The 288,358-nt window shown below is 38.2% G+C and overlaps 1 long non-coding RNA gene across 2 annotated transcripts; it reads left to right on the forward strand.

The window, feature by feature from the left end:
* Nucleotides 1-838: 838 nt before the first annotated feature.
* Nucleotides 839-103,587, forward strand: LOC307151334. Of its 2 annotated transcripts, none has more exons than XR_013819863.1 (6): nt 839-983; nt 51,080-51,323; nt 66,810-66,980; nt 102,229-102,321; nt 102,544-102,680; nt 102,761-103,587. It is a non-coding gene; the product is annotated as an uncharacterized lncRNA (long non-coding RNA). The 2 variants fall into 2 exon arrangements; XR_013819864.1 differs by adding an exon at nt 78,442-78,641 and having other exon boundaries at nt 897-983; nt 102,544-103,585.
* The last annotated feature ends 184,771 nt before the right edge of the window (nt 103,588-288,358 follow it).

Genomic DNA, 288,358 nt, shown 5'->3' on the forward strand with positions numbered 1-288,358 from the left:
GGGAAGGGGGGAAAAAAGGGGGGGAATGAAAGTACTCTATCCCTGCTCTGGAGACCAGAGTCTGTTTGGAGGTCTGTGGTTAAACCCTTTGCCTCTCTCGCTTATCAGCTTAAACTATTGACAGCCATTTTCACTGCACACACCAAATAGGATTAACAGTCTAGAGAGGAAAGAGGCGGCCGACTACACAGACGCACCAACAGTCCCTTTCTCTCTCTCTGCCATAATACATCTATTCAGAAAAATGAATAACGTGCTGCTATCAGAGTCCCTTTCATATCGGTCGCGGGCATATGCACACTTGGAAACTCTGGAGTCAAGAACCGCTGGAGGTTTGTATTGGAGGACCAGAATAGAAGCCAGTAACACCATCTCATAAGCAGTCAAATGTTTGAGACCACACTTAATAGCTAACTAATCTGACGACAAAACCTGAGCAAATATCATTTATTTGAGTCAACCGTTGGAATGAATAGACTTTTCTATGTAATGATTGGCTGAGAGGGACTTTAAATGGGAAGTGATGGATTCTGACAAGGCCGTGTTAGGGCAGCTTCCCTTAATAAACTCCGGGTAAACATCATGGAAATTAGTCGATAAATAATTTAAGAAAAATTCATAAGTCATTTGAATCCGGTTAACAAGGGAGACAGATGAGCCGCAGGCAAAGTTTCCGGACAGCAGGAGGAGCTCTTGATACGCGAAACTGTGCCAATGACTGAGCGAGCGAGAGGGAGTGAGAGACAAGGAAAGCAAGAGAGGCACTTCCAAGAAATGAGTGCTAAAAGCTGTTTTGAAAGAAGACACCCTCCCTTATCGGAGAGGTTTCGTATGCAGCGGCTTTAGAGAACGGTCTGGGTGTTGTTCGCAGCCTTTTGCTCTTGGTGTGTATGCGAGCGAGAGAGAGAGAGAGAGACAGGCCGAGAGAGAGAAAGAGGGCAAAAACGGATACATGTCTGTGGCCATTTCTCTTCAATATAAGAGTAAGAACAATTGAGCTTGTTGTGATTTGAGAGTTTGTTTGTGTCGGAGAGAAAGAGAGTCTCCTGTGTTGTGTATGTGCTTGTGGTTAGTGGTCAGTCGGCTATAACAAGGCAATTCTTTCTCAGTGTGTGGGCAAATCATTACAGAACCCTCATGTACAGCAACTGCACTAATACACACCAGCCAAACACCCAAACACGTCAACACTCACATTTGAGACTCATAAGGCCACCTATGAGAAGCATCAAGTTCTTTACCAACTTTTCTCTAGTCCACTTTAAGTCCTGATACTTAATACCTAAAACTCTATGTACATTGTAAATATCTGTCTGTCTGTCTTTCTGTCACTCTATATATCATTCTGTCTCTGTCATTCTATTGTTCTGTCTGTCGTTCTAACTCTATTTTCTGTCATACTATCTATCTTGCTGTCTGCCGTTCTATCTATCGTTCTGTCTAGCGTCTGTCTGTCTTTTTATGTCATTCTCTGCCGTTCTGTCTGTCTAACATTCTGTCTGTTGTTCCATTGTTCGATCTATTGTTCTATCTGTCTGTTTGTTATTCTAAAGTTCTGCCTGTCTGTCATTTTATCTATCATTCAGTCTGTCTGTTAATCTGTCATTGTTCCATCTATTGTTCTGTCTGTCTGTCTGTCTGTTTTATCTGTATGTCTTTGATTCTTTTCTATTGTCTGTCTGTCATTCTGTATGTCTGTCATTCTATTGATCTCTCTGTTTGTTGTTATATCACTTATTTTAAATGTATGTTTGTCATTCTATCTATCTGTCTGTCTACCTATCATTCTGTCTGTCTGTCATTCTGTCTAACCTTCTATTGGTCTGCCATTCTGTCTTTTATTCTTTCTACCATTCTTTCCGTCTCTTTCTGCCATTCTGTCTATATCCTTCTGTCATTCTATCTATCTGTCTGTCTGTCTCTCTCTATTTCTATTGTTTTGTCCGTCATTCTCTGTCGTTCTGTCTGTTTCTATTTCTATTATTTTGTCCGTCATTCTCTTTCATTCTGTCTGTTTTTCTATCACTTTATTTTTCCTTTCTGTTTGTCATTCTATGTCTGCCTGTTTTGTAGTAAAGCTGCACGATTCTAGATAAATTGAGAATCACATTTATTTATTTTTTTGTTTAAAATAGAGATCCTGATTCTGAATCTGAATTTGTAGTTAGGTTTGAATGAGTGATTCAATGACTCACTCATAAATGCTTCACTTGTTTCATTACTGGATGAATCAGAAAATTTTTTTTTTTTCAAATCTGTAATGAATAATTCAATGAAAAATATTTTTTTTTAGCTGTCACTTGTCGCCACCATCTGGCGTAAAAATGTAATGATGCAATCTTTATTTGAATCATCATTACTTTCAAAAAGTGATTTATTTTTTGATCAATACCATAGACATCAGTGTTTATATCCAAACTACAAACTTTTATCCCAGTACTTCTGTGATAATTAGAATTATTGTAACATAAATAATGATACTGTGTGGATGAAAGTACTTTTTTTCATGTTGTTGTTATACATGACTGTCTCTGGGTCAGCGCCAGTGGCAATGCAGATCTGAATGTTCGCCGTGATCGTACTTATACGCTAAAAGTTTATTGGACATGCTGAATTGTCATTTAGGAATATGATCGTGTGGGTGTTTGAATCGAGATTGGGATCTTTTAACAATTAACTGTGCAGCTCTAGTTTGTAGTATGGATGGAGTGATAGATTGAGTTGATCTGTTTCATTTGCCTGTCTATAATCTTATGTTTAGTGGAGTTATTTCAACATCTCATACACACACACACACACACACACACACACTTTCTTTCTACTTCAATGCCAGTGTTTTTGTGTGTGAGTGTGTTCGTGTCCATCCCCTCTACTGCTCCTGTCTCATTTTATAGGGAATTCAAACAAAGGCAGTGATAAATGGACTACATATGGCAGCCATCAATCCTGTGGCTGACTACAACTCCCAGAGTGCACCGCATCACTGGTGCGAAGCAGGAGATTACATGCTCTGTAGATCCAGGCACTTAATTACAGTATTGCACTGCAGCTGACAGACAGGCGTGGACAAAATGGGCTAATACCTACAAGAGCCTGCTAATAATTTACCTACCAAACTGACTACAGTTACCTGTTGGCTTCTTTCCTACAAGCTGTGACTGTATTAGCACAGCTCGTATTAATTCCAACCATCAAGCGCTCCACAGTGACTTCCTGCAAACAAATTAAGACTCACAGTATATTCAGAATCGCATGCCAGTTACTATTATTGACAGAAAGTAGTATGCAGTATGTATGCTGTGCACAGTATGCAAGTGTTATATGCATAGCATACCGACATTTGGTATAGATATAATCTACATTTGGCAAAATGTGCATATATCAAAAGCACAGTGATTAATACTATATATTAAAATGCAATAGTTTTTCAATTAGAATTTCTAATTTTCAGTGTAATGAATGAACAGGAACTAGACGGCGCTCACTGAATTAAACATGAAACGTATTTCTTTTTTTGCATACTTTTTTTTTCCACTTACTATTTGGAAAAAAAAATGTATACATTATATTCATCATTTCACATACTTTTCAAAATAGGATGCAGTATTGAATTGTAGTACTAGTAAATTGTTCCCAGTATATGGCCATTTTCATTTTGTGCATTCTGCATACTTGTTTGACATGCTATAAAAAAATCAATCCAGTATACACTCCTGGGCAAAAAAAAGTCAAAATGTTTTTTGGTCTTTTATTGGTCTTAACCATTTTAATCACTTCACAAATCACGAAATTAGCAAGAATTGCACAGTGTAGATAAAGTAACTTGCAGACTTTTTTAAAGAAGAAAAGTCTGTGTTGTTCCACTCAGTGTTAATGGCTTCAAACAGTTCATGAGTAGTTGAAAAATGTCTCCCGGTTGGTTTGACTTAATGTAAGACCAGAGGACTTTATCTGGACTCAGACCAGGCCAAAACATGAGCCTGATGGACTTGTTCTTAAGCCACTCTTTTGCAGTTTGGGCAGGAGCATTGTCTTGTTGAAAAATAACATCAGACATTTCTTTTCATTTGTGGGAAGCAAGCTATTCTGCAATATCCTCCTGTACTCCAAAGCATTAAATGACTTTTCACAGTGAAGTATATCACCAATACCAGCCGCTAAAAAGGCTCTCCACACAATGACACATCTTCCTTCATGCTTCACTGTGGTAGAGATGCATTTATTATTATATTTCTCTGCAGATTTTCGAAGACAGCACTATGGAGCATCACCATGCAACTTGTTTCATTGTGATTCATCACTCCACACACAACTTCCCATATTCTGCCAAAAACTTTGATGATTTTCTGAGACAGCAATGGCTTTTTAAGTAGTGTATTTGCCTAAATTTTGCTAATTTCCTGACCAACCATTTGTCTTTAAGACAATTAAAAACTTAGTATTTAGCCATTTTGAGCCTGGCCCATTTTTTATTTTTTATTTTTTGCCCAGGAGTGTACACTTTTTACTGCACAGTATGCTAGTATTCCATAAACAGTCTCGCTCAGAAGATACAGAACAGAAGATAATCAAAATGGATATTGGAAACTGTCATGACAGGAGCATGACAGTTTGTAACCCTGCCTAATGTTACAGTCTGTTCTTGGCAGATGTTTTAACAAAAGCTTCTGACCCTATTAAGCAAAGAAGAGTGTATTAAGGTAAACTAGAGAAGACATGTTTCAATCTGTCTTCTTCTGAGAGATCTGAACATCCGGCTGCCTCACTGACAGTGATTCTCCAATCCGATTTGCTTGGATGAAATGACAGATGAAAGCGAACAAACTAACACTTTTTCTCTGGAGAAGAACCAGATGTTTATGTAAGTTCAGTGATGCAGACTCAAATACTACAAACGGTAAACAAATAAATGTCTAAGCATATACAATCAAGTGAGTGATCAAATTAGCAATGTTTTTAATAGTACAATAAGTAGTTTAATAAGTTGTTTTCTGTGATTGCTATACAGTTAATGTTAAGTGATTATTATGCACTAGATGTTTACAACGGTTTGTCAGTAGTTATATATAAGGGATTTAGTCTTTTAATTACTTTGTTTCAGTCTAGCTTGGTGTGAAGTGCACTCTCTCATTCTTTCCCTTGTATGAGAGTTTGTTACATCAGCAAAATTGAGCTGGATGGAATTTCTGTTCAGTAAGAAAGAAGGTCACTCTTCTCATATAATCTCCTAGATACACACAGTTGTGTGTGTTTGTGGGGTGGGCACATATATTAAATGCACTATCTCTCATAATACCCAGTGTTGTGTCTTGTAATTGTCATGTTGTGACATGACAATCCCATTTTAGCACAATCAAATATACTCAAGTATCTTTAGTAGGACCTCAGCACTATTTCCAGATAACTAAAGTGCATTAAGAACACAACTTTTCTAACTAAGAAAAAAGTTTTCTAATTTAGTATACCAAAAGTACAATTGCAGGGTACTTGTTAATACGTACAAAAATATGTAAATGTATATACTTGGCATGAAATAAATGTAGCCTATTTCAAATAGATTTTGGTATATTTATTTTCCACTAAGGGCTACTGTTTGAAAGTTTTGGGTTTGTATGTTTTCCAAATGTTTTTTGAAAGCAGTCTCTTTTGCTCACCAAGGTTGCATTTATTTTATTTAAAAAAAATACGTTGAAACAGTAATATTGTGAAGTATTGTTACATTTTAAGATAATGTTTTCTATTTTAATATTTAAAAAATAAATGTATTGCTGTGATGGTAAAGCTGAATTTTTACTCCAGTCTTCAGTAATCATGATCATGATCATACATTATAAAGGTATTTACCAACACTTTAATATGTCCTTTTTGAATAAAAGTATTACTTTCTTTAAAAAAACTAAATCATACTGACCCAAAACTTTTGAACAGTAGTATATCTTAAAACATTGACATTAGCTTGTTGCTAAGCTAACGTTGTATTGTCATGCTGCCTTGAAATTTATAGTTACTCTAAGTACAGGCTAAAAAGAAACATGCGTAGTAGCATTAACACTGAATGATTTTGCAAGAGAATGAGAAACAATGCAAGACTCAATACAAGTCATCATTAGTCAAGTTATTTTTTGGTTGTCATGAAGCAGTGATATACACTGTAAGGGCTGTATGGATAACTGTACTTAGCGGTAGGTTCGCCTACAGTGGTAGGTTAGCACCGAAGTGGATGAATGTCTCTGTGAAAAGTGGTCCCAATCAAAGCAACCTGAATTTTATCTGGCCTTCTGATGTGGGGATTATGGGGAAAAAGGCCAAAGGAAAGGCGCGAGAAGACACTAATGTCCCAGCGCTCAGTGAAAAATAATGAATGCTGTTATAACTTTATTGCCCCAATTCTGGACTTGCTCAGAGAAGAAAAAAGGAGCAAAAATTCAATCAGTTCTGCCTGGTGAGTTCCTCTCCCACTTTGCAAGATTAAAAGATCCAATTCTCCTAGCCCAGTCCAGCTCATCATACGCATCAGTCGTGTTTCGGGCGAGACGCGTTGCGCTAAGATGCACAGGTCTGCTGGGGTTTCCAATGAGGAGAAAGCGAACCGTGTTTTCTTCCTCCACGGGCCGCATGCAAACGCGATTCCTGTCCTCGTGGCCAAGGACGAGGATAATTAGGCCTGGATGGTTTCTTTTCAAGGAAATGTTAAAGTTGCAGACTAACGTTAATTTACAGCAAGAACACTATATCACACTTTTTTCCCTTCCTTTTGCCTTTTATACTTCTTGACTGGTCTCAGTGCATGGTTTTCTACCCACTAGATGAAGTGTTTTTAGGTGCTAAAAATAAAGCACTCCAAAATCTACTGTCAGTCAGAGCACCCTGCAGCTTGCCAATCATGTACCCAAGTCAGTTTCTTTTCCATGGCCGTATCTATTTCTGTAGGCTAAGCTAATGTTATATGTTTTTCCTTTCTTTCCACAGCAGCAGTGAATGGCTTGGCCTTATATTAGTTCAGAAACCCATAGGGAGTAGTTGCTCAATGATTCCAGACTGTGCTTCTAACTTAAAGGTAGATGCGGATTTCGCAATCCACTGTGCTGTACTTCTGCACCAGATCATTGTGTTTCAGCTCTAATAATGAGAGGGAAAAAAGTGACTGCATTTCTCATGACCTTGTCGCATTTCATTTAGCAGCATTAGGGACACTGTGTAAGTTATTTGATGTACTTGCAAAGTTGAGGCTCAATAAGAACCTATTTTCGACTGAATATTTTAGCTTTTATAGTGTCGCTGTGTGTATTCTTTTAAGATGGATGGAGAATACTTTTTGTTTGACGTTTTTAGGAGATCTTGGGAGAGCTCTTTGGATGTGAATAATGTTTTTAAGCGTTGGAGTCATTGGCCACAAACTGTATGATCTTCTTAGACAGCACAAGTGTCATTTGAGTCTATGTGTTTTACATCATCAGCAAAAGCAGTCACTTAGTTTAACTTTATGTACATTACTTTTAAAACACCACTTTTGAATGTGTCCATCAGCGTGCAAGCTGTAGGTTTAGCTGACCTTTTTGCAAGTGGCACTGGGCATCAGAAAATGCTGCTGGGACCAAATCCAACTTGGTATTTGAGACTGTAGCAAAGCTCAAATGTCAAATCATTCCCTAGTAATCATTTTCATGCCTTTTCATTGCCTATAAAAACTTACGTTGTTTCAACATCTCTGGCTGCGAGAGAGCGAAAATGAGTGAGAATGAAATTTAGGTTGGAAAATGGCCGTGCTATAGCATTTGAGCTTTAAAATTGAAGTCAGATTAAGACATGGTGCCTGCAGTTTTGCAGAGTTAACCTGTTGATGGCTGTTATCTACGCTAAGATAAGTCATCTCCAAATTGTTATCTTTTCCAGACAGCCAAGGCCTGGTAATCAGGGGCAATTTTGTGTATCTTCCCATGGTTCCTTTTAAGTTCTTGAGATTGGAGCAGGAGTGCTCATATGTTTTAAACCCGGGACACACCAAGACGACAATCAGCCGTTGGGCAACGTCGGACCGTTTTTGAGCGTCGGCCGATGTAGTTTTCCCGGTGTGTTCCGCACCGTTGGCTCTAGTCTGATGCCGTCGGGTTTTTTTGGGCCAATTCTGCATTGTGCCGTCGGTGAAAGAGGGAACTCTGATTGGCTGTTCAGCTTAGTGAACGAGTCAGTGCACGAGAATAATAGCAAAACAGCGAGCAAAGAAGTCAAAACGGTACAGATAGAAGGCTGTTCTAATGTTACGTCATCTTACCTGAGTGTTCCTTGGCGAATATTTCAATATTAACATGAGTGGAGTGGAATAAAGTGTTTAGCAGGATTGATATTCAAAACGGTAAGCACACACTGCTTTGTTTATGGTTTGTGTATCTGCAGCCTGCAGTGTCAGTTTCCCTTTCTGAATGACGAATATAGATGAATATATCTGCAGACAGTTGTCTCATTTACACGCAGGCGCAGAACGCACATTCTAGCTGACAGTCGCCTGTAGGCGACAACACAGTCGGCATTCATCAGCGCTAGTTCTTTGGCGTCGGTTTGGTGTGTCCCGGGCTTTAGAGGTAAATGCAGAGCACTAGGCCTCAATTTGCCAAATCACTGTTGATTATAATAGGCCGAAAGGTGCAAAAGGGTAGGAAATACCCTTTCTGAGATTTTGATAACGCTATACACACATTCACACATACTCTTCGCTGGGTCAAGATCTTGCCTGTGAGGCATAGATTGAAAGATCAAATAGAGTAGTGCAGTAGAGCACAAAGTGGCTGTGTGCTTTCTTTTCCTCTCTGGGACTGGATTGATTGTTTTTGTTGTCTCACAACTAAAGGAGGAAGATAGCTGTTCTCTGCTAGGCCTTCCTCAAGTGCTGACCAAAACAAGCCTAATACAGCTCTTCCATAGTCTACAAGCTACCTTTAGCTTTTGTAGACTGGTGGAGAAATCAATAGAGTGAATAGAGGAACCATTTAAGAGTATCGGCTTCTTTCTGAGAGAAACTGGACTGACATAGACATCAGGAAGCGTCAAGTGGATGTTGGCAGCAGATGTCAACATTGCAATGTCAATTAGTCCTAGATGGAGAGATCGATAATGTGAGTTTTCAGTTTAAACGGGAACTATGCAGTTTTTTTTAGCTTAATTTACCTTAACTGAACAGCTTCGGAGTCATTGGAATATGACATTTTTCGGGTTGAATGGTGGCCGTCTCGCTTCCACCTAGCGCCTGTGAGCGGAAAAAACACCCTTGCAACTTTGGACCGGCGGGCTATATGCATGCATATATGCTATATGCTTATATGCTAGCCTTCTGTGTATCATACAAACCTCAGTGGACATGGCTCCGTGCGTTCGCCAGCTTCTTTGAAAACAAATGCACATGACCAGAGGGAGAAGATGGGAGGGGGGAGAGTCGCCAACGAGTTTTTACGACAGTGTTGTCAAATATCTATACTGTAGGGGGAGCTCTATAGTGAAACCTGCGAGCAAAAAGCGAGAAAACAGCGAAGAAATTGACACAACTGCATAGCGCCGCTTTAAATGAGAAAACACAGTAGCCATTGGGCCACACAGAAATTATACATTTCAAACCAGGAAGGATGTCTCTGTGTTTGTTTGCTTTACTGTGTTTGCCTCTGCTGTCACTTTCCCCATCTTTATTCCCCATCAATTCTCAACTCTTCTTTCTGTAGTTCTGTCCCTAATCCTAGACAGTGTTGTAAGGCATCATAGCTGTACTATTACTGATTTAAAGGCTGTTCCAAAAGGTAGGCAGGCATGGATCAGAGTCCTGCACGGGTCCGATTTTGTAAATCCGCACCCGCCTGTACCTGCAGTGCTTAAAACCGCATCTGACCCGTTTTCCGACAGCAGCACTAATTAAAATCCGCAACCGACCCGACCCGCTTAAAATAGAACCGACCACCTGACCCGCAACCGAAATAAAATCAGTTTAGACTATCACATTATAGACACACTTACAAAAATGTTTATTGCCAGGTCATACAGAAGTTATTACACGACAATTAACACAAGGACAACTTCAGCCGAAGCCGTCAAAAGGCCGGTACATGAAGAACATGGCTAACGTTACCACAAAACTGAGTAGCTTAATAACATTTTACCAATCGAACAGACACGGCTACAACACTATGGGCCCTATCTTGCACCCAGCGCAATTGACTTTGTACACCGACGCATGTATCATTCCTATTTTGCACCCGCACACAGCGGACTTTTCCCTCCACAGACTCACGTTGGTAAATTAGGAAATAAATTTTCGGTTCAGCGCAAAGAGGAGGCGTGTTCCGGCGCAAACGTTCCCTGGTGCTATTTTGCAGGTTTAGAAAACAATTCCGCCACTGACCCAGAAAAACCTAGTCTAAAGTCAGTGGCGCATGCATGTTATTCATATGCTATTTTAAGGGCGCATGCTTGGCCATAATCAATGTCGCGTGTGCACAACGCGCATACACTTTGCTTATCTCATCTACTCACAGACGCAGCAGTTCTCATTTTTAGAAAATCATACATTATTACAAGGAAAAATATTAACACACGAGGGAAATCATTGTTGTGTCCATGAAGATGTGAAAAAATAGGCATAAATCTAGCTTACACATTTACCCAAATTATTATACGCCTGTTTAACCAAAGCTAATTTGGGTGGGTTTCTCCCATCCCCAATGTAACTTCTCTGTCTTTTACGGCCCTGACGAGAACGTCTCCTCAGCTGTGAACCACTCCTGGCGTGCGCCTGGCAAATCTGCCGTTATAATAGCAATCCGCCATGGAACAAGCGCACCTGCTCTTAAAGGGAATGTGAGATGTCACTCTGATTGGTTTATTTCACGTTATGCCCAAACCACACCTATGAATAATGAAGCTACTTCAGACCAACCCCTTTTAGATTTGCGTCGGGTGCAAGAGTCATTTATCCCGCCGGTATAATAGCAACAGCGCCCAAGACCCGTCCACAAAGTTACTTGCGTTTCGCGCTTGATACTTGCGTTTCAGATCGTTAAAATAGGGCCGTATATCTGCCACGCAATTTCGTCTAGCCTACATCTGACAATTTTGGGTTCAAACACGCCCTGCACACCACACATACTTAGTGTTAAATTTGAAAAATACTGTTCGATTGAACTGCTTGGTTTGTTACCACAGTTATCTGTGTGCTTCCTCAGCGTAAATGCATGCAGCAAAGCCTTTCACAATATTGTTTTCTTCAGATAACTCCAAATTTCTCCCACACACTGGACTTGGTTTTTGATGACGTATTGTCGACAACTTTACAATCTCCACTAGCTATTCTTTTCTTCAACTCCTCAGCATCCATCTCGACAACTGCAAGCAGATCGCACGCATGTTTATGATGAATTTTTAAAAGTGAAAGTAGGTATAGAGATCCTGGTAGGGCGTGGGCACAAATAAACTGATGTGGATTTTAAATTATTGTATCAACTTGAAATACAGGCATATTTTTGTAGATGTGTTCCTAAAAATATGCATATATTTTTACGTTTGCACGTGATTGTTTTAAACCCGTGTTTAGACCCGTGTTTCCCCCGTATCCGACCCGACCCGCACCCGTATCCGACACAGTTAGATATTTTTCACCCGTTTGAGCAAAATTTGCGGGTCACCCGTCGGGTACCTTGCTGCCTAGTAGAGTGTCTCAAATGACATTTGTGAGTTTCCATTTCAGTTAGGTAAGACCCAGTCAGCAGTAGAAGAGATACCTTTGTAAGCAGTTGACAACAAGGCAGCTCTCTAGGTTTTGTAACAGAGCTTCGGTCTTCCTTTCCAAAATTCACCCTCTCTGATTTTGTCTTGAGGGCCTTTCCCTCTCTCTCTCTCTTCTGCTGCTGACTGGGTCTTACCTCCACTGGGACAACCCATCGTCATCTTTCATCTCCCTTGCATACATTAGCTCTGTTGTCATGGTGCTGACCGGTATGCGCTTGCCGTAGGGACAGACTACTGTCTCCCAGACCCTGGAGCAGGTGATCAGTGAGTGACAAGAGCCCCCCAGGATGGGACCCCCCATCCCTCACACCGGGACGGAGCGATAGAGATGGGGAGAATTGATAAACAACAGCTGTTTCGACAAGGGAGAGAGAGAATGTAGGATTGGGGGGAGACACGAAAGAGAGGGAGATAGAGCGTGAAGGGAAAGGAAGAGGACTGGAGAGGTTTAAAATAATTAAAGAGGGTGGAAATCCCTGGAGAAACTGAAGCAGAGGTGTTCCAGCTGCTGAAGGCAAAGTGCTGTCACGGCACCATGAAACTTCACAAATGTGTAAAACAGTTGGACACTCATGGACAGAGGAAGTTTAATGCGTCATACAGCTACTAAATCCAAAAGTTGAAGTCTAAGTGAGAGTTGGAGGAGGACTCAGTTCACATTAATATCCCCAGAGGAAGAGAGGTCACATAGGCTTTGTTCAGACAGGCAGCAGAAATCAGTTTTTTGGCTTATCCCACTCAAATCTATTTGGTTCTTTGTAGTTTGAACTGAGGGGTCAGGTTTCGACTGGTTAGCATTACCCTGTTAGCCCCTGCTGCTACAAGTCATAACTACACCATCTGGCAGAGCATCTTTGCTCCATTGATGGCTACTATTCGGATGAAATCATAATGGGGGGGTGGGTGGGGGGGGGGTCCATAAATATCGCTAATATTTAATTACGTACAGTAACTGATTATTTCTGGAGGGCTCTTAAAAAGTGTCAATCCTGTCTGCTTCTTGTCACAGGATGGTTGTTGTATGGAAAAGATATATGTGCAGATTCTTCGAAATTATCCTTTTGTTTCATGTATCAGACATGAGAGTGAGTATAATAATGACAGAAATTTCATTTTTAATGAACAATTCCTTTAATTCACATACAATGGAAGTCTATAGTACGGTGTTCCAGTATTGCACAACAACGCAATTTAAACAACACAACGGAAACAAGACACAACATGATGAAATCACCACAACAAAATGAAATCGGCACAGCGCAACAGAAACAAGCCATAACACTACGGAAAAGCCACAACACAACAAAATCAGCACAACAAAACAAAATCACAACAACTCAATGAAATAGGCACAACACAAAGAAATTTGCACAACACAATGAAATCAGCACAACACAACAATATATATTTATAGGTACGTCAAACATGCAAGCTTTATACTAGTGGTAATGGACTAACGAGATCCAAATTTTGAACAGTTTTTACTGTACCAATTAGGGCTGCACAATATATCGAAATTATCGAAATATCGCAAATGTATACAGTATATGGCGATATGCATATTGCAACGTCTTGAAATAACTTGGGTCATGAGCAAAAGACGAAGAGAAAATCACTCACTGCTCTTGGCTGAATAACTTTTGTAGCTTTAATAAGAATCAGTATATATTTCATTCATACAGTGAAAACTAAGCAGTGTTTTATTTTTACATTTGATTATTCAGTTTCTGTTGTTAAATAAACCTAATCTAGGCCTACCTGAAACCCTGCTGTTCACTTTCAGAAGTTATAGGGATGTTTTCTCATCACAAAAAGAATGTGAAACACGCATGTAGGTTATATAATTTTAAATATATTTTTTAAAGATAATTTAAGTGTATTTTACACACTTTAAGCATTATTGTATAGCATATCGAATATCGCATTATTTAATGAGTTATCGCATATCGTAATTTTCTTCAATATCGTGCAGCCCTATGACCAATATAGTTTTTATGAACCCTTGAATTTCCCATATGGGCCAATAGAGCCGTTTGTCGCGCAATCAGACCATTTCACTGTGTTGTGTCTTAACCACATGTGTGTTAAAGTTAACATGCAGGATTTATACTAGTGGCAATGGACAAACGTAATCCAAATATTTAACACTTTTTACCATAACAATATTTTTTATGGACCCTTGAACTTTGCACATATTATTACTGTTGAATTCATTTCACATCGCTGTTTCTCACGGCCACCTAGGCTAAATGACTCTTTAAAGCTAAAATCTGGGCTTCATACAGAGGTAATGGTCTAACAATATTACTTATTTTAGACAGCTTTTACTGTACCAGGCTTTTTGACACTTTAAATTCGCATAGCTATATAAATGAATTGGCTACTCTAGTGAAAAATAGGTATACTAAATGTATTTGAAATACATTTATTTCATGCTAAGTATACTACAAATACATTTACATATCTATGCACTTAATATAAATACTCTGACATTTTACTTTTGGTATACTAAATTCATATACTTAAAGTCTGCTAAATTGGAACAACTAATTTTGTACTTAATTTAATTTAGTTATCCAGAAATAGTGCTGAAGTTCAACTAAATACACTTAAGTATGTTTATTTGAACTTCTGCACTATGTGAATGTGCTAACGTGGATCTATTGCAAGTATACTTTAGGTACACTTAAAATATCTTGCATTTAAAGACTGATATTATACAGAGATCATATTATCCTTACTAATAGTAATATTAAACACAGTTTAGGCTTAATATTAAGAAATGTGGATTGTGCAATAAAAAGTACTCGAAATAAAATCGAGATAATATTTATATCAGTAAGTCTTAAGCGATATGTCAGTATGGTGATGGATTTGTAGTACACTTAGTATGACATAAATGTATTTTAAATAAATTTTGCTATAGGTTTTTTCACTAGGGTAATGGTTTAAAAAAAAATGGGTACTACAGTAAAATATCCAAAATATGGATTTCGTTAGATCATTACCTCTGGTATAAATTCCTTAGCTTTAACACACCCTCTATAGTGGCCGAGAAAGGGAGCATTTCCATTGTGTTGTGGCTTTTCTAAGAAAAGTGTATTTTCATATTTTTGCACTTTCTCTTATGCTTAGCAAGGCTGCATTTATTTAATAAAAATAACATGGTAATATTGTGAAATGTTAGTACAATTTTAAATAACTGTTTTCTATTTTAATGTATTTTCAAATGTAATTTATCAATTTGATGACAAACATGAATTATCAGCAGACATTAATCCAGTCTTCAGTGTCACCATGATCCTTATTTGAGTTGTAAAAATATCTAAATTGTCCTTTTAAGAGTGGAACTACTGTCATTCTAGGCAGATGAACTTCTGATTACCAGTGTTACCAGTATCTTTTGGGTATCCTTATGCATATTGTGTGTGTGAGATAAATTTATATAGTTTGCAGGAGTTAACAGATTGAAAAACGTTGCATAGACTCGTCATCTGATCATATTTGTCTCATGTTAACAGTATATCAATTTGTGGTTTTACCATTTGAAAGAATGTTATTCCAGTGCAACACCTTCCCCTATACTTGCATTACTGTACACGCATTTTCCCTTTTTTTGTTTTACTGAGGCACAAATCAAGAGCTTAATTAAACACCAATGTCAATCTTTAATGATGATAATCTCAATAAATAATTCCTCTGCCAATACAGACCATGCACCTACTGTAACTGTAGGCTCTGTACAGTTGCCAAGCGCTGTAACAATCAAAGTTCATTCTATGAACAAACATTTGGCACGATAAAATATATTTAGTTAATGTGCAGTCACAGGTGTGTGTTCACAACAAAAGTGTCTCCAAACTTGGCTCATCCAATCAGATTTCAGAGCCAGAAATGTGTTTTTCAAATGTATGATTTGTTGTTGTATTTTTCTGCACTAAATAAAATGAAATACTTGACCATTCCTACTTGAGTAAACGTTTCTAATGCCACAAATACAATAGCACTGTGATTTTATAGCACTTTGCTGGAACTAAACTCAGTTTTATTCTTTGTATTCGTGATTCTGTGCCAGGAACATTAAAGAAAATGTAAATACACAGCCTACAGTGTGCGTTTGTGTGCGTAGGAGCACATGACCAATTTATAAAGTTATTTTGGATTAATCAGATGAACAGCAGAACATATTCTCACACTTAGCGGAGGCTCCAGAGGCTCCACACTTGACTTATCTTAGATGTGTGAGTGGGTTTGTGTATGTATGTGTGAGTGTGTGTTTATGAGTTGTAAAGTAAGACATGCCTGAAGACACATATACATAATTCATACATATTCAGAGCTCTGGGGCTTTATTAACAAGGGTGGTGGGATTTCACTACCAGTCCCCCCCCCCCCCCCCCCTCCTCCTCCTTGCTGTTTATCTCTTGGTCTTAGAGAGCTTAAAGAGTCTGTGCATGTGGATAGTTTGGGTATGTCAGGATGCTTCAATCTCATAAAGTTGACCTCTTTGCTTTGCCTCTAAGCCACACAGATTCAACAGCTTTCTGATTTGTGATTGGGCATTTCATTTGGGCTTTTGTGTTTTCGTTTGGGCTTTAGTGGCCGTTTAGATTGAGTTTAGCGTGCAGGCGGCATGTCAACACAGCCGTACACGCTGCACTCGCCATTCTCCACAGGCACATTCATCCATTTCTGTCTTATTTCCATCCATAACATATTCTTACTGCTTATGTAAAATGTCAGACTTCCACCTAACACAGCTGAGCAATCCACTTTTCACAATCTCTCTCCCACCAGAGGGTTTAGAAATTATCCCAATATGTTTGAGAAGAGAGAGCTGGGCACAGGGCTTGGGTATGAAATAGATCGGGGTGTTTTATGAGTGCGTGAGAGAGGAAATGCTTTAGGTGTTAAGTTTGAAGTGTTAAGCTTTGGCACAAAGGCGTTGGTCTCCTGTGTCTAATTAGAGAACGGAATTGGCTTTTGATGATTCCATTGACACATCTGAATCTGTGACAGATAAGGACAGACGATACAAGAGGAAGAGTGAGAATTAGCCAGGGTACTGTGCATTACAAAGGATGGATTGGTCCGCTCTCCTGAATGACTTTTCAGTGCCGCAGGTTGTTGGCTTACAAGTTGCTCACCTTATGGAATAGTAGTACATAGTGATACATTTTTCATTGTTTCCCTTTTGTATAATTCTGTTTTGAACAGACATATTGTTGCAATATCTCGAGCTTGCAAAGGGAGAACAAGCTTGAAAACATCCTGATGAGCCAAGAGAGGCAAGTTTTAAAAAATGTTTTTGAGTGTTTAAGATGAAGACTCCAGTCATATTAGTATAGCATAATAAAAGATGGTTTATTTTCCATGTATCTTCCATCTAGATGCACTATATTCACTCTCAGAAAAAGCTCACTGGGACAGTACCCTTCAAAAGGGTTCTAATATGTACCATTTAGGTACCAATATGTACATGTTTGAGGGACTTAAATGCACTCTTTAGGTACAAAGGTGTACCTTTAGAAAAGGTACCGCGCCACAGTGACAGCTTTTGTACCTTTTTTTCTGAGAGTGTTCAAAAGTGTTTGGGGTCGTGAAGGTTTTTTCATGTTCACGAAAAGTCTCTCAGAAATACTGTAAAAATAGTCAAATCAAGAAAAAATTACAATTTAAAGTAACTGTTTTCTATTTGAATATGTTTTAAAATGTAATTTATTCCTGTGATGTAAAGATGAATTTTCAGCAGCCAATACGTTTTCAGTGTCACATGCTCCTTTAGAAAAATGCTGATTTGCTGCTCAATTTTTTTTTCTTATCAATGTTGTAAACAGCTGAAACTGTGATACATTTCCCTCGATTCTTTGATGAATAGAAAGTTCAAAAGATTTATTTTTATAGTTTAGACTGCCTCTGATGCTTTGAAATCACCAAAGTGTTTCTTATTTGTGCAAAGTGACATTATAGTTGTGCTGCTTCAGTATGGAGAATTGTCTTGCTCCATTTTGCATCGTTTTATCCTTTAACAACAACGTTCACTCACTCTTTTGCACTGTAATTCTTTTTCTTGCATTTTTTTTCTCCACCTGGTTCAATTGCTCCTGTTCTTCGGAGCTCTCTCTTTCTTCACCCCACTTCAATGGGTCAGCTCGCCTCTATGCCCTTGACTGGGATGTATTGGAACATATTGCTGTGCTAAGTGTTAGCGACAGCTCTGGCTGATTTACTGTTCCGTTGGACCTCCTCTCCACCCTTTGATGCCCCCTGCGAGTAGCCCTGGTCTCGGGGAGGAGATGAGTTTGCGTGCTCTGTCTGGTTTACTGAGATCCAGGACGACTGGGGCGAGCTAGGCATAGAACCAGGGCTCCATTCTCTCACACACAGACAGGTCCATTGATTCTGCTGTCTGAGCTGTCTCTCTTCATAACGCAGATTACCCAGAAGCCTGACGCCTGCTCTCACTGTTTTCCTGGACCCCTTTCTCACTCGTTCTCTCTCTCACTATGTCACCAGCTTCCTTCTACTTGGGCCCCGTTCATTTTTGCATTCTCATCCCGACCCATCCTTTTTCATCTTTTCTTGTCTATTCGGTGTCTAGTTCTTTTTCAATGTCCCACAAAGACTTTTCAGTTCCAACCAGCTGTCTCTGTGTCACCGTCTTTCTATCTGCCTCTTCCTATTGTCATCTATCATTCCAGATTCTCAATCCCAGTCCTGTGCCTTCCTGAATCTCATTCTGAAATCAGTAAGAGAGTTTTGATCTGCTCATTCAACAGCTCATTGTTTTTTTTGGTTTTTTTTGTGGACGGTGTGTTATTTTTGTATTATGCATATACTATTATAGTTATTATCAATATTTAGAATTATCTTTTATTTTTATATTTTCAATTTTCATTTTTGTAAAAATTTTAGGAATTTTGTTATGTGCTTTTGTCATTTTGGTTTTATTTGTATTCATTCATATATTTTTTTTGGTAACACTTTACAATAAGGTCTCTTTCGTTAACATTAGTTAAGGTTAACTAATGTTACAAAATATTGATTATGAAATTATGATTTTAATAATGTATTAGTAAATGCTGAAATTAATATTAACTAAGATTCTTAAATGCTGTAACTAATTTGAACTAATAAAACCTTATTGTAAAGTGTTACCAATTTAAAACATATAAAAAAGTTTAAATCTCAAGAAAACTTTTTAGAAATGTTCAGGAATTATTTCACCAAATCTTATGGATCCTGGAGTTTATTAGCAAAAAATATCATTTTCTCAGGGACATGATATTTATTTATTTATTGATTTTAGTAGGAATTTGGGGTAATTTTTTTATTTAACTATTTTTTTATGCAAAATATATGTCACAATTCCTCCAAAAAATATATTTCTTCTTAGGTAGCTGCGGTGCAGCAGTAGCGCTGGTGATGGTGACACATATGAGTCACAGTGTTCCCAGATATGTGTGTTCAAGTTTGGCCTGCGTCACATTCTGATCCCATTTTCCCATCCCTCTGCCATGCTGTCACATAAAGGCAAAATCCCATAAATAACAAAGTGACATTTCCCTTTGAGGGAAGAATAAACACTTCAAAGTGTAAGGAAGAAGCACTTTTCTAGATGAGCATTGACTTATTAGTATGCAATTGTAGTTAGATAGTTAGTGGTGTAATGGTCTGCACAGTGTTTGTGTAAATATATTTAGTCTATACGTGCGAGTGCGTTTGTGATTAAACCTACTGTAATCATTACCCCATGTCATTGTTACACAGGGTAATCACATGCTGTATCATTTACATAATTACAGGTGTTGTTTTAAAATATGTGCCAGTACGACAAGCAGATGTTCATTGTATCCCATAATGCTCCTCTGATGGCCTTGCACAGCATAACGAGTCACATGGAGTGTAATTATAAGACAGAGAGAGTAACAATTATTTCACAGCGACAAAAGAAACAGCTAAGCACTTCTGGGTGGCTTTTGGCAGCTCACTTTTGTTTCAGCTTCTGAGATTCCTATAAGTGAGATGGTTCGTTTACATTAGTATTAATGATGCAGGGTTCCCACGGGTCCTTAAAATCCTTGAAAGTTTGTGAATCTGAAAAAAAAATTTCAAGGCCCTGGAAAGTTTTTGAAAATAAACATGTATAGATACAGGTCCTTGGAAGTGCTTGAATTTATTTTGTGCAAGAAGTTTTCTGGAAAAAATTCCATATTCACTCGCTCATATGTTCACACGCGCACGAAACTACGAAACTACGAACTACCTCAACGTTTGTTGTTGGACACAACAAATGAGTCCCCATATTAAGTCCTTGAATTTGAGGGTATTGGACCCAAGTCCAATACAACTTTCAAGTCCTTGAAAGGTCCTTGAATTTGAAGTTAACCAAGGTGTGGGAACCCTGATGAGGTCTTAAAGGGATAGTTCACCCAAAACTTGATTTATTTTTCTTCCCTGGGACATAAAGGGAGATATTGTGAAGTAAAGTAGTAACGGATGCAGTCAAATTAAAAATAAAGCACAAAAAAGTATAGTTATTACTATAGTATTCTGAAGCCATATGACAACTTTCTATGAGGAACAGACCTAATTCAAGTAGTTATTCCACGAATTTTACGAGGTGGCTAATTTCGTACGAATTCATACGACCTCACTCATACAAATTCATGCGATTTTTGCTAAATTGTGCATATTTTACAAGTTGCCAAATTTGTATGAATTCGTACGGATGACCTACCCCTGACCCCGCCCCTAAACCTATCCATTAAGTGGGTTTAGACCATAGACTGTAAAAAAACATGGATGTAGTGTCCGTGACGTCACCCGTAGGTTTCTGAAGAGCATTTTTGAAGCCTAAAGTGGGCGGAGCCGTCCGTCGCCATCTTGGCCTTGCGTCACTCCAGGATAACAGAAAATAGGCAAACAGGCGGGGCGTGAGTGGAGCTGAGGAGCCTGGCTATCTGAAATCACCTAGCTCGACGTGATCGAGTTAGCTGATGATGTAAAGCCAATTAAAAGTTCCTGTTTTTGCCCTTTGAAATATTTTAATAGTTAAAATACATGGCTACAAGTGAGACTGTGTATTACTTTGAGTGTTTGTGTGTGACAGTGATTTATGTGCATACATGTCAGTCACTCTTTCATGGTCCGTCAGCGCGGCATCGCTCAAGTTCGTAGAGAGTTTATTCAGTCCATTTTAAATTCTGATTTTGGCCGCCTCTCAAATGGGTTAAACCGTTAAACCATAGATATATTGCCTCTGAAGTGCAAGTAAATGCGCTAGAAAATCCGCGCTCATTCATGGATGTGCATTTATTGCACGGACGGAGAAAGCGCCGACGCCTGCATGATTTCATCTGACGGTACATAAGCATATAATCTATCTGTTCCGTGAGAGCAGAACGAGCGAGCCTTTATTGACGTTTTAAATTTGAAAACCCCAAAAAGCAACGAAATTGTCAGACATCCATTAGTGCATGTTCACAGAGGAAAACAACTGAAATACAGCGCTGGTTGTTCTCTCAAACGATACTCGACGACAACGACTGAATCCAAAGACGTGGGCTTTGTACCCAAGTATTAAATTGTATGAAATAATCCCGAAAAAAAGCACAAACACTGCAGAGAAGGCAAGTTCAGCAGTAACATTTGCTGAGGTGAAGTGACGACGGCTAGTAACAGCAGACAAACGGCTAGCATTGACATCAGCGGGAATCCACCTGTCACTCAAGTGGCCACACCCTTAAATTTAAATATTAATCAACTAAACGGATGAGTTATAAAAAAATTCACCCCCCTCACAGTTGTTATGAAGGGCAAAATTAGCTGTATAGACCAAAGCCACAGAGAGAACCAGGCTGTAAACATGTTTTTTTCTGCTGTGAAGTTGGTAATTTTAACATGAGGGAGATACAGATTTGACTCACTTCTGCAGCCAGGCCAAGCGGTCAGTTAATGAATTGCAGTTTAACTCACTTCCGTGTTGGTTTCAAGAGAGAGACGGGGAGGTTGCCGCTTGGTTTAGACAAATCGTACGAGTGAGGTCGTACGAATTCGTACAAATTTAGCCACCTTTTAATCACTCGTTCGAAATCGTACGAATTGGTCGTGAGATAGCGTTGGTTTTTCTCAGAAAATCTCACTCTCAATTCTCATTGCTTTTCCACGTTCAAACTTTGCTCACCATGATCGGTTTTGAGACGTGAACAATGACATGAACAATTGCGCGCATATCTCAGGACTGAAATATCTTTGAAAACAAGGTCGAAAGTAGCAAATAAAGATTGATTGTCCGATTTAACAAAAAAAAAAAAAAAAAGACATAAAGGAAGTGAGTACGGCCTCTAAGAATGTAAAGCTTCATGTAGTCTTTTGTGATGGACTATAGAATAGTAAGAAGCTATGGAATTGGGAGTAAAAGAGTGCATTAAGAAACCATGGAAACACGGCGTGCAAGGTTTAGAAAGAGAAATTACTCTTATTCCCATCTCTCCAATTCATTCTTCATGAAAGAAATGGCACATAAGGTACTGGAAATGAGAAAAAGAGAATGAAAGCAATAATGAGGTGGAGGAGGACAGAAAGAGAGGAGAGCGAAAAAGACTTGGAGAGTCAGTATAACAGTCACAGCTCTTGCTGAAGCCATTAATGTTTTTCAGCAGGTTGTTAAAGGTGTTATTGTGCTGCACTTGAGATCATTGAAGAAGGCCACCAGCAGTGTTAACCCTGCACTCCACATCTGAACCGAACATGTCTTAGCTTTAGTTCAACTGCTCTCCCTTCCAATTAAACCTCAAATCCAATGACAATCTCTGGACAGTGAGTATTTTTGAAATGGCATAATATGATTCGACTTGCACAATTTTTTCTGTATGGACCACCTGAGTGGCCTACTGCCAAAATGTGCTGGTCATTATCACCAGACTGCCAAAAGTACATACAAAATATGTGTACTGTACTGTATATGGTTTTCAGTGAATAATGAGTTTGTTTTGTTTCCCGATACGCACTCAGGTAATTTTTGACCCGGGAGAGATTTCAAATTTCTTTAATTCTTTTAAATGCATAGTTTTTAATTTTTGAAAATGTGTTAAGACTATTAAAATGTACATAAATTACATTTTAAAAGATTTTTGAAGAGATATAACCATTTTAAAATGTATAACTCTGTTCATGTTCTGGGTCAGTTTTGACCCTGATGTCAACTGTGGCTTTACACTGGGTTTGGTTTTTTGGTTTTAAATAATTATATATATAAAATGCAATATGTATATATATATATATATATATATATATATATATATATATATATAACAGATAAAGTATGAAGACTTAGAATATAGCACATCATGAGTTTTTTGTTGTTGTTGTTTGCCTTTTGTTTTATTGTCATTTTTGGAACTCTGCAGCAACCATCCTCATTAATTTTTATTGTACGGGAAGAGCAGCTTGAATTTTGCATGTCGTCTTTTGTGCTCACAAGAAGAAACTTCACAGGATTTGAAACCACATTAAGTAATTGAAAATTAACACAAAATTGGATTAAAAAATATATATAAAAAAACACTGAGATGACACCAAATTACACATTGAGGTCATGTGACAGAAGAACAACGTAGCACTTCATAGTGTTTCACATATTGTTAGACAGTATTATGCAGTATACAGTATATATTGTGCACAGCCAGTGTTCACCATCAAATGATGTGCTGACATTTTGTGCAGTGCAGTCATTATGATATTAAAGATATAAAAATGTATGGTGACACATGGCTACAGTGCGTTATTTTCGTAGTTAGACATTTCAGGTTTTTTTTGGTCCTTGCAGAGGAATGGACAGAATCACATGACTTTAATGTGGTGATGAACAAGACCTTCATACCTATGACAAAATAAAGCAGCAGTTGTTAAAGTGAGGAGAATGTGAAATGTACATATAGTTCCTGAAAAGAGCTTAGAAAATGAGGATAAGATATGACATTGAGAGTAACACGTGAGCGACTGTGGCATGTGGTCTTCTGAAATGAGACCGCTTTTGCTGTGGTTTTTAAAGGCTGATGGAATACCATTAACCTTACACTATCAAAAGAAAAAAAAAAAAACTGTACAATATGTTTAAATTAATATACATGTATTAAAAGTCACAGCAAATTCTTAGATGAATTTTTAGATCAAAATAATCAAACTAACTAATCAAGTGAGTTAACTAATCAAAACACTAACAAGAAATGCTACAAATTCAAATTATTCGCCAAAAAATGTCTCGCTCAGACATCATTTCGCCTTTTGATCATGTGAAAATCAGTGACTTGAGAGTGGTGATGTTTGAGTGGGTGAGTTGTTTACTTTGTAATTATTCTGTCCATCTTCACCAATTTGACACATTCAGCTCGATTTGCATGTTATGCTGTTGACAGCATGATCAGCCAATCACAGCGAGGATGAAAACTCCTTCTGAAACATAATCTTCTGGTAAAATAGTGTTTTAGAGACATTTATTTGATCATATATTTTTTTTTATTATTTTTTTATTTTTGTCCTGCCTCTCTCATAGAAAGCCCTGATGGGAGTATGAGTGATTCTAATGACATAGCACAGTGTATACTGGTTAAATGCCAGTGTATCCCCACCATCAGTCAACTGATGAGGCCTTCAGTGGTGAAGTGTTTTAAAATAAATGGAGAGTTTATGATTCAGCTCTTGTACAAGCTATTAATGTTTTTCATCGGCTGGTTAAAGCTGTTATTTTTGTGCATTTAAAGAGTCAATGAAATGGTGTGATGAACACAATTTTCTTTCCGTTGTTGTTCTTATTATAAAAGGGGTTGGGAATATTGAAGAGATTTTTTGAAAAGCCAATAGCCTTTATTTTATGCCACAGCCTGGCAAAACCAGGGACCAAGATGTGTCTACTTAACATGGTCCAACTATTTTTCTTTTTAAAGTATAGATATTGGTCAAAGACTTTAAATATACAAAGACAATGCAATCAAACTACTTATGAATGGGAGAAAGCACAATGCTCAATATGGCGGCGGAATTGCTTATGACTGCACAGTATGTGCAGTGCATTGGCTGGTCTAGCATGAAAAATAAGCTTTATTAACGCTATTTGAACATAAGAAACAACATTTATTTTGTTGATTTTGTTTGCTGATTTGAAATCTTATTTACTGTAAATCGGAGTTTGGCAAGAAGTCAAAGGATTCCCCCATTCAAGTACTATATATCAGTATATTATAATGATTTCTGAAGGATCATGTGACACTGAAGACTAGAGTAATGATGCTGAAAAATCAGCTTTGCATCACAGGAATAAATTACTTTTTAAAATATAATAAAATAGAAAACAGTTATTTAAATTGTAATACTATTTCACAATATTACTGTTTTTACCATATTATTAATCAAATAAATGCAGCTTTGGTGAGCATAAGAGACTTTTTTTCTTTTTTATCCGTAAAGTACCCGTATTATTCTATTTTAAAGTTTCCTAATGTTGTTTTGGAGTCTCCTACAACAGGTTTACATGCATCAAAGGCCAAAAAACTGTTTCATTTTCTCATAATATAAATTTGCACATCACCACATTTTCAATGATTCTCAAGCGACTCGTCAGATGAATCAATCTCTCTAAATCCCTCCTTTCCGCGAGCTACTCTGCTCTGATTGGCCAGACAGCTCAGTCTGTTGTGATTGGCTTACTGCCATAACAACGTCAGCTCTGCGTGCCCTTAGGCTTCCTACACCGAAAACTAAAGACAGTAACGAATGATTTTACCATATCAATGCGAGCTTGAGTCCGATGATGAAACACTGGAAGAATTCATTCAACCCGAACCTCCATCGCAAGGACGACGCGAGCACGACGTTTCTCAGTGATAAAGTTGCAACTGTAATTCCTCACCATAAACATTAACAAGTGCATGCCCATCAACAAACCGATTACTTTACTTTACCGAGTATTTTTGTAATATATTGCGGTGAACACGTGGAAACTGTATCAATAACTGTGCATGTATGCAATGTATACATTAGCCGAGCTCCAGTGTGAATGATCTGATGTAACATAAACGTTGGTAAAACAAATCTTGCTCCAAGCTTAATCTTTCCTCAAAGTAGCAAGAACGACAGACAGTCTGCATTAATAGACACAGTTATAGGTAATAGTGGCCCACAAACTGATTAGCAGAAGTATTTAAGTTAGACAGTGATAACGTGAGTTAGCCAGTTAGCAGGAGACCTACACAATATAAAACTCAAAACTAAGTATTTTGAACACCATCTTTCAAGAGCAAGCGGTTTGCGAATCCTGCATTGAACTCGGAGATTTGAGAAGCAGTCGTCAGTAAAATAAAGGGAACACAGCAAAAGTTTAGGATTATACTGCTGTGATATCATGGTAAAGATGAATTTTAACCACTGATTCTTCACATGCTCGTCCTTGGGCAGTGAAAAAAAAGCTGGCTTTACCTTCACATTATAGAGCACAGCGTCTTCTCGACATGATGCTATCCAGTGTCCACAGGAATCAGCTGCAGGTTTGAGGTTCAAGTTTTCCCTGGTGTCTGCGCGCGCAATATGTGGGCGGGCAATATGCTAATGTTTCGTCTCGACGTCACAACGAAACGGCTTATGACTCGTTTGAAAAACAATTCATTTCATTGACTCAGAGTCGACTCTTACTTTTGAAAGATAATAACTTTATATACGGTGCACTTTCAGATTTAAAACTTTGCAGGATGTTTTCATTCACTTGGAGCTATGTTACACACTACATGAAAGGTCATTTTCATTTTCAATAATTATTGGCTTTTCTGTATTTGCCTGAATTTTAATATTGGTTTACCCCTGTAGTTTGAGTATTGGTTGCATATCCTGTAACATATGGTTGTAAATGATAAGTACTGTGCCTCTGATAGGAAATCTAAACATTTATCAGAGCTTTGAACCACAGGAGACACACACACACTCACACTCGTGTGAGTGTGTCGAACAGCCATTAGTCCTCATTGATAGAGTGAACCTTTACTCTTTGCAGTGTTGTGCTATGATTGCCCTTATATGGGTGTTGACCTTGGCTGTCTCTTTCCTTTAATGGATGGATTTGTTCTTTCAGGCCATGAGGGAGCGATAATTCTCTCTCTCTCTCTCTCTCTCTCTCTCTCTCTCTCTAGTCTTTTACTTGCAGCTCACACTTACATTTCTGCTTTTATAATGTGACATGTTGTATAGGTCAGATCCCTAGCTTCTCCTCTTTAGTGCAATCAGCAAAAACTCATTTAAATCTTTCATTAGGCTATATTTGTGATTTTTTTCCATCTTTGTGTTGCATCTTTGTATATATTTTTTATTTCGTTTATTTTTTTCTTGCTTGCTTTTGGGCCTAGGGGTGGCGATTGCGAAGTGGTAGGGGAAGCTGCTATCACTTTTAGATGTTTGCAATTTTGGTAACACTACGTTTACACTACGTACACTACACTCCGGGCGAATGCATTTTTGACTACGTGGTCAAGTGGTCGAAAGCTCAAAACTTTTTATACCCCTATATCTGTAGCATCGTCCTCTTGTGATTGGATTTGATACATTTTTTATAATATTAACAGATGAATCATTCACAATAAAACCAAAACGCATTTTAATACCAGGTGTACACACTTGGGACTAAACTGACTGCAAACTGGCAACTTCCTATGATCCAATAAATTGCCAAATAAAGTCCTGCCCTACAGTTTTTTTTTCTCATTCAAGAAGCCGATTCACTAGGATATGTACGCCGTAATACTATCACAACTTCCAATTCATGCTGACTTTAATGTTAGTTAATAAAAATGTTAATGTTAGTTCAAAGTGTATTGTTCATTGTTCATATAATTTTTTTCTTTCTTCATAATGTTTTTTTATTTATTTTTTTTGCATTCTTGCAGCCATTGAAATGCACAAGGGATGTTGATTTGTTATCCAATAGAAGTTACACAGGACATATGTAACCATTGAACAGCAGCTATGTGTTATGAAATACCAGACTGTTTGATTAGCTTGTAATGTTGGTGTTCAGCTAATTATCAGCTCATTATTTGGCTGAGACATAATTTAAGTTGTTAATAATTAACAGGGTAACAGGTGTATTAGAGATCGTTTTAACAGCCCTACACTTCACGTATGCAAATATTTCCCAATAATTTTGCCACATTGTTGTAGGAGTATGCAAGTGCATAAGTCTTTCTCACAAGCATTCATAGACATGTATTCATAAAAGCTATATTTTTTTGGCTCCGTCTGCTTAGATTTGTGTGTGTGTGTGTGTGTGTTTGTGTGTCAGCGTGAAAGTGATTGTAAAAGAAATAGAGATGTAGAACAGGTGGCTGGACATGTTGATTAGTAACACTGACAGTTTGGAAGTTAAAATGCAAATTTAGCAAGCATAAACGAGAAAACCTTATAACAGCACATCTGTGTGTAAGTGCAAGTGTTTATATCAATAATGTAATTACAGGAGTTGAAGTAAATTGATTGTGACTTTATTAAGATTTGAAGTGACCATGGTCAATTGTTTTGGCAGTGTTCACAAGTGGTTGGACAGTGAAGATGTGGTCAAATCTCTACACTTTAATTATGCTGGGACTTAAGATTTAATTATTTTTATGCATCTTTCATCATGCATTCTAACAGTAGTTATCTCTATTGTTTCTGAGATTGTCGTATATTTTTCCAACCAATTTGAGCAGTTGTGCTTGTGTAATTCATTGCCTTCTGAGATTTGAAATGGGTTATTCCTTTTATGGAGAAACAAAATGAATGCCTGTTTTGTAAATTATGAAATAACTTGTGGATATATTAGAGTTCAGGCACTTTATTATTTAAAGCTTGATTATTTACACAATAGTCATTGTTCTGTGAAAGTTTTTACTCAGAAATTGCTTGTACGTTTCACAAATAAGAAACTGCAAGTAACAGTAGAAATTTTAAGTAGAAAGACTGAAATAATATTTTCTAGTAAAATGTACATAAATTTTGTTTTATTTACAACTTCGAATTTTTTTTACTGTCAACATAATTAAAACTTTTTGAAATGGATTTTGAAATGGATGATTACAGATGTATATAATTTTATCTAATATTAAAGATTATGAGAAAAAACGACCATTATCATAAAATATCACAGCATAAAATCCGTTGCTAATACTTGATCATGTTTATGCTCTTATTTTCCCACCAAAAGTTATGTCACTTCCTGGGATCTGGCTTTTCTTTTTAAAGGTTAGTTCACCCAAAAATGAAAATTCTGTCAGTAATTACTCACCCTCATGTTGTTCCAACCATGCAAGTCTTTCGTTCATCTTCGGAACACAAATTAAGATATTTTTGATGAAATCTGACAGAATTCTGACTCTTCCATAGGCTTCCAGAGTGACCGAAACTCGCCGACCCAGAATAGTTATTAAAAACATCGTTAAAATAGTCCAAGTGACTCCAGTGGCTCAATCTTAAGTATATCAAGCGATGAGAATACTTTTTGTGCGCAAAAACAAACAAAAATACCGACTTTATTCCACTATTCAATTCCTTCTCTCTGGGCCTCGTAGTGTTTTTGCGTAGCGCGTCTGTGTTGCACGTCATCACGCATCACACACATGACCTGCTTCGGCCAATTGTGAGCCTACGTGGTGACGTGCAACACAGACGCGCTACGCAAAAACACTACGAGGCCCAGAGAGAAGGAATTGAATAGTGGAATAAAGTCGGTATTTTTGTTTGTTTTTGCGCACAAAAAGTATTCTCATCGCTTGATATACTTAAGATTGAGCCACTGGAGTCACTTGGACTATTTTAACGATGTTTTTAATAACTATTCTGGGTCGGCGAGTTTCGGTCACTCTGGAAGCCTATGGAAGAGTCAGAATTCTGTCAGATTTCATCAAAAATATCTTAATTTGTGTTCCGAAGATGAACGAAAGACTTGCATGGTTGGAACAACATGAGGGTGAGTAATTACTGACAGAATTTTCATTTTTGGGTGAACTAACCCTTTAAGTTAAAGGAAATTTAAAAAAACTAACAGGATAGAAAGTAATTGCACACAGAAACAATGTAACTTGAGTACCAATTAAAAGAGAAAAGAAAAAAATGAAGAAACACCTTATTAACTTTTATAACTTTTACCATTTTTTTTTTTTTTTATATATATAAGAAGTGCAAAACACCCCATGGCCAAATTTGGGAGCAAACTAAAGTAGTACAATTATTTAAAATTAGCCTTTAATTGTTATTTGTAATAAAATAAAATTTAAAACTAATATGACTAAAAAATATGTTGCAACTATATGCGGAACTGATTAACGTGTACATAAAGCATTTCATTCAAGGCAATTTTGCTTAAGTGCTACCAGGTGGGTCCAGAAATGTCTTTATACTTTATAATTACTGCGTTTTATTGCTGGAAAGGTTCTTTATAACAGGGATTATCGCTGAAGACAAAATCAAAGCTTTGTTTTAGAACACACATGAGTGCATTCTTCATACGGCTATCTGCTATTGCTGGAAGGTGTATGTTAATGTACAACACTAATGGCCTATCTGTTTCAGATGGCATCTTCATCTCTTGAGGAATAGCCTGATTTCAGACCAAATATCACGCATGTAGGAGTTTGTTATATACACTGTTATATTCATACACACACATGCACTATTATACGACTATTTTGTGTGGGCGTTTGGTTTAACAGTTGCAAAAGATGCTTTTGAACATTTTGCCAATTAGTGTTTAGCACTGTTTAGTGGTTGCATCCACAAAGGAGAAATACAATACTTGGAATGAAAAACACACACACATACACACATGCACTCAACTTTTAAAACTTCATATTAATTCTGAGAGGAATTTTAATAGAGTTGAATAACTCGCTCGCAGTATTCAGCAAAACATCACATTAATTTGACCGATCAACAGCGAAGATAAATGCACAGACAAGAATATGGAGGCAGATGTGACGAAGTGGTGTCACAACAATAACATGGCCCTGAATGTCAATAAGAAAAACTCATTTTCGACTCCAGTGCACCCAGACAGATTCTCCACCCTAATCATCACTAATGGGGCCACAGCGGAGACTGTGAACTGCCTGGGGTTACTTGGGCTGCAGATTTGAAATTGTCCTTCCCCAGACCCTAAACACCAAAGACATTTCCATGGAAATACAGCACCTCCATGCAGTTTCTGGAGTGTTTTAAAAAATATCATTTAAAATTCTGGTGGCAGCTCTGTCTGTCTGGTATCCCTGTGACAAGAAAGGCAGTGTTGGGGAATGTTACGCTTACTGCATTATTGCATTACTCCTACTAAAACTAGCTTGGCTTGCAGGTGTTTTGTAAATTCAAAGTGGTAAATTTGAAGTGTTTGCCTAAATCTGTGTGACTACTTTATAAGGAAATGGAGAGGTATGCAAATGCATCTGTCAGTGAATACATAAAATTAATAGAACAGTGACACATATGACTTAGCACTTTAATAAGTACCTTACTCCGGTATTATCTTGTAAATTCAACAACGCACACATTCATGTCTGGCATGCAACATCTCTTGATCCTGCTTTCTTGTTCTCCCCATTGTATCCTGTTTTTTTTTTTTTTTTTTTATGAAGTGGCAAAAAAGTCATACAATATCCAAGAACCAATTAACACACACTCACTCACTCACTCATTTTTCTATTGTCAAATTGTGCAACATGACTACATTGAGATCTTGGGTAAAAGCAAAGATAGACTGTTTGGCATTAATGCAACATATATCTTATATCCATCTATACAGTAAAAAAAAAATATATCCTAGCTAAGACTTTAGCCATGGTTGACAGCACTGACCAGGCATTTTAAAGTCACCAGTCCATGCCAAACTCAAGTAAGCTCATCTGCTAATGTTGGTAATGTTACATTAGAGAGTTTCTGGAGTTGGCTGGGGAAATCTTTGAACTGACTTGAGGTAATTCTAAAAATTATTTCTGTTTCAATTTGTTCTTCTTCAGGCGGCCATTGTAGAAGCAGTCATGCTACAGGACTAATTTACACCGACAAAAAGTTCTTCCGAAACTAAGATTCACACTAAGCTAAGACTGACATTTTTGCCTTGCAATGAAATTTTTTATGATCCCTGTAATTTATCTCCAGCAGTAAATCCAGCTTTACTCAGGCACCATGGTGTACAGTAGGTTATGTGAATACCAGATACAAACACACCAGCTGCTTGTTTGTGACATTGCGATTCTTTTAAGTGTAGAGTGCCTAATTCACTGATCATATTAGTGGTAACAGCACTGCTGTCGAATGTTAGGGGCCTTTCACACGGTACGCGTTTTTCCATTCCACTGCGCTACTTTTTCATTATTATTCAGTGCAAACATGCTCTAGACAGACGTCTTTAACGTATAAATTCCACTCAGATTGTAAGGGGTGGTTTAAACCTTTTCTAATCCATTCGATAAGACAAGATGTAAACACTTGATCGGATTGATGATAAACAAAACTAGCCGTTGTTGTTGAAGGTAAGATGCCATTCTTAAATTCTCCTTCCATTCATCACCCCACCAGTCTTGGCTTCAGACTCTCATTCACAGACGCCTAGTTTTTGATGTGGGAAAGGGTGTTTTTACTGCTTGATAAAAACGGTATGCTAATGTGCCTGTCGTCTCCTAATTAGGACTCGAAACAGATAAATATTAAGTCTGCTTTTTAAAACAAAGAAAATAAACAATGGAAGAAGGGTGGCTGGAACGATCATCTTGCAACATTAATATTAGAATATTAGAATTAAATGTATTCTGACGGATCTGGTAAAAGCCTGGGCTCTTTACCAGATCTCATCAGAAGACATCCGTTTTGTCTGGTATCCAAAACTGTCAGCAGAGTTTTGTCTGATACCCAAAATCAGTTAACCAAACTGTATTTTGTCTGATACTCAAAACTGTATTAACTAAGAGTATTCTGGAAGCCAGGGAAGAGCAGAAATCAGGAGATGAAGTGATGATTATAAAAAAAAAATGAGGAGGGTTAATTGAATAATCCTAGTTGTTTATGTGTTAATGCTCAGACTTTGTCTGACCAGCACAAATCGGCACAATTCATTATACCAAAGCAATGGCGATGGGAAATAACTGCTTCACAACATTGCACCATGATGTTAAAAGCCTTTTCTCATTCGTGAAGACAAATATACCTTGAAACCACACAATCAAGATTAAACAACAATAGCAAGCATTGCAAGAGCAAGGGAAATAAATCATATAACAAGTAATATAAAACAAATTAAATTGATTAAATGATAAATTATTATGATTAAATAATTAAACAAAGAAAATAAAAGAGATGGTAGCTTTCTTGAAGCCACACACACACACACGCACGCACACGCACGCACACGCACACACACACACACACACACACACACACACACACACACACACACACACACACACACACACACACACACACATGTCTGGTTCACTATCTTTGTGGGGACTCTCCATAGACTTAACAGTTTTTATACTGTACAAACTGTATATTCTATCTCGTTACACTAACCCTACCCCTAAACCTACCCATCACAGAAAACTTTCTGCATTTTTACATTTTCCAAAAAATATAATTTAGTATGTTTATTAACCCATTTCCCTCATGGGGACCGCACAATGGAGGTGATCTCAGGTTTTACTATCCTTGTGGGGACATTTGGTTCCCACAATGTAATATAAATCAAATGCACACACACACACACACACACACACACACACACACACACACACACACACACACACACACACACACACACACACACACACACACACACACACACACACACACACACACACACACACACACACACACACACACACATACACACACACACACACTCACACACACACACTCACACTGGGTGGGGTATTGAGAATCCTTAGATCCGTCAACATCCTACCAGAGAATCAAAAATAGGGACTTTTCAGTTACATTTAAAATCCTTCATGTTTTTTTTTTCTAGGAGAAGCACAATGGGGCTTATAATGGTCTTGCAGTCTTCTAGTTAGAGAGGCCTCATTCGCCCTATGCAAGCTTGAAACCATATAGGTTTAAGAATAAAGCCAATTATCTACTTAAGTGCACTTGAGTAGCACAATATCCTTCATCGACTTGAGCTTGTCTTTCCTTTGAGAAACAGACATTATGGTGTTGCGGCTTTATTCTCAGCTAGTCTTCATCTTTATTTCCAAAGAAACACTTTATTTCTCTCAAGTTCTAATACATTATCTCAAATCAAACTCAATGGCTTTTTATGCACTCCACACAGCATTTGTTTACTGCTCACTTGGGCTAGAGGACAGCTATTTTGTTGAAGAACAATATTTCATAGTCCATATTTGAAGTATACTTTATCTATTGTATACTAATATCAATGTACTAGAAGTAAACAATTGTACTATTTCAATATTGGTTGGGACTAAATTGGCCTACTTTTTACAAGACAAAGATTTTTCCACAAAACTATATGCAGACTTGTTTGTTTAATTTCTTACTGCCTTAAACTATGGTTGTATGTACTGTAGCATACATTTTATTCATGAAGCAGCATGAACAAGTTAAATAGTATCAATACTATTGGTATTGTTAAAATTATTGTGTTAAACAATATCAATTTAAATGATATCTTAAGGTAAAAATAAAATACAGCCATGAGAAATGGTTCCATGATGGGTTCTTAAATTCATTAATGTTCATTAATTATTCCATATTCAGGTATTTAGCGACCTATATCCAACACGGATGGCTCTCTAACTACTACAAAAGTCTCTTGAAATTTTAACAATTACAAAAGAATAAAATATATTTTTTTTTTACCTTTTTATACTAAGAACGGTTCAGTTTGAGCAAAGGCTTTTTACCATCATCACGGTCATCGTCAGAGCTCATTTCCCCTGTACATTCAGCATCTGGCTCATATTCGCAATCTCAACGATAATCTCAAAACTATCGGTTTCAAAATCAATATTTTGATTACTGGCAGCTTGTTCACCAGATCAGTTGACAGTTAAACTATTATTTGATTGCATACTGCAGTGGTTCCCAAAACTTTTAGTGTTGTACAGTTTTTCTAACCCTATTTTATGTCAAATTAATATAATAAATAAAGCAATTAATTAAACTAAATCAATGATGTAAATTAAATGAAATCAGTTTGAACAGAAGCCATCTTTGCATCTTTGGCACAAGCTGTATTTAGATGTAGTTACACACTGTATAAAATCGCAATAAAACTAAACACTTCAATATTGCAATAAATCAAGGTCGACACAACAGTTTCTTAAATGTCTATACAAACACTCAAGTCTCATTTAAGCTCAAGTGCTCAAAAAGGTCATAAGTAAACCAATATCCTTCAAAAGTTATCTTCAATTCAATGGATAAATAAAATAATGTAAAGGAAACAGTCAAGCACTTGTGCTAGTTTCGGCCTCATCATCGGCGGTAGCATGACCTCATCTCACATATGAAACACCTGCCATTCAACAACTACCATGCTAATGCACTCGTATTTGTGTAAAGTAACCTTGTTGACAATTTTGCATGAGTAAAGGTAAAACACACTTGATATTGTACCTTTAATGCCCTATAGATGGCGATATCCCTTCTTTTGTAGCAGAAAAATGTAGGTGCCATGCAAAATGTAACAATTGTACTACTTTACAAATGTATTGGAGTAAAGAGTACATATGAAGAGTTCAGATGCAGGTGCCATCTGAAATTTTCTTCTAGAATGATCATTTTTATCAAGCTTGTATATTTAAGTTCAGTAATTTCACTTAAATGACAATTAATAGGTTATTTTCATTGCCATTTAAGTGAAATTGCTGAACTTAAATATACGAGCTTGATAAAAATGATCATTCTAGAAGAAAATTTCAGATTGCACTTAGAGGCTTTTGCATCTGAACTCTTCATATACTTATTTAAAAATGTAGTCATGAGAGTAAAAGTTGTGTATATCTTAGATACTCAGTAAAAGTACCAAGTGGCCAAAAAGATACTTAAAGGGGGGGGTACAATGGTGTTTCATGTATTCAGAGTTGTTTACAGTGTTAAAGAGATGGATTCTCATGCTAAACATGGGCAAAGTTAAAAAAAAATATTTTGGACGAATAACGGAGAATTTCTGTGCCGAAAATCTTACTTCCGGGTTGGTACAAGTTTCGGCTGGTTTTTTTCGATCGTGGATCTAATGACGTAGATGAGAGTGGAACTCCTTATATGAGCATTTCTCTCGGAAAAGCTCGCCCGCGCACACGTCGACCAGAGGAGAGCGAGACCGCGCACATCAACGCGCTTCAACAGGAAATCATCGGCAGCCAGTGCTGCATAGGATTTGTTCAAGAATGTCTCCAAAAAAGTGTGTTTTTGGATGTGAGGGAAAGCTTACCGTGTTCAGTTTTCTAAAGAACCCAGTGTTACAGGAACAGTGGATGCAGTTTGTTTTTCCGGGGCAGCAACGGAGTGTACCAAGTGCGGTTGTGTGTTCTGGTCATTTCAGTGACGAATGTTTTATTAACAAGGCCCAGGTCGACGCTGGATTTGCAAATCGTTTGCTATTAAAACGTGGAGCGGTCCCAGTGATAAAAGACCCCATTCATGTAAGTACAACTGGATCAGATTTCTGTCTTTTGCTGGAAATCAAGCACTACCGCTTGACTATAGCTCCGCCTCCAGGACTTTGGCTTTTTCCGGAGAGAATCGGAAAGCTGTATTTTTCTTTTATAAATATAATAAAACTAAACACTTTTTGGAGATATTAAGGATGCACTACTACTCTATAGGTACTCAAGATTAACATGAGATTAGGTGAAACTGTGCATGTTATGTACCCTTTAAGTGCTTATTACTTAGTAAACTAATTACATTTACTCATACTTTACACCACTGTTGTTCGCATACCCCCTCTGTTACCTTATGTACCCCAGTTTGGGAAACATTAGTGTACAGTATACTTACTCGACAGTAAATCGGTGAGCCACTTCATGTTTTGCCGATGTATATTCTTTTGTTTTATGCCTGCGGTAATTGCGAGTGAAACATCACATCATCATTGTGTATCAGACATTGCCACCTTGAGGAAGAAAGGCGAATTGCGCTTATTGAGTCATCAGAGATTCAGTTATTGAAAAAAAACCATACACTATTATATACCTTTGGTCGCTAGCGACCCTATGCACTTACAATAAATTAATTAAAAAATACATTCTTTTATATTCTTTTCTTGTTATATTGTTTATAATGAATGAACTGAGGAATACTTAAAGGTTGACGTCTTACTTTAAAAAAAAAAATGAATGAACAAAAAAATGACATCCCGGTTTGCTAAAGACAGAGGTTTGCGTTTAAGAGTTAAAAGATTAATTCTGTCATAATTTGCTTGATGTTGTTCCAGAGCCATATGAATGCACTGCAAAAGCTGTTTCTTGCTGCCTTTAAGGTTACAAGCTATTAGAGAATCAGTTGAGTTCCCATGGCATGTATTTGTTAAAGTGAACCTTTAAATTTACTCAAGAATCTCTGGATGAAAGAATCTGTCAAATGCATACATGCAAATGTTCTATCTTGTATCCACAGACAAGGGATTTGAGTGGCCCAGTCATTTGCACACTTGTTGCCTGGAGGAGGTGATGGACTCGTGTAGAGTTTGGGCGAAAGCCAGGAGCCAATGTGAAGCTATTCACAAGCAACCATTGATGATAAGAGTGTGCATTTGATTTCAAGTGTTACCTAAAAGCAGCATCCCAACACCAAGAGAATGCAGCACCACTGATAAGAAACAGAAGACATGATTGCTGCAAACACTCCAACAAAAGGGCTTAAAGAGACACACACATACACGTTTACTTCTATCTAAATGAAGACACTACAGACTGTTGTTTTGTAGCTCAATTCACAGCCAATCAGAGCATATTTGAGTTATGAGGAGGGGGATTTTAGACCAATGAGATTCGCAGTGGATGGGCTAACCTTTGCTTGTATACATATAACATTTTTTTTACAAAAATGTTTTTAATGTGTGTGTGTGTGTGTGTGTGTGTGTGTGTGTGTGTGTGTGTGTGTGTCAATAGTAAACACAGTATATTTTGCATTTTATTATTCTACAAATTTGAAATGTTTTGCTTCTATAAAATTAGTTTTTTATTTAATTATTTTTACAGTCATGTCCACAGATGTCCCCAAAGGTACACTCAAAAAATGGTACAAAAGCTGTCACTGGGACGGTACCATTATGTACCATTAGGTAATATGTACACTTTGTACACCCTTGGGACAAATACCTTTTGAGTACAAAGGTGTACCACCCCCAGTGACAGCTTTTGTACCTTTTTTATGTGAGTGTAGGTTTTGTCAGAATTTGCTATTGTTTGGGGAGATTGTCCCCAGTACTAAGTAACCCCCCCCCCACCCCCACCCCCCTCTCTCTCTCTATTCTTCTGTGAACCTCCTCCGTGGACAAACAACTTATTTGATTTGTACCAAGGGGTGAAACCACGTCTGGTGTTTTTGAGGTGTCTGTATATTTTGGTTTATTCTTTTAGAGGTTTGCACAGCAGTAGGGAAACCGCAGCCCAGTTGTTGTTGTCCTTTATACTGTCTGTCATTTGTTGTTTCATTCTGCTGTTTTTTTGCTGTAAACGACAGCACAGCTTGTGGCTTACACATGAGTGTCTGTGATTGTGTGGCACCAAACCCCTTTGATTGCTTTCTTTTCTCTGACCAAGGGGAGGAAAGACTCTCTCCTGGTCTTTCTCTTCTGTTTTCCTTTGCTTTTCTCATGCTGTGAGGGAACAAGAGATGACCAGGTGAGATTTTTGCTTTGTGTTAGTGTATATATGTGTGTGTGAGAGAGCTAATACACTCCTTTAAATGCCACAGAGTTAGAATTATTGGTCTACATCTACATCATGTGACATTCTCTCTCATCAGGGTTGTTCTGGAGTGTGTGTGTGTGTGTGTGTGTGTGTGTGTGTGTGTGTGTGTGTGTGTGTGTGTGTGTGCGTGTGCGTGTGTGCGTGCGTGTGTGTGTTTGAGTGTGTGTGTGTATACTTGCACAACTGTCTTTGCGAGGACCGGTTTGAGTTTTAGACCATCGGAGTGAGGACAAAGAGAGTAAAGTGAGGAGATTTTTGGCCAGTCCTCACTTTCTGAGAGCCCTTTAAAGGCCTGTTTGAAGGTCGAGTCTTTGCTTTAGGGAAAAGGTTATAATTAAGGGTAGGTTTAGGTTAAGGGTTCGGGTTAGGCACTTAGTTGTGATGGATAGGGTTAGCGTAAGGAGCTACAGATTACATTGTGTCAATGAATGTCCTCAACAAAGATCGATATACAAGAATGAATGTGTGTGTGTGTGTGTGTGTGTGTGTGTGTGTGTGTGTGTGTGTGTGTGTGTGTGTGTGTGTGTGTGTGTAAGACTGTATAAGGTTCTATTTATGCTACTAGTGACCAGGTTAGTCCAAGTGCACACTACAATCCTTAAAGGCATAGTCCACCTTAAAATTAAAATTCTGTCATTATTTACTCACCCTTATGTCATTCCAAGCCCGTTTGCATTTCTTTCTTTTGCGGAACACAAACATTTTGAGATCTGAGAATGTTAGTAACCAAACAGTTTCAGTTGCCATTGACTTTGACTGATTCTTTAAATGTATGCCAGGAAATTAGCTTCAAGCTTTCACTATTTCCAACAAATGACAAACTGGAAGTCATTAATTTCCAATGAAGAGTTGTATGGGAGCTGTGTGGATTTCATTGTTCAGTTATTTTATCATGGCGAATAAGTGGAGCTGCTTTATCACCAATTTAAAAGTTCCATACAATTGCTCCTCTAGTTGGCGAAATGTGACAACCATAGGCCTACGTGAATGTCAGAGATAGTAGAAAAATGGCTTCAGTCTTGATGGCTACATCCTTCGAAGGACTCGGACTTCAAAGGCCATGCTGGGGAATTCTGGGATAGGCAAGGCCGTGAGGGATCCATGGTGGCGCAATCGGCCTTTGAATGCACCTTTTGAAGGATGCAGCCTCTGAATTGGGATGCAGCCGTATGTGTATTAGCTTAGCAACTTTCTAACGTCAAACATCAAAATCGGAATGCTTTGCTTGCTTTAAAGTTCCTGTGAACGGAACCTGCAACCGACTTTACTTCAAGAATGTGACACAGCGGGTTTGGAAGGGAATGGTTAAAAAATGATCTGCCAAATCCATCAAACTGACGTCATCAGAGAAGGAACGCCAGATGTGAAGAACATTTTCAGATTTTGACTAAAGATTATGAAGACTTCTTTTTTTCTGAGGTTTAATCGTTCAACATAGGACCAATGTGTCGTAAAAAAAGTACTGTAAATAGGGTCAATTTTCATTTCATTTAACTTGTTTTAAGGATGTTTAGGTATTTTACATTAAACACTGACACAGATTTTTTTCTTTTTTTTTTCTTTTTACAGTGTAACGGTTCTCCTCTTCACATCACATTGCCATGGCAGCTCTGAACCTCAGAAAAAAATCTCTTGTCAGGTATAATTGAAAAGAGAGTTAAGGCTTAGCGATTGAAAAACATGCGGCCAACCCTTCCCTGCCTTACAATAACCATACCACAAATCTCCTCATGGGTTATGACAGTCATCCGGCCACTGTGCTGTAGTTGCCTGATGATAGGTTTTCTCGCTCTTGCTCTGTTTCGCCGCTCTCTGTGCTGTCTAGAGTTGGAATGTGAAAAGAAATTGCTGCTTTAGCCTTGGGTTAGGCCCTGTGACAGGTTAACACACACACACACACACACACACACACACACTGAGGTTCTGTTAACTGTACGCTGTCAGAACAAACACAGTCATTTTTCAAAATGACCGCTACCCCCCCCCCCCCTCCTCCCTCTCTCTGTCGTTCTTTCCCACCTCATCATCTTCTGTTCTCCTCTGCCCCTCTCTCTCTCTCTTTCTCTCTGTCCCTTTCCTCTCTCTTTCGGTTCCTTTCCAATTTGTGAGATTTAATTGGTGAGTTTAGTGGCTGGAGCAAGGTGAAGGGAGAATTTAAGGCGGCTGGTTTCTGTCAGATGGACTGAGCTTGGTGAACTCAGTCACTTAGCTCTCTCTCTCTCTATCTATCTTCTCCTTTTCTCACAATCTATCCATCTACCTCTCTTGTTCTGTCTACCTGACTTGTTTATGGGGAAGTTCAAACCATTCTGGGAGAGATAACTAATCTGAGAAGAACATGTCTCTGAGGTAAAATGTGAAACTGCAGTAATGTATTCTGCCATATTGACCCTCCCTTTAAAACGCCTATCCTGTTCTGTCCTCAAATGAGCCATAAAGTCATTTACAACTTAGTTACAGTAATGGCTTTAAGCATCAGAGTTTTATGTGAGATATTTAAAGCAGCAGTTTGAAATTTCTGGGCTACTAGTGGCACCAAAAGGAATTGCAATCTGTTTGTTCGAGCGACCTGAGTATAACATGGGCTCAATTAAAGAGATGAGTTAGGGGTGGGACTACCTTGCTGAATTTAATATTTTTTTAGAAAATTGTGTTCAGTGCCATTAGTTGTGAAGAAATTACACGGGCACCTAATTGAATTGCAAAAATAATGTCTGTTTCTAAACAGGTTTCGTCAAAATGCCCTGATTTGCCCTTGTTTGGACAAAAACAGATAGTACACCATAATCATGCCATTAGTTGAACATAAATAAAATGCTGAGCTACTCAAACCAATTGGTCAATATTTGCCTAGTTTACATGATCCATTTCCCCAAAACAAGTCAAAAGTAGCTATATAATTCTGACAAAAGAGTTTGTGTGTGTGTGTGTGTGTGTGTGTGTATTTCATATTTTTCATATGTTTTACCCATTTGTTTATTGAGGGCTTTTAAGAGTGTGAAATTAACTGCAGTTACTGGACAGCTCGAGATAGTCGCTAGTGAAGGGCTTGGGACTGTGTGTTTTCTTTGGAATCTGCGCCAGCTGAACAACCACCATAATGATGAGGAAAACTAACAGTTAGCTTCCTCTTGGTATTAAAGCAACCCAGGCTCATTGGCCTCTGGCGACATTTCTGCAATTTATATTTTTGTATGTTTCACGACACTGTACACTTTCAAACTCTTGCATGACAGATGAACAGCTGAAAGTGAATCTGGCAACATTTTATTATGTTTTTGTATGTATCGTGGCAGTTCAGAAATTAAATGTGGTGAAATGCAAAAAAAAAACAACGATTAATGCTCTATCGTGTTTGAAAATAACGTACCACATACATTAAAAAAAACCCTACCCTAAACCTAACTTGATAGTGTTACCTATAATTTGAAATAAAAATACATTTGCTGAAGCAGCCATGCCATTGTAGCTTGCTTCTATGGGTATTTGAGCTTTTTTATTGTGACTTGTATTTTATGGGATTCATACCCAAGCGTTCTGCGCAATGCTGTACCAGGTGAGCTATCGAGCAAGTTTACTACGTAAATGCCATACATATGGAGCTAGTTATGTGGTGCAAACTTCAAAGTGTATGCACTATAGTAAAAATGTTTATGAGGTCATAACAGTACTGTGCAAGGAACCACACAAAACTAAGACTTCATTAATCGATAATCTGCCCCTGTAATCATGATTTGTGTGAAAATGAATAAACGTTGTTGGTGCTTTACTGCCACTGGTGTTCATTTTAGCTGGAAACAATTGTATGTACAGTATCTGTATGTTTTATGGAGTTTCGCAAAAATGCAGGCAGTGGCACGTATTTTTCTAATGAGCCCAGGTTGACTCAACAACAAAGACTTCCTTTGCTCAAACAAACATAGAAATCTTGAAAGCTCCACAGAGTCACAGTGTTTAATTTTAATGTTCAGTTAAATCGACCTGTTGGCTTACTTAGCTGTTCCAGCTGGGATAGGAAAACATATTTTAATAATGAAAAATTATACTCTGGTATGAATGCGGCCCATACATCACAAACACCGAGTTCCCCCCCACACAAATCCTATAGTAGTAGTAATGTAGGAACTGTAGGTAGCTTCTGTGCTACATGTTTAATTGAATATACATGTTCATGGTCATTCATCTGAAGCATAGACACAAAGCCTATTTCATACAGTCGCTCTCTTTCTTTCCTCTGATGATTTATTTGTTCTCTTCCTGTGCAGCTGCCCCAGAGATAAGTGGCTGTTTATCAAATTGCCTGTCAGAAACACTCGCCAGATTAATCCACAGCTCTTATCGCCGTGCTGAGAGAAAACTTCCCAGTGCTTTTAATTCACTGAATTGGATTACAGTATTACACAAGCACCTCTCCCGACTGGAGTGCACAACTCGTTTTTTAATACAAAAAAAAACAAAAACTATTTTACAGCTCGTTCACACTGGAAGCGAGCGATGTGATCCAACAATACTAGAACGTTCCTGTTATAGTCAATTAAACAGTTTAAAGTGAGTGAGTTTTGTGGTGACAGCTAGAAGTGCAGATAGTGTTGATTCACCTCCTGAAACCACTGTATAGGCTACTGCAGGGGAGTAGTAAAGTCTAATGGGGTATAACAATGACTGACCTTTTTTAAAACTGTTTTAGTTCCAGAAGTATTTTTCCCATTCGCATTTTCTATAGTGAAAAGTCTTAATCAAAATCGGCATGAATTGAAAACTCGCTCTCATTTGTAAATGTATGAAATTGATCTTATTGTGAACAGTCCATATGTTTCTTTTTTTTCCCTGACCTTTGTTGACATTTATGAAGTTTTAATAAATGTCAACTTGATCTTCCAAAATATCAACACAATTTATTTTTCTATAATCTGTTACTGGATGTATGTCACAATACTGTCAGGAAACACTGACTCGCAGTGCTATCTTAGTATTGCCTTAATGTTGTACTTATCGTCTCCGAAAGAATGTTGTTTTAGAATGTTACAAGTTGTCGAGGAATTCCGGTGAGGTAATGAAAGTAATTTCTATTCCCAGAACGAACATAAAACAAACACAACAGAACTATATAAGTAAAGGCTATTCACATGAGCATGTTTAAACTTTCATTAATTTGATACAAAGAGCAGATGTACCAACTAGTTACTGACCTGATGCGGACTAATATATACACATAGCGTGGATTGATATCGTCTTGGTCTCTGGAGCGAGGTTTACGTAAGGTAACGTGAAAATAAGCCGGACAGTCTGAAATCGTCCCCCAATGGCTCACAATTAGAGCGTGCATGCAGTTCCATTTTTCACCACAGATTTAAATTGGATTACATTTGTGATGCAAAGGCCCTACAGTCATTTGGGACAGGGCCTCAGACACCCTCTGCCCCGCTTTGTATCATAATTCATGCCTGCCAAAGCCATGGGCTAAATTTTAATATATCCTGCTCACTTTACAACATAAAATAGTCTAGAAAATCCAGAAATATTTATTACAGAATGCTGAACTCATTTATAATTTATTACTGATTCATTTTATAGAAGTTTGTGTTTTGGATGAATATTTTGGTGTGGCTCTCTGCCCCATCTGCCCTTACAGATGTACAAGATGTGCAGATGTACAGATAGACAATAATCTACTATCATTTTAATTCTTTAATCTCTTAATTATTTTGTCACTATGTGTATTGAGCCAGAGCCTAGCAGGAGAATTCCAGTGTTGTTGTATCACTTCATTATCTCGCAGTGTAGTTACATTGTTGAATGCTTTTTGGTTTTGCACTCATAGCTTGGGTCCTGATGGAAATACGTCGGAAGAATGGAAATAGGTGGTTTTAAAGGAAAAAGTGTAGAATGTTAAATATTAGGAAGGCTTGTCTGGGTTCAGCTTGTCTGATGGGGTGCCGTAACAGTTGCTGTTTCAATCTGTAGCTCTATATGTAAAGTAGCCCCATGGGACAGCAGGAAAGGGGGCTCTGCTCAGCTGGATGAGTGATTGAGGAGATTTAAAGGCTGCGTGGTGAAGGGATAGCGAGCGAGATGGATGGAGGAATGGAGAGAGAGATGATAGATGTGGTAGGCGTGTGCGAAATGTCTATAGGACGCTCAGGTGTCAGAGTCCTGACAGCTCCCCGCGGACTGTAAACTTGTGAACTTTGCCGTCTATTTACTCACTCGCAGTCTCATTCGCTCGCTCATTGAGCTTTAAAGAGTGGGCGGGGCAACTCATTGTCATGGCGATGACTGACAGCCAAGTGCTCCTTTAGTCCATAAACACTGATAGAGTTTTAAATGAGCCCTCTAAGCCCATGGCTAGGTCTTACCCAAGGCATTATAAAAAGTGAAGCCACTGTATCAGTGTTTTAAACAGATTATTTGATGAACAGAAAGTTCAAAAGAACAGAATTGATCTGAAATAGAAAGCTTTTGTAACATTATAAATGTCTTTACTGTCACCTGATCAATTGTATGCATCCTTGCTGAATAAAAGTATTAATTTCTTTCATTTCTTTCCCAAAAAAAAAAAAAAAAAAATCAGAAATATTTCTTAAGCAGCAAATCAGTAGCCTGTCAAGCCAGACCTACATCAAGATGTTAGGTCTGGCAAACATTGTCAGGGCTCAATCCAAGGGGCAGTATAAATGGCTGTCTTTCAAATTCGCTCTGCATGCAATAGGACAGCGCTACAACCAACCAGAGCGTTTTCCCAACAGCGGAGCTAGTTGATAGATTAAACTTTTGCCGTATCTGGCCGGCAAAACTACGAACACATCTTCCTGTTTTAAGAATGACTTAAGTGCCGTTCTTTGTTCTTTTCTCAAAGAAAAGCTTAACTCCAAGTCCTCCAGAGTCACGGACAGAGCCGATTCGAAAGACCGCTGTTCGCCAGCAGCAGCTCTTCTTTGTTTTCAAGTAGCAGGGAATTCACGCAGAACCATCACAACTCTGTCGTCATTATGTAAAGCCCGCCCACCGACTCTATACACGATGTGATTGGCCTGACTAGAGTTTGGTTTTTCCAGCTCGAAAGTCAACGGAGAGTTGCTAGACCACCCTGGCTACAAAATTTTGCTGCCGCTAGGGTGTGCGTCTAGATTTCTAGGCTAGCAAATCAGCATATTAGAGTGATTTCTGAAGTATCATCTAAAGGATCAGCTGTGTCCCCCCGCATTTTGACAGTCAAAAATAGTCGATCTCCGAATGCAATGTTACAGGGAGGAGAGTAAAGATGGAAAGCTCCTAAAGCTTAGCTCCATTTAAATTCACGGATAATTTGTTGTTTTGTCGTTAGTGAAAATCAGTATTGACCTTGTATTTGAAAAAGGATGCTCATACAGTATAAGAAGCAATACTAAAATTCACAGTCAGTTCATTCACATTCGGAGATCAACTATTTTTGACTGTCAAAATGCCGGCGGACACAGCTACAGTGAGTTGTTCAAAATCTTTCTTTTTAGTAAACTCTGTGTACACAAACAATGTTCTCAATGCTCGAGTTCATGTGTAGAGCCCCTGGTGATACTTAGAGCAAAGTTTCATGTTGTGTCGAGCCTTCTTAGTTTAAAAATAGTGATTTTTGATGCTATCACTGTAGTGCCCCTAGCACTCCCATTCAAAAGGCGACCGAAACCGAAAATATGGTCAAACTTAAAAGTGGCGTTTCCATTCTAATTATGCTTTTAAATGAAAGTTCGCCTCGAGTAGATTAACCCTCTGAGGTCTGAGCTGTTTTCTGGGCCCTGGAGGTGTTCTGACATGCTCTGACATTTCTGGTTATTTCTGTTACTTGTGACATTTTCATGGCTAAAGTCTAATTACACTGTATTCAGCACAAACTCTGCTACAATAATATATCAACAGCATGTATGTAAAAGTTTGTAGTTTTGAGATAATGACATTTATGCGTGGTTTGTGAAAATACAAAAAAAAATTCTCACTGAAATAAGGCCATGAAACCCCTACTGATTATTTCTTCACAAGACTTTTGAAAATTGTATGACGTAGCCTAGAATATTTGCTGCAAAACTATGTGAAAATCACCCTGACTGCTCATTCAGAGAAGACAATATATTGATTTAAAATTTTTACGACGTGTTTTGTGTGAATAAGCCTTATGCGAAGGGGCGGATTACCTCATTAATATGTAAGGCTTTTCTCACCTGAGAAAGACAAAGAACCTCCCTAATGGCCCTATTAGGAGCTTATCAGGGCCCATCATTCTGAGCAACCTTGCACAATACTGTAAATGAGGAGATTTAAAAAAGAATGGCTTTTAAATTGTTTGGATTTATTTACACAACATAATCCAAATAGACACAACAAATGGCAAAAAAGCACTTATTGAAAGACAGAGACCTTTGTGCCATTCCTAAAAACATTGTACATACCTTCAATTTCCAAGGTGTTTGATTTTCACTTTACCATGTTCATGTTCCAGAGACTCATGTGAATGTTGAAGTCGGTAGGACTCATCTGGGCCCTGAAAAAAAAGTGAACATACTGATATCAAGAGAAAGGTCTGCACGATTTTGGAAATAAATATTAGATTTTTCTGGTTAAAATTGCTTTTTAAAGTTCACAAAATACACACACACACACACACAATGTTTCCAACAATATATAGTAAATGAACACCAGGTTTGTTGTGCCTTGTAGGCATAGGCTATGCGCAGTGCTGGGTAAAATAATAATAAAAATATTTCAGTAACAACCAAGCTAGAGAAAAATATATTGATTATCATGTTACTTCAAATGTTTCCATTCGTTATGATGATATGAAATGAGATAATAGTAAAAACATGAAGCCGTTTGGTGTGTTTTGCTTTTCAAATTTTCAAATGATACATTCAAACGCGATCGCGCTGCAAAATCTGATACATTCAAACGCGATCGCGCTCAAATATAAAACATTATGGTTACCATATACATATCTACGTTTGACCAGATAGCCACAAACACAGTAGGCCTAACAGTAAACACGGGTCTAAATATTATAATATTCCCCATATATCTAGCAACAGTTCAACTGCAACGTGACATTTATGCAACAATAACAAACATGTAAGAATTTCTTACCTTAAATCTTTCTTGTCTTCAAATTGCGTTCTTCTTCTTCTGAGGTAGCCTAAATCCAATGTAAGCTCAGGCGCATCTTTCAAACTCGACGAAAAGTGAAGTGAAGTGTTTTGGTGTTTTGTTGTTGAGGTAACGAGCGCGTTCGCGTTCCATGTGGAGATTTGCATGTGAATATCTTTTGCGCGAGTGGGCGTGGCCAAATTAACTGTAATGAGCAAGCGTTTGAGAAGCTGGACATCTTGTTGGTTTTATACAAATTACTTAAACAGAAAATATTTGTTTTCGTTTTGAACCCGATCATTTAAAAGTACACACTTAAATGTTTATAAAGGTGTATGGCTCATAAATGTGTGACAAGTATTCGCTGAGTTTTGTTTCAGTTTATAGACGTGCTCAAGAAAAAAAAGTTCACCGCGACGGAGAGGCAGAACGCACACCCTGTTTATATCCTTTATTTTACAAAAGCACAATGTTTTGATTTGATTGTAAGTGGACACATACAAAAGTAGAAATATCACAGATTCTTTTTTTATATTTCTTTTTTCTGTATGACCATAAATGACGGAGTAATTTAAGTTTATAGTGCTACAATGTGGAGAAAATCCAGCAAAACGCGCCGGCGCGTTTGCCGACCTCAGAGGGTTAACAAAAAGACCCTAGGTTGTATTTTGGCGAAAGTTACCCTATAAAGATTAGGTGGGCCGACATGTGGTCATGGCGATGACTGACAACCAAGTTCTCCTTTAGTCCATAAAGACTAATAGACTTTTAAATTAGCCCTCTAAGCCCATGGCTAGGTCCTACCAATCTAAAATTCATCACTTCTTCTCATTTCATGCCTTTTTCATTCATTTTTAACTAGCTAGACCAGTCGACCGATAAATGTGCGCAACAATTACACTCGAGTATGCGCCGGTGTGCTGTTGTATGTTTAGCATGCAGAAATCTTCTTTCCAGGTTTAAGTTGGCTCTAAAATCCCAGTTTCGTCCACCTTGAGATTTTAAACTATGCAGTCTTGCTAGATGAGATCCACTGTGTCCCCCAGCAGTGCACATGACCAGAGTTCTTTACACCCGCAGGCTTATGGGCATTAAAGTGCCTCAGTGACGCCAGGAATCCATTACTCTGCTATTTTGAGAATTCTACAGATTGCTCCCTGTGTGGAATAACAAGCAGCTGGGAATGGTCAGGAAGCTAACGGAAGGTCTGGATGACTGACAGGAGATCAGTGGGAACAGCCTGAGAGCTCGGCCCGGGCCCGGTTAACTGACAGCAGATCAGCACTGATAGGACAGGGGGAAAATGAGAGTGCTCTGAAAGCGCTTTGCTGGGGGCCAAAAGCCTGCCACAGCCCGGGTGTATGAATGGGGCCAGGGACCGGAGGAGACAGCAGCGGAGGGAGAAACGCAGACCGGGTGGACAGAGATAAGCGTATCTGAGGCGGGAAAAGAGAGGACGTGATGAACGTGCGAGGAGACAATAGTTAAGGGCAGTTAGAGGTGATGGAAGGGGGTTGATGAGGATGTGTGTGAATGAAGGGAGAATTATGAACTGATGAGGGATGGAAAGGAACAGAGGAGAGGTAAGTGATGTGAGAAAAAGGTATTTTCACTCCTTTCAAATCCACATCAGTGTACGCACAGCTGTCCTGCTGTGAGCTCCCTACCGTGTAAATGAAGAGGATGATGACGTCGTTGGTCCAGACAGAGAATGATTGCTGATTACGTGTGTGGGTGTGAAGAAGAGAGGCACTTTATTTTTGAGTAAATTTTATTTGGGTTCAGTCACATACTACTTGCTTTGTCTTAGTAACTCTTTTTATTGTGTTTGCTGTATATGATTTTTTTTTTTTTTTTTTTTTTTTTTGCTCATGGAATAATCATGGCTACTGAGAATTTATACAGTGGCATTCTAAAAACAAGTATCAATAACAATCAGTAAGTCCAAGATGACTGACATTCCATCAGGGTGCACCTTTAAGCAGAAGTCCCAATTTAGTCTAATTTTAATCTCAGTGGCATTTAGAAGAAGCTGTTTTAATTTGTCTAATTTTATTTATTTGTATTTCTTTTCTTTTCTGCATTGTAATATCACGATTATCTCTTGTCATTTATGCAATGTCATTTCTGTCTCTCCCTCTATTTAAATCACCACCTCTTTCTCGTTTTTCTGACTCTCTTCCTCTCTCATATCTCTTTCTGTTCTATGCTTCCTTCTCTTCCTTTATTCTCCCTCCACTTCATGGTTCTTTCTTAACCAGTCTCCTCTCATCCTTGGCTTTTCAATTATTCTTGTTTTTCTTTAGTGTTTATTTCCTTTCCGTCTTCTAATTTCTCAGCTGCTCCCCCTCACTCTTTTCAACTCGATCCTTTTGCATTTGTCCCTCTTCTCTCTCTGTCTCTCCCTCTCTTAATCCTGACTGTGATGTCTTGTTGTTATTTCTCACAGAGATAGGCCTGTCATAAGCTATGCCGCTGAGTAATCATTGCTGGGTTGTTGTTCTGCTATAAACGGTGCCCAAAAAAGTACGGCCATCCCAGAAAGGTGACATCATCCTCTCTGCCAAAGAAAGATGATGGCCATCACACCTGAAGTACCAACCTGAGCTGAATACACAGGCCAAATAGAAGATGGAAATTGTGGAGGTGTGGCGGAGAGGGGCTGAAAATGAACTTTCGACAGCATCCATCCTAATACCAAGACTGTTTACTGTCAAACTTCATCCAATAACTATGATTTGGTAGTGAGTGAGACAGATAGACAGTGGGGAAAAATGGTTTGTTCTGTCTTGTGTGCCGTAATGATGTTCTAGAGTAGGACAAATGGCCAGCTTTGGGCCGTTTGCTCACTTTTTATCGTATCCATTCTCATATTTAGCCATGATTCATGGTTAATTATGGGAGAATTGATTATTTGAAACTAATTAACCTCCATTAGAGCAGTTCTGGCTTAAATATGAAAACAAACTATCCAAGTGGACTTTGCTAGTGGGCACGTTCAAAAACAAAAACGCTATTTTATATCGCTCAAACCTGTCCGTTCCTCTCCACCAATCACATGCCTTTAATCTGTATAGGCCACCCACTACATCTGTCTGCATGAAGGGAGGGTGTGTTTGGGAGTCATTAGGTCTGATCAGTTCATTAAAGAGATTGAGCGAGTTGCACTAATGGCCACTTGAGTGGTACCATGCCGTGGAAGATCGTCATTCGTTATTTCTCTCATTCTCATTCTCTTCCTCTCTCCTTCTTCTCTTCGGTAGTCTCAGTGGGATTAATTGAAGGAGGAAAGCAAGAGGGAGCGAGAAGTGGAAAGACGTGAAAAACAGGAGAAACATGGAAAAACAATCTCTTGCGTCCCCGAGGGATGGAGTTCGGTAAAGAACTTGTCTGAGGGTGTGTTGAAGAGAGCTGCATCCACTTGAGTGAAGAGTCAATGTCATACACAGGCCACGGTTCATCAACATCAGCCCAGATCACAACTGTGCTTGTGAAACACAGAAACAGGTAAGCATAGTGAAACTACACAATTTAAAGGGATAGTTCACCCAAAATTAGTTAGGGATATTTTAAATTCTGCCATCATTTACTCAACCCCATATTATCCAAACCTGTTTTTCCAAAAGTAGATGTGACCAGGTGGCTTTCAACCACCAAAATAGACAAAACAGCACCATAAAAGTGGTCCATTTGACTTGTGCACTATATTCCAAGTCTACTTGTGTGAGGAACCAACCAAAATTTAAGTCGTTATTCACTCCTCATGGTACCCTCCACTTGGGGTTGGGCGATAAACGATATCATACTAAGATCGCGATAAAATTTAAGTTGATAACGATGAAAAGGTCTGAACATTTTTACTTCAAATAGACTAATCTAATAGCCTATCACACAGCAGAAATAAACACAAAAACAGCCAGTTAGTGTGTGTCACTAATAAGTGACTTCTGCGTGTCTCTGTGTGATTGAACTGCACGGTTTGGTCTGATACACAGACTCACGCACATGTGACACTCTCTGTGTTTTCAGCATCTGCCATCTCAATATACATGAACATATGAACTTCATCTTCACAGCTGCTTTGTGAGTCTCTTCACAAGTGACTTTTTTTTTCCTCACAACTGCGAAACTGATGTAACAGTTGTTATTGTTAACTAAAAATAAAAAACGTTATTTGAAATGAAGCTGAAATAAAATAAAATGTAAATATTAAATGAAAAAAAAAAATAAAAAAAAAAAAAGTACTAGATCTACTTAGAAATATTCAGTATTTATTCATCTATGTTAATGTTAATAAAAATACAAATAAAATAGTTCATAATTTGTTTATTTCTGTCAGGACCACTACCGTCAAATATGATTGACAATTAGCATACAGTTTGGATTGGCGGTATGGTTCCGTTCTGGGCGAGTACTCCCTGCGCATCCATGCAGCCTAGCATGGATAAGAGCAATAATCCCCCTTGGGGTAAACAGTACAGAACCAACATGAAAATTTGCAAATATATTTAATTCAAGATTTTAAAGTACAACATAATTCGATAATTATTCTGATTCAAGGGGAATCAGAATGCCAAATCCTGACTGGGCGAGAGGAGGAGCTGGGGATGGAGGAGGGTAATTAGCTCCTGAGAAACGTGATAGCTGCTGATAATACTGAAGGAGCTTATATATGTATATGGTGATAGGCGTCGTATTCCTATAGGTAGATGTGGATCAGCTGAGGGTCAGCTGATGCGAGCTTGACTAACGTGACCTGCCAGAACTAACGCTACGCTTGATTTTTAGCTCATCACCATTAAAGGGTACATAACATGCACAGTTTCACCTAATCTCATGTTAATCTTGAGTACCTATAGAGTAGTAGTGCATCCTTAATATCTCCAAAAAGTGTTTAGTTTTATTATAATTTTAAAAGAAAAAACAGCTTTCCGATTCTCTCCGGGAAAAGCCGAAGTCCTGGAGGCGGAGCTATAGAGTCAAGCGGTAGCGCTGATTTCCAGCAAAAGACAGAAATCTGATCCAGTTGTACTTACATGACTGGGGTCTTTTATCACTGGGACCACTCCACGTTTTAATAGCAAACGATTTGCAAATCCAGCGTCGAGGCCTTGTTAATAAAACATTCGTCACTGAAATGACCAGAACACATAACCGCACTTCCTACACTCCGTTGCTGCCCCGGAAAAACAAACTGCATCCACTGTTCCTGTAACACTGGGTTCTTTGGAAAGCTGAACACGGTAAGCTTTCCCTCACATCCAAATACACACTTTTTTGGAGACATTCTTTAACAAATCCTATGCAGCACTGGCTGCCGATGATTTCCTGTTGAAGCGCGTTGATGTGCGCGGTCTCGCTCTCCTCTGGTCGACGTGTGCGCGGGCGAGCTTTTCTGAGAGAAATGCTCATATAAGGAGTTCCACTCTGATCTACGTCATTAGATCCACGATCTAAAAAAACCAGCCGAAACTTGCACCAACCCGGAAGTAAGATTTTCGGCACAGAAATTCTCCGTTATTCGTCCAAAATATTTTTTTTAAACTTTGCCCATGTTTAGCATGAGAATCCATCTCTTTAACAGTGTAAACAACTCTGAATACATGAAACACCATTGTACCCCCCCTTTAAATAATATTAACAGATACAACTTTTGATTTTGTAAATGTTGAAATTAACATCATGTAAGAAGAATAAATGCTTTATTTTTGTTAGTTCATGTTAAATAATGTAGTTAACAAATGGAATCTAATTGTAAAGTGTTACCAAAGCACATAAGAAAATTGCTAAAACTTAAACTAAAATTAAAATGAAAACTGAACATATAAGAACTAGCTAATTAAAACTATGAATAAATATTATAATAGTATGTAAATAATACTAAAATAAGTCATGACAGATTTTTTTTTTAAATGTGTGGATCTGCTGTTTAGTAAACTAATATTTGCCATTTATTAATTGAGTGCTGAATGAATTGCATTTTATGAAATGTATTATATATATATATATATATATATATATATATATATATATATATATATATATATATAATGTATTTAAAAACATGGTATTCATAGCATCATATACTGTGTTACACTACACCATCTGAGAGAATAACTGATGCTATTAAAATTATTGTTGTCCTTTACTCACAATGTTTGTGGGAAATTGGCTGTTTGGAGATAGAGCCGCTAAGAAAATAAAAACAGCACAATAAAGAGATATTGAAGATCTGTGAAGCTCTGGGCTAGAGACTCAGAAAGCCTCTGAAAGTGTGTGTGTGTGTGTGTGTGTGTTCTTATCTGCATGTCTGTGTGCTCTCACAGACACCTGTAGTTCAATAATATATTTAAAGGCCCATTACCATTTTCCATTATTTACATAACCCTTCCTCTCCCTTTCTTCCCCCCACGGCAGAGAGATATAGAAGGATGGGGGGAATAAGCATGATTTCGACTGCAAGCAACAGGCAAGATCGAATCATTTTTTTTCCGAGGAAATTCTCCCTCTGTCTTTCTGACACACTAGCAAACAACAAATAAGCAAAAGAGAGTCCAGATAGAAGAAAAATAAATGTGGCGGTACCTTTAAAAAACGATATTAGATATGACACAAATCTATTCTGGGACTTGTGTTTTGAAAAACCTTGTTCAAACTGCTGGATAACATCCTGTAACTCTTCATTTTTGCTTTCTGTTAGTAAATGATTGAGGACATTTTGGATCACCACCTATTGTTGCAAGCAATCCCTGGATCCCACAGCAGATGTTGCCGCTGATGGTAATTATAGGAATATTACTTTGTAAAGGTCATTTGTTTCCATAGAAATCCTGCAGATGCTATCTGAGCTGAACTCTAAAAAGCTCTGGAATCCCATATGACCCCTGGCTTGCACTGAAGTCCTCCCAGCTTAATGTAATACTCTGTTCAGAGATATCCGCACTGATATTAGCCCTTGTTGCCGTGTTGGATTAATAGGGTTCTTCTAATGCTCATGTATCCTCAAATAAGACAAATGAGTCTTCCAGCATCCATAAGGATGCTGAGCTAAGAGTGGCTCCTCTAATGGAGAGTTTTTCAGTAAGACGCACTTGGGTTCAGAGTGACAAGGTTTTTCAGAGCGCACATATTCGGGTAAACTAAAGCGCTGTTGTTCCTTCAAGGACTCTTGAGTTGATGTCTGTTCCTCTTACCTCTCGCTTCCTGCTTTCTTCACATTATGAAAAGAGTTATTTGGTCTCCAGTTTTTTGTTGTTTTATCACTTAAAGGGATGGTTCGGAGTAATTTCAACCTATGGTCCTTTACACCATGACCTCGAGCCAAACACCCCCCACCTTTTAGATATCAGCCGAATGGCTTAGTGCAGGCGCTAATGGATCCAAGGTTGTATCTCGTAAATTACTAGAGTTGGGGTACTCGGACTCGAGTCCAATTTGAATGAACTCAGACTTGTCACGCACTCGGATGAATTTGTGCTCGGACTTGACACGGACTCTGACATTTTAGACTCGGAAAAATTTCCGAGTACAGTCGAGTCCAGGCACTGAAGGACACAATATTATTAAAAAAACGAAATAAAACTACTTGTGTTGTTTCACCGTAGAGCATTGTAGCCAATCACAGACATGTATATTTAGCGCATGAACACAGTGGCAAATCAGAGGCGTTTAGAATCCGCTCAAAATGTATGTTCAGAATCAGCACGAGCTTTATCCTTTTGCAAATCCCCTCATAAACAACAAATTCTAGACGCGATATAAATAAGAGATTCACTGTGCAATGCGGACAACTTCAGTGTTATGAAGAGAGTTTTATGGAGAGTGCAGAATGCGTTAAGTAAGTGATGTTTTAAAGGGAGCGCTATTGACTATCTAAATAATAGTTTTGTTTTTCATGCTTCTAGAGGACCAGTGGATACGTTCACACTGTAAATTATAAAGAGTGATCACTGCATTTAAATGTGGGGGTGAATCTGCTAAATTTTTGTCCTGTGAGTCATGAAATTGCGATGATTGACATAACAACATGAGAACATGATAACCATAGCAACATTTTGGCGTCTAATAATGTTATGATTTCTGTTACATTTACACTTTAGTCATAAGTTTACATACACCTTTCAGAATCTCCCAAATTTTATTTTTATTTATTTTTTAATAAGAAGGATCATAAAAACATTGTTTCTATTTAGTACTCCCTGAAAAAGCTTTTTCACATAATAGATGTTTAATAGCCTAGTCCACAAGACAAAATACCAACACAAAATACAAGACAAATGACATAGGCTCGATTTTAATATTGTGTGTGTTTTGATATTATTATTTATAATATTGTGTTTTTTTTTTTTTAATGGTTGTTCAGGAGGAAAAATCCTCCAGCTCCTGCACATTCTTTGCTTTTCCAGCATCTTCTGCATATTTGACTCCTTATTAGCAGTGATTGTATGATTGTGAGATCCATCTTTTCACACTGGTGACAACTGAGGGACTCATACACAACTATTACAAACCCTGCAAACATTTAGTGATGCTCAAGAAGGAAGCATCCGTTAAGAGCCAGGGGGTGTAAACTTTTGAAGTGGATCATTGGTGTAAATTGTTCTTATTTTGTATAAAAATTAATTAATTAATTTAGTCCTGCCCTTCAGAGGCTACATAAGATATTTGCATGTAAAACAAAATAAGAAAAATGTAAACATCACCATCATCTTGCTCAAAGGTTTACCCCTGACTCTTAATGCATCGTGTTGCATTCTTGAGCATTACCTTGCAGATTCTGAAAGATGTACGATAGGTAAACGTATGACTGTAACTATACATTGCAATCATTTTGTAAGGTTTAAAATATTAACTTAAGAGCTCAGTATTGAGACCTTTCGCCGGAATTTGATTGACAGGCAATCTGACCAATCATAATGCAGATACCCACCATTTTTGTCTGACAAACAAACCAAACCAAATAATAGATTAAAGTCAGTGGATCTGAACTCGAAAAATGGTGTGTATTGATTTCTTTTTGCAGTCAAACATGAATGAACATCATAATTCGTGCTATAACTAGAAGAGATCGTGCTACCTCAGGCCTACACATTAAAGCACCACAAAAAATTACATAGCCTAAAACTGTAATTTTTTATTTTTAAAAAATATTTTTTTTATTTCATAAAAATTGCAAAATTTGAAAGCTGAGACTTTATTTCATACAAAAAGTAGCCTGCTCTGTCTTGTCTGTTGACGCATTGTCAGTGTCCTCTTTGCTCCTCAATATATTTTTCACTGTGTGAGAACATGTGGAGTGAGAGCGGAATGGCTTGCCGGACGTAGCAACAGTAACTAAGAGGGGTGGGTGTTTGTTAAAGGTCAATTTCATTTAAATCATTTAAATGTTTGTGTACTCGGCCGGACTCGACTCGGACTCAGATGTTAAGGACTCGGACTCAAGTCCGACTCGGCCCTCTTTTGGACTCGGACTTGGACTCGGACTCGATTGTTAAGGACTTGGACTCGACAAAGGTGGACTCGGACCCAACACTATAAATTACCCCACTAATAATGCCCATGATGGTACCAAACCTCTACAGTAGTACAAATACGTCCTGTACTCATAAAACGAGGCATTGGAAAGTTTGTAAGTACATCAGGAGTTTATTTAAATAACACTTGCCTGATGGCTTATGCTAACCTGGACGTCGAGGTCACTTCCGTGATTTGGGAAAAGCCCGTAAAAGTCCTGTCAGAAAGCGATGCATAAGGATGTAGTGTAATGACGCTCAGTTCCAGGAATGAACTAATATTTTGTTGGTAGTAAAAGTTTGTAACAATTATTAGTGAACACTAAGTTGTCAACACTTTTTCAGCAACACCGGGTGATCGCGCGAGAAGTGACCTCGACGTCCGGGTTAGCGGTTAGCACTTCAGGTATGGGCAGGATGTTCTTTTTAGAGAAGTTTCTGAATTCAGGTATCTTGATTAATTTAAGCACTCTCATCTATTATCAAGGTTAATATCAAGGCCAATTTTCCCGAGTAAAGGCAGTCAGTGTAAAGTAGCAAAATTTGCATGTGCACAAACTTTTTAAACATAATTAAAAGTGTTTGGCCTGAATATGTTGAACTAGCTGTCAAGGCCTGTTCAGAGCAAACTTTAAATAACTTTATTGCTTGACTTTATTAAATAAAACAAAAGGGCGATAATCCAACATTAAAGGGTTAGTTCACCCAAAAATGTAAATTCTGTCAGTAATTACTCACCCTCATGTTGTTCCAACCCCGTAAGACTTTCGTTCATCTTCGGAACACAATTTAAGATATTTTTTATGAAATCTGAGAGCTGGCTCACCCCTCCATAAGCTTCTATGTAATTTCATTCTGCCAAAACACACCAGAGCTTTACTAATTATATATTTATTGCTCCTGGAGAGCAAGAATATCTTGCAGTTTATAAATAAAATAACATATGTGTAACTGGACAAAATGTTATCCTTGGTGTGAAAGGATTATTTTTTATGCAATATTTTTCAAAGCAAGTTTATCTGTAATTGGGAATTGGCTTTTACACAGCTTGAATCATTTGCCTGAATGTTTTCTATAAATATTATAAATATTTAATACCTTTATATTATATTATATTATATTATATTATATTAGACCAGACTGAATAGATTTTACCCAACTTTCAGTCATCTTCAGAGATGTTTCAAAGACTAAACTGCTGACTTAGTCGAATACATGGCCTTCTGTTAATTCGTTCCCCGTGATTGTGTGAAGGGTTTGATAACAGAATAAAGCGTTGATTTGTCTATTGAGCGAATTCTTTCATCTTAATGGGTGTTTTCATTTGACTTTGAAGCACTTATGTTGCTTTAGTTTTCCAATTTTATTCTTGGACGGAGGCATTATTTTTTGCACAGAGTTGGCCCAGACGTTCACACGCTGCCGAGCTGTGAAATCTCAGTTTATTGTCTTTGAATCAAATACAGTGTCTTTGTACCTTTGCGTAGCACTTTTTAGTGTGTGAGAGTGAGTGAGTGAGCGAATGTGAGAGAAAGTAATTTAGTTTTCTTTTTCCTATTGTGCCGTAGTTCCATCTTGTTACATTTCCATCTTCTCACTTTGCCAGTGAGAGGGAACAAACGCCTCAGACCTCCCTAATGAATCTGTGAGCAATTTCTTGCCTATTTCTGCATGTTTGCCTGGAGTCGACTTCAAGGCTTCAATGCAAGCATTCTGTCTAGATATCGTGTTTGAAGCCACTGCACGTCACATAACACACAGCACTGGCACACCAGGGCAAGACATGTTGACCCACTTAGCGGATCTTCCTTATAGTTAACACACCCTCTGCGCTTATACACATGCATAAAACATCTGTTTGTCCCTTGTGAATATGTGTGTGTGTGTGTGTGTGTCTGTCTGCACACAAACACGCTTAGGGATCTTCTTTTTCTTCATCCTTATCAAACTCTGATCAACAGAGCGTCGTATGAAATTATAATTACAGTGACATTCTGCTCCCCACTGTTCCCTTCACTAGCGTAGACATACGCACACATACACACTGCTCCAAGCCCACATAATGTTTCCCACTGTGCCACAAAAAACAGACATCACTAGTCGCTCAGGGGAGCTTCATCAATCCCACATAGAGAAAAGGGAAGACGCAAACACTGCAGCCCACACGCAGAGAGAGCAGCCGTCCCCTAAACATGCCTTAATTAACATGCCTTTGTGTGAGTTTGCGCTTTGAGTCTGTGTGACTGTGATCTCCTGGTGCCCTTTCTCAAAATCATCACAGCAGTCTTCGTAATGCTTTCTCCCTCTTATTTTCTCTTTTTCTCACATTGTCATTCTGACCCACCTGCACAAAGCTGCATAATGTTAAGTGTCTCTTTTGAGAAGACCAGCAGATGGTCTGTTTCAGATGCTCGTGCTGCTTAGGCTTCTTGACTTGACTAGCTTGCTAGAATTCCTTGTTCTACCAGCTTCATTTAGCCTTAGTGGAGCATATAAAACATAAGCTAGGCCTACATAAAAATGTAATATTACACATTATATTGGAATATAATGCATATACATATTAAAATGTAATTTATTCCTGTAATGGCAAAGCCATTACTCCAGTCTTCAGTGTCACATGATCCTTAGAAAATTTCAGTAATCTGTGATGAATGGAAAGTTTAAAATAGCAGCATTTATTTGAAATAGATTTTTTTTTTAACTGTGTAAAAATCTTTACAATCACTTTTGATCAATGTAATGCCTCCTTCCTGAATAACAGTATTGACCCCCCCCCCCCTCCCCCCTCCACCTGTCAGGAAAACACATTCTTAGCGCAAGATTTTCTGTGCTTAGAAGCATAAATTTGGTTGTGTTAATCAAAACGCTTCTGTTTGTCATCTGAAAGTTTGGAATATAGCGAAAGAATAAAATACTTTTTTGTGATTTTTTTTTTTAAATTGTCATTTTGACGGCTGGAAATCTATTCGTTAAGTAAAATTAACAAAGAAAATATCTTTAACTTGGCCAGTTAAAGTTTGTTGAGTAATTTCTACTTAGTTGAAGTTTACTTTGCAATAGTCTGTTTCAAATACATTCTACTTAAACAGTATAACACTGATTTAAGCCAAGCTTTTAAAGTGTATGCTTTACTTAGATCATCTAAGTAAATTATACAGTAGAAATGGTGTAGACAGCATAAAGGAAGAAATGTATCCACCCGAACACAGAGATCTTAGTACTTGGTACACAATACACAATAACGGTAACATTCAATGGATAATTTTTTGAGTATGAATGTGTCATTTGGAGTAGAAAATTAACTGCAGATGTCACAAAACACTAAGTCACTAAACCTAACAACAAAAGCAATGATAAAACAGTGTAAATACAGCTGAAAAACAGTGAAAAATGCAACCTTATATGGAGTAGGTGATGATACTTATTTTTTTATTTATACAAGCTTAAAATTAATACTAATATAGACTTTATTTAATCTAAAAACTTGTTTTTCTGTAGTATTTACTTCACCACAGAATCATTTCCATTGTATAGCCTAGAAAAGATCAACATGAACATCCTGCTAAACATTGACTTTTTTTTGTTCTGCTGAAATTGATACAGGTTTGGCACAATACGAGGTTGAGTGAATGATGACAGAATTTTAATCTCCTAAAAGTAGATATTTGACAGGCTGAAGTCAGTGTCTTTGCTTCCTTTCCATTTTCTCTCTAACCTTCTCTCGTGCCTTTCTCTGTATCTGTGGATGATGCCATGATAACGCCCAGGCATATTAGAGAAAGCAAAAACATGTCACTGAAAACCAAACACTGGCGAGGGAGATAGCAAGACACTGGCAAAATAACAGCAGGAGAGATGCAAAGAGAGGAGGGATGGGAAAGTATAGAGATTGGAAGGGGGTCGAAGGAAATTAAACATTAAATTGTGGCTGTGTTTAAACTATGTAACTCCAGTGCATTCTGGGGAATATGCATCCCGCTCTTTGCTGTGGCAAGCAATCTCCCGTCGGTTTGGTGTGCGAGTATGTTCGTATGCTTGCATGTGTAATGGATGCCACAGGAGGATGACAAGATAGAGGGATGCTGTCTTGGGGAAGAACCAGACGAGAGCTTGCTGGGGAGAAAGTGATTTCGAGGAAGCAGCTCGCAGATATCAAATGAATGTGCAATTGTGCCTCTGCCCGAGGCAGATATTGTGGACAAGACATAGACAGAGAGAGCAGCATTACAACCTGACCCGGCTAACGAAATATGTTTTTCTCTCTTTGTCACTCTCTATTCCCTTTTTTTCTATCTGTCTTCTAGTTTTCTTCACTTTTGTGGATTTCTCTCGTCTTTCTTAGTACTGCTCCACTGTTCTTAAAAGTGCCTCTGTCTAATCTTCTATGATTTTCTACTTTAAAGGTTTAAAGTTAAAATAGAAGTTTCTTCTATTCCATTATAAGATAAATAAGATTGATTTGTAGATTGATCTGTGGTGCTAGCTCAAAACAAATTGTTTGAACATCTTGACTATAGCCTGACAAAGGCATTTTTCTCCCATTATTTTGAGGTATCTGGTCTATTTTGTTTCCCTACTTTAGAAACATTCCCACAGAAAAGGATGCTCATAGGAATGAGAATTGAAGGAACGAGAAAAAAAAAAGTTTTAAAGCACCCTTGTGAAAACAAATTGGGAGAGAGATGTAAGTGAGGATTAGGGGAGTGTAGTCCGGTGGAATAATTCATGAGATATTGTTCATTAAAACGAGTGACCAGATCACAAGGCCAATGTTGTCTTTTTCACTTTACGAGAGCTGAATAAAAAGAAAAATCCCAAAACTCGCAACATAGTACTTGGACTAAAAAGAGCTCTAGCCACAGAAATTCTTGTGATATTCCCATAGTTGCAAGAATTGGGTATATATGTAAGCATCATGTACACTTGATTTCCATAACCATATCTTGCCAATATACAATTTTATGGAAATCTGATAAAAAGCTGGAACACCCCTCTATTAATCACTCTATTAATTAATGCATGATGTCCAAGCAAAAGCAATTCTGGGTGATATTACTGTAGATACAGTCAGTTTTAAAAGTCAAACGATTGAAGAGCATTGTATAGCATTGTGTCGCTTATAGTAGAGTAGTATAGTGTAGCATTACATGGTATATATAATTTAGTATTGTGTAGCTTAGTATAGTGTATCACTGAACAGCAGCTATACTGTACGTGCACTTCATTATAATGTACAGTTGGACTTTACTGATTCTACTTCTTTGTACTAAGATTTGCTGTTGTACTTTGACAGTTATACTGTAGTATTTTTTGTAAGGGATAGCATTATATAGTAAAGTATTGTATATATTTTAGTATAGTGTAGCTTAGCACAGTATAGCATAATGTAACTTAGCAAAGTATAGTTAAACAGAACACTATAACTTAGCATAGTTAGAATGTAGTTTAACATAGAAAAGCAGAATAGGAAAATATTCGATTTAGTAATCAGAATTGGGTTATATTCCAATTATGCAGGCATTGTGCAAACCAGATCAGCCACTTTTCTTTCTTTTTTTTAAATCTAAAAAAATAATAACAATAACTTTGAAACAACTACCAGGCTGTTGTTGAAAATAAGAACTTATTCTTAAGTGACTTGCCTGGTTAAATAAAGGTTAATTTACAACAAAAAATAAAAAAGCTGCAATATTCCTGTATTATTCAGAATTATGTGTTGGAAGGTTTTATAAATATGCATGCCCAAACATAGGTATTTCTGGGTGATTTTAGATACAGACAAAATAAACACAATTTGTAAAGTATTTTACAAAACATATATAATACAAAATAATGTTTTTAAAGTATAGTACAGTAAAGCTTAGTGTAGCTTATAGCATAGTATAGCACAATGCAACTTAGTATAACTTATACTTTTGTATATCAGGGTTGCCTGACTGGAGTAAGATTTTGATGACATGGGCCCCTATTTTAGGTTTTATGGATCCAATAATTATGCCATCTTAATCGTGCCATTTACCAAATACTTTGTCCTATATTATACTAGATGCAATTTTTTGAAACTGTCCTTATTAACTTTACCTGTACCATATGGTGAACTGGTAAGTCCGATATCTTACTGACTAATTAATTATAAACAAAATAACATTTAATTTTGTATGCTATACATTGTGGCGAAAATGTGTAGAGTAGGCTATATATGTATTAAAGTATACAAAAAGTGGAGTTTACAATATAAGCTGTTTTATTATAGATAATAAGCAAAAACAGTTGCACAATCACAGTGTTAATAGGTCAGAGGCAAAATGTGCATTTATGATGCATCTATTATACTAAAATAGTACAATGTAGCTTAGAATAGTATGTTATTGTATATAAAATATAGTAGAGTGTAGCTTAGCGTGTAGCAAAATGTATCTTAGCATGGTATACAGTGCACTTTCAGTGTTTCCTAATTGTCCATTGTTTGATTTCGCATTGAGCAGCCACTGAGTTCTGTAAAGTCTTCTGGAAGAGTAATAATAGACTTCTGTCACACAGTTGTGTGTTAAATGCAGAAAACCTGATAGAGGGATAGTGCCTCCAGCATCTCACAACTACCGCAGCAGATTAATGGATCCTCTCATCAGCCTCGTCTCCAGCATCAGATTATCCCCTCAACAGCATCAAGAGTGCTTTAACTGCCAAAGTATGCGTGTGGATCTTATCTGCGATTCTGTAGAACCACAGTGAGGGAATTGTTTACAACAGAAAGCTTGTGTGTAAACACAATAACGTTTTTCTGCATGTGATTCCAGGGCATGTAAATTTCTCTCCCGGTATGAATATGTATGGAGCCCAGACTCTGATTAGGGAGCACTGAGATCTCATGTAACATTTATCGAGCACAGGAAGGACAAATACAGCATGTTCCTCATGAAATATGGACTTGATATCTTAATATGCATGTGTCTGCGACTATGCGTGGACGTGCATCTGTGTGCATATCTTAGTGAGTCACGCCAGACACTGACCAATATGGTGACAGTTTGCTGATTTGATCCATAGTTGTGGGTGATAGTCATGTGGGCAGAGTCATCATGCATTAGTATCATGTCTCTTGAGGAAACCTCTAATGCAAACAGTCTCATGATTATGGGATTATTATAATGTCTTAATTTTCATGCAGATAGCAACTACACTCTATTACTAACTGCAAACTTTATTGATCATTCATGCTTCTTCAAACAGGAAGGAGATTGTGTCTTTAAGCTGTCTTTTCACTGTCAGCGACATCGGGTGCGAATAAGTCTTAATTAACAATCAGTTTGTTTTTTGCATTTTCACCCATACAGACATGTGATGTTCTTTTTTGCGTCCCCAGTAAAGAAGCTCAACAGCAGGAGCTTTTACTACCCTGTGAATAATGAACAAAATAGCATATTTCATATTGGAGAAATGACCGGAAAGTATTATGGGTTGCACGAGGCCACAGTGTTAAACAATGTATATTATTATTTCTGGCTTCTTTCATAATATTTTTCAAATTGGAATTGGTGGCATACTGTTTAGTCGCACAAGATGTTTCAATGCTTAAACTGAATTTGAAAATCTAACTGACTGTTGACAATGAAATTCTTCAATGCCATGGACCCGCGAACATGATGATCCCCTTGCAAGAGACCTCCTTCTTAAAATACAAAACTTGCTATATATTTTCATATACAGTATAACGACCCATTTATATAGTGCAGGAATGAACAATTATAAATATTTGTAAAATGATATCTGGAAAATATTTACTTATTAAATATTTAAATTAGGGCTGTCAAACGATTAATCGCGATTAATCGCATCCAAAATAAAAGTTTGTTTTTACATAATACATGTGTGTGTAAGGTGTATAATTATTTTCTATATATAAATACACACACATGCATGTATATATTTAAGAAATATTTGCATGTATATACTGTGTATATATATTTATATTATATATAATTTTCTTAAATATATATATGCATGTGTGTGTATTTATATATAGAAAATAATTATACTCCGTACACAGACATAAATTATGTAAACACAAACTTTTATTTTGGATGCGATTAATCGTGATTAATCGTTTGACAGCCCTAATTTAAATTGAATAAAATAATTTAAATAAAAAAGTATTACAAATAAATAAAAAAAGAAATCAATTATATATTTAATTTATACAATTAGTAGTAGTAGTAGTAGTAGTAGTAGTAATAGAAGTAGTAAATAAACAGACTTAAATTAAATGAAATTAAATATTTGAATTAAAGTCCTTTTCTAACCACCATTAAGAGTATTGTTAAATGTGTAAACCTGAAAAAAAAAAATACTATTGCAATCATTGGACTAAAATAATTATGATTTAATGTCAAGACCAAATGTAAAATGTATTTATTATTATTTATGTTCTCATTATTTTTGCACCGGCCTGGCAATTGATGTAATCAATACAAATCTTCCTCACACGCCACCTGAGATAGATTTACAGTAACTGCACTTCTTGTACAATCTGCGTGTACTGTATAATAGTAGTGAAAATACATTTCGTGCAATGCTTTTATTATCATTGACACTCTCGTGACTGCTTCAACCCTTTGAATAATTCAGCCGCAGTATTTCTCAAGGTGAAAGATTATTTCTTGCTGAAGGTTTCCTTTTTTCCTGTTTCCTTTTCCAAATAGGCTTTGTGCTTTCTTGTTCATTGATAAATGGTATATCTTGAGTGTGTGTACCCCTTGCATTAACACAGAAATTGCGGACTAAAGTTCACCCCAGTTTGTCCCACAGGTCGCTTTTGAAGGTTATTGCAAAGTTTCCATTCAAAGTTACAGTAAAGTTAAAACCTCTCACAAACCACAGCAATTCTAGTTGTAATTTACTGTTTAATTGCAATTTCAGCCTTGGCTGACCGGCTGTGGCCCTACATATGGATTTGAGGCTGCGGAGCTGAAGTCTATCATCAGTTAGCCACACTGTCCGCTTCGCGCTGTGTGTGTGTGTGTGTGTAGAGGTAGAGGAGTGCTCTCAGATACTGGATAATATGCTCTTCTGCTGCCTGAAAGCACTGCTGCTTTTAGGCTCAAAATTAGAGTGCTCAACTGCCAAACATGCATCCGTGGTCTCAGACCACCACAGAAACAGACTGGTTACGTTTATGCGCTCTCAAGGGCTACTCTGGTGCTGGCCAACAAAACACTAGATGCCACAAAGGGGAGTGAAACTCATTTGAAACATCTTATTTTGTGTTTAGATGTGTCTCACTCTGTTCCTTTAGGAGCCCTGAGGGAAACGGTAGTTTGGACACACTGAATATATTCTCTTCGAATGCGAAACCTCTTTTAGATACGCAGAATTTGGCTCTGGCCACGGATTTTGAATTCCCATGGACAGTGGTAATTATGTTAAGTGGTATTTGTTATCTGTGCTCTTTTTTCTTTGCCTCTTACTGTCTCTCTCTCAGATGCGCACACTTTTGCTGTGGAAAGGCTGTTCTGCAGGTGTTTGGGGGCCGACAGAGAGCTTGCAGAATGAATCAGAGGTTTATCAAACAGCAGCCAAAACCAGAGGAGAGGAGATGAGATGAGAAACGAACAGATAATGGGAAGACGAGATGAAAGAATCTGGAATGCAGGTTTGCAAAGCTTTTAGCGGGGAGGGGGCGGGGCGGGGGGGGGGGGTGTATATCTGAGAAAAATCTGTAAAAATAGAGATTAATAAAATGAATACATTAATTCCCGCAGCTGAGGATTTCTATATTTACATTACAAAAGAGTTTTCTATCAATTCTCATGTTTTCTGACATATCATCCATCACTTGACACAAATGAAAATTTCAACTTCACCTCAGCCAAAGTCTTAAACGGTTTGCGAATGAAATATTACTGCTGCGTCAGAGTATAACTACAGCCAAACAAAAAGTTTTAGTAAACTAAAACTCCAAATTGAGGGCAATGTTGGCAAAATCACAAAGCGTGTAGTATGGGGCATCCACTTGAGTCTCGAAAGGTAAGACAAGTTTACGTTTTTACATTTTGTGAAGAAAATGTCAAGTCACCTTTATAGCACTTTATTGATACTTTGCAGTCACGTGATATCTGGCGGGCAACAAACATCCAATCGCACAACAACAATCTGGCATGTCGTGTACACCTCAAAACACCAACTTTTGTATATTAAAACTGGCAACGTCCTGGCAAGATCCTTGATTAGTTTACTGGCTAGAGAATGACGTTCTTGCCCGCCAGCCAGTACAACTGACGTCACATGCAAAGTATCAATACAATACAGATTGTTTCAAAGCAGCTTTGCACTGATAACAGGAAAATTATGCATTTCGGCTGTTGTTCAGATGAAGTCAGTTCAGTGTTGATTCAGTTCCTTTGCAAAGATCATCAATTATTAAATTAGTTCATTTCATCTATAAAGCAGTTCTGCAAAAAAAAAAAAAAGTATGTCATCGTCCAGCTCAGGTCAGTTCTCATTCAACAGCGTCAGTGCAGTATAATTAATATTATCGTTGAATATTAAGTGTCCCCTACTAAGCAAGCCAGAGGCGATAGTGGCAAGGAACCCAAACTCCTTCGGGTGACAGAATGGAGAAAAAAACCTTGGGAGAAACCAGGTTCATTCGGAGGGTGGCCAATAAACGAACACGGTGTCATTATAATTCAAGCTGCATCACAAGTTAGAATTCATATCGGGATTGGTAGCATTCGAATATTCATGAGCTAGGATGTTCTTCTTTGGTTACCATCAAATTATCAATGATATTCTGATCTTGAAGGCTTGGTCCCTCCATTTGAGGTACGCAACAAATTGTAATATTTCTTCAAACCCAAAAGTGTAAACAGTTATAATAGCAATGTTCATATAAGCAAGCACCATTAATCATCCTGCATAATATATTCTGAACCTTGAGATGCCCTTTTGGAGGGCAAAACTTGTGACAAAAAGCTCATGAAGAAGATGGATTCTTTTTAATGTCTCAGTTCCTCTTAAACTTCTTAACAAGAATAGAATTGACATATTCATGATGTAGCTTTTTTAATGATAGCTGAAAACACCTCTCAGCTCTAGTGCCACTGCCTGGGGGCTATAGAGATCACTGTCAGGCCACTTGTCTAAAAGAAGCTATACCGTTTGTGCTGATAAGTGAGTGCATTGTGGATTTAGTCATTTAGCACACACTGTTATCCAAAGTGAGTTGCGGTGGGGCAGTTAAAGGGCATTTCCTCTGCTTCGCTCATAGAAACAACTGTGATGTAGCAGAATTTTAGTAGATATAACATTCCATTATCTTACTGTCTTTAGCCATTTTTAAATTGGCTGAAAAGTAATGTTTTGGCTGAAAAGTATATGTTGCAGTATACATATATATACATTTTGGGACATCCATCAATCCATCCGTCAGTCCATCAATCAATCCATCATCCAAGCTAAATGGCATGCTTAGACTATCATGAAATTCCAGGCTGGTTTTTATTGGTTAGGTGACTATTTTGTTCAGTAGCAAATGTTTGCTTGTGAACAACATACTAATTTAGCTACTAATTTACTTTTTCTGCAGGTTGCATTGATACGCCAGGTGGGACAAGTAACTGACTGTATGTCTGACTAAGTCATTGAATCATGTAGTCACCCAATTCATTAAAAAACAACGGTTGTTTCAGAAATGTGTGTGTATAATTGACTGAGATTTTTAATGAATCAAATCAATTACATGTTTGTTGATGAATTAACTGCACTATGATACATAGTACATAATTACTAGTTATAAAAATTAACCGCAAATAATCACAAGGTCAGGAGTTAGTTTAAATGTTTTACTTTTTAATAACATTTTTTTAATGTAATTGCCCTAGATTAGCATGTTAAATTGACAGTCTTAAAAATACAGAAGTGTACCATTTCTAAAACAATTAATACAATGCATATTCTTGTTCTTGATGTGATTGCAAAATCTTAACACTGCAGATAAACGACATATTATGCCAGTGTTAATGTGTAAAAAAAAGTAGTTTATAGTGGAAATATACTATAAATTTACCCGCTGTTCAGTGCATTGACCTCAGAACATGCAGTTTACTGCCTTATGGGTATGCACACGAATATTAACCGTCTGTCTCTCCCTCTATTTCCCTTGCTAGTCACTCTCTCTCCTCCTCATTCTCTCTGAGTCAGAGTTTTTTGGCATTTGATTAAACAGAATTACAAGCTCCCACCCTGGAGACTGTGAGCTTCAGCACATGTGAGTGTGTGTGTGTGTGTGCGTGTGTGTGTGTGCGCGTGTACTCCACCCACACGGGTGATAACAGGTGGGAGGAGATTTCTGACTTTGATTTAGACTCTCTGTCTCTCTTTCTTTCTCTATCTTCTTTGCATCTCTGGATGCTGAGTTGAGAAGTGATGGGTAAAGCCAAGATGTCAGATTTGAAAGTATAACAGACTTTGAACATCTCTTAAAAAAAAAACAATCTCACCCCATGATTTTAAAGCGTGATCTGTAGGACCATCTTAACAGCATCGCCTTTTTTCATCACTTTTTTCAGAAAGGTGTTATGTTGAAATATAGGTGTTAGTCTTTGAGATTGTATTACAAGATTGGAATATGCAAGGTGAATTCTACATTTTGACAACTATACTTATACTTTATATACACACACACACATTACATTTTTTTTAATATATATATTTGATTATCTTAGACTGTAGTAGGCTGGTACATTAGAGTTAGGTGTTAGGTTAGGGTTCAGGTTAGTAGAATAAGTTGATATGTAGTTCCAAATTTACTAGTCAGTAGAATGTCTAAAGTGGACCATTGAAATAAAGTGTATATATTTATTTAACCAATATGTGCATATGTGTGAAAAAAATATTCATTCATGACACCTAATTTAGAATGTAATACATGTTAGTGTGCAAATGGTAATGTATACGATTATGTTGTAAAGCATTATACAACTTTGGTGTATTATATAATATATAGGCCTTTAGCTATAGCCTGGCCAATCAGATGAGGTATTCTTCACATCATGATTGGCTGTCCAGTAGCTATGTGTGCAATTACTTCTATATAATACCAACACAATTATAGACGTAATTAACATATTTATTAGGCATATTATGGATAGCATATAGCATGAGTGTACAATGTACAATGAATATTCACATATGTCCAGCACACACATAATTACCCTGAAACTAGATGGAGAACTCTCTCTCTTTCTCCCTTCGATTGCCCCATTTTCTCCTGTGATTATTTGACGTGATCATATTTGCTTTGCTCTAATTAATTAATCTTCGCTTGATCCGTTTACTGTGACATGATATTTCATGTTTATAAGCAGGCACAGGAGTTTATTGGGAACAGGTGAAAGCAGGTTGTAATGAACTCATAAATAACTGTAAAATTATCGAGTGTTTCTAGTTAATCGTTTTTTACCGTGCGTACACTTCGATGCAACCCCAAATAAAAGCTGGACATGCTTAATGATGACGCTCTTAAAAATATGTGAACAGACAAATGATCTTTATAAATAACTATACAGGGGGTAATGCAAGCGAGTACACATTTCTAATTTGTCCAGGAGTCACTGTGCTGTGTATGTGTGTGTGTTATCATAATTAACAAGACAAGTAAATCACTTTGAAGTTTAAAACTTGAACATCAGATGGTGTAGGACTTGGCTAAATGACTCTCCACCTGTGTCATTCATCATGTCTGAGGAATGACTGGGCTTTAAGTAATAGTTTAACAGTGTGTTCTTTGGATGGCATTTAATCACAAGTGCTGTTTTTTGACTTTACTGTTTTTGACTGTTTATGTAGGCGTTTCTTCAACTATGGTGCACTTTTGCCCCTGAGGAGTTCTGGAAAATGAAATCTTTTAAAACACTTTTCGCACACACTGGTTTATTTAATTTGTCCTCTATCAAAGTCCAACATACGGAGTATATACATATTTCACAGGATAATTATGTCTAAGTTGGGGACATTAAATTTAACATTTAATTTAATATTCAACAATAATATTGATCTGCCTGCATCAACACTATTATACAAGAACTGCACTGAGCTGGACGATGACATCACGGTTTACTCCAGAGCGGCTATATATATATATATATATTAGTGGTGGGCCGTTATCGGCGTTAACGCGCTGCGTTAACGCGAGACTCTTATCGCGCGATAAAAAAAATATCGCCGTTAATCTATTCTCTAAGTTGGGTTGGGAGCGTTGGGAGCTGGCTCAAGCTACACAAGCTATGATGACGCAATCTACCCGCGGCCGCGAGGAACACCCGGCTGCAACGCATCATATTCGTCGTCATCTTAAGTAAACACGGCTGAAAGTGAAAGCTGGTGAAAAAGATCGGTGCAACCATTATATGGACTTGGTTCGGATTTAAGCCGTCCGACGTAGACTGTGTGGGGTAACAGTTCGGTAAGTTAACACACGACTAATCCGTTCTACCACCTCAAATTCAAAACGAAACATATCACTGAATACCAGCGCGCGCGTATTATTCCCAATATATCTTAGTGAGTGGTGTAGCACATAATCTCTTTTTATTAAAAGCGCCCGATTTTAAGAATCGTTGTTGTGTTTCTTTTTAACTGAAAAGACATCAGTTAGACAATATTCTAATTTTAAATTTGGGGTTTCATAAGCTCCAAGCCATAATAAACATTAGACCTAGGCCTACTTAAGTCTCTGCAGCTAGTGTACTTAAATTTTATTTATCTGCAAAATTATGTTGTATACTTACAGTTTTGCACAATATATGTTCTCAAAACTACATACACCCTTTCAAAAAAAAAAAAAAAAAAAAAAAAAAACACATTTAGCAGTTGTTTAGCAGGGTCTGTGTAACCTGTTCTGAAATGGTTTTATTTTAATATCGTTATCGCAAGAGGCTGCAATGTATATCACAATATGGATTTTAGGCCATATCGCCCATCCCTAATTGATTGCCTATAGTAGTTGATAATAACATAGGCCTACCTAATGTTGCCTACGGACGGTAACAGTACAGTAGTAACCTTTTACAGTCTATGAGTAGAACAGCTTTCTCAAGCAGTTTGTGATGCATTTTGGAAACAGGAGATGAGCCCCTGGTCTAATGCGCCACCTGGCTTGAGAAACCCGTTCTCAAAGACTTACCGGTACTTTTATAGTCATTATTTTGGTAGCACACATATTCTGAATGCCTTCGGCAGAATTCAAATGAGCCATTTTAATCTAGATTAATCTAGATTAATTTCAAAATTAATCTAGATTAATCTAGATTAAAAAAATTAATCTATGCCCACCTCTAATATATATATATATATATATATATATATATATATATATATATATATATATAAATGAACTAAATTAATAACTTTTTAAAAACAAAAATGAAACATCACTGAACTTACTTAAGCTGGACTGTGATGCTATTTTCTTCTGGAAACAAACTCTTTTTTGCATTATTTTCCTGTTATCTCTGTAAAGCTGCTTTGAAACAATCTGTATTGTAAAAAGCTCTATATAAATAAATGTGACTTGACTTGACTAACCTGCTGTCGGTGAGTCTCATGCTTCCAAGTCAAGTCTTTACTTTGCATTTGTTTCATTCTGGGTTTATTACACTCGCCTAGCCTGGTTAAAACCAGACCATTCTCAGTAGTAACTGAGTTATGGTCTGGCAAAGCTCCATAGACAAATCATTTCCAAAGAGGCGTCACCAACGGACGTCGCTCAAATGCCTCTGGGCGCAGTTGGATAGACCTAAAACCAATCAGAGCCATCGGCATCGTGTAAATATGTTGCGTCCCAATTCGCCTAAGTTACACAACGCCATAAAAGTATGTACTCTTTTCGTGAAGAAAAGGTATTTACTTTTGAATGTGTAGCAAAAAAGTAGGCAAGCTTTGGGACATACTACTTCGTCATCTTTATCGGACGGATCTGTCGCGTGCATCCTGTCACGTAAACTGCCCTGTCAATCATCTTGTCACAGTTAAAATCCTCTATTAAATCTAATTTAATTTCCTACCGTTTCGGCGAGAAATGTAGTAGCACGTTCATCTGCCAGTGGGTCTTTCATGGAGACTGTCCTCATGTGTTTGCAATTTGAATATAATAATGCATTTAAAAGTTGAACGGACGTCGCCCAAATGCCTCTGGGCGCAATTGGATAGACCTAAAACCAATCAGAGCGATCGTCATTGTGTAAAGCCCGCCTCAACGTTTCTGATTGGTGCCGCGATTTCTAGGCCATGGAAATGGGCTTGAATGAGCTCTTTGCCAGACTACTTCTCGAGCAAATCTGAATTTGCCGGAAGTTGTCTGGGTTTTCCCAGGCTAACACTCGCCTACAGTTGACTCTGATACACTCATTGATAATAATCTGAAATGTTTCTTAAGCACCAAATCAGCATATTGGACTGATTTCTAAAGGCTCATGTGAAACTGAAGACTGGAGTAATGACTGCTGAAAATCATCAGCAGATAAATTACATTTGGAATAAATTACATTTTAATTTTTAATTACTTATTTTTGCATAAGCATAAAAGTATTTGCATAGACAAAATTACAGCTTGATTGGAAAAGACACTTTCTAAAAATATTATGTTTAATATACCTTTATCTCAAGCATGATTTTCACTGTTGTCTCCTTGTTGTTTGCCAACAATATTGTGAAAATAACGCCCCAAATGTGGGACAGTCCTAATTTAAAATAAAAAAAACTGATATAAATAATTTTACACAGTAAATATTGAAGTGGTTTATTTTTGTTTAGATCCGGGTATAGGGGAATAGTTCCCTTCTGTGATAAAGCTGATGGCAGTTATGGAATTGCCTGTTGAGTGCTGTCTTCTCCCCATACGGCAATTAATGATCCAGTTTCATGGTTGCTCCATTCATGCGTTTAATCCATGATTGCTCACTCACCTGTGGGGCTTCCAAACCTGTGTATGCTGGCATTAGTTTATGTATAAAAAAACTGATGTATTTTGAAGGTTTTTCGCAAAAACTGATGCATACTTTCTCGAAATGAATCTTGTGTGCATTTCAAACCACCTCTGAGGTCCTGAATTCATTCTGGAGGACATTTACAATTTGACCTTTCATGATCAGATAATTATCCAGTAAAAGCAATAACCCACAGTAAGTGTTGGGAAACAACAGGCCAGCTGAAAAGAACACTTTAAACCAGGCTATGGTGGTTTGCTGGACTGGTTTAATTAGTCTCCAAATATGATCTACTGAAAAGTTTTACTAAACTTGGTTCTAAAACCAACCCTCCCCCCTCAGGATTATGAGAGGTATACTGTGCTTCTTATCACAAGAGGTATCATAGTGCAATGAAAGAGCTTCTGCCAGTGAATTCTGAGACAATATATTCTGACACCTTTTGACACGTAGTAAATATACATGCGAACAGATTCGATCCAATACATCAAATGAACTGCCTACCCTTTCTCAAGATAAGGAGACATGTAGTAAAATTTTATGTCAGACAAGTTGAAAGGCAGACATTAAAACAGAAATCTCAATGCAGGGAATCCGAAGATTAAATTAAAGGTTAGTTTCTTGTTTTAATTAAAGACTGGCTTAAAAGGAGGAGATATTTCTCACTGAAATGGTGTATATCCCAGATCCCACTTTAATATACTGTAAATGTTGGACTTTGTCTAAATTGTTTCTCTTAAAGAAATGAAAATGGACACAAATGAGACTTGCACTTTGACATGCATGAGTTCATATTAAGATTTATGACATACTGAAATTTGTTGAGATTTTTTTCTGAAACATGGCATGTGTGAGAAACTTAGGTATTTTACTCAGGAGAAAACTCAAAGTAACAGGAGACAAAATGCTTTTTTAAGTGCAGTTACACATTTCTTATGAGAAAATAAGGTTATGTCAAGATCACAAAAAAGTTGTTAACGTAAAAACACAAAGGAATGAAAATAATACTGTGTGGTTTTTGAGAGCTTCCTTATATAGCAATTTAAATATATATATATATATATATATATATATATATATATATATATATATATATATATATATATATTTTTTTTTTTTTTACGGCATGACACCCCAGATGAATATAGTTAACTACATATTATATCACCATACCTCCTCGGTTGATTTATTATATTCAGAATCAGGAATCACAAACAATTTTAGTTTTACAAGTTTTCTGAAATTAAAGTGAGGCATTATCTAATTAAATATGTACTAATTTGCATACATTTCCAGAACAGAAATCTGAACATTGGGTAAAGCCAGGCTCAAAATTTACATTTAGTTGAAATAGTGGAATTTAATATTTTTACAGAGTGGATTTGGGATATATCTCCATAAATATCACCCCATAAATCAGAAAATACTGTCAACTGCCAAATAAATAAATAAATAAAGTAAAATAAAGTTTTTAGGAATAAAATGTATAAAATCAGATGCATGATATATGAACAAACCCTTTAGAAAAACCTTAAGTGCTACTGAAGTTGAGTTTTGGACACCATGAGCGTAAGTAATTGATGACAGAATTTTCATTTTTGGATGAACTAACAATTTAAGACAAGACACTACAGACAAAAACACTTTTTTCATGCTCTGGTCAATTTTGAAATGTTGGGCTATTGACTTATTATATTATTATATTATGTTGGCTTACATAATATTTGACATATGTTTCAGAAAGCATCTAAAATACTTATTACACTTATATTTAATTTAACACAAATATTTATTGCACTTTATCCATTGTATCTGTAGATTTCAATTACAATACTTCAATTACAATAACACAATCTTTAAAAGGCTTTTTAAAGATTTTTCTCATGCACTGAACCAGAAATCCACTAGACATTTGTTCATCTTTGGAGCACAAATGAAGATTTTTTTTTTTTGTGTGAAATCTTAGAGCTTTTTGTTCCTCGATTGTCATTCTACGCAACTACCACTTATAGGCGACATTATTAAAATCCATGTGACTTCAGTGGTTTAACCTCAATTTAATGAAGCGACGCAAGTGCTCATAAAATTCATAAAATTCCACTTGGGTCACATGAATTCATTTTAGTTTATGATGTAAACCAAATATAAGGACTTATGTGTTAGTAAAACTACAACTAAAAACAAGCAAGGCAAAATAAAGTAAAATAAAACAACAACAAACAGCCTTGGCTTCTTAAACCTCTGGTGTCTGAGACTGTCTTGATCTCACAGTGAGGTGTGATTGAGTGCAACACAACAGTCACACTGCAGGTGAGATCTGTAACAGGTACAGTATAGTTAATGCCCTCCGGTGCGCACACCCGTCCTCCCAGCTCAAACACAGAACTCTTCTATTGCAAATTGAAACACTAAATCTAGACAAGAATGGATTTCTATAGTTTTCTCTCTCCGTGTCTCTTAAGGCAGCTTGGGCCATCAAGTGTATCACCTCTTTCACTGAAATCCCAGTAACCTGTTCGCTCTCTCACTCTATAGGACGTGTACACCTTAGAAAATGAAAAAAAAAGTAGCAAGGGTAATTTTAACTCCCATCTGTGGAGACAAAACATATGTCACTGGCACAGGACTGATTAACACTTCTAAGTGAAGACTCAGAAGTTATGCGAGACATGCCATCTTTAAATATCTTTTAGCGAATCGCATGTAACATTAAAGCAGGTGTGAAATTCCTGCTCTCATTTTCAGTTATTTAAAATTCTGATTTGGAATAGTAGTTTGAAATCCAGGGATAGACATGTTCACGTGCCAAGTATTTGGGATGCCATTGGATATTATTCATCTGTCTGTTCTTGATGCTAATGCCAAATGGACACTCTTTCTAATTAGCAATGTCGGCTACCCCACTGCCAAGACAATAACCCATACAGAAGAGCTAAATGACTTTCAGCATGGCACTGCCATAGTATGCCACTTTTCCAACGAGTAAATTTGTAAAAATTTCTGCCTTGCCAGAGCTGCCAGGGTCAACCGTAAGTGCTGTTATTGAGAATTGGACACATCTACAAGCAGCAACAGCTGTGAAGTATTAGGCCGCATTAGCTTACAGAACGGACAAATCACGGCTCGGGCTCTGGAAATGGGATTTCAGTGGAATATCACCATGAACCATTGAATATTTTGGCTGGAGTGTTTTGTAAAACTGCACCGCCATTCTCTTAAGTATGGTTTTCTGGCTCACAAATGATGGTTTGGCAATTTCCAGGAGAAGCTCATCGCCCAAATGTGGTGTGCCAACTGTCAAACTTTGCTGATGATGAATAATGGATTTTTTCTGCATTGTCGGGGAGGTCTTTTTAGCTTCATTTTAAGTTTCCAGTAGTGGAAGCTTTTTTTATGATTCATTCTTGTTTCAGCATGGTAATGATCAAGTTCACAGGTTTTTACAGAACATGGATAGTTAAAATTAGCAAGGGAAAGCTTGAATGGTCTGATGGGAGTCACGACCTCAACCCAATCAACTACTAACTGTTGGATGAATTGGAGCTCAAAATAGCGGGCTAGCTATAATTGGCCAACATCGGTGCTCTGGTATCTTCTGGTTGAATGAAGGTCATGGTTTTATATAGCATGATAAAAATATTCTCTGAGCTTCCATCTATTCATAAATCAGTGGTTCTCAACCAGGGGGAAGGGGACCACTAGTGGGCTTCAACAAACTTTCAAGGGGGCCACAAGATGACAAAACAAATTTTTAATATATTTTTTAAATCTTATCCTTAATCCTCATCCAGAAAATCATGAACAACTGGAAAAATCAGGTGGCCTTCGAATATTGTTGAGGGCAATGGGGGGCTTTGAAGTAAAAAAAGATTGAGATCTGCGGTAATAAATGATTTCTTTTCCATGTGTTTGTAAGAATATGACAAGTAAATGTCATATTCAGCTTCCTAACTTTGAAAATGTTGCCTGAGTGTATTATTTGACTAGATTTTGGTTCATTTCTTCCTTTTTTTTTTATCCAACTGTTCCGTTTTCATCCATTTATGTCCTAAATATATTATCGTCCTATTCATGTATCCTTTTATCAATCCAGTCCTCTCCCTCTTTTTCTCTGTTTTTGTGTGTTAGTTCTGTGTGCTGTGGCCAAATGGATGCACATCTCCACTCCTCATTGTCTTGACCTGGCAATGAGTGCTTCTGCCTGGCTCCAGTATCTGTCCATTTATACGGCTTCTCTTTGTCTGATAATAAAGAGTTACGCCAACAGAAGCACTCTGAAAGGCACATAATAGTGATTACCAAAAGAGGTTGTAAAGGGAAGAAAAAAGGTAAGTAAACACGAAATGCAGTTTTGAAGGGCACCGCTGATCCTCTCCATGTTCTTTGAAATAACTAATGTTATATATTCTCTTTGGCGTCATTGTTATCCGCCATACTTTTGTTGCAATATCTAGCAAATGTTCAAGTTTAACTATTTCTAAATAATAAACATTTCTCTTTATGAATAATTGCCATATCTCCAACTTAACCGGTGGCTTTTTCAATCAACATGAAATCAAAACTGACCATATGACCCTATTTACTTTTGCACTGATGGTTATTGGCCAGTTTTTTTTAGTAATTATTATCAGCAGATGCTGAATATTTAATAAATACTTATTTCACTATTTTTACATTTATAGATTGTCTTTCGTCTTATCTTTTTTTAGAGAACTAATTAGAAACTACCCACTAAGCACAATGATGTCCAAAAGACATCTTTTCAACATCTTTGTCAGAAAAGTCATACATTGAAAAGACGTCCACTGAGGAGCCAGAATGAAAGTTTTTATTATGTATTTTTTTGACATGTTCTGCACGTCTGATATAGACGATCATGGCATGGAACCTCCGTAGAAGGTTAAAAACTAGTTTTTAGTCAACATCATTTAAGGTCTCATTTAGATAGAATTTATACTGTTTCTGGACCAAATAAAAACTCATGTTTATTTCAATGTAATTTCCTTTTGTAATTGCAAAGCAACTCACAGACAGTTTATGTTATGACAGTTTAGGCCCAAAAATCATGAACATAAAGGAAACATCTGTAAATCACACATCTTTGGATCATGAGAGAAACCAGATCTGAAGGAAAGACTTTCTGGCTCAGAAACTTGTGCTGCCCTTAATCACAGACATAAAATACAGATACTTTGACTATTTCTGTCAGACATCTATAGAAGATCTTAGTGAGAATTAACAGAGGTTTAGATGTTGATATTTGTTTCATTTGAAGTGTCACCACTGTGGTGATCAGTGTTTTCCTTAGTTGGGCTCTTGGTCCCCGTTCTTCTTGTGTTAGCTTATCTTTGGCTGCTCTAACTTTGTTTGTAAATCACAATTATGGCAGAAAAAGCCAAGAAAAAGTAAGATCAGGTGTTATCAGCTCCTTGTTGATGATGACATAATTATCACAAAACGAGCATCTAATGATGTGTTTAAAGTTTTGTGTTTATATTTGGCATTTATAACCGCCAACCTTGGGGAACTGCAATATTGGTATCATAAATGATCACTCATTTAGAGGTGGATAAAAAGGATGTGCGCACGATTTTTTGAGCAAATGTATCATTTAGTCACACACAGACATCAAGATTTTGGATATGAATCACAACAACGGTGACAATCAAAACAAAAAAGCTTGGGAATCAAGGATGGGTTTTGTACTATGAAGTCTAAATGGTGACATTGAAAATTATGACTTGAAACAAAACTAAGCAGAACAGAACACGACAATGACCATTTATTGATTATCTGTCATAACATAAAAATAATTATTGGCTTTTGGCAAGAATTAGATTAATATGCTTCTCTACTTAATACACATTCCTGCTCTTATTGTAATCTATTCATCAGTGCATGTTATTCAAAATGTAAACATAAACAAAATTTTTTTATCCACCTTCATAATTGTTAGTGTGTGGCTTTCACATTCCAATTAATTCCTGATGGATGAAATCAAGCCCTTAAGGTGGAATTTAGAAATAGCTATACATGCATTTCTTTTTCAAAAATGCCGGAAATAGAGATTTAGAATTTTTTAGCATATTGTTTCTGACTGTGGCCTGGTTTCAGGCTATTTCTGATTAGATCCAGGGTCAATTCTTTCATAAAACCTGGCAACTCTGTTGAACTGCTACCGCATGTGTCTGTCTGCCTTCCACAATAAAAGGATGTGTGAGAATCTTCCCTCCGGTGCTCTGTATCGATTGTACACGTAAGGATCGTGTACTGTTCTTCAGCATTCTGTTTGAGCCAAAACGGCTGTTTGTTTGTCAAAAAAAAAAGAGAGGCAAAGTTATACAGAGGGGGTCAGCTGACACAGTTGTGTTTTTGAGGCTTTACTTCTGCAGCTGTAGATGGATTGTGCTTCGGGGACCTGGCAGCGCTCATAGGATGAATGAGCGTCTTTGTGAAGTTTCAAGGAAATGTCTTCTATAAATTCTTTGCAAAATGATGATGCTTGTGGATTTGTTCCTCTTGCCTTCCTTGTTCCCCTCATTTTAAAATCTATCAAGAGAATGTCTCAACGCTTTATTGACAGAAACACTCTGACTCTGGGGATTACGCTCCATTCATGCGGTGGTCAATAGTCCAAAAGAGTTTTCTTGTTTACAGGTTAATATACAACACTCTGTTTTGTTCCTTTTGTGTTCACTGTAATCTTTGAATGGCTGGATATTGAAGGTTGTTTTGTGCATGGAGAAGTATGTCGCTGTCTTTATCGAATCGCAACAGAAAACCTTCAAAGTCTCTCTGTCTCTCTCAAAGCTCATTTGTAGACATTTTTACATTATGTGCCAACTGAATTTGCATGAAAATACCAGTTAAAGCCTGCAGTGCCAGCTAATGCCACCGATTTCTCTCCCACTCTGTCCTGACTGGTTTTAGCTTCTCAACTCTGGCTGACTGTTCCTACGTAGAACAGAAACATGTTTTTATACAACTCAGTGTGCTGTAAGCCCTTAAAATCATCCTACACCAATATTTGCTAGCGCGCTCAAGGTCCAATTGTTGAAATGCTGAACCTTAGTGTGCATGGGGGCGATTTATAACCTTCTTTTCTCTTTCAACTAGTTCATTTGTGCCAATGTTTTAGTGTAGGAGTTTGTTTGGGCATGTTAAGCTAATGCAGGGGGCTTTAAAATTTGCTTTTTCAACATTGCGTCCCATGAGAGAGAGACAATAGCAGGCATATAGCTGGCATAACTCAGAAACGAGGGAGCATATTGGAATTCTTATTGCAGAACAAAAGTTCGATCACACTCCATCTGAGAAGAATCCAATGTTTGCTCTCCCTGTCTCGCTGAAGTCCTTCCCAATTACTTCCATCATATTTAGCTATAAATTAGCAACACTTTTTGCTTTCTCTCTTTTTCATCTTGGGTGGTATTGACTTGCAACTCTGCGATCTGTTCATTGTGGCATGATATTAGGTGATTAAGAATCAGCGTCTCAGAGATTCTGCCGAATGAAACGAATTTTATCGCCCCTCACCTGAGGTGAATATTGAAGAGTCTGTTTGGCATTTATATTCAAAACAATTTTACAATATGGAGGATCCATAATAAACAAGGAAACAAATACACAACTAAACAAAGGAGACAGAAATAACAGAGGCACCTCAGGAAAGCGGGGACCCCTGGTGACACAAACTAATCTACTAACCAGAAGTGCTCCGAGCTCCAGTGATTATACCACACACATACACACACTCAAGCTGTGTTGTGGCGCTGTTTCAATGGAAGCTCACAAATCCTTCTGCGATTGATATAACAAATTCGTTTTATGAGTCCGGTCAGTGCTCAGTCTGACCTTGTGGGTCATAACAAATGTGATACATCATCAATTAAAAGCCTGCTAAATTATATTTAGATTTTTTAGGTGCATTTCCTGTGGCACGAAACCAACTCCAGCAAGCTCTCCACACTAACTCAAAATGACAAACGTACTAGCCTGACTGCAAATACTCTATAAAACAAAATGTCAGTGCCCTGCTCCGGACCGTAAAAGTTGGATATGGTTCAGTATAATGAAAACATCCAGGTCACCCCAATATTATACAAATATGTATGTATGTACAGTATGTTATGCATACATGCTGCATTCATTCATTCATTCATTCATTCATTCATTCATTCATTCACTCACAACAATTAAGCACATTTTCCCCAAGTCCATTTTATTGGTTGAATTTGTCTTAAAACTTTACTTAAAGCCTTTATGTATAATGCATTATAAAGGTATTCATAATGCATGTTATAATGCATTATATCTTTTCATAAATATTTATAACCAAAGTTGAAATCCAGTATAAATTTGCAGATTATTGTTACATCTGAAATTGGTTGTTTGTCATGTTTTTTAATGCATAATATATTCTAAAGGGCGTGTTTAATGAATAGATAAGTTTTATAATGTATTATAACTGTGGTTACAATTATTCAGGAGAACATACAATGCATTGTAAGGTGCATTACAAGGCATAATTAATGCATTACAAATATTTTTATAATGTATTATATATAAAGGCTTCATGTAAAGTTACCAATTTTTTTTATTCCCATAATTCACAGCAGTTATTCTCATTCGATATTTTATTGTTTAATGTATTACAGTAAACTATATGTAAACTATTATTTGATGGGGATCCATATGTGTTCAAGTTTTGTGATATTCCAACCCGAATTCGTATGTATTTTACGAGGTGGCTAATTCGTACGAATTCATACGACCACACTCTGACCTCACTGTCACTATGAATTTGTAAATATTTTGCTAAATCATACATTTTTTACCTAATTCTAATTTGCCTAATTCGTATGAATTTGTATTGAATATGAATTTGAACCCCTGACTCCGCCCCTAAACCTACCCGCCACTGGGGTTGAGACAAATCGTACGAATTCGCCACCTCGTAAAATACATACAAATTCCCTTATATAAAAATAAACTTGATTATAGTTTGTTTTGGTCAAATTCATTTGATCTTCTTATATCTGACTTCAGGTCAGATCAGATGGGCGCAGAGAAAATGGAAAAGTAAATAAAAAAAACAACAAGAAAAATCACAACTCGACAGAAACATTGTGCTACTCTGACCTAACTGGGCGAGCGAGAATGAGGAGAGTGAAGCTATCACAGAAGCCCACTTTTTTAGGAGCTACAGGAAGTAAGAAGAGAAAAATAAATGTGAATGTGAAGGAGAGAGAGAGGAGGTGGAATCATTCGACTTTGTTCTTATATTAATTAAATCCACCCAAAGTATCTTTGACGATGGGAGAGTGTCAAGACACAAGCCCCCTAGAGAATTCTCCCCCTCTTTGACAGGAGGCGCATATTCCACCCCTGAACATTCAAAAGTCTTTCTGCACCTTGGCCCTCATTATGGTCTTTCTTTTTTAGCACTCTTTTAACTTTCCTCCCTCCCTTCCTCTTATCTGCTAAGGTTGAATAGCTTCAGAACTTTGAAAAGAGAGCAGGACTTCCACTCGTGGGCAATCCCTCTTGTTTTGCACCCTTTGTAATGTATGTCTCTTGTCGTCCCCGTCTGTGTTTCTCCTTCCTGCTCATCACAATTGAAATGGATTACATCTTCAAACAGAGCTCAATCACGCATCAAATCAAGCCAGTCTGTTCCCATATGATCAACTCTCTTCCTGCGTCTTACTTCAATGTCCACGATGCTCCCTGAATGTGAAATCGACATCCAGGCTCTCGTCTCCTCTCCTGTAGATGTGCAGTATCCTCTTTAAGAGGTTAAAACCATTTATCAGACATACTTTATTTTTCAAACTCTAAGGCCAGTAAAATAATTGGCCCGTATTTATCCATATTTAAACAGTTGGACAGACTGTGATGAAATTTGTGGTAATTAATCCAGAGTTCATTCATTGCATTTGCTAGAGCCATGACTCAATATGGTATTATACTCAAACTGGAGTGCTTTTAGAAAGAGAGTGAAAGAAATGGCCCTGGTAGAAGTTATACTAATAACTTGGTGCCTCCACATACTAAAAATCTCTAATCGTGTGTTCTCCCTCTCCTCTAAAACAAGAGTAAGCTAAATAATGCATCATGAACAACATTAGACTGCATTTTAAGTACAACAGCACATGTATCATTCGAGAGAGTGCAATCCCAGAATATGAGGTAGGGAAATTATTACTGATAAAAATCTATCAACTAAAAGGACTATTTTACCCAAAACTTGCCCATACCTAGCCTGGCAAGCCAGACCTACATCAAGATGTTAGGTTTGGCAACTCACCATAGACACGGCTCAATCCGAGGGGCGGGATAAACGGCTGTCTTTCAAATTCACTCTGCACGCAATAGGACAGCGCTTCAACCAACCAGAGCGTTTTCCCAACAGCGGAGCTAACGTTAGTTGATAGATTCAACTTTTGAATCTGGCCGGCAAAACTACGAACACATCTTCCTTTTTTAAGAATGACTTAAGTGCCGTTCTTTGCTCTTTTCTCAAAGAAAAACTTAACTCCAAGTCCTCCAGAGTCGCGGCCAAAGCCGATTCGAAAGACTGTTCTCCAGCAGAAGCTGCTGTCTTCTTTGTTTTCAAGTAGCAGTAACCGTCGCAACTCTGTCGTCATTATGTTAAGCCCGCCCTGCCTACTCTATACACGATGTGATTGGCCTGACCCAATTTAGGTTTTTACAGCTCGAAAGTCAACGGAGAGTTGCTAGACTACCCTGGCTGCAAAATTAATTTTGCTGCCGCTATAGGGTGCGTCTAGATTTCTAGGCTAGCCCATACCTACATTTTTGCAAATCTCCAAAAACGTAGAATTCACTGCATTTTCCAGTTGAAATGAACACTAGTGGCAATAAAATTCAAACAACTTTTATTCATTTTCACACAATTACAGGGGCAGATCATCAATTAATAAAGGCTTATTTATGCACAGTTCCTTGTACAATACTACATTACGACCTCAAAATGCTTTTACAGTATAGTGCATGATTTGTAAACTAATACATTTTGATGTTTGCCTCACATAACATCTTCATATTGCTTTTCTGACCGTAAATTTGCTCAAAGCCCACCTGGTACATTATTGCACTTTTGATCCGGAGAACTTCGTTACGAGTCCCATAAAGTGTCACGATAAAACAGCTCAAAGACTTGAAAGGGGTATTCTTCAGCAAATACATTCTTATCTCATGTTTGCTTTTGTTAACACTATCAGTTTGCTTTAGGGTAGGTGGCACTTTATTTTCAAACGCGACAGAGTGACCTTTTAGCGCCACGCAGGCATTTCATTTCCAAACTTCCACGATACGTTCAACAACCAACTTTAAGTGCCACTCGCTGGACATTTTACATTAGAAGTTCTGCGAAGCATGCTATGCATTTTTATGCTTAAGAGTAATTTATTGTTAGCTAGCAACATGCTAATGTCAACCTCTATAGGAATCAATTGTTTGTTTAGTACTGTCTGTGTGCTTCATGCGAAAAGCAGTATTTGTAGAAATCATTGTTGATGATTCAAAATCATTGATTCATGGGGTTACATTGCGTTCCAGAAGCTACTTAGAAAAAGTACACAGCAAGGCAGCTCTCTATAGGCTTTGGAAAAGGGATAAATAATTTAACATGTACAGAATAGAACTGATTCCACCTTATCCACCTTATTACCTATAACAGCTAATAAAAATGAAGTATTGCACATTTACAGGGAATAGAATAGAATAGCATAGTGTTAGGGGGTAACAGTTTGGGACCCAAGGACCAGATGTTTGAAAGGAGACCCGGAGTCAGAATTGACTTCAAAATTGAAGAAAAGTTTTACTGAAGATAGTTTGCAGTTTCATCAGCAGAAGTCATCAGCTTCAAGACTCACATGGAGTTTGTAGGCCGCCCCGCTTACAGTTACAAAGATCACAGCAGTTATACACTACACCAAGGTCTAAGCTACGTCCTTGCCTCAGGTTGCAGTTTCTGATTGGCTAAGAAATAGATAAACATTGTAATTTTCCACACATATATAGATAGACGGAAGCATATCTCCATCGATTATGCAGCTGACACTTGGACCCTGAAGTTAGACACGTCGTGATCTTCCAGGTCGCAGATTTGGGCTGCTGGGCCACTCCACTCCCTTCAATAGAACAGAATAGAATAGAATAGAATAGAATAGAATAGAATAGAATAGAATAGAATAGAATAGAATAGAATAGAATAGAATAGAATAGAATAAACAGGGGTAGAGTTAGTCTCCATCTGGTCTTGTCTGTCACCTAGAAAAAAGGGATGGCTCCTCAGAGATTTCTGAAGGACCAGAGGGAGAGAGTAACAAATACAGCTGACAGACCCCAAATCTTCTTTATGTTACACATTTAAACCCTCCCCCTTCAGTTAATGGAAAAAGAGAGTAAACAAGTTAGAGAAATGGTAAGACAGAAAAAGAGAGAGAGACCTATCTGAATAGGCATGCAGTCGGACTGATGGCTGATGACACTTTAATGAGAGAAATCTGCTTTTAGAAAAGCTTGAACTCTTCCTGTTTATTTAGCTGAACCCAGAAAACCTTCCTTATCCCTCTGAGTGTTCCTGCAAAATGAGGTGGGGAAAGTAACAGATGGTTCCTCCATATCTTTTCGCAAATTCGACTACAGACCAAGAGACATTTCTGAAAACCCATTTGAGTGTAGCATACAACACCAGAACGATGAAACCCCCGAATCAGCCTGCATCACTGTGCTCGAAACGGAGCTCGCAGTACTGCAGATGTCATGTTGTTTTCGGATCAGCTACGGAAGAATGAAATGATCCCAGAAAGAGAGGATAGGCTGTTCCTCAAGCTCCGAACCCTGACACATCTCTCCCAGCCTCACACCCCATCTACAATGTGAGCGAGCAACACAACAAGACTAAAATGCTTCTATTTACAGAAGACCCAACTCACAGTTGATCAGATAGAGGTTAATGTTAGCATGTTGCTGAGCTAACAATACAACCTTATAAATACAGTAATAAGAGATAATATATAATATTTAATTACGAGATCAAAACGTAAAAATTGCAACATGCATGGATGAATTGTTCACTGAGTGAAATGACTTCTCAAATACGAAAAAAATTTAGGACGGGACTTGATTTTGTCCATCAGTAATTGATTGGACTGTTGAGTCGTCATGGTGATCTCATGTGAGTGACAGGTTGTCCCGCCCTCATGCCAGTAAACACGTCATCAGAGAAGAGATTTTATAAGGAGGGGAAGTTATTTTCATTAAAGATTATGAGGGCACATGAAGAATAATGATGTGCACAGATAAATACTGCAATATTCCATACAAAAAGAATGGTCAATTTTGATGTCATGGTGACTTTAATTAAATATATTTATAGTAAACATTTTTGACCAGTCCATCTTCTTGGATGATTGTTTTTCATTGAGATTGTTGCAGTACATTTTGTAATTTCCTTTACCAGCTACCTCATTTTATTTGAATATCTTTCCCCATTCACTTCACTTTTGTTCAGCATGGCACCTCAAAGAATTGCTGAACTACACTGAGGATTAACAGTTTCTAGAATTTGGCCAAGAGAAGGTGGCAGTATCATTCTTTAAAAAAATTAATTAATAGTAGCATGCCTGAGATGTCTTAATATGCTGTCTAGGTAGGCAGCTCACTGCTGGATCAGTCATTGACATTTATGCATTTGGCAGACGCTTTTATCCAAAGGGACTTACATTGCATTTCAAGGTACACATTTACATTCGTATCAGTTCTTGCTTTCCCTGGGAATTGAACCCATGACCTTGGCGTTGCAAGCGCCAACACTCTACTGTTTGAGCTACAGGAAAGCCTTGAGCATTTGCAGTGTAAACAGCTCTGGTGAATTTAACGTGAGCATTGTCTTTTATAGTTCTACACTGGCTGAATGATGTGTTTTATGTTTCCATGTGCTCCAATTCAACTGTGTTAGAAACCAGCAGAAGTTTGGCAATGCAAGCGGCAGTGTGAGATTGAACTGTAGGGGGCAGTGTTGCTTCACAAAAGATGTCCAGATAGGTGTTGTCAGAGAGAGAGAGGGAAGGAAGAGATGTTGGGGGAGGGGTGGAGATGATGGGGTGATTTTACAGGAGAGAGGGGCTTCATCTTGTCATGACTGTCATGTCTGAGTGGCCCGACTGCACCATTTGACATCACATTCCCTCTTTAACTAGCCACCTCTCTCTTTCTCTCTCTCTCTCTATTACCTACGCTTACTTACTTTCTTTTTTCGTTCTCATACTTAATTTACACCTCTCTATTTCTCTTTGCTACCTCTTTGACTTTTTGCTTTTGTTTCACTTCTTAATGTCTGGAGAGAGAGAGAGAGAGAGAGAGAGAGAGAGAGAGAGAGAGAGAGAGAGAGAGAGAGAGAGAGAGAGAGGAGAGAGAGAGGGGAAAAATTCACTAAACAATTGCATTACAGCGCATAAACCTGCAGCTTATCCAATAACCTTATCCAGTTTTACCATGAGCTAAATGTGCTGAAATAGCATTGCACCATGAGTATTCTAATTAGTTCATTGTCATCCTTTTCTGCACAAATGTGCCCCATTCACATGCAAATGATGCTCATTATTGATTATATGATTTGCATAATTATACATAAAATAATAATTCAATCATAACATTTTAAAACGTATAAAACTTGCTCGCATCACCAAGCCTCCTTATTTTCCGGCCCCTCCCCCAGTTACCCGTCACATACATGCTTTTCACAGTCCAATTAAATCCTGCACTACTTTTTCCCCCATTTCCTGTTACAGTTTGAAAAACTCCATCTCATGTTGACTTTGACTTCAGAGAGAGACACTGGAGGATACATTTCAGTTTCAAATTCAGAGATTATACTGTATGTGTGTGGGAGGAATAGTTTAGGGAGACTAATCCAGGTGTGGAGGCCACCCATGAAATTTCAGTGAGTGTTTCTGTGCGGACTCGCACTCCACACACACAGCTGTTGACATTCAGACATTTCAAATGTAACCATATAACAATACCACTTATTTAGCATGTGTTTACATGTCTGTGTGACAGAGTGGACCTTTACACAACAGATACAGGTGCCGAAACTGAGTTTCGCTTGCTTTCACGGTGGACTACGTGTGTGCCAGAGTGTCTGTGTTTATTTAAGTGCAAGTGAACAGCTCTTAAACAAAATACAGGTGTGCACAAAGATGCATTTCGCAGGTGTTTTCATCCAGACAATGAGAGTTGTTATTCGCTGATATCTGAACAATAATGCCATCTAAAAACATTCAGCCTCCAATCCACTTCAGAGTTTTACAGTTCAGCTTGTTTCAACACAGAATTTAACCCCAAACAATCTACGTCAGTTGGTTTGGCAGACATTCCATGTGACCATTAAAAGTAGAGCACAACTGCTTTAGAATGTCAAGTAAGCTTTCAGCACTTTTTCTTATAAAATCCTCCGGTGGTAGTGTCCATATCCTGAATTACGACATTAGAGGCGGATGACATTTTCAGTGACATTTAGCATTAATCGTTATCGCTACTAAAAGAATATCGTTTTAGCGATTTCTTTCTTGCGGGACGTGGGGCTGAGTTCAGTCAGATCATGTTTAAACAGGTAGAAGTTTGGCGGTTTGACGCTTACGTCCCACACAGGAACGAATAGCCTTGGGCTACTGCCTTGAGCTCTGACAGAGGCCTCTTCTCATGTGTAGATCACACCGCTGACTGTCATGGACAGCTATGAGACAGTCTCAGTCATGGAGCCTGTGTCGGAGCGGCTTGATTGATTGACAGGTGCTGTATAGGTGGGAAGGCACACAGAGAGTTTGCGTGTATAATGATTCCATCTGCTCAAATCGACAAGATAAATGAGCCAATATCTCTCAGCTGGACTCACACCAGTGCATTTGGATTTATTCTGTATGTGTGTGCTGAAAGCGAGCTGCACATTGACAAAAGCAGAACGCTTCCATTAAGGGGCGTTCACTCTGACGATTTGCCACCGGAAGTCATTAATTTTCAAGGACATTTGGCGGGATTTGTTGGCGACAGCATCTGTTGGCGATGCAACAAAGTTGAGCTGAGAACTTAATGGGTTAGTTCACCCAAAATATGAAAATTCTGTCATTTACTCTCCCTCATGTTGCTCCAAACCCGTAAAACTTCTGTTTATCTTCGAAACACAAATTAAGATATTTGAATGAAATCGGAGAGATTTCTCTTCCTCCATTTACAGTCCACGCAACTACCACTCTGACGGTTCAAAAAGTTCTGTAGCATTTTATTTTACAGTCCTGTTCCCCTTGTACATACAATGTGCTTATTATAGTAATTGCAATACAGTAACTGGATGGTACTTACCCTGGACCTACCCCTAAACCTAACCTTAACCTATGTAGTTACCTTATATATCACCCAGTATGGTAACATTTTATTTTACCGTGTCCTTGTTACATATGTTACATGTACTTACCATAGTAATAACAGTAAATTATGCATAATAACATGCAGCTAACCCTCAACCAAACCCTAATCCTACCCGGTAACACTTTATTTTACAGTGTCATTGTTACACGTGTTACATGTAGTTACTATAGTAATAACTATTAATTATGCATAATTACATGCAACTAACCCCTTAACCAAACCAAACCCTATTCCTAACTCTTTAGTAAGTACATGTTGTTGCTTAATTTTACTTAAATGTATAATTACAGTGTAACAAAGACACCTTAAAATAAAGTGTAACCTCCTACCCTAACCCTATAGTAAGTACATGTAGTTGCTTAATATTACTCAGTATTTAAAAATATAATTACACTGTAACAATGACATCTTAAAATAAAGTGTAACCCCCAGGACTTTCTTAGGTAAGTACACGTAAGTGCACATACTGTAAAATAAAGTGCAAACAAAAATTCATAAGGGGATCATAAAACTAATCCATATGAATTGAGTGGTTTAGTCCACATTTTATGAAGAGACATGTTGCTTTATATGATGAATGGGTTTAATTTAGGCTTTTGTTCACATATTGATGACAATTTTATTTTTATTTTTGGGTGAACTAACCCTTTAATGCAAATGAGCAGTGACACAATAACTAGCCATGGAAGTGCAGACAAGCTCGCTTGCAATGTCAGATTTTATGAAATTTACAGTATCATTTTTATTTTTATTTATATTTAACTCGTGCACATGTAATATACAAGAGACTGAACGTGACTCAAGGCCTGATATACTCTCAGCGAAGTTCTTTTTTGTTCTTAGCTTAGAAGTAAATAAAAGTTGGAAATATCTTTGAAACGATATACTTAAAGTCCCCCTGTAGTCAATCATTTTATCCCTTAAAACTCATCTTTGATTATCAAAATAACATATTTAAGCGTTTTGTTCTTGAAGAAAGTGTCTCTACACCATTGCCTCATTTAGTATACATGCACACGGTTCCATGAATAAGCAAATTATCCCCGTATCCACTCACTCACACCAACTCAGAGATCCACTCGTTGACGATCACACGTTGACCTGATTGGTTACAAGGTAGTTTGTGATGTCAGAAACACCAGCAATTTCAAACTGCGTTTTTGAGACTATCTTTGGTTCACTGCAGTTTTAAGGTGAAAATACTCAGCAATGGTGTTGACTTATGAATTTACATATGGTTTGTCTTAAAGCATATTAAAAACACCACATGGAAATACAAACAATATTTAAACCTTGATTTTAACCACAGGGGGACTTTAATGAATCGTACATTATGCAGAATTTTGAATTCTATTACCAGCCATTTATCGCTTATTTGTCGTAACATGAAAATAATGATCGGCTTATCAGTATTGATGACAATTTCAATATCTGTGTAGGTCTATAATAAAAACAAGAAGTCATGAGAGAGATTTTGCTATAGAGAAGATTGTAAGAAACAGGCCTTAGTGTGGTAAAAATCATTGTAACACATGGCCTCCCGTGGCTTATTGCTTTATAATGCTGTAGTTTCCTGCTGTAGATTTTGTGTGTTAACTTCTATTATACCGCCTCGACTAGTAAACGTCAATTAGTGTATTTGTTCGCAGGCATGCATGTATGTGAATGTTTTGTTTAGAAAGGGCTTTGATATTGCATTATGTGAGCCATTATGAAGCAATTATCAGATTTTCAAAGAGAGACAGACAGTAATGAGTTGATGACTTTGTCTTCCACTTCACTCTTTCTCCCTCGCTCAAATTTAAATTCCCATCATTTGTTTTCTTCCCTCTCAGATAAATTGCTTGTCACCACACATCTGAGTTTGTCAGATATTATAAAACCATCTTTTCATATATTCCTCCATTTTAATACATCAGTATGAATACAGAGAGCAGCCATTCTATGATCATTAATTTTTTGTCCTTTCAAAAAAGTTTCATGCTATTTAAAAATTTTTTTTTTTTTTTTTTTGACATGTACCATGTTAACCCCAAGTGTACTACCATAGCATTTTTCAAGCACCATGTAATCACATAAATACTATGGTAGATGAATATGGTAATCATACAGTACCATGATATTAACAAGATCAGAGGTAGTTGTCACAACAAACACAATAAATCCACACCAGCACACATTCAGAGAAGATTCAACTACCATTCAAAAGTCTGGATTTCCTTTTAAGAAATAAATACTTTTATTATGAAACGATGCATTATATTGATCAAAAGTGTCAGTAAGACATGATATTCTATTATTCAAAAGATTTCTATCTCGAATAAATGCTACTGTTTCGACCTTTGGTGGTATGGTTTTCACTAAAATATTAAACCGCAAAAACAGTTTTGATCATTGATAATAATAATAAATGTTTCTTGAACAGCAAACCAGCATATTATAATGATTTCTGTTGGATCATGTGACACTGAAGACTGGAGATAAATGCTGAAAATTCAGCTTTGACACCTCAGGAATGAGTTACTATTTAAAATATATTAAAATAGAAAACAGTTATTTTAAATTGTAATAATGTTGTTTGATATGATTTATTTTTACTGTATGCAGCCTTGATGAGCCTAAGAGACTTTCAAAAATCGTATTGACTCACTGATCATCTTTTTAATGGTAGTGTATACAGGTATAATGATGGCAGATTTATTATATGAAAGTAGAATATTGTATAGGTGTTTTATGTGCAATTTATCAACATTATCAGTATTTGTTGAGCAAAACAACAGTTTGATATTTTTGTATCGTTAGCCTCATAGCATAATTGCCTAAGAAATAATTAATTAAAAAATGACTTAGGCAATTATGCTATGAGGCAAACGGTATGCTACTCCTTTTAACATTTTTTTTTTCATGAATAGTTTTGTTTTATAATCATGTTATAGTTTTTTCCCCTGAAAAGTCGATACTAGCCTATTTAATGGCATGTTGTGAGACAATTCTTGGTGCATGTTGTCACAAAATAAATGTTCAATATCTCTATTTATTGCCAAGACTGACCCTGTCTCTACTATATCAAAGTACTATATCTACTATACCATTACTGTACCTTAGTTCTTTTTCAGTTGTTTTTCTTTAGTATTTCAATCATATGTACTAAAGTTAAGACCTAAGAGTGCATTATCATATTTTATTGGTTGATAGATTCATTGGGGATCAGAAAATGAATTATGAGGGTGAATTAAAAAAATACTTTTGTCAGTGTGTGTGCGTGTGTGTGTGTGTGTGTGTGTGTGTGTGTGTGTGTGTGTGTTTCATAGAAGGTGTTCTACTATGTACAATATTATATCTATGTACAGTGCAATCTAGATATGGATTTTTGGGCCAGTTTGAAACTATTACTCCCAGCAGCAGTAGAGGGTGGTTTGATTTACAGAAAGAATTTGGGAATTTTCCAGAAAACCCATTATCTCTTTCACACGCACGCACGCGCACACACACACGCAGCAGAGCAACAGATTTAATCTCACATTTATACATTCTCTCTCTCTCTCTCTCTCTCTCTCTCTCTCTCTCTTTCTTTCTTGCGCATACGTGTACTGTGTTGGATTCTCTCTCTTGCAACCTCCTGAGGTGTGTACAATAGCAGTAGCTTTTAAATGGAATTCATAAGTCCAGCTGATTCATGAAGTGAATAGAGAGCTGTTAAAAGGAGAGATGGATTAAAAGGAGAGATGGATTAAAAAGACAAGCATGTGGAGAGTGGTTTGAAAGGCTGTTCTCATCAGTGTTAACTTTCTCTAATGCACTGCCATAAAAAGCCGTTTTCACATGTGAAATCACTCTTTGTTCATTGACTTCACAAATCTGTGTAAAATGAATCTGAGAGTAATGTAATGCTGTTACATCTAAAAGTATTCCAAGAAAAATCAAAGAGCAAGGACAACAGAAAGAATCTGAAGTGATTAGTGATAAGTTAAAAAAAGTTGTCTCCGAGTTTTAGGAATCAAAAGCGTTCTAATTAGTTTTCTGATGTTTATTTTAGGCTTTGCTTTCTTCTGTGCAGTGTGGTGAATTTTTTTTGATGGCGACTTATTATTATTATATATAAGAAGCGGAAGAGGTAGCTTTAAAACAAATGGAAGTGTTTTAAGAGATATGTAAATTATTACAATTCATTTGTTTTTAAATCATTATTTTTATTCATACTTTGTGCTTTCAAAATATGTCTGTGCAAGGGTTGGCAAGATTTTTAAAATATTTTTGAAAGAAGTCTCTTATGCCAACCAAAGCTAAAAAAAATTAAAAATAGTAGCTTTAAAAATGTCAATTTACAGTTTTTCCTCAATTGCTAAAACACTAAAACCCATTGGCTGAACAAAGTTCTCAGTTGCCTGAACTCATTTAGCTAATTGTGCAGTCTGTTGTCAGTACCTTAAACCATTTCACATGGTAAAACACAATTTGCAGATCTCACTTACACTTTTCAGCAAAACTCTAAACACATTCTCATTCTCAAAACACATTCTTCAGTTTAATGCACATGTCATCCATACTGGTAAACACAAGTGGCAACAATCAAATACAAATAGAGAACACATGTCATTGATTGAACACAACCACTCAAAATTGATTTAACTTGTTTCAAATGATGTGACACAACCAATATAAGCCAGTTCAGAGAGCAAACAGGTTGTTGAGGGAAGGAGAAAATCTGAGAATGGAGTGCGTATGCGAGGAGGAGGAGGAGGAGGAGGAGGAGGAGGAGGAGGAGGAGGAGGAGGAGGAGGAGGAGGGCAAGGAGGAGGAGGAGGAGGGCAAGGAGGAGGAGGAGGAGGAGGAGGAGGAGGAGGAGGAGGAGGAGGAGGAGGAGGAGGAGGAGGAGGAGGAGGAGGAGGAGGAGGAGGAGGAGGGCAAGAAAGGAGGAGGGCAAGAAAGGAGGAGGGCAAGAAAGGAGGAGGGCAAGAAAGGAGGAGGGACAATATTGTTTGTGATGTCGACGAAGTGCTCTGGCCTGGCCCAGCCCAAAGACAAGAAGAAGCACATTTATCACATGTTTACAACTTTGATTTTTGTCCCTTTTAGTATTGTATACTGTAGTACAGTCTATACTGTATACTGAACAATGGGCTGTATACTGTACAATGAACAAATTGTATGGCCTTGAACATTGTGTTTTCCATTTGTTAACAGTACTGACTGCTCAATGGTTGCAGGTTCATATCAACAAAGAACAAGAATTACTGTATCACAGAGACAAAGGACAAGTTTGTGAGATGCAGGGTACAGTACTGTAAAAATAGGGGTAAAAGGAGGAGGAAGAACAACAAAAAAATTTGCAAAAAGTAAAGCATAGTAGTAATTTCTGATCAATTTTGAGCTACTATAATAGAACATGTTTTCGTTCATCAAATAGACAATGACGGAAAAATATGAAATTTGTTTTGAGATTAAAAATGTACTTCTCCCTGAGAACTATGTTTTGAACAATGTGTTGTCTATTTTTTGGTGTATTGTTTACTGACTGCTTGATAGTGTATATCATTTTGATCACTTTGTTTATGATTTGAGAGCAGTGTTTGATTTTGAACACAACTGTTTTGAGGCGAACGTTTCATTTTGTGAGAGGAGTCAGAGGTTTTGTAAATAGTGCTTGAAGATGAGGTTTTTGTGTTTAATGTTTTCAGAAAATGGAGCAAGGTTTAAGAAATTGTGTTTTAGCAATTGAAAAAGGTAAAAATAAAAAAAATAATAATACTTAGGTATTTTTGCTATAAAACAAACAAAAACACTTAAAGATTTTTTTTTTTTTTTGCAGTGAATATGACACCAGTAAGATTTAGTTTTCAGATGTTTTGATTTCAATGTTTTGAAGTTTTCATTTAGATGCATAGTATGCTCTCCTTTCACTTGCTTTGGTCTCTCTTCTTACAAAGCTTGCCAATGAGTGTGTGCAGTTTGCATGTGCATGCGTACACACTTACTTTGACAGGCCAGTTAAACACACGCATACTCAAACACGGGTGTCTTATGATTCCATACACACTTTGTGAGGTGGAATAAGAGCCTCTCAGTAAAGGCGGAAAGCAGGATGATGTACACACTCTTAATCTGCAGGTGGTTGGATCCGGCAGACCTGTTGCTTGCTGATGAAAACAGCCACGCGGTTCAGAGTTACACAGTGATGAGATTTGTTTAAAGAGAGACACAACCGTTCTCCTCAGAGAGAGAGAGAGAGAGAGAGAGAGAGAGAGAGAGAGAGAGAGAGAGAGAGAGAGAGAGAGAGAGAGAGAGAGAGAGAGAGAGAGAGAGAGAGAGAGAGAGAGAGAGAGAGAGAGAGAGAGAGAGAGAGAGAGAGACACTTATACTCACAAACACACACTCGGGGGGGGACCTGGCAGGAGGCCACTCAGTGAACAAAACGTACTAGGTGACATTCGACAAGCCTGAGGTAAGATTTTATACACTAGAACATGGCAGGCAAATGGAGCAGATCACCAAAACAAGACCACTGGGAGTGAGTGGCAAAAGAGACGCCTATTTGTCTCACTTGAGCTCATTGTGTACTCAGTGAAATGATAAAGTGTGACGTGAATGAATGGCGAAATACAGGCAAAAAGTCATGTGATTCACCGTGTCCCCGTTGTTGCTGGGATAGGCTAATTACCTTGTCTATGAGATCAGTCATGTTCACAACCAAACAGATCAAAAAGACAGATTAATTATGGAGTAAACAACTCAAGAGATTCTGACATTATCATGTTTACACACATCTGAATCATGACACCTGCAGTGTTTACTGAGGGTTTGTTGACTAATGGCCTTAAAAGGTGATAAGAAATGAAAGCTTTAGGATAAGTTCTGCCAGGAAGACTCAATTGTTACGTCACTTATTGCCTTCTCATCTATCCAATCATGTTCTAATACTTGTAGTATAAAAATCGGTACTTACACATGTCTGAGTTCGCAGATGCTGACGCCTACATTCACCTTCATCCTCCCCACCACCACCAAGATGGTCCCTTCCCATACCTCCCAGGGGGCATTATTTTGCCTCCGAGTCTTTCTGGTAGAACTGCATTTAAACTCCATATTGGACATTTGTGTCTTTAGGTCTAATATTAAAATATGTATTCTGTCATTGTTAAAGGGGTAGTTAAAACATGGCTGTCTATGCAGTTGAAAGGCATTTTTAAATCAGTGTTTCATGAAAACACAGAGAAAGGGGCTGTGGCATTTTCCTTTTTCATTTACATATACTACCATCATTGTAATTTGTAAGAATACAATACAAGCTATTTGAAAGTCAGTGAACTTGTCCTTTCAGTTAAAAGGAAGAGTTCAAGAGAGATGAAATTTAGATAACCAAGACTTATCACAAATTGCATTCCTCTGTTTGTGCGTTCCAGACAGGATATCAGTGTATGTATCAGTATGGATATTTGTTTCTGCAAGCTATAAGTGATTGTCTTTATGAGTGAGTCATTAGATACATTTACATGCATCCGAATAATCCATTTACAATTTAACTGAAAAAAATATGGAAGGCCATTAGTGCCACATAAGAAAAAAAAATTGCTTTGGTTAATCAGATTTAAAAGATAAAGAGTCATAATTTTAACTGTCAATTTATGTCATAATCTTGTTTTTTTTAATCTCAATTTAGACTTTTAGTCATCATTTCAAATTTTATGTCATAAATATGACTGTTTGTCATAATTTCAACTTTTGAGAGAATGATTGATCAAGGTAGAGTAAAGGACAGAACAATAGATAGAAAAAAAGGGTTGAGCATTTCTATCCATGCTCATATAGAAATAGTTTGACAATATTTTTATTATTTACTTTTAAGGTAGGGACACACCAAACCGACGTCAAAGAACTAGCACTGATGAAAGCTGCCTGTGTTGTCTCCTCGCGTTGCCTGTGTCGGGGAAAAAAAGGTTCAATGGGGTTTACTCAATTTTAAAGAACCCTTTATGCTGAAAAGGTTATAAATGTCTCAAATAATTGCATAATACTTTCATGTTTAACATGTTATTTTTTTCCAGTAATAAAGTATGTTTATAGGCTGTTTAAATCATAAATAATATACTCATGAATAAACTGGGAATCCTGTCAGAAACTGCATTTCACACACTTCCTTTTACTGTTCTAGTCATTAGAATGTTTACTTTATAGATTACTGAACTGCACAGAAATGGCAAAGTGACTTTGACTTCATCATAAGCCATCACCCACAGAGCATCTTCCTCCCTGAACATCTAAAATAACTCTGGTCTTGTGTCTTTATTTGTGGTTACAGCTGAGTCCCATGGCTTGGCAAATGCACCACTTGCTGTGCAATTTTTGCCTTGATGTATAGCCAAGCATGAAGTTTAATGAGTCCATCACTCTGATCTGGATCAGATCGCAGCTTTTCTCTTACGCTGAAACTTTGGGACTCGCAACACCAACACTCTCCGAGTATCAAACACTTGTATTCAAAAACATACATTCACTAACAGCTCCTAATGATCTCCAGCAAAGCTCAGCTTACTTAGTCTGTTTAAAAGACACATAAAGACAGTAAACAAGGAGAGCAACGTCTCTATTCACTTTATGGATAAACAGATTTGCTGTGAGCTCGTCTTTTTCTTTTTTAAATGCTCTTTTCAAGGCCTAAAGTATCTTTAACAACCTGGAAATGTAAACGAAAAGCTGACTGATTGTGCAGCAAAGTGGATTGACTTTGTTCATCATTAACAGTTCACAGTAACATAGAGTAATGAGTGACAGTGGACCCAAATCAATTGTGGGATTACAGTCTACAGAGTATAAAACACAGTGTACTTTACCTATGATTTATCTTTGGCCTTTGAATTAAGGGGTAGGGCTGTGATTGGTTTAGAGGATTGTTGCCACATGAAATGAAAGCTTTAGCATAAGTTCTGCCAGGAAGACTCAATTGTTACGTCACTTTACCTTCTCATCTATCCAATCACATTATAATACTCGTGGTAAAAAAAGTTGGTACTTACACACGTTTGAGTTCGCAGATGCTGACGCTTCCGTTCACCTCCATCCTCCCCACCACCTCCAAGATGGATCCTTGCCTCCATCCTCCCCACCACCACCACCACCAGGATGGTCCCTTCCTATACCTCACAGGGGGTCAGCTGCGCCCCTGCCTTTGTCTTCAGGCAGGATATGCAGAGTCCGGACCCTCAGATTGCGAGCTACGGACGGGGCCTACGCCAAAGAACTTTATTGCTTGCTGGGCTGTTAATAAATGTATAATTGTCACAGTATTTATTCTCCCGAGTCTTTCTGGTAGAACTAGGTTTTTGCACAAAAAAAAAAAATCCAATCAATCAATCAATCAATCAATCAAACTTTATTTATAAAGCACTTTAAAACCACCCAAGTGGACCAAAGTACTATACAGAAAAATAAATAAATTACATAAAATACATACTTTATACTGAGCATATAAAACAAATCAAGAGACATAAACCACAAGAAGTGTGAATTTGAATTGAATTGACCACACCTAAAAGGAAGCTGCATCTTATTTATGTCAATAGTTGAGAGAATGAAAGGGCCATTGGTTGACTATTGCTTATTTTGTATAATCAAACACTTCAAGAGTTTGTATTACTCTAAAGTTCAGTAGGAAAAAAGAAAGAAAAAAAGGGCAATTTGGCCATGCCTTGAACAAAGTGACAATCCCTAGTGATTTTCTGGAAGAAAATTAAACTGCTTAACCTTTAACCAGAACGACAGCTGAGCAAGACAAATAAAGTGACACTTTCCGCTGTGTCTTTGAAGCACTTTCTTTTCCCTCATTCCCTCCTGCTAAGTGAAATAAATAAAAAGAGAGATAAAACAGATAAAAGTGTGACAGGTGTGAAAACGGACTTGGAGTAAGGGAGATTGTATACTAAGGGAGAAAGTATACTTCCTTTGACTCGTACGCGTACACAGACGTTCGACGTAAGCGCAGTTTTGAGCAATCTCTCGCCACGAGTTACCCTGGAAATCCAAAGTTCTCGCAAGAGCACAAGTTGAATTGTGTCGAACGCCTCTGTACAGGTCAAAAGAAGTATACTTTGCAAGGCTGTGTGTTCAACTGTTACCATACGTGAGTGTACGCGTAAAAAACAAAGTATACTTTCTATATACATTCATGGTCTGATCACAGTCAAGATGTCATTTTTGAGGTCTGTTCCTTAGTATGTAACAGCAGAGGCCATAAAGGAGAACAAAATCGTAACTTGTTCTGTTCAAAAGCTCTGTGGACCCGCTTTACATATTTTACGATGCAATATACTGGCACCATTGAAAGATGACACATCTGCGCTTAAGGCAGCTTTTCTGACTGATGTGACATGTCAATTCAATTCACTTAATTCAATTTCAGGGGAAACAAAAGATAATGCTGGTGATGCTGAATGATGAGGTTGGATTTAAAGAGAAACTTTACAGCAACTTTATGAAAAAAATAAATTACATTCATTTTCTACAATTCACAATCAACCACAGGGTAACAAACATCAGGTGCTTTTTCACCCATCCCATACTATTCATTAACCTGACGTGCTTTAAATCCATGCTGACATTCTTAGACTATATTTTAAAACCAAAATACATTATAACAAAAGCAAAAATAAACCAAAAAGGGTTCATGTCACATGCCCACGTCATTTGCAAGCTCTTAACACAAACCACAACCACAATTCCTTAATACAAAAACCACCTCTGTTTTGTCTTTTACCTTTCTGAATTTAAAAATGCATAATAACTCTGGTCAAACAGTTTTCTCTTGGTAAGATTTTCTTTTTAAATAATTTAATACTTTTATTCAGCAAACAAACACTATGTTTATCAAAATGACATCAATGACATCTATTATATTGTTACAAAAGATTTTTTTTTTTTTTAAATAAATGTTACAGCACCAAATCACCATATTAGAATTATTCTGAAGTATAATGTGACACACAAAAAGCTTTGCCATCACAGGAATAAAGTCACAGAGTATATTTTAAAACCACAATACATGATAACATCAGCAAAAATAAACCAAAAAGAATCCCCATGTCTTCTGTAAGCACTTAACCCAAACCACAACCACAATTCCTTCACACAGAAACCACCTCTTTCCACTTTTACTTTTCTACAGTTGTACTTCTGCTCTAGCTTCCTCTAGAGCCTCAGCATTGCCGTATTGCGAGTATTGTTTGCGACTGTATGATAAATTGCTTATGATGCTCCTCATTTTCAAGCTGTTTTGGATAAAAGCATCTACTAAATGACTAAATGCAAATGTAATGTAAATTTATTCAACTATTCCAACATGGCCTATAAAAATATATATGCTTTGTAGGACCAAACAGAAAAATACATTGTTAACCTAATATGAGCTAAGAAAGCAATGCTGATGATGTAAGATGAACTGAAATTTGTCTATCCCCTTTTGAATAGATGGAAGCTGTACTTGTGTGACTAGAAACCATCTGTCCAGGGATTTTACCAAGATGGCCACCGAGTAAAGAGACTTGCTTCAAAAGGACATTGGTAATAGTCTCTCTTTTTCTGTCAATACTCTATCAGCATGAATCATATTACCAGTATGATGGCACTTTTCCAAGCTTGTACTGGCTTCGTTCACTTTTAAAATAGATCAAGAACACTTGTAGTGATGTACAACAAGGTGCTTTTTATGCGCTGCTGGAGAACATGGATAAAAAAGGAGCAACGCTCTCTCTCTCTCTCTCTCTCTCTTTTTTGTCTCTGCAGTCATTTGTCATTGCCATCGTTTTGATTGACAGCTGGTACGGATGAGTGAGAGCTCTTCCTGTCCACCCACCAATCAGCCACCTCCTCCAAGCCCTCAACATGATGGCCGAGGGTCGGAGGTCACTCTCATGCTCTCAGTGAGTGACTCTTGATGAAGACGCTGATGGAGAGATGCAGTTCCTCTCCTCCATCATCTGTCTTTCTCGCTGTTTTTCAGCCTGAGGTCCTTCCACCCGTCTCACAGCAGACCATCCATCTGCCTGTCCGCGGCCACCACTAATCAAAGCTGCCAGAGGGGCGGCTCCATAAAGCTCTTCACGAGGAGAATGCATTTTGTTTGTGTGTGAGAGATAAATGAGAATTAATGTACTTCACATCAAAATTAAGCGTAACAAACGGACAAAATTTGTTTTACCCATGTGCGTGCATCAGAAAATGATGTTGTATCTTAACATAACTGGAGATACATGGAGATTTTGGGGGATCTTCAGTTATTTGATTAGCGCACTTACAGGCGATTATAACTGAAAAACAATTAATCATCGCATTTTCATTAAAAGCATCGGCTTGGTTTCACAGACAGGGCTTAGATTAAGACAGGATTAGGCATTTGTTCAATTAGCACATTTAAGTACCCTTTATTTACATGCCTTAGAAAAAACATTACTGGTGTACATCTTGAGACAAAACACGGGCATTAAGCCTGGTCTGTGAAACCAAGGGATTACCTTTTAAAAAATATTAAAACAGATTTAAAAACATATATTTCACAATATTACTGTTTTTACGGTCAAATAAATACAACCTTGATGAGCATAAGAGACTTACTTTCAAAAAAGTTATCTATCTATCTATCTATCTATCTATCTATCTATCTATCTATCTATCTATCTATCTATCTATCTATCTATCTATCTATCTATCTATCTATCCATCCATTATTATGTATGTCAATATAGTTGTGAGAATGATGGGGCCATCATTTGACTTCTGCTTATTTTGTGTAATCAACCACTTTTTCAAGAGATTTTATCTTATGTTCAGAAAAGAAAAACTAAAAAAGAAAAGAAAAATGGATTTAGATTGCATTGAACAAAGTGACACAATCCCTAGTAATATTCTGTAAGATCCATCTATATGATTTATTATTTATTTAAATATAGTTGTGAAAGCGGCAGAGCCATCGTTTGACTGTTGTATCTATGTCATATCTTAGCGCAACACAAACTGGAGATACATGGAGATTTTGTGGGGATCATCAGTTATTTCATTAGCGAACTCACGGCGATAATGTCACGTGAATGACATTTTCATTAACAGCATCGCTCTTAAGCCGGTCTCAGTGAGGCATTCAGCACACGAACACGTTAGTAAGTAAACACTCGGATTCCTCCCATCACAGTCCTGATAAACATACGGTGCTTAGCAGTCTCCCATAAGAGTCAAGAATTCTAATTAATACAGCTTACTCTTTAAAGAATACACATACTCTCTTAATGGCTGTACCCAAACACACACTCACAGTTCTGGTGATGTGCTAGCCCCCAAGTGTGAACAGCCCTTAATAAAAATGTTAATTGAATCTTAGGAAGTCTCTAGGCCCAGGTTTAGCCTGATTCTCCACAGCCTTCTCTCTCGTGCACACACACACTCGCACACTTCACAGCATTTACACAGGCACTCAGCTGTTTCTGTGAAGGCACAGTCATTAATTTTTATCTGTTCAGACGGACCAACTGTAACATCACAAATCTCAGAGAGAGCAGGGATGGGTGGGTGGGTGAAGACCTGTCATCGTATGGTAGAAAGACTTTTTTTCACAACCGACCATGTTTTTTAATATATTTTTTTGGAGGGATGTTCCAAATTAGCTAATATAATGCCATTCAATTAATACATTAGGACTGTTTCATTATTTGTCATCTCTCTCTGTCTCCTATTTAGGGACATTCAAATGTTTTTCAATGAAACGGCATTCATATCGCATTTAAATTTTTTAGTTAAATAGGATAATCAACAAGAAAATGTGATGCTTATGTGTTGCGGGTGGTTGCCATGTTTTTTTTTGTTTTTTTTTAACAACAGTTGTAACTGGCCTAGGTTAAAAAAGCCCAAAGTTTCTATGATATGATATTTCCTACTCTTATTATGTGTATTGTTTTAAGGAAGATAGTCATGTTAGTTGTGTGGTGAAAAAATGCTTACCTTATCCATCTTATTATTATATATCCATATATCTGGTTCCTGGTTCCCTTTCGATATGGTTCGTTCGCATTGCATTAGTTCACTAACGCTTTTGGGGAAAACTCTGTTTTCTCCGAATCCTGAAGCCTAATTGGTTGACGTCTGTGCAAGTGCACAGACAAATGGCATTTCAGCCCGGTGAAAGCACTGAAGTGGTTCTGCTGGGCTTGGAGGGGTAACTAGCCTTAGTCTTCCAGCTGATAGCCGTAGGCGGGCAGAGGTGCGCAGCGACAGCTTCTTCCACGGGGGGGAGCTTCGTGTAACCTTTTTCTTTGCCGTCGTCAACCATGGAGAGAGTGGCCGAAGAGGAAGAGTGGACGCGCACCGAATAGGGGACGCGCATTGTCTTGGTGATTTCCTGGGGGGCTTCTGGGAAGAACAGGGCTGGATGCTGGCGAGGGGCCTGCTGGTGGCGTCTTGGCTGCAGGAACCATTCATCAAGTCGGCTGAGGGCGGGCTCCTCTGGGGCTGACCAGTGCAAGCCGAGCTCTTCTACATCTTTTGTGAGGACTCACAAAAGCTCTGTGTCCATACAAAGCTACGCGCCGTCAGACTGTTTAGACGGCAGAGGGGCAAGTCATCGCCGGAGTGTGCCCACTCTTCACACTCAGAGGCGGCCAGGGACATCGAGTCTAACTCTTCTTCAGACCCGCTGAACAAGACCATGCCACTCGCGCCAGATGAGGGGTGTTGATCCTCGCAGGTGAAGGGCCGACTTAAGCTCCTCTCATAAGCGGCTCTGCTTCTTTTTTCGCCTCGGCTCAAGAGGGGAAAGAGATGAGGGAGTGGCCTGTTCGGTGAGGAGCTCAATCCGGGCATGCAGCGTCGCAAGGTAGAACAAAAGAGCCTTCTTGGTGTGGGTGTGGCCCAGGCAGGAGTGGCACTCGGGATGCTCGTCTAGAGCGGGCAGGTGAGCCCTGCACAAGCTCCGTTTGTGGTGTAACATTTGCATCAACATTGCTGTAAAATTTGCTCTTTTGTTAACTGCCGGAAAGCCCCAGGGGAGATCGCTGAATCAGCTTGCGTGTAGAGCGTGCTGAGTCAGCTTGCTTGCAGAGTGCCTTTTATTCGGCTTGCTTGCAGAACGCGTTGAATCGGATTGCTTGCAAAATGCTGTTGTTCCACTGCGAGGCTCGTTCAATGGCGAAAAGAGGCAAGGAGAGCGAGGCTTCAGTCTTCTTCGGAGCAGCGAGATGATCTTCACGCTGAAGGAGAAAGATTCTGACGATTGGGCATTTCTGCATTCCATGCAGGCTTATATAGGCAGCCAACCCGCCCCTTTCGGCGGGCTGAAATACCATTTCTCTGTGCACTTGCACCGACGTAAACCAATCAGGCTTCAGGATTCTGAGAAAACTGAGTTTTCCCCATAAGCGTTAGTGGACTAACGCAATGCGATTGAACCGTATCGAAAGGGAGCACATATAATGGGAGTCAGCTCCAGTGGAAGATAATGGTGGTAGAGAAGGCAGATGTGTTTTGCTTGGAGTCGAAGTAAATTGTTCTTTCTCATAACTAAAAAAAGAGGGAGATTATCCTACAGCTCATAAAACATTCACCACTAGACTTAAGAGATATAACCAGTTTAGATGGAAAGGATCTCAAGCTGACTAGCTGAAGATGTAACTGTAGCTATACCATAATAGAAACGGTATTTCTTTGAAAATAAATTCCAGCACAGTGCTACAAAAACCATAATGAAATGAGCCTTCACAAAATATAATGCTTTACGAACTTTGTTAGAGCTACACATGGCAATATATCTGTTCAATAATATACCTTACTCACATGTTGAGTAATAAAAATGCGATCTCCGCATTGCTTTTACAGCATTTCAAATCCCTCAGTTCTCGCCATCTCCGAAAAGTCAAGCCAATGGTGATTCTCGTTTATTACGAGCTCTGTCGCTTTCTCTTCTTTCTAGCAGACTCTCCTCTATTCACGTTTTTTTTTTTTTTTTTTTACAGGTGATTCCCTGGAGGTTTGAGATTTAGCATGCTCCATTTCAACCTTTCTCGCTCGTTGTGATGTGTCAACCACACCATACATGCATCAAAGTAGCCCGAGTAACTTTTCTCTATTTACGGATATAACAAGACATGTATGGGCGAGTGCCGCATGTATGAAAACCATCCCGACAGGTCTAAAATTTAAACACTGACTGTATATTAAGCTTACCATAGTGACAAAGACACAAAACACAATTTTGAACAAAACAAAAAGTTAGAGAGTATACCTTTAAAATAATATGATAACAAAAATCAGATTGCAGTATGTAGCACATAGACTGTTTTTGTAGAGCTAAAATAACTGGAAGCTGACACTGGAAGCCTTGCATATTCAAGTTAAAAATGGTTGTGCCTCTTTTATGTTAAAAATAAGGTGGATTGGTCAACAATAATTTTTTTCCGCCTTTGATTGGATGCACTGGGAAACAGGTGTTGTCATTTATGTTGCAGATCGCCTCCTTATGTCCCCAGGCTATTGACACTGACATGCCTAGATGGTTTATAATCACATGTGCAGACTTGGTGTCACTTGCAGAACACAATATATTTCAGATATTTGGATTTAAGGGCCGTTCAAACCAAGGATGATAACTATAACAATAAAGATTTTGTTTTATAACACCAGAGTCCACACCACAACTATAACTTTAATGACACATGAATTTGCCAAGTAATGCTCTTGGATCATATTTGTTGACAGTGCAACCCATGCTTATAATAAACAGAACATTATTGTGCTTTGGACGCTAATATAGCTATCATAGTTACCTTTAGTACCTATAGTAGTTTTTAATAATCATTCCATTCAAAAGTGAATAAAGGCCACATTTAATTTGATACGATTGGAGTGTTCACCAGCCTGTATCAAACCCTGTCTCTTCAGCTAAATCAGCCTTAACAAATCCATTTCTTATGCAAATAGTTGTGCTCTATAATTACCTCCCCAGCAAACACAGAACGTTGGCACAACGTACCCAACCTTCTAACAACGTTTTAACAATATGGCCAAAAGGTTGCTATAACTACGTGTGTGGTGAAGGTTGTTACAGCGTTGTCACAATGTTGACATTAAACCACCGTTCAGGGCCATTGCTTAAGGTTGTGCCTGTGGTGTCTTGACAACCACTGGACTATTATGTACTCGTCACTGCCCTGAAGCGCGAAAATCAGCCTTTGAAATTTCAACCGCCCGTTGGGCTCAATGTGTTGACTCATTCTTCATCGAGCAAGGATAAGTGAGTATTGCGTTTAATTTACCTCAGCTAAATAAGATACATAATTATTCAAACACAACCTACAACTTCATTTTCTTATGTGATTAATGTAGCCTCGCTCGCACTGTTTAGTTTTTCATTTGATTTGTCTGCCATTTAGTCTCATTCGTTTCTTTGCTCCTCTGGATTTGTTGATGTTTCCTGGACTGATTCCGGTAAGTTAACAGATCTTTATCGCCCGGCTTTCGACTACACTCCCCAGTCTGCCATGTACAGAACCCGGTTTTATTCATTAAATATTCTGATCTTTGCTTTTAATGTTTTATTTATTATACTTAAAATAAATTTGTATATTCGTTTATTTAGTTGTTTTTTTTTATTAACAAATGTATGACTTTTGGAAGTGCAATTTGATTACCATATAATAAAGTTGAATTAACAAAAATCACTGTGCAAGCAAAAAAGCAAGATCATACAAAAAGCAAAAGATTAAACTTTTTTTTTTTTTTTTTTTTTTTTGTTTACTGTAGGCACAATAATTAATGATAGCACTGTGTTCTTTCTTGGGGCAGATATTTGTGGTAATGGTGACAGGAATGTGGTATATTCTGAAAAAAAAAAAAAAAAAAAAAAACCCACAAAATACAACAGAGACTTAAAGGGGTAGTTAAAGCACATTTAAAATGAAAACAAGTTGAAACCAAAGTGCTGTACAAGTAATATAGTGTAAAACAGATTTATGAACAAAACATTTCAGTATAATGAAAGTGAATGAGGACTGAAACTGAACATCTTTTTAATAAATAAATTGAGTTCACAAAGCTGGTCTGAATGATTTGTTCACAAATCAGAATAGATCTGGTTATCGAGTTCAGTTCACTCATTCCATCCAGTTGCAGTGGTTATCGTATTTCTTTTCTTCACACACAAACCTATTGTATGGCTTTGGAAGACTTATAATATATAAACCATTTTATGATACTGTCAGCATTATGTTTTGTTTAGTTGCATTTTCATTCCTGTGTGTCTCTTGTGCGTCAGTTAAACTTAGCCTTGATTGTTTCCTAGTTAGTCTCCTTGGTTACAGATTACATTCAGCTATTAATCATTATGTTTCCCTGTGTATTTATACTCCCTTTTCCATTCAGATCATTGTCGGTTCTCGTCTGTGAGTTAAGTGTTAATGTGTGGATTTCTCCTTGTATATATTCTCTGTAGTAATAAAGAAGCTTTATATGGAAGTTTTGCATCATGCTTTTATTATCGACTGCAATATACTTGACAAAAGAACTGACCAAAACAAATTATGAGGACTGCTTCTTCCAGAACAGCCGGACACTGGAGGAATATGTGGAGGGCTATCTACAGCTTTACAAGGAGGCATGGTGGGACAATGTAACCCTGAAAGAACTTTTTTGGAGTGGCCAAATGCTACTACTGGGTGAGGATCACACCTCCCTCACCGTGGAAGTCATTGAGGATAATGTCAACATTACCTCTGACTCCCTGGTACATATTCCATCACCTGCAGCTCTCTCTCTCCCCACTCCATACAGAGTCCCGGAAAGTTAGAGAGATTCTACCGAGGACCTGAGTTCTATGCCTGAGCCCGCCAGATACAGAGCCTGAACCAACGTTAACCACGGACCACGTGCGAGTGCTGCCAGAGCCAGCCATTGGATTCGCCTCAGAAGTGGAGCCAGATGCCACTTCTGTCCCGAGGCCAAAGCCCATCTCGGAGCCCGCACCTGGGAATCAGTCCTCTCCAAAACCTGCTGTAGACCAGACTGATCTAGAGAAGATCTGTGTGGAGGAGTGGGCCAAAATCCCTCCTGCAGTGTGTGCAAACCTGGTGAAAAACTACAGGAAACGTTTGACCTCTGTAATTGCAAACAAAGGCAGCGGCTACTGTACCAAATATTAACATTGATTTTCTCAGGTGTTCAAATACTTATTTGCAGCTGTATCATACAAATAAATAGTTAAAAAATCATACATTGTGATTTCTGGATTTTTTTTTTTAGATTATGTCTCTCACAGTGGACATGCACCTACGATGACAATTTCAGACCCCTCCATGATTTCTAAGTGGGAGAACTTGCAAAATAGCAGGGTGTTCAAATACTTATTTTCCTCACTGTATGTACTTTTGACTTTGACACTAACTTTCACCTCTTGTTAAAAATAATATTATACTGTCACACAGAGCTTGTTAATACGTTGATTATGTTGGTATACGCTTTTCCATATTCGTGCCCTGACTTGACAATGACACTGCTTTGAAACTGAGTTTTATTTATCAACATTCATCTGAATTTGTATGCATGCTCTACTCGTATGTGTTTGTATGCGAGATGCTTGATATCACTTGTCTGGTAATTAATTTCTTCAATAGAAGCACAGCAGCTCAGTTGGAAATGAGACCGTGTATCCTCCTGTATCCCTGTGTATCCTCCTGTACACATCCAAGAAACCTCACTTTGGTGTGACACCTGCAGTCTTTCATTTAGCAGAACTCACCTTGGTAATGGAGGGAAGATATCCACACACACACACACACACACCATTCAGGTTGACATGAGATAAATATGAAAGAATCCGGGCCTGGCGGCTTGCTGCATCTTCCATGCAGTGAGATACTGCTTTGGCAGTCTTTCACCACAGAGATTTTTCCTCCTGGGGAGTGTGTGGAACCCCTGACATTGATAAGTCCTTACGGACAAACTTTACAGTGGTGTAAAATAAAATGAGGCATCCAGTTTGGGTCTCCAAAAAATAATCCTAGATATCTGTGTGCGTGCGAGCGGACCCCAAATGGTACAGTAATTGAGCGATTGACTAGATGCTTAGAGGGCAGATGAATCTCGGTAGGAGCCGGATAAACCAGGGATGAACCTAATCACCCTGTTTATAGTTCTTTTTTCTTCTCCCATCCTTCACTTTCCTTTCAGATCGATTGCATTAATCTGTCATTTTTCCATTGCGAATGAGAAAAAGCACCAAAACAAACATTGGTGCTTGTTTGAAAAAAAAAAAAAACCTGACTGCGTGTCATATTTTGACCATTATATTTAATTTGGGCATCAATAGAATATAAACAGGTGGAGGGAAATCTTGCAGAGAGTCAGCGTTTAAACATCATTCCGGAGAGAAGAGACAAAGGAAACCAGACACAAAGTGACATTCCTCTTTGTGACTGAGAGAAAGAACGAGAGAAACAGAGAGTGGGAGAGGGAGAGAGAGAGAGATATGGAGAAGCGACACAGTGTGTGGTTGAAATGCAGATATGCGGAGGAGTTTGCTCATCTCTTCTTTGAAAGTTATGAAGTCAGAGTTTCTGTGAAGTTTTGAGGTTTCATCACTCTTCTCACACACGGAGAAGAGGAGATATCAGATGATCTGGCTTTTCTGGAAGTCCCTTTTCATCAGCCTCAGATAGTGCTTATATCAAACAACCATCAGACAGTATGGAAAAGAGGGATTTCACATTCAAAAAATGTTAAATTTCATCTCACTAGGTTATGATTGAGAAGGTTAAACTTCTTACGGCTTTCTGAATGTAACTTAGATCTTCAAGATATCTTCCTTGACTTTAAATGTTAATATTTACAATATTAAAATAACGTCTATCCCACATGTAAGTAAGCCATTTGTTGGTCTCCTCCTGAAAAGTGTAAATGCTGTGGCACTAAAAACATTGTTTTTTGATTACCTTAACATGCAAAGATCGCTGATGGACCCAGATTACTGTTATGTACATTCACTGCATGCTATACCATGACATTTAATGCTGACAAACTGTGTACCATTAAATGGATTTAAGGATTAGTTAATCCTGATAAGCTCCACGCAGCAACATTTACTTGAATGGGAATGGGAATTATTATTTTTTTAACCAGTGCAGATGGGAGAAGTGCTTGGGTTATTAGTGGTGCCTGGTTAGTCTTGCATAGCCAGACTTTCAGACTGACAGCAGAAGGTCTGGACTCCATCGCAGCTTTCATTGGCCAAGGACCACCCAGTGGCTGTCTGACTTGTAAAGCAACCAATCACAGTTCATTTTATTATGTTAGGTTTGTTATGTTGAGGGGCGTGAAAATGTAAAAATAAATAAATGTAAAAGTCGTCCCTACAATAACACACTGGTGTTGTTACAGCGCTGGGAAGCCTGAATGGGTGATGTGAATTAACCACTTCTGCAGAATGATAAAAGAAACGCTGTGAGGCATGAGTAGGGGAGAGTGGGGTAAAGTGAGACATTTTTTACATTTGTTCCCCTCTAAGCGAGCTAAAATGATATATCAGTCAAATTTACACATTTCCCATTAATTCAGGATGTTTCCTAGCAATGGAAATTATTAGAATGTATTCAGGACGAAGGGCAGTGAAAATATGATTGTTTTTAAAAAAGTGGTCTTGTGTCTCACTTTACCCCAGCTTAGGGGTAAACTGAGACAGACCAGAGAAATCAAGGGGGTAAAGTGAACCAGCTGGGGGTAAACTGATCCGCTTACTTTTTCCACTCTGAAACTTCCATAACAACACACGTTGTAAAAGTAAGAATCTTGACAGCTAGCTTGGCAACCACACATTCCAGAACTAATGTCGGACTAGTAACAGAATCATGGAGATTGGTCAATTAAGCACATTTTTTTGATGACCCACCGGTGCGCATGTAAGTGAAGGTGCAACGCCCTTGGCGTGATAAGGGTGAATGGCACGCTGGAGGAAATTCCTCCTAAAAAAAAAAGAACTATGTCCAAAATATTGTGACACATTTGGAAGGTCAATGCATTCAGACCTGCCCTGCCCAGCCCAAGGAGGGTGGCCTGTCCTGGGCCAGATTCGGATTTGTCCGCCACCGCTGGAGCTCTGTCTGGAGCAAAGTCGGTCCTAAAACAGACCTTTAGGTCTTTGTGGAGGAGGGACAATGCTCCACTTGGACAAGGAACACGGACCAGAGAACCGTGGTGGTCAGATCAGGTGGGGAAACCGCCTGGCCCAGCCCAGAGAAAGTGCACTTTGTGCGGGCGAGACTTCCAGTAAATAGGGTCTGGTTTGGACACCCATTCCCTCGGTGCCAGGGCGTGCATACCGGTGAACGTGCACCGTCCTGGGTGAGCTAGGGGTGAAAGACACACTGGAGGATATTCCTCCTCGTAAAAATGTCCAAAAATATCTTATATGCTCACAGACCTCCCGGGCCAGCCCCAGGGAGGGTGGGTCATCTCCGGTCAAAGTCAGATCTGTACACCTGCTGGCGCTCCTGCTAAAGCAACGACGGTCCAAACACGGACGCTCGGGGTGTTGTAGAGGAGGGAGATGACACTCTTATCGGACAAGGTAATGGAAAACAGGCGCCTCAGGGTTGCCTGGGGCCCAGAGGAGCGCACCCTCTCCTTCGGGCCGTTAAGTCGGGGTGCCCGGTCGATTGGAGCTTCGGACGTGCCTGGGGACGGCCCCTGCCCGCTCGAGTGGGAGCTTGCTCCTCCCTGATTTGCGCATCGATACGAGACCTCGGGAGACTCAGATAGCCTGTCTGAAACGGATGTCTGCAAAGGCGTGGGGGGGGGGTTAGTTGGGGCCCCCCTGGCACGCCTTAAGAGCCGAACTTCGCCCTGCGCCTCCTCCCACTTTGAAAGTACCCTTCCCAGCCTAGATCCAGATGCCTCCCGCAGATGGTTCCTCACGCACCCTATGAGTGGCCGTGTCGTCTCGAGCCCAGGCCCGAGTGGAGCGAGACCCTTGTGTAGGGAGCCTGCGCATCGCGGTTCACCATCCGGGGCTTCTCGGTTGATCCCGAACCGTCCGGGGCTTCTCGGTTGATCCATAGGTAAAACGTATGCTTGTCGAATGGTCGGTCTTGGTAAACGGCGAAGCGACTCCAGGGGCTTGAGACACCCCTGGAGAAAAAGGAAGGTCCTCCTCCGAAAACAAAAACGGACAGTGTCTGTGAGGTTGCAGATGGACGAGATTCCCATGCTGACTTTACTCCCTAGCAGGCTACCAGGGAGAGTGCGGAGCTCTTGTCGGAGCGACCTCGGTCCTAAAACGAACCTTGGGGGTTTTGTCGAGAAGGGGACAAATGCTCCATTAGGACAAGGTTAGAGGGAGAAGGTGCTCCACCTCTTTGCCTCAGCTACTGCACCCCAGGCTACTGATTTTGCTTCACCCTTCTCTTTTTGATGGCTTTTCTACAATGTTTATGACATTAAAAATAAAACATGTCATGTAATATTACGTTAAAATATGTTTAAGACTAAACTTAACTTGTGCCTCATGTCTCACTTTACCCCAAAGCATTTGTCTCACTTTACCCCACCGCCACATTTTAGAAAAAAACGATCTCTCTTAGCAATTCAGGCTTATCTTCAGCTAGCATCATCACATGGTTTTATATGTTGGTAGTTCATCAACATGTATGATATAAGTTTTTCTACCTGAATCAATTTGCTTTGGCACAACAGTTGATTAAGTTGACAGCAAGAAAATTTACTTTTACATGCAAAAAAAATATTTTTGTGAAAAAAACATGCTTACTACAGCACCATGAGGTCCTCTCCTTCATGGCCAAGGGGAAATGAGAGGGGCTTGAAAACATAATGTTCAAATGACCAAAATTGTGTTCCATTGCCTAGATACAGGGGGTGTCTCACATTACCCGATGTCTCACATTACCCCGTTCTCCCCTACTGGCTGCAAGCTCTGGCAAAGTTTAATTAACTCTCTCATTTTTCTTAGTTCTCAGTGTATTCACAACATTCACATATTTAACTTTTCAGAACAACTTGTTTCTTTGTAACACATTCCATTAAAGAAAATAACTTTTCAATAAAGACTTTTTCCTAAATTACTTTTGTATATATTGACTTGCTCTGCAACACATTAGAATCAGTCACAATACATTGACCTGCTACTGTTTTCACATGTTTTCGCATCCTCATGAACACTAATTCCATTTTCACACTGTCACATAAATGAATCTTGCATTTAGCTTCACAGTAACCTCATGTTTTACATGCAAGACGCCATTTTGGCTCTAGTTCACACGTACATGCACTGCCATTTTGGCTCAAGATAACTCCAGTAGCAAATATACATTTAACTCTCTTAAACTTTATCATCCAATTACAATCAACATGTAAAACACTTCAGAAACATTCCTAAACTCTTTTCACATGAGTATTTTCTCTCATTTCACTTCAAATTCACATATTTGTCACTCGTGTGTAATCTGATATTTGACTCATCACTACTGCATGCCCAGCAAACACATTTACGTTGTGGCAACGTCTGTGGCACGTTGCATTTCTGCTATGGCAACGTCGCTGTCTACGTGCTCGCAACATTGTAACAACGTAGAATTGTAAGACGTGACAGGGCTGTAGCAACGTTGTTGCGCGACATTCAGCAACTGAGAGACGACGTTCTGACAATATTTTTATATGGTGTATTTTGTTAGATAATTACATACTTTTTATCGTTTATTGTTTATCTATATTATTATTTAATGGGGCTATCAACACCTGCAAGTGTAGCCTACACTTTGAAGAGTAAAAATGACAGAAGGTTTCGTTAATTCAACTTTATTAAAGCATATAATCAAATTGCACTTCCAAAAGTCATACATTTGTGAAAAAAAGAAATAAACGAATATACAAATTTATTTTAAGTATAATAAATAAAACATAAAAAGCAAAGGCAGATCAGAACATTTAATGAACAAAACCGGGTCTGTATGGCAGACAGTAGCCGAAAGCAGGTGTCACCGGGGAAACATCCACAAATCCAGAGGAGCAAAGAAACGAATGAGACTAAATAGCGGAAAAATCAAACGAAAAACTAAACAGTGCGGGCGATGCTACATTATTAGAAATTAAAGTTGTAGGTTGTGTTTGATAGCTGAGGTAGGCTAAACGCAATACTCACGTATCCTTGCTCGATGATGAATGAGAACACAATGAGCCCAACAACAGGTGGTTGGAATTTAAAAGGCTGATTTTCCCGCTTCAGGGCAGTGACGAGTACATTATGTAGTACAGTGGTTGTCAAGACACCGTTGGCACAACCTTAAGCAATGGCCCTGAACGGTGGTTTAATGCCAACATTGTGACAACGCTGTAACAACCTTCATACACAACGTAGTTATAGCAACCTTTTGGCCATGTTGTTAAAACGTTGTTAGAAGGTTGGCTACGTTGTGCCAACGTTCTGTGTTTGCTGGGTGTGTATTAACCAAACTAACAGTCTTTCTCAGTAAATGATAAAAAAAAAAAAAAAAAAACATACACATGTTTGAAACACAGTTCTTAACATTAGTTTCGACCAGTTTTAGAATCGTTTTTGCTCACCTGTAGAATGATAAAAGAAACGCTGTGAGGCATGAGAACTGGCTGCAAGCTCTGGCAAAGTTTAATTAACTCTAAAGCCCCCGATGCAGTATCTTAATTCAACAGCGCTAAACGCCCTCTACAGGAGACAATAATAACATCAAGATTTTATTTACCCACAACAAAGAATGTACTGATGAATTTACACGTCAATAGGTGAATGTTTATGAACAAAACAACATTTTAAAAGGGGTATCCTTTTTTCCTCTTTTTATTTTATATACCTACATATACCTACATTTTTCAACCTACTACAGTGTGTAAAACGCACATATTTTAAAGAGTCCACGTCGTGAACTTCACATACTTTTTAAAATCCAGTGTTTAGCTAAGTGCTCATTATCACAGTTGTAAACAAATTGTGCTAAAAGATTCCCATGGAGCACTGTGAATGACATGAGTTTCCCTAAAATATATTGTGTATCAATAGTTAAAGGTACGGTAGGCAACGTTTTTTATAAACACTTTTTGTTATTCTGGTTGAAACTCTCTTCACATCCTGATATAGCAATCAATAAAAGAAGTGGTCCACATTTAAAACAAATTACATATATCTTCTGTGGAAGTGCCAGGATCAAATCAATCATTGGATTTGGTCCAAATGTATTTGGAGGAGATTTCACTGCAGAATCATGGGTAATGTAGTTTTTCACTAGGAATTCTGCTGTTAAACACAATTATTTTATAAAAATAAGTTGACATAATGCCCGCGCAGACATCACTTCATCAGCGTGTCCCATGAGGCTACAGAGTTGTAGAAAGAACCCGAACCAAAACAACGAGCTTATGCTGCATTCACGCCATGTCGTAATTAACGTAATTAAGAGATGGAAACCCATTACCTTTACTCTGAGCTGTTCTTGGACTATGCATTTCTATGGCAACAATATCAATGCCGAAATGAATGCAGCAGTCAGGTGGTACAAGTCAGAGCTCTTTAAGTTGTTTACATTCATTATTATTGTAATGTTATGTGCTTTGAGACATGAGATCTCTCGTGACGATATGCAGAATCTGCTCTGGCTGCCAATAGAGCTGGTAAGTCCCGCCCCTTCCGCTAACCCCACTGGACCTCTAGGTTGAAAAATCGTCAATGCAAGTGAATGGGAGAAAATAATTATTTTCTGGTCCCGTTTGAATTGTGCCATGAATGTGAACATATGTTGTCTGTGAATTTTTTATATAATCTTTCATGTAAAGAATGCTACAATTTAGCGGGTAGAAGTTTGATACGGTTAGACTTTGTGTGAGAGCACTTTGTGGACTACAACTCTTCGCTGCTTTCGACGCGTTTGAAACGTCACCACCATTCGCACACGGACACTAGCTCACGGATCCCGCTAAACATGGCTGTGTCTTTGGTGCACTTCACCGCCTTCTTTCAGGGAGAGGACAAAATCGTTGAGGTTGGCGAAAACCACGGGTAAGTCAACTTTATGGGGTGACGTCACATAGGCGACATGTAGTCTTTCTCGTTATGTCTTTTCCACAACTGCTAGCCGAAGAATCATACCATATACTGTCAAACTCGTAACATGAAAGATTATATAAAAAATTCACAGACAACATATGTTCACATTCATGGCACAATTCAAACGGGACCAGAAAATAATTATTTTCTCCCATTCACTTGCATTGACGATTTTTCAACCTAGAGGTCCAGTGGGGTTAGCGGAAGGGGCGGGACTTACCAGCTCTATAATGTGTTTTGGAGGAGGAGGGGCACTGCGCAAGGAGGGTGGAATCTAACGCTTCTTACAATCCAAAATTGCCTACCATATAATATACCATATAACCAAATAATAGTTATATATTATATATATATATTATGGGATTGTAGTTTTTTAGACCTTTTGTGTACATAGAAAAAGTCTTAGATCTTTGAGTTCAGCTCATGAAAAATGGGGGCAAAAACAAAAGTGTTGCATTTATAATTTTGTTCTGTGTATATTGTATCATTACAATTTGGGGTGATCTATCCTTTTAATCTAGTTATTTTAGTAATTTGTTTGGTATATTTTTTAATATTCGTTTGGTGTTGCTATTGCTACAGAAATTACACCCTTCACCTTTAAGAAACAGCAACAGAATGATATAGGCTACAGTTTGATGTGAACAAACTCTTATGAGGATAATAATTTGCTTTCTACATGCTCATGGGTAATTGCAAGGAACACTGTTTTGTTTACCATTCACTGTTCTGTTTGTTTTCCTGCAGCAATACATTTGGACAAATGAGGGTATTCACTGAGCAGATAATGCTCCAAAGGTCTCGCTTAAACACGATGACAGTCATTATGGCTTGAAGTGCTGGACATAAATGATTGTTTAAAGTACGTGTTGAGAAATGTGTAATTATAAGCACATTTACAATGTTGATCTTCTTCATTCGGTGTGTTAAGACACAAATCAACGGCACATAGTGTTTAAAAAGTAATTCAAAGCTGCTAATGGAGTGTTGAGTTTACAATTGACCGCTCTTTAAGCATGAGTGCATTTTAATGGTTATTTAAGGGCAAAAACAGACCTTGACAAGCAATTTGTGATGAGCTGACAATGAAGTTTAATGACACAGGTGATCATTGGCTTTTTCAGTTAAAATTGGATAATCAACAAACTATGCTCTTAAGTAGTTAATGCATTATTTGCTATGTCAGTGGTCATGTTCAATAACATGTTGAATGTAGATGTCATCAAATTATTGAATTGTTAGCACCACATTTTAATATTTAAGACAACTAATGTCAGTCCATTGACACAAATCTGAAGCATGGGCACATAGATTACTTTAGTTTTTTTTTTTATTGTTTAATTTAACCCTTATGTTGTGTTGAGGTTAATTTTCCTTGCTGTTTGCACCCAGATTAATTTCAAAATAAAGCTTTTTTTTCTGAAAATGTATTAAATTGTTTCATCTGAACTAATTAAAACTCAGCAGGTAGATGTTCAAATTCTTATAAACTTTCACTCGAAGAAACTTTAAACCGAATTTTAAAATAATGTGGCTATTTATTTTCAAAGATTATTTGGTGGGTACTCATCATAGACTGTAAAAAATAGGTAGCCTACTCATGCAAATTTTGCTGCATAGTTTATTCTTTGCAAGAACCGTCCATACAAATCCGAATGGCTGTTTGATTGACTGGCGGTTTAAACTACCAATCACACTTCGCTTGCTGTTACGTCATTTTTAGGGGCGGGTACTACTCTGGGGTGACTCTTGTTTACCCTTGCTTACGTTACCTGAAACAACATTTTGAGATTCCGATTCCACGAAACTTATAAACACTGGTAAGTTCTTTATCATACTTATAGTATTTTTATGAGTTAACACGATTTATCTAAGATTGTTAAATATATATTCTAGGCTTAGCCTACTTATTTCTTATGTCTTAATTCGGTGATTCTCTTGAGAAAACAGCCAACATTTGCACAAAGTTATATAACTTTGTTTTTTTAAAAATCAATATTAGTCTCATACATTTCCCATTGCAGACAGAATATACAGTAGACTAACAATTACATTTATTGTCTCAAAATAAACGGAAAAATGCGGCATGTTGACACATCTTAACAAGCTTTCTAAAGAACTCCACAAAACAAACTGAGTTATATATATATATAAAATATATATAAAAAAGCCTATAATTAATTATCTCAATACTCAATACATGTACCAACAACAACTGTGAAAAATTATTTACTTGGGTGTTGTTAAAGGGATACTTCTCCAATTAGCATTAAGCTTTGTATCAGTAGAAACCCGGTAGTATTTTTGAATGACTGTGCTTCCCTCCCTCATGTTCCCCTGAGAGAGAGATTTATGATTTATTTTAGATTTATTTAACCCGCCCATAGGGGGTGGGATCTCATGATAAAACGCCATCTTTTCAGTTTCGAGTCAACTTGCCTAGAGCTGCGTCCGAAATCGAATACTTCCCTACTACTAGTTGGGGAAAAGCAGTAGGCGAGTGAATGAGTATGTACGAATCCTTAGTACTCATAAAAGAGTAGGTGAGAATTACCTGGGTGACGTACTAATTCTCGCGAGATTCGGACGTACTTATAATAGTGCGTTCGAATATGCCTACTTTCCTACTATATAGTAGGAGAAAACAGTACGTGAAAGGAGTACGTTCGAAACATCAGTATTCATAAAAGAGTAGGTGAGAAGTTCCCGGATGACACTGTTTATGTCAACACTGTTTACATTAGACAAATGTGCTGTAAGTAAAGTAAATAAACAAATCTATAAAGTAACTAAACATAAGTTATCTATTGTATTTGTCCCTAGTACTGTTGATAAATTGAGGAACATTTAAGTTGGATAAAAAGTGAGTTAACACATCAGCAACAACCTCAACATGTAAATGTTGAGCACATAAATCACAGAGGTAACGTGAATCTTGTCTGGATGTTACAGGGACAGATGAACAGATCTATGTGTGTTAATCCAGTGGAGAGTGGCTCATGAAGCTGAATGCTGCCATCAAAGGCTTTGAGTGAGTATACTACAGAAATGTAGTCTGGGTACCACCAGACCAAGCTCAATCTTTTAAGATTGAGCATTGGTCTGGGGAGTCAGCTATGTATTTTCTACTGCACAAGAGGCATGATCAACAGGCATAGTTCAAATGACTCAATTGTAAATGATGTACGCAATTGGATAGTCCTTCAACCAATCAGACCAACGGTACGGGTGACGTACTTTGCAGAGCTATGCGAAAACTCCAGGCAGGAAATGTGTAACCAAACGTGTTGATCAGCGTTTTGCAGAAGCAGCAATGAAATCGAGCGATTTTTGCAGGTTATGCAAAAAAAAAACATGAAGGTTTGTGGTATTTACACCCACTCGAGCGATTCATTTGCTAAAAAGAAGCCATTGAGCATCGTCGAGAGGTAAAAGGAATTGGACAGAGCCGTAACATCTCTGGAATTGGATTGGATTAAACCCGCCAATAGCGCGCCAGGTGGATAAGCCAGTTTGTGATTGGTTCCCGCAAATTTGTAAAGGAAGCAGAGATAAATGTACAGGTTTCCAGCCTGAGCTGCAAGGTGAAATCAAATCGCCGGCAGATCAGGCTGGGTTTACCCAGTCTATCAGAAATGGATATAATTATAAATATAATTATTTAATTAATTTATGCATCAATTCATTGCTTGACTGAAAATTGAGATGTTTCACTGCATTTATCTAGTGTGTATTCATGCATAGCCCGTCATATGAGTAAACAAATTACATTTTGCTTGTTTTATTAAATCATATCATTTTCAGTATATAAAAAATAATATAATTAAGTTTTGGTTAGCATTTATTATTATTATTTTGTTTAAGTTTTGGGGTGGGCTAGCAATGCAATTCATTCTGAGGTAATATAAATTTTTAAAGTCCAACTGAAATCAAAATTGACCCTATTTACTTTGTAAGCGCATATTACTAGTCTTGTGGTGAAAAATGAATCAGTGCAAGTTAATACACAGAAAAAAAGTGTTTGCCGTCGTAATCTTTAATCAAAGTCTGAAAAGTTACTTCCGGTCTGGAATGGCGTTCCTTCTCTGATGATGTAGGTTTGACGGCTTGGGTTGGGAAACGCTTAACCACTCCCCTCAAACCGTTAGTCTGTTATGAGCAGAGATGGAGAGGAGGAGCGCTAGAGTAAAACCCTGCCCTCTGTTCAATATTCCTTTTCACTGGGAAATACGTCACAACACTGGAGAAAAGTCGTTTGTAACTTCCGGTTTACGCAGACTTTAAGGAGTGATACTTACATTTTTCGAGTATAAAATCAACAGTTTTCTCCAAAGGTGAGATCTTCGAGCAGCTGTCCGTCTCCTTTGTGCAGACATTACAAACGCTGTGGAAAACCATTCTAGGTAGGGCTGTTGAGTTACTGATGTTATGAGGTGTTAGTGCACCTGCCGCTCATATAATTTTTTGTTCCAGAACTTATAGTTACATAAAGATACAACTATGGTATCTTTCCCTGATCTTGTAACAATGAACAATCATAATGACAAAAACAGAAAACATAAAGATCATGGGTCTGTGTACATCATAATATTATGATATTTTATACACAGGAAAAAAGAACAATGACAAGGCTATATCTTTAAATAGTTCTTCATAATACATAAAAAAAAAAAAAAAAGATGTTTTTTGTTATTTATAAGCCTGGGATGAAACGAGTGGTAAATTCAACAAGAAAAAGAGGAAAACTTAAAGGAGATGTTTTTTTGGATATAAAATAAAGAAATTAACAACATCTTCAAGAGATGACGATTCTTAATAAAAAATTTAATTGTTATAAGGATAAAACTGTGGGTCACATTAGTAGGGTTTAAAATATAACAACTTAAATCAACCCTAAATATATTCACAAAATAAATGGGCAGCTGTTTTTCAACAATACCTCAAAATGAGCAAGTTTCATCAATATCAAGATATTTACAGATAAATGAATTAAACGTGTCGTTCGTATCTTTTAAGTTGTTGCACTTGTGATAACGCGTCGTAGGTCACATGATAACGTCAACATGGCAGATGTCGGATCGCATTCATACTTAACGAAATCTGGCTATATAGTACCATACTCTTTTAGCGCTCGTTAAGTAAGTACTTATTGAAATGAAGTACCTACTTATTGAAATGAAGTACCTACTTATTGAAATGAAGTACCTACTTATTGAAATGAAGTACCTACTCATTGTGTATGCCGTTTCGAACGCAGCCTAGTTGTATCATTTCTTCCGATACTGCCCTCTGTAACCGGTAGGCGTGGCTTGGGAGTGGCCTCGTAGGGCAGCGAAGCAAGTGCATTCTGGGAGTTGTTGTCTTTCATCCACATGAGCCAAAAATACATTTGCTGGCTTTTCTCAGTCTAGAAGGCACCAACTTCTAAAATAATTTCACATTTCTACTACATAAATGACCCAATTTAAATACACATTCATCTTTCCAGTGGTGAAATATCCCTTTAAATAAGTAGGCCTACATGCAGTTGAACCATGAGGAACTTTCTTGGTTCCCAGCACTTGTCTGTCAAAAAACCTGCCTCCACTCCCACATTTCAGAGTCTTAGCAGATGCAGTAGGCCTGTTTCATGAATAGGCCTACTGCATATCTGGACATCCTACTCATTGGCTGTATCGGTTTATGCAAATAGTAGGGGGGTGCACATATTTTTGGGAGAGAGTGTAAACATCCGAATATGTGTTCGACTCCGTTATGTTCCAAGGTCACTGTCACAGCATGGGCTAATATATGTGCTTTTTAAATTTTACAGTCTTTGCCGCTCATTTTAAACAGATACATTTATTTATGATGAGAGGGATTTTTTTTAAAGCTCTGAGGTGCTTCATTTGCACCTTTTTTAACCATATTTTGTCTCATGACAGTACACATATTCACACTATGTAATTTCACACTGCCTCAATTACAAATGTCCATCAACTTGACTTTTTACAAGTCTTTTGTGCTGTCTAAATACTAAAATAATGGGTCCTCTGATACGGTCATAACAGACATTATTAAAAACCGGGGTTTCGATAAAGATACTGTAACTCATAAACCGCTCCTCAAGCTCTTTAATTTCATTGTCTGCTTACGGATTCTTTTACAGGTGCGCACGCTTCCCGTTTAATGGCCAATTAACCGCCACAACCACGCGGGAGGAGAGGGTGTCACAATTTGATTGTTTGATAATTTGTCAACGATCTTAACTGCCTCAACATGCACTTGAGTGTTTTTGTAAGGGATTTAATATATAAATTAGCTTTATTTAGTTACATGTTAACATTTTCATCAGTATTCAGCGACCTAATTATGAACAAGGAGTTATTCATGAGTTCAGTCCACTTCCAAAGATGACTTGACAAAAAATTTGCTCATGCATTTAATGAGGACATTACCGCTGATTTTTGGGATTGACATATTGTTCATGCAGCTTTGGTCTGCCGGTCCGTTCCAGATTGGCGTGATCTTTAAAGCCAAGGCCGATTGAACTCTCAATTTCCTTTTGCTGCTACTGTCCTTGGGATGAGGAAATTAAATTGAACACATATTATTTCAAGTAAAATTCAGTTGCCACATTTACTCAGCTTTCTCTCTCTCTCTCGCTCATCCACCTGCCCTTTTCCTCCATACCTTGTGTTAATTAATCTAGTTGTGGTATCCTGAGCAATAACTCCCTTGTTTAATGAGATGAGATGAGCTGCGTGTGTGGTTTTATTGTTCAATGGGGAGCACTGAGCCATATTTCCAATTTGTCCTCTCATTACGATGGCAAATGTACATGGCTTCAGTCATGGGGTGACAGTAGCAGGCACTGAGCTTGAATAACTCTTCTGCATTAGAAGTTAATATCTCTTTCCTTGTGACAAGGGCTGGTTATAGTCCTATGAGGCTGCGTGAGCGCTGGTGGAGATGCCGTCTACATTTGTCAGACTCACTCTTTGTCACAGGATGTTGAAAAGACACAGTACGTTCCTATTCAATTCCAGTGACTGATACATGACAGTTCTCCCTCTATCCACTGTAACTTGCAGGGTTGTGCGCCATTCACTACTGAAATGCAAATAGTACTTTTTACATTCCAATTCAGTTCTTGAAATAATCTAGCAGAAAGGATGGAAGTATATACATGTAGCTGCTTCAGTGTAGTTGTCAATACATTCAATTGCTTTCATTCACATATACACACAAAATGGATATCCAGTCTCATTCAGTTTGTAAGATTTTGAAAGAAGTCTCTTATGCTCACCAAAGCTGCATTTACTTAAAGCAAAAAACAGTAATATTGTGAAATATTTGTAATATTTAAACTAACTGTTTTCTTTATTAGTATATTTTAAAATGTAATTTATCCACGTGATGCAAAGCTGAATTTTCATCAGCCATTACTCCAGTCTGTTTCATGATCATTCAGAAATCATTGTAATTCTAATTTTGCTGCTCAAGAAACAAATTCTTATTATCGTCAATGTTGAAAACAGTTGTGATACTTAATATTTTTGTGGAAACTGATATAAACTTAATGCATCCTCACTAAATAAAATGATTAATTTCTTTAAAAAATGCCATATAATGTCTACATATCAGACAGTAAATATGCATAAATAGTTGAATAGTATCCAAAAATTATCCCTTAATTTACTCACCCTCAAGCCATCCTAGGTGTAAATTACTTTCTTCTTAAGCCAAACACAGAGTTATATTAAATAATATCCTGGCTCTTCCCAGCTTTGTAATGGCATTGAATTGCGCCCGAGTTTTTAAAGCTCCAAAAAGCGCGTCCATCCATCATAAATGGTTTTTGTAGGAAAAATATCCATATTTAAAACTTTATAAACTATAATTACTGGCTTCCGGCAATGGCCGGATGCGCTTTCATGAGAGAGTCGAGTTCCGGCAGAAGGGTGACCGCTGACCCGATGTATGATTATGCTTATAGTTTATAAAGTGTTAAAGTCCAGTTCAGTTTTCTGTAGTCAGTTCAACTCATGAATGGAAAGCCTATTGAGAATTTTGCCCGACTTGGGCAATCTAGTTTACTAGGCACACACACCCACACACCATGACAAATGGGCGTGCAATAGTTCACAGCATGTGTCCTTGTAGGGTGTCTTCATTGAACACTGTCTGTCTTTGGTTTTCCTAAGTCCTCTTCGCCCTCTGAGCCCCATTATTTTCTGATGTATAAGAGAGACTCTGTCGCAGTGAGGGTGTGAATAAGTTTTCTCTTTCTCCACATGTTTCAGGGTGACACAACACCGCTGTACCTGCTCTGTGGATGTATGTGTGTGTGTTTGTTTCCTGACTTGGAAGCAAAGAGTTTATTGCACATCGCCCTAGGAGATGCCTGGGGAAAGGTATGCGTGAATGTGTGTTTTTGCATGCGTGTTTGTGTCTGTGTGTGAGACGCGTCAGCAGGGTTCTTTAGCAATCTGACTTTGTACTGGTCCCCTGTCAGTCGCTGTGCTTCATGTGAAGAATGCCCATGCATACTGATTTACCCATTCCCTCCATCTCTCTCAGTCACTGTCTCTCTCCACCCCCCCACTTAATTTTATCTGTCTATCACGCTCTCATTTAACCTCTCCACCTCTCCTCTCCTTTCAATTATTCTTCTCTCATTTTGTCTTTCTCACTCTATTTATATTTAGTCTTTTTCTCTAACATTTACCTCTATCGCTGAGTTCTCGTTCCGTCTTTATATTCTCGCCTCGCCACTGTAAACCCTTTTTCTTTCCATTCTCTTTCTCTAGTTTCATCATTTTTATTCTCTCTCTTTCTGCATCTCCATAAAGACTCTTCATTGCCCAAATTGCTTGAATCGCCTTGCAGCTCTTGTTTCAAAGTTTCGAGTGGTCGCTGTATTTCATTCATGCTCTGAAAAGCAGATGAGGGTTTCTGAAACATGTGCAACAAAATGACATATAAATGAAAGCATATGAAATGGAATTGAGTCCTGTCAGAGCGGAGGGAGAAAGCGAGGGGCTATCTTGTTAAATTCATTCCTGATAGATTCGTATAATGTGCACAGTTGATTAGCTGTTACTTGTACTGCATACTTATGGCTGGTAAGTATGCTGCCAGATATGGGCAATCTTTTTATGTAGATTAGTGTTTATGCTGCCCAAGGTGAGATCCCCTAAGTGCTTCTATGCCTTAGATATTAATTATATGGACTAAATGTGATAGCTTTGACACAGACATCCTTTTTCAAACAAGGGATGCATTTAACTCCCCTTTAATCATACACCCGCAAACTTCCCTATAAGCACTTCTTTTGCGGGGGATTCCTCGCCACCATTTTGAAGTGCGTTCAACTTTGTCAAGTAGGTGAGGGAAGTTTATTTGAACAGACCCTCGAACCATCGATTTTGATAGAGGGGGCGAGTCTACTCAATATGTACACTTCGGGCAGATCCATAGACCACAATGCAACATGATTGTGAGTTGTCAAAAAGTTGTCGACTTCTGTACCAAGTCGGTACTGAAATTTAAAAATGTGACGATACCAGCATTTCCCTCTAGCATTTTGAGCACTGTTGAATGGATTCTTTAAACACCTCTGATTGGCCATTGTTTTGACGTGCTCAATATGTCTCTGATTGGCCATTGTGTTGTTGCACACAATGATCAATAATGACATCTTTGAAGCTCTTCACGAGCGTTTAAACAGATACACACGAGAGCCTTTAAAAGCAGGCAACTATCAGCGGATCTAGGGCTGGACCCAAATATTCGAATAGTCGTTCGGTGGGTTGGTATTCGATTTGAAAATTTGACATTCGAATATTCGGTTTTTTTTTTTGCACACCTGGGATCCCCCGCAAAACGGTTCTCATTCGCACTTGAATAAGGCCTCGACACACTGGCTGCGTGGCTTGAGCGTCTCAGCTGCGTGGCATGTCTGTTTTTATTTCGGCTCCCATGTTAACAGGTTGGAGTTTGCACACTGCCTGCGTGAGACACACATCTCAGGCGCGGCTCGAGCCACGCGGAAAACGCGTGCATGCTAGAAATAGAACCGAAGTGTTCCAGCAACGGGAGTGTTCTCTGGCTAGAGCGCAGAACAGCGGAGTTTGTATGGACCGAAGTGCATGCCTGAGCTTGTGTTTTGCGTTAAGCTGCGTTGCTTTGACATTGTGGAAAATAGAATAATAGAAACAAAATGTATTAGCCTTTTTACCCGTTATTATCAATCTAAATTAATCTCGTTTTTAATTTAACTTAATTTCGTTTTTCTTTATTTAAATTTCGTTTTTCTTTATTTAAATTTCGTTTTTTTCTTTATTTAAATTTCGTTTTTCTTCATTTAAATTTCGTTTTTCTTTATTTAAATCTACCCTTTACTGTGTCAGTAATTTGTTAGTCAGAAAAAATATTAGACTACCTTAAAAGTATTGCTTAAGTAGACTCTGTTTGTGCGTTTTATATCACTAGTGCAGAGCATATAAGCCCTGCGTGAGGTGCGCCGCTTCCCGCTTGCGCTGTTCTGTAGTTTACTAAAAGTTTATTAATTCTGAATGTGTCACGTCTCGCGTGTCCATCTATATTGCACCAAATGCGACACTGCACTCCCTTGTGAAGTCGATTGGATGAACGGTTCTCGAAATAATCAAAATGCAAACGGACATACAGACACATCGATTCCTGCCTTTATTAGAGAGAAGAATATGTTCAGCACCCTCTCTCCGAAGCTTCGAATATTCGATGTCCATTACTACCGAAGCTTCGAAGCTCAAAAAATGGTATTCGGACCAGCCCTAAGCGGATCGCTAATATATCTGATAGACGCCGCTTTCAAGCGCTCCTGTGTGTATCTGCGTAAGCGCCTCCGATGAAGAGCGTAAAAAGTTTTGTCATTGTTGATCATTGTAGCCAATCACAGATATGTTGAGCGCGTCAACACAATTGCCAATCAGAGACATATATTGTTGAGCACGTCAACACAATGGTATAATATATTAATATTTAATAATTGTTTATTTTTATTTTAACAGCCCACGCATACATACAGGCCTGTAGAATGGTTTGTCAACAAACTTATAAGGAAAAAAAACTATAAATATTAAATCAGCTTCATAGAAGATTCCAAGTGATCAAGAGTTTAGGGCATTCCATTTAAACACATTGCAATGGTTCCGACAGTAGTGGGTACTCGTGCAATATAAACAATGACGTACATCCGACTGAACGAGATGGAGGGAAGTTAGCGAGGGAAGAGTGTAAAAAATTGCCTTCAGGAAGTATGCATAACTAACAGTAACGTTTATGATCTGTTTTACTGTCATTGAGTTTTGGTTTTCACTGTTTGCCTATTCGTCTATGTTCCTAGTTAGTCTCCTTGGTTGTTAATTAGCTCTACACCTGTACTGTTTTACATTGATTTCTCTGTCTGAGTATTTACGTCCTTAGTTTCCTCAGTTACGTGTTCCTCATCGTTTATGTTTTGTTGTTAGTTACCCTGGTTATCTCTTGCATGTTCCATTTTTGAATTATGATTAAAGACTGTTTTTGTTCTATTGCTCGTGATCGTGCGCTTCATTGCAGCAACATGTAACACTAGTCTATGTGACTATTTCACTAGTTCACACTTACAAATAAGTCAGATAGAATAAATGCGTATTTGGCGTGCTGTCCGAGGAGAGGGCTCCGGGCTCGGTATTCGGCCCGAACCCAGAGTACTCCCCCCGTATTCCTGGCTGTAAAAGATTGAGCCAAGAGTGAGGAGTCGGGGTGGTGGAGGGATGCTGGAAAACTGTCAAGGAATATTAGGTGAGTTGACAGAGTGGATATATATATACTTCTTGTCATGCTGATTAGGGTAGACATAATTGTTTGATGACGAGTAGATTGGATTGTTTATTTGAACGTGCTCCTCCCGAACTTTGTTTATAAAACATCATGTAAAAAGCTTCATGTGAAATCAGTTTGAACTTTACTTTTAGTTATTCGTAAAATACGTCAGCAACACATTTTAGACCCTTCAAACTTGAATTAGAATTTTGTCACAAATGTAACCCAGCAATTAAATTGGGTAAATTGACATGTATACACACTGTAAAAAATCCAACTTACGGTTTGTATGACAAATTCAGTTTTTAAAGTTTATTCAACTATTTACCATGAAAAAAGTTGAGAAAAGTTGAGATAACTCAAACACATAAGTTGAGAAAACTCAAAAATGTCCTGCAGCTGGTTGCCTTAAACTTTTAAGTTTTCTCAACTTTTTTTTTTTTTTTACAGTGCAGGTAGGTTACAGAAGTGAATCGAGTGCTTTGACATTTTCTGCTAATCATTGAATTTTCATTTGTTATTAGTGAGTAACCTTAATACCATAACATGATATACTGCCATCTGCATGTGGGATGTCTTCTCCCACACAGACACACGGGTCAGATTATTCTACCGCGTAATGAGTATTTAATGATTCTGACAATTATTTATTTTTGTTGATTTTTATTTTAGGTAATTTTTTTTTCTGTTTAAACCACTGTTTTTATTTGTTATTTTTTCAGTTGCTGGTAGGACCCTGTAGCGTTTGCACCCCAATGCCCCATGTTCCACAGATCTAGACTGCTTCTAAATTTGCAGCGACAAAGTGATCGCACATGATTTGTTTTAATGAAAGTTGGAGATTTCTGGCAAGAGCAGCGCTCAACATTATGCAAATAAGCAGCAACATGATGCGGCGACTACCTTTGGGAGTAGAGAATACACCTCCTGATACAGTTTGATACTGTGGCAGACTAGAAACCAACAGCACAGTGAAATGGTGACCATAAGCATTTAAATGACTGTGTTCAATATAAAATGATATAATCAATTTAGTCTTTTAAACATAATAATATTAATAAATATGTTTTTATAGTGACATGTAAATAGACATAGAAATATTTTATGTTTAAGAATGTAGCTAATGTAACAGTAAAAATAACAGATAACTTAAAAAAAAAAAAAATAGACATGTCACATTTGTTTATAATGTTGTCACAAGACTGAAAATGATGAAGACTGGATACAAATATAAACGTGCAACAACAACATTGTGCTTATGATGCATTAAAATCTAGGTAGACAACTCATTAGGTTTGAAAAAGAGTTTTCTTGTTGGAGAACAAGTTTTCTTCTTTTTTACTGTTAGTTTAGCTTAAAGTCGGCATGAAATGGAAGTTGCGATAGTCTTTTGTTCCCTATTGTGATGGGCTTCTGGAATAAGAAAAAAATCTAGGGCAGGACTTGATTTCATCCTCAGGAATTGATTGGATCGTAGGAAGTTAGGTGTTGCTATCTAAATGGAGGCAGTAAACGCCAGTTTGCAGTCAGTTGTGGAGGATATTTAGTCCCATCCACGAATACATACTGTACGTCATGAAGAGAAGAGATGCCGTTAGGAGGGGGAGGATTAGGGGAGATAAACTTTTTTGATTAATAATTACGAGGGCAAATTCATTTTTGTGCACGGATAAATAATTTATAATAAACACTGCAACATTCTGTAAAAAAAGAAGAAAAAAAAAGAAAAAAGAATGTGTAGTTTATAGACCTTGTGTAGCGCTGCACTCATTGTGTTCTGTCTTCCGGCTTGTATTTTTGGACAATAGCAGCAACAGCGCCAAGGGGTCAGAACAAACAAAAGATGGAGCTGAAAAAGTATTGCTGTTTAAAACTTTGTTTTTTATTTCCACGCACCCTGTTGATCATGTGAAGTTGCACCAGAACAATTACACAACATTATGGTTTGTATTTCCACAGCATAAAAGTATAAGATCTTACGGATTTATGAATGAACCGCTCATTTATTACAGCTCATTAAAATTTTCCCGGTCTACTGACATTTGTTTTGACATCCACTTCAAACATTACAATGCTTATGATGATGTCCGTTAACTCTACAATAAGTGAATCCACTTAATCAGCTAATTACTCTTCAACAGCGATGCCATACAAATGTACAGAGTTACAGCAAAAACGGAAGTTTAAACACACTATTCTAAAGATGGCTGCTCGCTTGTTTCTCTGTAGGGTACTGGGAAACATGACTAGTGGCATCGCTAGGTTTTCTGGGCCACTTTAAACCTAGAAATAGACGGGGCCCTTGCAACGTCACTGAACGTGACAAATGATATAGATATTTTTGTGAATTTGAAGGCAGACAGGTCTCAATAAAAAATAAAAAATAAACTTCCATTTGAAGAAAGCCAAAGGGTCAGCAGCTTTGCCTGTAGTGCACAGTCTGGCAAACCGCACAATTTGGAGGAGTTTAACCTCCTTGAAGCTTTGTATTGCATAACCTTCACTTTACCTGTCTGATAGAGGGCTTTGGACATGTTCAGCTGTCAAAAAATCACCCAGCTGAGAGAGAGAGAGAGAGAGAGAGAGAGAGAGAGAGAGAGAGAGAGAGAGAGAGAGAGAGAGAGAGAGAGAGAGAGAGAGAGAGAGAGAGAGAGAGAGAGAGAGAGAGAGGAGAGAGAGAGAGAGAGAGAGAGAGAGAGAGAGAGAGAGAGAGAGAGAGAGACCACCTGACAGAGCTGAAGCTATTTGAAGTTTCGCATGTGTTACTGGCACACAGATCAAAGTGTTGAAAGACAGAAGGACACCTGTAGGAGAAACATATATAGAGAGAGAGAGACAAAATGACAGAGCAAAAAGAAGGTTTAAGTCATTCACTTGACATTAACTTTGTTATGTGTATGTATGTGTGAGTTTGTTTGTTTATTTTTTTGCAGTATGAATACATATTTTGGAGTGAGATGCGGGATCCACAGTGTTGGGTGCAAATAAATATTTAGTATTATCAAACTTACTTGTGCTCTTTCTCACTCTCTTTTTCTTTCTCACTCTTCCCACGTCCCTATGACACTTGTTTTATTAACAGACAGTCAATAATACGCTCTCTGCTATGCTGTTTTCAAAATGTTTTTTTCCCTTACTAATTTTTTTAAATTTTTGATATTCGTAGCAGTGACATTTTAACTAGTGTGGTGACAGCATGCTGTGCAACGTGCAGTGTAGAAGTGTTAAATTCTTTAATTTTGTTTAAACCACCTCTATTAGAGCCATACACATACAGATGGATTTCACCGTTGTGTTGTGACTCATACTGTGTTTTGAGCATCTTGGTTAATGAGTGATAGGGCTTCGTATCAATACACATTTTCAGATTCAAGGTTCAGAAGCTTTCGATTCTGATTTACATTCACACGATTTGATTCTGATTAATTTTGGTATATTTTAACTATAAAGTCTATTTTTTCTTATATGAAATACATTCACAGTTATTGCTACAAATAACACAGTGAACCTTCTAACTTGGTACGTTATGATGTTATTAATTTTAAAAATTAATTAACAACAGAGTTAAACCAGGCAGTTGCTATTTATTTGGCAGATTGTGCATGATTTATTGGAATGAGTTTGTTCATGAAATGGTTCTGCTGGACTTCAGTAGCTGTATGTTTTTGATTCACTAAAAATAATATATATATATTATACAGTGGAGAGAACTATTTGATACTCTGCCAATTTTGCAGGTTTTCCCACTTACAAAGCATGTAGAAGTTTGTAATTTTTTATCATAGGTACTCTTCAACTGTGAGTGACAGAATCTAAAACAAAAATCCAGAAAATCACATTGTATGATTTTTAAGTAATTAATTTGCATTTTATGACATAAGTATTTGATACATCAGAAAAGCAGAACTTAATATTTGGTACAGAAACCTTTGTTTGCAATTACAGAGATCATACGTTTCCTGTAGTTCTTGACCAGGTTTGCACACACTGCAGCAGGGATTTTGGCCCACTCCTCCATACAGACCTTCTCCAGATCCTTCAGGTTTCGGGGCTGTCGCTGGGCAATACGGACTTTCAGCTCCCTCCAAAGATTTTGTATTGGGTTCAGGTCTGGAGACTGGCTAGGCCACTTCAGGACCTTGAAATGCTTCATACGGAGCCACTCCTTAGTTGCCCTGGGTGTGTGTTTCAGGTCGTTGTCATGCTGGAAGACCCAGCCACGACCCATCTTCAATGCTCTTACTGAGGGAAGGAGGTTGTTGGCCAAGATCTCGCGATACATGGCCCCATCCATCCTCCCCTCAATACGGTGCAGTCGTCCTGTCCCCTTTGCAGAAAAGCATCCCCAAAGAATGATGTTTCCACCTCCATGCTTCACGTTTGGGATGGTGTTCTTGGGGTTGTACTCATCCTTCTTCTTCCTCCAAACACGGCGAGTGGAGTTTAGACCAAAAAGCTCTATTTTTGTCTCATCAGACCACATGACCTTCTCCCATTCCTCTTCTGGATCATCCAGATGGTCATTGGCAAACTTCAGACGGGCCTGGACATGAGCTGGCTTGAGCAGGAGGACCTTGCGTGCACTGCAGGATTTTAATCCATGACGGCGTAGTGTGTTACTAATGGTTTTCTTTGAGACTGTGGTCTCAGCTCTCTTCTGGTCATTGACCAGGTCCTGCCGTGTAGTTCTGGGCTGATCCCTCACCTTCCTCATGATCATTGATGCCCCACGAGGTGAGATCTTGCATAGTGACCCAGTTGTTGCCTTCTCACCAAGCTGCTTGCCTATTGTCCTGTAGCCCATCCCAGCCTTGTGCAGGTCTACAATTTTATCCCTGATGTCCTTACACAGCTCTCTGGTCTTGGCCATTGTGGAGAGGTTGGAGTCTGTTTGATTGAGTGTGTGGACAGGTATCTTTTATACAGGTAACAAGTTCAAACAGGTGCAGTTAATACAGGTAATGAGTGGAGAACAGGAGGGCTTAAAAATCATACAGTGTGATTTTCTGGATTGTTGTTTTAGATTCCGTGTCTCACAGTTGAAGTGTACCTATATGATAAAAATTACAGACCTCTACACGCTTTGTAAGCAAAATCGGCAGTGTATCAAATACTTGCTCTCCCCACTGTATATGAGTCTTTTATTCATGAATTGGTATACTCATGTTGTATAACACACGCAGCCCAGTAGATGTTATTTATTGACATTATTTCTGCAAACTAATGCAAAATATGACTTATTTGGCTGTTAGAACTTTTGGATAAGTTCAACCCAAAACCAGCCTTTTCAGTCAGGAATTCCTTCAGATCAATTAGTTGACTAGTCGGTCAGCCAACCTAACAACTAGTTACTTTTTCAAATTTCACTAGTACTGTTTGATTATATTCATGTATTGTGGTACTTAGGTGATACTCCAGTGTGCTTCACAAGAATATTAGAATAATATCCAGAAAACTATTGGTATTAGTAGAAAAAAAAAACATGGTTTAGAGAAGGCTTTACATGCCTTTATTAGTTCAAGGCTTGATTATTGCAATGCTCTTTATGTTGGTCTGAGTCAAATATCTCTTTCCCGTCTTCAACTTTTTTTAACAAGTACACCTAGAAGCGCACACATCACTCCAGTTCTAGCTACTCTACACTGGCTTCCGGTGCGTTTTAGGATTGATTTTAAGATTTTATTGTTTGTTTTTAAAGCTGTGAATGGGCTAGCTCCTGAGTACTTGTCTGAGCTCTTAACTCTGGGTGGACAAAATCGGCGGTTGCGGTCTTCTGATCAACGGACTTTACAGGTCCCGAAGTCGAGGTATAAACAGTGGGGTGATTGGGCCTTCGCTGTTGCTGGCCCTAAAATCTGGAACAAGCTCTCCCCTGACATTCGTACTGTAACAGATCTTGTGCTTTTTAAAACAAAACTTAAAACTTATTTGTTTAAAATGGCTTTTAATACACAGTAGTGGTGCAACAATTTTGACTCTTGTTTCTGATGATTTTAAGTAATCATATATATCTTATTGTTTTATGCTTCATATTTTTGTTTTTCTTCTTAATCTGTTTTTTTTTTTTTTGTTGTTGAATGTGGTGTTTGTTTATTTGTACCTGATGTGAAGCACTTTGGACACCTGGTGGCTGCTGTAAAGTGCTATAGAAATAAAGTTTGATTGATTGATTGATTGATTGATTGATGGTAATACAATGTTTTGTAAGTTACTAGGGCCTTGATGAGTTGATCTGACTTGCTATTTGTGTCTTGTTTTATTTTTGTTTGAGTTTTACTGAGTTGGCTTTTGCTCTGTTTTCTGTTTCCTTTGTTCCTTTTCCCCTCTTCTAGTTAGTTTTCTAGGTTACTCATTTAATTAGTCATGTCAACTTTGTCTTGATTCTTTGATTAGTTCACTCTGTTATTCAAGCCCTGTGTTTTGTTCAGTTTGTTGTCCGTTAATCCTAGAAAGGTTGTTATTTTTGCTGTTTTCTGATCCAGAGTTTCTCTGGATTAAAAATTGGGCTTTTTAAAATAAAAGACTGCTCCGTTTAAACCCTGCACTTTTATTTTGTCCTGTTTCAACCAAACCATGGCAACTTGATTAAAAAAATGGACTTGAAAATAATAATAATTATAATAATAAGCTAGTATTTATTCCAACCATTAAAACGGAATCCAGAAATATTCAGATGGATAAAAAAATATATTTTGGAGAAAAATTAAACCGAATTTGGGAAAAGATTAAACTAATTTCATAGGGCACTATAGGTAAGCAGGAAGTTTTATGTGCTCTAAGACACCTTTTTGCTGCCCTATTGGTTGGTGCAAGTTGCCTTACTAGAAAAATTAGTAAACTGCTCGGATGATAGGTGAAACATCTTATTTTATCAAGACCATTTGCATTTGATTGAATTTGATCAGACGTGGAAAGTGGATGTTGGAGCCTGTTAATTTACAATGGTGTAATGACATTAGAGTTAATGTACCATAGCTTAGTATTTGCATTAAGTGACCACTGTGATTGTTGGCAAAAGCCCTGGGCAGTGTGCCTTCAGTATAACATTTTTATATTCACCGTATGAGCATTCTACATCTCAAACTTGCCTACATTGCAAATATCACACGCTCATACACAAACACGCATAGCCAGCGGAGACACAAGACGGCTGACGTTTACATTTCTGTCTTTTTATTCATTTTTTTAAAACCTCGCTGTCTGCAACCTTTGACCCTGAAGATATTATGCTGTGACTTGCCGTCTTCTTCAATTGGCCTTGTTGCCAACACACAGCTGTACATGCTCGGACTGTTCCAAGTGCTGCTTTAGCTGTGTTTAGAGTTCATGTTGATGTTTTTCAGATCATAGCTGTGCTTTGACTGACTGTAATTGTTTTTTTTTGTTGTTTTTTTCATATGAAATTGTTTGTCAATGCAATTATGAATGCTGCAGGTTGGGCTGTGTGACTATGCACTCAACCATGATGTTTTTCTGTATTCTATAGTACCGTCGCTGTTAGCTCTCTCATCCTCTCTGTAATGAATTTGCTAATACAAATTCCTGTTTTATCAGTGCATGTTATTCCAAAGATAAAAGGATGTTTGTTTCTTCAACTAATGTCTCATAGTTTATACAGTAATATGTTGCAGAGTGATGTTAATGCTAAAACAGCTTACAAATATTATAGCAATCTTTGTAGTTTGGGTATTGGGATGTTCAAAAGGAGTAAGATTAATTGGTTATTCATTAAACATTCAATAATATGTTTCTGTATCTATTTTGAAAACGGGGCGAACTTGACCTTTAGTCTTCACCTTCCCGGTCAAAATGCTGGTTTTACTCTTCAAAAGTACTTTACAATCAACTGCGAACTTGCATTCAGGTTTGGCTATTGAACCACTTACTATTCACAATCCAATCAACTCGTGATGGATAAAATCAAGTCTTATCCTACTTGTTTTTTTTTTTTTTTCTCTTGTTAAATATCATGTTTCACTCGGAAATAGTATACATTACATTACAGAAATGTTCACTTTAACGCAAAATCTCGGACTCTGTTCTGTTGCAGCTTCTCTATAACTCTTTGCTCTGTAAGCACGCTAAGGTTTCTTTGCTTTATGGTAGTGTCTTATTGCCTCAATGTTTGGCAACACCGACTCTGTGTCCCCTGCATCTACACGGTGTAGGTAGTCTGTGTCTCTGTGTGCTGTGTCTTTATGTTCCGTGCTCTTCTGTGTCTCGTGCAGTAATAAATAAGAGTGTACTCACTGATGGGGTTGTATTAATCATCGGCTTTGCTGGCAGCCCGCAGATAAGCAGATTGATCCAAGGCCACCCTGGGACTGCAGCCTGGCACAGTCCCATTCATCTCTCTCTCTCTCTCTCTCTCTCCCTCTCTCTCTCTCTCTCTCTCTCTCTCTCTCTCTCTCTCTCTCTCTCTCTCTCTCACACACACACACACACACACACACACACACACACACACACACACACACACACACACACACACACACACACACACACACACACACACACACACACACACACACACACACACACACACAAACAAACCTGGAGCAGAACCAACCCATTTTCCCTATTCTACTATCAAGTCAATAGCAATGCAAGGACCCACCAAGAAAAAAAAGACCATCTCAGTTCCCAAAATATAAGGGAATCCATGGCAAGTTTTCAAATTATTATAATTTTTTTTTTTATTCCAGTGAATATTTCTCAGTGTAGGTTTAATTTTGAAAGTCAATTTCTGTACAGAAGACAACAAAAGAACATTCTTACCAAAAAAGACATTTGAAAACATGTTGATCCTACAACAGGGCATGTTGCCATGTTGTCAATGGGAACCTTGCATTAAATAGATTATTTGATATTTATAGACCTCCCTGCAAAATGTAAACATTGAAACAGTCACGCCACTTAAAAACATTCCCAAAACGTTAAAAATATAAAAGGTGACATGCAAAAATATAAAACTGTTGTTTGGTCCAACAGAAATTGCAATTGTCACATATGTGGCAGCGTGCCCTTGTTTTAAATTTGTGGACAAATACTTTTGTCCTATGGACAGTTTTTTTTTTTTTTTTTTTTTTTTCATGTGCAGTTGTTGAGTTTTGCCTGAGTGTATGCTTTATTCACCTGTTAAAACATATGATGATTGGAAATTTATTACTGGTATTGGTATTTCACTGGGCTTTCAATAAAACTTGGCTCAAGTTGGCTGTCTATACAGTAGAATGGCCTTGCGTCCTTGCTGAATAAAAGTATTAATTTCTTTAAAAAAAAAATCATACTGACACCAAATTATTCAAATTAAAAAGGTCACACCATGAGGAATCTAATATTCATTGATATTTTGACATAAACTAGTTATGCCAATATACTGTGATTTTCAGAACTCAGAAAGCACTGTGCTGTTTATTTAAACAATTTAAAAGAATATATAAAAAATGTATTATTTAAATTCTTCAGTAAATCAAAAACCTTCTTTTCAGTTCTCTCCACAAACAGTACAAAAATATAACATTTTCTAATCACTGAAGTATTTTATAAGTACATGTAAACAAGAAAGGACAAAATGCCTTGTTAACACAGCCTTGGAATCTAAAAGGGATGGACACAAGAAACCTGGTTGCTACGGGAGCTGTTACTATACGTATGTTGCCATTTGAAATAGTAGATCAAGGCTGCACTATTGCCTAAAACATAAACATCAATCAGTCAAAATATTTCTTCAGAATATGTAAATATAATCTAAATAGTTCTCCTAATTTTGAATGCAGGAAAGGTGTTTAATGCACAGTGCGTCAATTTCAAAGATATTTTCAGTTCTACATAATAATAATGTATCAGCTGTATTGAATTGACATTGCTTTTCTTTTCATTTCATTTCCATCTGCCATGTAGGTTTCATGCTCTCATTTTACTGCCTTTCACAGCATATGTATTATTTCCAGTTCTGTTGTATGTCTTTACAAGTCTGTTTATGTGGTTATGTTATTGAAATATTGTTTGCACCTTTCCTTGTTGAGCGCTCTTCTCTACAACAGCAGATAGTGGAGTCATGTTTTTTCCCCCACAGTATATAGTTCTATTCATCTAAAGCATCACTACTATTGCTTTTACTTCAAAATAGCAACTATGTCATCATTTACTCACTCATGTAGTTCCAAACCTTTTTTTATTCTATGAAAAACATTTAATTATTAAATTTTATGTAATTTTTGTTTGTTTTGTTTTGTAGGTGATATTGGACATAAACTAAAGTGGAGTTTTAGAGTTAGCAAAAGTGACAAACCTTCTATGGCTAAGAAAAAATGGGAATATATGCCAATGCTGGTTGAGATCTTCACCCAGCAGGATAACAATATTCCCCCCCTTAGAAAACAGAGAGCACAACAGAGAAGAAGCAGAAAACCATAGGTTACTGTCATTTTCTGTTCTTTTTTTTTTTCTTTTTTGAAAATGAGAATTGCAACTTGAAACATACAAATTGGCTAGTCAGTGGACCGCAGTTAACCCCCACTGCACTACAGATGGAGTGACAATGAGCAGCCCCAAAATTGCGTACCTCACACAGCAGGTTTCAGTCTCTATCAGTGTAGGTCTACGGATGCAAAATACTCCGTTTTGGAAATGGGGGACTCTGACTAAAAAGTTAATTTCTTTGTAAGAATATATTTCAAATAGTATTACTGACTTTAAATTTGAAGTGCATGGGTTAGAGAGTGAGAATAAATGGAAATTAAAGCTTTGTATGTGACATCTTAGAACTCATTTCAGGCTTTTTAGACTCTACTTTCAGGAGCATTTGCTCACTTCTTCTGATCTTCGATTTCCTTTTTCTTTCATTTACACACACACACACACACACACACACACACACACACACACACACACACACACACACACACACACACACACACACACACACACACACAGGTACATATCACTGTCTGTCTGTAATACTAAAACACACTTTCAGTTTAGTTTTTGCTGCACCTGGCATGAAGATAAAATAACCATCCAGCATAATTAGTTTTAATATGCTGTCAGTAGAGCTGAAATACCCACAGTGGTGATTGCACTATCCATGGTGCTGAAATCTCAGACGGTATCTGCAATAGCTATCCATTGCTGTCCATGGTGCTGCAACTGATGGGTTTCTTTAAGTGAATGTGCTGTCCACGGTGCTGAAGTTCTGATTCTCTTCAGTGGTGATTGCACCGTCCGTGGTGCTGAAATTCACCCTGTCCGTGGTGCTGAAATCTACTGTATATCTTGATATATAGCTTGGCTAAAACCAAGCACCCACTGCAAGATTGTTGCATAGTACACACACTTTAACTCATTTTAGATTCTTTCATGGTGTAAAAGCATTTATCTTTGTCCAGACATAAGGCTGTATAGATAATCTCATTAAATTTGAGGAGCTTACCTTTGGTTTTCTTTTGAATTTTAGTATATTTGTTCTAAGCGTGATTTGACAGTTATGACTGTATTTGTTGGATAAAATGTTACATCTAAGATTGTTTATATTAATTTTACACCTGTTAAACATATTTCTCATAGTAGCATTGTGAAGCTCAATGATTGCTAAAGAAAAGATGGGCCTTGTTTTATCTTAGTTATTCTGTCTTCTTCTTCTGTTACTTGCATATTGTAATGCTATAGAGCTAGTTACATGTTAGGAATTCCTCTCTATCTCTCCTTTTCTTTCTCCATTTTCTATTTTCTTTATTCTCACCCCCACAGCCCTACTACTGTCCTTACTAAACCCCCGAATACCTTTACTTCCAGACCCCTCCCTATCTGTCCCAGCCGTTTTCTGTTACCAGCACAAAAAAGCTCTCGTTGCTGCGGTAATGGAGTTGTGAGATGTGGGATGAAGCCGTTCCGGGAGAGCGTGTGCGATTACTAAAATGGAAAAGTGGAAAATGGAGTCTGATTTAGCGTCTCCCTCCTTTTCTCTCCCGCCCTGCAGTTCAACATCCTGCCCCCTCTATATTCTGGCTGTCGTGTTTTCCTTTAGGGGATAATTCGATTTTGGAGATGATCTACGGTGCCTCAGAACTGATAATATCAAACACCCCCTCCTGTTTTTCACATTACAGTGTGAATACTATTGCATTTCCTCTCCGCTTCCGTCTGTACCTTCTCGCTTCTTTTTGGTGCATACTTTTCCCTTTTCTCATGCTTTCTGCCTTCTTCTTTTGTTGCCAAGTAGAGGCAGCCAAGGCATGTCTGCCTATGGGAACTACTCACTTTTTGTGTTTTTGCACCTTGCTCTCACTCTCTCTCTTATAAATAATATGCGGTATGAGGTACACGGATGAAGACAGAGTTACAGGGTTTCTTCAATGAGGCATTGCTATAATTTTTAGGACTGAGAGCATGAATATGGATTCACTCTTTACAAGTGATGCTTTAATATGATTTTCCTGTTTTTGAAGCACAACTTCAAACAATATATGGGAAGTGCAGCCCAGCTGTCTTATGACATTTTTGCCAAGCAATTTATTTTCACTCTGTGAATAGGGAAAACTGTGGCAATTTAAAGCCATTCAACTGCAAAATGGAAAAGAAAGCTTCTCCTTGAACTAAACAGCATATTTTCCACATAACATTTGGGGACTTCACCCCCTTTTTAGGTCATGGCAGCTGGTGTGGAGATCTCTGGTCAAATCGGAGCAGCTCTCTCAGTTGGATGGCAGATAGTTCCCAGTGGGACACATACTTTCCATTAGAGCCCATTCATGAAACGCTGATGCCTTAATTCATTCAGAACAACACACATGAGCAAGCCAGTTTGTGCACATATAGGCAAACAGATTTGTTTTTAGCCCTTTAAAAATATATTATGTATCAGAAAGAGCAGAGTGTGCATGTATGTTTAACCAATATGCTGAGGCAAGAAGGAAAGACTAGAAATAGAAAGTCAGTGTTTGACCTTTTGCCTTGTTGCAGTCCCAACGTTTGACAATGCAAAGCCACCATTGCTTAAGTATATACTCCCTTGTGACATCACAAATAAATCCCAGCATCTGACACTCCTCAACAGAGATAACATCAACTAGCAGGTGTTTTAATGCACTTTACCTTTAAAACAGATAGTGTATGCACATGGGAAAAAAATGGAATCTTAGAGATAAGCTGAATGCATAAGCAAAACAAATAGCACAGATTTCTTCAGATTTTCGAGCATCATTAAAAAAAATAAAGAAGAAACAAAGTGGTATTGTAATGTGAGTTGTTTACAGACACTGCAGTTGGCAAGACTTCAATGGAAGTGCAACAACAAAAGCACTCAAACATTTCCTCATACTTCTACATTGACTTTACTACTTCACCATATTTGTAGACACAAATTTGTTTTGTGCCTCAAAGCATAAAAGCTGCATTTTAAGCAAGTGTGTTTGAATTCAACTGTTTTGTAAGAGTAGAAACTCTGAGAAAAGTGGAAGGTAACACTATATAATTAGGCTCAATTTCAATTGGGTGTTTTTTTTGCAGCATGTATTAATCTAGGTTTATGTTAACTTATAAAAATACTGTTGTTCATTGTTATGTTCATCATTAATTGTTAAAAAAAAAATTGTTGAAATGTTAAAAATGTATTAGTATATGTGGAAATTGACATTAAAGGGTAACTCTCGCCAAAATGGAAAATTTTAAGTATGACCGTATTTTCGTTTTCGCTTAAATTGCATTTTGAATGGGAGTGCTTGGGGCACTTCTATGATAGCATCAAAAATGGCTATTTTTAAAACACTAAGAAGGCTCGACACAACATGAAACTTTGCTTGAAGTATCAACAGGGGCTCTACACATGAACTCGAGCATTGAGAACATTGTTTTTGTACACAGTTTACTAAAAAGAAAGATTTTGAACAACTCACTGTAGCTGTGTCCGCCGACATTTTGACAGTCAAAAATAGTCGATCTCCGAATGTGAATGAACTGACTCTGAATTTTAGTATTGCTTCTTATATGAGCAACCTTTTTCAAATACAAAGTCAATATTGATTTTCACTAACGACAAAACCAGAAATTATCAGTGAATGTATATGGAATTAAGCTTTAGGAGCTTTCCATCTTTGCTCTCCTCCCTGTTACGTTGCATTCGGAGATCGACTATTTTTGACTGTCAACATTTTTTATTTATTTCTGTCCCTCCATTGACAGCTATGCAACAACCACTTTGACGCTTCAAAAGTTCATAAAGAGATCATAAAACTAATCCATGTGAATTGAGCAGTTTAGTCCAAATTTTCTGAAGAGACTTAGACATCGATCAGCGAACAAGCTCAACCGAACCTGCTTGACGCATGAGAACAAACCTCATTGGTTCTTGTGGAAGCTCAAACGTGCTGCGTAACACACAAAAATGAAGCTAATTTGTTCTTGCTCGTCAAGCGAAAATGCTTGAGCTTCCATTTACCATATGTGACCCTGGACCACAAAACCAGTCATAAGTCGCACGGGTATATTTGTGGCAATAGCCAACAAAACATTGTATGGGTCAAAATGTATTTTATGCCAAAAATCATTAGGATATTAAGTAAAGATTTATTTTTAAAATAAATTTTCTACCTTAAATATATCAAAAATGTACATTTGTGAGTGGATGCTGCAAAATATTTTCTCATTATTTAGATTTTTTTGCACCCTCATGTAAGATAATTGTGTGATTCTGACTGGTCAATTTAGCTCAAAGGAATTAATTAATTAATTTATAGGGAATTCGAAAGAATCACTTATTACAACCGAGCAAATGACTCGTTCGCGGTTCATTTGAACTGGCTGTAATTCTCAGCTCTGCAGCGAATATAAATATCCAAAACTATACACTAAAACTGAAACACTATAGTTAGCAAGGTAACTTAGATCAGCAGTTTAAGACATTAAATTCGTAAGCACATAACACAAGTAAGACTTCTCTTTAAACTACAAACAAGACTTTATTGATTATTCTAACACATAAAACTAATATCTAACACAAACACACACACACACATTCATACGAGCTGCAGAAAAGAATAGAGTGAGGAAAGAGTGAGATGATGAGTGAGATGATGAAATCTCACGATTCTATATGCACTTATAAGACATGACCTGAACGAACCATCAAACATTAATTTAACCTTTCTATCGTTTCGTAGGTTATTAAATCTATATCAAAATACACCAGTTCAGCTTTAGAGTCTGGAGGTTACTTGCTCGTTTTGCGTTCCTTTTGGGAATTCCTTTGGTCGGCGTCAAAGGGGGTTTCCCGAGTTCGTTCGTTGGCTGGTGTCCCCGTGCTTGGATAGATGGGGCGGCCAGTCACGTGGGGTGCTGGCGGATGAATGAAAGTCTCTGTTGAAGCTGGCTTTGCAGAAGAAACGTGGACCGAAATCTTGCCCCAAAACTTAACTTAGAACTGAGACTCACAACGGAAAAGAAAGGAAACTAAGAAAAGAAAGGAAATTGAGGCGAGAGTAGATGATGGCTTGAATGAAGTTGTTTAACCCATGTTCTTCTGATCTTGATTTGGGTTCTTTCGTCTCTGCGCGTCTACATGGTTACTTGTCTGGTTTAGATCTTCATCTCCCGCTGCTTTTTTGTTCTGCACTAAACTTAAACTTTGTTCTGGTGTTAAGATTTTAAACTCAAATGTCCGCCCAGCTTCCTGGATCAGTTCTGACCAATTAGACACTGTCTTTATTTAGGAGGTGGCGTTCTCTTCACTTCTTATCATAAATCAAGCTTATCTGTGCTCTCCTTACTGTCTAAGCTCTAGCAGAGAGGAACGAGGCCACAGTTTAGACATTATTACTATTATAAGAATACGGAACATTTCACACAGATTTCACTCAAGCCATCTTTTGAATTAAGAACATACGATCGTACTGATAGGAAGCACGACACACTTTCATTCAAGCATCTAATAGTTATAACAATTACATGAATTATATGGGATCTAAGCATATTAGACACACACATATATTGTAGACACAAAATAGAATCATGTAGTTGCATGATGTTTGATTATAAGTCCATCGAGAATTGTTCTGGGATGATTTTATGTATTGTTAGTCAAAGTCTCAGTCTCTTTGGTTTGAAGTGATTTCAAAACTTTGGGTCATTCAGAGTTCCTTAAGGAAGAGGGGGTCTGGAATGTTGTGGGGTCCAGCAACTTCTGCTGTTATCTTGATCGGGCACTGAGTTGTGCCATCTCTGAGCCAATCATTATTTTCCAAGCTATCTCACATTGACAAGTTCTTCCTTTAGTTTGGCCATAAAAAGTTCTTAGTTGGGGGTTTTCGTTGGTTGGCGGAGACTGGCTGGAGCCTGGTTATATGGCTCTGGATTGCTGATTTGGGGTCTGGAATGTTGGGTTCTGTGTGGAATTATGTTTGAACAATTCACCTGGAAGATTCATTTGTTTTTGATTCGCACTCAATCCTACACTCAGATTCCAGATTTTCAAATAGTTGTATCTCGGCCAAATATTGTCCTACCCTAACAAACCATACATAAATGGAAAGCTTATTTATTCAGCCTTCATATTATGTATAAATCTTAATTTAAAGGGGTCATATAATGCCATTTTTGTACAAGCTAATATGATTCTTTAGGGTCTAAATTAAAAGTTTGTAATATACTTTAATTAAAAATTCTCATTAGTATTGTAAGAAAACACTCATTTTACCTGATCAAAAACAGCTCTGTTTTCAGCACGCCGTTTAAGTGCATGTGTCTTTAAATGATAATGAGCTTTGCTCACCCTGCCCCTCTGTTCTGTGCTTACACCGTAACACAATAACACAATAACCATAACGCGTTGTTCATTATAAACGTGGGATTATGAATTATATTGAGAACGTTGTATATAGAAAACATGCCGTAATGTACCCTGAGTGTAAACAGCCGCATTCATCGTGAAGTGTGCAGCAAGCGATTTGCAAAGATTAATATAAATATTAATATAAAGGTTAATAAAACGTTACACTCACTTCAGTTCTTCTGGAGGTGCAGCAGGAACACGAATAGTTGGTACGATCCTTTTTTCAGGAGCAGCTTCTTAGCAAAACCAGCTTTATATTGACCTCGTTTGTAAAGCAGTCTGGTGTGTGAAATGATTCACGGAAACATGAAAGCATTGATGTTGATCGTGGGGAATATTCCCTTGGAAACAAACTCAGCCACTGCGTCTTCAGCGGTTCGGATTTAGGAACATCAAAATGACTGCTGTGTTCCTTATTACACCCAAGAACAGAACACCACAATCGCTTAGACGCCATTCTGCTCATAGACAGTGCTCCAGCGTATCAACAATGACCGCGCCGGTCCGTGCGGACTATGATTGACAGCTCGCTCACGAGCGAGGGCGGGTCTGTGTTGAAACGCTGCTGTCAATCAACAATCGTGGGAGGGGCGTCGATTTTGTGATGTCACAAAATCGAATCGGCTTGATTTGAGATGGGGGAAAAAATATAAGATAAAAAAAAAAAAACACTGGATGGATTTTTATCATTTTATGATGGTTGTGTACAGGCACTGCCAACACACATTTCAGTACAATCAACTTGTAAAAGTGCATGTACCATTATATGACCTCTTTAAAAAAAAAATACCCATAAGACTGGTTTTGTGGTCCAGGGTCACATATCTGATGTGTGCGTTGATGAATGTTTATATAAAAGCCTAAATTCAATCTGTTCATCATATAAATCGATCCCTTACAAGTTATATGCATATCCAATCAAGAGTTTATGCGAGAGTTTAGCATCATGTTAAACCAAAAGTTTGTGAACATTTACAACTAACTGCAGTACCATTACTATATTTAAGTAAAAATAAAAATGAAAACAATGATTACACTTTCAAAAAGTATTTGTTTTAAAGTGCCCCTATTATTATTATTATTATGGTTTTTCGATTATTCATGCAGTGTGTAATATAGCTGTTTGTGAATTTAAACGTTTTGCGAAGTTGTAAAGTCGAAAGTACACGATAAATAAAGAATCAACTCCTTTACGAGTCGTTCTTGTTTCGAATCCTACTGCTTTACGGTTCTACGTCACTAGAAGATACACTTGCATAAAGCCCGCCTATGTTGTAGGTTGTCCGCATGTGAATAACTTGACCAGCCTGTAAACGTCATTTTACTGACAACTGCTTCTCAAATCTCAGAGGAGTATGACTAATTATTGATGTATTTTCTACCGGGTGTTTAAAATAGGTAGTTTTGTGTTTTATATACTGTAGGTCTCTGGCTAACCGGCTAACTCACGTTATTACTGTCTTACTAAAATACTTCAGCTGTGGGCCACTATTACCTAAAACTTTGTCTGTTAATGCAGATTGTCTGTCGTTCTTACTTCTTTGAGTAAAAATAAAGGATGGAGCCAGATTTGTCTTACCAACGTTTATGTTACATTAGTCATTCACGTTAGTGCTCGGTTAATGTAAGTTATGCGCTGTTATTGATACAGTTCCCACATGTGCACCGCAATAAATTAGACATATACACATGGGTTTGTTGATTGACATACTCTTGTTAATGCTGATGGTGAGGAATCACAGTTGCAACATCTCATAACGTACCTCAAAATGAGTATTGTATCACTGAGAAATGTCCTGATCAAGTCGTCCTTGCGATGGAGGTTCGGGTTGAATAACTAGTTCTTCCAATGTTTCATCATCGGACTCGCACTCGGATTGATATGGTAAAATCAACGTCATCATTACTGTCTTTAGTTTACAGTGTATACAATCGCTGAGCTTTAGGAAGCCTCAGGATAGAGCTGAAGTTATTATGGTAATGGACGTTTTTGTTTCCGACAGGCACTGTACGCAGTAGACCAATCACAACAGACTGTGCCATCTGGCCAATCAGAGCAGAGTAGCTTGCGGAAAGGAGGGATTTAGAGAGAGTGATTCATCCATTGAGTCATTTGAGAATCATTGAAAAATGTGGTGATGTGCAATGTATATTATGAGAAAAAGAAACAGTTTTTTGACCTTTCGCCACCTTGGAATTATATGGTTTTATCTGCATTCTGAGCGGTTTTGAGATATTGAGCTTCAAATTTTTTGCATTCTATTCGACTTTGTAGATAGATATTTTGTTTTCTAAACACTAAAAAGTTCCAAAATGTACATAAAAAAAAAAAAAAAAACTTCACATCATGTTAATAAGTTGTAAGTTGTAAATAAGTTGTGAATAGCTCAATTTTGACAATGTCAGATAGAACCTTATAATTCCAAGGTGACATTTTGATGCATTTAAACCTGTTGTAGGAGACCTCCAAAACAAAATGAGGAGACTGAAAATAGCATAATAGGAGCACTTTAAAGAAGGGCTTCTAACTCCACCTCTGGCTCATCAATTTCCAAACCTAACACGTTCTTGCCTTTCACAGTAAGGTTGCTATAGCAACTTGAACCCAAATCAGGGCTTGGGATGTAATGATACTGAGAAGGGAGAGGCTGAAAACATTATTTTCCTTTATTATGTCATTTTAAAATGTTAACAGGTTGTTATATGTGCTGCACCGTTCAAAGACGTGTTGGGTTTCAAAGACTCCTGTGACTTTCAAACATGCCGTTCAAAGACTCTTGTGACTACAGCCAATGATATATTCATCACCCTGCACAGAGTTTAGCTTATTAGCAAACAAGACTGAGAAATGATTTTGTTACTCTTCATAAAATCGCAGTTGTTTTCGATCTCATTTTGTTATGCCCTAGATAGATGCATATTCAAATAGGATTTTGTTGCTGCAGTGACATTTGCTGGTAAATTCAGAATGCAGTCAGAGACTGATTATTTGGCTGCAATGGTGTGAGAACACAAAAGCTGTCACAAATGAATTGAGTTTATGCGCTTGCGCTTTTAATGAGGACAGAACTGCTCTATATAAAGGCCACAGTTATGAGGTCAAACCAAAATTAGATGCTGCTCACCACTTGTTAGATCAACACTTGTTGGTATAACTTATATTTCAGTAGAGCAGTCCTTTTATTCCTAATAATTAGGTGATTACTATGTTTCTTTGTGAAGCTATATATTAATATATTGATGTTGATATTAATTACGTTATTGTCGACAACAACAATACTATAGCAGTAGTGGTAGAAAGATTTTTGTTTGCTTTGCCCTTCATGCATAAGTTGGAAAGTTGGTTTCACAGCCAAACAATAATAGTAAAAAACAACACTTCTTTTTTAGAATTCCTTGGATGTGACCTGAAAAAAAAAATGGCTCGTTTCTTAGTGTTAATGAGCAATATGCCATATTTTTACACTACTGTGTGTGCTCAAGGCTTACTTTTTGTGGTTTTAAGCAGAGAACAGTTCAATTATTGAAATGTAAATTCACATGAAAGGACATCCCCAAGCCAAGAGAGTCTGCCCATATATATATATTAAAAAGAAAAAAAAACTGTTTTACTTGGCCAGGTAATGCATTGTGAAATCTTTTACAAATACCTTCAATTTAAATCCAATTCATTTTACTATTTCCCACCCACTGTGCCATAAATGCAGAGGTGCCCTAGTGTTTCTCAAAACCCAAGAAGCAGCTGTTATTAAATCACACTTGTCATATTTATATCAGGCGTCAGCGTTCCTCCATCCTATTTCCTTCTGCTACTTCCTTGACGTGTGCACTTATAATAGGTATTTTAATGGCTCTATTATTTCTTGCCAGCAAATGAGAAACAGAAGGGGTTGAAGGACACTCAGCAGTTTGAAGGACACTAAAAAAAACCTTACTCCTGGCTATGTTTTGGCTCTTGGTGGATATTTTAATTGTGCAAGATTACACATTTTAATATTTAAATGCTAACACTGGATAAAATTGAGAAACATTTTTGTGTTTAATGTCATTCATCCCACTATTCATTTCTATGAGTGTTCTAAGACACTTGACTTCGTCTAATGTGGGTCTGCAATAATACAATGAATCCCTGCTTCATAAAAATTATTTCTAAATGAGCTCATGAGGACTTATTTTTCGACACCAGAAGACTGGACCATCTCCATTCCCTCCTCCTCCTATCCTGGATAAATCCATCATGTGCTTGTGCCTCTGATGGTTTTGTCTTTGATGTATTGTTCTGAGCTCAGGCCCCTGTAGTGCATATGTGTGTGTGTGTGAGCGTGTCTGCATGAGTGTGTATAAGCGTCCTTTCCCCTGCAGTGAGTGTGTTATTGGCTACATTAGCTAGCACTGTAGGGAGGCCACTATGAGGCCCCAGGCTATAAAGACAGGCAAAGCCAAGGCCCGCTATTTAGATTAAAGGATCTCTTAATAGACAAGATAGCACATCTTTAAACATGAGAAACTCTGCAAATCAGACAGACTAAAGTAGTCAATCACAGAAGTCCCATTTGTATTGGAGGCATATCAATGGCCCTGTCCCAAATGGCCTAACCACTTGCAGTCTTCATACAAGTCTGCGCTTTCGTGATGTAGCGGCGCTTTGACTTTTGGGAAGAAGTCTGCTGCGGAGCTCATATCTACCGCAAAGGGGGTGTTAGCGAGCACTCTACTGAATCTTAAAATGACAAACGGGACACCCTACGGTCTCATTGGCTTAACGGACACACGCACACGGCAGCCAATGTAAGTCCACAAGACTGAAAGTGCATATGATGTCCGCCATTTTGGACAGGGTCAATAAGGTGTAAATTCTGTCACTCAGCTGATCTAAAAAAGAATTCTAAAAGGATCTTTATTAAGCTAATAATAATAATAGACAAAAGAGCACGTCTTTAAACATGAGTAACGTCATAAATCAGACTGAAGCAGTCTCCAAAATAACTCTGTTATAGAGGATCAGCAATTTCAAGTAAATTGTAGCACATTCCTTGACTCTGCTGATTAAAAACGGATTCTCGAATGACAGAAACCTGTTCTACTTATAGAGCCAAATCTGATGGAAGCATTGCAGAAAGGAGAAGTAATGCCATCCACTTCATCCTGAGAGAAGAGTTCTGAAATTCCCTGCAGACTCAATCTGATTAACAACTACATTAAGAAGGTAAAGCCTAACGAACCTATTTAGTGCCAACCTGATCAACATGAAGATCAGAATCTCCAAGTAAGGGAACTCAGTGCATTGACTGCCACTCAGATTATTCAGGTTTTATCAAGCCAAGAAAACCAATGGAACCACAATAAGTGCCAATCTGATTAGTTGGGTATGAGGAACATAAGAGGAGCCAAAGAAAAAACTACCAGCCTTATCAACACTTTCATCATAATCAGGGCTGGATGAGGCCCGATGCCCAGAAAAAGTAGCCTGGTGTCTTAAAACTTATTCACAATATGCTGCTGGGCTGAAAAATGGAAAGTGCCATTTGGGAAAATTAATGGGCTATAAAAGTAGGAGCCAACTTCCTGGACACACTGTACAGTTTGCCAGGAAAATAAATCGATAACAAAGCGTCAAGATGTAGAACATTTACTGAGCGTTTCAAGTTTGTCAGGGAAAGCAGTAGCTCAAAGAATTGTTCTGAGCTGATGTCTACTTTGCTAATATGCACAGATGAAGACCCCTTAAAGAACCAGGCCTTAAACTTGCAGGAAGCAATTTCTGAGAAACGCAGTTGATATTTCAAATCAAACCAAACAAATGCACCCGTCTCTCCATTGCTCTGCCCCCAACATGCACAAATACGCATTTCAAGAGTGGATGTCTCTTTATCATAGCTGAAGCTAAGCAAAATAATGATTCGCAAAAAATAAAGCAAAAATGACGAACTTATGACAAGGAAGAACAAAAAATGAACTTGCAGTACAAGCAAGAGTTTGTTGAAGCTCACCAGCAGCACATCAGCTCCAGACAAACAACGACACCCAAAACTCTCCTGTTACTATAGCTAACATTACAACAACAGCATATCTTGGTTCTGTGAAACATAGCAAAACCAATGTTACTCATGTATGGATCAGAAACAAAGCAACCTCTGCGTCCATTTTCAGGTCTTCCCGCTTTGGTCTGTCCAGCAATGGAGAGCTTTTCTTATATTAACACAGCTCCTAAAGCTCTTACCTGAACATATCCCTTCTTTCCCCATCTTTTCTCTTTTGTACTGTCTCTTAGACATCTCTCTTTCGGTCTTTCTTCAAATCTCACTCTTGCTATCTCTCTCTCTACTCCCCATTCTTGAGTGCATGCCCCCTACTGCTGATTGGCTACAATTGTATTGTGGCGCTCAGTCCGATCCACTTTCAACAGCGTTTCTCAGAAACCTCTTACTCCACCTTTAATCACCCCCAAAAATTAAAGTTGTCATCATTTACAGTACTTTCCATCATGCTGTTATGGTAATGTTATTATGAATAGATAGACTTCGTAACAGATATATATTTGAATTTAAATATTGGAGTTTTATGGACTATTTTATGGTGCTTTTTTGTTCTTTTTGGAGCCTGACTCTGTGAAACACCAACCTTTTTTGTTGCATGTAAAAGAGCTGTTTGGACATTCTATTAAATGACTCCTTTTGTGTTCTACGGAAGAAAAAATGTAACGGGTTTGGAATAAAATGAGGGTGTGTAAAAGATCACAGAACTCCCATTTTTGGATAAACTATCTCTTTAACCCAAGTGATAAAAAAATAACAATGTACCTTAAACACTTGCACATACTCTCTTTTCTCTTGTGAGTGTTAGTGTGTAAGTGTGTCTTTAGACGAGACCCTCTTCCTCAGATTCCTCTGTAATGCTGAGATGATCTTTGTATTGATCTCAGAAGGCTCATATGGTGAGCTCTCACAGCCTTTGATAACTATAATAGCAGCATTAGCTGCTTCTGAACATACACTCGTGTATCATAAAACCTCCAAACATGTTCCTTCATGTTGTTTTATTACACTCTCAGAGCTCATTCGTTAGGGTCTGTGTATGTGCGTGTGACCACTGATTAAAAACCGAAGCGAGCAGACATTAAAGGTGGCATTCATCATAAACCGCTATTTTGTGAATGTGCGGCTGTGTGCCGTGGAGCAGCATTACCAATTTTAACACAACCGAGTAATGTGTTGCATTAGTGCTTAAATTACCACCTTTATCCGTACTTCACTTAGAGGCCAACGGCTAATCAAGCTAAGATTGAAGACCACCTCTATTAAGTGTAGTTAATGCATATTGGAAATTCAGAGGTGTGAGCCTGTGGGCTGGCCAGGTGATTGGCCAATGTGTGTGATTGTATCAGCACTAGAATTAAATGCTTTCCATATTAAATGCCCACTGGAGATGCTGTTGAAAAGTGCCATGCTGGAAAATCCATAATATGATCATTTAAACTGTAAGATGGTTTACATGATTTCTTGCAGAGTTGGAGTCCAGATCAAATGATCAAAAGCAATACCAGACCCCCTAAAACCCAGATCCAGACCAAGACCTAACCCCAAGACCAGACTGTCCATTTTATTGAACTAAAATGCATTGTTCATTTTTTTTTAATGGAAAACAGATGGTAACCAGTCAACCAACAACAGATTTTACTGTAGCAAGTTACCTTACAGTATACGATGAAAAAATACAAATGGCTTAACATCACATTATATATAATTGTACTATAAAATGAATGGGTTTAAAAGTAAAACTTACCATATCATTTATTGTTTATAAATCTATATAATGCTCAACAAGAAACACTTTTAAATTAAATTATTGTTAATTTTTTTGACACCATATAATTTACAGTGGAAATCATGACATTCCCATAATTTTAATTGAAAATTTTTTATTTCTTCTGTTATTACAGACTTTGGTTTTAGCATGGTTTTAGTGTCGTCTGGTAACCACAAGATGTTATGTTTTTACTGTTCATTTAACAGATATTTTTTAGTTATTTAGTTATATGAGAGGTAATAATCATCTTTTATAAGTTGTAAATAGGCTGCAGAGCCAGTCCAAGACTCAGAATAACCACCAAAACCACCCATCCCGCTCTTCTAAGGAAATCTTTCTGAGGAGTTAACTATCTCACTCAAGCTGGTTTAAGCTGGTAGACCAACCTGTTACTGTGTTTTTAAAAAACAGTTTGTCCACCTTAAAACAGTATGACCTGGCTGTTCCAGCAGGGAAAACAAATACAGTACATCCCATTTCGGTTTCACCAGTCTATTTTCACCAAATGTGCAAATGAACACCCCTAAAGACAAGACACCTCTTTTCTCTGGTTACAGGAACGTTTTCCAACAGGGTGAGATTGAACAGCTACAAACGCATTCCAATCTGTTCAGTTTCAGCAGACTGTTTGCCCTCAAAGGTGAAATGTGCAATAAGACAAGACACCTGTTTTCTCAGGTCACAGGAAAATGACTCCGCTGAGCGGTTTTTAGTGAATCTCATGCATGTGCTGGCTATATGTGTAGAGGTGATCGAGAGTGTTCGTGTGTGCAAATGCCATTGTGCTGTATTAGATTCTCTCTCTCTTCTGGCTGAAGTCTTCTAGATGCTGAACACCGCTGATATGGATCAACGCTTTAGTATTCAGCCTGTAACAGCTCCGCTCAGCATGCCATCACTGAAAGAGATGGAGGGAGAGAAAGAGAGAGAGAGAGAGAGAGAGAGAGAGAGAGAGAGAGAGAGAGAGAGAGAGAGAGAGAGAGAGAGAGAGAGAGAGAGAGAGAGAGAGAGAGAGAGAGAGAGAGAGAGAGAGAGAGAGAGAGAGAAAGCTCAATAGGAAAAGGACAGAGGGATGGTGAACAGAAAGAACAAGGACAACATGAGGGAGAAAATGAGAAAGATGGAGAATATGAGCCAATGAAGGGAACAAGCAAAAGGACCTGAATTGAGAACTAGAGAGAGTGAGTTCAGACTCGAGAGGGGTAATTTGTGAACGTGTGCTGCTTGAATTGGTGGTATAATGATGCCGTTTGTAATTACGGTACAGATCTACACTCATTCCCACACATACTCCCGTTTACTAGCTTGTGTTTTATTCATTACACCTGAAAGAAGTTAAGCAAACTTACACATTACATTGTTGTGCATTGCCTAACACACACACACACACTCTCTCTCTCTCTCTCTCTCTCTCTTCTCTCTCTCTCTCTCTCTCTCTCTTCTATGTGGTCACACAATCACACACTCATTGCTAAGGATTCTTTTACATCCCTCTTGTTATTTCTGAGCTAGTCTTTCTTAAAATATGTGTGTGAGTGTGTGTCTAATAAACCAGTTCAGTGTGTGTACTCTTCAGATTTAACCGACTAAAGAAGACTTAACGCTGCCATGTCTTATCACTCATTACCCCTTGAGGGTGTGTGTGTTCTTGTGCAGTTTACATTTATGCTCAAAACCAACGCCCTTTCATTCAAACGAGAATAAAAAAAATGAAGAAAATAAATGACTATATCAGTTTGGCCTGCTGGTGGCACTGTTGCCTCATTTTAGAATGCACTTTTGGAGCAGCCCAACATAATGACACACATTCACATGTGCGGCTGTGCGCACACACACTTTGAATGGACGGTCTTTTACAAGAGTGGTGTCAGCCCAAGCCACTGCAGCTGCCACTGGAATGAAAGCAGTGAGGGCCCAGAGCCACGCTGAATTCATCTGATTACCTCTCCTCTTGCCAGAGCTCCTTCATTCTTTCACACTTTCTTTCTGTCCTTCTCTTGATTATAGTCCTTCAGTCCGCATGTTTTCTGCTTTGGTTTTAAAAGACTGCTGTACCTAAAATTGGAAATTTAAAATTCAGTATTATACTGAGCAAATGAAATTTTCTGTCAACCCGCATTTACCTTTTTGTATTTTACGTACATTTTGTACATATGTATTGGTCTTGGTATGAGCAGTACTGTTGAGATGTTGGTCATGATGGATATATCAACACACACAAAAGGATTTGAGCAAAATTAAGAATTGAGTTTGAATGGAATTTGTTACAGGATGTTGAATTGAGCTGTTCAATCATGTCAGTTTAGACAAACCCATAAGGTTAATTCACCATGGGTTCCCTTTTTTTTTAGAATAAAAGTCAAGTCTGGTTAACATTGCTTGAAGAGACTTTCACGTTTTGTTGTGCAACTGCTGGATTGTTTTACAAATGAAATGAATCATTCTGTTATATGTTACTATTTTTTTTTAAAGCAGCTTTACAGAAAATGCGTGTTTCTACATTACAATTTAGAGTAATCTGTTATCAGATGTGAGTCCATGTCCATATGTCAGAAATGTACAGTTCTACAATTCATGGAGTTATATATGAATATAAACACAAACATTGCTTAAATAGCAGTTCCAATGCTGTATCCTGTTTCCTAAGTCAATTTGAAAAAAACAAAACATAAAAAACACTGTATTTTCTTCTGACAACTGCACAACCCTGTCTGACTCAAACAGGATATTGAGAACCCTAAATGCATTTGTGTATTCATTAGTGGTAGTTAGTCTGTGTGTTCATGACAGAACACATATTTGTATGTTAATTTGTGTTAAGTGTGTGTGTGTGTGTTTGTGACATGCTAATTGTGTTCATTTCTATGTGTATTTCTGACGCCAGCAGCAAATCATCCTTCCTTCTCTCTAATTCCTCTCCTCTACCCGGATGCCCCGAGTCTCCTCCTCCTCCTCCTCCTCTTCCTCCTCTTTTCTTTTCTTTCCTCCTGTTCCTCCTCTCCTGTTTTCTCCCTACAGCCCAACAGCTGTTGGACACATGCCCCTTCTTCACCCAGACACCTGTCCATCTATTATCTGTCTCTCTCTCTCTTTCTCTCTCTCCCTCTTGCTGTCTGAGCCATTGCAAATGAATGCACTGACATGAAAAGGTTTGACCAGCCTAATAAGCTGTCATCTTTTCCCAGAATTCTCTGCTCTAGCATTGTGGAGCCTTCGCCGTGTTTACCATCAGACTAATGACCACATGACAATGCTCAGATGGACCGAGGATATGATCAGTCATGATAAGGAACATTATTTCCGGACATGCAAATAAAATCTTGTTACCACCATTTTATTCCCAGTATTTGTTGGCTGCAACTGTTATGGCAGAGACGAGAACACGTTTTATTATTTTGTCTCATTAATGACAAACAGTACAGACAATTTACTGCTATATTCTGATTTGTTATCTCCACATCACTCCGTGATAAGACGTGTATATGACATTGTATAAAATAGAAAGTTCTAAATGGAGAGGTCTTATTTTAAATGGTCATTATTGCATGTCAGTGTCTTGCCATCTGTTGTCTGATGCTCTCATTCCCATCCTAAATGATGCAAATGTGATGTCATTTCAGCCATTATGGGAAAATATGCTATGTGTCATAACTTGTGTGCCATTAGCCAGAAAGAACATCTCAAAACAAGATGTTTTCTAAGAGGCATATGGATATCATATCAAGAGCTTCTAGTGTTTAGAGTCATCTGGCATAGATGGAGACTTGCTATATAAATGAATGTGTGCTCTCTCTCAGAGTTGATCCTCCAGGTTGAATTGACGTTTAGATTGAAGAGTACTTACATTAACTCCACTGAACATGCATATAGAATGTGTCATACCGGCATTAATATGTTTAAGGAATTATTTGCAAATGGAATCACTTGCTCTTAGAGCAGAAGTGGAGGTTGTTGGCAGTGGAGGAAATGAAATGACTGTGGATGTGAGTGTAAACATTGGTTTGAATATCTAATTGGAGATCAAAATGTTGATGGATGCAAAGAAATACTGGCTGCTCTACGGTCAGCTTTACTGGCAAATTAGAGGACCTGAGCCCATGGGAACAGGCAAGCTGTTGGGTTATGGGTCAGGATTGAGTAATTTCTTCATGTATAACTTCATATGGACACCTGTTTCCAACTAAAACAAAATAAATTGAAATATGAAATTGACACATTTTTGATAAAAAATTGTGGCTTTTTATATATCACAATTGCGACTTTATTGTACTTTATATCATAATTCGTATGTTATTTCTCATAATTACTCATACTTTACAACTCACAGTGTGTTTTTACCTATATATCAATTACCTGTATTATTTTTGTTTGAAACAGGCTTCCATAATACTCCAAAATTATTCTTTACATATACACTACTACCGTTCAAAAGTTTGGGGTTGGGAAGACTTTTTTAGTGTGAGATGTTTTTAATTTTGAAAGAAATCTCATATGCTTATCAAGGCTGAATTTATTTGCTCAATAATACAGTATAACATTTTTTATTACAAATGAAAGTAACTTCTGTTTTAAAATGTTTTTTTTTTTTCAGTGATGGAAAAACTGAATTACTTCAGTCTTCAGTGTCACATGATCCTTAAGAAATCATTCTAATATACTGATTTGCTCAAGAAACATTTCTTATTATTATCAATGTTGAAAACAGTTGTACTGCTTAATATTTTTGTGGAAACCATGATGCATTTTCTTTTTAGATTTTTTATTTTTTATTAATAGAAAGATCAAAAGATCAGGGCCCGTATTCATAAAGAATCTTAATGCAAAGAGTAGCTCCTAGTGACAAAATTCTAAGAAAATTCTTAGAAATGTGGGCGTTTACTCTTAAATTTAAAGAAAAAATCCTAGTAAAGAAAAAAGTAATTCAGAAAGCATCTTAACCCTTAAAAGAGGTCTTAAGGTCAAAATTGTTAGGAGCACGGACGAGGACTTTTAAGAGGCTTAAGAGTTTCTTTAGCAGAGGAGAACATGGCAGAAAGACGAAGAGGGAGAAGAAATGTGTTGCAGACAATGGATGACAGTGAGTTAATAAGACGCTTTAAATTAGATCATGCAGGGATCATGTTTGTGACAGATCTTTTTAGAGACACACTAATATCTCCAACACAGCGCAGAAATGCCATAGCGCCCGAAATGAAAGTAATCACTACATTACGATATTTGGCAACTGGGAAAATTCCATGTTTGATACATTAAAACCAACATTCAAACCACCATTTAAATAGACATGCCAACAATCAGTGTAATTGGAAAGAGTGGAACAATTTTTATCATTCTAAGCCAAGCAAATACCTTATAGGAAATCAACAGCATGGTTAATAAAATAAGGATTTATATATACAATGTGTGTGTGTGAGAACGGTCAAATAGGAAAAATTACGCATGTAATTTCAAAGTGAAGGCTTAGAATAGACCCTATACTTAAAATCACTTTTTTCCCCTTCTTGGACAACCAACCAATCACAGTCTTCAAAAGATTGTGTCATACATAGCAACGGGGTCAACCCCGCCTTCTTACTAAGATAAAAGTTTTTGTCTTTTCCTTACTCAGAGTTGCTCTCAGATCAGTTCCGAATTGCTCTTAAGCTAAGACTCCTACGTAAAAGTTTTTAAGCTAAATTAAGAGTTTTCTGAGAGTATTCTTAGAATCTTTATGAATACGGGCCCAGGGGCCGTATTCACAAAGAATTTTAAGGCTAAAAGTAGCTCCTAACTGGCGAATTTAGGAGCAACTCCTAAAAATAATGGGCGTGTCACTCGTAACTTTAGGACTCCTAATTTTTTTCACTAAGAGTAATTCACAAAGCATTTTAGCCCTAAAAGTAGCACCTAAGCCTGGGACAGCTTAAAAGAAGTCGAGAGGACTCCTAACTCACTAAGACCTATTCACAAACCGCTTTTTGTGGCATTTCATTTTGCGATGTTTTGAAATGCGTATGCGGCGGCTACAGGAGCTTCCAATCGCGAGGGAACAATTTTGCATTGTAGGCATAACTAGGGATGCAATAACGCCACCAACAACAACCAAAACTAGGCTACTCATTGCATGTAAACTAATTGTAACGTATCATTGTGAATCAAATTAAAATGTTCTTCTCTTTGCAAATGTAGGCAGAGGCATATAGTGACAGATTAATTCAATAATGTTGAAAAGATATTGCATCAATCCATATGTTTCATTAGGCTACTAGGCTATTTGTTTTGCCTTACTCTTTATTCATTTAGGCTATTTATTTAGTTATTCATCATCTTCCGTCCTTCGCGCTACTTGTGTAGCGCACGCATTGTCAGACCTGTCACCTGTCACTCATCATCGTAGGGGAGGTGTTTGGAATCATTCCCGCGTTACAATCATCAGCCAATCAAGGTCGTCACTTCAGTCAAGCTTGTGCATGAGTAATGACGTCATCCATAGCAACGAAGACTCACTCTTAGTTTAGGAGTTGTAATTTTTATTTACTAAGAGTAGGTCTGAAAGGTGTTGTGAATAACTTTTAAGAGAAAACTCCTAGCTAAAATCTTTTAGTGCGATTTAGGAGTACTCCTAGTGGTAAGATAAAATGATTTGTGAATACGGCCCGAGATCAATTATGTGAAATAGAAATATTTTGTAACATTGCAAATGTTTTTACTGTAACTTTGTATTTACATCCCTCAATGCATACAATAAAAGTATTAGATGCATTTTCTTAAAACAACAACAAAAAAAAAAAAAAAAAAAAAAAAAACAGCACATGACACTAACCAGCATATACTCCAACTTTTTAAAAATTGTATATTTTCAGTAGGGAAGTGTTAAGAACTTGCATGATCTTCTAGACAAACTGTGGCCTTTCGGGTGGAGAGGAAAGGTGCTAGGTGACCAAAACTGATCTTAACAGTCGTCTGGAGTGCTTGGTTTGCAGTGTCAGGCCATTGGCAGCTGTGCCAGACAGCAACTGAATTCTAGCAGGAGCTAGTAAAGAAGTTTGTGCAAAAGTGTGACATGAGTCACTTTATGGAAATTAACAGCAAGTCGAGCAGCAGCATTTTGGATAAGCTTAAGGGAACATAAGGAAAATGCATGATGACTAGGACCTTGGAGCTGAGTAACTGTCAAGGAAGCACTTTTCAAGTGTTATACATACAGGTATCTTTATATGGCAAGGATGTCCAATCCTGCTCCTGGAGGGTCACTGTTCTGCAGAGTTTAGCACCAACCCCAATTAAACAGGCCTGGACCAGCTAATCAACGTTTTACTAGGCATACTAGAAACATCCCTGCAGGTGTGTTGAGGCAAGTTGGAGCTAAACTCTGCAGGATAGTGGCCCTCCAGGACTGACTTTGGACACCCCTGGTATATGGGTATTAAGTAGTGTTGTCACAATAACAGTTAAAAAAAAAAGGTTCTCTTTACCAATTGTGGTACTATAGCAAAAGCTATTTTTTTTTGGAAGAGTGGTCCATTTATAATCAAAGCTTATGTCACTTCAGTTCAGCTGCATAGCAAGCATACTGACTGAGTCAAAACTCCCATTATAATAACAAATTCTGCCTATATTGCACAATGTATCACTCATTTGCATGTGTTTATACTTTTTTGGTAATAATGAAACAATCTGCGAGCATGCACAGCACAGCTGAAACAACTCTGGCATATTTAATGGATTCTGACTATTAAGTTCACTGGCTAAACAAACATGTCTGTAACTGGCTATACAATGCTCAACACTACAAAAACAGGTAGTAAATAGAAACCTTTGATGCTCTTCACAGGGTGCATTTGGAAGCAGTGGCCTATAAGCGGGTTGACCCAGTACTCTGTACTACCGGTACTGCAGAAAGGCAAGTATAGTTAAAATGTGTCATCTTGTTATTGAATGACCGGTATATTTGACAACACTACTAAAAAGTAACCCACACTAAAGACAAAAGTTGTCTTTCTCTAACTTGCTCATAAAAGCAAGTTTACATGCATCTGCTAATAATCATAATCAATTATCAAAGATACATAAAGTTTTTGGACTTTCAAAATACAATATGTGCAGATAAACTTAGGGCCCTATTTTAACGATCTAAGCGCATGGTCTAAAGTGCACGGCGCAAGTTCACTTAGGGCGTGTCCGAATCCACTTTTGCTATTTAACTATTTAAAAAATTTTCGGCGCGCCAGGCGCATGGTCTAAAAGGGTTGTCACTATTCTTAATGAGTAATGGGTGTGTTTTGGGATTTACGTGCATTAAACCAATCAGAGTCTCATCTCCCATTACCTTTAAATGCCAGTTGCACTCACGCCATGGCAGATTCGCTATTCACATGACGGAATTTGATGGTGAAAAGACTGAACGCTTCTCCAGAGCGCAAACGGATCTGCTCGTGCGCGAGGTAAAAGTGCACAAGCAGACCATCTACGGGACAAGCCGGATTCCACCATATCTTTATGTACAAAATAATAATCTTTTACATTGTAATCCTTTTATTTTAAATATTTGGCATGTTTGTGTGCTGCTGTGTGTCCCTGTGTGTTTAATAAGCAGAGTCTACGTGCGTTGTGGACCCGCCTATAGGCGCACATTACTAATGCGCTCATTAATAACAAAAAAAATATTGTGCCATTGACTTTAGACCAGGTTTCAGTCGGTCAATGGTGCAGTCTATTTCTGTTGCCTCAAAATAGCAACGCGCCAACAATGCGCCAGAACACACCTCGTTTTCAGACCAGCACGCCCATGGGCGCACAAATGGGCACAAATGCATTTTTTGCTATTTAAACAACGTGGTGTAGGACGTGAAAATGATAACCGCGTCAGACTGAAACTAACAAAAAACACTTGCGTCGCGCTTGGTCGCTGCATTGCGCCGGGTGTAAGATAGGACCCTTAGGGTGTTTTCACATCTAGTTTGTGCTCTTGGAGCGGTTCAGTGTGTATATTTGAACAAAGCAGTTGATCTCAGACTCTCCTAAAAGGACCCAAAAGCAAACTCTACTCTAGTACGGTTTGTTTGTCGGTCCATTTGTGGATCGATTTCTTCATGATATGTGAAAGCAACAAGGTCCCGGTCCGCTTTGCGTTCCATTTCTAAATGTGTACCTGGAGGCTTGCCATACCTAGTCTCGCGTAGCCAGACCTTCAGACTGACGGCAGAAGGTCTGGACTCCATTGCAGCTTTCATTGGCCAAGGACCACCCAGAGGCCGTTTGACTGACATGTAAAGCAACCAATCACAGTTTGTTTCATTCCGCATCATGTTTTGTCTATGCCTCAAACTTTACATACTTCTACTTTTGAAAATCCAGCATCTTTGTTTCCAGGTGGACCGTTACCAAAATTTTAGTTTAAGCTGCTATCTTTTTCCTCTTGCTTTCCTTTAGTTCTGCTTTGTATCACTCTTTCTCTGTTTGTCATTTGCTTCAAAATGTGCCACAGCCATGTGATGACAACATGTGAAGTGGACATGTTGAGTAGTAGTTCTTATGAAGTTGTGGCGTAAGCAAGAAAGGGTCTGAGATCACTTCAATGCTGAAGAGGAAAAAAACAAACAAAAAAAAAACCCCGGATTTTCTTTTGAGTCCTTTATATTGTGAACACGGAAAGGACACATTCGGGTTCACTTTAAGTGAACTGGGTTTTGTTCTTTTAAAACGAACTATACATGAAAACACTCTTATACCCGTCTTCTTGTACACTCTTGCTCTCTTTCTTGATTGCTCCCTCCTCCTCTCTTTCTCAGATTGAGAAGCTGGCGAAAGGGCAGGTTGGATCTCCTGTGCTGATAAATCTCAGTGTTATGGTTATGTTGTGATTACGTTTCCCATTCATTGCCTAGTGTCACACTTGTATGAGTACATCTTCAGGGACTCCGGTGACCTTTCCTGCGTCTGTTCCAATGTGTAATACAGTACTGATGGTGTGCGTTTTTCACCCTACCACCCTGAAAATATGTGTGGTGTTTTGCAATCAGGTGGAGTTTTTTTTGCAATCACAGTAACCTTTTTTTTCCTCAACATTATGCAATCAAAGATAAAGATTGAGCTTCATTTACAACCAACTGTATTCCCTTTTTATATGTGCAATTAAACACAATTAAACTGATTAATTATTCAGCACATCATGTAGTTAATTTGATTAAAAAATGACTAAAGCAGAAATTAAGAAAATTGGATCTCAGCCTTTTTGACTCCAGGTCTTGCATTGTCCACAAATGTTCTATAAATCTTCCAGTCTTTTGTGATCCTAATGATTTTTACTCACAGTTTGTTCCCCATCAAATATTTTAGATGTATAGACATAACTATAAAAAGGCCCAAAGAGTAATACGAGATTTTTATTTACATGACTTTTCCAGAAACCACACTTTTTAGTTGGCTTCCCCAAACATCCAGGTTTGTCAAGACAGAGGGAACCTTGTTTCTTCAAAGAAAAAATTAAATTGTTTAGGGGTGAATTAAAATAAGACATCTTGATTTTGAGCTCTTTTGTTTTATTTGAATCAGGTTTTGTCTTATTTTAAATCCCCTTACAAAAAAGTTTATTCAAGTGTTCTATTAATATACTTCTTTTAAGCTAAAAATAAGAAAGTGAGAATATTGATATTTTTCTTTCACAAATGCATCACTTTGCTTCACAAGGCCTCTATTAACCCCCCGGAACCGTGTGGAACACTTTTGTCATGGATAGACGTTATGAACTTCAAAACAGAAACAGCCATTCACTGCCATTATAAAGCTTGGAAGAGCCAGAACATTTTTTTTTTATATAACTCTGATTGTATTCGTCTGAAAGAAGAATGTCATACACACCTAGGATGACTTGAGGGTGAGTAGATCATGGGCATTTTATTTTTGGGTGAACTATCCCTTTAAGTATACTTCATAAAATGAACTTGAATTATACTTCTTTTTCGTAAGGGTCATTTGAACCCCTTCTTGAGGCCCCCTGGTTTAGAACCTGATCTAGATGATTGACACCGACTGACCCATCTCTATGTACAGTGTGAGTGATAATGGCCACATGTATGTGAATGTGTGCGTTTGGATGCCGGATGCGGCGTAATGGGCTGATAAATAAATGAGCGCTGCCATGCTGTGTTAGGAAGATATAATCACACAGATCTGACTGTCTGGAACAGCCACAGGGTAAACGCTTGGAGACACACACACACACACACACACACACACACACACACACACACACACACACACACACACACACACACACACACACACACACACACACACACACACACACACACACACACACACATAAACATGCGCACCTCGTAAAACATAAACCAAATGACAGACGAATACACACCAACTCTTGATTTTAAAATCTCACAAGCAGCTGCTTTATAATTTTCCAAGCACATAGCGTAGCCTACTCATAAATCCGCCTCTCTCTGAATGTCTCCTACATTTCTCAGGGCGTTTTTTCAGAGCCACAGTTCATACAGTATGTCAATCACTCCCCCATCCAGGACTCAAATATGTTTTTCATAATTGTGTTTTTGTCTACAGCCCCCCTACTGCTTGCTGTGCCCACAGTCAAATTTTACATTTACACATTCTTTTGAAAAAAAAAAAAACAGAAAGAAGCTAACTTTCTTTTGCACTTAAAACTTCTTGAATATAAACTAAAAATACAACATATGCCTTCTGTGAACCTTCAAACAGCAGACAGCTGCTAGCAATTTAAATACAAATTTACACAAATGGGATTTGTATTTTTAGAGAGAGAGAGAGAGAGAGAGAGAGAGAGAGAGAGAGAGAGAGAGAGAGAGAGAGAGAGAGCATTTTCTCTTTAATAGGAAGGCAGAAGGTGACAGACCCACTGGGCTCTGTTCAGTATTCAAACCGGTGAAATGATGGCAGCTTTTAGGTCCATCCAACAGCACAAAGATGCTTTAAATAAACTCGTAACACCGTTTCTACACTATCAGTGAGAGGCCTGAGGTCATGTGATATGTTACATCTCAGTATTACACATAACCAATAGATAACATTTTCTCTAAACTTATCTAAAAACATTGATGGACATTTTTTTTTTTTTTTTACTTGTATTGTTTTTATTGTGTAGTAGTGTTTTTAACATTGCTTTATAAATAGATGACTTGACTGTAATATGTCCAATCTTAAAAAAAAAAAAGAGAAGGATTTTACATATCAGAGAATAGGCATATTTGGTAAAAAAAAAAAAAAAAAAAAAGCTGACAAAAATCGCCTAAACCACCTAAAATAGTTTTCTGGTCTTAGCTGGCTTGGTCAGGTTGGTTGATTTGCAGGTTTTAAGGAGTCCGAAATTCTCGTCCGAAAAATAAAAATAAATACGAATAATACATTTTAAAAATACATACGACCACACGTCCTGTCAATTACGTTTACTACGAAACTTTTGTCCGTCATAAAAAAAAGTTTGATTTTCGATCTGTTGCAAGCATTTTGAGAGGTGTTTTGACAATTAAAAGCCACCAAAACTCAGTGTGCAAGGACCTTTAGGGTGGTTTTGGGCACTTGACCACGTGGCCGTCCAGCTAAACAACACCGTGGACAGGTTGGGAAAGCAGATAGACCATCTTCAATCACCTAAGACCAGCCAACAATCTAAGGCTGATTTAGGATAGTCTATCTACTCTCCCAACATCAGCCAACAATCTTAGGCTGGTTTAAGTACTCTCTATAAGTCTCTTAGTTCCTCATACTTTGAAAACTGCTGCGGCAGATTGCATTGCATTCTTTACGATATTACCTTTGAAAAATTCAATTAAGAACAGCCAGAGATTCCACATCTTCTGTAGCACAAGGGGTTGTGGGCAATATTTACTTTGAAATAATGATGTGCCATCCATGCACCTTCGGCATACTATTTTCAAAGTACAATGACTAGGGAAGCACTAATTCAGATCTCACATACTATTTATGACAGATAGTTTGCAAATTGGGATGTAGCCACTGTGTAATTCTGACAGCACAAGTGAATACTTGTGAACTCCAACCTCAGACTTGATTACAATTTCAGCTTCTGCTAAGAAACCTCTTCTCTGGGTCGCTCTTTGTTTTTGTTGTTATTTCAAGCCCTGCTCCTGAGAAATTAAAACAACAGCAGCTTCGCTAACGTGTTGGGCAGGAAATTGTCTTTCCTTTTGTTTATGTTGAGGAACTAACCATGCAGTCGTATCCTCGGGCTGACCTACACACAGGTTGAAGCACACTGCCAGCATATTGTGTTTCTATTTACTCTCTCTCCATCTCTGCAGCAGTCTCTTTTTCTCCAGTGAATATTAAGGCGTCTAATGCAAGGATGGATGGATAGATGAGATGGATGGGCGTGCCATAGTGAGGGATGAATGAAGGAATGGATGCTGATAGAACTGATGAGAAATTTAGATGGTGGTATGAAGGGATGAATGTCAGATGAGGGCTAGGTAAAATTCCTGTTCACAGAGAGAAAACGCATAAAATTGTGTCTTTTAACAACTGACTTAATTAGAGAGGCTGAATAGTTTGTCTAGATTTTTTAATCTACTGTGTTTGTGTTTGAGTATGAATTTATTTAATCAAAATGTTTTTAAAAAAACGCTTTCTATTTTAAAATATTTAAAAATGTAATTTATTCCTGTGATGCCAAAGCTGATTTTTTTGCAGCAATTACTCCAGTCTTCAGTGTCACATGATCCTTAAGAAATCATTCTAATATGCTGATTTGGTGCTCAAGAAACATTTTTTCTTATTATTATTAATGCTTGATATTTTTGTGAATTTTTTTTTTTTTTTTTTTTTGGGATTCTTTTTTGAATAAAAAGTTTAGGGGAAGGACATTGATTTTAAATTATAAATTATAAATGTATTTCTTTCAATTTTGATCAATTTAATGCATCCTTAAGGAACAATCAGAATGGAGAAGAAAGGTGATTTAAGTGACTTTGAATGTGGCATGGTTGTTGGTGCCAGACGGGCTGGTGGGCTACTTCAGCATAAGATCACACCGGGTGATACTCCTGTCAGCTAAGAACAGGCTCACCAAAACTGGACAATAGAATATTGGAAAAAAGTAGCCTGGACTGATGAATCTCGATTTCTGCTGCAACATTCAGATGGTAGGGTCAGAATTTGGCGGAAACAACATAAAACATTGGATCCATCCTGCCGTATTAACGGTTCAGGCTGGTGGTGGATATTTTCTTGACACACTTTTGGGCCCCTTAGTACCTATTGAGCATTAAACATCACAGCCTACCTGAGTATTGTTGCTGATCATGTCCATCTTTGATGGCTACTTCCAGCAGGATAATGCGCCATGTCACAAAGCTCAAAATATAATTTCAAACTGGTTTCATGACAATGAATCAGTCACCAGATCTCAATCCAATAGAGCAGCTTTGGAATGTGGTACAGGAGAACAGGAGATTTGCATCATGGTTGTGCAGCCGACAAATCTGCAGCAACAGCGTATTGCTATTGTAGGGAGCAAAATTTAAGGTTAAATAATGTTCTACGACTTGAAATAGGATTTGGGGGATAATGTCGTGAGAACAGCGCCCCACAGTTTAGATTGTGCGAGAGAACAGTCTGCAGCAGTTGTGATAGTGCAGAGAGAGAGATGAAACACCCTCTTTAATCGGCTTCGACCAATTCTTGATATTTGCCTCCAAAAGTGTGTTCACTAGAGCTCCTTGTCAGTGTCCTACATACAGTGGTGATAAACTGATCGACAGGACAAAGCCAAGAACCCACGGAACAGCTGTGTATGAAGCTAGCGTATAACCCACGTGCATTACACTATCATGTCAATATGGACCACTCAATATTTCCAGAAACTTGTTAAATCTATGCCATGAAGAATTAAGGCAGTTCTGAACACAAAAGGGGGTCCAACTTGGTTCTAGCAATGTCTATCTAATAAAATGGCTGGTGAGTTTTGTATATTCTTACAATAAAACACTGACTTAACAGAGGTAGAACAAGAGAGAATCCAGGAATTATTCATAGCATGATGTGTGTGTGTGTGTGTGTGTGTGTGTGTGTGTGTGTGTGGGGGGGGGTGGGGGTGGGGGGGGGGGGGGCTGTTTGATGGTGTTTAAATGACAAATATCATGTCCTTTTCATAAGGCATTAAAATTCTCATTACACCATTAGCGATCAGTCGTTGCACGCCATGCATCATGAAAGGGTGAAATTGACAATAAATTCATAATGCATGGAGGACACGTCTGTATGTGCTGTGGTCTCGGTAGGATTATGCTTCCCGAACCTGCTGAAAGGACAGACATTGTCTCTCTTTCTCAAACACTGTCTGTTTCTAATGCTCCTATTGCTTTCAAAAATAAAGGCTCCAATTATAGGCAAAAGGATTTTACTGCCTAAAGGTGGAGGAATGTTCTACTACATACAGTTTATTCTGTAGTTCTTTCCAAAATCATCATGTACTGGTGCTTTAAAGCAGTGATTCCCTACTGTTTTCGTGTCAGGACCTGGCCTGGGTTTCCCCATGCTGCCTTGCGCGCAGCGCGATTTTATTCACGTTGCTAGGCAGCCTGGACACCATGGACCAGATTTTCCCCTCAAAAAGGGAACCAATCACAGAACGGGGAGGGAGCAGCAAGACGATGACGACGTCTATGCGACACACCGAAGCAGTTTGTTTATATCTATGGATCCAACATGGCATCAGACGCGAAGTTACCTTTTGACGCAGCCTTAGATAGTGTTCTAAGTAGTTTAGAACGCAAGTTTATTTCGTCTTCTTTCTCGTCGAATTTCTGTCACTCTACATACGTCATCTGGTATAATTGAAACGATTGGCTATGAGCTACGTGCAGGCACATTTGATAGACATTCGTAACGCCCAATAAACGGCTCTGGGCATTCGTAAACCACGCCTCAAATATGAGAAAATGAACATGTGGTTCCCAGACCACGTCTCAATGAGACGAGGTCTGACGTTAACCAGGCTAGTCAGGACCAGGCTAGTCAGGACCAGGCGCGCTGGAAGCTGTTTCATGCGAGGGGGGCTGGGGGCTGAGGGCTGGGTTTGAAAATATGTGACGTCATTATGCTGTGGCTGACGACAAGACATGAAATTTATCTGTACTGTCTATGTGTTGTAGCCATTAAAGAAAACATTTAGTTTCATATTTATGTTTAAATATTATAGGCTAATGTTATTTTTTTAATTTAATCAATGTTGATTATGAAAGTGAGCATATGCAGCATGAGAAAGATAAAGATACATCATGAGATGCGCAAAATGACTGGAGACATGGAGTGGGTATGACATGATTTTGACCACTTCATTGAGTTTTGTTTTGTAGAAAGACTATTTTTAAAAGATTTTCGTTTTGTAGAAATTGTATCTTAATTTTGATCAATGTTTTATCAACCAATTGCCTGTATTTAATAAATAAGAAGAAATATATAGCAGACAATGTAATAAGGCGCCGGCACAATCACTTGCATTGCACGTGAACTGGAGGATGCCGAAACTCAGCTTGTGCATCACAGATTTGAGAAATATAGGCTATCTATTATAGAAAGCTTGAAATGTCTACTTTTAAACGAAACTATTCAAAACGAAAAGAAATAGGCTACACTCTGATTATCTAATCCATATGAAATGTGCATTTCACATGCATTTCTCTCTGGCGTTCATGGCGAGTCCAAATCGCCAACTTCATATTTGTCTCCTTGCTATTTTTGACACATACTTTTGCCGATTCTTTGTGGCAATCTTTATGCGTGCGGCCGTGCCCTTGAGTGCGGCTATATTATGTACACGCTCATTATCCTGTATATAGCCTATTTAAGTAATAAAATTAATATAAAGGGACGATTTGTCCACTAATGGCTTAAATGAACAACTACTAGTCGACTAGAAAAAAACTTTAGTCGGAGGCAGCCCTTATTCCACATATTTTCGAACCAGCAGGCCATTCTGGGTGACCCTGAGCGACCCTGAGCGGAATGAGCGAGGGATATTCAGAAATGCGCTCGATCTCCGCTCACGTGCTCTGATCGGAACAAAGCATGACAAATTCAAACTTTATTTCATTTTCTCCGTAGCTTGAACACTCACTACATTAGGCATAAGAGAGTTAGTTAACGCTGTCCATTTATTTATTTTTATTTCACGTTTTTAAAGTACAATATTATGTTAGTCCACAGCCCCCCACTTGGGGTGCTGATGCTATGACGAGGGGGCTGCACCCCCTGCACCCGCAGCACCCCCCTTCCCGGTCAGGACCCAGGTTTTACATCGGACATTATGCAGCAAATCAGTACATCCCAAAATTGTTTATTATAAAAGAACACAAGGCAACAAAAATGTCCTTGCAAATCTATTTTATTTTTCAAGGATGAGGGCATGCCTACTAAAGTGGCAGATTAAAATGCATAGAGTTTGATTGCACGCACGGTTGGGTGCATTTACCTATAAACCCCATCAGAACAGACCCATTTGGGTCACAAAAACATTTAGAGGCCAGACCAAAATAAAAAAGTACTGAGCCTATATAAGGAGCCTATACAATATAATTAACTTTAAATGATTAGTTTGAAACATCACAATTCACAAGTACATGCATCTCCAAAAAGATCGGTAAACTTTCTAAATAATTTTACCACTTTAAAAGCAGGAATGGACTTTTTCTGGACTAGAGACTTTCAGCTTTGTATTGTTTTTGAATTTGTGAAAGCACTAATGGTTTATAGTTTCCATCACATTAGAGTCATCTTAATGTGCTTACAAGTTTTATATTGTTCATATTAAACTAAGGCCTCACATGCTTATTAGAAACTAAATTGTGTTTATTGATTTAGAATTATAATCTGTGAATAAGAGTTTATATTTTTAACTCTCTCTCTCTCTCTGTCTCTCTCTCTCTCTCTCTCTCTCTCTCTCTCTCTCTCTCTCTCTCTCTCTCTCTCTCTCTCTCTCTCTCTCTCTCTCTTTTCCCTTTGTGTATGTGGTTTGTCAAAGTTGTCTTAAGCACCTGACAGCCTTCTGTGCATGTGATGAAAAAGAGAGAATTGCTAAGCATGTAGGAGAAAAAAATGTGAATAGCAGCTCTACTTTACACATTCCGAGAACGCAAAGTCTGATTTTCACAGGTATGAAAATCTGGTGCGTGACTTATGCTAAAAATCACAATATTACACTACACTATTTTGGTCTTTAATGAAAAATAGCAAGAAATGTAGAAAAGGTTATTCAAAATGTATGGTTTAAAAAAAAAATGAAATGTCTCCTTTAGATGTAAAACGATATCAACTGTAAAGATATGTATATATCACACATTTGAAAATGTTGTTATTGGAACTGCATGTACAAAACATATAGAAAAAAAACCTGAATCTAAATTGCAATAATAAAAAAAAAAAAATATATAAAAAAAGCAAATCTGCTCAGCAAGATTAAAAAAACTGTTTTTAGTTGAACATAGATGTATCTAAACCTCTCCATCACACATTTTACCCAATTTCACAATCCAGGATGCCTTTCATGGCATAGTGGATACAATTATTAGATATACATGCATGGTTAATCCATATAATTTAATAATCACTAAATCAGTCAAAAGTCACTTAACTGCTTCTCTTCTCTAACATGACCCATTTTTATATCTAACAAGTTCTTCCTCATTTTGCTGGGATTTGAGGAACAACTGCCTCTGCTTTGTTTTTTTTTTCTCAATTTATCTTCTGTCTATCATTTTATACTCGCTTTTCTTACCATGTAGTGCTGTTTCATTTGAAAACTATGGTTAAATGGATTTTCCATTATTTAGCTATTTTGTGTGTTGTTTTGTTGGTTAAGTAGTTTTATTAAGACATGCCTTTGAATATCTAAATCTTATGTAATGCATTTGTTTACTTAACATGATATTGATCGGCCTCTAATAGCTTCAAATGTCATGCTGTGCTGCAAAAAAAAAAAAAAAAAAAAATGTCTGAAACCATCTATATCACGCTGACTAGTAGATGACACAAGATTCAAAGCTTGAAAATGTGTTAATTAACTCTCACTCCCCATTGTGTTTATAGCCTACACACAGTGGCCCCAGAAAGTGTTAGGACACTTAAGCCACTTAAAATGCATGATTTCATTGAATTATATAACAATAAATCAAACCAAGTGACATTTGAAAACAAATGACAAGCACTCTTCTCGGAATGTTGCTTTTCTTAGTCATTCTTAGTGCTATCTTTTAATAAAAGTAACTTGGTTTGATCTTTTGCTGACATGCTATGCATTCATTATGCAGTGTGACTTAAGTGTTCAAATACTTCTCTGGGCCACTCTATGTGAAAAGGAACACAATTCATCTATAATATTTAGATTTAGATCAGGCATCATCAGTCATTTCTGTTTTTGTGAATGCTTGATCAATGTACTGCTTCAACAGGATAGTTTGGCATTCATATAATTCTCTCTCTCCTATAAAGTAATAATTTAAAACCACTAACACACCCAAGACTGTGGGAAACAGGAGTTATATCACCGTACCAGACCACTGAAGCCCCCACAGACTGAGAGTTGGAGTGTGTGCGTGCGTGTGTGTGTGTGTGTGTGTGTGTGTGTGTGTGTGTGTGTGTGTGTGTTTGTAAGAGAGAGGGGTTATTAATTGGTAGGACTGTAATGAGTGTTCAGTGTCTGGGAGCTCAATACTCATTTACTCCCAATTAATCAGAACAGGACCTGAGAGACAGCTGGGCAAACTGACACATACACACTGGATGAAAGATAAATGCATAGACATACACAGCTACCTGGCCCTGAAGAGACTCCCCGGCCCCCTTACTGCCAGTCCACACACACTGGCGAGCTCTCTGGCTCTCTTCAGTCAAGGAGAGCATTAGGACCCGATTAAGATGTGTGGAGTTAATGGAAATCAATTCCACCCAAATGGAGAGTGTGTGTGTGTGTAAACAGAATTCAGACGGCATGTGCATTCCACACAGTCGATAAGATCAAGTAAACTTAGACTCTCTTTCCTGCACTTTTGTGTTCACTCTTTTAACTCTCTGGTTCTGTTTTTTTTTTATTTTCTTTCTTTATTCTATAATTCCTTTCCCCAATCTACCTCTTATCTTTGATTTGTTTCTTATTCTCTTGCTGTTTGCAGTTTGAATCTTTGCTTTCTGTGATTCAGGCTGATATTGAGAGCCGGGAATTGTCGTATCTTGGGGCAACTTTTTCAGATATGTTCTTAATAAAGGGGTAGTTCACCTAAAAAAACCTACTCACCCTCATGTTGTTAGAAACTTGTATTACTTTCTTTAAAAAATACATAAAATTAAACCACATTGCACCCCATTGACTTTTTATTAAATGGACAAAAATATAGTCTTTTGCATTCCACAAAAAAGGTTTGGAATGGCTTAAAAGGTTGAGGGAGACATTACCTCAAATTATTACATTTTATGTGATATTGTCCTTGAATTATCAAATGAGCAAGAAGAACGGTTTTGATATGTAGGAATACACTATTTTGGTGATGTCATGTTTCACATACGTAAATAGGCCTTAGAGAAGGTGTGTTGACAGATACTTTTCTTCCACTAGCGTCAAACTGAGAAAAGATTATAATCATTAACAGCTTGGTGACATCTGCTCTCTCTGGCATCAGCTGGCTTGCACGAGTCCCTATTCTGGGCTCCCAGCGAAGTTGCAATCTATTATTTTTGTCTTTTTCTGGAACCAATTTAATTTGGGACCTTAGGGCTTATTCTTTCTTCCAAAGAAAGAGGGAGGAAAGGTATTTGTGCATCTAGCAAATAATGGGCAACATTGTATCTCATTTACTTAGAGGTGTTTTTACATGTTCTTATTATTTTTATATGTGCTGAGGTCACTCCAGGACTAGCTTCAGATGACACATACATGGTGTATTGCACACAGTGTTGGTTAGGCCAGTGTATGTGCTATGAGTCAGGTCTTTTATCGGCCTACCAAGAAGTCATGTTTACAAAATCCCAGGATGATTGGGAAAAACTATCCATTGCATTAGAATTGCTAGTGCAAGGTTCATTGAAATTGCAGGCTCATGGCCATGAACAGTGTTATCCACAAGTTTGGAAACACTCTAAGCAACATGGGATTTTTATAAAGCATGTCAGCAGAAATCCTTAAAATAAAATAAACATTATATATGAATTCAGGCAGGGAAAATGCTAGAGCCATACAAACAGTGTCTAAACTTTGTTAATTGGTCTTTGCTTTGCTCTGCTACCCCTATTTGCAATCAATCAGTTAAGGTTTGCTGACCCAATAATCTTAGAAAAAGAAACCTGGACCAATTTTAATCCAGTAATCAGGCATCACAGCTGCTAGAGAGGCATATTTAAATATGATGTGGATATATTACCATTATTATGTGAACAAAATGTAAATTATTGATTACTCTGGAAAGCACTATATGTCTGATTTCAGATTTACCCAAGCCTAAATGCCACATGAAAAAAGTGCAAATATGTTGTTGGTTTCTTTACTGATTCTTCTTGTCTAACTGGGTTGTTCTTGGCCAGAATAAATTGCAAAATGGATTTGACTTGGTATGCTGATAGTCTAAGGTCTGGCTAATAGCCTGCACTATTAGCAGCATTTGAGATCAGAGGAGTCATGGACCTTCTATCTAAAACAACAAATGACATTGCTTAAAGATTATTGTGGTCCGACAGCTTTGGAGGGTATTGTATAAATCACAATTAATAAAAAGGTCAGTTGAGCTTCAAAAGAGGATTTTGCATGTCACAGTTGCTTTTAATGCATATGTTTCTTTAATCTGATAAAAATGATATGTTGAATTTACTTAAAATATACATACACCATTTTTGCAACACACTTTTTAAGTAAATCCAACTTGGATAAATTTTATTTAAAATTAACAAGAAAACCTTTGTTATATGTACTTAAATAAATGGTTCCACTTTATTTCGATTGTCTACTTTAGACATTCTACTAACTATAAGTAACTTTGCTACTACATGTCAACTAACTCTCATTACAGTATTAGTAGACTGTCAGTAGACTGTTAGGTTATGGTTAGGTGTTAGGGTTCGGGTTAGGAGAATAAGTTGACTTGTAGATGCCAAGTTACTTATAGTCAGTAGAATATCTATTGGTGGAGCATCAAAATAAAGTGTTCGCAGATATTAAGCAGACAGTCTACTAATACTCTGATGACAGTTAGTTGACATGTAGTTGCAAAGTTACTTATAGTTAGTAGAATGTCTTAAGTGGACTATCAAAATAAAGTGTTGCCAAATAGATGAGCTCACTCAACATTCTTTACTTAAAAAATACCAAACAATAGAATCTACTTAGTAATTGCAAGTTTTGTCATCTTAATATTTAAGGTAATTTACATTAAAAAAAAGATAATTATTTAAGTTGAACCAACATAAAATTTTAAGCTATTGAATAAAATTGGTCTACCTACTGCACTGCTCCAGAACATTCATTGTTTGAAAATAAGCACAAAACATTAGCCTGGGTTTCCCCATACTGCCTTGAGCAGCGCGATTTTAAAGAGAAAGTGGTCTGACGTTAGCCAGGCTAACAAAACATACAATTAGCAAAAAATAAATAAAGCATGTTACTTTATTTTTGGACAGAGGCTGCATTTCAACAAAAGGTTTTCAGACAGTTCGTACCAAAATAATGTATTTTGGGTTTTTTTTTTTTTTTTTGGACAGAGATTGCAATACTAAACTGGAAACAAACAAACAAAAGCAACAAAAATAGTCTGAATTATGATATATAGTACTGCTGAAGTTCCAACATGTGACAAGATGACAAAAGGAAGTTCCATTCTCTAAAGGCTCATCCATGCCACCTTTCATGATATTTATCAGTGTGTGTGCGGTTCCAGTTCCTCAAGGTCACCATGACTATCCTTAAAAACATAGCAAATGTGTGTTTAGCTGCAACATCATTTGGTAGTTTCAGAGTATTTTATATTACGGTGGCCATGAGAGCTCAACTCTCTGCAACTGAAAAAAAAAAAACATCAGCAAATTAAGAAACATCTTCATTAGACAACACAACCTAATACAGAAATGTGCTGCAAATAGCACAGTCCACAATGAAACGAGTGTTAATGAATCTTAAAAAGTAAAACCCTAATATTTTTCTTCATTTATTAAAGACAGCTTACCTGACAGTTTCCCCATCTTCACCACGTTAAGCTTCAAGATGTGTGCGCTTCTAAAATATTTGCATATCATGCAACTCACAAATACATCAAATTGGTTTACTTAATATTAATCTAGTTGTAATGCTAGTTGACATGACTTTATGCATGCACATATGTTATGTTTTTAATTAAGATATGTTAAGTAGAGCTTGAAATGCTATTAAATGTATGTCTTTTGAGTTTAATCTATTTATCTTTATAAGTAATGGTTGTTGAGCCAACTAATAGTTTCAGTGCTACAGGTTTTGTTGCTGTTTAAAGCTTTGTTTAAAGCCAGACATCTGACTGGTTTCTTCAATGCCATGATAGTGAGAGCTTGTTATACCAAAGGTGTTATTTGCACGAAAATGGAAAGGAAATTCATGTTTTTACTTACAGTAAGGCCAGATTACACGAAGAAGGATAACACGAACTATAACGAGAACTACTGTATATTAGCGTCCACAAGTGGACGTTATCATACCTTTTATTCTAAGCACGCGCTGCAGTTTTGTCGTCTGCTGCTTTAAAATCTCAATATCTTTTTTAATGTTTTAATATCAATACGTTTTTTTACCTTCATCAAAAAAAAAAAAAAAAAAAATAGTGATTAGTGATGTATAATAGTGAAAGTGATTCTGACCATATAATTTCTCGGTGCCATGATCGTTTACCCTGGTAATCCAGAGTTCTCGCGAGAGCACAAGTTGAATTTGCTCAGCGAGTTACTCTGGTGTCGAGTAATGATGCTCATTAAATATGCCCCTCAATCTGAGCTGCACCAATCACATCGGGTTATCTGATATAGGCGGGCCAGAGGCGAGATGACGACAGCGCTGCGACGTCGAAGTCATTAGTAAACATTGCAAGATGGCCATGGATGAACACCATTTGTTTGAAACGGCTTTGGGCGCTACAATGAAAGATTTAGACTTTTTCTCTAAAAGAGGAACAGAAGATGGCGCTCAAATCCTTCCTTTGCAAGAAGGGCGTTTTTGCCGACCGGATACGGTAAGAGTCTAATCTACCAGTTAGCTCCACTGGTAGCTAAGCGATAACTTGTTGTGATTGGTCGTAGTGTTATCCAATTGCGTGCAGTGAGATTTTCAAATGCATGCTTGATGCCGCCCCTCGAGCTGGGCGATTTTCATTAGTCGACGCCAGACCATTAATCTTTTAGATTTAGGTCTGGATTTCCAGGCTAATGATCGTTATAGTTGTGGTGTGGTCTCTGCTATTCTTTTATATTTTAGATTTTTTGAACAATATCTTTATCGTTATCTTTATAGTTGTCGTTCTTGTTGTGAACGGGCCTTTAGAGTAAAGCTTGTTTTTAGAGCTACAGGGTGGAATTGAATTATTGTATTTGTTGGATGGATTGCGTTATATTTAAATTCTCTAATAATGATAATATAATTTATTTAACATGAGCTGTCTAACTGATTGAACTGTACATTTAAGATAGATGATTGTTTACAGTGAACTGGTTCACTAGAGTGAATTAGATTTCCCCACTCTTCATAAGAAAGGACCTTTTAGCAGAGCACAGTTAATAGTTTTATTAATAAAGCAAGTTATTCCCCAAGAATGGTAATCATTTCTCCTATTGTGTGTATTTGTGTCGCAAATGCCTTTGACTTCTCAACAAACGCCGGAAGTTATTAATACTTAATAGCCCTATTTTTCTAATGGTGAGAAATAGCAGTCTGAGGTTCAGCTTCGATCCATGACTCTGAGAGTCAAAATTCTCTCCTGTAAGATTTTCACTCCACCAATCAATGTATCTTAAGAAGTCCCAGTAATGAAGCGTTATTGTCACAATAAGCACTAGATCCAATAACGTCCACTGAGATCTGACGCTAGCACGCTAACTGCCGTCGATAGCTTAATTACACGCATTAGCTCTTTCTCTCATACCCACCGAAGAGTGCATTAGCCTCTTTTTTTATTCTTCCCAAGAAAGTGATTCATCAATAAATGCTCGCACAGACTTGGATGTGCTCACGTTAGCTGAAGATAAACCCTGGAGTGAGGACAGGAAAAGAATACACTGTTGTTGAATTTCCTGTGTAAGTGGGCACTTCCTGTGGATATGGCCATGGGCTTCTTTCGTCCTGAAAGAAAGAACAAGAAAGACTTCCTAGAAAACTGCTGTTGTAATATTTCTCTAACTTTGCCAGTGGCAGCCCTATTTTAGAGGAAAACTAAAGAGGAGATATTTGATGAAAAAAGGTTTTCATAGATCAACACTAATATTATTCATGTTAGGATCATGGATTTACATTCAAACCTCAAATCTCCAATGCAATTATTCTATCAAACTTTACTATCAGATCAATGCCATTTCCAGATTCAAGTTTGTTGAAGCTATTTTATTTACATTTGACACCAAAAGGAATACAGGCAATGAGTTTCAATCATCTCTGGCTCAGGTGGGATGCAGATTGCGAGTCCTTTTTTAGAAATTCAATATGCCTCACTCATGTCATAAGTTATTTCTATGCCACAAAAATTTGAAACTAATATTTTGCTGCTGTTTGTTTGTTCCCTTTCAAAACCACTAATCTTTGCATGGTAAAAAAAAAAAAAAAAAACAATCAATCAAAAAAAAAAAAAAAAAACTTTGCGGTTGTACCTAAACTTATGACAATGGCTAAATTAAACTGTCAGTGGTGATTTGCCAAATGCTTGTTGTCGTTGTCACTGTAGACTGGGCTTAAACTGTGTCCTGGGAAACAGCTCTTCACATAAGCAGAAGCGAGTGGAAATGTCTTCTGTTACTGCCTTCTCATGCTCCTTATTGATCTAACTAATTGAATTGAACTGCAGGTTGTCATGGGACAACAGTTCTCTTGGTCTTGTGCCTTCCAGGCCATCATCTCTAACCATTTAACTTCAATAGTACAAATCTGAGAGGAGACATGTTTTTCTTCAGAACTCACATTTGACATTTGACTGATGACGAAACACAACACTCGCAGACAAAAATGTGCAAAAATTGTGCCTTTTCACTTTTAAATCTATAGGAATCTATAGTTCCATGAATAACCTTTTACATCCATGGAACCTTTCCATTGGACAAACGTTTCGTTATAGTAAAAAAAGGAGTACTGCCCCAGTGACAAGCTGTTGTACTCCTTTTTGCACTCATTTATTCCGACTGTGAGTGCTGAAATTGTTTATTGTAATAAAGTGACAAAAATAAAATTGAGCATTGAAATGTATTCATATTTACCATGAACAGAATCATATGCACAATATGCAAATTATGATATTGACATTAGGACATTTGGATGTTTAAATGCACCGCAGCAGCAGATTATTCAAAGCAGAAGTGTGATTTGTCAACCTAGCACATAAATTAACACTTGGTTGAATATTGGTAGTAAAATTATCAAGTGACATGCATTTCTACCAAAATATTGTATTGTAGTTTGATTTGATGCCTTTGATGACACTGGAAAAGATGTGGGAAATGTCTTTCTTCTGTTCCTAAGGGGATTAAGCCTATTTATGTCTATGCCATTATTTGTGATTGTACGACTAGTTGCATTTTAGCTTCTAGTTTTTTTTACTGTCCTTTTGGACTAAGCATTTGAACCAACTGTCAAAACAGCCTAAAGTTAGATTTTTTTTGTTCAGCAGCGTTGCTTTTGGTAACACTTTATTTTGATGGTCCACTTTAGACTTATAGTCTAAAATATAGTTAGTAGTATATTATATATACTAACTATAAATAATTTTGCAAGTGCATGCCAACTAACTCTCATTAGAGTATTACAGTATTAACTGTCTACTTAATATCTGCTAACACTTTATTTTGATGGTCCGGCAACAGGCATTCTATTGAATAGTAACTTTGCAACTATAATGAACTTATTCCATATTACCCAAACCCTAACAGTCTACTACAGTCTACTAATACTCTGAGAGTTAATGTAGACATGTAGCTGTAAAGTAACTTATACTTAGTAGAATGTCTGAATTAAATACATCAAAATAAAAGTGTAACCTGTCTTTTTTCTCCACAGCTTCATTCTAATCCCCCCTCTACACATTAAGTGAGAAATGTGGCAAAGCTAGAGATACGTCCATTATCAGTGAAACTGTCTGCACATCAAGTGTGCAAAGGTTGCCATTTAATGTTACACCTTAACAGTGTAAGTATCTGTAAAGCTGTTCGAACAGTTAAGAGCTGTCCATCACTGTTGTGCATTTACAGAGAGTGCAGCTTTTTTGCAGCAAAGTATGATTAAAGACACTAGGCTAAGAGTATTCCTGACTAATGTTCAGACAGCCATGTTAAGACACAGGGATTCTATTAAACAGACTACTGATGCACAACCTCTGCTGACTTCACTTCTTTACGTTTGGGGATATACACACACACAGTGAGCTTCATTGGCATGACAAATAGTGGTGCGTTTGTACTGCCAAAGCATTACCAGATCAGAGTCCCAGTTGTAAAATATAAGCCATGGGATTGTCAGGCTGGGCTGGAGGGGTTGCCGTTGAATGGTATTAGGTTATTGGAACGTTTAGCACAAGGTTGATGAGTAATAAAAACCTATAATTTACAAGGGAAATTTGGAGATAAAAAAATTGGTCGATTCTGTGGTACTATAATATCGTTTTAGATAGATATAGATAGAAAGATAGATAGTTATCATAGGTTTCTAGTCTCATATTAAGTGCATATCAGTTAAATATAAGTCCATTGCAATGCTAATAACTTTAATTGTGGCCAAAAATGTTAAAACAGTATTTGCATGATATAGCTGACTTTTGTGAAGATTTTCTTCTCTAATAACACTATAGTTCCGTAATGCATCACCCAAGGAAACTGTTTTCCAATTTCGAAAGAATGCATAAATTAATGATGGAATTTGTGAATAATTCATCAAACAGGTAAACAAATAAACACTAATAAAAATGTAAAAAGCTGCAGGCTGGATTTAAATGAGGGTGGTTGGTTTGAGAGGGTTAGGCTGTGAGAAGTTTTGTGCATTTGTGTGCAAATGAGCAAGTGTGACCTTAAAGGTGAAGTTTCTTTGAAACGGCTTTCCAAGTTACAAACTATAGTCATGATTTAAAGTAGTTCAGCTACGGTTTGGCAGCTCTTTTGAAAAAGCTCCTCTAACCAAATTGCATTGAAGCTCTTTAAGGGGGCAATATCCGCTAATGTAATTTAATATTAAAATCAAATGAGTATTTACTAAGATCTCAGCTAGAGTAACAGCATTAACCTTGAACTAATATATTTTGTAGAGATTTTGATTCATCCCACTCAAATCATTTTATTGCTTTTATCAACTAAGAAAACTAGAAACAACTTGTATTTGTGAGTGAGTGAGGCGTCTGTTGTGATGAGAAAACACCCTTAGAGAAGGACCCAATGTTACAAACCGGGGATTCCTCCATATAGGAATAAATTATTCATTGAACAGAGTCTGACATATGTGTTTCTTTCAATCATTCTACATTTACATTTATGCATCTGTCAGATGCTTTTATTCAAAAAGCGACATGCACTCATGGTATGCAGTATATATTAAAGAACTGATTTTTTATTAGTTCATGTATTCCCTGGGAATCGATCCCATGACCTTGGCGTTGCTGTCACCAATGCTATACTGTTTGAGCAATAGGAATGTGATGCTACATCTGCTACTTGTTTAAAAAACTAGTTTGTTACTGAAAAGATGTGAGCTAAAACAGTAGAACATGATGCTGACCACGCTTAGGTCATGGGTTTGATTCAAATGCATGAATTAAAAAAGAAAAGAAAAGCATCTTTATTGCAATGAAAGTTGCTGTGGATAAAAAGTGTAAATAGACTCCACTGCAACCACACCAACAGCTCATTTGTTTCCATATGAGTTGACTAAGCCCTTTTAATACTCAATATTTTCTGTTAATCACATGTACAGTACACAAACATCCTCAAGTGCGATTACACAAACATGCACATTTAGTCTTAGGCTACATAATTATCCTCTGCACTGTGTTTATTGTCTATAAGCCGATGTGTACTGTTATTAAAAGGTCTGTTGCATCTGCAAACACTGCAGGCTCTTACTCACCGCTCTCTGATCAATTAAGCTGTATTATTCATCACTTTACAATTTGATGCTTAAACTGTATTTGGGGATGTGAATGCAAGAGAGAGAGGAGAGATAGATAGAGAGAGACTGACATTATAACCTACCATAATTCTATCAGTTAAGGTTTGTAGCAGATTGTTTAAAGGCCAGATGTCATGTGTAGTGATAAGCAAGCATTTACGAGTGTAGACTACTAAAATTTAATAGAGCTGCATGTAATAAGTGTTTTTTTGTTTGTTTTTTTTTATCCTTACACGTGATCACCATCTGCACATTCAAATGCATTTTAGCTGCTGTTTCAAGTGAAACAGTTTATTGTCTGCTGGCCTCATGGTCAAGAACACAAGCTTAAGAAGTGAAAAGGAAAGTTTGGGCCTTTTTGAACATTATGTTGACTATAAGTAACTTTGCAACATGTCAACTAACTCTCATTAGAGTATTAGTAGACAGTTTGCTTAATATCTGCTAACTCTTTATTGTGATGGTACTCCAACAAACATTCTACTGACTATAAGTAACTTTGCAACTATATGTCAACTCATTAACCTGGCCCTACCAGTCTACTAATACTCTACTAACACTCTAATGAAAGTTAGTAGACATGTAGTTATGTCAAGATTGCTTACAGTCAACAGAATGTGTTAACGGGACCATCAAAATAAAGTGAATACGTAGGTTGAAATCACATAATTTTGGGGTCAGTAAGATGTTAAAATGTCTCTTATACTGACCAAGGCTGCATTTATTTGATCAAAAATACAGTAACATTGGTAATATTGTGAAATAATTATACAACTTAAAGTAACTGTTTTCTGTTTTATTATGTTACACAAATATGTGATTTATTCCTGTGATGGCAAAGCTGGATTTTCAGCATCATTACGTCAGTCTTCAGTGTCACATGATCTTACAGAAATCATTATAATATGCTGATTTGGTGCTCAAGAAACTTATTATGTTTAAAACAGTTGTGCTGCTTAATAATTTTTGGAAAACATGATGCATTTTTTTTTTCTCCAGAATTTTTTGATGAATAGAAAGTTCAAAACAACGGCATTTCGTCCCCTTGGAATTATAAGGTTCTATCTGACATTTTTGTCAAAATTGAGTTATTCACATATTCTTATTCTGTGACAACTTATTTACATTATGTGATGTTTTTTTTTAAGTTGTGTACATTTTGGGACTTTTTATTGAAAAAACAAAAAGGTTCTATCTACAAAGTCGAACTCTAACTTGGCTCTATAAGGTTCTATCTGCGTGAGCCAATCAGCACTTCGAATGGACAGAAGAGGACCAATCAAAAAATGAGTCATAGAGAGTATAAGTCTGTGTTTTAAAAAATGAGTCACAGAGAGTATTATAGTTCTGTGTTTTAAAATATGAGTTTTTGAGACCTTGAAAAAATGAAAAAATTAGACCTTTTTTGTGATTATATAGTCAGTGAATCATTTTTCAATGATTATTAAACTTTATGAATTAATTTGCTGATGCATGTCTGTTTTCTTGCAGTTTTTAAAGTCTTAAAATGTCTTAATTTTTACAATATTAAGCCTTAAAGGTGAAATAGTCAACAATTTAATTGATGGGGTCTTAATTACAACAATAAACGTTAGCATGTTATTTCAGCCATACTGATGTCTAGAGAGAAAGCCATTTTACATGGCCCACTTTAGGTGGAATAAAGTCCTGCTCAGATGTATTACAGTAGCTGCTTTTTGTCTAAACAAAAGAAAGATTAAAGTAACAATTTCTGCAATAATGTGTTTAATTACCCACCAAATTGGTACCAAAAATTAACATCTGCACTGGACAAAATATTTAGACTTACCTTGCTTAATTTGAAATGTCCTAAATACATGGAAGTGCTAAAAATATGAAATAAATGTCATAGAAAGGATCAAATTGTACTTTTTAACAAATGTTGAGACATTGTTACAACATTAATAATTTTATATTTAGTGTTCAAATAATGTTTTGGCAGATAGAACCTTATAATTCTAAGCGAAAAGTGTTTTTTTAGAATTAGAAGGTTCTATCTGCATTTGACCCATTCCAAAAATCCCCATTTACAAATTTGAGAGGATTTTGATATTGTATATTTAGAATACATTTAGGGTCCCTGTTATTTTCATGTTTGAAAGAAACTTGCTCCCCATATACATTTTCCTATATGTAATGCAAAAACTTTGAAGCTCAATATCTCAAAACTGCTCAGAACGCAGATAGAACCTTATAATTCCAAGGGGACGATTTATTCAAAATAAAATCTTTTGTAACATTATAAACGTCTTTACTGTCACTTTTGATAAACAGAGTGCCCTTTCAGAATTAAAGTAGTACATTTAAATCTTTAAAAAGAAGAAGAATGGAAGCGAAATACTCAAAAATGTAAAGTTCTCAAAGTCTGATTGCAAATTTCAAGTTTGTGACTATTAGGACAAACTTTATTTTGCAGTCCAATTAAAAGTATTAAACTTGAATTTAAAATATTACATTTGATCACAACTCTACTGAAACCATATGATAGTTTACGAGCAGACCAACATTTAGGTCGATATTCGCAAAGAAAACTTCACGAAGGAATGAATCCTTTGGAGTCATTTCTTTTTAATGAATCGCTTGACCCGTTTTTTTTTTTTTCAAACAAGACTCAGATCTGGTTGTAGCGGTTCTCCTTTTACTGATTTTCTTCTTTTTCACCCTTTCCTTCTCTGTAGCTAATCAGATGTTTAATGTTTATTCAAACGTTTACATTCAGAAAGAATGTTTAATAGTTACAGTAGAGAAATGCAAACTGTATTATTGAATATTTTGTTTTTGTTAGTCCCCATACATCATTTTTTGGCATGTACACATACTTAACCATTCTCAAATGCTGCATGTTTATTTAATGTGTTCCTGTACACATCTAACTGTTTACCCATCATGCACTTCTGTACACCCACGAGCACACCCGTGGAAACAGAGAAGGGTTACTCACTGATGCACTTTGACGGTCATGCCGTCTCCATGGTGATTACAGGGGTCGCCAGGTTAACCATCCCTGAGAGATTAATCCAGGAGGTCAAAGTCAGGATTAACCTCTGCGGCTACACACAGAATAAAAATTACCTGTTCAATACCACCTTCTGCTCTTACTGTTTACTCCCGCTGTTAGCATTAAATACTTCCACTCATCAGCTTGAATGTTTTTCTAAAACATCCAAGGTTTAATGGCACTCTCTTCTGTACAGGTTACCTTATTTTTCAGTGGTAAAAGACTTTTTTTGATGATGAATCGAATCCTACCTTGAAAATATTAGAGTAAATGATGTTTAAGAGTGTCCACTGAAAAAAAAAAAAAAAAAATCTTCTAAATATTGTTTAAAACACTTTTTTTTTCTTAGACTGTTTTTTAGTTCATAAACATCTGCTCTTTGTATTCATGCTGGTCATATGATTTTTTTTTTTTTTTTTTACCTTTTTCAGTTTAAATTTAATGACTTTAAAAATTCACATATTCACATTCACATATAAACATTGATCAGTGAACATAAACAAGCTCAACCAAACCTGCGTAACATGAGAATGAACCTCATTGGTTCTTGCGGAAGCTCAAACGCGCTGCATAACACGAGAATGAACCTCATTGGTTCTCACAAGTCAAGCGAACATGATTGAGCTTCCGTTTATCATAACTGATGTGTTAGTTTATATGAATTTATATGTTTTTAATGTTAGAGTTTATATGAATAAAAGCCTAATTCAATCTCTTCATCATTTAAAGCGATCAACTCTCTTCAGAATTTTTTTACTAAACCGCTCAATTCATATGGATTAGTTTTACGATCGCTTTATGAACTTTTTGAAGCGTCAAAGTGGTAGTTGCGTAGCTGTCAATGGAGGGACAGAAAGTTCTCAGATTTCATTAAAAAGATCTTAATTTGTTTTCTGAAAATTAATGAAAGTCATACGGGTTTGGAACAACATGAGGGTGAGTAAATAATGAAAGAATTTTCATCTTTGGGTGAAGTAACCCTTTAAACCTTGATTATAGAGCACATATATTGAAATATATTTTTCAAGGTAAATACCTGTATAACCATGAAGGTCTGGTGAGGTCCTTTCTAAGATACTGTATTATGTGTTGTTTTATTTTCTTCCTGCTTTATGTTGTTCATGTTGCTTGTACCACATGACTTTTTTGGTTGCACCACATGACTTTGTGGACATGCATTCTTAAAATATATACTGTATGTATATAAAAAGTTTTGTTAAAAAAATAATACAAAAAAATCCTTTTAAAAGATTTAGCCAAACTACTTTTTTTCAAACTGAGTTTTTTTTCATCTATTTTTTTTTATTATTATATTTTTTAAAATAAGTTGATAGGGCATGACAAATTAACATCACGCCACTGATACATTATAAAGCCTGTCTGTCGTAAAATAGTTTTATAGTTGATTTTGGAAGAAAAATTTGTTGAAACTGATATGACATACAGTACACAGCAGGTGCAATAAGTAGCCCTATCTGAACATTTAAGCTAAATGAATGAATGTCATGGTATTTATTTTAACAGAAAGATAACAGTAGCTTCAACAGTAGAGCATGGCACCATAACACTAAGTTCACTGGTTTAATTCCCAGGAAATGCATGAACTGAAAAAAAAAACAAATATAAAAAAAATATATATATAGTTTAAATGCAATGTAAGTCACTTTGGATAAAAGCATCTGCTAAATGCATCAATGTAAAATTTACATTTAATGTAACACAAACACATTTTCCATGCAAGATGCGCACTTTTATATGTGACTTAAGTGTCCAAATACTTTTTAGAGCCACTTTACATTTATAAGAGAATGCAAACCTGGGCAGGCTTGTTTTTCTACTCTCAAACCAGCCGTTTTCTTCCATTATGTTGCTACTTTTTCATCCCTGGCCCCTTATACCCTTTCTAATCTGTTTTTCAGACACACACACACACACACAGCATGAAGCAAAAAATAGTGCGGCCATAAAACTAGGGGTGCACAAAAAATATGAATTAAGTTAGTGGCACCAAATCAATCTGTTCAGTCAGCTGCACATGTATACACTCATGTAACCATGCATCAGTACACTTTCCCGGTGACGTTGCTGTCTGTGCATCGCAGCAAATTGTTAGAAATGGTACCTGACAAACAAGAATAAGGATTCTGGAGAGAGGTCGGAAAATGAGTGGAGAAATGAGAAAAAGATGAGAATGTGAAGTGGATTTATCATCAGAGATGCGTATTGCATAAGAAAAAAATGAGAGAACAAGAAAAAATAAGAGCTAGAGCTTGTAAGAAATAAGAGAGATATGGCACAAATAAAACAAAAGATAGAGGAAGACCCAAGGACGTGAAATGAAAAACAAATAAACGCGCTCTCCAGCCTGTGGTGACTGTGTGGATGTGCTTGCTAGTGTGTATAAAGGATGTCAGTCACCACTCTTTCAGACTGATTAATGCACTCACACACACTGCAGGTAAATGATGGACTTGAGCACTCCAACCCCCCCCTCCCCCCAAACTTATGAACACACACTCGCACACACTCGAGCTAAATGATGGAATGAAATGCTCCACCTTGCACTGTCACACATCACAGAGCCCTGCAAATTACCTGACTCCCAAACTCAGAAAGACAGACGGAGGGAAAGTGAGACAGAGGAAAAGAAGCCGAGGGGTTGGGTCAATGTGTTAATGGCAAAATAATTCCTTCTGCTTAGTGATTGTAGTCAGATAATACATCTGTCATTACTATTCAGACAAGCGAAACATTTATATGTTCAATGTAAGAATTGAGCTGAAGCGATGATGTCATCGAGTCTTTACATTATCGATTCTCTTTACACGTCGATTCTCCTGCTATTAATGTTCACGGATTAAAGCATAAGTGTGTGATTTTTTTCAATGGTAAAATACATTCTCCTATTCCATTGCCTTATGTACTAATAACTGGTAGGTGACTTAAAATAACAGACAGAGGGCAGGGAAGGAAGGGTTAGTTGGAGCTTTTTGGAAACAACAATTAGGCCCTATAAATGCAATTATGTTCTGTACTGTCAGTGGCACAGAAATCACAAACCGAACCTTCAACCGTGAACTCAGTCAATGCCTAAATGAATAGGAGATGCAGAAAAATAGAAACAGAGAGGTTTAGTGTGACACAAGAACTTTTCAGTAGAACTGTGCGGGACATGCATTCACAGATTGTTCATGCATTTTCTGTAATCTAGTCTAATTGCTACTGTATAAAGAGATACAGACTCTTCCTTGTTTGCTAATTATACTGTTGGGATTTCATACTGGAATGCTGACGACAGGTAGGCTATACAATTACGGTAATGATATAACAGAGAATAATGAAACAAACACAATGTTCTCGCTTTTGACCCGTTTAGACCTAGCCCACTAATTTGGATACAGCCAAGAAAATATTTTTTTCTGTCTGTGGGGATGTCAGACTTTCTGTTGGTAGAAGTATTACAGAAAATTGTGCACATCCAACCAAATCGGGTACAGGTTCAGGACAACAACAAAAAAACAAAAACAAACAAACAAACAAACAAACAAAAAACCCCGGAAAATGTCCTTACACTGATAGTATTCCTTCTAATTTATAATTTACACTACTATTTAAATATTTGAGTTTGTTTGTTTTTGAAAGAAGTCTCTTATGCTCTTATGCTTTATTTTATTTGACCAAAAATACAGTTAAACAACAATATTGTGAAATAAATTGACCATTTAAAATATATTTTTATTTTAATGTATTTTAAAATGTAATTTTAATATATTTAAAAATTTTCAGCAGCCATTACTCCAGATGATCCTTCAGAATTTTATTCTAATATGCTTATTTGACTTCTAATAATCAATGTTGAAAACAGTTGTGCTGCTTAATATTCTTGTGGAAACTGATACATTTTTTCAGAATTTTTTGATAAATAGAAAGTTATAAAAACAGCACTTATTGAAATATATATATATAAATATCGTTATATATATATATATATATATATATATATATATATATATATATAATTTTTTTTTTATAATTTTTTTTTTTTTAGAAATTTTAAATGTCTTTACTGTCACTTTTGTTCAATTTTAAGCATTTTTGCTGAATGAAAGAATTTGTTTCTGACCCCAAACTTTTAAATAGTAATATGGACATAATAGGTAATTTTCGTAGTTTTGTTATCCTGTTTATCTTTATCTTATACACAATATTCAAAAGCTATAAAAAATGACTTGAACCAGAAAGTCATGCCATTTTATTCATTTCGCAATAATTCAAAATTCCCATCTGGAGCGTCCAGATTTGAGCATCATTCCTGGTGTTGGGCACACATACAACAAAAATGCCATTTTCCAAGTAGATAATCTTTTGTTGACCTTACAGAAGAACATACTTATCAAACATAATCCCAATCCTAAACCTGAATCATTAACTACTCCTAAAATAATAGGGAAGGATTGTTTGGATTGTTGTTCAAAGCCTACTGTTGGGAATAACTGTAATCCAAAAATCGAATTGATCGATAGGATTTTTTCTCCAGGACCATATACTGTAAGAATAACTGTTAATGTTTCATTATCTTATATTAGTAAAGAGAGGTTCTATGTTTTGCAAAAAAAAATTAAAAAATAAAACTTCTTAAGTATATTCAGGAGTTATCAGTGCTTTCTTGATTACAAAACTGATTAGAATTCATCATCATATATTCACAAATGACAAGTGCTGGAAGAGGAGTGCATTGCATAAATAAGCAACAGCTTTTAATTAGGCTCATGGTAAAAAAAGTCTCTAGAGGCAGCCAATCAGAGTTTCTGTATTTAAGATATTTTATTTGATCTGATGCTCATAGTCTTGAGTAGTGTCTGCCACAAAAGCCATTTCATTTGACAGAAAACCAAACTGCAATAGTAAGATATTGGGCATATACCATGCCAAACTTTTTGTTGAGTGAGCTGTACATACACTCTTAAAAATAAAGGTTATTTATTGGCATCTATAGTTCCATGAATAACCTTTAACATCCATGGAAACTTTCCATTGCACAAAAGGTCTTCAAAGTGGAAAAAAGTATATATTTAAAAAAAGAAAAAGAAAATTCACACAAAGACCAAATTGGTTCTTTTAAGAACTGTTCACTGAAAGGTTCTTCAGGAAAACCAAAATGGTCATTCTATGGAATACCTGTGGAAACCCCCTTTGGAGTCTTTTGGTATTCAGACTGCCAGCAAAAATCAGATTGATTTAAGAAAAAAATCGATTGAACAGCCTTAGTTTTAAGAGTGTAGAACCTTTCCATTGCACAAAAAAAGCATTTATAGTGGAAAAAAGTTCTTCAGATTATTCAAATGTTTTTCACACTGAGGGGAAAAAATGGTTCTTTTGAGAACTGTTCAGTGAAAGCTTCAATGGGAAACCAAAAATGGTTCTTCTGTGGCATCACTGTGAAAACCCCCTTCTAGAACCTTTATTTTAAAGAGTGTCGACAACCATTTTGGCCTCTGAGATCTCATGACGCAATACTGACGTTATATACTGACTCACTCTGTGGTAACCAGAGTGAATTTTTTAAACGTCATGTTTACTCCTTGTTTTCTCTTTTTTTGTAGCCGATGGCGTTGCCGAGTCATGCATTGCATGTCCATACACATATTTCAGAGACTGAGCATGTGCGTATATGTATTAGAGTGTGTGTGTGTGTGTGTGTGTGTTTGGGTATGTGTGATTTATTAGACACAGCACTGAGGGAGATGGACTGATTACATTTCACAGCACACTGCCTTCACCCGTCCCATTGCCGTGGAAACACGGGGGCGGCAAATCAGTCGGCTGAGAGATCCTGCTCCCATCTCTTCGTCTCTCCCCCCTCATTCTGCCTCCTCTCCTATTCGTTCTTTTCCCCATCTCTACTCATTAACTTATTTTTCTCTACCTCCGTTCCAATCTTTCTTCCCCTGTCTCTTCCTCTTCCTACTACTCCTTCACCTGATCCTACCTTCTCTCCCAAATCCCTCTCTGCTCGCCTCTGCCATCTCTCTTAAATTATTTCACCCCAAAACCTAGCTAGCATGCACGTGTCATCGTTTATGTCACCTTCATGTCGTCATGATGACTGATAAATGATACGCTTTCATTTATGGGCAAACCATTCCTTGAACTTTGTATGATGAGTATAAAAGTAAGTATAAAAGTTCTTTGTGGTGTGTGTCCTGAAAGCACGACTATGTATGTCTGTATTATTTCGCCGCAATTTTTTACCCTTGTGAAGTTCCTCCACCTGCCACTGGGGGGTGCTGTGGGATCAGCATCCAGCTGTGTTGTACAACAGGTGCAATCCATTGCTACACTGATGGGAGGAGTTGCCCACACATGCAGAACAACAGTCATCTTTCCTTCTTTGTCACTTTCACATACAAACACACCTGTTTGTGATCCCTGCCAGCACCTCCCTGCACAACCTTCTTTTAATCAATTACTTCCACTAATAAGCTACTCCTTCTTGTTCTTAATGGTTAACATCTGGCGTCTGCAGTCTCGGTTACCTAACTATGGTTTTCAGTTGTAACAGCTGATGTAAAAAGTCAAGACTTTCTGTTCATTAAGTACAATAATTCACTAGGAATGAATCACTGATTGTGTTGTTTGTTTGTTGTTTTAGCACTTGATTCACTAAAATAATTATGCAGACCAGGTAGTGTTGAGCCTGATTTGCATATGCGATTCGTCATTTTGAGGGTTGGGTATAAATGCTAGGCTGTGGAAGATGCAGTAGACTACCGCAATTTGGCACGCTTTGCTGGAACTGTACAGCATCAGTACAATCCAGGCACCTGTATCGCCTCTGTAAAATGCCAAACTTGCATTTGACTAAACGGATCTAAACAGCTGCCTAGTTATGCTCTTCTCTCTTATTTGATCATCATATTATGAATAACTTTTGCCATGATCACTAGAAATCACTAGTGGTAAATGTCTCTTTTAAATAATATTCAATTTACCGCCTGCTATTTGTGGACAGTGTTATTAAAAATGAATTAACATGTTGTTGTTTTAAAACCGTTTAAAACGATAGTATACTTTAAGCACTACTAATCTTACCTTAAATTGCTACCAAGATTTTGTTACTGATTTGACTCAAATCAAGTATGCAACTTGAGTAAAAGTACAGATACCCTAGTCAAATAATACTCCAGTGAAAGTATTAAGTACTCCTTTTCAATTTTACTTGAGTAAAACTTCAAAAGCACTTGATTTTTAATGTACTTAAGTATTAAACGTTAAAAAATACTGATCGATGAATGTTTATTTATTTTGAAATTGTATAAACTCCATTCTACTGCTCAAAATTTGTGGGGCATATAATATATGACTATATTATAAATACATATAGTAGACTATATTATGGACCCACAGATAGAGCTTAAAACAGTTACAGCTTAGTCTGACATCATTATGAATTATTGTGAATGGTCATGTAGCCAAGATTATGCAGACACTTTATGGGCCCTATTTTAACGATCTGAAACGCAAGTATCAGACGCTAAACGCAAGTAACTTTGTGGGCGGATCTCGACGCAAATCTAAAATGGATTGGTCTGAAGTAGCTATAGTACATTACTCATATAGGTGTGGTTTGGGCGTAACGTGAAATAAACCAATCAGAGAGTCATCTCACATTCCCTTTAAAAGCAGGCGTGCTTGTTCCATGGCGGATTGCTATTATAGCGGCGGATTTGCCAAGCACAGGCCAGGAGTGGTTCACAGCCGAGGAGACCGACGTTCTCGTCAGGGCCATAAAAGTGACATTGTATGGGGATGGAGAAACCCACCCAAATAAGCTATGGTTAAACAGGCATATAATAATTTGGGTAAATGTGAAAGCTAGATTTTTGCCTTTTTTTTTCACATCTTCATGGACACCACAATGATTTCCCTCGTGTGGAATATTTTTCCTTGTAATTATGTATGGTTTGCAGAAATGTCAACTGCTGCGTCTGTGTAGATGAGAGAAGCAAAGTGTATGCGCGTTGTGCACACCCTACATTATGGCCAAGCGTGCCCTTAAAATAGCATCTGAATGCACCACTGACTTTAGATTAGGTTTTCCCTGGTCTGTGGCGGAATTGTTTTCTGGAACTGCAAAATAGCACCAGGGAACGTTTGCGCCGGAACACGCCGCCTCTTTTCGCTGAACCGCCCCCGGGAGCGCAAGTTCATTCCCTAATTGTAAATGAGTTGACAAATATAAGCATATAATATAAAAACAGAATTCACATATGTGACCCTGGATCACAAAACCAGTCACAGGTAGCACGGGTATAACTGTGGCAATAGCCAACAATACATTGTATGGGTCAAAATTATCGATTTTTCTTTTATGCCAAAAATCATTAGGATATTAAGTAAAGATCATGTTCCATGAAGATATTTTGTAAATTTCCTACCGTAAATATATAAAACATTTATTTTTGAGAGTGAATGCAGCACAATCGCGAACGTAAATGGACAACTTTAAAGTCAATTTTCTCAATGTTTCGATTTTTTTGCACCCTCTGATTCCAGATTTTCAAATAGTTGTATCTCGGCCAAATATTGTCATAATACCTACCCAGTTCAGATGGTAATACACAAATGTGGATGTTCAAGCATTTCATACAGTGGGCTTTAAATAGCATGTACTTTTACATCAGATTTAGTTCTAATGAAAGACACTGTGAGGTACTGTATGGGAAGGGACCATCCTGGTGGTGGTGGGGAGGATGGAGGGGAAGGAACCATCTTGGTGGTGGTGGGGAGGATGGAGATGAATAAAAAAAGCGTCAGCATCTGCGAACTCAGACATGTGTAAGTACCGCTCTTTTATACTGCAAGTATTAGAACATGATTGGATAGAAGTGACGTAACAATTGAGTCTTCCCGGCAGAACTTACGCTAAAGCTTTAATTTCTACTAGAAAGACTTGGGAGAATATATACTGTAACAAGTATACATTTATTAACAGCTCAGCAAGCACAATTATGATATAAAGTTCTTTGGCGTAGGCCCTGTCCGTAGCTCGCATTCCGAGGGTACGTAATCTGTATTTCCTGCCTGAAATCGAAGGGCCACCAGCCATCTTTTGTTTTTCTTTCATACTGGGCCACCGGTCATCTTTTGTTTTTTTCATACAGGGCCACCGGCCATCTTTTTTTTCATACAGGGCCACCGGCCATCTTTTTTTTCATACTGGGCCACCGGCCATCTTTTGTTTTTCTTTCATACTAGGCCACCGGCCATCTTTTCTTTCATACTGGGCCACCGGCCATCTTTTGTTTTTCTTTCATACAGGGCCACCGCCATCTTTTGTTTTTCTTTCATACAGGGCCACCGGCCATCTTTTCTTTCATACTGGGCCACCGGCCATCTTTTGTTTTTCTGTCATACTGGGCCACCGGCCATCTTTTCTTTCTTTTCTTTCATACTGGGCCACCGGCCATCTTTTGTTTTTCTTTCATACTGGGCCACCAGCCATCTTTTCTTTCATACTGGGCCACCGGCCATCTTTTCTTTCATACTGGGCCACCGGCCATCTTTTCTTTCTTTTCTTTCATACTGGGCCACCGGCCATCTTTTGTTTTTCTTTCATACTGGGCCACCAGCCATCTTTTCTTTTATACTGGGCCACCGGCAATCTTTTCTTTCATTCTGAGCCACCGGCCATCTTTTGTTTTTCTTTTATAATGGGCAACCGGCCATCTTTTCTTTCATTCTGGGCACCGGCCATATTTTGTTTTTCTTTCATACTGGGCCACCGGCCATCTTTTCTTTCATACAGGGCCACCAGCCATCTTTTGTTTTTCTGTCATACTGGGTCACCGGCCATCTTTTCTTTCATACTGGGCCACCGGCCATCTTTTCTTTCATACTGGGCCACCGGCCATCTTTTGTTTTTCTTTCATACAGGGCCACCGGCCATCTTTTGTTTTTCTTTCATACTGGGCCACCGGCCATATTTTCTTTCATACTGGGCCACCGGCCATATTTTCTTTTATACTGGGCCACCGGCAATCTTTTCTTTCATTCTGAGCCACCGGCCATCTTTTGTTTTTCTTTTATAATGGGTCACCGGCCATCTTTTCTTTCATTCTGGGCCACCGGCCATCTTTTGTTTTTCTTTAATACTGGGCCACCGGCCATCTTTTCTTTCATACTGGGCCACTGGCCATCTTTTCTTTTATACTGGGCCACCAGCCATCTTTTGTTTTTCTTTCATACTGGGCCACCGGCAATCTTTTCTTTCATTCTGGGCCACCGCCATCTTTTGTTTTTCTTTTATAATGGGCCACCGGCCATCTTTTCTTTTTCTTCCATGCAGGGCCACTGGCCATCTTTTCTTTTTTTTCATACATGGCCACTGGCCATCTTTTCTTTCATACTGGCCACTGGCCATCTTTTCTTTCATTCTGGGCCACCGCCATCTTTTGTTTTTCTTTTATACTGGGTCACCGGCCATCTTTTCTTTCATACTGGGCCACCGGCCATCTTTTCTTTCATTCTGGGCCACCGACCATCTTTTGTTTTTCTTTCATACTGGGCCAACGGACATCTTTTCTTTTTCTTTCATACAGGGCCACCGGCCATCTTTTCTTTTCTTTTTTTCATACAGGGCCACTGGACATCTTTTCTTTCATACTGGGTTACCGACCATCTTTTGTTTTTCTTTCATACTGGGCCACTGGCCATCTAATCTTTCATACTGGGCCACCGGCCATCTTTTGTTTTTCTTTTATACTGGGCCACCGGCCATCTTTTCTTTCATACTGGGCCATCAGCCATATTTTCTTTCATACAGGGCCATCGGCCATTTTTTTTTTTCCTTTTATAATGGGCCACCGGCCATCTTTTCTTTCATACTGGGCCACCGGCAATCTTTTCTTTCATTCTGGGCCACCGGCCATCTTTTGTTTTTCTTTCATACTGGGCCATCGGCCATTTTTTTTTCCTTTTATAATGGGCCACCGGCCATCTTTTCTTTCATACTGGGCCACCGGCAATCTTTTCTTTCATTCTGGGCCACCGGCCATCTTTTGTTTTTCTTTTATACTGGGCCACCGGCCATCTTTTCTTTCATTCTGGGCCACCGACCATCTTTTGTTTTTCTTTCATACTGGGCCATCGGCCATTTTTTCTTTTTCTTTCATACTGGGCCACTGGCCATCTATTCTTTCATACTGGGCCACCGGCCATCTTTTGTTTTTCTTTTATACTGGGTCACCGGCCATCTTTTCTTTCATACAGGGTCACCGGCCGTTTTTTGGTTTTCTTTCATACAGGGCCACCGGCCATCTTTTGTTTTTCTTTCATACTTTCTTTCAAAATCTCTCTGAGATGATACAGATGGAACAGACATCATAAAGTTCTCACTCTATGCTTCTGGCAGGATCATTTTATTTAGCAAAATATTTCACTATTCACTGATTGAACTCAGGCCGCACTTGGTCACAATTATATGTTTGGTCTAAAACACAACTGCTCTCATGTTACAGTAACTCTATATTAAAACTCCTTTAGCAAACAAGTAAAAACTAAATTTGTATTAAAAACTATAATAGGGCTGCACAATTTGGCCAAAAATCTTGTGATTATTTATCAGTATGACTATAAAACAATAATACTTTATTTAATACATTATTAATAATGGAACATTACTAAATACAAATATTAAATATGAAACAAAATAAGCAATTTTACAATTGTAATATTTTACTGTAAAATAAAACAAGAGTAATATAAAAGTGTAAAAAACATAATATAATAATTATTATTATTTTATGATTATTATGGGTGAACAGGTTGGCCCTTTTTTGCTCACTGTTGATCGGCAAGTCCTGCAACCGGGGTGATTAACGAATCATTTTCGCGGAATCCAAAAAATGTCCACACTGGCGAGCTAACGCATAGCTTTTGGAGTATCTCGTCTGTCATATCCGACCACATGCTTTTACATGGCAGTAGCAGTTGCGTGCTGTGTCTGCTTGTGTTTTATGACAGGTGGCAACCAGCATTAAGATGCAATACTGCCACCTACTGTAAGTTGGGATGTCAATCAGATACTGGCGCTTGATTTTTTTATGTGTCATATTATCATGAGTGTACTATTCATTTTAAATATTGACACCCAATATGACACCCATAAGCATAACACACAAGTCCAGGCGACCAATCAGAGCACATTGCGCTTTTCGGAAGGAGGGGCTTCATAAAGACCAAACAGAGCATTACTGGGATGTGGGAAGCGAGGTGTTATAACTTGCAACAATGTCAAATATGTGGAAAATAATGTTTTTTTAAACATTCAACCATTAAAACATAGTAGACCCCAAAATCAAGACTTTGAAAAAGGGCATAATAATCTGTTTGTGTTAGTTTTTTTACATTCATGTGTTATTTTATCAGTGGACTATGGAGGTTACATCCATGACACTTTTTGTGCAGTTTGTTGTTTGTATGTTATCAGAGCTAGTGTCTCTCCATCAAGTCTTATAAGCCGCCTTCTAAATCATAGGTTTGATTTCAGTGGGGAGCAGGTTGCAGCGATTCATGTCATAAGATTTTGAGCTTTCCTGCTTGGTTCAACTGACTCCGCTATAATGTTGTCGCAAATATATCGACTGAACGGGGTAAAGCACAGCTGGGTCGCACTTTGCCAAGGGATCGGTGAAGATCTGCACTAAGCAGGTGAAGTAGAACAAGAGACTCTTTTATATACGATTGACCTCCCGCTGTCCCTTTTCAGCCTATCAGGTTTGTACCTTGTTTTTCTTTCCATGTGGGAGCAGTAGTTATATGCACAGTTAAACATTCATTGCACCGCATTGACTAACAAATCATAAAGCAATTCATTATCGTTTCTGATATGAGAATTAGCTGTATAATGAGTGCATTTCGCTACGTTAAAAGGCTTTTAGAAATCATTTCTGTTCCTGACAGCACTAAATGGGCCTCAGACATGTCATGAAGCAGCAGCCATTTTCTCTGCTGTCATTAGTGTGTGAGGTGAGGGCCTGTCACAGTTCAGTGTTTGTGTGTGCGTGTGTGTGAGAGTTAGTGAGCAATCCCCTGTTGTATTGATTTTCTCCAGCTGGTTTCTGATTGAGCAGACTGACTGAGATGGCGCTTGCAGTGCGCAGACTGAGCTTCTAGCACATTCTACACAGTAGGATTCACACAGCCTGCAATGGGCACACACATACTTACCTTCCTCCTCACTCTGCTCTTGTCTTTCAGCCCATCACTCTATTTTCTAGAACATTCTACACAGCAGGACAAACCGTGTATGTAATGTGCTCACACACAGAGACTGCAGCTCAGAAGACAACAGAAAAAGAGAGAAAAACCCATTAAATCAAAATGCAAGTTGTCCTTTATATTAGACTTATATTAGAGTCATCACTCTAGTGAAGTTGACAAAATATAGCAAATGTATGCACTTTTAGGGAACTGCACTTGAGTTAACATATTTTTAAGAAAACCGAGTGATACTCTAAAACCGCTTAGGTCTGACAAACAACAGACTAGAATTCATTATTTTATAAAAGAGAGCATTATGGGAGCTGTGTGCTGTGGATTTCTGATCATATGCGTTTGCACATTTTTTTTTAATCCAATTTAAGCTTTTGTTGCACTGAAATATTTGAACTTTTTCAGCTAGACTGTATGTGACCGCCCAACCAAATGTGATGTATTTTAAATCAAAATTATAAGCATTTAGGTGAGAATTAACATTTTCCCACCAAAACTGTATTATTTAAACACTTTTTCTGTCAAATGCTAGGTTATGATTAATACAAACAAAAACGAAATCATGATCATGGCTCAGTGCGATAATCAAATTGCAAATGCTGCACTTTAATTAAATGAAAAAATTAGTTGAGTGAAGTGCTGTAATGCGTTCTTTTATGCACAAGAAGCTCATGATCCGGTGTTTTCAGTTTCAGTACAAAAGATTTTAACACAGTGAATATGTGGAGGGTAAAGTCTGCTTCACAACCAATTTGAATCTGTATGTGGATGTCAGGCGGCTCAGTAAACATTAAAGCTTACATATTATGCCCCTTTTCACAAGATGTAATATAAATCTACAGTGTCCCCAGAATGTGTCTGTGAAATTTCAGCTCAAAATACCCCCCAGATCATTTATTGTAGCTTGTCAAATTTGGCCGTTTTTGGGTGTGAGCAAAAACGTGCCGCTTTTATGTGTGTCCCTTTAAATGCAAATGAGCTGCTGCTCCCCATCCTGTTCAGAAGAGAGCCGATCCTTTGCACAAACTTCGGATACTCCAGCAATAACAAAACACACAAATCTCAGTCATCCAAAATCTCAAAAATAACCAGTAGCGGAGTGCAACCTTACGGAGAGACTTAAGAAAGAGGTTGCAACTTTTAGACGCCCCTGGACGTTTCTGAATGGTTAGTGGATACATTTATGTAGTTGTTGTGGAGTTACATTGATTCATCTCATCGACTTACATGTACCATCATGTTTAACTTTTACACAAGTTGACAGTTCCCTGAGGTCTTTATAAGACGATTTTTGATTTTTTGATCAGTGTTCTTTGCTCGTCTGTTCAGCCAATGGCAGAACAGTTTGCATGCTTTGCTCGAACTTTTTTCACTGTTGTCGCTTGCATAAGCCAAACTGTGGTGCGGGTGGAAACGTGCAGATTAAGGGGCGGTAATATTATAATAAGATTCCCTTCCTACGTCAGAAGGGGAGCGAAATCTGATCGGCTGATTTTTTTACATGCTTGCAGAGAAAGGCTTACCAAAACTTTTTCACTTTTCACGTTTTCTGGGTTGGTAGATTCACCGGGGACCCAATTATAGCACTTAAAGTCAGATTTTCATGATATGTCCCCTTTAATGCAAAGCACACATTCTGTTAAAAACAATCATATTTGTATTATATTTTTTAACGAAATAGGTTTATTTATAATCAACGTTTATCTTGCCTCATCCACCATCTTGTGTTTACATTTTCACTGAGCTAAATGCAATGTAGCCTTCTAAAATTTCTTTCTCCATGATCTTCCCTTATTTGTCCGAAACACTGTAGGAGGCAGTGAACAAGACGCCTTCCTTTTGGAAGAACCTTCCCAGCAAGCAATTTTGCGTTTAAAAGACTAATAGCCGTCCAAAACACAGCCTAGACGTCTAGGCTAAAACACGGTAAAATTTGGGCTGTCAGTGAATATGTAATAGACGTCTAAACCATAGCCCAAGAATAGACTAGTCATCAATTAGATAACAAAGAAATGAAGTGAGTGAAGAAATGAAACCAACCACCTTGTAATCAATGTTTGCTTTGCTTACATGATGGAATATCATACATCTCGCAAGATATTTTGGCAAAAACAACTTGTAACCAAATTCGAGGTTATTTTGGTTAGAAGTGGGTTACTCATAGCCGGACTAAATCAGGTCTATTGTAAACCTAGATGGTGAAATGACGGCCATTGCTTGCTGGGTTTGCTTCCCGATGCCTTAAAGTGCTACTGTAAACAACTCACTTGGTTTTGGAACAGAGCATTACTCTTTCTCTTTCATCACTCCATCTTCCAGCAATCAACACCGCAAGACACTCTCAGCTACCTAATCATTCTGTTGTTCTCTGTCATTCCCTCATCACTTCATCTCACACTGACATCATTTCTCCCTCACTGCTGCCTCTCACTCATATGTTTCTGGTGAAACAGTTTACCCCATAAGTGTAAAGTATGCTTTGTGTTTAATCAAACTGTTTCACTAATTATACATACTAAATGATGCATAAATCCCCTGTTATTGCCGTTTTAGCTTTGATGTAGTCAAACATAACATGGAATTTCTCTGGTAATGCAAATCCTGCTAGGAGTATTTTCAGTGACTGTTTGACATGCTACATCAATATGATATTTATCTGAATATGGTCAGAATTCGATTATGTAGTCATTACAAAAATGTATATTCCTAGAAACCACAGAATTGGTTGAATTTGGTTATGGCAATCAGTTTTTACGATACTAAATTCTGATTAATATCAGAATATTTCTGCTGATGATGTATCATATAATGTAGGAACAGTAGATCAGATTTATATCCGTTTTGTGTCTTTTTCCGAATCAGGACATAACCGGAATATTGACCTAAATTAAGAAGATAATGTATATCACTGACCTTTGTGAATCAGTGAAAGTATGCAGCCATTGTACTTTCGGATCTCAATTTATTTTTTATTAAACTATATCAAATAAAATATCACAATGCCTGTTGGACTGACATAAAAAGAAACATAATTTTCTTGTCTATAACTTAATCAGTGATATTGTTTTTGTCCAGTATGCCTGTACGTTGTTAATATGAAGGTATTTTCCATATTGATGTTTTGTATTCTGCATCGCATTGTATTGTGTTTTAGGGTTGAATGAATTGTCTGTAAAATTAACGGAAAATGTAGTGGTAATTTTCTGCCAGGACATTCTGTTTATTTCTACAGATTTTGTTCCTACAGTGTAAGAAATATCACATATATTAAGTTCTTTCTTTCTTTCTTTCTTTCTTTCTTTCTTTCTTTCTTTCTTTCTTTCTTTCTTTCTTTCTTTCTTTCTTTCTTTCTTTCTTTCTTTCTTTCTTTCTTTCTTTCTTTCTTTCTTTCTATACACACAGCCCTTTATACGTTTCCTCTCTCCAAATAAAGATATAATGATGATTATGTATTTTCCTCGTTCTATAAATAAAGCCGTGAAAGCAGAAGCGGCCGCTGTATCTCCAGAGGCTTTGCAGCTAAATTCCCATTCTGAACACTTCTTGATGCTCCTCTTAAATTATTCCACTGTAAGGCAGTGAGCTAATTTACTGAGATAATTACCTTCTGCATTTGCAATTAGACTTATTTTATGAGTTTTAACTCTCCCTACTTTGTTATGAATTACCTTCCTCTCAAGAGCCTCTCCTGATGTTGTCTGAATTTTTGGTGTGTGTATATAACTAATAGCCTTTTAAGAATTCTGTGGGTGTATTAAAATTCACTCAAAAAATGTTTGTGCCAGTCTGGATGCAACAACATTTTGCGTATGTGGGTAATTACTGTATGCAGTTAAGAACTAGTTTTTTTTTATATTCTATAATAAAAATATGAGTCATTTAAGTGTCTTGAAGATAGTGGTGTGGGTGGTTGACAGTTGCTAAGGTGTTCTGAGTTGTTGCTACTGGTGCTGTTGTTGTTGCCCCAATGACTGGTAGTTGACATGTAGTTGCAAAGGTACTTATAGTAAGTAAAATGTCTAAAGTGGACCATGGAAATTGATTTTTATTTGTAACGAATGATCCATTAGGCAACTTTTGAGGCATACACACATTGTGACACACACACATTGAGTGACAGCACCGAGTGTTTCTTTTCTATTTTTTTTTGCCCCTGTAAATCCAAATGACAGAGCTTTACTGAAACAGACACACTCCAGAAACCGGCAGCCGTGGAAGACGGAGCTTGAGTGAGTGTGTGTGGGATTTGCTCCCTCTGATGCAGAAAGTACAGCTCAGAGACACCTGTTTTTTTTTCTCCTTCCTTCCAGGTTTACCTTTTTCCCTTCTTACTGAGATTCCTGAGATTTTTCTGAGAGGCCTGGGGGTTAGTTGGTCCTCCAGAGGGCTCGTGTTGAATATGTACGACTCTTTCTATGCTTTGACTGTCACTCCTTCCTTGCTCAGAATAGCATCAGGTGTCTCATCTGAGCTGAGATAAAAGAACAAGATTTATTCAAAAACAATTGCTTGCATGTGAAGTGGGTAAAAGGACAGAATGCATTACAAATTCTATTGCTGTCATTGTATGACAGCTGTCATAATCCTGTGCGGTTTTATGGGTAATTCTATGGTTGAAGATGAGAGGGTAAACCAGAGCTGTAATTTGAATAGCTACTATTTGAATTCATGATTGGATGACTGCCAAATTAAAATATTAAACAGAAGTTCAGAATAATAAAATTGACTAAACTTTAATGGAAATCTCAAATGAGCATTTCTGTTCAGAACGATTCAACGTTTCCCGTTTTTGTTTTCATTCTTTGAACCGGTTCAGGGCCCTGGTTTTGTAGGTTGCTGTGTTAAGTTAAAATCAGTCCCATGACCCTGCATTGTGTACCAATCTATTTTTGAATTCGATAGATTTTTGGTATCCCATCGTTGAAAATATAGGTTTGCACATCCCTAAATATAGCTACTTCTTTTTAGACATTTCTCTCTGTGTGTATGTGTTTCTCTTACATGTCTCTTTTGTAGCCAAGGGCAGAACAGTTGAAGACCTGAAGACCAGGTTCAAGCCTGGGGTGCTCCCTCTGGCCAATCAGAAGACTCTTGCCATAGCAACATCAATTCCATTTTTTTAAGCATCTTTAAATGGACATCTGTGTGTGAGGGGACCCATTTCAAGCAGAACATTTTATAGTCCTCTCTTCTCTCTGAGGTTAAGGTTTGTGTATGGGTGGGTGATTACATTGGGCAAATAACACCCTTATCTTAATGGCGATGTGACCCAGAATAAGACCTGACTGCGGGTAAAATTACTACTTTATGGCCACTGGCTGAATTCATTCACTGTGACTCACAGAACCAAAACAGAGACATTACAAAAGAGAATGAGGCTGGAAAAAGACTAAAATTGAGCTTTAGAGATACACTCACAACTTAAAACGGTGATTAGGCTCAAACTAATTTAAATAATAATGTGCTGGATTTACATTTTAGTGTTTATGACATTCATTCAACTTGTTGTGCTGCAACATAGAATAGGCATAACACATAAAATGGCTGTGGTTGCTAGAACTTTACCATACAAAATATGTGTGGTGTGTTGCAATTGTAACTGTAATTGTAATTATACTGTTAAATGTATATATTGTTTAGTATAATTCACTCAAAATTTTTCATTTATATACCTGATGTAGCTGCCTGATTGAAATGAGTGTTTTCCCCTTTAATTGTTGTGATGTCACGAATCAACATAACTTTCTGTTCTTTCCCCTCCCCTTCCTTTTTGCATTGTAACCCTTTCGCATGGGCGAGGTAGATTTCTTTTGACTTTCTGATAATCTCATTTAAAGGTATAGCGGAGGATTTTCCCGAACTTTAGAAAAGAACCGCCCTCTCCACTTTTTGAAAAAATGCACATGCGCAACACTCTACCTGCTCCCGAGAGGGAACGCCTATTAAACGTATGCACGAGCTAATCATAGCTTACATTAACTTTTACTAGCAGTGATTTTAAATGGATTTCTCCAAATAGCATGCCACACTTTACCTGTCAAGTAAACTTCGCGACTGAGGCATCAGTGGGAAGCCCAACCTGTGTTTTGAGTGCACGCCATCGTGTGAATCGTGTGCACGAGCACGTACGACGGCCTTACGTAAACATATCACCAGAATGATTGACACTTAGGAGGACCAATAGTCTTGATGATCCACCCGGAAAAAGAAAATCCTCCGCTATACCTTTCATCTTTATTGTAATTATTGCCTTTAAGTCTATATTTTCACTCCAATTCATGTGTATAATGTTATTTTACTATACCTGTGTGATTATTTTTTGTCATTTTACCCTTTTTGAGTTATATTTTTGTCTTCTATCCAATTACTTGGAAATGAGAGCACATGGCGATCACATGGTGTGTAGCCTATAGCCTACATCATATTTATTTTATTCACTCAAAGAGACTGCTTTTTTGTGTTTTGTGTCAGGGAGAGGAATAAAACACCCAACGAAAATGTTTCCTGCTGTCCCGCGTCTGTGTCCAACAACTCCCAAAACTACACAACGCAGAGGTTAAAGTGTTTTATAACGGGTGTCGCTGACTGCACATCACACTTGGCGTCGCAAGCCACTGGTTACATTTGCTGTTGACCTGGATGGGAGTGAGGTTTAGGGGGGTGAGTGTAATGGACAGTAAGAGCTGTGTGTATAAACATCACTCCCTTGGCCTTAAGAGGTGTGCTAGCGACTGACAGTGGCTCCGGTATTTAGCGTCCTTGTTAGTGCACCTGCCTCCCACGCCGGTTCGAGTCCCGCTCGGAACGGGTCGAGTAGGGTCGATTACACAATGTAGGATAGTCTTATATCTATTCTATACTGTTGTCCGAGGCTGGAAGATGACCTCTAAAGAAAAAAAAAAAAGGCATGGCTAGCATTTGTTTTGAAGTTGTACAGTATGACTGATCTGTCTCTGCAAATGTTTGATAAACAGGTTTTATATTATTTAATGTTGGAATTTTTCTACATTTAAGGGTTTTTCATTTGCTTAAAAGTGAATATATATCATATGTTCTGTACAATTGCCCAATTGCCATCATGTTTGTGATGTTATAGCCTATACTTGCGAGTTCAGCTTCAGTTGCGGTGAATTAGCGGTTAGCGCACGTGATCCCACTCAATCCTCTTTTTCCAATTTCCTATCCTCTTGCAGTGAATGAAATATGGCAAGAAGGCCACAAATAAATAAAAGAGCTGTCAGCTCTGCTAGTTTAGAGCATGTGCTAGTTTCAGGTGACTCGTGAATTACTGGCCATTTAGCAGACATTTTTTTATGTGAGGCGACTTATAGCTCGATAATTGCTGGTACAGTCTCCATGGAAAGACCCAGGGTTAAGTGCTTTGCTCAAAGGCACAATGGTGATAAAGCAGGATTGCGATATCACTAAAACTCAGTTCCCGTAGACTGAATTGGTGTTAACAATGTTTCACCCAAACCATTCAGATATCATTTCATCCAATCTGAAACTCTTGAAACATGAAAAGTTTGCCTGACTACAGGCTACATACTGCAAAATAGTTTCATTTATTGCAAAATATTAGTAGTCACAGAGGAAGGACTTTTTTTGTTCATAAATACCTCCCAGACAGAAATGATTCAGATTCCCCTATGAGGCAATGTCTGGCCTTACTGGCCAATGCTGTTATTTTTTTCATTCAAAAATCTCTTCAAACCTTCTTTGTTTAGTGCTATTGCCTTGCCTGCAGCGTTCAAAGTCTTTCTCTGGGAATATCTATGCGACAGTACTTTTTCCAACCCAGCTGACACTACAAAAATGTCAAAGTAACTTCTTTCAACAAAACTGTCGCTTTAAAAGTATCCACTTTAAAAATCTTAATGTCCTCGGGAAATGCTGCTGGCTTTTCTTTAAACTATAATCAACACAGCAATCTTTTACTTTATTAGGAACTGCAACATACCGGTAATACATGGTTTGTAAATGTGGATGCCTCTAGTGGCTGATATTGGTACCACACCTTACAAAAAAATGTGTGTGTTTTTTGTTTTCCTTTTTTTGGGATTTTATTTGACAGTAATTGCAGGAGTTTTATTTATCCCTCCGTATGTGTATTCATAAGCATATATGCTCTTATTGTCATTCACTCAGTAAGACAGAATTTAGCTACTCTGCAACAATTCTAGAAATGTAAGTAACTCTGAAGATGCAGAGGGAAGGGAAGACGAGATGAGTCACCGTGAGCCGCCTACCTAGGCAACAATACAAGGGCTGTTCCAAACAGTAAGCACCTAAATTAGACTATACCATTTATAAAACATTGTTTAGACCAATATCTACAGCAGAATTGCACATTACTGTACTTGTGCACGAACAGCCATCCAACAATGCATTGCAGGCAAGCCTTAATAACCAAAAACAAGCACCTGTATTTTTATAGCCCATTTTTCTACTACATAGACTCAGACCTATCCTTTATTCTATCCTTTTACATCAAACATTGTTTTTCCCGCTGTGATTCATAAGTTTGTGATCAGTAATGTTTAATGTTATGCTCACCAAAGATGTATTTGATCAAAAATAGTAAAAAGACAGTTATATCTTGAAAAATATTACCATTTAACTCATAAAAAAACATTTTAAATAACTTTATATTTTAATACAGTTAAATATTAATTTAATATTTCAGTATAATATTTTTTTGCTCCTGTAATTCCATTACTCTAGTCTTCAGTGTCACATGATCCTTCAGAAATCTTTCACTCATATACCTAATCTTCAGACCAAGTCTGCAAAACTGCAAGCACATTATCTGCTTTACACTCAGTTTGCAATTATAAAAACAAACTTTTTTGCAAAACTCTAAACACAGTTCTCTACGTTAGACACTTCATTTAAAACTAACAGCCCTTGTGTTTTGTTTGGAAATCACTGCAATTTAAATGCCACAATTATTTACTGATTACCTACACCCAATGATGTGTGAAAACATTTATACCTAATTTGTTCACTTTAAAATCAAAACTCAGTGTTTTGAGAAATAAATCATTTATATTTGGCCCTGTTCATTTCTGTTTATAGTGTAAATAAACCTAATTTGATCGCTTAGGAATCAAAAATCAATGTTTTGAGTTTGAGTTTATTTGGTAAATATATACTGAATATACAAGTCAAGTCACCTTTATTTCTGTTGCACTTTACCCAGAAAGTTTCATTGTGATAGGTAGGTTTAGGGGTTGGGTTTGGGTTAGTATATATATTGCGTGTAGATCTTTTGTCATTTTTAGATTTTTGACTCACTTATATAGTGAAATATTATGACAACAAACTAGTGAGGACATTTTACTGGTCCTCGCTATAGTTAAAAAGGTTGGCAAAAACATGTTTTTATTTAAACAAATTCTTTTGTAATGGGTAGTTTGGTTAGGTGACAGAAAATACCATTAACCTGATAAAAATGCATTGGAAGTCTATGGAATGTCATGTTGGAACAAACATGTTGGAATGTATGTGCTATACTGTTTCATATGGTTGCATTTTGTGTGTGCTTTTAACCCCAGCCTGTCAGAATACTTGACAGTGTTCGTTTTCTCAGCCAGCGCCTGTGTATGGCAACCTGTGCAGACAGCGCTAACACAGCCTGACGATCATGCACCTCGTCATAATCATACATCCTGTTTATTAAATAGGAACTGTCCAACAGAACAAGCATAACCAGATGGCGCCTGTCGGTCGATGGTGGATTCAGCATGAAATAACCATAAAATAACCTTCACGGTGATAATGAGGGAGTTAAGACTCTGCACACCCAGGTGGTGATTGATTTTTATATTTTATTTCATTATTTGTTTATTCATAGAGGGTTCCAACCCTCATCCTGACAGTATTTTCTAAGACTGTCGAACTCGCATAGACAGACACACACACGCACACAGATATACGCACACAAACACAAACAGACAGACAAATAAAAATTACTTCCAATAAAATGGAAAGGTCACGCTAAACACACACACGCACACATGCCTCATACAATATGAATTTCCATTTGTTTTGCTCTCTAGCGCTTACTTTCTCTTCTCTAGGATCCAGGTGTTGCTTTATTATTAATGAAGAGTTTAACGTCTCCTTCAATTCTCCTTTATCTCCGTCTTGCTTCCCCTGAAATTAAAGAGTATCAGTTTTGCTTAACACTTCTGAAAATCCCCCACAATGCACAATGACTCCTTTTTTTTCATTGACATTGACTTTTGAAAAGCCACCCTCCCTCGCAATGCTTCCTTTCACATGCGTCTTTCCTCTCTAGTGAGCGATATTGCTTTTCTAATCTTGCTGACGAACAATATTTCTGGGTTATTTTTCTTTTTTCTCATGCACAGGGAGAGGTGTGCTGCTGTTTTGGATTCAGCGGGTGCTGTGTATGTCTGCGGGTGCCTGTGTTTTGCTGTTTTAGAGGTCAGAGGAGACGCACTCTCTCTGTTTAATGAAGAAGAGGTGGTTGCTGGGTCACTGCTAACTGTAGGCAGTGTTTGTGAGCGACCTGCCCCGCCTCCCTCTCCTTCTCAACCTCGTACTAGTACCCTGATCGTTCACACTCCTGCGCACGTGCCGTTCCAGCTATCAGATGGTACACTCTGTTATAAAAAAAAAGAAAAGCTAAGTATACTTGCAGCCAGACTAATTATCAGTATACTTCAAGTGTGTTAATGATTAGTTTACTTGAAGTGTGCTATTTTGAAACAACTAATTTTGTACTAAGTATATTTTAGTTGTAATTACATTGTAGTAAAGCATAACTAAGTGTATTTAGTGTACTTTTGTGTACTAAATTGGACCAACTTCAAGTATACTTAGTATACTTTAAGTATATGCCTGTGTAGGGACTAATTACATGCTTGATTAGTGATATTAAAGTGTACTTTATTTGTGTTACAAGTACATTACAAATTCATTATGAGTGTCTTCGGAACATACAAGCAATATACCATAAGTGTATTTATATATATTGTTATAAAATTATTTTTGGCGTTTTCGCCTTTTATTAGGATAGGACAGTAGCTAGACATGAAGTGAGGTGGGAGAGAGAGAGGAGGGACGGGATCAGGAAAGGTCCACGAGCTGGACTCGAACTCGGGTCTCCCGAAACACATGTCGGCTCACTTGCTCATGAGGCTATCGAGGTGTGTTATATTTTATTTAAAAAGTATAGGCTCATTAATACCTTTGGATTATTACAAATACTATGTCTTCAATAACAAATGTACATTATTAGACATAAAATGTAGCTATACTTTGTACAAAATACTTTTGTATACTATAATGTATTTTGAAAGTACTTTCAATGCATTGTTACAATGATCATCTTCAGCACACAGTTAAAATATACCTAAAACTTTGAATAAAGTGCAAATAAATATACTCTTACAAAGTAAACTGAATTTTCACATCAAGTATATGTTTCTAAAATATATTTTTAGAAAATATACTAAAGTATAATTTTAAAGTGTGTTAAAAGTTGTATTGTGAAAATAGGTAAAAGCATGAAGCTATTATACTTTTAATATTCTTAAAGATAGTACAATTTTTGTTAGTATATTTGAAAAAGGGAAAATCTCAAAAACAATAATGTATACTTTCTCTTCACTAGGGCAATTATGATACTCTGAAATACACTATGGTACTGGAATTCATGTATCATTTTGTATTTATGATAGATCCAAATAAAACATGGTCATACCATGGTACAGTTTGGTACTCTTTAGCAAGTAGTAGAAGGAAATCAATTTAAACTTCAAATAGTATTCTTGTCCATACTGTGGTACTATTGTAATATACACTAACGTTCAAAAGTTTGTTTTAAAGTAGTGAATACTTTTATAATGAAAAATGCATTAAATTGATCAAAAGTGACAGTAAAGATATTTCTAAAAGAAATCTGTTTAAAATACATGCTGTTCTTTTGATCTTTCTATTCATCAAAGAAATATTAGGCTGCATACCTGTTTTTAACATTGATAATAAGAAATGTTTCATGAGCACCAAATCAGCATATTAGAATGATTTCTGAAGGATCATGTGACACTGAAGACTGGAGTAATGATGCTGAAAATTCAGCTTTGCCATCGCAGGAATAAATTACATTTTAAAATATATTAAAATAGAAAACACACACTTCTATTATTACTGTTGTGAAATCCATGGTAATACTATGGTAACATTTAAAAAGCATTGCAATAATTTATCATGGTATTAATATTAAACTGCTAGGTACTTCAAGGAATATCATACAAAAAGTACCACGGGTCTATGTAACCTGGTGGTATCATGGTGTGATGGCCGCACTAGCAACCACACATGGAAACAATAACTTGCGGTGGTAACTCTTTCATTTGTTTTGAGCACATTACATACTATACAAAATAAATAACTGGACACACACTTTAGGTTTAAAAAACGTTTTATTAGTTATTTGACTTAGTTTTCTTTTTGGGTGCACACATTTAGTTAACTTTGTCAATTTAGCTAATTTCAGGTTCATTAAGTTCATTAAGTTGTGTTCTGTGAAATTAATAGCTTTCTCTTTGAGTTACCAGTTCTTGGGGAGTTGCTGATGGGGGTCTCTGGCTGGCTGACAGGCAAAAGGACTTTCAGCTGACTCTCAGCTATTTAAAAGGGGAGTGGATAATTGGACTGCGCCATGTTTTCCCATATCATGGGGGTGGCAGAGTATTCCCTTTTTGAGATGTGTTCTTTTCTTTGTTAGTTATATTTTCTTATGATTATTTAATTGATTTATCTTTGGTTCATATCAGGTAGCGTTGGTTTAACATGTGTTGTAGTTATTGTGGTTTGTTTATATATTATGTGTTTTGTTTACCCCCTTTTGTGTCAGAATGGCCTGATCAGCCACTATATAAGTTTTCCCCATGTCTTAGTCTAGGTCTGTTGGTTTGTCCAGGTTTTGGGTTGTTCAGCCTATGTTAAGGTTATGTTACCTGAGTCAAGTTCTGTTTAGTTGACCTCTTTTATGGGCCCAGAATGTTCTGTTATTCTATAAATTAGTGTTTTTTTTTTTTTTTTTTTTTTTTTTTTTTTTTTTTTTTTTTGTAAATAAAAACTTATTTTTTTGAAAACCTATTTTCTGACTCCTCATGCCTGCCAGCTTGGTCTCTCACACATGGTATTCATTGAAATACTGTACATTGCAGTATATTAATACATGGGACGTGAATTTTAGTACCATGGTGTTACCATGTGATACTGCCACTGTACCAAGGCATCACAATAGTACTTTTTGTAATGAATGATACATATCAAAGTACCATACATGTATAACCATCCAATACCTTCAATGTACCATAAAACTTTACCATGGTATATAAAAAAGTGCTGTAGCGGTATCATGATACAATGGTTTGTGATGGTAGTACCATGGTTCATTTTTGCAATGGTATCACAATTTTTTGTCATGTACTCTAGTAATCTTATGGAGTACCATGTAAATACCATGGTACAAAAATGATGGTACAGTAAATGATATACAAAAAAAAAAAAAAAAAAAAAAAACTACAGTAGTACCATAATACACATTCAGAACATTTAACAAGAACACTTTTGGCTCTTCTTAGTGCAATAGTGTCTCACTCATTATTTTCCAGTGGGTGTGCAGTATTGAACATAGTGAATCAACGGTCTCTTTGGACTTGACCCTGGCTCAAGAGCTTGACATACACACAAACACACACAGACACACACACACAGACACACACACACAGACACACACACACACACACACACACACACACACACACACACACACACACACACACACACACACACACACACACACACACACACACACACACACACACACACACACACACCCTGCTCTGCATGAGAATCCTTCTGACTCTACTTACCTTGCATCAGAATCTAGAAACTCTAGAGAGGCACATCCACTTCATTCATTTACTGTGTGTGTGGGAGCATTATCAGGCTTGCTTTCAGTCACAGTGCTGAGATTCTCATTCTCTTTATATGCAGAGAGATGAATGAAATGTCTGTCCCCTGAAGTGAGAAAATGGAACTTGATTGGCTTTGACGGGAATTTATTTCATTTGACCACAGTCCAAGCGAAACATGAATATCTGACTACATTTCTGCAAACGAATTTTAATGTGTTCAAGAACACCCATCCACTCAGAGATAGAGGTAGAGTATCATTTCGGACTTTTTGAGTTAAAATCATTCAATATGTAAAACAAAGTCCCTTTGTTTAATCTCTCAAGCTCTGTCAACTTTCATTATTCAGTTACAGTCTTAAACACTTACGTGGTCTCTCAGATCTCTTAAACCAATATTTAGATGATTTCCACAGAATGGTCAGAGTTTACTGCTTAAATATTAACCAGTGATTAGATTTTTATTCAGTGTGGATCTGAAAAACTGTAAAATGCCTCTCTCTACAGCAACAGTTCTCCATACAGAAGAGCGCCGAGAGACTGGCCTCAAATTGATGTCCGGTAATGTTGTTCTTGTGCGTCTGAAATATTACACTTCCACAGCGCTGCTGAGGGAGATGCTAGTATTGAGGTGTAGATATCGATTGCTTTTAAAACAGTTTATCAAATTCTTAAGAGCTGAGGTCTCAGGTGTCTTCTTCAACCCGATGTCCTCCACCCGCTGGTACCTGTAGTGTTAATACACCTTTTCCAGAACTGTTTTCACGACCTTTAAATATCAAGGACTGACATGGCTTCCAGCCTGAATGCACTTTTATATGCAACACATATTTTATTAGGACCATGAATGCAGAAAAGCCAAAAGGAATGGTTTGGTTTGAATTATGAATGAGCTGGATGGAGCATATAGGCGTTTCAAATAAGGTCAGAGCTGTACAGTTGAAAAACACTGTTTGCTTGCATATAACAGCAACCCAGAGGCCTGAAGGGCCACAACTTTGATGTTTGGACCTTATGTCTAAATGTATGTGGAGTTGGTTTCTTAGTAAACATTAATGTTATAAAGCATTGTCTTACTGTGATTTGGTATGTTCACTCTCGTTTAATGCATAATAAAGTCTCGTCTCAGATGTATTTGCATGTATTGGTATGAGAGGTTAACATTGCACATCACGGGACAAATTCACTATTCACTCGCAACCCAGTTAATGTAGGTGCTAAATTAATTGAAAAAGTAATTAATTCAAAAATAAAAGATGAATAATAAGATTAATATTACATGTTTACATGTTTTATTTATTTGTTCATTAAGCTCTAATAAACGTATATTATTTTTTATTATTATTTATATATTATAATATTTATGAATAATAGTAATACTTTTTATTTTTACAATTTTGAAAAATATTATTTATTAATTTGATCATTATTAATATTATTATTTATACTTTTTTTAAATGTTTTAATTAATTTTTATTTAGAATTCACGCCTTTTATTAGTATTATAATAATAACACTAACTTTTTATTTTTACTAACTTATTAGTATAATAATGATACTCATCATCATCATCATTGCCAAAAAGCAACTCCTTTTATATTTATATGATGTTTTTGAGATACAGTACATTGGGCATACATTCAGACATGTGTTAGATGAGCTAATTGATTGCATCACATTGATGAAGTGATTCTGTGCAGTCCAGCAAAGCATTCCAGACCGTTTCTGCGGCATCTTCCGGAACCCCAACCCAGCCTGCAAGATGGGGAATTGCACCTTGCAATTTGCATTCAGCGCCTATTTTTGGGGCTTGTATGCAATGCTATCTGATTTGCATAATACTTTTAGTGAATGGTGTGATAAAACAATCCATCTATCCCTCTATCCATCCATCCATCTGTCATGAATCCATCCATCTGAAGCCAGTTCTGCGTAATTCTAAATTTGGCTCCCGCAGCTAATTTTGTTATCTGCTAAATTAAAAGTTCCCATGCTGATATCTTCAAATCTGTGAGGGGGAGGAGAGGCCTCCTGTGGATTTCTGGGACTGCATGTTTGCTTTTAGACTCAATTCTTGTCCACCATATCGATACATGTATACTTATTACACAAACATGCTCTCTTCATTTCCAAGTTCACATACACAGATGGCTGTTGAGGGGAAAAAACAGATAAAGAAAGAAACATTTGAGTAAAAAATCTATTCAATTAATGAAGAGATTGGTGTGTGCGTTATTAGATTTACATAATGTAAAAGAATAACATTTGTATCCTCATACTTTTTATCGATCATACAGATCGAGGCTTTGTGAAACACTGAAACAGTTAAATCAAATGTGCCGTGTTGTGCCGAGGCCAAACATGCATAAAAACACCTTTCACAAATCTATTGCAATTTTTTTTTACTGAAAGTAAAAATGCAATTACCTAATCATCTAATAACATTATCAAGTGTAAATATGTTCTTTTATCAATTTTCAGGGTTTGTTTTGTTTGTTCTATGAATGGCTGCAGCTAAACAGGCCGATAAGATTATTAACTACCATTATTCATTTTAATTATTCTAATGTCTAATTAAAACGTCTACAAATGTATAAAACTGATCAGAGATCAGGTAAAACCCACAGACACTTGTTCATTGGTTCTCAGTGACTAATGTGACCACAGATATGTGGCCTTATGTGACCATGTGGTCTAGTGACCATAGATATCATCGCCCCCAGCAGTGAACCATTGAAATTTTTAAGTGTTTCGAAATGTTTCGAAACATTTATGACGTAATGACTCTGGGAGTTTGATACACGCTCCGAACCACTGATTCGGAACAAAAGATTTGTAAAGGCTTCGAAGCTTCATGAAGCAGTGTTTTGAAATTGCCACCACTACTTTCTAGACTAATTCAAGAGAAGTGTATTCCCTGACTGAGCTCTCATTACTGCAACTAGTTTCTCTGCCTTCTCCTACATTCAGCCCTCACAGCCTATAGTTCTAACCTTGGTCATTACAATAATTCCGTCTGTCTGTCCGTCCATCCATCCATCCAATCACTAAAATGGACACGTACATCATTGGCATCAATCTAAATTGAACACAAGGGTTAAGTTGTATTCACATGCACGGTTGTGTGTGTCCCTGAGTGCATGACCTTTAAAACAGTAGGGACACAGCGACACACTGCTGTGTTCAGAAATGCATACACACTGCTGATTTCACGCCTCCCTGCATCCCCCCAGTGCAAAACCTCCAGTGTGTGTGTGTGTGTGTGTGTGTTTGTGGATGAGGGTTTGGAAAGAGTGATATGTGAAAAATGAATGGGATGGAACGAACAGGTAAAATAATTGACAATACAGAAAGAAAGAAATAGGGTATGAGTTGAGTAGAGGGACATGTAAAGACATCGAGAGGTTGTGAAATTATTCTCTCTCTCTCTGGTGTGCATGTGTGTGTGTGTGTGTGAATAATTAAACTGAGGGCCCATGGGGAAGTGGTTAAGGGGTGTTTGCGTTTGGCTAACGCTGCTTTTCCCCCACTGCTACTGTCACACTGCCAGAGTAATTTCACACTGCTTTCCCCTCTCTCGATCTATCTCTCTTCTGTTACTTTCTGTGCCCTTCATAAAAAGTGTTCTGCAGTCTACCTGCTGAGAGCGCTCGCATCTCCTTCATGTCTTCCACTTTTGTTTTCACTTGACTTTTCCTATCAAACAGGATTTCAGAGTTCAACATTGATCTGCACTGTTTATTCTCCTTTTATGTGCTCATAGTTGCATCAGTCAGCATGTGAATTCTCGCTCTGTGGAAGATAGCCTACATATATTGATTGCTGATTTCTGTTTATCAGAAGAGAAAAGGATAGAAAGAGATTGTTTCAAAACATTGTGTCAGATGTGAGAGGCAAACTTGAACTATCTTGAATTATGTTGTCTTGTTCCAAGAGTTCTTGCATTTAGATCTCAAATTGTACATCTACTTGGAATGAAATTCTCACCTTGGAATTTTACCAGTTAAAATTTTAAAAACTTTTTTTTTTAAAAGGAAATATCCATATAAAGAAATGAGCAGTATATTGTTTAAAAATCATGTAAACACATGAGATGAAGACTTTAGTCATATCCAGTCATAAAAGTTTTATTTTAAATGGAGCTGTTCGCTTAATGGAGGCCGTCATTTTGAGATCACATGACCACGTGGATACCACTGGCTTTTTCTCAGTAACTCCCATCTGTTATTAGACACTTTCACTTGTGGAATACATGTATCATTACTGCAAGTAGAGCATTGAACGTAGAACATAGTTTTGTATTCGTAAAAGCACACAAAAAGAACTTAGTGTTGACCTCGTCTTTTGTATCAGAATCCCAAATACTCCCTTTTTTCAGGTGCTGGTTGAGCATTTCGCTTTTATCTGTCATCTCCTCTGACATGATTTTGTGCTAGTAGCCACATACTTTGTGATTGTAGGAGGATTTCATTTTTTTTTTTTTTTTTTTTATGACGGGGAGTCAATCAGTGTGGCAACCAAGGTGAAATTCTGATACAGTTACAGTTACTGGCGCTAAATTATTTACGTGTGGTATTATCATGATATTGTTATTTACATATCACAGTTATTGCCAATACTGGTATATTTTGACACTCCTAATTATCATTAGGTACCATTTTTACCTAAATATTAATGACAATACAGCCCTACAAACTAGTCACATTATTAAACACTGTTCTACTACACAAACACATTCAGTTTGGTGTGTGAGATAACTTAAAGGGGTGGTATAATGCCCCTTTTTACAAGATGTAAAATAAGTCTCTGATGTCCCTAGAGTGTGTAAGTTTTAGCTCAAAATACCCCACAGATAGCATGCTAAAATTGTCCCTTTTTGAGGGTGAGCAAAAACGCGTTGTTTTGTGTGTGTCCCTTTAACCCTCTGATGGTTTATGGGGTCTTTTGGGACCCCAAATGACTTTTGCTCAAATTAAAAAAAATGTTCCCTTTGTCCAAATGGTATGAAACCTTCTACGGCTCTCAACACTTTCTAGATCTACAAAAAAAAAAAAAAATTGGAATGATATCTGTTTTTATGTTAGCGTGACAAAAATTGTGACACTCGTGGTCTTCGGGGTCTCTGGAGACCCCACAATCAAAATAGACAAAATTCATCATCAAAATCAGAAACAACGCAGAACACATCGACAGAAATGGCACAAATAAAGTGGCACACTTCCACCAATGCAAAAAACATCCACAATGCTAAATTATATTGCTCACAACACGTGTGTATACACACACACACACACACACACATAGAGGAATACATTTTTGAGACTATAAAAACTGTTCTCTTATCATTTGTAAAATAAAATCATCCAAAATGCAATACCACCACAAAAATAAATTGGTTACACTGACACATTGAAAATGTACACACGCACACACACACACACACACACACACACACACACACACACACACACACACACACACACACACACACACACACACACACACACACACATTTGTAAGGCTATAATTTGTCAAATAAAATCATCCTAAATGCAGAACCAACACAAATATAAAGTGGTGACACTGACACCGACAATGTGTACTCGCACACTCTCTCTCACACACACACACACACACACACACACACACACACACACACACACACACACACACACACACACACACAGGAACATTTGTAAGGCTATAATTTGTCAAATAAAATCATCCAAAATGCAGTACCACCACAAAAATAAATTGGTGACACTGACACATTGAAAATGTAAACACACACACACACACACACATACACACACACACACACATACACACACAGGAACATTTGTAAGGCTATAATTTGTCAAATAAAATCATCCAAAATGCGGAACCACTACAAATATAAAGTGGTGTGGTGACACTGGCACATCGACAATGTGTACTCACACACTCTCTCTCTCTTTATCTCTCAGACACACACACACACACACACACACACACACACACACACACACACACGCAATTGTGTGTGTCTAGAATCTAGAATTAGATTAAAAATAAATGATTGAAATAAATGATAAAATCTTAAGACTCCAACATTTCTCTTTGTAACATTTTGTTCAGGTTTGATTCTAATCATAATGTAACATTATTGAAAAACTGGGGGGTTTTTTGGTACAAAAAAATGCTAAACTTTGACAAAATATTTTATTTTTGTTATAATTGTGATTTTATAATATTTAGATATGAATCCAACTGAATCCAACTTGTGAAAAGATATCTTTCAGGTAGTCTAATAGCAAATAGCATATACTGGAGCTCTATAGCCATCTAGTGGTTAAAATTATTATTTTTTATTTTAAAACTGCATTTTCCAAAAAATGGGCAAAAATGTTACATTAAACCATTTAAAATCATCCATGTTATCCCCATGAATGAAAGTTAGAAATCTGGGTCTTTTATAAAGTGAATTTTACATCAAATGCTGTTTTTTTGTAAAAAGGCTATTTAAATATTTATTTATTAATTTATTTATAGAAATTTAAAAAATATCATAAATTCTCCAAAAACTGCACAAATGTTGAGTAAAAACATTAACAAACAGAATAAAATTACATTTGTAAAAAAAAAAAACTATTATCTTATTACAAAATTAAATGTTATTTTCTGGGGTCTCTAGAGACCCCAAAACCCAGAGTGTAGACATAAATAAAGACCATCAGAGGGTTAAATGCAAAAGCCAGCACAGAGGGCAGAGTTTCAAGAGCTAGTGTGTTAGCAGCTTGCAGACACAAAGAAACTGTTCTGCCTTTATGTTCAAATTGGAGTCAGACAAAGATGGAGAGACTCAAGAAGAAGTGACGACATGTAGAATGCAACAGGACGTTTCTGAATGGTTAGTTGATGGATTTATGTAGATGATGTGGAATTAACTATCTTCAAGTCATTGATTAGCATATTCTGTCATGATAATCTATAAATCGCTTGTGTGGGAACTGTTGTAAGATGACTACAGAGTAACATTCTATTGCATTTGTGTTAAGTACTGTATTGCAATAAATGTGAAAAGACAGATGTGACAGCTTGAGCAGAGTCCCAAATGTGCTCTACTACAATAGCTTTTCCTCTTCTCATGGACTCACCCCCTTTGTTGTGTGTTCCCGAGGGCGGGGTTTATGTAAATTTTAGGGTTTGTGGTGTCACTAACCCGGGAGGAAGCTTGTGTAGTCCCTACCAGACGTTTTTTGTAGTCCTTAAAAAGCGGTTTCTGTAAAAGAATATATCTCCCTCCCTTTGCTTTGAACTTTGAGCGTTGCAACTTTGCAGATGTTGTTTATGCTCAAACAGCAAAAGTATACTCTAACTAAAGTTAGAAAAGTGAAATCATAATCAACCACCCCTTTAAGCCCCTTTAATGGGATGGATGTGTGTGTGAGAGAGAGAGAGAGAGAGAGAGAGAGAGAGAGAGAGAGAGAGAGAGAGAGAGAGAGAGAGAGAGAGAGAGAGAGAGAGAGAGAGAGAGAGAGAGTGTGTGTGTGTGTGTGTTTATCAGGGTGTGTGAAGCACACTGTTTGATTTATATCATGATTTGCCATCTGAGACAGATTTCAAAATTATAAAAAGTTTCTCTCATCCTTGGGCAAAATCATGAGTCTTGGATCACAGTGTGACAAGCTCACTGACGGAGGATTAATTGCCTGGAGGTGTCGGACGTTTTCAGGCACAGTCCTGCAGTGTGACTGTTGCTACGATGGCCGTCTAATGAAGAACCAACTGGAGCACAGCAACTGAATGACTGTCTGTGAGAAAGCAGTCTGTGAATGCTTTTGCAATTTGCTCAGTCATTTTTTTCCCCCAAAAACATTTCCAACATTGGAAGCTTGTTTGGGCAACTCAGCTTATCCCTGATAATAAAGTCTATCTTCTGGCATCAAAACACCAGGACTTTAAGAGTGATTTTTCACAGAGGTGGCAGAAGCCACAACAAATTGGCGTAGTTGGCAGGATTGAAGATATCTACACTACATTAAAAAAAAAGAAAAAAAAGAAAGAACTTTAAATATTATGATGAATATTTTGTTTTATTTTTGATGATGTACTCTACATAACTGTGACAGCAACAGGCAAGGCTGAAACAATTGCACACTCATGCTTATAACATGCTTATATGTTTTAGTTATAAGGAGACAGAATGTTTAACTCCATTCCTAGTTAAACATGGACAGAGAAGTTTGGTTCGGAAATCTCCACCAGAGTGTGGTCATTGGTAATGAAACTGTAGAACACTAGACAGCAATAACTGATGAGACTGAATTGCACTCTGGGTAAAGGCAGTAAAGGTGGAACTTAAGTAAGCCCCAAAGGGGGGGGGGGGGGGGGGGGGGGGTATGTAGAATATTTTGTATGAATCAGAATATAAATGAAACAAGTATAATCAATGTGAACATAGCCATTTATGTGAACAAATTATTCTACTATTATAATAATGTATCTGACTGTGTGCAGAGGCCTGTGTAGGAATGGAATGTGCTCACATATGGTAAACTGAGTTTCCTGTTTTGACACTAGAGAGAATATATGATGAAGTCCCTTGTTTCCCAACCACTTCTTAAAAACTTCTGACAGGAGTCAGAACAAAATGGTAAAAATATGCTAAATAATAGTAACATATATTTACAGTATTTAATGAATTAGCCACGTCTTAGTAGATCATATGTATATGAGCGAGTACAAACCCAGATGCTACAGTTGCTTTTCAAACCAACCCAGCTTTCTCTGATAAAAAGGTCTACTGTATCTTCTGGCTTCAAAACCTTAGGACTTTGAGTTATTTTTCACAGAGGCGGCAGAAGCCATAACATTACTATTTCACTTTTGTTGGACTGGTGACCAAAAAAAACCCACCAAACCAGTGTTGTCAATCATGAACAAAGTGTTTACTGTATTATTACATGGCTCTCTCAAATGCTTGTCAGCTGGTCAGTCATGACATTGCAAGGTCAGTTATTCCATGATAATGACTGTTCGTCTAGGCCAGGGGCTTCTTTCATGTCTCTCGTATCACACCACAAATTTGTTTCATTTAAATGGAGCTGGTGCCATCTTGCACCATAGTTATCGACTGTATTTACAGTAAAATGAAACCAGAGGAATTCAGTATTAATTGGAGGCCTACGTTAATATTTTTAAAGTGTTCGTCTTGTTGCTAGAACGATTGTCTTGAACACTGTAAACAGGTAAGATTTTAAAATAATGTCTTCACAAATCAATATTTCATGTCCCCATCATTATGTATGTGATGAAAAGCAGTGTAATAAGAGATACAACTGTACATTATCCCTTAAATGTCAATCTTGTTTGAACTTGTTCGCTCAAACAAGATGGACGCTCACCCTTCAATGTGATACAAGACCCTTCCGCTTCGCATCGGGGTCCTGGTTTTTCTCAAAAATCTTCTTCAGAAAGAAGTTAAGAAACTTAAGATAAATTCTAAGAAGTTCCTAAGAATGTTGCAAGTTCTCTATTTTTTTCTTAAGAAGAAAGACTCGCTGAATGAAAAACACATCAAAGCTCGTAGTTGCCGTAGTTATCATAATGAGCACGCAGACTATTTTCGTCACGACTGACTTGACTGGAGTGAATCACTCAGCGTTGTGTTTTTAATGCGCCGTGTCAAGTTAAAATTGTTATTAAAAAAGAGCCTGTCTCAAGAAGATGCTGTGGTTACTCCCATTCATTTGCAGCATCTTTTTGCACTCTCTCGAGTCTTGTATCTGTGTGCGCTGCCTCGCTAGTTCTAGCTAAAGTTAACACATCATGTATAGCCTAGTATGAGTTCACTCTAGTGATCACTGTTTTAATTATTGATCTGTTTCACTCGTCCACATTCCTGGTACTAGTAATATGTATTATATGTAGCTAGTGTAATGTTGTAATGCTAAATCTTTGAAACAACCCAATTCATTTATTAAACATCTTACCTCTGGGGATTTAAGACAGGTTGGTAATTATCCTAACTTTAAGAAGTTATTTAGTGATTGTTTTCAAGAACATTCTTTTCAGAGAATAGAATAAGAAAATAAAAAAAGATAAGAACGTTTTTGGGAATGCAAAACATTATTATCGTATGTTAGACAATAAGAAAATAGAAGTTAAGAAGCATTTCATTCTTAAGAATGTTTTGAGAATACGGCCCCTGGTTTATTTTGCGATAACAACCGCGTATGTATTTATCCCTTATTTGTTACCCAAAGGGATCATACTGTTAAATCTGACAAAGCAATTGCAAAGGACAGGAAAAAAAAAGTACAATGAGAAAGAAAGATCAAAATAGGGTAGGAAGAATGGCTATACAGTATAATGTCTGTGGCATGAATGCGATGGTTTGCCTGTTGGCTCCACACCCCGTCTGGAGTCCGCAGCAGATGGACGCTATGCTAATTGGTGTCAGATTAATGGGCATGCAGCTCTTGAGCAGCTCAGAGCTCAACCCTTCTTCCCCACTGCTCTTCCCCAGCCATGTCCACCCATTCTGGGCCACATGTGGCAGCCAGCCCCCCTCCCAGCCCTGGAGCCTGACCCTGCCTAGCAAGTCTGTACTGTTCAGGACACAATGCAACATGAATACAGAGCGCTGGAGAATTGGCCTGCATGCTCTTCCTGTTGGTCGTCAACAGATTGTGCTCCTCTCCCTCTCTCTTTCCCTTTGTAGGGTCCAAAATTTGTTCTTTGGCCTTTCCTGCCTTCCATTCTTTCCTCCCAGCACTCTTTTCATTCTGAGCTCCACCCCTCCCTCTGTATTTCTCCCCCTGTCTTATCCCTCTGGTCGGAATGAGGCAATCGTAGTGTGCAGTGAGGGAATGCAGTTTGAATTATTCAGCCTTGGCATTTTGGAGCTCGGCTAGTTTTCCCTGGCCAACCTGTTTTGTGTGTTTGTTATTATTTGATGGTGCCTGACGCGATGATCCATTATTCATTCCTTTGGAAGGGCACGATGGGCCGTTCATGACAACTCACCCACACAAAGACCTTCTCCTCCTCTAATTGTCACCAATATCCAACTCCCTGCTACACACATCATCACACACCAAATTATCAATCTAAATGTATTGAGTTTTGGCTGAGGTTCAGGCTTTATTTGACCGTTTTGAGAAGAATTAATCCAGTTGAAACAAATCGTGCAATTCATTTTCAGTGTTATAGCTCAATTATTTGAATGCAGTTTATAGGTACAAACAGGTATTTTATCAGATTAATCAGCAGGAACAATTTAGGCTTGATGAGAAGTGCATGCTCATATGATTTTTACTAAATAAATTTGAAAAAGATAATATATGCATGTAATGTCTACAGATGTGTATATTTTAGCAAAGACTGCTTGGTTTAAAAATCATAATTTTAAGCTAGAGCCTATAAAAACTATACACTATACACTTTTGGGTCAGTATGATTTTTTTAAAGAAATGAATACTATTGATCTGCAAAGATGCATTAAATTGATCAAAAGTGACAGTCAATACATTTATATTACAAAAATAAAAATAAATGCTGTTCATTTCAAATTTCTATTCATCAAAGAAAATAAAAAATAAACAAATTAAAATGTGTTATATTTTCCACAAAATTATTATTAAAAATACAGCAAAACTGTTTTCAAAGTTGATATAATAAGATGTTGCTTTAACATCAAATCAGCATATTAGAATGCTTTTTGAAGGATCATGTGACATTGAAGACTAGAGTAATGATGCTTACAATTCAGCTTTTACCATAACAGGAATAAATTACATTTTACAATATATTCAAATAGATAAGTTATTTTAAATGTTAATAATATTTAACAGCATTACTGTTTCTACTGTATTTCTGATCAAATAAATGAAGCCTTCAAAAGGTGATTTCATTAAATAAACTGAATCAGAAATGTATGAGAATTGCAAAAAGAAAGTGTTCAATATAAAGTGTTCACAATTCACTCCTTCTGAAGCATATTGGAAAAGTAGACTTTATGTAGCTGTTATGTAAATAACTTTACATTTAAATTCAGCAGGAACCCAATTTTGACATTATAGAGTCTTCCTACGCTCGCATTTCAGTCTCTAGCATTTGGTTTCCCTGTGTGCATTTGGGTCTGATCTAAGAAACTGAGGTTTTAGGCAAATACACTCTCTCTTTACTAATGTCCCACAGTCAACATACTGCAGTATGGCTTATTTTACCTCCTACTTTCTATGAATACAAATGACTCCTCTCAGCTTTGAGTAAAACCCAGCAGTATGTTTTGTATTAATTAAACACTCTCAATTAATTGTCATTTAAGTCACTTAATTTCAGGAGAGTTGCATATCCCCCACACGTTTTTGTAAATAATTTGTCACCTAATTAATATGGCTATTCACGAGGCAAACTGATACATTTTTAATTGCTTGATTTATGTAATTTAACCACACATTTAGCTACAACAATGACCTGCATACACAACCAATAACATAAATTATTCTCCTGATAACTTTTGAGGACAATGGGAACTGAATTGATCTATGTAAGCTCTTTAAATGACACCAATTAATGTGCCAGCCACAGTTATGAGTGCAATTTAGCTTCAATCTCCTGTTTTCAGTGATTTGCCGGTGTCTTTTGAGTAAAGACACGACAGGTACAAATCTAATTAAAGCCCACAATCCCTTCGTCTGTACTCTTTCGCTTTTTTACTCAATCATCAGCCTGGGGAAGTGAAGGAAAAATAGATCTGTTTGGACATAAATAGACAAGTCTAATAATCAAGATTCATATTTGCTCTTTTCTGTAAGCTGGAAAATAACATTGATATTGAATTTTCAGTGTTCTTTTTTAGATGCTAATCCCTTTAAAATTGCTTGCTGTCAAAGATTGTCAGAATTTTAGAGTTGCCGACATTAGCCAATAGTTCTGTCTTGTCGGTGACATCTGTTTAAAAGTGCTCGCTGGCACTTTGTGATTGATGTCGCTGACATACTCGACAGGCTAGTTTAGCTCTTTCTCCCACGAGACATGCACGGCTAGCATGAAACGGCCATATTGTCACAGATGTTAGCTTTAGCTTTGACAGCTTCTCACACTGACTAAAGACAGACAGCAATACTTTCCGTGCTGTACCCACTAAAAATGACATGTTGTGATTTTGTGGCCTGAATTAGTGTCCAAAATTTTTAATTAATTTATCTCTACCCTTTTTTATTAGGCCTACACATTTTGCAGCACTTCTACACCTGCTAGCTTGGCAGTAAAAAAGCTAACTATTAGCTTTTTCGCTAACAAAGTCATTCTATCCTCTGTGCTCGGCCAGTTGGCAGTGCTGTTACTCCTCTCTACCCAGTAAACAGAGTCAGATTTGGGCAGCAGATGAGGGCTCTCTGCTGGCCAGATGGTTCTCACTTCCAGCCGTCTGAACACTAGTCTCCGCCAGACCTAGCCATATGAACCCACCTAAATTAAATATGAGCTCTTTCTGGATACAGAGGATACTCATAACACACTGCTGTCTGAAAGCCAATGCTCAAGCAAAAGAACTCTCTGGAGAGTGTAGCAGGAGTTTATTTGATTCGAGTGTGTGTTAAAGCCTGGTAGACATACCTGTGTAAATGCACCTGTAAATAAGCCCTATCATTGCCTCAAAGCACTGCGTTGGAGGCCTGCTTTCCTCCATCTGCTCAAAAAGAACTGCTGGCCGCTATGCCAGAGCTAATTTACCACCACTGCTTGTATTTATATTTATCAACGCTAACATGCCAGGCTTTTGGATCATAATAACTATGTGTCTAACTGTCACTCAGCATGTGTGATAGAGGTATCCAGCCATAGATTTTCATTTAATTGCATGCAAAAGAGCCTTCTGGACTGCTTTCTTGTGATAATTAGAAGTAGCTTTAAATTGCTTGCATTTATTGAGCACAGATGTATAAAGGTTGACCTTTCAGTGCTCAGTAAACAATGTTTTCAGCCATAATTTTATTTTTGTTAGCATCAGATTATTATTAGTTTAGTTTACCCTAGAGGAAAAACCCTATACCAAAATGTATTTAAAATGCATTTATTTCATATTGTTTACTGTTCTATCGCTTGAGACTTACTGATATAAACATTATAATTAAACTTTATTTGAAGTACTTTATTGTACAATGCATATTTCTTAATATTAAGCCTCACATGTGTTTTATAATAACACAGTGATCACAGAGATGTGATCTCTGTATAATATCAGTCTTTAAATGCAATATATTTAAAGTGTACCTAAAGTAGACTTGCAATAGTTCCACTTTACCACAATCAAATATACTTAAGTATATCTTTATTTGGACCTCAGCACTATTTCTGGATAACTACTGTAAAGTACATTAAGTACAAAGTGAGTTGTTCCAATTTAGCAGACTTATTTAGTATACTAAAAGTTTTAAGAAGAATTATTAAGAATATTATTAAGAAGAAAAGAAAAAGAAGAATTTAATGAAGCATGTAATGAGAATTTTTGAAAAATGCAATGAAACATTTTGGTCTTGTTTTCAGGTGAAAAAATATAAATTACCATCAAGGTAACTGTGCACACAAAAAAATATCAATGCCACTGAGTTTTCATGAATTGTATGCTCTATTCTATTCTATTCTATTCTATTCTATTCTATTCTATTCTATTCTATTCTGTTCTGTTCTATAAAATATAAATATAAGAAAATATACACTCACCTAAAGGATTATTAGGAACACCTGTTCAATTTCTCATTAATGCAATTATCTAATCAACCAATAACATGGCAGTTGCTTCAATGCATTTAGGGGTGTGGTCCTGGTCAAGACAATCTCCTGAACTCCAAACTGAATGTCAGAATGGGAAAGAAAGGTGATTTAAGCAATTTTGAGCGTGGCATAGTTGTTGGTGCCAGACGGGCCGGTCTGAATATTTCACAATCTGCTCAGTTACTGGGATTTTCACGCACAACCATTTCTAGGGTTTACAAAGAATGGTGTGAAAAGGGAAAAACATCCAGTATGCGGCAGTCCTGTGGGCGAAAATGCCTTGTTGATGCTAGAGGTCAGAGGAGAATGGGCCGACTGATTCAAGCTGATAGAAGAGCAACTTTGACTGAAATAACCACTCGTTACAACCGAGGTATGCAGCAAAGCATTTGTGAAACCACAACACGCACAACCTTGAGGCGAATGGGCTACAACAACAGAAGACCCCACCGGGTACCACTCATCTCCACTACAAATAGGAAAAAGGGGCTACAATTTGCACGAGCTCACCAAAATTGGACAGTTGAAGACTGGAAAAATGTTGCCTGGTCTGATGAGTCTCGATTTCTGTTGAGACATTCAGATGGTAGAGTCAGAATTTGGCGTAAACAGAATGAGAACATGGATCCATCATGCCTTGTTACCACTGTGCAGGCTGGTGGTGGTGGTGTAATGGTGTGGGGGATGTTTTCTTGGCACACTTTAGGCCCCTTAGTGCCAATTGGGCATCGTTTAAATGCCACGGCCTACCTGAGCATTGTTTCTGACCATGTCCATCTCTTTATGACCACCATGTACCCATCCTCTGATGGCTACTTCCAGCAGGATAATGCACCATGTCACAAAGCTCGAATCATTTCAAATTGGTTTCTTGAACATGACAATGAGTTCACTGTACTAAAATGGCCCCCAGAGTCACCAGATCTCAACCCAATAGAGCATCTTTGGGATGTGGTGGAACGGGAGCTTCGTGCCCTGGATGTGCATCCCACAAATCTCCATCAACTGCAAGATGCTATCCTATCAATATGGGCCAACATTTCTAAAGAATGCTTTCAGCACCTTGTTGAATCAATGCCACGTAGAATTAAGGCAGTTCTGAAGGCGAAAGGGGGTCAAACACAGTATTAGTATGGTGTTCCTAATAATCCTTTAGGTGAGTGTATATTCTTTGCACAATTGTACCTTAAGCCTGGTTCACACGGGACGATTTTAAAATTGGCGGCCGATTTTCCAAACCTGAGAGACCCCACACACGGCGTTCTAAAATCACGGGTCTAACAGTTTTGGTCGTACAGTGTGTGGTGCGCAGCCACACGGCAAAATCAACACATCACACGCGAACCGATTTGACTCCCGACCATTCCCAGGTCAGACGGGAAATCTCGCAAAATCCCTCGAGATCAAACGTAATTTAATACTGTGCTTACGAGGATACTCGACAAAGTGAACATTTTGGCATACTTTTGTGTGTTTTTGTCCGTTCAAGCGTGAAAGAGAACTCAATGCGCCTGCGCGCTGTCTGAAGCGGCATTCTGTGTTTGTGTGTGTGTGTGTGTGTGTATCACACAGAGAGGAGATTTACAGACAGTGCGCCGCCAGTATTTTTGCATTTTATCGCGCTTGAATTGTTTCTTAGCACTTGAATGAATGATAGCATGATAAAATACTATAAAGCAGCCAATGGATGAAAGAAAAAATCTACACGCCACAGTCCACAGGCTGCATGCTCGTTTGTCCCCGGGGACACCACACACGAGGAGAAATCGGGCCAAATAAATCCAACATGTTGGATATCCCCGATTTCAGATCGGAGCGGTCCCGACGTCCTTCCGAGCAGACGAGAGCAGTCTTAACACACCACACACGGCAGGAATATCTGATCAGATTATTTTACGATAATCGGAGCATCCTTAAGATTGCTGGAAGGGGTGAATCGGGGCTAAAATCGGCCTAATTATCCTGCCGTGTGAACCAGGCTTTAACTTGTTTATTTAATTTGATCATCATTTCAGTATTTTGTATTATTTACTATTTAAATATATAAATTTATGTTCCTACTTTTTGTAAAACTTGTTTGAAAATATATTCTCTGGAGACAATTTTCAGTAAACTATGCAATTCTGCTTTTAAATTAAATTGATCTTGTTTTAAGGATGATTCGATATTTTTACTGTAATATAGGATGAAACTACTGAAATAGTTTTTTCCAGTTTTTCCTGCTGAGATCCCTTTTGAAACTTTAGAAGAGACATGTAAAAATGAATAGGGCCTTTTTCTCTGGTGGAAAACCTAAAAAGCAGAACACTTAATTTAGTTATCTCTTCATTTAACATCACATTTTCATAACTGTCTAAAAGAAACAATTGAGACATCAAAGCAAGAATGTGGGTTTTTCTTTACTAGGGGTTATTCTTAGTCTATGCAGTCTCGTATCTGTTGGGTGGGAAGTCACAAGGTGAAGTAATACCACTTTCTTTTACTCTCTCCTGTTGGAGCAGATTGAGTCATCTGGTTCTCCCAATCTCTGCAGGCTACAGTGCCTGTGGCAGGCCCTATTCTCTATGGCACGGCATCAGATATACTATCTGCTTATTAGAGCCAGAGCGCCTCTGAATCTGCTGTGTGTGTGTGTGTGTGTGTGTGTGTGTGTGTGTGTGTGTGTGTGTGTGTGTGTGTGTGTGTGTGTGTGTGTGTGTGTGTGTGTGTGTGTGTGTGTATACACGTGTTATACCAGTAAGTCTCTGTTTTCAGAGCTGGCACTTGAATGTACAGTGTGACATTGTCTAGTTGAGGCTGACAGATAACACAATGTCTCTCTCCCTCTCTCACTTTCATCATTTTTGTTCCAGACAGACAGCCATTTCCAGGCTGTCTACAGTTGTCTTTCTCTCATTCCCCTCTTCTCTTTTTAATTGAAGGCAGTGCTGTCTGGAGTGTCAGACAATGTGTGGAGCTCCCAACGGCAGCGGGAAAAGCCAGGGATGTCCATGGCATCTGCCGCCTGACAGTCGGCCCACAGTGGAAATTCTTTATCCTTGCTCCGCCATGTGAGTGTGTTTTAAGTCTAAGTGGAGTGGCAGTGGGAGGTTTGTAATCTGTGAGATAAGACACATTGTTGTGCTATCTTCAAAGATTAAAACAACGGTGTGTGTGTCAAACGAACATCAAACTCTATTAAAATCGATTGTAAGTCAAGTTCCCCTATATGCACTTGATATCAGGAGCACTATTAATGTGGTCTGCAAATTTGCTGCCTATGAAGAGCGAAGGCCCAGACGGAGACTGCCTGAACTGGAAATTCCATAGATTTACGCAGATCTGAAACGTTTCACATTCAAATGTTGTGCTCTTCTCCTTCCCCTTGAGTTTTGTTTAAATATTTCACTAATATGATAATGCTTTCAGCAACCAATCAGAGTGTAATTATTCTCAGTTCCGTTTAACTGATTGCACCATGTTTAATCCACATAAATCCACAGATTTTCCTCCAAAGTCAACATAGAACATACGAGAAAAGTCCTGCTTATGAGATTTTGTGAGGTTAGAATGATGTCTTAGAAGGCATCTGCCTATGGAGACAGCAAGACAGCCCACTAGGTTTTGGAACAGAGCTTGTGTACTCTCGTGTTGGCTGGCGAGCAGAAATATGCTGTAATACTGACAGGTCAGTTAAGTGATCAGTAATTTTCTCTTTTTCTCTCCAGAACGGGAAGAGGAAGCAGCCAAATGCACTGCGGTCCAAGTTTAATTGACTGTGTACTGGAGTTCATTGAAGTTGCTATGGCATATGGAGACACATTTTTCAGTTTTCTTTTACTCACGCATATAGTCTCGTCTCCGCCACTGTGGGGATGTGTGTACATGTCGAGGTAGCCTAGTTCTTTTGTGCGTCTCTGAATCTGAGCTCCCTTCAATGTGTTGTAAAGCCACCAGACTGCTCCTTTTCAGGCTGTCCCCGCGGCAGCCATAGCTGGGGTGCGATGCTGGCATCAGGAACACTAACTGAGCTCCTCAACAGCTGAATGGCATCACTGCCCTTCACTTTGCCAAAAAAAAAAAAAAAGGGGTGGGGGGGGGGGGGGGGGGAGGGGGGGGGGTGTTGGTAGTGTGTTGCTTGGTAACAGTTCCAGGATATTCAGATGAGGTCTGATATGGCAGTCGGCTGAGGATTGAAGAGCGGAGAAGGGTGTAGAGCTATTTATTCATTTAACCGGCAGCTGCTAACCTTGGATAATTATATGGAATTTGAAATGAGCGGCATTTTCGCATAATCCTTAAGCTCCCTCACCAATCTAACCATGAACTTTGTCACACCGTCACTGGGTTTTATTGTCATTCTGAATAAACTGTTAACCTCTTTTGTCTTGTTCCTCAGAGCTCGTACCCTACCTCGTACATCAACGTACAACTGTCGCCAAAACTAATTACAGCATTCCAATGAAAATGTGGAGTCATGAATCAGGGCTTAGTCATGGTTGAGCAAATATCAGGTTGGTTAGAATAAAATTTGTCTGATAAACTGAATTTGCCCACATGAATTAATAGTTCCAGGTATAATGGCTCAAGAGCAGTGCTAAGTAGTTCTGACAAAAATAAAAATAATTTACTAACTGTCACGGAGCCATCTACGTCATCACTCCCGCCCACTGCACCCGATCATTACACCAGATCACAGTCACCTGATTTCTAATCACCGGCACCTGCACGTCATGATTGCACTCACTACTTTAGTCACAGTCTCCTGCACCTCAGTGTCTGGTCTTGTCTCTCGACACTACAGACTCACCTTACCTGAAGACCAACCTGAAAATACTTACCTGTTGTCCCGTGGTTTCCTTTGTCCATCGTCCTGTGTTCCTTCGTCATCGTGTTCATCAGTATTCTACAAAGACATTGTTTCACAGTCAGCTAAGTTTTCACCATATCTGCTTTATTATCATCGCACTCAAGTTATCCTGCATTGCTCACTCTGCACTTCAATAAACTTGTTATTTGTTTACATCTGCCTTGTCTGCCTTTCTATGGATGTGACAGAAGACCAGACCCTCACAATGCAGAGCACGAGCACGGATGTCACGGATCCCTTCGTTGAGTTGGTGAACGCAGTTCGTCAATCACTTCCACCACCACCCACCACTTCTTCACCTGCTGCCTCTGCCAGTCCCATGGCCCGACCAGCGGCATACTGCGGCGAGGTGGAGGATTTCAGCGGGTTTATCCTTCAGTGAAATCTACACTTCGAGATGCAACCCCATCTGTATACCACCGATCGAGCGCGTATTGCGTTCGTAGTCTCACTTCTCTCCGGTCGAGCCCTTCAGTGGGCTCAAGCGCAGTGGCAAGCGGAAGTTCGGCATTTCAAGGAAGTCTTCGGTCAAACCACGTCCTCTCTAACCGTCCATGATCAGCTCTTTAACCTTTAACGTTTTAGATAACCTCTAAAACGCTGGGATCCTATGCCCTGCAATTTCGCACACTCGCCGTGGCAAGCGGATGGAATGAATTTGCTCTCCTCACAGCCTATCGCCAAGGTCTAGATCCTGAGATTCGTGTTGGTGTTGGAAGGATCCACCGCGGACATCATCCTGGGACGCCCGTGGATGCTCCAACATGAACCTCGGATAAACTGGATTACTGGTGTGATTCTCCAGTGGGGTACCACCTGTCATCAGACCTGTTTAACCCTCGTGATCAAGGTTTCTCGTCCTTTCTTTCATTCCAGTTCTACCACTTCGTCTATCGCCGTCAATTCCACTACCATTGAGAGTCCAGAGTCTGACAAGAAGATGGAGATTCCTCCAGAGTACCGGGTGTTCCAGGATGTGTTCAGCAAGCGGTTGGCAACGCAATTACCACCTCATCAGCGGTCAAGGTCAAAGGTTAGGATCAAAGGATCAAATGTCGAGTCTATCCCCTGTCCATCCCGGAGCAGAAGGCCATGGAGGAGTACATCAAGGAGGCACTTCGCCAGGATTTCATCCGCCCTTCAACGTCCCCTGCCGCTTCCAGTTTCTTTTTTGTGGCAAAGAAGGACGGAGGCTTGCGGCCCTGCATCGACTACCAGACTCTCAATTCACATACCATCAAGTACAGTTATCCCCTTCCTCTGGTCCCCTCAGCCCTGGAACAACTACGTGGTGCCTGTATATTCTCCAAGCTAGACCTACGAAGTGCCTACAATTTAATTCGCATCCGTAAGGGTGAAGAATGGAAGACGGCCTTTGTGACGCCCTCAGGGCACTATGAATACAGGGTCATGCCCTATGGACTGTCCAGTGCTCCTTCAGTCTTCCAAGGTTACGAATATTTCGAGACTTCCTCCAACAGTTTGCCATTGTCTATATCGACGATATCCTGATATTCTCCAAGAACCTCACTGAACATCGGCACCACGTGAAACAGGTTCTCCAGCGCCTCAGGGAACAACATCTCTATCTGAAGCTAGAGAAATGTGAGCTCCAGAAGCCACCACCGCCTTTGCCACTCTCAAGGACGCCTTCGTCACCGCTCCCATCCTCACCCACCCAGATCAAGAATTGCCATTCACCGTGGAGGTGGACGCTTCCTCCACAGGGTGGGAGCGGTGCTCTCACAGCGGCAGGGGAACCCTCCTTTACTCCATCCATGTGCCTTCTACTCTAAAAAGCTGTCCCCGGCGGAGCAGATCTATGACATCGGCAACAGAGTAGGGCTGCTCGATTATGGAAAAAATCATAATCACGATTATTTTGGTCAGTATTGAAATCACGATTATGTAACACGATTATTTCACATGACTTTGGGAACGTGTTGCATTTATTAAAAAGACACGGTAACACTTTACAATAATGTTAATTAGTTAACATTAGTTAATGTATTAACTAACATGAACTAACAATGAGAAATACATTTGTTACAGTATTTATTAATATTTTTTAATGTTAGTTAATAAAAATACAGCTGTTCATTGTTTGTTCATGTTAGTTCACAGTGCATTAACTAATGTTAACAAATACAACCTTTCATTTTAATAACTTGTTAGTAAATGGTGAAATTAATATTAACTAAGATTAATAAATGCTGTAGAAGTATTGTTCATTATTAGTTAATGTTAACTAAGGTAGTTAACTAATGCTAATTAATTAACCTTATTGTAAAGTGTTACCAAAGACACCTTTCAACAATTCTTAAAAATCGAAATTTGAACATTGATTGTACTTTTTGAACTATTATAAAAAAATATATATATAACAGATAATACTTCAATGAGCATTTTAATAATTCCCGCAGGTCTACTGTACCACTTATAATGCGGGAAATTCCCCCACAAACATTGGTTAACTTTAGCATGTAGATTGTATGAGTAGCCTAAATGAATCCACACAGATTATAAAATCAAATCAATAATTTTAAAACTTTCTCCAAGACGCAATTTCACAAACCGCGTGAGTGTTCAGCGGTGCTGCGTCTTCTCTCTCTCTCTGTCTCTCAAAATGCGTTGGACAAGGCAAGCGTCGAAACTACACTTTCGCGTTTAGGAGTCGGGACATGACGGAATGGTCAGTTGCACAATCGGGCCAGCATTGCATCGTAACTAAAGTTTATCATTTTCACTTCTTTTTAAGTCTTATCAGTTTAAACATTCAAGCTGAGAGAGTTTATGGCATCGGGAGGGGCGGATGTGCGCGTGTGCGCGTCATTCAGAACACAAGACAAAATTAGAGCGTTCTTTCAAAACAGAACATGGCAAAATAATCGTTTTTACTCGATTGTACTATTTTGGTGATCGTTGGGATCCAAAATCGAAATCGAAATTCAATTAATTGCACAGCCCTACAACAGAGAGCTCCTCGCCATCAAGCTTGCATTGGAGGAGTGGAGACATTGGCTGGAGGGAGCAAAACACAAGTTTGAAGTCATCACTGATCATCGAAATCTAGAATATCTCAGAGAAGCTCGTCGTCTCAATCCACGCCAAGCCAGATGGTCCCTCTTCTTCACGAGGTTCGACTTCCTAGTTACTTACTGACCTTGATATAAGAATTCCAAAGCTGATGCTGAATCTACCAATCCTGAGACCATCCTCCTTCCAGCCATGATCGTCAGTCCCATCCTCTGGTCTTTAGATGAAGACATTCAAATTCTACTCAAGTTGAACCTGCTCCGCTGGGAGGTCCAGAAGGGTGCATCTTCGTACCTACATCTTGCCGTCTGCCCCTTCTGGACTCAGCTCACACCTCTCCGGGCTCTGGACACCCAGGTAGCCAGCGAACCCTCTCGTTCCTCAGTCAACGCTACTGGTGGCCCTCTATGCCCGATATCTCAAGGGTTGCTTAATCTGTGCCATCACCAACACTCCCCGTCGACTGCCCGCTGGCAAACAGGTTCCATTACCCATCCCTCATCGTCCGTGGTCCCATCTGGGAATTGATTTTATGACTGACCTTCCACCCTCAGAGTCCAATACCTGCATCTTTGTCATTGTCGACAGATTCTCCAAAGCCTGCAAGCTAATCCCTCTCAGAAGATTACCCACAGCCTTCGAAGCAGCCAAAGCACTCTTCCAGAACGTCTTCCGTCATTTCGGTCTCCCTGAGGATATAGTATCCGACCGAGGTCCTCAGTTTATCTCCCGTGTCTGGAAAGCTTTTTTCAAGCTCCTTGGAGTCTCCATCAGTCTATCCTCTGGTTATCATCCTCTGGTTATCATCCTCAGACCAACGGCCAGACTGAGCGCAAGATCCAAGAGATCGGGAGGTACTTGAGGTCATACTGCCACCAGAACCATAACAGCTGGAACCGGTTCCTTCCCTGGGTGGAATATGCCCAGAATTCTCTCTGCCAGTCAACCACCAGACTCACGCCATTTCAATGCATCCTAGGATATCAGCCTCCCCTGTTTCCCTGGTCCGGTGAACCATCAGAGGTTCCAGCTGTTAATCACTGGTTCGAGCAGAGCAAGAGGGTGTGGGACTCAGCTCACGTCCATCTACAACAGGCAGTGCGAAGACACACCACACAAGCCAACACCAGAAGATCAGAGACACCCCAATACCAACCAGGACATAAAGTATGGTTGTCCACCCGAGATATCCGTCTTCGCTTGCCCTGTCGTAAGCTGAGTCCCCGCTACATAGGTCCATTTACCATCTAGAGGCAGCTCAACGACGTCACCTACCGGCTCAACCTACCTGCACAGTACCGTATTTCTCCATCCTTTCACGTTTCACTGTTAAAACCCTATTCTGAACCCTTGTCTCCTCCCCACACAGAACCCTGTGAACCTGACGTACCTCCTCCTCCTGAAGTCGCGGAAGAAGAACTCATCCTCAGAGTCCAATCCATCATCAACTCGCGACGACGGGGCAATCGACTGGGAGTCGACTGGGAGGGGTACGGCCCAGAAGAGCGTTCCTGGGTAGCCCGTGATGACATACTTGATCCCTCCTTATTAACCCAGTTTCATCAAGATCATCCGACTCGTCCTGCGCCCAGAGGTCGTGGTTGTCCCCGTTGTCGCATTTTCCGGTCGTCTGGAGCCGACCGTGGAAGAGGGGGTACTGTCACGGAGCCATCTACGTCATCACTCCCGCCCACTGCACCCGATCATTACACCAGATCACAGTCACCTGATTTCTAATCACCGGCACCTGCACGTCATGATTGCACTCACTACTTTAGTCACAGTCTCCCGCACCTCAGTGTCTAGTCTCGTCTCTCGACGCTACAGACTCACCTTACCTGAAGACCAACCTGAAGATACTTACCTGTTGTCCCGTGGTTTCCTTCGTCCATCGTCCTGTGTTACTTCGTCATTGTGTTCATCAGTATTCTAGAAAGACATTGTTTCACAGTCAGCTAAGTGTTCAACATATCTGCTTTATTATCATCGCACTCAAGTCATACATGCCAACCCTCCCGATTTGTCCGGGAGACTCCCGAATTTCAAAGCCCCTCCCGAAAATCTCCCGGACCGACCTTTCTCCCGAATTTCTCCCGATTTCCACCCGGACAACAATATTGCTACACCATCCGTCACTGGGCGCCGTTTCAGACCAAACGCTTGCGCTCCCATGGCGTCTGTCGTTGCTATGCAACCAAACTGCGCTCTCCATGATGACGACGAAGAAGTATCAGCAAAGGATTAATTGATTTCTAGCCCTCGCATTAGCTTTACTACTAGATATATTTCTGGAGATGAGAAGGAAAAACCCGCCTGGAAAAACTAGCGCACCACGTTGCTTCCATTATGAGCGTGCTCACCGCGGCTGCGCGCCTACGGTTGAAATAACGACCTTGAGCGCGAAAAAGACGCGATATGTGAACGGCCCCTAGAAGCAGATGTCTGAAATGAAAGGCAAGAACAGCTATTTATTTAGCTTTAGACTGTTACATGAAAATTTAAAAATGAAATGTCATAATTATAATGTTTTGAGAGTTTACTTATGTAATTGTTGCATTAGGCTATGAAGTAATAAATATTTATTGATAAGATCTGATCTAGCCTAGCTATTTCATGTCTTTTCATTTACAGTAGCATGAACCACGAGTAGTCGAGTAACTCGAGTATTGTTTTGATAAGAAATCGACTAGTAGTAGTCGTGCAACCCCTAGTAGAGGAGTGTTGTTGTTATTGTACAAATTAGGGTCTAACCTCCTGAGGAGAGGCCTTAAGGAATTGAATTTGTCAAATAAATGAATTACATTTTTCTTTGCGTTTGTGTGTGTGATATATATGAGTTCGAGTCCCCCCCCCCCCCCCCCCCCTCCTAATTTGAATATCTCCCTAATTCTGAGGTCTCAAGGTTGGCAAGTATGACTCAAGTTATCCTGCATTGCTCACTCTGCACTTCAATAAACTTGTTATTTGTTTACATTTGCCTTGTCTGTCTTTCTATGGATGTGACACTAACCTTCATGTCTTTATACACCTGTATGACTTGCTTTCTTCTGTAGAACACACACAAAAAAAAGATGTTTGGTACGAATGTTGGTAACCAAACAGTATTGGTGACCATTGACTTTCATTGTGTGGAGGGAAAAAAATATCATATTATCTTCTTTTGAGTGCCACTTAAAACCATAAAGTTAGGAGCAAAAAATAATCAATACTTAATAAACTTATATATCACACAAACTTTACCTAAGCTCAAAAAGAGGTTTGTTTTTGTTCATAACTTGTAGTGTAACTAACTATTTTTTTAAAAGCAGTAACTTAAAGGGATAGTTCACCCAACAATTAAAAAGTAATCATTTACTCACTCTCATTTCTTTCCAAACCTGATGGCATTTCTATCTTCTGCAGAACACAAAATAATATATTTTGAAGAATATTTTAATTGTTTTTGTCCACACAAGAAAGTAAGTCGTGCAAGTTTTGAGCAACATGAGTCAAATATTAAATAATATATTTTTTAGGTGAATTGTGCCTTTAACTGCGATACTGGAGTTTCAAATTAGCTTCCCCAACTCTGCTGAATTGAAGCGATGTGCAACAGCAAGCCTAGAAGTTTGTGATCCCTGTAGATGCAGAGATCTGCTGTGTCAGTACAGTAATGTCCAGTAATGATCAGGCTAACAGCAAAGTGCTCCCCTTTCCCTCATCAGCAGTGTGATTTAATTCATTTTGGCAGGTCTAATGAGCTCCACACCCAAAAGAGCAACAACGCTGATGAGACACAAAGCACGTAATGACTTCTGACCCCGCCTCTGCTATAGGATTTATGTATACCTGACTCATAATTTGTGCGCGTATCCTCTTTTATTCAGGAAGGACTTGTGGTTTATATTGTTTTAAAGCATTTGAGGTACTTTTTCCACTCCTACACAATGAGGACTGTTTAGTTGCAAGTAGTCTCATGTAGTCAAACCAGGGGTCAGTAATAGGCACTGTGACACACAAAAGGGTAGCATTAGCATGTGAGCAATAAGAGTAGGAGACTGAAATAAAAATATTTGTTTAATATATTTTTAATACCTTATTTTAAAATGTAGTTTAACATTTTATTCTGTTTTTATTTTTTTATATTTCAGATGCAGATGGATATAAATAAATGGATAGATATAGTAGATGGAAATATGGGTAGAATGGATGGATGGATGGATGGATGGATGGATGGATGGATGGATGGATGGATGGATGGATAGATAGATAGATAGATAGATAGATAGATAGATAGATAGATAGATAGATAGATAGATACATAGATAGATAGATAGATAGATAGATAGAAATATGGATAAAGTAGATGGAAATATACATAGGGTAGATGGATGTATGGATGGTGGAGAGATAGATAGAAAGATACTATGGATGAATGGATGGATTTTGATTTATTTTCCTAAAGACTGAATTCCTTACTTGTTGTTCTTGTTTGTGGTTGCATCTTATGTATAGAATGATCTCTGCAGAAGAACACAGCTTGTGACACAAATAGTAATAAATCAAGATATTCAACCCATCCTACATGTATATGATCCTTAACATTCCACACACCAAACACAAGTGACACTCCAAATCACATCATTAAGAGAAGAAGCACACTCTAAGTTCCCACCGCTTGACAACTAGCTCATATATAACAACAAACAAGGCAACACCAGTGCGAATAATGCTGAAAACAGTAAAAATAGGCAACAGTGAGACAGCAATTTGCATGATTTATTCATGCTGTGGTGTATGCTGTGTGGGATGGAAAAGGAGGGTGATGTGGCACAGTAATTAACAAGAAAAATTAAGCAATTGCTATTTGTGTCAACAAGGTTGCCGACTCCTGCTTTTGACTATCAACATAAAGTCTATTCCACCTTGCTGCTTAAAGGTGCCAAGAACCGCCCACATACTGCAGACAGGAAGAGTCTGACTAACTGATGCATACAGAGTCTTACCACTGATAAGTTTTTGTGTTTGTTGGTCTTCTCTGGTTTACTGCTGTATGCAACTGGAAATTGGCATACAGTATTCTCAATGGGTGGTATTGTTGTATACCTTGGTGTCAATCATTTAGCTGGATGGATGGATGGATACTATGGATGGATAGATGGATGGATACTATAGATGGATAAATGGAGGCGGATGGATGGATACTATAGATGGATAGATGGAGGCAGGTTGATGGACGAATGCATAGATGTATGTATACTATAGATGGATAAATGGAGTCGGATAGATGGATGGATACTATAGATGGATCAGTGGAGGCAGATTGATTGATGGATAAATGGATAGAAAGTTGGAAAGATGGACAAAAACCTTAGCCTGGATGCCAGCCGAACTTAGCCCCACCCACAACATTTTTACGTCGGGAAGTTCGGTCTGGACTTGATCAGTTGAGGAGCTATTATGCCCGAACAAAAGCTGTTCGGACCAATCAAATTGTCAGGGCGGCTTTATACGATTATGGACAGATGATCAACAGTAACGTATTCATCCACGTCACCAACGAGCGCTTGGGTTGAATTCGTTTACAACAAAGATGACTGCCGCAGGAGAATTGAGATTTCACACTTACAAATAAGTCAGATAGAATAAATGCATATTTGGCGTATACTGTCCGAGGAGAGGGCTCCGGGATCGGTGTTCGGCCCGAACCCAAAGTACTCCCCCCCCCCCCCCATTCCTGGCTGTGGAAGAACAAGCCTAGAGTGAGTGGAGGGATGCTGAAAACTGTCAAGGAATGTTAGGTGAGTTGGCAGAGTGAATAATGACAAGTTGATTGGATTGATTATTTGAACGTGCTCCTCCCGAACTTAGTTTATGAAACATCATGTGAAGATTCCGCCATCTCGTCTGTTATAGAAGATATCGACAGCACATTAATTTGAAAAGAGGAACAGAGAAACGCGATCAAGGCATTTGTCGATCGGAAAAATGAATGAAGAACATACGTCACTTACTCCGTTGCTCTGATTGGTTGTAGGTCTATACAACTGAGTGCAGAGGCATTTTCCTCTCTGGTTCGGTTGAAACACGCCCCATAATCACAGCCCAATGGAGCAGTATCAGACTCACATTCTGACTAGAATCTGAGTATGATGACGTCAGGCTACAAAAACCTGTGCAACTCTTGAAAATTGCAGAAATCCAGCCAGTCAGAATGGAGCTTTCCATTTTGAGAAAGATTCTGCCATTTTTCTGTGGAATATGCATCAAATGGTTTGTGGACATGACATCGGCGTGAAAGAGAAAAAACTTTTTTTTAATTTGGACATAAAATAAACAATCTTCTGGACCATTCTGGCAATTCGCCAACAGTTTTTTTTTTTTTTTTTTAGCATTCCCATTTTTTGTGTAATAAATCACACAAACACATACAACCCAAAAAGTCCCTCAGAGTTCACAGTAATCCTCCACTTGAGAGCCCAGTGTTTCAGCTTGACTGAGTCCACCTCTACAGACACACACACACACACACACACACACACATAACCAGACTCATCCAGTGAAGCACTAATCCATCCGGAAGTTTCCTGGCTGAGGTAGCCTGTACACGCGTCTCTTTATTTTCCAATTTACACGCTTCTCAGTTTATGTTTGCGCTACTGAGGAAGCAGCTACATCTGACAGATGGTGGTGCATAATTTATCTGCCCCCCTCCCAAACCCCCACCCCCATGGGGACCTGACATATAAGAACTGTGGATGGTCTTAATATTTTACTGAGCTCTGTCGCCCCTAGCGACTGATGTATTTTTCATCGGGCACTGGGCGGACGGACCTTGGGAGCATTCAGGCCGACGTGGCCTCGGGCAGGACCAAGAGCCTCAGAGGACCGAATGAGAGAGAGTAAGATATCTAGATGTGCCTTGAGGGGGTAAAACAAGTACAAAGATAACATAGAACAGTGATAAATCTGGGTAAAAAGGGTGGATAGAATGAAAAAATGAAAGATGAAAGTAAATGTGGAGGAAAAGTGTGTTGGGGGTGCCCTTTAAATAATTAAGGCCGTCTACAGCAAAGCAAGGGGGCATTGATGTGTTTCCCTTCATCCAGACGAGAGAGAGATTTTCTTTTTCTCTGTGTTCAGACTCTAGGTGTCGTCGTCAGTCCAGACATCAGTCACTGCAACACACTCAATGCATACATATGAGCTTAGGATACAGTATACATGTCAATGCATTGATGTTTAGCCTGTACTTGACTAATGATTAATGATGACATATAATAATTAATGAAACTTGTAAATCAGACATGAAAAATGTCCAGCTAAAATGTGTATGTGCTGCATGAGCTAAATACATATGCAAGCATCGATTAGGGATTTGCTCTAATTCCTGAATAAGTAATTTATTTTTTTTATTTTTTATTCATTAAGAAATTGATACTTTATTCAGCAAGGATGCATTCAATTGATCAAAAATGACCTTAAAGACATTTTTAATGTTTCAAAAGATTTCTATCTCAAATAAATCCTGTTTTTAAAACTTCCTTCAATGAGTCCTGAAAAAAAAAAAAAAAAAACACTTCCACACTTTGTTAAGCAGCACAACCATTTTCAACTTAATAATAACCTAATAAGCACAACCTAATAATAAGAGCGGTTTCTTGAGTACCAAATCAGCATATAAGAATCATTTCTTAAAGTCGCAATGTAACGGAAGTAGTTAACAGGTCTTTTCTTCAGGATTGTGATGTACTATACAGTACATATCGAAAAGAAAACAAAATGGATTGGATGGAGGCAGATATGAGCTTGCACTGTAAGAGGGGCGGAGTTTATGTGGACAAAATGATTGAAGAAACCCAGCATACATCACCAGACTTCACTTGATTGAGTTTTGACATTTTGATTAAATATTACAAGGTTAAAATAATAATGATAATAATAATAATAATAATAATAAACTAAGTTATATTAAAATAGAAAAATGCCGTTTTATATAAACAGTACTGGTTAAAAGTTTGGAAACTATTTTGAATGTTTTTAAAAGAAGCCTGCATTTATTTGATCAAAAATACAGAAAATATTATTACTAATATATAATATTATTATTAAAGATTTCTAATTTAGATAAATGCTGTTCTTTTTTAAACTTTTTATTCAACCAAGAATCCTAAAAAAAAGTATCACAGGTTATAAAAAAAATATTAAGCAGCACAACTGTTTCCAACATTGATAATAAATCAGCATATCAGAATGATTTGTGAAGGATCATGTGACACTGAAGACTGGAGTAATGGCTGATGAAAATTCAGCTTTGCATCACAGAAATACATCATATTTTTAAGCATAATAAAAGAAGAAAACTATAATTTTATATTACAATAATATTTCACAATATTACTGTTTTTTTCTGTATTTTTGATCAAATAAATGCAGCCTTGATGATCATAACAGACTTATAAAAACATATATTTCAAATTGTGTCGTTTATTTTATTTGACATGAAGAAAAAAATGGGGCTAAAAAAAAATCCCACAGACTTAGTGAACATCGAGGGACCATTAAAATATAGTATCAAAAGCCCCCATTTCCCAATCTGTAACTTTTCTGCATGTTTCCACCTAAAAATAAATAAAAAATAAAGACAGTTCTGGGCTGGAAAACTGGCACAGCACTGGCCCCAAAAACCTACTGGTCTGCAAGCAAGAACCAATTATGTCAGGGCACAAAGGGCAGGATGATTTTTCATCACTTGGAAAAGTTTTCAGAAGAACAAGATCTCAGTTTGACATGCCATCACACTGCAATCTACGGTGCAGTGAGGATAAATTTGGGGATATGCAACCTCCTAGAAAAGCTCTAGCAATCCACAACACACTAACAACCACATAATAACCAAATAAAAACACTTAGAGCACCTTGTAAGGAATCAATGCACACACATTTTCTTTAAGATTTTTTTTTTTAGAACAGGCGAAACTGATGATTGTATATTTCACCGAGGTCTGCACAGTCTTGCCCAGTTTACTGCACTGAGACAGTGTAGCAGCCTTGACAAATGAGAGGGATCGAGTTAACTCCTTCAAAATAAAGATTACCGCCTTATTCAGTAAACATTTATTTTCCCCTTCAAAATTACTACTCTTCGCTAGGCATACTGCGTGCATGTGTGCGTGTGTGCTTTAGGAGGATTAAGCCAAGATTCAATTAACTCCACTGTGAAATCCAGCACCGGGGGAAATCAGTGTGTCTGAATAAACTCATCGTGTCAAATGTCTCCATATAACTGTGGGTAAACACACGCGCACACACACTTTTACTACAGAACTGTAGGTGTCATTGCCGAGAGAACTAAGATCACATCTCTCATTATGTGGTAATTTGAGTGTATGCGACAGTAGAGGATAGGGAACATTTACACTTTTTAATGAATTTCTAACAAACAATACTTTTCCTGCTCAGACATGTCTGGGTTGCAGCATTTGGTCCACCTGTTGCATCATTGCACATGCAAATTTGTATTGTTAATTTAAGAATTGCTTTTCCATTCCTCATTAACCTCACTATACTGTATGATAATGCTAATCCTGCAATTCCTGTCTGACATAGGAAGATTACATTCCGAAAAATTAAGCTACAGTTAATGAACCTCAATCTTGATAAGAGCATTCTTCAAACTGTTTGGTTACCAGCATTCTTCAAAATATTTTCTTTCGAGTTCCATAGAAGAAAGAAAGTAATATAAGAGACATGAGTGTGAGTAAATAATGACTGGTTTTTAAATTTTTTATTGATAAAATTATTTTTAGGTACTGTACAGTAGATATATAGCCTACTTTAACAAATATTACCATATTACGAGACACCGCAGTCAACAGTTTTGTGATAGGTGTGTTCGACTTGAAACAATGCTGCACAGACCGATCGATGTATGAAATCAAAGTACCGCGAGAGCCATGTGAATAGGTCAAACAGCTTCGCAAAAGCTCAGAATCGGTTTAAGAATCGGGATTCGATCTAAATCGTTTGCACATTTCACATGTGCACTGAATCATTTGGAGCCATTTCTCACTCAGTAAAAGAAAAACTCGATTTTCCTAATAGTAGTTCATAAGGTGGATGTGTCTGCAATAGGCCTACTTTATTAAACAGCGCAGGACAAAGTGGAGATTTACCGACAACAGTATTTCAACACCTGCGCATGGAGCTTGTGAAGACCTCTTCATTGTAGGTAAATTTCCTATAAAAAATGAACAAAACATGAAAAGTATGGCATTACTATATGTTTTGACATGTACATTGGAGTGTACATGAATACTGAAATAATTCAATATACTATGGTATTGCCAGCTGTCACAAAAGCTATACTGGTTACCTCAACAAATTTGTCTGATAATGTCAATATGGGTCTATGGCTTCTAATTTCTTTTTTTCTGTGTAGGCTATCTGTTACCTTACTGTATTTGGTTTAGGGAGAATGGCAATGGTTTATATTTATGAATGGAGGTCAGATATTGCTTGGGGAGTTATTATATAATATATTATAGGCCTAATAAAAAAAGTGTCTTGCATACAAATGGGGTGGTGGTAATGTGAAATTTATGGAGCAGGGCTGTTAACATAAAGGTTGCAAGGTGAAATGCGTACGAGGAAACTCATGAAATGAGGTTAGAGAGATGTCACCACTGCTTAACCCAGATTTCTCCAAAGGGACTGTGACAGATGTACATTGGGATGTGCTAAAAAAATCAAATATAGACCAGCATGTTTTAGTATTATTATTATAAATCATAATAATATAATTTATTGTGTCTCAATTTTGTTTAATATAGAACTTAAGCTGACATGAGAAGCAATTAGCTTGATAATACATGTGATCTTATGAAAGCAAGAAAATCTGACCATTTGTACGTTGTTAGTGTGCGGATTGTGCTTGCATTTGATTAGTGACGTAGAAAATGATTTCTTCTTCATTTTATTAAACTTAATTTTTTGTAAAACATTGTTTTATTTCAGGTGTAAATTAAGGAAATCCCAGTTATTCAATGTGATTTCTGAACTCCTACGTATACTGACCATCCAACCCACCAGCAGATCAGCATGTCTTGCTGGGAATCAGCATGCAAAACACATACTGTATGCGGGTGACCGGCACTGATGACCTTTTCAGTAGGCAAGCAACCACATACCTCTATAATACACCTGATTTGGTTTCAGTTAATACTTTCAAATAAATTAATAAATTGCAATTGGTTTCTCTCGCCGCAGTGATATTCGGTACAGTATATGTTAAACAGCATTATCAGTTCAGTGTACCCATGCCATAGTGCCCAACGTTCATAGGAGACCAGAACATTTTGATATTCAGCTCTCAGCTCTGATGTACAGGCCTGAAATTACTTTCTAATCACCGTGACCATGAGTGGTCATTAGGTCATTTACAACATAACATGGAATTATTGTTCATAGGCAACATAGGTTAATTAGAAGGGCTCTCCATTGTGTGCTTGTGTGTGTGTGTGTGTGTGTGACCCACAGGATGTTGAATTGAAATGAAATCACAGTAACACAACAGAGGAATTTAGTCATACACAAGATCAGTTACTTTGTGACTAATTTACATACAGTAAATATGTATATGAATTTATATAGTCCAAACGAATTCAGTTTACTGGAGTTATATGACTTGCAGTGAATTTCAATGTTTCATTCTGTTTACTGCCTCAAATTCAGATTCAAGTTTTTGCTCCGTTTTGCTACATAGATTTGAATTCAGAAGTTACAACCCTGGTGTGAGTGTGAGTGTGGTTTTCAAGAGGAAAAATAATAGCAATAAAGAGGCGAGAAATCCTGTCTAAAAATAAAGTGTCGGCCTGCTTTTTGAAACAAAGGCTTGGATGTGCAGTGATAATGTCCCTGAGATGTGAAATTACATCTGTTTGATTCGTTTTTACCTACATCTCTCTCTCTCATTCTCTCACTCCCCCTCTTCCACTCTCTCTATTGCTTTATTCTTGTGCTATTGCTTTTTAATAGGAAAAACACAAAGAAAATGCCCTCTAGATATGCATTTGATGTGGAACTTGAAAAGATCCTATTATAAGTAACACAGTTTTGTGATATTAGAACACTCCCATGAAAATCAATAGTTCCCTATTGTTTTTGTAAGTGCGTACGCCTCGTTGTGTGCATGTCTGTGGCTGTTTGTGTGTTTACATCACGGCTGTATAGCTAAAGACCCAGCAGTAGGAAAATATCTATGTTTATTGCATTTTCGCTACTCTGTTCATTTATGGAAAACTGAGCAAAAACTTTTATAGTGGAGCAAAACAGCACGCTTCATTTGTGTGGATATTTGTTTCACACTGTGTAGTTTCCGTGACTCTCTGATTGTTTGAGAAAAAAGCCAAGCAGATCTTTATGCTTGGTGAATATGAAATACGGGTTTCGAGTAGTAGATTAATGGTGTTTATGTGATTTTTATTTGGACTATATAATTCAAAAGTTTTGGGCCGGTGGCCCTGTGACATTTTTTTATGTTTTTGAAAGTCTCTTATGCACACCAAGGTTGCATTAATTTGATAAAAAAAAATACAGTAAAAAACACTAATATTGTAAAAAAAATATTATTACAATTTAATATAACATGTAATTTATTTGCAAAGCTGAAGAACAACATTTATTTGAAATGGAAATCTAAAAAAAAAAAAAAACGTATTATTGAATTGTAATTGAATTGTAATTTAAATACAGTAGCGGCCAAAAAAATTTACATCTTCACCCTTTATTAAAATATTATAAAAAAAAATTGTTCAAGATTTTGTAAGCATATTGCGTATAGTTGTGATTGGAGTCAGTTGTTTTATTTGTGATAATGCAATGAAACATACCAAATTCTGCGGACAAGAGATAACCAACAATATATTAATAACGGATTATTTTGTAGTCAGTGTATGCTTTTTCCTTTGAACTTTTTTCATATTAAAATAAAACCTGTAGCTGTATTTTGCCAAATAATTTTGTCAGATAAATACCTTAACCAAGTTTAGTGTTCTTCCCTCATATTTAAAAATATTAAATATATTGCTTATATTTTGATGGTTTAATATCGAACTTGTAGGGCCATTAAAAACAAATATCCCGTTAGGACATCACTTTTGGCCTCTACTTTATGTAGGATATTGATTGCAAGCATTTTAAGTTGGTTTGATTCGTGCACTATAGTTTACTATAATCTCAGTACTGCTTGTGTGCCTTTTTGCCCTTGAGCAAGGTGTTTTATCACGGGATGCTCAAGTGGGACTTTCCTTGCCGTTTAGAAAAAAGTTTAGAAACAAGGAATACATGCACATGATCTTGTGGATCTCTAACGATGACTGACTTGTTTGAGTAGTTGAATCCATATGTGGTGTTTTAAACACAGTAGCACAAACAAAGTATGGTTTAAGACAGGAAACGTGGTCAATAACCGTACACAGGGTTGATAACAGTAGCAGCAGTCCAAACAGCCATCTAATCCGTAATCCAAAAATAAAAAAATGCTGGTTTGTTTTAACTCAATTTTGGGTCCAATATGGATGTGGGGTCCAAACGTTGTGTTAAAAATGTTAACACAACGGCTGGGTTTGTCCATATTTGACCCAAAGTTGGGTTGAAACAACCCAGCAGTTTTCAGAGTGTGTGCAAATCTTTGCAGTATGGATTCCATAAATGGTCTTGTTGGACTGGGGCCGAAGCTTTGGCTTGTAAACATTACAGTATGACTAAAGTAATTTGTAACGGTCACCAGCTGGAGTGCCCATGAGAGCCACCAGAGGGCACTCCACACCAGACTATCTTGTTCACTCATAGACTACATTTCCCATAACTCACTGCCCTGACTCATCATCACTGATTGTATTCACCTGTATCTCATTCACCTGTATCTCATCACCTTGTTAGTTTCAGCCTATTTATACCATGTTCACTCATTCAATCACTGCGAAGTTTTGTTTAGTGTCACACTGCAACTCTGAGCGTTTTCCTGGCTTTTGGATTTCTTGCCTGTTCCTTGGATTACTCTCTTGCTTCTGACCCCTGCCTGTCTTCTTTTGGTTTTGTTTTGTTTTGTTTGTTTGGACTGTCTACTGGTGTTTTGACCCATTGCCTGTTTATTGGATTACATGTCTGGATTGCCCCTTAATAAAGCTGCAATTGGATCTCATCTTCGAGTCTCGGAGCAGTTTCATGACATAATTAAAACAATGAAACAAACAAAAAAAAAAGCTTAATATTTTCAGTATATTGTCACTGTTGAGCAGAAACCTTGCATCTCCATATTTCGTCTTTTTTTCATAAATCATTACTATTTGTCACCCTTTACGCCTGTGGATTTTGCAAATAACCAATGAAAAGTATTAAAAAGAGTTTGTGTCTATACCTCATAACTCCAATGGATCCTCAAAATGTTTGTTAAACCTTATAACTTCACCCTGCCTCTATTGTAAATGAAGTGCCGCTCATATTTTGGACCGTCTCTGCTGTTTGTAATGCAAAGGTAAATAAAGAACTGTTGTTTGAATGAATACAGTGTTTTCTTTATTTAAGAAACTCTATATACAGTATAAAGGCAACTGTTTTATGTATTTGAGGAGCTGAGAAGAGTCTTAGTCTAGCGACTAGCGAGTCATAGCAACTGTCTTAAATAGCCTGTGCAAAGCACTTCATTTTTTATAACTAGAGATCTTATTTATTTTTTTATTTTTTTATATTTCCTGAAAAGTATCGGTTTTGGACATACAAGGTTCCCGATTGACAGTGGCTATGTGGTTTATTTCCATATATTTTAACACAAGCATTTCATCGGCTTACAGTCCACAGCAATACATTTCAGTTGAGTTGCAATGCAATGTAAGTTCACACTAGACACATTGTTGTCTTCTGTCTGCAATTGGGTTTATTTACATTTCCAAAATCTTACCATCTGTATTTTGCTCTGATGGTGAGAAAATCCCTCATAGAAAAGAAAAAAAAATCACTGAAATTACTTGCACTTCATAGGCGTGAATGAATGCGTTTGTTTACTGTATATATATATATATATATATATATATATATATGTATATATGTATATATGTATATGTATATATATGCTATCAGAGCCAAACATCAGATACTGAAAGCATAATTGTACTCAATGAATTTGTTAAATTGACAGCCCTAGTATGTAAAAACTTTATCTCACCAAAGTTCAGTAACCCTCAATAGGATAGCTAATTATTTTGGATTTCTCTTCTGCCAGCCCTCTTTTCATGCTGTACTGTACACAGCTGCACTGGAGAGGCCTGTCTACTGCATTGATTGTAAAGATTCTGTGTTAGATGTGTGTGTGTGTGTGTGAGAGAGAGAGAGAGAGAGAGAGAGAGAGAGAGAGAGAGAGAGAGAGAGAGAGAGAAAGAGAACGAGAGTGTGCAATATTGTAAAAAGATCATGTGGATCCTCATGTGCATGTGTATGTTAAGGGTCAGGTGTAGTTCAACTCTCTGTACGCACTTCACGTTTGTTCTTTAGCTCTACTTCATCAATATGGAAGATCAAATCTAAAATCCTAATATCAAAGCTGTGCTGGCGCTGTACAAGATCAATAATAAGATCAGCCCTCCTGCCCCATTCTCACAGATATATAGTCAGTTTGTTTAGTCAAGGGGCAGAGATGTGAGATTGAGTGAGTTGACCTCTCAACCCACACACACACACTCACCACATATTCATTGTTTATATCAGAGGAGCACACAGTAAGCTTTATGTCATTTATTGGCTTATATGAGCGGTTCAGCTGTGAAAGGTGCACTGAAGATTGGATTAAACGTGTTGTAGATCAATGAAGCCAGCGTGCTTGGGATATAATACTACAAGAGTTGACTATGGTAACTTACTAGAAATAACTCTGCAGACAGTTAATTACCACATCACATATTTGGGCTTAGTTATGCTACTTTGAATAGGATGGTTTGGAGAAGGTGGGTTTGTGTGTGGATTTAAGGAACTTGAAGTCCTTTTCTACTTATTTAGGTTAAGCTTTATTTTCTGGCTAACTATTGAGCTATGAAAACTTTTTAAATGAATAAGGACTTTACAGAAAAAACACCTTTAAGTGGTCTTATTGTATTTGTCAAATACTGCCTTTGTTCAGGTCATGGAAAAGTTCCCCTTCATAAGCCTCTGCATGCACGTGTGTGCGAGTGTGTTCAAATATCCTTTGTGACACCACAGTGAATTGATCTGCCTCCAAAAGCATTTGGCAGATAAAGTTGTGTCTAATGTAGACTTCCCCACGAGAGACACCAAACGCTAGCGAAACTGATCCTGAATCAGACGCAGTTTGATCTCCAGAGGGCCCGAGAGCAGGTGGAGTGTTATGAGACTGATCTCAGTAGAGCGCTAGAGTTGTTTGTTTATAGACAGTGGCCTTGATGTTGGAACCTTTAATGACTGAATGGGTCACGGGGGTACAACATTGAATAAAAGGCAGAGACAGATGATGGATAGAGAGTTACAGCAAATGAGAAGAAATGAAGGGAGGAAGGGAAGAGAATATTAAAGTGGTGGAGAGAAAAAATAACAAAGTTTGATATATTTATCATCGTTCAGGAATGAATGATCCTGGGAGAAGAGGAGGTGGAGTTTAGCATTCCACACTTCTCCCCCCTCTTTCTCTCTCTCTCTCTCTCTCTCTCTCTCTCTCTCTCTCTCTCTCTCTCTCTCTCTCTCTCTCTCTCTCTCTCTCTCTCTCTCTCTCTGTCTCATTCTTTGCGATAAACTAGACTTTTAAAACAATATTGAAGGGTAAATGATAAAAATTCTCTCAATTTGAGTTCATAGTAGTTTAGATAAATGTATGTGTAAGGATATGAATGTATTAAAGTCCCCATGTAGTCAATAATTGTATCACCAAAATGGCATATTTAAATGGTTTATTTGTGTGTGTGTGTGTGTGTGTGTGAAAAAAGTATTCATGCCTTAAAATAGCTTGAATGTAACTCTACACCCTTGCTTCATTTAGTATACGCCGATCTATGAATATGCAAATGAGCCCCGTCTCCACTCACTCATACCGGCTCATCTACAAGTCAATGAATCAGAATGGCAATGCAATTTATGTATCGCTCTCTGCAACGTCGAACACATAACGGTATCTAATATGATTAGCCTTTTGCTTGACTACGTTATCAAACAGCTAATAATGATTCACAAACAATGTTCCCATTCGCCATCTCAGATTCAGATCATTATAACATAGTAATAAGTATACATAATTCACCCACTATATTGCTAAATGTACACATTTTATATATATATATATATATATATAGGGATAACCTGGCTTTGCATGAGACTCCCCTGCTGCAGAGAATAGTTAAAGACATGCTAAAGTTGACGTGATTGACGTCTTTTTTTCACTTGAGAAAATACTCAAACCATGTGCAAATTCATAAGCCAACACAATTACTTTCTTAAAGCATATTAAAAGCACCACATAGACATATAAACAACATTAAAAACTTGATTTTCATCACAGGGGGTCTTTAAATCAAAACAAGAGGAGGGGTTAGTGTTTTCTAATCACATTAGATCACAAAATCACAAATCACACACACACACACAAAAATCCCTAGTTAGAACCTAATGCGCTTCAAAGAGTTAACACAACCTTAAATACCTTTCTAAATGGTTAGCATGTTCTTATTACCTACTAGAAATATGCGGTGTCTGGTTGGGCCAGAGGTAGGAGTAGTAGGTTACTCTTTATGCAGAATGACCCAGGTTCAATTGCCATGCTAGAATAAATGAATTATTTTAATAAATCAAGTAAAATCGGAGCTCTGTGCCAGTGGATGTATTTTAACTAGTGATTTCACTGATTTGATTAACTTGACCTCAACGCTGTAATGAACTCGCTATTTTTTGTGTTGGCTTCACTTGAACTTAATCACGCACTAATTACTGTTAAAGAGTACTACTAGTGTATTATAAATGCATTTGTTCTGCACGAAGTCGACACAGAGATAATTATAGTAATTTAAGTGTATGAACAATCTTTAATTACTAAAGATTTGTAGATTTACTCTTTTAAATGAGTTTCAAACCAGTTTTGAACAGTGATAATCAGGACAAATTTCTTTTAGAAACTAGTTTTTTTAGTAACTAGATGTTTAAAACTATCTTTTAAGTTATTACCTTAGTGTGAACGGGCTTTTATCTTTACTCCTTTTCTTTCTTTTTGAGTGCCAGCCTCTCTTCTGAAGCTCTGAAGCTAGTAGACGCAGTCTGAGTCAGAGGACAAAAAGCAGCAAAACATGTTGTATTTGCTCTCTTCTACTCATGTTTGTTTTTCCCAGTTCCTTGAACTGTGCATCCAAAGAATGTACAAGTATTTGAGGAGAACTTTACATGTGTATTTAGGGCTCTCACACACATACACACACACACACACACACACACACACACACGCACACATGCACACACACACACACTGCAGTGTGTAGGGGCCATCTGTTGTTGGGCACTCTGTTGACGAGTGAATTGCAGAGACACAGCTGTTCGCAACTCTGTGCCACGTAGGGTGGTGCCCGCACTGAAATCACACAGCACCATCGCTCTGCCCCCATTGGCTCCCACTGAGCCCATATCATGCCCGAGTCTGTCCAGGGTGCCAGGGTCCTGGCCCTCTACCAGTTTCTGCCACCACCTATGACATGTGAGAGAAAAGACCACCGTTAGAGACCCTGGCCCTCAGCCAGACATGCAAACACGCATTGTTTAGCCTCTCTTCCAGAGTGCACAATTAGGGTAGTCTTGCCAAGTTTAGCCTTATTTCCACCAATCTGAACTCTTCACCTTTCTATCTGTCCATGTGAGTGTGTTTGTTTGGGTGCTTATGTCACTCATCATTATATCTTCTGTTAGGATAAATGCACTCATGTCCATGTCTGCAAAACATTTTCTTCCATTTTTGTGCTGTGAGCAGAATGGGCTTCATATAGTTTTAAAAACCCATTAACGGAACTGGTAAAAGCATGTTCTCACTTTCGGTCTCTCACTTTCTGTACTGCAAGTACTGTTTGTATTGCTTTGTTTTCCTTATTAAAGTCTTGCTCCCTGTCCTTTAAGTGCGTGTGCATGTGCATGTGTATGTGTGTGTGTGTGTGTGTGTGTTTGATAAATTAGTTCTATTAGTAACTATTACACAAGCTGTACACAATAGCAGTGAGCTCTCTTCTCTTAGGAGACAGGATTTTCTGCTCTGCTTTTATATCTCTGCTGAGACACTGTAAGTCGGCTTTACAAAGACAAGCATGACTGTACTAAATGATTTTAGTTACATAAAAACAAAAAAGCGTCCCTTTGTTATGCCTAACTAACAGTCTGTGGTTTTGTCAAACTATCTACAATTCCATTTTCTATCTATCTATCTATCTATCTATCTATCTATCTATCTATCTATCTATCTATCTATCTATCTATCTATCTGTCTATCTGTCTGTCTGTCTGTCTGTCTGTCTGTCTGTCTAATCAATCAGTCAGTCAGTCTGTCTGTCTGTCTGTCTGCCTGCCTTCCTTCCTTCCTTCCTTCCTTCCTTCCTTCCTTCCTTCCTTCCTTCCTTCCTTCCTTCCTTCCTTCCTTCCTTCCTTCCTTCCTTCCTTCCTTCCTTCCTTCCTTCCTTCCTTACATAAAAACAAAAAAAGCATCCCTTTGTTATGCCTAACTAACAGTCTGTGGTTTTGTCAAACTATCTACAATTCCATTTTATATCTATCTATCTATCTATCTATCTATCTATCTATCTATCTATCTATCTATCTATCTATCTATCTATCTATCTATCTATCTATCTATCTATCTATCTATCTATCTATCTGTCTGTCTGTCTGTCTGTCTGTCTGTCTGTCTGTCTAATCAGTCAGTCAGTCAGTCAGTCAGTCTGTCTGCCTTCCTTCCTTCCTTCCTTCCTTCCTTCCTTCCTTCCTTCCTTCCTTCCTTCCTTCCTTCCTTCCTTCCTTCCTTCCTTCCTTCCTTCCTTCCTTCCTTCCTTCCTTCCTTCCTTCCTATCCTGTGTAGTCTCTATCTAATTGTAAAATGCAAAGATTTGTTTATCATGCAGTTTTGTGAAACTTTTCATCAGTCTAGGCAGTTCACTGCTGACATGGAGGGAACAGGTGCTGTGTATGTCTCCTAATTTTGTGACAGGTACAGACTCATTAGAGACTTAGAGAGAGAGAGAGAGAGAGAGAGAGAGAGAGAGAGAGAGAGAGAGAGAGAGGTACATAATGAGTCATAGCTCAGACAACACACACACCATTCCTCACTACATTGATACATGCATTTGCACCAACCACATCTACATATGTACACACACACACAAGTACTAATGATCCTCCAGTCTTCTCCTTTAGCAGGGACAGAGAGAGGGTGAGCGAGCCAGAGAGAGGGAGGAGGGAGGATGAATCCTCCCTGATAATAAGATGACAACATTTATCCATCTGTTGGTCACTATGTTAATGGTTGTCTCACTCCCCTCCCTTCCTGTTTCCTCCTTTTTGTCATGTACTTCATCATTAGCCTTCTTCTCCTCCTCTTCTTCGTGTGGTACCAGACATCCTATAATAGCAGACAGTGCATTATCTCTACCCAGGGATTTCTAAAACTCATCCATATATCTCTCACTCAGTACTGAACCAGTCGGTGTTCGCCCTCAACAGCGTGTCTAGGGCAGTATTGCCCCGGGGCCCTACACTACACTTCCAGGGCACCGCATGAGCTCCTGTTTTTAATATATATACTTGTACTGAGCGCAATATGTTATGGAGTGCTCTATATTTGAGTCCCAAACATGCCTCTGGAAGAGCGCAAGGGTCACTTAGCATTCACTGTGGTTTCACAATATGAATCAAGAGGGTCTCTCTCCCAATTGATCATTACAAAGCACAATAAAATGCTATGAAAGGAACTATTTTTCAGTTCGGGGGCAATTAACATCCCTTTCTTTTAAATCACCATATAGTACATCTAAAAAATTAAAACTCTGTCATCATTGACTCAACTCATGCCATTCCAAACTACTATTTTTAAAAGCCCAGTGTTGTTCAAACTATCTTTTATCTTACAAAGAAATCAAGCCATGACATTTTGGACCAACATGAGAGTGAGGAAATTATGACAAAATTGTAATTTTTGGTTTAGTTATAAATGTTCTTACAGCCCAAACTATTGCATAAAAGTTACATGAAATATGTTTTTAACTGAATGTTTTTTTTTTGTTGCCATTACTCCCCTTGTTTAAGGGAGGCAAAAGAGATGCTCTCTCCATCTGACACTTACATTTGTGGAACTTGATTTGATAATTATACAGTAATCAGTCATATTTGATTTTTTTTTTTTTTTTTTTTTTTTTTTTTTGAGGCATTTTCTCTCTTGCCTCCTTGAAGAAAACACCTCTGGGGGAGAGAGAAGGGATGTTTCTAAGCCAGTGAAATGTCACTTGCCTAGTATTGAAATTGCAGAGGATTTGGTCCAGAATATGTGCTCTGGAGAATCAAGCTGCCATCCTCCTCTTTTTCTGTCTCTCTCTGACCAGAGTGGTTTGGCAGACCTTTAATTTTTTTTATTCCTCCAATCAAAGAGCTCACAGCAGAGCAGACAAGAGAGACGCAGTGCTTTCTGCATATTTTAGTTTTCATAATGCCAGTGTCCTTTCATCTTCAAAACACGTAACCATTTACATCATGAACAAGACAGACAACTTGCAGTCAAAGACTTTCTGTACCTTCTCTAATACCTATTATGCAGATCTATCAACACTAGGAGTAAAAGAGAAAGAAAAAGAGAGATGGCCAGTGCTGTATGTGTAATGCCATGCTCCATTTTTTCAACAGAGGGCGCCAAAGCTACATTCATGTCATCTCAACAGCCTCAAAACACTCTGACTCACCCCTCTTCCTCCTCCTCAACTCCCATTAATCCCTCGTCCAACAAACCACCTCTCTTCTGACCTCAGATCAGTTGCCTTCTGTCTGTACACATGCAGTGTGGCAGAACGGGCCTGATCCGAGGTTTAGAGACCTTTCTACTGTATGTATACTTAAAATTGGTGCTTCAATGAAGCCTTTAAGAGACTCTGAACTTCAAATACAGAAACATTTTCTGGGTCTAAGGTCCAAGTGAATATGACCTTTTTACATTTAGCCATGATGACTTTTGGGGCTCAACACTCAACACAAACACACACAAACACAACAAAACTAATACACATGGTGAATCATGCTAGCAAATAAACATGCAGCCAGTTGGTTGATGCAATCGCTCACTGGGTGGATTTATTGATGGATTCCAGCAGGAATGTTTTCAGTTTTCCAATGCCCTTCCTAGCAGAGAGCAAATGAGTTAGGAAAGATCGGCCAGTAACTGCCAAGAGAACACACATTCAATTATTGCATAGTCTTTCATCTTTCATATTTGATTTTAGGATTGATTTTTGCAGCAGAGCTGAAAACTTGAAAAGGACTGCCACAGTCTTAAGTGTTATTCAGAGGTTAACTTCAGTGGTTTCTGCAATAAGAGTCACTACATGCAGGTCAGTTATTTTTAGCGTTATAATAACTCATATTCACTTAACACTGCTGTTTGGGTGTAACTAAAAGCAGTGAAGCAACAAACATAACAACATTAAGTAGCGTTACATAAGCTCAACTGTTTTACAATATCTCTTCTCCAGTTACAAAAAGCTACTTTATCCAACTTTTTGTTACTGGAGAAGCAAAACTATTGTGAAAACAAGTGTGTAACGCTAATGAAAATTAGGTTTGTAGCCTATAGCTTCACTGCTTTTAGTTACACCACAACAGCAGTGCTAAGTAAATGAGTTATTAAAACTAGTGGTATTTATAAATCAACTGATATTGATTTTTTGATGGGCGATATCTTAGAGAGCAGGGTGGACGATAAAAAGCTGATATATTTATAATTTCTATTTATTTGACATAATATTTATTATATTAGAAATAAATAATTAGAAATAAATCATTTTTAAATAAGCATGCTAGTGCGTGCCAGGTCCAGTCGCGTTTCCAGTGTCACTTACGGGGCTTGATCGGGGCTAAACCACTTTATTTCTGTGTGACTAATGTGCAGTTTTGACACAAAATAATTCATCATTATCTATGTATCACTTTTTATTGTAAACCTGTGGTAAAACATTGATGCTTGGGTTTTAAATATTCAAGTAAACAATAAAATGCCAGCAAACGGTCACTTTTATCATGTTTGTTTTGCGATCACGCTGTTTCCAGTGATTTCTTTCTGATTAGTTTTCTGATATAACTTCCATTTGTTGGTGAAATTATGGGTATGTGTGACGTTGTTCCAGAGAGGCGTGTTACGGGCGTGTTTTAGTGAAGCGCTGTGGAGCTTCTGGCCCGACAGTGGAAACGCAGCAGATTTTGGGCCCGGTGCTACTGGCCCGAGGCTATTAGCCCGGCATGGCCTGTTTAAAGCTCTGGCTCGCACTGGCCCGACAGTGGAAACACGGCTACTGTAACCAACAAGGCACCCAATGATCTGGTAAGTGTGTTTTTTTTTTTTTTTTTAAATGACAAGGTAACACTAATTTTATGTACAACATAGTGAAAATGACATGAATATGACATTGTGGCCAACAGGATAAAAGTGTGTTGATTGTGCGTCTCCAGCTGAATAGAGTGGAGCAGGTATGACATCACTTTGTTGGCCAAAACGCGGAAGCGAGTTAGCATTTTAGCACTTCCGGTTCTATCGTCCCGAAGTCAATGTTTTGTTTTTTTTAATGGGGTTTTGGTTAAATGGCTGAAATAAGGTCTGTGGTGAACACAAGCTCAAGACACTTTCACGTTTTATTCTATGACATAAAATAGATAAATATTACCCCACTCGTGATTTTTTGAAGCTGTTACGTGTCTTGAAAAAGGCGTTTGCTAACAACTGGCTAAATGGGACTACAGAGGCCATCGAGGAGATTAAATGTCATCACACCGAAAGGTAAGCTCAGTCCGCTTTTACAGCCTTGTTATGCTTATAATTGAGCTCTTACAAACTATTATAACATTCTGGGAAAATGTTTTTAGATAAAAACTGAAAGAGTTGTCGGAAGTTTAGTGAGGGTGATGCTGAATTCGTGGAACCGTGGTGTAGTGCGTTTACAGCCTACCTTTAGCTTTTTAATTCTGGCGACTACATTTAGGCTTCAAAATACATACATAATACAAGTTGTGTTCGTCTGTGATAATTATCTTGTTGGACAAAATATGTAAGCATCATAAACTTTTGTTGATCACAGAGCTTGTTTTTAGTCATAATCCAAAAGCCTATAGGAAAATCCCATTGGGTTTTTGTCGGATTGTGATTCTTGGAGTCTGCAAGGTTTGTGAAATTGGATATTTATTAGATATGTAAAGATTTTTTTTCAAATGAGATAACTGCGTATTTGCTGAATGTTGACGGTAAATGAAACAGTATTATAGTGTTTACCTTTTTATTACTAATAATATAAAAGCAAACACTATAGGTGTATACCGTTTACTTAGTTTAACAGTTCTATCTAATAACGTGTTTGTCAGTATCCTGCCTCCTGTTGTTTGTCTCCGGGCCTCTAGAGGTTTTGAAGTGTGTTCCACTTCGTGAAGTGGACGAGGGAAGTTTAGATGGACAGACCCTCGTTCCCTCGATTTTGACCGAGGGAGCGAGTCTACTTCATATATACACTTCAGGCACCTATATGTCCCACAATACAGTACGATTGTGACGTCACCACAAATCTCGTCTAATCACCACCACAACAAACAACTCTATCATATATTAATTATATATATTTTTAATTTAAAACAACCCACACACACTTATATACATTTGGATGCTACATTAAACAAATTCTTAAAGGGAAAAATTTTAAATAATAAATCAACTCTTTAGCTGATTCCAAGTGATCAAGGGCTTAAGACATTCCAGTTCAGCCCGCCGCAGTTCCCGCCAGTTGTGGGCACTCGTGCATCGTAAGCAATGACGTACATCCGAGTGAACGAGACGGAGGGAAGTTAGCGAGTGAAGGGCATGACAATTTTGGACTGGAACGCAGCACAGGTCACCTGTGCCTTGTTTCCCCTAGAGTATTTTAGCTGTGTTTTTCCCCTTGTTCCTCACTCGGTTTTTGAGTCTTAGCTATGCGTCTCCTGCTGTGTCCCACCGAGTTAATCCAAGTTAATCCAAGTTATCCAAGTTATCCAAGTTATGTAAGGTGTTCTTAGTTATTTGGTTTAGTTTTTCTCCCCTTGTGGAGTTATTTTATTCCTTTCATGTGATTGTTTGCAGTATCACTACTGTTAGTAATACCTCTTTCAGAGAAGAACTTTTGTTGGATTTTTTTTTTTTTTTGTCTTGCAAAGTAGCCTACCCTTTTTTTTTTTTATAAATCTACTTTGCCTGGAGTATTGCCTTGAGTGTTTCGTTTGGGTCCAACATTACCTCCTCTGTGGCTAAGCGGTAGATCTCTCAACTCGCCACACCTGAGTCCTGAGTTCAAGCCCGGCTTGTGACAGAAAAACCGAGTCACTTATTGACCCAGAGACACTCGGTTCCGAGGACCTGTTGGCGGTGATGAGGCATCTTTCCAGGTCCATGAAGCCGTTCTCAGCCGACAAGAAGAGCTGATGGCCAGTCATTCTCAACACTATATGATGAGTTCCATCCGCGGGTGTTTGATCATCCTGTCAGTGGTTGGGAAGCTTCCAAGTGCCTACTTACTCTTTGACAGGGTTTCCACAGCATGGCAGATTTCGCCATTGAGTTTCGGACCATTGCAGCAAGGAGTGGATGGAATGATGAAGCGCTGAGGGTCTATTTTCAGGGAGGGTTGTCTGAGCCCCTTCAAGATGAGTTAGCCACCCGAGAACTAACTGAGGATCTCGAGTCCCTCATAGCAATGGCCATCTGACTGGACAATCGTCTGAGAGAGCGGAGAACGGCTCGCCGCCAGGTGTGTCAGTCCCAAGTTCCTCTGAGCAGGTCTGTTTCTCCAGTTTGTGTTCCTTCGTTCAGAGCTTCCCTGGCCCCTGAACAGATCCAGGATTCCCCTGAGGACATGCAGTTAGGCCGTTCCAGGCTTTCTCCCAACGTGAGGGAACGTCGCACGAGGGAGCGTTGGTACCTCTGCTGCATTGTTACCGGCCACTTCCGCTCCACTTGCCCCGAGCTTTCGGGAAACGCCTGTCCCCGCCCAGCTACAGGAGGGCTGTGATGGGGAAAATTAGAGCTTATCCTACTAACGCTGTCCTAGCTATTCCAGCCACTCTGTCCTGGGAGGGCCACCAGCATCGGGTCCAGGCTATGATCAATTCCGGCGCCACAGGTGACTTCCTGCATCTAACCTTGGCTAAGGAACTTAAGATTCCTACCCAACTACTTCCTCAACCTAATCAGTCTAATGGCAAGACGGAAAGGATTAATCAGGATCTGGAGACCACCTTGCGGTGAATGGCAGCCAGTAATCCCACGTCTTGGGCCACCTATATCAATTGGGCTGAATATGTCCACAACACCCTCCAGTCCACGGCCACCGGATTATCCTCTTTCGAATGCAAGTTCGGATACACTCCCCCCCCCCCCCCATTATTTCCAGAGGAAGAAGTGGAAGTTGCTGTTCCCTCTGCCCAGCGCTCTGTCCTGTAGGCAGACTTGGAGGAAGCCAAGGAGTACCCTCCTACAGACATCCCAGAGATACCAAAGCCAGGCTAATCGCTGCCGCCGGACGGCCCCTAATTTCCGAGCTGGTCAAAGAGTTTGGTTAGCTACTAAGAACCTGCCCCTCTGGGTCGAATCCAAGAAGTTTTCCAAGAAATACAACAGCCCTTTTCGCATAGCAAAGGAAAGTTAACCCTGTTTCTTCTCATTTGTTTCTCCCTCGCTCCCTTAGAATTCATGTCTCAATACTAAAACCTGTCTTGTCTTCTCCCTTCTCCCTTCGCTCCTCTGTCCTCCAGCCCGTGACCCGGAAACCAATTGTACTCGGCCATCTTGAAGGACATCTCAATGAAGGACATCTCTAATTGCACCATGATGAAGATTCCTGAGGAGTCATGAGCGAGGAAACACAGGTATATCCCTCCCTCGCATCTTAAGGGGGTGTAGCTAAGAAGTGAGGAAAGGAAGCAAGGAAAGGAAATTAGGATGCACAAATAAGAAATGAGAAGCAGCCAGAGAATGGGAGCTGTGTGCTTGGGTGCTGCCGTTCTCAGTGCCATCAAAGTAAAAGTCCCGCTTACGACACATCGGCCAAACAGAAAAAAACGTATTGGCAGATACCTTGGTCATGTATCGGTCGCCACTAATTATAACACTAAACATATTGGACCCGCATGTAGCGACTCTTCTTGCGGAAACCATTGAAGTTAACCTCTGAATAACACTTAAAGTCCCCGAATGGCACCTACAGTAAAGGTCTTGTGGTCCTTCTCTGAGACATTGACAATGCAATGCTCCAAAGACTGTCTGTTTCTAGTCCACCATGGAGCTAGAGTGGCACATAGCAACCACAAAGGGTGTGCTCTTAAGCACCCTTCTGAAACTTAAAATCACAAATGCACCCAATGACCTTATGCACTTATGTACACGCACAAGACTGCCAAGACTGCAATTGCTAATCAAGTGTGCCGTTTGGGAGAGAGTCTCTTTGGAAGGTCCAATTTGAGTAAATTTTTGTTCAGATGGTTACAAATTCAGCTCTCTATTGTGTGCATGTTTATTTATTTATTGTAGTGATACACTGTAGAGTAGAATAGAATTTTATAAAATGCTTTAATTTGAAGTCAAATGCTGCTGTTCAAGTTTAATCTGCATTGTTTTGTGTTAGATAAAAACAATAAAAATAAAAGTATGTGTATATATCGTTGTAGTTAAAAACTTTTAATTGTGAATAGATTGTAGATATTCTAGTATGGCTCTAGTATTTGGTTTAATTTTCAGACAATTATGCTTCGTTTCCACCGAGCGGAACGGTACAGTACAGTTCAGTACGGTATGCATTTTTTGCTATTTCCATTGTCAGAAGTTTTGAATGGTACCCTAATTCCGAATCGCACCATACCACTTTTTTGGTACCCTTCCATTGGGGTAACTAGCAGTCCGGTAGAGCTAGACTCAATGCAGAACGTTGATTGGTTGACAGAGAATCATCAGTTGTGCGTGCTACATGGGGAATGACAACAGAAGAGGCACCATTTTTTAATACAGTTGAAACACTGTATTTAATACCATTTTTTCTTGTGACAAACAGCCACATGCCGAGAAGCAAGAACAAGATCTGCTGCATGTCCTCTATTGTTGTTTACTGTGTCGCTTTATTCTTCGCGTGAGAATGACATCGATTCCTATTTTCCGGCATACACCACGCCTATCAAGTAAGGGTACTGTTGGTGGTGTAAACGGAAGCCGGATCTGGGTTTACCGTGCCGAATCGTACTGTACTGTCCTGTACCGCTCAGTGGAAATGAGCCATAAGTTACACTAATTGGATGGATTTCTGTTCAGGCAGTGTGAGCTTTTTTGTTTGAACTAGCCTTCATGCAGATTTCAATGTGTCAAATGTTGTTTATGGAGAACAAATACAGGTTTGGGGTCAGTTTTAATTGTGTTTATCTTATATACCACATGCTACTGATCCCAAAGTAATACTGATGGGATAATTAACTGTAAAAATATTACTCACAGGTGTTCAGTGTTATTAAAGAAGCCTAATTCTGTACTACATTTTATCAACTAATATGAAAAACTTTTTATTGCTTCTTATTTTTGCAAATAATTAAGCTGCAATTAACTATATATATATATATATATATATATATATATATATATATATATATATATACACACTCACCTAAAGGATTATTAGGAACACCTGTTCAATTTCTCATTAATGCAATTATCTAATCAACCAATCACATGGCAGTTGCTTCAATGCATTTAGGGGTGTGGTCCTGGTCAAGACAATCTCCTGAACTCCAAACTGAATGTCAGAATGGGAAAGAAAGGTGATTTAAGCAATTTTGAGCGTGGCATGGTTGTTGGTGCCAGACGGGCCGGTCTGAGTACTTCACAATCTGCTCAGTTACTGGGATTTTCACGCACAACCATTTCTAGGGTTTACAAAAAAAACATCCAGTATGCGGCAGTCCTGTGGGCGAAAATGCCTTGTTGATGCTAGAGGTCAGAGGAGAATGGGCCGACTGATTCAAGCTGATAGAAGAGCAACATTGACTGAAATAACCACTCATTACAACTGAGGTATGCAGCAAAGCATTTGTGAAGCCACAACACGCACAACCTTGAGGCGGATGGGCTACAACAGCAGAAGACCCCACCGGGTACCACTCATCTCCACTACAAATAGGAAAAAGAGGCTACAATTTGCACGAGCTCACCAAAGTTGGACAGTTGAAGACTGGAAAAATGTTGCCTGGTCTGATGAGTCTCGATTTCTGTTGAGACATTCAGATGGTAGAGTCAGAATTTGGCGTAAACAGAATGAGAACATGGATCCATCATGCCTTGTTACCACTGTGCGGGCTGGTGGTGGTGGTGTAATGGTGTGGGGGATGTTTTCTTGGCACACTTTAGGCCCCTTAGTGCCAATTGGGCATCGTTTAAATGCCACGGCCTACCTGAGCATTGTTTCTGACCATGTCCATCCCTTTATGACCACCATGTACCCATCCTCTGATGGCTACTTCCAGCAGGATAATGCACCATGTCACAAAGCTCGAATCATTTCAAATTGGTTTCTTGAACATGACAATGAGTTCACTGTACTAAAATGGCCCCCACAGTCACCAGATCTCAACCCAATAGAGCATCTTTGGGATGTGGTGGAACGGGAGCTTCGTGCCCTGGATGTGCATCCCACAAATCTCCATCAACTGCAAGATGCTATCCTATCAATATGGGCCAACATTTCTAAAGAATGCTTTCAGCACCTTGTTGAATCAATGCCACGTAGAATTAAGGCAGTTCTGAAGGCGAAAGGGGGTCAAACACAGTATTAGTATGGTGTTCCTAATAATCCTTTAGGTGAGTGTACAGTATATATATATATATATATATATATATATATATATATATATATATAACAAACCTTTCTAAATTACAACACAGTAAAGTGACAGAACTTAACCCTCTGGTGTCAATAATTTTGACTCAAACGTCATTTAGAAAACTAATCCTGCCTGAACAGAGCTTTAGCTGAACCTGAATTAGTTGTTTTTAAAGACCACAAGTGTCCAGAAAGAAATACAGCAGGACATCAGCAATGTCACCTCGTAGACTGACCCCAGGCCAAAGAGATATAATTACAGATCAGAGAGAGAGAGAGAGAGAGAGAGAGAGAGAGAGAGAGAGAGAGAGAGAGATGAGTGTGTGAAAGGGGGAGAGGAAAAATGACAAACTGACATGGAGAGAAAGAGAGATTATTAGGGCCAGCAGCCACATCACCTCCACAGACCCTTTGGTGACATTTTATATCACAGACCAACAGTGTTTCCTTCTTCCTCATCCCTCCATCTCTCTCTATCTCTCTCTCTCTCTCTCTCTCTCTCTCTCTCTCTCTCTCTCTCTCTCTCTCTCTCTCTCTCTCTCTCTCTCTCTCTCTATTTCAGTTGGAGTTTGCTTAAGCCGCCTCTCAGGTCACTTCAATTTGTTTTTTTGTTTTTTTGTTTTTCGTCTCTCGGTCCGTGGAGACATTTGGATGGGTTATCCAACAGAGCAGGACGGCTGCAGTTATGAAGCTCATGTTGAACTTACCCTCAATGGCTTTGTCAAGTGCTTTGCATTGAGAACCGTGTGTGTGTGTGTGTGTACTGTAGGTGTGTGCGTGTGTAGGTGTGTTTCATGTGGTTTGAGGCAGATTTGATGCATTGGTTGTGATGTGGAACCCAGAGTTTTATAAAGTTGTATTGTATTAATAGAAAGATTGATAACAGTGTTATTTTAGTGTTATTTATAGTTTTATTTATATTTTGAATAAGATTTTATTTTTCAGTTTATTTATCAGTAATTTATGTGCTTTTTTCATTAGTTTTTGCTTCATATTTAGCTTTATTTTTATTTCAGTTTCAGTAATTTTAGTACTTCAATTTGATTCTTGACAAGCCTTATTTAAGTTTGTATCTAATATTTATATTTTATTTTATTATCATCTTTATTTCAATTGACGTTAATTAATATGACATCAATTAACTATGTTTAATACTTAAGTTAACAATAACAACACTGATTGCTAATGGCATTAGGTGACATCGTAGGCAGTATCACCCGTGTATAAAAACATTCTGTAATTTATACTTATGTTGTTCCAAACATTGTTTTATTTTCTTTTGTCTGTGGGGGGAACAAAAGAACAAACTTATTTTGAATATTCACGCTGCTATTTTCCATATTATTATAATGTAAATGGGCACTGTCAAGCTGGGACTGAGTTCAATTTTGAGTTTAATCAATTCTCATTTTGAAGAACCGATATTGATTCTTAAATCCAAAGCAAACGATTTTCAGTCTATGCTGTTCTCTTACGAGAGGTCTCTCGTATTGCGTAAGGTTAGCTTACGCATCGGGAAAGTCTTCTTTCTTCGAGATCTGAAGCCAAAAAATTATCCTTAATTTTGTATACATTGTCAACGCAGTGCAGCAGCCGACAGACCTAGGCAGGCTGTATAAGCGTGCTCATTGGCTGCTCGGCGGCAACTGCTTAAGCCTATCGGTGAGCGCTCTGAACGCGGCAACCAATGAGGGCGCTTCGCGCCCTCCACACCCTTCTAACCGTCAGAATGGGTGTGGCCAGCGTGTATATATTCAGCGCTCATAGGCTAAAATTCTGATTTTCTTGTCTTCAGCGACGCTCTTCGCATCGCTGGATCTTGAGAGCCGCTGCCGTTGAAACCAGCGACCAGCAAGCTTAGGACAGCGCCTGAGGAAGCCGGCCGTCTTCGCCGCCTTCAGCCATCCGTGCCTGCTACGCTATCCGGCGACATATCCTTTACATTATTACTGTTTCTGTGTGTATTCTAAAAGAGCACGAGGCGTTTTTGTAAAAACGCCTCGTTTTTGCGGCTCGTGCCGTGCCCCGCTCAGCAACGGAGACCGCCACCTCTCTGCGCTCTCCGCCTGGGCCGCGGGCACGCCGCCACCGCACTCTCCGAGTGCGAAGAGCTTTCAATGTCGACCCTGCGGGCTCGACTTGAAGCTTTCGACCAAGCTGTCGCTCCGCCTGTCCCTGCCGGGCCGCGCAATAAGAAGCGCCGCTCGCAGCGACCACCGGAGACTGTTGTGACTGAGGAGCTCGCCGGAACCTCTCCCTCGAGCTCTCTCTCGCCCTCTCCCTCTGTTCGAGCCGTGCAAACTGCGCCGCTCACAAGGGATGGCAGGAGCGGACGGTCTTGGAGCTCTCTTTACGTTACAAGAAAGCTACTCCGTCCTCGCGCGTCACTCACCGGTGAAAGGGGAACAGAGTGTTTTCGTCCCGCCGTGGCCTGGACTATAACCTCCATTTCTCAGTCCCCTCTTAAGTTCAGGCGACTGGAATTGTTACTATTGCAGTGTACGAGCCTGTTATAAATACACGCTCGCCTGCAAGCAAACGCCGTCACAAGACATTATGACGCTAACCGAATACTAATGTATTCTCCCCTGTGGCTCAGTGGCGGAATCCTTGACTGTCAAGCTAGAGACTGGGGTTCGGTCCCCGCTCTCGCGGCAGTTAAAGTTTATGCTGTTCGCTTCTCCGAGCTCGCGGCCAGTTTTTCTTACATACAGAAAACAAGCCCGCTCTCTCCCTCGTTGGGCCGCGCAGATTGCGCCGTTCAAGGGATGACAAAGCGGACGGTCACGAGCAGCGTTCAGCGTGCGCGCCTCACTCACCGGCGAAAAGAGAAGAGAGTGTGTTAGTCTCGCTACGGCTGGACAACCGCCAATCCTCACACATTTCTCAGTCCCCTCTTAAGTTCAGGCGACTGGAAATATTACTATTGCAGTAAACGAGCCTGTTTTAAACACACGCACGCCTGCAAACAAACGCCGACGCGACACATCATGCGAGAGATCCGCGTTCGATCCCAGCTCTCGGGGAAGATAAAAATTTATGCTGCTTGCTTCTCCGAGCTCGCGGCCAGTCTTTCTTACTTACAGAAAGCGAACCCGCCTCTCGCACCACACCTTCTCAGGGTGCTCGAGTATTTTTGAGCGTCTAAACACGAGAGAAGAAAAGACCCCGCAGCCCTGCGGCTGGACCACCGTCGAAGCTTAACGCTCTGTCAGTCCCCGTTGCCACGGCTACTGCAGCTGTTTACCCCGCAGTCAACGAGCCGGTATCTACCCGCTCGCCTGCGCGCATCCGCCGTTCTCACGGCAACCCAGAAAAATTTCAAAAGAGCATAATGTCTGGTTGCACGGCTGACGCCGTATGTGTTTCTAGTACAGTGAATGTGCCCACGTTCTGTGCTCACCCCTGTACACAAGCACTATACATGCCGTGTCTCTCACAGAGCCCACTCTCATGAAGCAGGCAAAAGCCGCTTTAGTGTTAAAAGTAGGTCACGTGTCCACTTCTCCGTGCCCACACCTACTCACTGCCCGCTCTGTCACACGGCCTCGCACGACCGGTCATGTTTTAAATGTAAGTCCTGTGCCCGCCCTCGAGCGCTCACACATACTAACTAACATTTTCGCCCCGACGCCGACATCGCGCGTCGCGCCTCACACTATATGTTCCCCGTCCAAAGCCACCGGGACACTGTGTGTAAAACGGCCAGCTATCGCTACGTGCGATCCGCCGTATCTAACCACCAAGAGCGCGTGCGCCGCGCCCGCCCCTGAATGTAAGTCCTGTGCCCGCCCTCGAGCGCTCACACATACTAACGAACATTTTCGCCCCCGACGCCGCCATCGCGCGTCGCGCCTCACACTTTATGTTCCCCGTCTAAAGCCACCGGGACACTGTGTGTAAAACGGCCAGCTATCGCTGCGTGCGATCCGCCGTATCTAAGCACCAAGAGCGCGCGCGCCGCGCCCGCCCCTCCGTTTCGAGCTCTCGAGCCCGCGATGCGCGGCGATCGGAGCCCGGAGGCCATTCTGCCCCTGGCTGCACACGCAAAGCGTGGGAAGCTATTCCAGGCGCATCAGAACGGGTGCTAAGCACAGTAAAACAGGGCTATACTCTGCAGTTCGCTCGCCGCCCTCCGCGCTTTCAAGCGCGTATCGAGACCAGAGTGAATGGGGAAGTAGCACATCTACTTCGAGCAGAAATAGCTACACTTCTGTGCAAAAGGGCTATAGAACCGGTTTCCCCTTCCATGAGCGAGTCGGGCTTTTACAGCCGTTATTTCCTCGTTCCCAAGAAGGACGGAGCTCTCAGACCAATTTTGGATCTGAGACGTTTGAACAAGGCTCTTATGAGAAGACCGTTCAAAATGCTCACAACCAGACAAATTCTCGCGCAAATTCGCCCGAGGGACTGGTTTATATCTCTCGATCTAAAAGACGCGTGCTTTTCAGATCCTGATAATACCCCGTCACAGGCCATTCTTGAGATTCGCCTTCGACGGTCAGGTATATCAGTACACGGCCCGCCTGTCGACACAGCGCGCGCGCTGCATTCGACGCCTGGCCGCGTCCCTCCGGCCGGGCAGCACCGTACCTCTCAAAACATTTCAGAGGTTACTGGGTTGTATGGCCTCAGCCGCAGCAGTGCTTCGGCTGGGTCTTTTACGAATGCGCCCGCTACAACGCTGGCTGAATGCCCGAGTGCCTCACAGAGCATGGGCTTCCGGCGGTATCCGCATCAGAGTGACTCAGAGCTGCGTTTCAGCTCTGAAGCCCTGGTTAGCGGCCGACTGGTACCAGCGGGGAGTGACAATGGGAGCTATCTCACACCGCAAAGTTATCTCGACGGACGCTTCCACCTCAGGCTGGGGCGCTCTGTTCGAGGGCAAACCGGCTTTTGGCCTGTGGTCAGACCGGGAAAAATGCCTCCACATAAACTGTTTGGAGATGATAGCGGTCGAGAACGCGCTCAGGCGCTTCCTCCCATTCATACGGGATCACCATGTGCTAGTCCGCTCGGACAACACGTCCGTGGTATCCTATGTGAACCGACAGGGCGGTGTCAGATCCAGGAATCTGTGCAGGCTGACAGAACGCCTTCTCGTGTGGGCTTACCGCTCGCTGCGCTCGCTGAGAGCCGCGCACGTGCCGGGCCACCTGAATGTCGGTCCAGACAGACTGTCCAGGGACAACATTCCCCCGGGAGAATGGTCTCTGCACCCCCAGACAGTCCAGTTTCTCTGGTGCCTATTCGGCAGAGCGGAAATCGACCTCTTTGCGTCGAAAGACAATGCTCAATGCCCGAAGTTTTATTCGAAGAGCGAGGACGCGCTGTCCCAGACATGGCCCAGCCTCCCGCTGTATGCTTTTCCTCCGATCTCCCTGTTGCCACAGGTCATTTCGAGGATCAGAGAAACGCACCACTCAGTGCTGCTTATAGCCCCGCGATGGGAAAACCAAACTTGGTACCCAGAGCAAGTGAGGCTGTCGCACTCACCCCCATGGCCGATCCCGGTGAGAAAGGATCTCCTCTCCCAAGCCGGTGGATCGATCTGGCATCCCCATCCAGAGCGCTGGTCGCTGCATGCATGGGTGATCAACGGATACCCGTTGACCTGTCAGAAGGGGTCGTGAACACGATCACACAGTCGAGAGCCCCCTCCATGAGACGGCTCTACGCGTCTAAATGGTCGGTGTTTTCTAAATGGTGCGCTACTAAAAACTTGGATCCGCGCGCATGCGGGGTCCCGCGGGTGCTCTCCTTCTTACAAGAGCTGTTGGAAAAGGGCAGATCCCCTTCCACGCTCAAAGTATATGTGGCCGCTATTGCAGCGTTCGCTGAGACGACGCGCGGCCGGGCAATGGGAAGGAATGAGCTCATTATCCGCTTCCTCAGAGGAGCTAGACGGATGAATCCCCCGCGGCCCCCCTCGGTTCCCTCGTGGGATCTGTCCTTGGTCCTAGCGGCCCTAGAGGCTTTTCCCTTTGAACCGCTTGAATCCGCGGATCTAAAGTATCTGTCGCTTAAAACCGTTTTTCTGATAGCTCTGTCTTCAGTCAAACGAGTGGGTGATTTGCACGCTGCATGATCTGTTAGCCCTGCATGTCTTGAGTTCAGGCCGAATGACTCGAAAGTCATTCTCAGACCGAGACACGGTTACATCCCCAAAGCGATTGGAACCCCGTTTAGGGCACAAGTTATGTCCCTCTCGGCTCTGCCAGCATCCGACAGTGGGGACAGTGATAACCTCCTATGCCCTGTCCGGGCGCTGAGAGTTTACATCACGCGCTCCGCCGCTTTCAGGCGTTCAGAGCAGCTCTTTGTTTCCTTCGGCGGACGCACCAAGGGTCTTGCCGCCTCGAAGCAGAGCTTGTCCAGGTGGATAGTGAACGCGATAGCAGCAGCTTATGCCTCCAGACACCTGCAGTGCCCTCTGGGCATCAGAGCCCACTCCACTAGAGGCATGGCCTCGTCGTGGGCCTGGTCCAGCGGAATTTCTAATCACGGTATTTGTATGGCGGCGGGCTGGGCCTCCCCGTCAACATTCGTGAGGTTTTATAACCTGGAAGTTCCTGCCCTACTGGCAAAAATACTGTCAGCATAAGTGACATGTATGCTCTGCCCATTTCTCGTGTGCAGACTACGTTCATATGCTGGCGCTATTCTGGTACTATACTCAGGGTGAAGTGTTTGACTCAGACCGGCTGATCCGCTCTGTTTCCTATTTCCCGTTACGCGCTGTTGTCGGTGCTGGCCCGCGCTGCTGGAATTTTTCCCTTCATGTGAGACCGACTATGTCGTTTTTCTCCTACTCTTATGAGTGCTTATGTACTGTATGGGCTCGCTCTGCCGGCCCTACTGTTTGTACTGTTATATGTTTATAGACCGGCCGCGCCGCTCTATTTCATATGCTGCATGAAGTGCCTGTACTGCGCTGGCCCGTCTCTCCGACCGGCCACATTTCCCAGCAGAGTGTTTTCCCCGGTTTCCCTGGGATTCATGGGCTGGATGCTCGGCGCACACGGCGTTGACAAAGGGTTCCCGATGCGTAAGCTAACCTTACGCAATACGAGAGACCTCTCGTAAGAGAACGTACTCGGTTACTAATGTAACCTCGGTTCTCTCTAGAAGAGGGAACGAGTATTGCGTAACCTGCCGTGTCGCGCCACGAGCTTTTGCGCTTCAGACTGCGAAAACCAGAATTTTAGCCTATGAGCGCTGAATATATACACGCTGGCCACACCCATTCTGACGGTTAGAAGGGTGTGGAGGGCGCGAAGCGCCCTCATTGGTTGCCGCGTTCAGAGCGCTCACCGATAGGCTTAAGCAGTTGCCGCCGAGCAGCCAATGAGCACGCTTATACAGCCTGCCTAGGTCTGTCGGCTGCTGCACTGCGTTGACAATGGATACAAAATTAAGGATAATTTTTTTGGCTTCAGATCTCGAAGAAAGAAGACTTTCCCGATGCGTAAGCTAACCTTACGCAATACTCGTTCCCTCTTCTAGAGAGAACCGAGGTTACATTAGTAACCGAGTACGTTTTCAGTTGATGAATAAACGAAATTTTGTGGTGTGCCTCCATCCAATAAATCACAAGATCGTTACTTCTATATTCAAACAATAAGTACCTTTTTGGTGCTCTTTAATATGACGTTACATCACTGTAGCACCTCAGTTCAAGTGAAATGCTCTGCTTTACTACTAAAGCACTAAATAAACATGAATGAACATCAGAAGGTATGTTGAAAGATACAGTATACCTTACCGAAATCCATGTCATGTCTCATGTAATTGCTCAATCAATGTTTCAACCGCGGGAAGACGTCAATAAAACAGCTTGTCAACAATGTCACCTAATGTTACATTTACCTCAGAAAATCCATTCAATGCACAAAAATGTGTTAGTCAGCAAGATAAATCAATTCTAGAAATGAAGATGTTGTTAAATATATGTGCTATTTTGCATATTCTTTGCATTTTTACTTAACCTGTTCTTCAATATTTAATGTACGTTTGAATAAATCCGTCATATTTTTGAGACGGCCACAATTTAAATGTTTATTAAAAAACGAGTTGAAACATAATTGTCATAAAAAAAAAATATTATAATGTTATTATTATAAAAACATCCTTATGTGTAATATAAATGTAAGTCGCCGAAAAATCAGTTAATTGTAACCTTCAATGTTAGTAATGTACCAACTGGGTGTCACGTTTGGCTGCAGGGAAGTGCACAACACTGGCAAAATAAAGTGAATTTAATAATACAACAACAGAGAATACTCAGTAGAAGACAACCATAAAACATTGACGAGACCAGAAAATGGAACACAGGGAACTGAGGGCTTAAATACACAGGGAAGGATTAACTGAAACAGAACAGATGTTAACTAATTAAGAATCATGGAAACTAACTCACAAATAAGGCAGGCAAAGCATGAACAGAACACAGAGAAATTGAAACCAAAACAGGCTACACATGACACTGTGGTTCCCTGTATAGTTTACAGCATTAGCTGAGAGAGATTTTATCCTTGAGAAGTTTTGTACAGTAGCCTACCTGATAGCCCCCAATTAATCGATATGGAATGAAATTATTAGAATCTCAAGCTTGTGTCCAGCCCTACAAAAAGCAACCTAAAACTATCATAAAGGTGGTCTTATGCGCTATATTTTCTGAGGCCATACAATTAACCCCTTTGATAAATTTGAACCCCTTTTAACTAAGGAATATGTTGTTGACTTACAGTATATATGTAATACAGTTTCAAGTGAAAACTTTGGACTAGCTTGTTTGTTATTCATGGAGCAAATAGGCATCAAGTCAAGCCAGTTTACTTTCATCACTCTCAAAGACTGAATAAAAAAAGTGATTTGTAGTTATTTATATCAAGAAAATGTTGATTTCTAAAGTCACCTTCAACTTATTTCCTGTTTTGAAGCATGGCTTTTTTTGTTGTTTGTTTTTCTAGATACACACTTTCTGCATCTGAATAATGAGCAAGCTGTCAGAAACCATCAGTTGTCAGTGGCCAGAGTCTGGTGGTCACTTCGCTGCATGCTCACACACACTCAGACCTTCAGGGGCTCTGAAGCCTGAAGCACAATTTGGAGGGGCATCAAAGGCACAAAGCTGTCATGACCATTTAGCTTCATCTCACGACAGACTAACATCCTATTTCCGTCTCTCGCTCTTCATTTTTTCAAATTACATTCAGTGCGTATGTGTGTGCGGTGATGTGGCTGCATGTATACAGTATATGCTTGTTTCTTCACCTTCAACCACTTTTATGTCCCTGGGGTTGAATTGTATTAAAACAGATTTCTTTTTGTTATTTGAAGGTCACATTAAAACTATTTTGGAAACATTTTACCAGGCCTTTATCATTTATTTTTCGCTTTTGTGTAGATTGTATTGTTTGCCCTTGTCCCAGACTCAAAATAATTTTTATATTGAAAAAAGTATAAAAATACTTATTTAAACAGGGTACAGAAAAACATTTATTTATTTAAACATTGTGAATTTGCAATTGCTATCTATCTATAACACGTTTAATAACTGTTTAATATTGACCATTTATCTGTATATTTATCTGTATTAAAATAAATAGATATTACATTCATATAATAGTACATATATAAATATAATTGTGTGTGTGTGTATATATATATATATATATATATATATATATATATATATATATATATATATATATATTAGGGATGCAACAATACAGTTAGCCCACGGTTCAATACATACCTCGGTTTTTTAACCACGGTTTTCAGTTCGGTTCGGTTCTGATGGCTTGACACATAAGAGTGTTTTTTTGTTATTCTGTGCTTAGGCAATAGGAACAGTAAGAGGTTAAGGAGAAAAAAATAAAAACGATTTATTGCAATACTCCTTTATTTGACTTAAAAGCTAAGCAAAGTGTATTGTATAATACAGGGGTTCCCAAACTTTTCCATTCCAGGACCCACCTAGACAAGAATAATCTATCTCAAGACCCACCAAAATATAAAATAATTTTAAAGCATGAATGTGGGGTGGGAGGCGTTAGTTCTCTTTGGAGCAGTTTTTTTCTTGTTATAGTAAGAATGACAAGTTTAATTGCAATACAAACTTTTGGCACATTATCAAAAATTGAGAGCCTAACAGCCTAATGGCTGTTGAAATAATGTGAAGAATACTGAGTAGTTTTTGTCTGCTGCCTCAACTGATTTACCAGACACTGCAGAACAAATTTAAAGAAATGAAAAAAGATTAAGTAAGCTTAATCATAACCAAAGGTTTGATATGACAAAAATCAGAATATAAAAAATATAATAGACTAATAATTTTATTTGACAGTAGACCCATGACCTAGAATTTCAATAGTAATATTTATGCTGCGAGTGTTGTTAAACTCATTGCGTTGTTCAGCGCAGAAAACACTTTCGTGCTCGTGTGTGTACATGTGAAATACTTTTTATATATAGGCTATATTTTTTGCGTTGTAGCAAAATGCATGCAAGGGAACGCAAACAACGCACTCTTACGACGACCATATCTCTGAAAGACAACAGTGCTGTGTTGAACAGACGACAGAGAAATCAGTGCGATTTGTTTCATAAAGCGCGCGCTTGCGACATGTTGTGTTAACAATTTCAGCGTCTCAGAGCGGCGCGGTTCATTAAGCGGTTATGTGCGCATTATTAACAAGAAGAAACTCGTTTACTCCAATCACTGCTCTGCATTCTGCATGAGATCGCATTACACCGGATAATTCAAATGTCACGAAAGGCTGATTCAGGTCTCCGCTGCGTTTCCCAAAAGCATCGGGAGCTAAGCTGATCGTAGAGATAAGTGGCAACGGTTTTACAATCTACTAAAGGCATACGACGCTTTTGGGAAACGCAGCGCCTTTCGTGACATTTGAATTCTCCTGTGTAATGCGATCTCACAGCGATTTCTATTTAACGTTGGTATCGTGCAAAATGTTTGTGTGTGTGTGTCATTCATGAAACTTAAATTTAGCTGCAGCCAATAGTGACTGCGCGACCCACCTCTTCCCAATCTGCGACCCACAAATGGGTCGCGACCCACAGTTTGAAAACCCCTGGTATAATATACAATTAACACTGACATCTCACAGCTGCTGGTAGCCCATGTACAAACTGGGGAACACACAAATTCCTAAATTTTGAAAATAAACATAGGCCTACATGTTAGTAAACATAAAGGGGGTCAGTCTAGGACAACTCGAGGTATCGCACACCGGACACGCACTTTCTCAGTTTATGGCCAGCAATATTGTTATGTTTAAAAGGACATTATGAAATTAAGATAATGCCTGTACTATGTTATGATTGTACTGTACAATTAAATACAATCGTTGCTAAGTCTGCAGTCTGAACACTTTACCTCAGAGCGTCCGTTAACTGAATGAATTGACAATATCACCTGAAAATCCGATAACATCAGCAATTTTCATTCAAGCAGCTGATTTCTGTGAATGAATGTAAAACTAAATGTATATTGCAGCACAGGGTGAAGTCAGTATATACATTAACGACGATTTGAGACAAATAAATGTACATTTAATGTAAAACTATGTAGATGGCGCTCTGTGGCGCGGCAGGATTTTGAACATGGTCCTGAGCCGTTGCTGGGCGCCACGGACATACGCCGAAAGGCGCCGACGGTGTGTGTAGACCACTGATCTATATAGAATGACAAATTGTATGGGTTAATGTAACAGTAAACGGAGTCTGCACGAAGCTCTTTTGAAGCTGTCAAATGGTGTCGCTATTGGACACTTAACTGTGATTATTGCTGCTCTGAGGTTTCTTATAGGCTACTGTTGACTGTTTTATCGTTGTTTTTTGAAGCAGCAGCAGCATTACTCTTGCCTTGGAGAAAACAACACGCGACAATTGTGCATATAAATTATTAATTATAGGGCTTGAATTAAAACCTGTTGCCAGTTTTTCTACATCCTTTTGTGAACGTCGTTTTACACTTGTATGCTGCACAGCGGGTCATCTTAAAAGTGCCGTCGGAGCTACCAATCTCTGTATAACGGGCGTTGGAGCCCTCTGCTGGTAGGGAATCGTAAGATGGCCGCTCGAACACTTCCGGTGGCTTCACTGCCTAGAGGCAGTTTAGAACGTCATGAGCTATCCAGTCATTATATAGATCAGTGGTGTAGACTGTAAAAAAAGAGTGTACGTACACTCATAGAGAATATGTGTTCGAATTTAAAAGACGTGGCGCAGCTCGTCCAGTGTGCGACCCCTTTAAATTGACCATTTTCAAATAAACATATTTGTGCCTTCAGACATGATATTGCTGGGTGATGGCGCCGCAGATGTGCAGTCATGTTGGAAGTGTTTCCGTTTGAGTAGGCTACACGTGTATAACAATGCTTGCACACAGTTATTTTTATTGTTTACCGTTTTTTCTTCCTAGGCACTACCAGAGACAATTTATATGAGACATGCCACTTCCTCAATCCTCAATACAACTATATAAGGAAAACCCGTAACGGCAAAGATGGCGGTTGTATGCACATGTCCCGCCCCTCCCGCTGGAAAGCCAATCATCTGCTTTTAACAGTCAGCAGCTGACCACTAAGGAGCGAATGTACAGTGACGTGACATAACTGCCATATTCAACCTGTGCTTTCGTGCTGTGGCTGGCGCTGAGCCAAAGACGGACGCGCTCAGCGCTGGTCATAGGCTATATCACAACTGTTCAGTGTTTTTAACCACATAATGTTTATTTTAGGTTTCAGACATTTAAATACATATAATTGTTTAAGTGCTTGGCACAACACCGGCATTCTGGATAGAGACGTAAATTAAGTTGGTGTCGTGAACGTGAACCCTTGCGCATGCGTAGTAAAGGTATAACCTGTGGGGAAAAAGGCGTTTTAAACCTTATTTTGGGGCAAAGTCATCAAACTTTTTCAGCGATTTTTATCATATTTTACTGCTGTTTCTATACATGCAGTTTTTATGTCCCGGTGACCAGTGAAAGTGCAGTTCTGACTCTCTGCCCATTCATTTAGATAGGAGCCTGGTCTTGTTTGTCCGAAATAGCTGCCCGGAGGCGTTGCCAAGATGGCGGCCGAGTGGCACGACTTGCCTAAAAGGACTTTGGCACTACTCAACGGCAAAACCGAAATGTCCCCACACCACGGATTTGAAAGACGCCGGCGCTTCCTCGTACTGTAGCCTCGCCTCACTTCACCGCTGCTTGCCATGTTAAAGTGTGGAATGATGGTTAAGCGCCCCCTAACTTTAGAGCATAGTGATTGAATATTTACTACATAAATTATTTAAATGTAAAACCGAAAAGACCGCAATTCACAAGCGCGTATTGAACCGTGGATGTCGTACCGAACGGTTCAATATTATATTGAGAATTGTGGCATCCCTAATATATATATATATATATATATACAGTGCCCTCCACAATTAATGGCACCCCTGGTAAATATGATCAAAACTGGCTGTAAAAAATAAATCTGCATCGTTTATCCTTTTGATCTTTCATTCAAAAAATGTGCAAAATTCTAACCTTTCATTGAAGTAAAAGAATTGAAAGTGGGGGGAAATCACATTATGAAATAAATGTTTTTCTCCAAAACACGTTGGCCACAATTATTGGCACCCCTAGAATTTTTTACGAGTAAAATATCTCTGAAGTATATTCCCATTAATATTTACCTTTTTTAGTACACCAGGGTGACTAGGAACATGAAACTGTCCAGCTATGACTTCGTGTTTCACAGGAGTTTAAATATGAGGAAACACAAAGGCCAAATCCCCTTAATCATCCATCACAATGAGTAAAACCACAGAATATAGTTCTGATGCGCAGCAAAAAATTATTGAGCTTCACAAAATAGAAAGTGGCTGTAAGACAATAGCTAAAGAATTGAAAATCCCCATTTTGACCATCAGGGCAATAATTAAGAAGTTCCAATCAACTAAAGATGTTACAAATCTGCCAGGAAGAGGACGTGTGTCTATACTGTCTTAATGCACGGCGAGGATGAAAGTTTGAGTGGCCAAAGACTCTTCAAGGATCACAGATGGAGAATTGCAGAGATTAGTTGAGTCTTGGGGTCAGAAAGCCAAAAAAACAAACAAACAAAAAACTACATCCCCACATGTTGTTTGGGAGGGTTTCAAGAAAAATCCTCCTCGCTCCTCCAGAAACAAACTCCAGCAAATTTAATTGGAACTTCAAACGGCACAGGGTTCTGTGGTCAGATGAGACTAAAAAATAGCTTTTTGGCAGCAAACACACTAGATGGGTTTGGTGAACACAATGATAAAAAGTACCCCATGTGTACAATTTAATATACCGTTGGATCTTTAATGTTGTGGGCATATTTTTCTGCTGGAGGTCCTGGACTTCTTGTTCAGATACATGGCATCGTGGATTCTATCAAATATCAACAGATAAAAAATTAAAACCTGATGCCTTCTGCTAGAAATCTTATAATGGGCCGTGGTTGGATCTTCCATCAGGACAACGATCCAAAACAAACATCAAAATCAACACAAAAATTTGTTGCGGAGCACAAAATGAAGCTTCTGCCATGACCGTCCCAGTTCCCTGACCTGATGAGTGGGCTGAACTGAAGAGAAGAAGCACAAACATGGGTCTGGGAATCTGAAGGATCTGGAGAGATTCTGTATGGAGGAATGGTCTCTGATCTCTTGTCAGGTGTTCTCCAAACTCATCAGGCATTATAGGAGAAGACTCAGAGCTGGTATCTTTTCAAAAGGAGATTGCAAAAAGTATTTAATAAAAGGGTGCCAATAATTGTGGCCAAAGTGTTTTGGAGAAAAACATTTATTTCATAATGTGATTTCCCACCCACATTCAATTCTTTTACTTAAATGAAAGGTTAGAATTTTGCAAATTTTTTGAATGAAAGATCAAAAGGATAAACGATGCAGATTTATTTTTTACAGCCAGTTTTGATCATATTTACCAGGGGTGCCATTAATTGTGGAGGGCACTGTATATACCTATTATGTGCAATATTCCTTAATTATCCAAAAAAGTCACAAAATAGGATTTAATTGTGTATTTACATAAAATGCTAGCTATGAAATTAGCCTTAGCAACACAAAGGTGGTGGCCATTTTTTACTCTGAAAATGTCATTTTCACCATAACATACTAATCATAATACAGATATAAATAGAGAATAATAAAGATGTCACCTTTGCATTTTAAGGGTTACATATCTCAAGTTGACACTTTTTTTTGTTGTTGTTTTGAGATTTCCTCTCCTGTAGCTCCTCTCATGTTGAATGTGATTCCTTCTGTTTCAGTCAGCCAGAAAGATCTTTGTAATACGTTACTTTCATTCAAGCTCAAATGTCAGGTTTCAGTCTCTGGCTGCTTGTTTCAATCAGGCACAAATGTCAGGCAGCTTGTTCCTGTTTCCGCCTGTGCCTTTGGAAGCGAACAGCTGGCTCTGGATTAACCCAAACCCACCGATTCACTCCTTTACACATATGACACACACTTGTTTCATGTGAGGGGAAACGTCTCTCAAAGTCTCCCTTCTTGGTAGAGCACCACTCAAAGCAAGGGAGTTGTTTTTCTCAGTGCTGTCAGTGTTTTTATGTTGTGGTTTTTATCTTCCTTTTTACTTTTCATCTAATATCAAAATGTCTTTACCTCACTCACTCTCTATCTCTCTCTTTCAGTCTCTTCAGTCCTCCTTGATGTTCTGCAATTCTTTTGAAGGCATTACAAACAAAATAACAGCAAGCATCTCCCTTTCTCCCCCTCTCCCTTTATCTTTTACAGGGAGAGTTTCCTAAGGTCTTGTTCAATTGATTTAAAATTGAGGCTTGTGTACCTTTCCTCTTACTGACAGACCACAGAGTGTGTCCTACACGCTTAGAAACCAGAATCCAAAGCTTTTGTAAATACCATTAACCTTGCTGTGGTAAATATATATATGGCACAAAAACAAAGCAGGAGTTGATTTCCAGAAAACATTCTTTTCATTTCCTTTCTTGCGCTGGTGCTGTCATGTTTTGAACTAATAACTCATGAACAATCTTTGCGTCTTCCATTGCTGAGCTTAATTTGGCATGACAGTATGCATGTCTTACTGTTATGATGACTTCAGCGTTCAGTTCAAAGACATTTCGGTAACACCATCAGTAATGAATAACTACACAAGGACAAATGAGTAACACATTATTAATACTCTAGTAACTACTATTAACTAACAAGAAATTCTGATTAACAAATTAGTAAGTAATGGTGCTTAGTCGAAAGCGGTAGTTCACTATTAGGTAATCAGTAACTACTATTTTTTTTCATATCTCCAAGAGGACTACTAAGAACTACTATAGGCAGGTTCATAATTAATGTGAATAAAGCATAATGTATAATTCATTCTAAAGTGAAGATCATGGTAACCCAGTAATGACTCAAGTATTACCAAATCCTCCAGAATGAATTACTAATTATTTGGATCAGTATTCTAAAGTGAAAAACATGACAACTCTCTATAATGACTGAAATCATTGTAAGTTTTAGATTTTTTGTAAAGTTTTGGTTAGTAATAACTCAATCGTCTGGAACTACAAATTATTTTGATCAGTATTCTAAAGTTAAAGCTTGATATCGCCCTAGTAATTACTGAAGTCATTGTACACTTTTGAGGTTATTGTATGCTTTTGTAAGGTTTTGAATAGTACAGTAATTCCTTCCGATGGATTTGGTAGCATGTGAGTGGGTTACTAGTGGGTTACAATGATCTTCACTTCAGAATACTGAAAAGTACTATATAAAAGTATGTGAAATTCTTGGTCATTGCTTGGTCTGTTGAATATTTAATAACTAATTTTATTTAGTTATAAAAATGTCACAGTTTCCACAAAACTACATTTCAACATTGAAAATAATAAGAAATGTTTCCTGAGCACCAAATCATTTGAATGATTTCTGAAGGATCATGTGACACTGAAGACTGGACAGCAGTTTCTTTCAGTTTTCCAACTCATTTGGCCTAAAACACGTGTTCGTGGTCATCCAGTATGAAATGTTGACTGCAAACACTGTGGTTTTCCATATTTACGATTCTTTGCAGCCTTTAGCCACTTTCTAAAACGCGCTTTATCCTTCAGTGGAAACCGAAAGTAACTCACTCCTGCTAAATTTGTACTCTTTGAATTATTGCACCCGGGAATAGTACAAGTCAATACCATAATAACTAAAAGTTTGCTAAGAAGTATTTCTTGTATTTGACTCTGGTATACGCATTCATAACAGACTGGTGGGAGTGGCCTTGGACGGCAATGCCCAGTGCATTATGGGTGTTTACGTTTTCCCACCTATTTGGCAAAAGGCAAGACAAGAGCCTTTTTTCTTTGTTTTCTCTATAGTTAGGTAGCAACTTTTTTTTTTTTTTTTTTTAAATCACCTTTCAACTGCAAAGGCAGCCAACTATGATTGAAACATCAATATTCGGAATGCACTGATTGCTGAAATCGAGCTTATCTAGCTAGAAGCGCTTGCATTCACAGACTTGCATAAATTATGTTTTGGGCCAACACATCTAATACAATATTTGTCATCAAAACACAACAGTTGTTAAATAGATCCAGCTTCAAGTGTTATGCTAAATATAATTGAAATGGATTTAGCAAAATAAGGCTTGCTGTTTTCAATTGAATTCCTCTCTGAGTGTTGAAAATGAGGATATAGATTGTTGTTGTCTCTGAGGACGGTTCTCATGGCTGGAATATGAGATTGGGGAGAGGGGCCCGTGCCCGCTTGTCCCTGCTCCACTCTCCCAGTCATCTATTAGCTTTGATTACTCCTGCCTGGGTTGATACGCTCCTGCTCAGTGGATAAGCCTGGCGGAATGCTGATGGTCTCCGTGGTGATTTGTTTGCATGGATTAAATGTCATCTTTGGAAATATGTTATTACAGTCAGGCTCCGGAGACAGAAACACACACGCTCACTTGGATTTTCTCTCACTAACACACTCACACATGTGCAAACAGACTGGCTCACACATATCAAGCTAGAAAATGGCAAGAATGCATACAAACTCACTACACGGGACGCACAGACATTCTCTAACATGTGGTGTCATATTCAGTTGGTATTTGGGAGCAAATAATATGCTTGGTGAAAGTGGCAGAAAGGGAACAGAACACTGAGTTCATAGCACAGATTTATGCCAGTTAGTGCTGGGATTTCTGGCACATGTATGTTGAAATTTAGCTGTTTTAGCCAATCTTTCTTGTGAAGGTAATTGGTCAGGGAAGTCTTCCTGGTTAAAATAATAGTTGATGTTTATTTCTACCAGAAAGCCCCGGGAGATAGAATGATGTAACAAAGCATTAATTTATTGACAGCCCAGAAAGCAATTATTTATAAAGTTCTTTGGCATAGGCCAAAAAATCTGAAATCTGTTCCTCATACCCTAGTGAAAAATAAATATACTAAAATATATTTGAAATACATTTATTTTGTGCTAAGGATCCTAAAATTACATTTACATATTTAATATAAATACCCTGCAATTGTACTGTTGGTATACTAAATTTGTATACTTAAAGTCTGCTAAATTGGAACAACTCATTTTGTACTTAATGTACTTTAGTTATCCAGAAATAGTTCTGAGGTCCAAATAAAGATATACTTAAGTATATTTGATTGTGGTAAAGTGGAACTATTGCAAGTCTACTTTAGGTACACTTTAAATATCTTGTATACTATACAGAGATCATACTATCCTTACTACTAGTGATATTAAAACACATTTTATGCTTAATATTAAGAAATGTGAATTGTGCAATAAAGTATATCAGTAAGTCTCAAGCGATATGTCAGTAAATTTAATGGATTTGTAGTATACTTAGTATGATATAAATGTATTTGAAAAACATTTTGGTATAGGCTTTTTTCACTATGGTATACATTGAAGCGATTAACCAACGTCTTATGGGAATGACTTTAGGTTGAGTAGATGATGAAACATTTTTCAATTTTTCGTTGAATTTTAAACTGTCTCACACACTTCAAATATTGAATTTGTTGTATTAAACAAGACAGTTTAGTGAGCTAATACACAATCAGACAACATTAAAAAAAAAATACGAAAATTTAAAAATTATAATAAAAATCACAATAATTTAAAACAAAATTAAAATTGTATAAAAATGTTACAAGTACAATTTTTTTAAATGCACTTTCTTGCGAAAATGTAACTTTTCCTAATACCCTTTCCTTTATTTATTTATTTTTATTTTTTGGTGCTGGGTGAAAAAAAGCTATACTGCTTTTCCTGCAGTCATGTTGAAATTTTTCCTTCCTCTTCTAATGTTACAGGTCTCGTGAATACTTTCATCCATGCACAAACTCGCTTTACTCTCCTGTTTCCAAGGACCGTGATAGCCAATGGCAATTGAATATCTGTATAATCATTTGAAGGATTGGTACACATGAGCTCATTGACACACTTTCCAGTTTCTCCCAAGAGCTCTGCACCTCCTCTGATGAATTCATACCCAGAATCCTCCTCTTTATCTGTGATTACCCAGCAGTTGCTGATTATATTGGGATATCATTGATTACCTCCTACCCACTGTCATTAGCTGCTGTTAATTTCTCCATTTGTTATTTTTTTCGTGGCATTACCTTGACTTTGACCTTCGTGTGTGTATATGTGTGTACAATCAGCATGCATCTCAGTGAAGACAGTGTGTTTTATCCTCTTTTCTCTGTCACTGTGAGATTTCATTCTCTCCCTCTCTCTCTCTTCTATTGTTATTGCGTGAATTTCCCAAAAACCTTTCTGAAAGAAAGTTATAATATGTCTAAAACTCTCCCTCATGGCCTGCTTGCATGCCCAAAATAGCTTCGTAATACTCTTATACTCTCATTGTGTTCACAAAGACACACACACATGCAGTCACATGGGATCTCAGCAGTGTTGTTTAGGCAGCTTTATGCATATAAAAATGTAACAGTTTTATATTTTATATTTCCTTTCTTCTATAGATATTCCACAGAAGAAAGAACGTCATAAATGTTTGGAATGGCACGACTAGTAGGTAAATGAAGACATAAGTGTATGGTGATGTGTAATGATCATGATGGATTGTGCAAATGTAAATTGACTATGCATTAAACTGTTTAAAAAGGCACTTTTGGTAATTAATTGGAACATCATTACATCAAAGTGTAAGAGGAGAGAAAAAAGACAAATAAAGACTAGATCAGTTGAAAAGAGACTAGATGACAGAAGACGAGAGAAGAAGAGATGATAGGAAAAGGAGGTGAGAGGAAAATGAGAAGAGGAGAGGAAATGAGACTAGTGAAGAGAAGATGAGACCAGGCAAGATGAGAGGAGATAAGAGAAAAGAGGAGTTGAGATGTTGCCTTCAAGTTAAACTGGGAAACTCGTTCCTCCAAGGCGGGAATTCACTGTTATGACGTCACACATTCCTGTTTGAAACAAAACAGAAATAGCCTAAGAGTTATATTGTGAACAATAAACCTAAGCTACATCTGAATTCAAAATAATGAAAATGATTGTACAGGATGTAACATTAAAATAACTTCAAAATCCTTCATTATGATTCGCCGCAGGTTTGATACTGTATGTATTTTAGATTGTAGATAGACCTATATTATATGTTTTCTATACTATAAATCAGTGTTTCCATAAGGTTTCATATCGACAATCCCCTTCCTAACTCTCTAACTCAAATATTATTCAGAATTCCAAATTTCCACTTTTTGCTCGTCATTCATAAGCTTGGAGTTTATAATTACTCCACTTAAAAACACAAAAGAGTGGAAAAAGAGGAGTGGATAGGAGAGATGACTTTAGACATTAGAAGATAAGACAAGTTAAAAAAGGAAGAGAGAAGTCCAGATCAGACTAGAAAAAGGAAAGGGAGGAGAGTAGATGAGATTAGATGAAATTAGTGGAGAGGAGAGGAGACTAGATGAAGGAACATCATGCTCATTGGAAAGTGATTCTGGCTACATTTCTGCAAAGCATGTCACTGCAGTTTCCTTCTGAAATTGCTAATAGAGGCAGTTAAACACCAACAACTTTTTTTCTTTTTCACACAAATTATGATTACTGGGAGAGATTATTGATTAATAAAGACTTATTTCCACGCAGTTACTTTCACAACATTGCGTTATGACATCAAAACACTTACCATAGTGCATGATTTGTAAATTACTTTTTTAAGTTGGCATAACCAGCTCCATGCCTGACTTTTGGGAAGTATAAACTTGCTCATTAGCTCATCTACAATATATATTTCATAATGACAAAATTATACCCCAGTATATCATTTCATGATACAATTCCCATGCACTTCGAGTCTGTGTATTGACACCCAACCCGATCTCACGTCAATTCATACGTATTTTACGAGGTGGGTAATTCATACGACCTCTCTTGTACGAATTCATACGATTTTTGCTAAATCGTGCATATTTTACGAGATGCCCAATTCGTATGAATTTGTACGAATGACCTACCCCTGACCCCGCCCCTAAACCTACCCATCACTGGGGTTTAGAATTAGCCACCTCATACTCACTCGTACGAATTGGTCGTGAGATAGCGTTGTGACACCAGAGGTTTCTCATTGAAATTG

The sequence above is a fragment of the Squalius cephalus genome (genome assembly GCF_949319135.1).
Source record: "Squalius cephalus genome assembly, chromosome: 2".
NCBI lineage: Eukaryota > Metazoa > Chordata > Actinopteri > Cypriniformes > Leuciscidae > Squalius > Squalius cephalus.